Source organism: Osmerus mordax, chromosome 2 (genome assembly GCF_038355195.1).
Source record: "Osmerus mordax isolate fOsmMor3 chromosome 2, fOsmMor3.pri, whole genome shotgun sequence".
NCBI classification, from domain to species: domain Eukaryota; kingdom Metazoa; phylum Chordata; class Actinopteri; order Osmeriformes; family Osmeridae; genus Osmerus; species Osmerus mordax.
The window spans coordinates 10,482,031-10,743,778 of NC_090051.1; the positions used below are offsets into that span (position 1 = coordinate 10,482,031).

At 40.8% G+C, this 261,748-nt stretch overlaps 2 protein-coding genes across 5 annotated transcripts; both read right to left on the reverse strand.

Moving 5' to 3' along the window:
• Positions 1–28,364: 28,364 nt before the first annotated feature.
• Positions 28,365–119,758, reverse strand: vil1 (villin 1). Its single transcript, XM_067254896.1, has 20 exons — positions 119,641–119,758; positions 112,433–112,538; positions 112,132–112,206; positions 111,739–111,935; positions 78,415–78,523; positions 77,892–78,002; positions 77,324–77,529; positions 76,889–76,967; positions 76,604–76,702; positions 62,135–62,288; positions 61,817–61,917; positions 61,474–61,611; positions 61,154–61,312; positions 44,705–44,884; positions 44,285–44,430; positions 39,023–39,167; positions 38,675–38,863; positions 38,401–38,469; positions 38,011–38,154; positions 28,365–29,215 (listed from the first exon to the last, which is right to left on the reverse strand). The coding sequence occupies exons 2-20, from the start codon at positions 112,511–112,513 to the stop codon at positions 29,102–29,104; spliced, it is 2,496 nt and encodes an 831-aa protein (XP_067110997.1). The 5' UTR covers positions 112,514–112,538; positions 119,641–119,758; the 3' UTR covers positions 28,365–29,101.
• Positions 119,759–120,089: 331 nt separating this feature from the next.
• itgb2 (integrin, beta 2) lies at positions 120,090–164,252 on the reverse strand. Of its 4 annotated transcripts, none has more exons than XM_067254907.1 (17): positions 164,146–164,252; positions 163,548–163,608; positions 162,950–163,004; positions 162,365–162,459; positions 160,117–160,303; positions 159,851–160,021; positions 159,526–159,767; positions 135,946–136,104; positions 135,736–135,831; positions 135,515–135,604; positions 135,117–135,254; positions 134,826–135,016; positions 134,487–134,719; positions 133,909–134,128; positions 131,299–131,507; positions 130,907–131,073; positions 120,090–120,594 (listed from the first exon to the last, which is right to left on the reverse strand). In XM_067254907.1, the coding sequence occupies exons 3-17, from the start codon at positions 162,999–163,001 to the stop codon at positions 120,529–120,531; spliced, it is 2,316 nt and encodes a 771-aa protein (XP_067111008.1). In that variant the 5' UTR covers positions 163,002–163,004; positions 163,548–163,608; positions 164,146–164,252; the 3' UTR covers positions 120,090–120,528. The 4 variants fall into 4 exon arrangements, with proteins under 4 accessions (XP_067111008.1, XP_067111020.1, XP_067111025.1 ...); XM_067254919.1 differs by having other exon boundaries at positions 162,365–162,456; positions 164,146–164,251; XM_067254924.1 differs by lacking the exon at positions 163,548–163,608 and having other exon boundaries at positions 162,365–162,456; positions 164,146–164,251.
• Positions 164,253–261,748: the final 97,496 nt, after the last annotated feature.

A 261,748-nucleotide genomic window follows, 5' to 3' on the forward strand; every position in this document is an offset into this window, starting at 1 on the left:
AGTCCGTTTGGCTTGTTTTAGGATTAAATCTAAGTCAAGTAGCATAGATTAGGTGATTTCCAGTTGATCTGAGTCAGTGTGGCCTGTTTTAGGCTGAAATCTAAGTCAAAGTCATGTATTGTGAACTAGTACAATGCCAAACATTGTAAATGCATTGAAAACGGCTAGTCAGCAGCTGAAAAGCACGTTAAAGCAATAAAAGAATGAAAGTCTCAAAACTCTCAATCTAATGGCTAAATCTTGTCACGTAGCATGGATTAGTTGATTTCCAGTTGAATTTATTCAGTGTGGCCTCTTTTAGGCTGAACTCTAAGTCAAGGTCATGTAATGTGAACTAGTACAATGCCAAACGTTGTAAATGCATTGAAAATGTCAGGAGCTGAAAAGCACTTTAAAACAATAAAAGAATGAAAGTATCAAAACTCGGAGTCTAATGGCTAAATTTGGTCAAATAGCATGGATTAGGTGATTTCCAGTTGATTTGAGTCAGTGTGGCCTGTTTTAGGCTGAAATCTAAGTCAAGTAGCATGGATTCGTTGATTTCCTGTTGATTTGAGTCAGTGTGGCCTCTTTTAGGCTGAAATCTAAGTCAAAGTCATGTAATGTGAACTAGTACAATGCCAAACGTAAATGCATTGAAAATGGCAGGAGCTGAAAAGCACTTTAAAGCAATAAAAGGATGAAAGTCTCAAAACTCTGAATCTAATGGCTAAATCTTGTAACGTAGCATGGATTCGTTAATTTCCAGTTGATTTGAGTCAGTTTGGCCTGTTTTAGCCTGAAATCTAAGTCAAGTAGCATGGATTAGGTGATTTCCAGTTGATCTGAGTCAGTGTGGCCTGTTTTAGGCTGAAATCTAAGTCAAAGTCATGTATTGTGAACTAGTACAATGCCAAACATTGTAAATGCATTGAAAATGGCAGGAGCTGAAAAGCACTTTAAAGCAATAAAAGAATGAAAGTCTCAAAACTCTGAATCTAATGGCTAAATATTGTAACGTAGCATGGATTAGTTGATTTCCAGTTGAATTTAGTCAGTGTGGCCTCTTTTAGGCTGAAATCTAAGTCAAAGTCATGTAATGTGAACTAGTACAATGCCAAACGTTGTAAATGCATTGAAAATGTCAGGAGCTGAAAAGCACTTTAAAACGATAAAAGAATGAAAGTATCAAAACTCGGAGTCTAATGGCTAAATTTTGTCAAATAGCATGGATTAGGTGATTTCCAGTTGATTTGAGTCAGTGTGGCCTGTTTTAGGCTGAAATCTAAGTCAAGTAGCATGGATTGGTGATTTCCAGTTGATTTGAGTCAGTTTGGCCTGTTTTAGGATTAAATCTAAGTCAAGTAGCATGGATTAGGTGATTTCCAGTTGATCTGAGTCAGTGTGGCCTGTTTTAGGCTGAAATCTAAGTCAAGTAGCATGGATTGGTGATTTCCAGTTGAATTTAGTCAGTGTGGCCTCTTTTAGGCTGAAATCTAAGTCAAAGTCATGTAATGTGAACTAGTACAATGCCAAACGTTGTAAATGCATTGAAAATGTCAGGAGCTGAAAAGCACTTTAAAACGATAAAAGAATGAAAGTATCAAAACTCGGAGTCTAATGGCTAAATTTTGTCAAATAGCATGGATTAGGTGATTTCCAGTTGATTTGAGTCAGTGTGGCCTGTTTTAGGCTGAAATCTAAGTCAAGTAGCATGGATTGGTGATTTCCAGTTGATTTGAGTCAGTTTGGCCTGTTTTAGGATTAAATCTAAGTCAAGTAGCATGGATTAGGTGATTTCCAGTTGATCTGAGTCAGTGTGGCCTGTTTTAGGCTGAAATCTAAGTCAAAGTCATGTATTGTGAACTAGTACAATGCCAAACATTGTAAATGCATTGAAAACGGCTAGTCAGCAGCTGAAAAGCACGTTAAAGCAATAAAAGAATGAAAGTCTCAAAACTCTGGATCTAATGGCTAAATCTTGTCACGTAGCATGGATTCGTTAATTTCCAGTTTATTTGAGTCAGTTTGGCCTGTTTTAGGCTGAAATCTAAGTCAAGTAGCATGGATTAGGTGATTTCCAGTTGATCTGAGTCAGTGTGGCCTGTTTTAGGCTGAAATCTAAGTCAAAGTCATGTATTGTGAACTAGTACAATGCCAAACATTGTGAATGCATTGAAAATGGCAGGAGCTGAAAAGTACTTTAAAGCAATAAAAGAATGAAAGTCTCAAAACTCTGAATCTAATGGCTAAATCTTGTAACGTAGCATGGATTAGTTGATTTCCAGTTGAATTTATTCAGTGTGGCCTCTTTTAGGCTGAACTCTAAGTCAAAGTCATGTAATGTGAACTAGTACAATGCCAAACGTTGTAAATGCATTGAAAATGTCAGGAGCTGAAAAGCACTTTAAAACAATAAAAGAATGAAAGTATCAAAACTCGGAGTCTAATGGCTAAATTTTGTCAAATAGCATGGATTAGGTGATTTCCAGTTGATTTGAGTCAGTGTGGCCTGTTTTAGGCTGAAATCTAAGTCAAGTAGCATGGATTCGTTGATTTGAGTCAGTGTGGCCTCTTTTAGGCTGAAATCTAAGTGAAAGTCATGTATTGTGAACTAGTACAATGCCAAACCTTGTAAATGCATTGAAAATGGCAGGAGCTGAAAAGCACTTTAAAGCAATAAAAGAATGAAAGTCTCAAAACTCTGAATCTAATGGCTAAATCTTGTAACGTAGCATGGATTAGTTGATTTCCAGTTGAATTTATTCAGTGTGGCCTCTTTTAGGCTGAAATCTAAGTCAAACTCATGTATTGTGAACTAGTACAATGCCAAACATTGTAAATGCATTGAAAACAGCTAGTCAGCAGCTGAAAAGCACGTTAAAGCAATAAAAGAATGAAAGTATCAAAACTCGGAGTCTAATGGCTAAATCTTGTCAAATAGCATGGATTAGGTGATTTCCAGTTGATTTGAGTCAGTGTGGCCTGTTTTAGGCTGAAATCTAAGTCAAGTAGCATGGATTGGTGATTTCCAGTTGATTTGAGTCAGTTTGGCCTGTTTTAGGATGAAATCTAAGTCAAGTAGCATGGATTAGGTGATTTCCAGTTGTTCTGAGTCAGTGTGGCCTGTTTTAGGCTGAAATCTAAGTCAAAGTCATGTATTGTGAACTAGTACAATGCCAAACATTGTAAATGCATTGAAAACGGCTAGTCAGCAGCTGAAAAGCACGTTAAAGCAATAAAAGAATGAAAGTCTCAAAACTCTCAATCTAATGGCTAAATCTTGTCACGTAGCATGGATTAGTTGATTTCCAGTTGAATTTAGTCAGTGTGGCCTCTTTTAGGCTGAAATCTAAGTCAAAGTCATGTAATGTGAACTAGTACAATGCCAAACGTAAATGCATTGAAAATGGCAGGAGCTGAAAAGCACTTTAAAGCAATAAAAGAATGAAAGTCTCAAAACTCTGAATCTAATGGCTAAATCTTGTAACGTAGCATGGATTAGTTGATTTCCAGTTGAATTTAGTCAGTGTGGCCTCTTTTAGGCTGAAATCTAAGTCAAAGTCATGTAATGTGAACTAGTACAATGCCAAACGTTGTAAATGCATTGAAAATGTCAGGAGCTGAAAAGCACTTTAAAACAATAAAAGAATGAAAGTATCAAAACTCGGAGTCTAATGGCAAAATTTTGTCAAATAGCATGGATTAGGTGATTTCCAGTTGATTTGAGTCAGTGTGGCCTGTTTTAGGCTGAAATCTAAGTCAAGTAGCATGGATTGGTGATTTCCAGTTGATTTGAGTCCGTTTGGCTTGTTTTAGGATTAAATCTAAGTCAAGTAGCATAGATTAGGTGATTTCCAGTTGATCTGAGTCAGTGTGGCCTGTTTTAGGCTGAAATCTAAGTCAAAGTCATGTATTGTGAACTAGTACAATGCCAAACATTGTAAATGCATTGAAAACGGCTAGTCAGCAGCTGAAAAGCACGTTAAAGCAATAAAAGAATGAAAGTCTCAAAACTCTCAATCTAATGGCTAAATCTTGTCACGTAGCATGGATTAGTTGATTTCCAGTTGAATTTATTCAGTGTGGCCTCTTTTAGGCTGAACTCTAAGTCAAGGTCATGTAATGTGAACTAGTACAATGCCAAACGTTGTAAATGCATTGAAAATGTCAGGAGCTGAAAAGCACTTTAAAACAATAAAAGAATGAAAGTATCAAAACTCGGAGTCTAATGGCTAAATTTGGTCAAATAGCATGGATTAGGTGATTTCCAGTTGATTTGAGTCAGTGTGGCCTGTTTTAGGCTGAAATCTAAGTCAAGTAGCATGGATTCGTTGATTTCCTGTTGATTTGAGTCAGTGTGGCCTCTTTTAGGCTGAAATCTAAGTCAAAGTCATGTAATGTGAACTAGTACAATGCCAAACGTAAATGCATTGAAAATGGCAGGAGCTGAAAAGCACTTTAAAGCAATAAAAGGATGAAAGTCTCAAAACTCTGAATCTAATGGCTAAATCTTGTAACGTAGCATGGATTCGTTAATTTCCAGTTGATTTGAGTCAGTTTGGCCTGTTTTAGCCTGAAATCTAAGTCAAGTAGCATGGATTAGGTGATTTCCAGTTGATCTGAGTCAGTGTGGCCTGTTTTAGGCTGAAATCTAAGTCAAAGTCATGTATTGTGAACTAGTACAATGCCAAACATTGTAAATGCATTGAAAATGGCAGGAGCTGAAAAGCACTTTAAAGCAATAAAAGAATGAAAGTCTCAAAACTCTGAATCTAATGGCTAAATATTGTAACGTAGCATGGATTAGTTGATTTCCAGTTGAATTTAGTCAGTGTGGCCTCTTTTAGGCTGAAATCTAAGTCAAAGTCATGTAATGTGAACTAGTACAATGCCAAACGTTGTAAATGCATTGAAAATGTCAGGAGCTGAAAAGCACTTTAAAACGATAAAAGAATGAAAGTATCAAAACTCGGAGTCTAATGGCTAAATTTTGTCAAATAGCATGGATTAGGTGATTTCCAGTTGATTTGAGTCAGTGTGGCCTGTTTTAGGCTGAAATCTAAGTCAAGTAGCATGGATTGGTGATTTCCAGTTGATTTGAGTCAGTTTGGCCTGTTTTAGGATTAAATCTAAGTCAAGTAGCATGGATTAGGTGATTTCCAGTTGATCTGAGTCAGTGTGGCCTGTTTTAGGCTGAAATCTAAGTCAAGTAGCATGGATTGGTGATTTCCAGTTGAATTTAGTCAGTGTGGCCTCTTTTAGGCTGAAATCTAAGTCAAAGTCATGTAATGTGAACTAGTACAATGCCAAACGTTGTAAATGCATTGAAAATGTCAGGAGCTGAAAAGCACTTTAAAACAATAAAAGAATGAAAGTATCAAAACTCGGAGTCTAATGGCTAAATCTTGTCAAATAGCATGGATTAGGTGATTTCCAGTTGATTTGAGTCAGTGTGGCCTGTTTTAGGCTGAAATCTAAGTCAAGTAGCATGGATTGGTGATTTCCAGTTGATTTGAGTCAGTTTGGCCTGTTTTAGGATTAGATCTAAGTCAAGTAGCATGGATTAGGTGATTTCCAGTTGATCTGAGTCAGTGTGGCCTGTTTTAGGCTGAAATCTAAGTCAAGTAGCATGGATTGGTGATTTCCAGTTGATTTGAGTCAGTTTGGCCTGTTTTAGGATGAAATCTAAGTCAAGTAGCATGGATTAGGTGATTTCCAGTTGATCTGAGTCAGTGTGGCCTATTTTAGGCTGAAATCTAAGTCAAAGTCATGTATTGTGAACTAGTACAATGCCAAACATTGTAAATGCATTGAAAACGGCTAGTCAGCAGCTGAAAAGCACGTTAAAGCAATAAAAGAATGAAAGTCTCAAAACTCTGAATCTAATGGCTAAATCTTGTCACGTAGCATGGATTCGTTAATTTCCAGTTGATTTGAGTCAGTTTGGCCTGTTTTAGGCTGAAATCTAAGTCAAGTAGCATGGATTGGTGATTTCCAGTTGATTTGAGTCAGTTTGGCCTGTTTTAGGATTAAATCTAAGTCAAGTAGCATGGATTAGGTGATTTCCAGTTGATCTGAGTCAGTGTGGCCTGTTTTAGGCTGAAATCTAAGTCAAGTAGCATGGATTGGTGATTTCCAGTTGAATTTAGTCAGTGTGGCCTCTTTTAGGCTGAAATCTAAGTCAAAGTCATGTAATGTGAACTAGTACAATGCCAAACGTTGTAAATGCATTGAAAATGTCAGGAGCTGAAAAGCACTTTAAAACAATAAAAGAATGAAAGTATCAAAACTCGGAGTCTAATGGCTAAATCTTGTCAAATAGCATGGATTAGGTGATTTCCAGTTGATTTGAGTCAGTGTGGCCTGTTTTAGGCTGAAATCTAAGTCAAGTAGCATGGATTGGTGATTTCCAGTTGATTTGAGTCAGTTTGGCCTGTTTTAGGATTAAATCTAAGTCAAGTAGCATGGATTAGGTGATTTCCAGTTGATCTGAGTCAGTGTGGCCTGTTTTACGCTGAAATCTAAGTCAAGTAGCATGGATTGGTGATTTCCAGTTGATTTGAGTCAGTTTGGCCTGTTTTAGGATGAAATCTAAGTCAAGTAGCATGGATTAGGTGATTTCCAGTTGATCTGAGTCAGTGTGGCCTGTTTTAGGCTGAAATCTAAGTCAAAGTCATGTATTGTGAACTAGTACAATGCCAAACATTGTAAATGCATTGAAAACGGCTAGTCAGCAGCTGAAAAGCACGTTAAAGCAATAAAAGAATGAAAGTCTCAAAACTCTGAATCTAATGGCTAAATCTTGTCACGTAGCATGGATTAGTTGATTTCCAGTTGAATTTAGTCAGTGTGGCCTCTTTTAGGCTGAACTCTAAGTCAAAGTCATGTAATGTGAACTAGTACAATGCCAAACGTTGTAAATGCATTGAAAATGTCAGGAGCTGAAAAGCACTTTAAAACAATAAAAGAATGAAAGTATCAAAACTCGGAGTCTAATGGCTAAATTTTGTCAAATAGCATGGATTAGGTGATTTCCAGTTGATTTGAGTCAGTGTGGCCTGTTTTAGGCTGAAATCTAAGTCAAGTAGCATGGATTCGTTGATTTCCAGTTGATTTGAGTCAGTGTGGCCTCTTTTAGGCTGAAATCTAAGTCAAAGTCATGTAATGTGAACTAGTACAATGCCAAACGTAAATGCATTGAAAATGGCAGGAGCTGAAAAGCACTTTAAAGCAATAAAAGGATGAAAGTCTCAAAACTCTGAATCTAATGGCTAAATCTTGTAACGTAGCATGGATTCGTTAATTTCCAGTTGATTTGAGTCAGTTTGGCCTGTTTTAGCCTGAAATCTAAGTCAAGTAGCATGGATTAGGTGATTTCCAGTTGATCTGAGTCAGTGTGGCCTGTTTTAGGCTGAAATCTAAGTCAAAGTCATGTATTGTGAACTAGTACAATGCCAAACCTTGTAAATGCATTGAAAATGGCAGGAGCTGAAAAGCACTTTAAAGCAATAAAAGAATGAAAGTCTCAAAACTCTGAATCTAATGGCTAAATCTTGTCACGTAGCATGGATTCGTTAATTTCCAGTTGATTTGAGTCAGTTTGGCCTGTTTTAGGCTGAAATCTAAGTCAAGTAGCATGGATTAGGTGATTTCCAGTTGATCTGAGTCAGTGTGGCCTGTTTTAGGCTGAAATCTAAGTCAAGTAGCATGGATTAGGTGATTTCCAGTTGAATATACAGTGAATTGTGACACTAATTATTTACAAACAATTTCACAGAATGTTTTGGGCAACATGCCAGTCATTGTAGCAGTCACGTTTGGGGACAAAGCACAAAGCCACATCACAGGTTGAGCACTTCACTGGTGTCTTTACACCACAGTGCCTGCACTTCAGCCGACCAGCGGTGCTGTCTCCACTGATATGCACTGGCCTGTGACTAGCTGTGGGTTGAGGCACGATGGCAGATGAGGGACCGGGTGAGAGGTCAGACCCCAACTCTGCCAGCTCAACAACAAGGGTCTCTCTGAAGGCCTTCTGGGTCAGAGGTACCTGTCCTTTTCCTTTTGCAATTTCTTTGTGAAGGAGGAAGGCGTTTACAATCCCAATGTCCATGAAATGATAGAAGAAGGTCTTGTACCATCTCTCGGTCTTGTGGAGTACTTTGTAGTATCCTATCAGTGCATCAGAAAGGTCCACTCCACCCATGCACTGGTTGTATTCCTTTACCACTGGAGGAACTGGGATGTCTTTCAGTATCCAGCGCTGATCTGCACCTTTGACCCTCCTCTGCACCGTGTCCTGTGCATGTGCTGTGTGGAGCGTTGAACACAGGAACACGTCCCTTGTGTCTCGCCACTGGACAAAGAGGAGGGAGTCTTTCCTTATCCAGCGAATGCTGCCGCGGGGAGATTTAGAGTCCAAACTGTTTTCTTTTGTTTTCGGGAATCCAATTCTGTTTGTGCGGATGGTTCCGCATGCCCAGATCCTCTTCTGAAGGAGGTCTCGGAAAAGGGTGGGACTTGTGTAAAAATTGTCAACAAAGAGCTTGTATCCGGTGCCCAGCAACTGTGTGTCCATTAGCTCCATCACTGACTCATAGCTCAGACCCTTGCCAGTGTTTCCCTGGAGCTTTCCTTCATACACAAAAAAGTCCCATGTGTAACCGTTCTTCGAGTCAGCCAGAACAAACAGTTTGTATCCCCACCGAACAGGCTTATTTTTCATATATTGTTTTAGGCCGATGCGTGCTTTGGAGGCAACCATCCTCTCGTCAATGGCAATATCCTGGCCTGGGTGATAGTTCCTTTTGCAGGCTTCTCTTATCTCCTGCTAAAGTGGGTTGATCTTGCAAAGGCGGTTGAAGGCTGCTGTGCCTCTCCTCTGCTCATTAGTAGCATCGTCCGCCATGCTACTGAGATGAAGGGATTGGATGATTCGGAGGAACTTCTTCCCGGTCATCACCTGTTTTGGGAAAGGGAAGCTGTGCAGTTTGTCCTTTCGCCAGTAATCAGCAAGTGCAGAGCATTTTACTAGACCCATGTAGATGACCATGGACATGAAGGTAAACATGTCCTGCAATGTCAGGTCAATCCAGGGGTGAGTGGGTGTGGAGTGGTGAGTCGAGCCAAACTCATTGGTGTTTAGAAGGATGGTCTGTAAAACTGAGTTTGTCCAAAAAAGTTGGAAAAGCTGCAGGGCTGTGTAGTTCGCTGTCCGGATGAGCTGGGGTCCAGGTGGGTTTGTTGGCCTGAAAGTAGGTTGAGCTGGAGTTATGTCAGGAATGTCAACATCATTCCATCTCTCTCCAGATGGGCTCGTTGACGCTCCAGCTTTGGTTCTGCTGCTGCCCCTCCCCCGTCTTCTTCCTCTTCCTCTTGGCCTTCTCCTGCTGGCAGAACCTCTCTGGGGAGTTTGAGGCTCATCACTGGATGAGCTGCTGCTGTCCTCCTGTCCTGCTGCTGTACGGGGCCGCTTGCTGGCTTGAGCAGGAATATCCGGCTCGTAGTCCTCATCAGATGTTTTCCTATAATGACAAAACAAACAGTCAGTTACAAACCATTCCCATATTTTCTGTATTCTACTTTTCACAGGTTACTGAATCAAACATCAGCAGTTCACACATTGACACAAAGACACCCCCACCCCCACACTCAGTTCACACCTTGAAAACAAAGAGACACACACACCTCCCCCACATTCAGTTCACACTTTGAAACAGAGAGACACACATACACATGAACTTCTGTTGTAACTTATATATAAACTATATATACACATATATAGTTTTGCTGGTGCTAGAAGAAATAATGTGTGCTTTGGCTATGTAAAACAATGTTATACCATGACACATTGAGTTATCTGATCTGATTCAGTGAAACAACAGATAGGTATGCATATTTACATTTACATTTAGTCATTTAGCAGACGCTCTTATCCAGAGCGACTTACAGTAAGTACAGGGACATTCCCCCGAGGCAAGTAGGGTGAAGTGCCTTGCCCAAGGACACAACGTCAGTTGGCATGACCGGGAATCGAACTGGCAACCTTCGGTTGCCAGTTCCCTCCCTCACCAACTCCCTCACCGCTCAGCCAACTGACTCCACCGCATATAAAGTTACAAAACAAAAAATTATGTTGCCGTGTGTTTGTTGTTTCTTTGTTCCATGTTTCACTAAATAAGATATACTAATAGTTACTTATTGATATGGTATAAAACATTGTTTTCAAACTAAAGCTTATTTGTGCGGAATATAAAGTAAAATAGGTTTTATAATATAAAATGAAACTTACTTATCCAGTGTAAAGCAATAAAAGAATGAAAGTCTCAAAACTCTGAATCTAATGGCTAAATCTTGTCACGTAGCATGCATTCGTTAATTTCCAGTTGATTTGAGTCAGTGTGGCCTCTTTTAGGCTGAAATCTAAGTCAAAGTCATGTATTGGGAACTAGTACAATGCCAAACATTGTAAATGCATTGAAAACGGCTAGTCAGGAGCTGAAAAGCACTTTAATGCAATAAAAGAATGAAAGTCTCAAAATTCAGAGTCTAATGGCTAAATCTTGTCAAGTAGCATGGATTCGTTGATTTCCAGTTGATTTGAGTCAGTGTGACCTGTTTTAGGCTGAAATCTAAGCATTGTAAGTGCATTGAAAACGGCTATTAAGGAGCTGAAAAGCAATTCAAAGCAATAAAAGAAAGAATGTCGTAAACCACGATCACTCAGGGAAGTGGATAGGTGGAAGGCCACTGAGTTTAGACAGTTTTTGCTTTATACTGGGCCGGTAGTGTTGTGTGGCGTTTTAGATCCTGTGGTGTATTACAACTTCATACTGTTGTCTACTGCTATTGATATATTGGTTAGCCCCAAATTGGCTGAAACTCATACTGATTATGCAAATTCTTTATTGCATACATTTGTCAGTCATTATGGTGAGCTTCATGGTAAAGACCTACTTGTCTATAATGTGCATGGTTTAGTTCATCTGGCACAAGACTAAGAACTTCGGCTGCTTGGACTCAATCTCCTCGTTTCCATTTGAAAATTACTTGGGCAAACTCAAAAAGTTAGTCCGCAAACCTTCATATCCCCTTGCTCAGATAATTAGAAGACTGTCTGAACTAGTAGACAGTAGACACCAAGCCTGTAAACGAGACAAACTTAAAAAAGGAACATTCCCAGGGCCCTGTACCCCTTCGTTCAGTGGTTTTTCGAGAATATGCTGAGATGAAATCGGAAAACTTTATAATTAACATTAAGTCAAACAACAACAATACATTTGTTATAGGGAGCAATTTTTGCAGAATTGTTAATGTCATTGAGTGCAAAGATGATGTGTATGTAGCATACAAGAAGTTCACTGACATGTCACCATTCTTCAGTTACCCCATTGACTCGCGTTCCCTAAATGTAGTCTGTGTATCGCAGCTACAGTCAGACACCCACTTTGCAAAGGTGTCAGAGATCTCACAGAAGTGTGTAGCACTACCCTACCAGGACAAGTTTGTGGTCATCCCCCTTTTCCATATGCAAGATTAGGGATCTCTCCGATGACATTAATCCTTTGTTTTTTTTAGTTGTTTTTTTTAACCCTAACCCTTTTGGTATTCCATAGAGATACTATGTTGTGTCGTTTACGTAGGACAACTCTATTAATGTAATACCAAGTTCCTGGTTCAGAGATGACCAGTCCTGGTGGCCAAATTATACATCAGAAAGTTGTGAGGTATGGAAGCCCATTTCCGCCAGTACAAAAAAAAAAAAGTAGACAAATTAAGTCATAATTATGAGATACTAAGTCGAAATTATGAGATACGTAAGTCATACTAAGTCATAATTATGAGATACTAAGTCATAATTATGAGATACTAAGTCGAAATTATGAGATACGTAAGTCATAATTATGAGATACTAAGTCATAATTATGAGATACTAAATCGAAATTATGAGATACGTAAGTCATAATTATGAGATACTAAATCGAAATTATGAGATACGTAAGTCATAATTATGAGATACTAAGTCGATACTAAGTCATAACTAGAGAGGGTACAATTTCTGGGGAAATTGTAGGGTGTGCTTGCTTGCGTCGGTTGCACAGGGGTCCGTTTTTGAATGACATTTTTACAACTGATTTATGTATATTTTATATGAAAATGCATACTTATTATTTATAAAGATTAAATAGATTTAACGGCATTTTTTTTTGCTGCTCATTTACAACTGAAAATACGAGTGAAGTGTAGAATGAAATAGATGTCTTCTCATTTCCCCTGCAAGAGGCAGCCTCATCGTTGAATCAAAACGAATAAATTTGGCAGACCGGTGTAAAAATGGACCTAATCTCTATGACTTAAACGTCATTTTAAGTTTTTCCCTTCTCGTGATATTTTCAGGCATGTAGCCTACTCATTGCATTCATTCATTAATAAATAACCCCCTTTGAAGATTATTCTACGACGTTACCCGGCAGTAGAAGATGGAATCGCGATTCAGACAGTCCCATCTGCTAACTGAAAATATGCCCCCCAAAACGTAAATAAGCTTGACATTTATTTAGAGGAAAATCGCTCATTCATAAAAAGCTCACTGGTAGCGATCATTGTCAGTAACAACACAAAATGCGATATAGCCCTGTGTGGAGAAGCTGCACCGGTAAATTGTACTACTACGGTACAGTACTAGTAGACTACTGCTGTGTTCGTCTTGGTAGCGATTGCGTTGGTTGAATTGGATTTAACGTTCCGTTGTACGGTTTAGGCTGAAATTAATTATTTTCATGAACAGATTGGCAACGTTTAGGCTGTGGCAATGAAGTTCAGGTTAGTAGTTAGATAGACTTTTGATTAAGTAAGGGGAGTGCCGAACATGTTCTGTCGCCGTTTGACTTCCTACAGCTGTGTAGATGTTTTTGTAGTGTCTCGCGTAGGCTACAGCATTGCAGTGAGCAACACTGGTTTGAAACCACAGGTAATGATAATTTCACCCACAAATCGTTTAGTTGTAATGTAATGTCATAATAAATCCTACAACGAAAATGTATTTGTGAGGAATGTTTATTTTAAAGATTGAAAACAGATGCATCATAGACCACTGTAGTATGTGTTGCCCGGGCAACAGAGGCTAATGTCATGATGCTAATGCTTCAGTGAAATAGTAGACTACCGTTTCCAAAAGTAGATGTGGGCCTACTTCCTTAATAATATCAGCTAATATTGTACATTACATTTCATAATTGTGTTTCACATCACAAAGTAAAATGAGTAAATAGTTATCACCCTGGCCTCTTTGCTTGTGGCGTTCCTGCAGCTGCCTTGCAGTAAAGCTATAGTTAGCCTAGCTATCCCCCAAGTTAACAGATGTGAAACGAATGTTCTGCTACAGGTAGTCACGCGTGTTTTCGTGACGATAGTGACGTAGTGACGTTAGTAACGTCAGTGACTGTGGCTAGCAAATTAGCCACCGTTACTTCACTTTTCACCACAAAAACGCAATTTCTACTTAAACCATGCAACGGAACGTAAATAAAAATACAACCAACGCAATCGCTACCAAGACGAACCTTTTGACACCGCCGTTGTGTATGTAGTCCAAATATTGACTGATCCTTAGGGGGGCGAAAATAAATAATAAATAAATAAATATATATGTGAGAGAACAAAGGTTGTGCTCTCGCCGAAGGCTTGAGCACACCCAACTAGAGAGGGTACAATTTCTGGGGAAATTGTAGGGTGTGCTTGCTTGAGTCGGTTGCACAGGGGTCCGTTTTTGAATGACATTTTTACAACTGATTTCTGTATATTTTATATGAAAATGCATACTTATTATTTATAAAGATTAAATAGATTTAAAAGCATTTTTTTTTTGCTGCTCATTTACAACTGAAAATACGAGTGAAGTGTAGAATGAAATAGATGTCTTCTAATTTCCCCTGCAAAAGGCAGCCTCATCGTTAAATCAAAACGAATAAATTTAGCTTCACTTTTCACCACAAAAACTTAACTGAAGCCTAAACCATGCAACGGAACGTAAATTCCAATAGCAGCAACTCAATCGCTACCAAGACGAAACTTTTGACACCGCCGTTGTGTATGTAGTCCAAATATTGACTGAGTTTTAGGGGGGCGAAAATAAATAATAAAGAAATATATATGTGAGAGAACAAAGGTTGGGCTCTCGCCGAAGGCTTGAGCACACCCAATTATGAGATACAGTGCGTGTCCACTACAGCGGAGCGGGCGGCGCGGAGCGTCGGCTTCCAATTCATTTTCAATGAAGCCGGGCGTTCCTGTTCAAAACAAAGTCCCGAAATGTAACGAGCCTGAATTTAAAGATTACATTAAAATAATAATGAATTGTGCAGGGTTGCCGATGTTGTCAGTGTCCCTGGTGTGTTTTTATACTTTAAATTCAGTCTCGTCACATAACGTGACTGTTCTGTTCCACTGCTAGCTCGCTAGCCCAGCAGACACACGACTGGTTGAGTGACTGGTGGCGTAACATGTAGTCTACTGTAATCTTGCACTAGTAGAATATTGTGTATCTTTACACAAATATTGTGTAAAAGTGGTATTTTGATCGATATTGTGAGTACATGAACCCAAGTCTGCACGCTTGGCCATGACTAGCTACAACAATAGTGACCTTAGAGAACTAGTACAACTCTGTATTAACCTGTCGGACACGCCTCCGAGCGTAAACTGTGGGAAGGCAAGCAGTGCAAAAAACGCTGTAGTTAGTATCTCATAATTATGACTTAGTATCTCACAATTATGACTTACGTATCTCATAATTATGACTTAGTATCTCATAATTATGACTTGGTATCTCATAATTATGACTTACGTATCTCATAATTTCGATTTAGGTATCTCATAATTATGACTTAGTATCTCATAATTATGACTTACGTATCTCATAATTATGACTTAGTATCTAATAATTATGACTTACGTATCTCATAATTTCGATTTAGTATCTCATAATTATGACTTAATTTGTCAACTTTTTTTTTTTTTTTTACTGGCGGAAATGGGCTTCCATAGTGAGGAGCCATGTCATGGATGGAAAAAATACAGTGCCCGGATCATATGTGCCAAAGGTAATTTAATTTGAACAGTTTTGACTTATATTTTAGCAGTCTATTTCAGTATTAAGTAAAACAGATTTTCTATTTGCTATTTTAATGTGATTGACAAATTCTTCATAAAATGTAAGGGAGTCAGGTGGCTGAGCGGTTAGGGAATCGGGCTGGTAATCAGAAGGTTGCCGGTTCGATTCCCTGGTGCAAAATGACGTTGTGTCCTTGGGCAAGGCACTTCACCCTACTTGCCTCGGGGGAATGTCCCTGTACTTACTGTAATTCGCTCTGGATAAGAGCGTCTGCTAAAATGACTAAATGTAAAATGTATTTTGTGTCTTATATAACCAGATGACTATTTAGAGGCCAGAAGAAAAATGAAGGAATACTTTAACAGTGATACAGCAGGTCTGCAGTCTGAGGATGAGGGTTCTCAAAGAAAGAGGAAAAAAAAGAAACGGTATGTGTGTAGGGGTTACACATTGTGTGATTGTGTGTACCACATGTTGCATGTTTTTCAACTTGCTTTTTTCATAACAAACAAGTGAGTGACAGTGAGCCTGAGGAGAAGTCTGATGATGAGCAAATCACACCAAGGGGGAAGATTCCCTTAAATCTCCCAGCTTTACACCATCCTTTCCCTCTCACTAAGTGTCATAGTCCTGACCCATGTAAGACTTGAATTACTCTTATCGTTTAGAAAGCATGCTTGTTCAAAACATTTTTGCAGTTGTTTGGTACACAAAGCAATTTCGGTTTCTTGCTGATGGTATTTATATTAAATGTGTATTGAATAGTCTTAATTTGTGCACTAGCTGCCAGGCTCCAAGACCTTGGTGAAGGCAGGTCCTACACAACTCTTGGCTTCCCTAGAAGTTCCTGGCCTTCTCGATTTTCTGCCGTGAACCATAACCCTTCAGGTACGAAGGCCAATTTACACTGCTCACAAATTCAGGAAGAATAAATTAGAGCAATTGTCTGTGGCCACCACCTGCAAAACCATTCCCTTTTTAGGGAGTTTAATGTTAGCCATGTATGCCAGTGAGCGTGCAGACCATACACCTGTGAGTTCAGTTGCGGAAGTATAGTTGCCAAATGTGTAATCTTCCCTCACATGTACTGACTAAAGGCTTCTGTGTTTAATGCGCAGTGTTACAAGAATCATATCCGTGCTTGGAGGAAGCATATAAGCTCCCTCGACCATTTCACACCTGCCAAGGAGTTACAGATGAGGGGAAATGGAGGGTTGGAAGGGGAATTAGACATGAACAATTATACTTTTTCACACAAACATTTGAGGACATTTAGGTTTTGTAAGGACAGATCTTCTGTTAATTTTGGACTGTAGTGTCTGGGGCAACATTGTATTCCATATGACTGGAATTATGTAAATAGTGATTAAGACAAGTACATTTTATTCTGTTACTTCCCCAGCTGCCAGCCCTGAGGATCAAATGAACAGAACCTTCACCAATCTCAGTGGCCCTACCGGTTCAAGTTCAGAGCAGAACTGTGTGTTCAGGGTTGGACAGGGTGGCCCAATCCCCTGCTCAGGTAGGCTGAATGTTACAGTTTATATAAAATGTTTTAAGGATGTAATGCAAGGTCAGGAATTACGTTAATACATTAATTTAACTTTTAGAGGCACAAAGGCACATCCTACTTCTGCTGGAAAACATTAATAATTATGAAGAAGCAAGAATAGTATTCTTAAGAATACTTTCATTTACCAAACACAAATTGGGACTGATGACCTAGCGTCACTGTGTCCAATCCCGACCGGTTTTTAGCTAACATTCTGATAAAATGCCACTTCAAATATTGATAAAAATAATCGTATCATGTTTTCAGCTGATTTACTGATTTCACGTTAAGCTTTAACTTCTTACCTTTCGAGCTAAATATTGTTAAAAATTTTAGAGATAGCTTAGCCTTTACTAGAGCCGGTCAAAAGACGCTGGCGCCGGTAAATTAGCCTTGCGCTACCCTTGTCCAAACCCGACCGCACTTCTAAACACTGGCCGCTGCTGTTTTTTCGGGGATATTAACTTGATCCAGGGTCACCAAACTGACCATCAATGCTGTCAACATATCCGGGGACGTAGTTATGTCCTCCACAATAAGATATCACGCTTCAACATCTCCAAACTATGCGATTAAAATCTCAATTTGACTGTATACCACCACCTGCTAGATGTTTTGTTGAACTCTTCTCAAAGTTTGCTAGCCCCCATCCCTTCCTCCCCTCGACTACAGATCACGTCACACATGATCGTGTATTTTCATTGGCAAGACAAAGTAGTGTTAAGCTAGCGTTGAAATACACTCATATGCTAATCCATAGTAGCAGTACGATCAGGGGCGGTTTTAGGCACGGGCGGACCGGGCAGCCGCCCGGGGCGGCATTTTTTCATGTCACGTGGGGGGCGCACGAGCATAAAATAAATAAATAAAAATCTCTGCGCAGCGAAGCGGTTTTCTCTTTTCTATCATTTCACTGTGTGGGGAATTGGCAAATTGCCGCCCCCTTCAGGCAGCTGCAGGCACCCCTGCTTGCTGAGAAGGTGCCGTGCACAGAAGCTGTGTGAAAAAAGGGGAGGGGGACAGACCGCTCACCTGACTTGGTCTCCCCAATGGAACGGACAAGAGGGGGGGGGGTCCACTGTATAGTGCAATACTCTAAATTAGTGGGCTAAAGTCAGTTGCACCTCGACTTTCTTCCAAATAACGCACATTTCATTCATAATATTATAAATATAGGCCTAAAGTTCCTGCACATTTTTGTTTTTTTTAATTGTGTGAAATGGCTAATAAAAACATGTAACACAAAACGATTTTGGTCACCAAGGTTAATTGGTTTAGTCTTGACTTCTGGTCGTGATTGACAGTGTTGGGGGGATGGGAAATCTGTTGACTGTTGAGTGCCAAAGAAGATGGACAGGAAAAGGTCAAGTAAGCCATCAGGTGCCCAATTTCGAAAAAAAAGAAAAGAAGAGGAGAAACGAGAAAAAGATAAAGGTATGCAAATATGTCTCTGTATGATTATTACGGTATCCATGTCATGAATGAAGGGCTAATGTTAATTGGTGGGTATAGGCTAACTCTTACGTTTGTTAGACTTTTTGCTATGATTTGCTATGCAACAACATTTCGGTTTTAACTCAACAAACACGAGATAACATTTCACCATAATAGTGTGCTTTGCAACAAAACTGTTACAAGTTCAGTTATTATTTATTTTCATTAATTAGGTTAGGCCAGGTTAGGTTGTAATTAGCCAACTGAATTTTCAAATCTGTAGGTAGTTTCAAAGACGAACATTTGCTATTTGCTACAACTATATTTTGTGACAAAGTATAGTTTAACGTCCTAACTAAAAGTGTTCCTCCCTAAAAGTTATATTAATATAGCATGTAATAACAGACATATTTAGCGTGTAAGGGCATGTTTATGTAACCCTCCTATTATGTTTGGTGTCAATTTGACCCCAGGCTGTTTTAGCTGTATAGAACATAATCGGTTTTTACCGATTATGTTCTATACAGGGGGGGGGGGGGGGGCGCGCGAAGGGCGTCTCGCCCTGGGTGTAATTCAATGTAGAACTGCCACTGAATACGATGACAACACAGACACACTTGTCAGAGTAAAGATCGGCGCCCAAGCGTCGCCCGAGTGTCGCCGAGTGGTCTTTCGGCCAAAGTAACTTTCCTATATTATTTAGACATGTAAACGTCCATATATGTTCATGAAATTTTACACGTAGATTGTTTGGTATGCCTAAAATAATACTACTTACACTCTGCTGGCGATAGCAAAAAAAAATGCTGGCAAAAAGACCGGAAACTGAGTGTCCAAACCCCGTTCGGGTTTGGACAATAGTAGTTTACAGCGGTCGGGATTGGACACAGTGACGTTACCTCGTTTCTCGTTTTCTTTCCTGTGGTGTTCTTGACTTGAACAACTTCTTCATTTAGCTTTGCCGGATGTTGAAAAGGTGATGCGCCACCTATTGTTGAGGACATGAAGTTTGCGGTATTGCACAAAAAACACAAAATAGGCCGTTGATGTAAATGTCAAAAAAATAATAATAATTATCTTCTTTATTCGTAGACTATCTCCTTCTTCAAACACAACGTCATTACTCAATTGCAACATATTCACGATGTATAGCCTATTAGCTAGATAGCTACAGACCGTGATAGCCTAGGCCACTGTGATAGGCCTATAGAAATAGTGTAGACTAAATGTTACCAGCAATGTGTAAAACTTTGAATTTGTATAGAATGTCTATAGACCTTTTTTGATGAACATTCTAGAATCTTCGTTTGTTAAATTTGGCCCATGAAAGCTTCCGTTTTCAGCAAATGATTGATGGAGTTTAGAAGCATAAGAAGTGAGAAAGTTACTGTGGTCATTTTTTTAAACAATGTCAATCTTGTTGCTGTGTTCGGCTGTTCGTTGAGATTGGGGAAGAAAAAGTAGTCCACAATCATGATATGTACATTTCCTATAAAAGCGGGACATTGGGATTGGGTTGCTGCTGTAAAGAATAGCTTACTCGTAGTGCTTTTAAAAAGTTGTTTGGAAGGGAATTTCAAATCCTAGCATCAGTGGAGATGTGTTCTGGCTTAGGTAACTGAAATGAATTTGCGGCAGGCAAGGGATCCACCTGAACAATCAATATACTTAATTTGAGCTAACTGGGTTGTAAATATGACACTATGCCTACGTAGACTACAAGTAGCTAGCTACAGTGGTGAACCTGGCTTGTTTTGCAGTGGTTTACACAGTCTCACTAAACAGATGATCGGAGTGTTGTAATGGGCTCAAATAAACACTAATTTCTATGTTTTACAACCGGAGGATTGACCGGAAGACTAGAAACCGTTTTGTCAAAAAAAAACAGCACAACAACCCATCCAATTGAGCCATTCTCAGATCTGGACTATGCCACGTTCAGTAACTGGATAATAAAATAAGGCAAGCATTGTTCAAACAGCTGTAATTCAGTCATATTTTCACATATCAAGGTGAAACTTTGCAGGGTACTTCAAGGGGGTGTCACCTTAAAGCCTATTAGGTTTGAAAAACCATAATTCAAAATGACATTTGATTTAGTGACACAAACATATTGAGGCAATGTGGACATTTACTTAAATACACCCCTTTCAGCCATTTTGTATTTGATTCAACTGTCTTATGTAACTTTTTTAAATACATCAATGATACATATCTGTACAAAATTCCAAGTCAATTTGATTTTTTGGTTCAAGAGAAGAGGGATTTTGAAGGTTTTCCCAAATTATCACTGTACAGGAAAATCCATCATGGTGGTGTAGCGGGGTTTGCTCGTTTAAGATTAGCAATACTTAATTTATAATAAAGTATGTAGTTCTTGGGGGCACCACCTCTTATTTGTTAAAGGGACAGAGGAAACCTTATTGAATAATATTGAATAATAGCCTTCGTAATAATCAGTCTAATCTTAAGTAGTGAATTCTATGAAAGTAGAGCAGATCAGATAACAGGAGGGATATGTGAATATTATACACAATGATTTATTTTAAGAAAATGTAATTGGGATGAACAAATACCAGATAAATTATGGATTACTTTGGCTAAAACAGTACAGTAGGTCCTATACCGTTATGGAAGCGGGATACACAATGGGAGAGCACGTGGAGAGGGGAAAGGGGAGGAGAGATAGATAGGCCTCAAGAGACAACTGGACAGTCTATGCGATGGTAGGATAATCCTAACGAGAGCTAGGTTAAGTCATTTGCAACTAGAATCAAACATAACAAATTCAACCACAATATGCTATGTGTCACAAGTAAGAAATATAGCAAATTGCAGTTACTTTGGTTGGCTTGAAGAAGGGTAGAGTCAATGGTTTCGTTATCGTCCAACGAAAATAGAACAACGGAATCTTTTGCCAAAGTTCCAGGCGCTCAGTGAATTTGCTGGTTGAGAGGAACAGTTTAGAAATGACGCGTTCACTTCAGTTTAATTCCTACGAACAAGCAGGGTGTGATTGTTCATCTTGGGTTTTTAGAATCCAAGAAATGCGGGGTATCCCTTTTTGAGGGTGAGCTTTTCATTGGTCAGTTTACCTGACCGGGCGTTGTCCTGAGATAAGATAGGTGTGAAGTGGTCGGTAGATTGAAGTCAATATTTCAAATGTCCATGGAATGCTTAAACTTCAAAATATAACAATACAACATTCAGAAATAGTTTTGTTAGTATGGTACAATCATTTTGATATCAAGATTGACTGACTTATCATAACAGGAAAGGAAGTTTCATTAAAACATCAAATTACATCAACACAGCATTTAAAGGTAAAGCATAAATTGTCACACAAATTCCAATAGTTGTTCTAGTGTCCACAAGCAGTATTGTCTTTGAGAGATGTTTGTAAATCCATGAAATGTCAGTTTTGGGATAAATCCTTTATAATTCAGAGTTTCTGGAGTAAGGGAGGTTGAGAAAGGTGGGCCGTTGGCTGGCTCTTCCCCCCCTTGGAGAGGGGAACACCAGGTATGGCATCAGCCCCTTTGAGGCTTATCCAGAAGATAGTGGCATTGTATGAGACGTCATATAATGCAATCAGTCGTCCTGGTGATCAGTACTGTGTCTTACTGGGTGGATTAGAAATGGTTGTGTTGGCGGTTTGACTCTGCTACAGTGGACCTTATGGGTCCTTGAGGCTTTTTTGTTCCTCGTGAAAAATGAGGCATACACACCAAGTTTCAGAAGAATTGGAGCAATGGGGTGGAAATCCCATCACTTTGAAAAGTGGACATTTGGGCGTGGCCTGTGGCGCCCCCTATTGTCTGATGTGGGCCAGTCTGTGTTTGGGTGGTATTTGTGGCATGTTGTATCAATATGCCAAATTTCAAAACTTTTTACCAATGTGTTCATGAGATAAATTACAATAATAATAATAATACCAACAATTACAATAGGGTTCCTCCTGACGGAGGAATCCTAACAAGGAACAGTAATCTTAAATTGTCTTGATAACAAAAAGAACTATTAAACGTTTTCTGCTCAGACTGGAATTGTAGCTTTTTGGCATCCATCTCTTTGTGCGTGACGAGTGACGTAAAAAGCAAGTCGATCTTGTTGTGAGAGAAAGCGACAGAGGCAGTGTATCATTTACCTTCACTAGCGACAAAAAATCTTATCTAGCGACAAGCGACAAATCTAGCGACTTTCCGCTACTTTGGCAATCTCCGTTATTCGTTATTGAGCAGCAGGAAAATAACTAATTGTACGTCTGTTGTCATAGCAGCCAATCATGTTAAATCGCAGTCAAGCAACGGTGCGTCATTGAAATCTGCGCTAAACTTATTGTTTGCCTCTAACTCAGTCACAGGCAAGTGACAATTTACTATCCATTGGCTAATTAAACTACTTTTTAGTCGCCTAGCGTGAAATTTGGTCGCATATGCGAGTGATTTACTCGCATTGTAGAGGGTTGGAAATGATTCATGGTAGTGATATGCAAATGTTGGTGTCACGTAAATGGTAAATGGACTGCATTTATATAGCACTTTTCTACCTTAGCGGCACTCAAAGCGCTTTACAATGTTTGCCTCTCATTCACCCATTCATACTCTCACTCACACATACCGACGGCAGCGAGCTACAGGCCTGCCCATCGGGAGCAACTTGGGGTTCAGAGTCTTGCTCAAGGATACTTCGGCACATGACCTAGGAGGAGTCGGGGATCGAACCGCCAACCTTGCAAATAACAGACAACCCTCTCTACCCCCTGAGCCACAGCCGTCACATAGCACAAATCGGAACCAATCATTACCTTTTTTGTCTGTCAGGAAATGCAAAGCTATCCAAGAAAAAGTGTGAATATTCTTTCTTTCCGGCAATTTTGCAAGAAAAGAAATTCTATGGCAGATAAAAAGACAATAACTACTTAAATTGCATTCACAGGTGAGGGGGAGCAACACATGGCCACTTGCAATTGTTTAGGTATCATTTTAGATCCAAATAGTCTTAGGGTTTGTGGTAAATTACCATTAGAAACATTAACAAATGGGATCATGATCGAGATTATTACGAGTAGTCACAAATTAGCATTTCAAATGCCGGCGCACCTTGTAAGGTTTAATATAATTAAAAATAACTTTAAACTCCACAAATGTGACTTCGATGATAACATATGGAAGAGAGTACATATTGTTGTAAGTAAGCTGATGAAACAATGAAATAATTTAGTCAGAGTTAGTGATAAAGACTTGTGAGGTGTTTGAGCTACCTCCTCCATATGGGCGTGAAGTTGTAGAAACTCCACCCTGCACGTCTCATGATGCCGGTGAGACAAATCAAAATGAAATTTTTGATGTTAGCATAGTTACACTAAAATAGAGTACCAAAAAGTAGAAGTAAATTAACTAAGGAACTTAAATATATGGGGCTTAAAATATACCAGGCCGAGAAAGAAAGAAAATCGCTTAGAACTAAATTAATCAAATCGACGGAAAGACAAGTCTGGTCAACGTACGTACATAAATAGAAAAATTACGAGGAAAGACGATCAAATACCTTAAAGCTCAATGTAAAGGGAATTTGCAAGTAGCGCATGAGTTCGAGCAGGTAAATGCAGAGCTCAAAACAGAGAGAGACTAGAGCAGAACATTGACAACTTGCAATTCCAAATGCAAAGTCTTAGGGTAAAAGATACAAAGAAAAGCAAAAACCTCAAGAGGAACGATGTAGCTTTACCGGACAAAATGACCGATTTAAATGACCAAATACTGTACTGGCAGGATTGAAGTGTTTAAGCTGAAGATCAGACCAGAAGCGCGTTAAGGCCGATTTATACTTATCGGAGACGGACGCAGGGAATGCCCTCTCCGACGAGGAATTCCCTCTCCGAGTCCCTCGGAGAGCTCTACGTGCACCTCCTGATTTTCCTGACTATCCGTCTGTCCGTCCGTCATTTTACGGATACCCCTTGGCTGTGATTGGTCCGTATTAAGAACCGCGTCAGGGGCGGGGTTGCCGTGATAAACAGGACAAACAGAATCCTTTGACCGCCATTGCTGTAAGTTTTTATAATTCATATTTCAGCTAAACAGTACATGTAAATCAGCATCTGAATTAAAATGTGACGAGAAATGGGCAGTGTAGTTGTGGACATGCTCCTCAGCGTCCTCCCGGATGATGAAACACCGCTGATAGTCCTTGGGGACTTCAACATCCACCTCGAAGGAACGCAGGCTGTCGACTTCAAGTCTCTTCTGACTTCCTTCGACCTGACGCTTCTGAACACACCGGCGACCCACCAGGCAGGAAAACAGCTCGACCTCATCCTGACACGTAACATTATCACTGACTTAACCTCTGTAACCCCACTACACATCTCTGATAACTGCTTTATCCAATTCTCTGTCTCTCTCCCTCAAACTCCTCCTACCTCCCCTCCCCTCGTAACTTTCCGCCGCAACCTAGTCGTACCTACCCCTTCATCCCTATCCCCCTCCCATTTCTCCTCCATTGTAACATCCTCCCTCCCATTAACAAGTTCATGTCCCACCCCACTGACACTGCCACCAACACCCTGTTATCCACTTTAACTGCATCACTGGACACTCTCTGTCCCCCGTCAACCAGGCCTGCACGATCTTCTCCCTCCTGCCCATGGCTCACGGATGTTGTTCGTGAAGAACGGTCCATCCTTTCAGAATCAGAATGGGATTTATTCGCCATGAAAGTTTGCACAGACAAGGAATTTGCTTTGGCAGGAAGGTGCATACAATAAACATATTGGGACCTAACATTTAAATATGTGGACTATCTATACTAAGGGTACATAAACTAGCAGTACTAAGTGGGATTAGAATTGAATTAAATATACAATAAAATATAAGTTGCCCTAAATTACAATATAAAAATACAAATATTACAAAAAATACAAATGTACAAGATACAATTTTGTAATGCAGTGCAAAAAGCAGTGTGTTTTAAGCAAAAAGCAGTGTTTTAAGCACACTGCTTTTTGGGCAGCTGAGAGGAGATGGCGCAAGTCCAAAGACGGTCTGGACCTTGATAAGTATCACACCCTCCTTAAATCCTTCTCTGCCCGCATAACTGATGCTAAAACCCACTACTTCCTGAACAAAATTAACTCTGCCTCAAACCCTCACAAACTTTTCTCTACCTTCTCCACCCTTCTTAATCCACCTCCCCCGCCCCCCCCCTCTCCACCCTGAGAGCAGACGACTTCTCCTCCTTCTTTGAGAAAAAGGTTGCTGACATTAGCATTCGGTTCCCTGAACACACCTTTCCTATCCACTCACCCTCTATGACTGACCCTACTAAATGTCTAATCTCTTTCTCTCCCCTGTCCGAGGCAGAGATCTCTGACCTCATTCTCTCTCATCACCCCACCTCCTGTCCCCTTGATCCCCTCCCCTCTCTTTCAAACCATCTCCCCTCCATCATAACTGTTCTTTACTTCCGGCACTTTCCCCTCTGCCCTCAAACAGGCCAGATAGCCCTCTACTCAAAAAACCCTCCCTTAACCCAGCCGTCCTCCAGAACTACAGACCGGTATCACTGCTACCCTTCTTTTCTAAAACAATTGAACGCGCTGTATCTAACCAACTGTCAAACTTTCTCTCTCAGAACAACCTGCTTGACCCCAACCAATCAGGCTTCAAGACTGGCCACTCCACAGAAACTGCCCTCCTGTCACCTCTGCCAGAGCGGCTTCGAGGTCATCCGTCATCATTCTGCTGGACCTTTCTGCAACGTTTGATACGGTTAACCATCAAATCCTGCTCGCCAGACTTTCTGAGATGGGCATCACTGGCACTGCACTTCAGTGGATCTCATCCTACCTGTCGGGAAGATCCTACCAGGTCTCCTGGGGAGGCAAAGTGTCAGGCCGCCGCCAGCTCTCCACTGGTGTCCCACAGGGCTCCGTCTTTAGACCCCTCCTCTTCTCCCTGTACACCACCTCGCTTGGACCAATCATCACCTCCCATGGCTTCTCCTACCACTGCTACGCTGACGACACGCAGCTGTACCTGTCGTTCCCCCCGACTGATCCGGGGATCTCAGCTAGGATCGAGGCCTGCCTCACAGACATCTCCGCCTGGATGACCGAGCACCACCTCCAGCTGAACCTCGCCAAAACAGAACTCCCGGCCAAACCCTTCATCTCCCACGATCTCTAAATCACCCTGGGATTTGCGACGGTGACCCATTCATCCTCTGCCAGGAACCTCGGGGTGACCATGGATGACGAGCTCTCCCTCACAGCCCACATTGCTGCGGTCTCCCGGTCGTGTAGATTCACCCTCTACAACATCCGGAAGATCAGGAGATACCTGTCTGAGCATTGCAACCAGCTGCTAGTCCAAGCAATTGTCCTCTCAAAGTTGGACTACTGCAACTCGCTGCTTGCCGGTCTCCCAGTATGCGAATCCAGAGGATTCAGAACGCGGCAGCCCGTCTGGTCTTCAATCTACCCAGACGCTCCCATGTTATCCCGCTCCTCATCTCCCGCCACTGGCTTCCCATCACGGCCCATATCAGATTCAAGACCCTGGTACTGACCTTCCGTGCGGTGAACGGGACTGCACCAGACTACATCAAGTCTCTCCTTCAGCCTTACACCCCCGCCCGCCACCTACGGTCTTCTTCTGATATACCGTAGACCTTCTGACTATCTAAGGTAGAGCTAAACTGCTCAAAAGTGATCACAACCACTTGTTACTGTGTGAAGCAATTTGCCTTTATTGTGTGTATCTAGTTATCTTCTGTGCCGTCGTTTGAAGCATACATTTTAGCTCCGGCATTCGTCTCCCATTAGTATTGATCTTATTGATCATTTCACGTTATCGGGGCGGCGTGTGTTATCAGCAAACGTTCGCGTGTCGCATTATTAAACTGAGCATATCGATTTTTTATCCATTATTAAACTTAGCATTTTAATTGTTTAACCTTTTAATAGTCCTGTTAAATGTGCCTGAAAACGCCTAAACAACATACCCAAAGTACATTGAAAGCTGTTGTTGAACCATTTGGAGTACATGCATGTAAATGGTCTCTTTTGAAAGGTGACACTGAAGTTATTTCCCCTGTTGTTAGGACCCCTGTAAGTCCTACTGGTGTTGAGTAATAGAAGCTTGAACACAAGGAAACTGAAAGTTTCTATCTCCGACTAGATTTTGTTTTGAAAACAGAGGCCTGAAGAGGCCTAGAGGTGGTAGGGATTAGCTCATTTCAGAGCCAGTCAAAGCCAGTTTGAGAAATTCATTTACAACGAGTGTGTGTGTGGGGGGGTGCAGGACGCACAGACCTAGTTGGCTGTAGAGGGGAGAATCAATAAGAAATCTAATCGATAAGGAATCTAATCGATAAGCAGGAATTGATAAGGAGTCGGAATCGTTAAAATCTTATCAATACGCATCCCTACCGGTTGATCTCTGATCTCCAACTTAACCTGCTCCCGACCAGGTTAGGCGTTCAGCATGTGTTACCATGGTGATCTACCCCGGTAACAAGTGATCCACCGTCGTGATACAGAAAACCCTGGGTTGAACCTGAAGTTACCTCGTTAACGTCAAATCTTGAGGCCCCAGGTCGCGTCGCAGACGCGCCGCAGACGCGTCCTGTGTGAATTGAGGTTGCATCAAACTCGAGTCGCAGCTGTAACACGCCACAGTGTCCAGTGTGAATATGGCTTTGGGATAGTCAAGAGACCAAATCACAAACCATACTTGGAACGTTAACTGGCTCGCATATCAGAAGATCCCGATCGATTTATATAGCCTATATATTTTTATAAAAGATATGAATTATCAATATATTTTAATTAATATAATTAACTAGGCCTAATTAACAAAACGAAATAAGAAATTAAATAAAATTGGCCTAAATGCTCAAGCGCACACATTCGTTCTGACTGTTGGCTCAGACTAACAGCCTCACCTGTGAGATGGTCTCCAGGATACTGTTGCTAGAAATCAAGTTTGATAGCATTGTATTGACCGTTGCCTCTCTTATCTGCAGTGATATGGTTTAAATGATAGGTAAATGTCATCAGATCCTTATAATGATTGCCTTATGTCTGTTAATCTGTTTCCTTAAACATTTTGTAACAAAGCTTTTCAAACACTGAATACTTTTGGATAAAAAAAATACAATTATTCAGAATCTATAAAATAGTCAGGAATTAAGATTTCCTGACAAATCAGCTTCAACATCTTGAATCTATCTTGGGACAAATTAACCAAAAAAAGGTATGACAAACAAACATTGGGGAAATGTTGTTTATTGACTAGTTAGTATGGCAACTGAAATAACTCAATTTACATATTAATCTGTGCAAAGAGATCTAACTAATGAATCTATGCAAAGAGATCAAACAACAGAAAGCCAAATAACAGTTATTTTCATTTGAGTCTCATTTAATCTGGTGTATTAGATCTTGACACAAATTGTGAAATACATGACATCTACTTAGTTTCCTATTTAATCTAGTTGAGGCCCTCAAAAATAAATACACGAACAGAGCCAACATTAATCTATAAAAATGAGACCTTACTGGAATTTTGTTGACAAAAGTTTCTTTACAGGAAAAAAGTGACTTTTATAACAGTGTCTATGTAAAGTCTAATGGGGCAAATTCTTATGTGGCAGATTGTTTGATTACTCAATTGTAGATTATGTAGCAACAGTTTATTAGCAATATAATTTACACAATGAACGCCAATCTTTCAGTTATCACTGATCCAGACATTCTCGGATTAAGCATGCAATGAACGAGCATAATTGGGCCTCTGATCACAATGGGATCTATTTTGACAAAGTAGTTTCTCTGTTGTGTGAATCAACTGATAACCTTGAACAGTGCAGAGCATCAACAATTGAATTGCCTGAGAAATGTAAAGGGTTAACAGACACATTTAAATGGAATTCAATTTCATTCAATTTTTTCTTCAGGTATCGACTATTTGATATCATCAGGTCAGGATTAAACCTATTGTGTACATTTCCTCATCTTAAAACAGACCATGTTCTTTCTTCAGATTCTGCTGTTTCCACAACGGCATGGAATAGAAGTCTGGTCTGGACACACCCAAAGTCTGAGCAAAGTCTTCATTTGAGAGGTGCTCCTGTAAAATAAGTAGGATTGAAGGTGTCACAAGCAGCGTTGTTGTATAGTTATCCTGCCAGCGTAATTAATACTTGAATAAAATACATTTTAATGGCAGGAAGGACTTAAGATAGGGAGTCAGGTGGCTGAGTGGTTAGGGAATCGGGCTAGTAATCTGAAGGTTGCCAGTTCGATTCCTGGCCGTGCCAAATGACGTTGTGTCCTTGGGCAAGGCACTTCACCCTACTTGCCTCGGGGGATTGTCCCTGTACTTACTGTAAGTCGCTCTAGATAAAAGCATCTGCTAAATGACTAAATGTAAATGTAAAGATAGTAGTGGTGGGCCGTTATCGGCGTTAACACGCTGTGTTAACGTGAGACTCTTATCGGGCGGTAAAAAAAATATTGCTCTTAATCTATTCTCAAAGTTGGGCTGGGAGCTGGGTCTATACTACGCAAGCTATGATGACTTTCACCTTGATATTTTAGCGCGGATGTATACCTAGCCGAATTGCACTGTAGGGGGCAAGAACGAGTCTTCGAACCTGTGTGTATGCCTTGTGTATGAAATTATCACATCAAACGTGACGTGCTAACATGGATGCAGCTATGAAGCCTCCTGGTTTGCTTCAGGGAAAAATTTTTTTTTAAAGAAGCTTCCCAATGGAAACCTCGACAAGACTAAGGTTGTTTGCACCTTGTGCTATGCAGAATTCGTTTACTGTAGGAGTTCTTCCAGTCTTAAATACCACCTAAACGCAAAGCATCCCTTAGCTAATGCGGAAGATGCCGGGCCAAGCACTGATGTAGCGCAGGGGAAGAGTCGTTGTCAAACTACGATGTTTGAGTGCAACCGAGGCAAGCCCGTCAGCACAGCTCTATCAGCCAAGCTAACTAATCTAATAAACAGTTAATAAACAAAAGTACATCTTATTGAACATAATTTATTTTCATCACCAATTATCATAGTAGAACAGCTTTCTCAAGCAGTTTGTGATGCATTTTGGAAACAGGAGATGAGCTCCTGGTCTAATGCGCCACCCGTTCTCAAAGACTTACTTTTAGTCATTATTTGGGTAGCACACATATTCTCAATGACTTCGGCGGAATTCAAATGAGCCATTTTAATCTAGATTAATCTAGATTAACGGCAAGATAACAGTGAGATTAATGTAGATTTACAAAAAAAGAACACAAATCCTAGTGTAACATTGAAGTTGCGCGTTTAGTTGGGAGTACAAGTGTACAAGTTGCTGGCATTGTGACTAATGAATCACGCAGCCTGTCGTGTCATTTGTATTAGGGTTAGCAGCATGCCGAAACATTCTTACACTTTAGCTTCCAAACAGAAAGCTGTGCAGAAAGCACTCACCAGCAGCAACAGATCTGTAGCACGCGGACTTGGGATTGATGAAAGCTAAATAGATAGACTGTGTTTTAATGTAACCAATTAAATAACTGTTTTCCAATTTTTTTGGTGCAGTGTTTAATTGAGCCACAATGTCCATTTTTGGTGTAGCGTTTATTCGAGAGTGGCGTATATTTGAGGGCGGCGTTTAATCGAAGAAATACGGTATGTCTGTTTTATCACCCAGTATTTTAAAATTGTCAAAATCACACCGCGGAAAGCTCATGTAAGCCTATTTAGCTCATGCTTTGGTTTAATTGGGCATTTTGCCATCATGCAAATATGTTTTGTAAAGCGGATAAATATAACAAATAAATGCATTTAGCATATTCACACATGAGCGAAACAAATACAATTATATGCCTTGATAGTTTGCAATAATTTTGCAAATGGTAGCCAAACCATTTATGAATTTAATAAGGTAGGCCTAATAAAACGGCATGGGCCTTCATGTTATGATCATTGGATTCACAATAGTGTAACCAATCGTTCTTGAAGGCTTATAATTTATAACTAGAGAGGGTACAATTTCTGGGGAAATTGTAGGGTGTGCTTGCTTGCGTCGGTTGCACAGGGGTCCGTTTTTGAATGACATTTTTACAACTGATATTTCTGTATATTTTATATAAAAATGCATACTTATTATTTATTAAGATTACATAGATTTTTTTGCTGCTCATTTACAACTGAAAATACGAGTGAAGTGTAGAATGAAATAGATGTCTTCTCATTTCCCCTGCAAGAGGCAGCCTCATCGTTGAATCAAAATGAATACATTTGGCAGACCGGTGTAAAAATTGACCTAATCTCTATGACTTAAACGTCATTTTAAGTTTTTCCCTTCTCATGATATTTTCAGGCATTTAGCCTACTCATATTGCATTCATTCATGAACAAACAACCCCTTTGAAGATTATTCTACGACGTTACCCGGCAGTAGAAGATGGAATCGCGATTCAAACAGTACCATCTGCTAACTGAAAATATGCCCCCCAAAACGTAAATAAGCTTGACATTTATTTAGTGGAAAATCGCTCATTCATAAAAAGCTCACTGGTAGCGATCATTGTCAGTAACAACGCAAAATGCGATATAGCCCTGTGTGGGGAAGCTGCCCCGGTAAATTGTACTACTACGGTACAGTAGTAGACTACTGCTGTGTTCCTCTTGGTAGCGATTGCGTTGGTTGAATTGGATTTAACGTTCCGTTGTACGGTTTAGGCTGAAATTAATTATTTTCATGACCAGATTGACAACGTTTAGGCTGTGGCAATGAAGTTCAGGTTAGTAGTTAGATAGACTTTTGATTTAAGTAAGGGGAGTGCCGAACATTTTCTGTCGCCGTTTGACTTCCTAAACAGCTGTGTACTGTAGCTAGATGTTTTTGTAGTGTGTCTCGCGTAAGCTACAGCGTTGCAGTGAGCTACACTGGTTTGAAACCACAGTAATGGTAATTTCACCAACAAATCGTTTACTAATGTCAGAATAAATCCTACAACGAAAATGTATATGTGAGGAATGTTTATTTTAACGATTGAAAACAGATACATCATAGACCACTGTAGTATGTGTTGCCCGGGCAACACAGGCTAACGTCATGATGCTAATATTTCAGTGAAATAGTAGACTACTGTTTCCGAAAGTAGATGTACTTCCTTAATAATATCAGCTTATATTGTACATTACACATCACAATTGTGTGTCATATCACAAAGTAAAATGAGTAAATAGTTATCTACCTGGCCTCTTTTCTTGTGGCGTTTCTGCAGCTGCCTTGCAGTAAAGCTATAGTTAGCCTAGCTATCCCCCAAGTTAACAGATGCGAAACGAATGTTCTGCCAAAGGTAGTCACGCGTGTTTTCGTGACGTTAGTGACGTAGTGACGTTAGTAACGTCAGTGACTGTGGCTAGCAAATTAGCCACCGTTAGCTTCACGTTTCGCCACAAAAACTTAACTTAAGCCCAAACCATGCAACGGAACGTAAATTCCAATAGAAGCAAATCAATCGCTACCAAGACGAAACTTTTGACACCTACGTTGTCTATGTAGGCCAAATATTGACTGAGTTTTAGGGGGGCAAAAAGAATAATAATATATATGTGAGAGAACAAAGGTTGTGCCCTTGCCGAAGACAAAGCACACCCAATAATTAGAGACACTGACAGACTACAGTGTCTCCTTGATTCGGCAAGCCACACTTTTTCTCAACTCCCTTCACACACAATTTCCTCCTTCACAATCAAAGTCCCCCTTTTCTCATTACTGCCTAACATCAACAACAGCCCACTCAATAAAATAACATTTCAGAAATATCAAGAGGTATAAATGAGTAAATGAGCGTTTTAAAACCTCTTAAATCTGGCTGCAATGAATGCCCATATTTTGAACAAAGACTGCGTAAATGTAACAATGAGCTAAATTAAATGTATTCTTGAGCTGTAAGTAGGCCTATCAGAATGGAATGCTATATCAAATGCTAATTTCATTTTATATGCCTTTTGTAACCCGCCATCCACCCTTGAAACTGGACACCCAATGTTACAGTAATAGCCTACATAAAACCAAAATACACATTCTCAACCAGTATTATCCACTGCCTATTATAGGCTACACTGCCTGTCTTGTCATTCCGAAAGTTGTTAAATTAGGCTCAGCATCAACATGTAGGCTAACATCAAGTAAGCCTGTAGCCTAGAATTTCTATAACATAATAATAATAATAACATGGCTCTAATTTTTGCAATACTTGGACCGTGTCCTGACAATAAATGAAGAACATTACATGTTTTACCAGTATTACTAGATCTAATTAGACCATTGAATGTTTATGATGTCCCTGTGTGTTTATACTTTTGACTGGGGACACTACGCTATAATGTCAGCCAACTAAAATGTTGATAATGTCGGGCTGCCATCTAACCCGCAACGTGTTTGACATCCTTTAGCCAATAAATTACATTTTGCTGATTGATTGAAGGGCTAGACAACAAACGCTCTCATGAAATAATCACAGACTAACAAATAAATGACAGATTGACAAAGGCACGTTCATTTTCAGACCATGCCTTTGTTCCGTACAAGAAGCGCCATCTAGTGACCATTATGTGTCAGTAACAACGTCCCTGTCTGAAGCCTCAGGGGACATTTGACCCCAGACCGTGCTTTAAGTAGGTCAAACTGGCTTGGCACCTAGTGTTAAGGGTTCTTTGCACTTTTGTAGAACAAGGGGAGATTGTCTTTTGTAGACACTAGTGCATAGTGCCCATGATGCAGTTGGTGATTTAATATGTCAGTGAAACACAAATAAAGGTTACTTGAACTATAGATATTGCATAGTGCCTGTATTGGTGGCACACAGATTCCTGGAATTATAGATAGGGCACAATTATGTCGGTGACACACACAGATGTCTGGAATTATAGATAGATAGTGCAGTGCCCGTGATGCAGCTGGTGATGACAGTTTTTCTCAGTGGTTTTGGTACCTACCTTTCTCAGATCACAATTGAAATTATCCTAAAGTATTGTTTAACCTCCACATCATCTACTCTAATCAAATTGCCAATTGCTTACGTTGATCAAAATGTATTATGTTGGTTCTTTGTTAAATTGTCTTACCACCACAAACATCATTTAGTTAATAACAGAAGTCATTACATGCACAATGGTTGAGCCATTTGTCATAATTGTAGGCCTAATTCACCATACAGCGCTGGCATGTACATTTGAATGTGCAGGCAGTTTTGACATCAGTAAACCCATACAGTTATGTAACAGAATTCACTTATCTATTCTGAAAGTATATCCAATTTACATTGTCATTTTGTTAGCTAGCCAGGAAATCCCTTTGAAAGCAGTTAATTATCGGTTGTAAAAGAGAATTTGCTTCTAAATAATGTAACAGAATTTCCCTATTTTCCTTTCTACGAACTCTGGTGCGTTAAGTGCTTTGTTTCATTTCATTGCGAATGCCTTTGTTAATCGCATTACTTCATTAACTAAACAAAATTCACTGAAGTTATCATACAGCCTCCTAGTGCATCCGCTATTGAAGCATACGGTGTGGAAAGAGTTATTGAAGGAATGAGTGAGTGACTGTTTACCATTTTGTCTGACTAAATGTTTATTATTATGATTGGTGACTCATTATTGGGTGTGCTTTGCCTTCGGCAAGGGCACAACCTTTGTTCTCTCACATATATATTAAACTTATTTCTTTTTGCCCCCCTAAGTCTCAGTCAATATTTGGACTACATAGACAACCTAGATGTCAAAAGTTTCGTCTTGGTAGCGATTGAGTTGCTTGTATTTTTATTTACGTTCCGTTGCAAGGTTTAAGTAGAAATTACGTTTTTGTGGCGAAAGGTGGCTAACTTGCTAGCCACAGTCACTGAAGCTACTAATGTCACTAACGTCACGAAAACTCGCGTGACTACCTCTAGCAAGAACATTAGTTTAGCAGCTTGTTAACTTCTGGGAGATAGCTTGGCTAGCTAACTGCTTTACTGCAAGGCAGCTGCAGAAACGCCACAAGCAGAGGCCTGGGTGATAACTATTTGCTCATTTTACTTAGTGATATGACACACAATTGTGATGTGTAATGTACAATATCAGCTGATATTATTAAGGAAGTACATCTACTTTGGGAAACAGTAGTCTACTATTTCACTGAAGCATTAGCATCATGACATTAGCCTCTGTTGCCCGGGCAACACATACTGTACTACAGCGGTCTATGATGCATCTGTTTTCAATCGTTAAAATAAACATTCCTCACAAATAAATTTTCGTTGTAGGATTTATTATGACATTAGATTACAAGTAAACGATTTGTGGGTGAAATTATCATTACCTGTGGTTTCAAACCACGGTAGCTCACTGCAACGCTGTAGGCTACAGCCTGTAGCCTACGCGAGACACTAGTAGCTAGCTAGCTAACAAAAACATCTCCACAGCTGTTTACAGTCGGAAGTCAAACGGCGACAGAAGATGTTCGGTACTACCCTTACTTAAATCAAAAGTCTTTCAATTGGTGAAACTATCTGAACTGTGACTACTAACCTGAACTCCATTGCCACAGCCTAAACTTTGTCCATTTGTTCATGAAAATAATTAATTTCAGCCTAAACCGTACAACGGAACGTTAAATTGAATTCAACCAACGCAATCGCTACCAAGACGAACACAGTCTAGTACTGTACTGTAGTAGTACAAATTACCGGGGCAGCTTCTCCACACAGGGCTATATCGCATTTTGCGTTGTTACTGGCAATGATCGCTACCATGCAGGACCGGATTAAGGCAATGGGCTTTAGGGGCTGCAGCCCTGGGCCTCGCGACCAGGGGGGCCTCAGGTTGCCCGATGTCGAGTGAGTCAACGGCAGCGCGCATAACATTAGAAACATTCAGAGTGAAAACAAAAATAATGTGCGAAAATGTCCGGTCAAAGAAAGCATGAGAGTGGGGCCAAAATCCGCAATAGGACTGAGCTCGAATAGCTTCGGCGACTTTTTATAGTACAAAATGGCTGTCAATCAAAAGGAGATGCAGTCTTTCGACAGACCCTCCAATCATTACGCGGAAGCCCAGCGTCCAGGCCAGCCCACTCCTCCATTCACCCCCAGAGATGCTGAGCGTCCGTGGGCGGGACATAATCGCAGCATTTATCCAATGACCGTATAGTTTCGAAGCACTGAAAAAAACTGTTCAAAGCAGCCCCATTGAAGTCCATCGAAGCTGGGCTTCGACAGGGAAATGCACTGTGACGCTACTGGACTGTATGAGAAAATCAGTCAGTCGACCTGCTACGTAGCTGATTCTGAACGAACTCGTCTTCGAGATGACCGTGTTCTTAACGCATTTAAAATGTTAACACAATAGTAAATATTCGACCATATTTGTTTTATATACTTTATGGCAGTCTTAAAGAAATCGCCACTGCATACAACACTTTTTCTGCTCACGAGTTCCATTTTCACTTTCTTTCAGCCTACTGCATTGAACGGACCACCTACGTAAACACCTTCCCGTAATCAACGGCGGCGCCACTATTTCGACCAGCGTAGTGCATGCGTAGAGTTCGGGTTCGGTGGAATTTTTTTTTAAGGTTTAGCCGAAACAGACTCCCGTCAAAAAGCCCAATATTCGGCCGAAACCAAATCCTGGATTCGGTGCCTAGTCAATAGAGCATGACATACTGTGCCAACTGGACTTTGAAGAGCTCATTGATGAGTTTGCATTAAGAATAAACAAAAACGGGCCTTTTAATATCACTGATGTGATTATGGTGAGTCACATGTTTAAACTGATCATATTTATAGAGTGGCTCTGTGGACTTTAAAGCACTGATGTGTCAGTGCACCTGGCGTTGGTTTGTGTGCCTGTCATGATGTGCGTCGGGGTGACATAGGGGCCTCTCCCTGGTAATTAGCCCCAGGCCTCAAAATGTCTTAGGCCCTCCGGCCCTGCTGCCATGTATTCGTTTTGATTCAACTATGAGGCTGCTGATCACCATTCCCTCTTGCAGGGGAAATGAGAAGACAACTATTTCATTCTACTCTTCACTCTTAGTATTTTGAGTTGTGAATGAGCAGAACAAAATATGCTTCTAAATCTATGTAATCTTTATAAATAATAAGTAGGCTATGCATTTTGTATATAAAATATACAGAAATATCAGTTGTAAAAATTTCATTAAAGAACGTACCCCTCTGCAACCAACGCAAGTAAGCACACCCTACAATTTCCCCAGAAATTGTACCCTCTCTAGTTAATAATATTTTTTAATTTGTGGGGTTTTGGGTCTGTGAATGAGAATAAGTTGGACATGGTTTGAGCAATAGGCTATACCTATTAAGAGCTGCTCAGGCGTTAACGCTAGCTAACAAAACTAGCTAAAACTATTCTACTCAGTGTAGTTGGGTGCATGCACCGTTGATGATTAGTTTGTAGATGGTAAGTTATTGATGATGAGAAATATAAATTGTTATTTGTAACACTTTCTAGTTTTAAGCAATGTCATCGTTATTTTAAGTAAGCAAACATTTATAATATACCCATCACACAACATCTCACATCATGTTGCATCTTTCCGCAACGCCAGAAACCTCAAATTAAATGAGGAACATCTGTTGATTTGCAATAACACACACTCATCTGTACAAGATCACTTGTTAATCATTGGTCATTGTATGCTACCTGGTATTCTGTGTATACTTGGTGTATATATTTTTGGAATACAATGCCGTGTATAATTTGTTTATAACTGTAATTTGTGTGTGATTGTTTGATTACATTGCTGTAACCAAGCAATTTCCCCTAGGGGATGAATTAAACCCATCTTTCTCTCTTTCGACTCTTCGTTGTGTCAACTACAGTGTAATCCAATTTTGATATCATCAAATTACCTCTTTTCTAGTGGGATCCACTCCATCTGGGAGGTCCTCAGCCAGGCTGTTGACCAGCTTGTCAGCAGGGAAGATGGACAGAACAGTGGGAGACAGAACTCCCACTTCTGTAGAGGTTTGTGTGGAGTTGGAAGTAGGCCTGTCCTATACCCAGACACAGACACCCATTACCAAACTACTCAATCCAATCCAAACTGAATTCCTCCATTGGGAGGAATTGTAGGCTTTTGTGGGTTCTAACAAAAACATCAAGGGTAAGAGTTGGCTGATACTGACAAAGAACAGTGTAGCAATAATGGAGGATTACTGTCATTTTCTTGTCATTATGTACAGAGACAATGAAGGAAGATTAAGGAAATGTTGAGGTGCAATAAGAATAAGTCTACTCACCACTGTAATTTGGATTAAGTCAGTGGCATCCCCAAGCTCAGCCTTGAGTTCTTCATAGGACTTCCCCCCCTTTGGTCACAGTCACAATATTGACATGGACAGTTATTTCAACAATTCTCTTAACTTAGTTTAGGTACTATTTTAGTTTCCCATACAGTGCATAAATAAAATATGAATGACAATGAATAGTAAAAAGACTACACTGTGCTGTTCATTAAAATCATATGATTAACCTAGCTGTTAAACAAATGATTACTACTGTACATGTACATACACTCCACATGCAGGGGTCCCAGGCTTTGAACCACCCTGTAAATGTGGGAGGCTCAAAGCCTTGTTTGACCAGTACAATGGTGGTTTCCACATCCCGACCCCCAGGATGGGTGAGCAGATATTCCTGTGCTGTGCTGATGGCCGCTTCCTTCTCTTCTTTATTGGCTCCATTGCCAATCCACAGAAACACCTGTGATGGAAGACACAGTAGAGACAGAACATAGACAGAGGAAGGACACTGAGGAGGGTAGAGAAGGAGTCTGCACTTGGAATTTTCATTGAACATTCATATTATTCAGTTGGAATTGGAGTTGTAAGTTAACACATGCAAATATTTTTTTGTTTTTACCATATCCCAGATATCCAGCAGCATTATATCATCCTCATCGAGATCTGTCTGGTTGAAATTTGTGATCTCTGTTGCCAGAAAACGTCCCGTTTGATTGGAGCACTCAAAGAGACGTGGGGTGATGTTGCTGTGCTCTTCCTGAAGTCTTAGAGGATTACAATAACATTGAGGATACTTTAAGAATATGAACGTTTTGGGTAAATGCATCTGTTGCTGATTGTACTGTAAATACAATTGAACTACAGGGGATTCTTAAAGGGACAGTTCAACACAAATAAAACAAATCTGTTGTGCCATTTATCCATCTAGATTGTTTTGGTATGAATTGAATTGGTATGAGTTTTGTAAATGACTGTATAAAGGTAAATTAGTGTACAAAAGATTTTCAAGTGTATCTTCCAAACCGATTTTCAAAAGCGCAGAACAGATTTGTGTCTTCAAAACTGGCGCCTTTCCAATTTGGCGCGTTGACACTTTTGGCCGTGTCTCATTAGCAAATTTGGGCCAAAAAGATTTTCAAGCAAGGCCATGCCCGTGGCTCTCCAAGTTACACCCACTAGTGTGCTGATTGGACCAGATCTTCCATGCGTAAACCCCTCACTTCTCGGCTTGAAGCAAAGACCCTGATGGATTTAGGTGGTATTGCATTTCCGTTTTGGCACCTCTTTGGAATTTTATTAATTCATGTCAAAATATCTCAAACTATGTATATATATTTTTTTTTCTGTTCTCAAACTTGGTCTCCAAATACTAGCTTTTTCATAGAAGAATGCTACATTTGCAGATTTTGGGGGAAAAAATTGGGAAACTAGGACCCCATTTATTTGCTCACTTCAAAGACGGCATTGACCAATTATGAAGCCCTGGGCACAGCACTGTACTGAGCAAAACTGGACGAGCTGGAAGTTCAACGTGGCAGTGAGCATATCTTGGTTTTTCGATCCTCAATGCGCCACAGAGCACTTACCATAGAAATTAACAGGACGACATATTCAAACCGCTTTGATATTTGCTCTTCTTAATAGTAGGTCTATGGAGGCTGAAAGCGTTTTATACAACACGACAAATTGCTTTCTGTGCATGAGAATGATGGTTATGGAGATAACTCCAGCTCTGAGTGGAATGGAGTGCGCCACTTCTGGAACAGAAGGTGATGGTAATAGCTGTATGCCAACCGCTGCAAAAAAGTTCTATGTTGTGGAGCTGTACCCTATAGGGGCTCTGCTCCTATTGGTTTACCCCTCTATGGTCACAAAGCCAATCACTGAAGTCCCAAAATGTAACCACGCCAGATTCCCCCTATTTCAATCAGGAGAGACCTGGGATGAGTAAAGTGATGTTTATTACAGAACGATAAATGTACTGTAAGTGTTTGGAGCATAGATCCCATGGGGGATTATTGATCAAAGGGCGCCTGCCCGACATCCGAAGAAGAATCCCCCACGGAGTCCAGACACTGTTGGCGGTGGTTGTAGCCGATGACCCAAGTAGAAGAGTCGAAGAACAGCGATAAAGCACCGGGTGGCGACGGGGAGACGGAGGGTCGCGCACTCGATAGCATGGACAAACTACACAGGGAGAGAATCGTATTTAAAGGCACGGGATCATGTGATCATTTCACAGCAATAATTGAAAGACGGGAGCGCTTATCAAACTGAAACCCAGATGACAGCCCAACATAGGAAAGAGGGAAAGTAGAGCGTTATTAGCGGGGGGAGTAAGTAGTGAAACATTATCGAGTATGCCCGAGTGCAGGGATCAGTCTTGCCTGACTGAACTTGCGCTAAGCTTCATATAACAGGGCGCCAGCCCGCCGCTCATTCTCCCAAAACTATTATGAAAAACTGCTGGGTTGAATAAGGCGAGCTGGGTTACATTTACATTTATTCATTTAGCAGACGCTTTTATCCAAAGCGACTTTACAAAAGTGCATAGGTCACTGATCATAACGAGATAGCTCCAAACATAGCTGGGAGACAAAACATGAAGCATACATTCTGAAAAACCAAATAAGTGCCAAAGGCCAGAACCACAAGAGCATGTAGACAAGTTACAATTAAACAACATGAACCTCAAAAGTGCAAGAGTGTACCTGTAGAAAAAACAAGCAACAATAATATATTTCGCAGAGTACAAGAATTTTAAATCAGTTACAACTAACCAACAAGAGCAACAAGTCTCTCAATAAGAGTCATTTGTGATCCTGGAGGAAACTAACATCAGGTCCAGCAAATCATTCCTAAGTACCGTTGTACTCCCGGAACAAGTGCGTCTTGAGCCTTTTCTTGAAAGTGGGGAGACAGTCAGTGTCTCTGATGGAGGTGGGGAGTTGATTCCACCATTGGGGGGCCAGACAGGAGAAAAACTTGTGTTGGGACCGGGCGCTCTTGAGCGGTGGGACCACCAGACGGTTGTCAGAAGAAGACCGTAGGTGGCGGGTGGGGGTGTAAGGCTGGAGGAGAGACTTGATGTAGTCGGGTGCAGTCCCGTTCACCGCTCGGAAGGTCAGTACCAGGGACTTGAATCTGATATGGGCTGTGATGGGAAGCCAGTGGAGGGAGATGAGGAGCGGGGTAACATGGGAGCGTCTGGGTAGATTGAAGACCAGGCGGGCCGCTGCGTTCTGAATCCTCTGGAGAGGGCGGGTTGCGCATGCTGGGAGACCGGCGAGCAGCGAGTTGCAGTAGTCCAAGTTTGAGAGGACAAGTGCTTGGACTAGCAGCTGGGTGGAATTCTCAGACAGGTATCACCTGATCATCCGGATGTTGTAGAGGGGACATCTACACGACCGGGAGACTGCAGCAATGTGTGCTGTAAGGGAGAGCTCGTCATCCATGGTAACCCCGAGGTTCCTGGCTGAGGATGAAGGGGTCACCGTCGCAGATCCCAGGGTGATTGAGAGATCGTGGGAGATGGAAGGTTTGGCCGGGATGATGAGAAGTTCTGTTTTGGCGAGGTTCAGCTGGAGGTGGTGCTTAGTCATCCAGGCGGAGATGTCTGCGAGGCAGGCCTCGATCCTAGCTGAGATCCCCGGATCAGTCGGGGGGAACGATAGGTACAGCTGCATGTCGTCAGCGTAGCAGTGATAGGAGAAGCCATGGGAGGTGATGATTGGTCCGAGTGAGGTGGTGTACAGGGAGAAGAGGAGGGGTCCAAGGACGGTGCCCTGTGGGACACCAGTGGAGAGCTGGCGGGGGGGGGCCTGACACTTTGCCTCCCCAGGAGACCTGGTAGGATCTTCCTAACAGGTAGGATGAGATCCACTGAAGTGCAGTGCTAGTGATGCCCATCTCAAAAAGTCTGGCGAGCAGGATCTGATGGTTAACTGTATCAAATGCTGCAGAAAGGTCCAACAGAATGATGACGGATGACCTCGAAGCCGCTCTGGCAGACTGGAGGGCAGTGGTGACTGACAGGAGGGCAGTTTCTGTGGAGTGGCCAGTCTCCAGTTGTGTATGGCCCCGCAAATTGCAAGGGCCCCGCCTTCCCCTCGTGTCAATGTTTACAACTTCGATGAGAGTATGAAGGGGAACTATCCTTCCGGTTACTAAAAAACTACAAAGAAAACACCATGACAGTTCTTTCCTGACCAAGTTTGATGTTGGTAAATAACAGTAAAGTTAAATTAATGTTTCGGTGAATCTCTCGCTAGTCTGTCTTGCTAACCTGTCTGGGCAGTTTATCTCTTGGTTTGTTTGGTCTTGCTTACTTTGTGCCTGACAAAAGTGAGAGTGAAATACAACTATTTATTAAGTTTGTTAAACGGCAACGGCAAAAGTGTTTATAAATTGCAGCTCGGAAAAGATAACTGTGTCGCACTTGAACATGCGTTCATATGCATGTGCACAAAATGAAATTTGCGCTTTCCAGCAGCAACCTCTGTGGGGACCAGTCCAGGCAATGTATGGGCATGATGGCACTCCTCATAGGTACATATGTGCATAGTCACATCATTTTAAAACAAGACAGTTACAACTCTGGACTAATGCAAGATGGAAAGGAATGGATTGACCTTGACTTTTGATTTACTGGGCATATATTGATGCACATCCCTCAGTAAAAAATAGCCATCAAGTATTCAGCCAAACCATAGTATAAATTGTATTTTAGATGAAGCTAACCGTTTTGTTTAAAGGAGGGAGGATTGTAGTGGGAGCACCGGGGTGTCACGTGTGACTGTGTGGCAATGGCAAATGGTTTACATGGCTCATGGGTCAGGTAAGAAGAAATTTGAAAATTTGCTTTGGCCCCCAGGGAGGTCAAGACCGGCTCTGGGAGTTGGAAAATAGGAGTAGTGTTTGATTCTGTGACATGCTTATGTGATATGACATAATGTTCACTGTTTATTATCTGTTATCCTAGTTGTAGGCCTAGTAGATAAGCCGCCTACTGGATTTATCGAATGCAAACTTCATTTGCACACATAATGCACAACTGCTCATGCATAGCCTGGGATCCACACTGGGAACTGGAGTCCCAATATTACAGTAATTAAAACGACGAATTTCAGAAGAAATATTTGATTTTACAAACTAATTACACTTGCCTCTCATATTTGCAATACTTGGACCGTGCCCTGATAATAATGTTTTACCAGGATAACTGGATATATCAGACCATTGCATGTCTATGATGTCCCTGTGTGTTTATACTTATGACTGGGGACAACAACGTGATCATTGTCAGCCGACAATAGAATGTTGCTTATGTTGTGCTATGCATTTATAGACCAACTGCAGTCTAACCTGCAACATTTATGACATATTTTATAGAAAAATTACGATTTGCTGAATGATTGAAGGGCTAGGCAACAAACGTTCTAATGAAATAGTCATCGACTATCAACACGGAAAGGAATGACAGATTGATGAAAGCCAGTTCATTTTCCAACCTTGCCTTGGCCACGTGCAAGTGCCATCTAGTGATCATTAACTGTCAGTAACAACGTCCCTGTCTGAAGACTCAGGGGTCATTTGACCCCCTATCCGTACTGTAAGTAAGGAAAGCCGGATACACCGTGATGCAATTTCAATCACATCACACACCCACAACTCAACTGGAAGCTTAGCTAAACAGCAAATTATGCGTATTTTAGTGATCCTAAACATGGTGTTTTTTATACTGAGTGACTTCTTCAACACTTAAACTTAAGTAATATGCAAGAAAAGGAAAACAGTAAAAACAACAACTAAAAACCAGTAAACTATTGGACTGCAGAAGAACCAGTGCTATGAAGATTGAAATTTAGTATATGCATAGGACCTCTTGCTGCTGGCATACTGGGACTTTCCTCCCAGGTTCACCCAGAAGTGTGCTGGCTCCTGGCCCTCTGCGAGGACTTGCTTTTCCCTCCTGGAGATTATGTCTGCCACAGATTTGCCCATCTCTCGCTCATCACCACTGCAGCCCTAGAATAGACACAAAAGTATGTACACTGCTAAGGCATGTTATGATGTTGTGTCCTATTGAGTTTAGCATCACCTATGGCTTATCTGTTTTTATTCTGTAAAGTCCTCAATAATGATAACAGTTATTTTATATACAATTTACAGATACTATAATCACTTTATCATGCAGTAATTGGGAACCAATCTCACTCTCTGATATGTTTAAACAACCAATGGCACTTTATTATTATAGGTTAAAACCATCATAATCCATAGACCTAAATTGTGTGCTAACCTTTCCATACCACAGGTAGCAGCATGTATCTGTGCTGAACACAAACACGTCATTGGAGTTGAGGGAAGAAGAGCGAGCTGGCACTTCAATGGCACGGGTGTTGAATTCATTTGTGCCGTGCACGTGGAACAGACGGACAGCAGGCAGGGTTTGTGTGGTGCTTATTCTGGAGCTCCCCTCCTTTAAAAAACACAACCAAAACCAACTGGTGGTGACATTTATATTCTCCACGCTATAGAAACTACAACAATTTACTTAAAATGTGTTATGTATGTGTAGGATACATATATGTAGTTATGCTAGTTTGAGACCACAATACCTATGGAAATAAGAGTGAATGCAGATATAATTTGAAATTATTACGTTAGTTGTTTCCACTTCTGTTGTCGAAGCAAACAGGATCGCCTTAGGCGGTTAATGTTAGCACTACAGCTTAGCAAACAACCTATCGTGATTCAACTCAGCTTCAGTTAGCTCTAGCAGTACCAGGGAGTCACTGGTGGCTGAGTGGTTAGGGAATCGGGCTAGTAATCTGAAGGTTGCCAGTTCGATTCCCAGCTGTGTCAAAATGACGTTGTGTCCTTGGGCAAGGCACTTCACCCTACTTGCCTCGGGGGAATGTCCCTGTACTTACTGTAAGTCGCTCTGGATAAGAGTGTCTGCTAAATGACTAAAATGTATATGTAAAATGTAAATTAGTTGTTTGTTTATCATTTGAATATAAATGTGTACACAACAGTTTGTTCCAACCAAGTAGGCCTACTTTGATTGGACAAGAGGAATTCCATGAGTGCTGACATTTGACGGCCTCAGACAGCATGAGTCCGCCACTGTGCCTTATGAAAAGGCTCTTGTCTTGATTTGATTTGCAACTAGGGGATGTTCTAGACCATGGGGGGGCAATCTGGGGCCAGTTGTACTGTTAGAAAGGCCAGTTACATTTAACACTATTGTTGTCATATAGTTTTCTTCCCAGCATTGCAAGCACTAACAAAAGCAAAAACAGTGGCACTCCAGAAATGTTTCATAGGAGTGGCGAAAAAGAGAAGCAGAAAAGTGCAACACCCTCCCACTACCATTATCTCTAATTCACTCTCCTGAGTCTCATCTGCCCAGAACGGGCAGAAAATATTAGATGGCATTGTATTAAGGCCCAATTGGAGAAGAGACAATGGGCCCTATCTTGCTCCCAGCGCAATTGACTTTGTACACTGACGCATGTATCATTCCTATTTTGCACTCCACGCTCAGCTGACTTTTCTCTTCACAGACGCACATCGGTAAATTAGGGAATTAACTTGCGCTCCCGGGGGCGGTTCAGCGAAAAGAAGAGGCGTGTTCCGGCACAAAAGTTCCCTGGTGCTATTTTGCAGTTTCAGAAAACAATTCCGCCACAGACCAGGAAAAACATAGTCTAAAGTCAGTGGCGCGTTATTCAGATGCTATTTTAAGGGTGCATGCTTGGTCCGTGCGCACTGCTGGCGAGGCTAGGGTCTTCTTTCTGCGAAGCTGCGTTACATTGTTTTGATTTATTGTATGGCTGTGTTACATTTCTTTCATGTCAATGATTACAACTATTTTCATGAGAAATCTCTATGTATGTGAACTTGATTTGTGGCAATTTCCTCCCACGCCTGTTTAACCAAAGCTTTGGGTGGGTTTCTTCTCCCACATATAATGTCACTTCTCTATCTTTTACGGCCCTGACGAGAACGTCGGTCTCCTCGGCTGTGAACCGCTCTTGGCGTGCGCCTGGCAAATCCGCCATTATAATGAGATGGGTATGGCTGCAGCCTCCCGTCTCATGCCCTCCCATCTCATGCCCTCCCATCTCATGCCCAGGCTGTCCAATGGTAAGTTCAGAGGGTCAAAAATACTAAATCGCAAATTATTTTAGGGATGGAGTTAAAGGTAAGTTCGTGAGCACGTTTGTTGCAATAAATTGAAAAACTTGAAATTGAAAAATGTTATCCATATAGTTTGCTGATTTCTGGATGTTATTGTTCTGTCCCTGATCTTAACGTATATTTGATGAAACCTGCGATGACCTTCATTTAAAACTGCATCAGCATGTTTTATGTTGACATTTGTTAGCGAATATTAGCTAACGTTACCTAGAGAAATTTATGGTTGCAGACTTTGATGGTTTCTTTTTGTGATTTTCCTTAAGGTACACATCAGTGTCTTTAAAAAAAAGAACACATCGCAGGTGACAAAATGCATGGTGTGCTGTACCGACCATCATTGTCCCCCAACCGTCGTGGTTGTGCCTAACCTTAACCTCGACCTCTGTGCTCTTACTTGACTCTGCTTGCTGACCTTAACCTCTCTCCTCTGCTACGACTCCTGGCCTTAAACTAATCCTAACCTCAACCGTGGTTGTGACGCCTAAACTCAACCGGGCCTCCCAGGCTGCAGCTGTAGAATGGATTTTTAGTTTGTAGTCTAGCTTTAAAAAAAACACGTACAACAAAGTAGGAAGAAGAAATAGCGGACCAGACAAGCTTTTATTTTGAAAAGTAGAAGCATGAGACGGGAGGGCATGAGGCAGGAGGCTGTAGGCTGCAGCCATATACTCTTGATTATAATAGCAATCCGCCATGGAACAAGCGCACCTGCTCTTAAAGGGAATGTGAGATGACGCTCTGATTGGTTTATTGCACATTACGCCCAAACCACACCTATGAGTAATGTAGCTACTTCAGACCAACCAATTTTAGATTTGTGTCGGGCGCAAGAGTCATTTATCCCGACGGTATAATAGCAACAGCGCCGGAGTCCCGCCCACAAAGTGACTTGAGTTTCGCGTTTGATACTTCCGTTTCAGATCATTAAAATAGGGCCCTACATGTGTAAATGGATGTTGAAACTCAGTGCTCTGAGTTGGTGCATGTACGTTTAGGCAACGGTAGCCTTTTAAACCTTTAGGTTTAAAAAAATCTCTCTTTTATACATTTATAATAAAACACATGTAGTAGGGTAGAATAGAGGAACAGGGCAAAGGGTGCTGGTGTGGAAAGTCCCCCAAAAATGGGCAAAATGGGCAAAATATATTAGATGGCATTGTATCGAGGCCCAATTGGAGAAGAATCCATAGGATATTTACAATTGTAGTAGGCCATTAGATCTGTTTTAGAAGTTCAGGGGTGTCATTTGTTGGATATGAAGCCCCCACCCCCCACTCCACAGACAGTTGGTGACAGAGAGGTGCAGACATTAAGTTAAACATAGTCATGCGTTAAGAGTAGAGTAAAAAATAGAGACTAAATGTGTAAATGGTGTTGAAACTCTGAGTTGGTGCATGTCAGTTTAGGCAAAGGTAGCCTTTTAAACCTCTAGGTTTAAAAAAAATTCTGATTTGATTGGAACTCTCTTTTATACATTTATAGTTGGATTTTACATTTAATTCATTTACGAAGTTTTTTAACTCAACCAACCATAACACAGTACATATGGTATACAAAGCTGCAGTCAGATTTGGCGAAATTGTTAACTTGGATGTTATCTTTACATAAAGATTGGGGTCTTGTGTTTACAAACAATGAGGGTGCGCACGCAGCTTCAAGGCAGAAAGACGCGTTCCATTTCACTTTACTGTACCCTACACTTTTAATGTTCCCGCCACCCCCCCCCCCCCCTTTCTGAATAAAGTTCGATTGATCTGATTTGTTGATTTCTGTTGCTATGAAAACCAGTTTAGCCAAGCTAACTAACATTGTTTTTAGCTAGCTTGCATTACCATTCAATCGCTAACAAAACATTAGTAAAAATAGCTTGCTAATCGGGCAGAACCTGTTCATGCAGGAGACTCCGAGACCTTAGCGGGTCACTAGCATCTCATCATATCACGCAGTCGGGGCATACCTTCTTAGCAGCGTGGGTTATTACCCAATTTCACTCAAACGGAGTTGTGCTTTTACATGCATTAAACCTTATGTTCACCAATGATTCAATTACTGCTAGCATCATAGTTTGTTTGAGACTTCAAGACCGTAGCGCGTCACTATCTTCTCGTCATATCACTCAGTGGTTTTACAGGCCTATATGTTAGTGCATGTAAACCAGCAGATAATATTTTAAAGGGGCGATTGATTGCAAAACCGATTTTACCTTGTCATAGTTGAAAAATGACATCTTGGTGTGTAAAATAGACATACAGTGAACCTCAAAGTCCATTGAAACCTCTTTCCTATCAACATTTCACTTCTCACTACTATTTTGAAACTGCAACTTGCAAAAGCTAGCTTTTGAAACCTTGTGACGTCACAAGTTGCAGCATCAACTTTGTCACGCCCCCAGATTTACATTTACCCGCCCTCTGGTTTTCTGGTCCAGGAACATAAACGGAGGTCGCGTGGATCTCCGACACTTTTTAAGTTTTCAAGATATTTAAAATGGAGCGCCGTAAATGCAGTGTTCCAGGCTGTACCGGGAATCCTGACACTTTTTACCATATTCCCAAAGAACAAGACACTAGACAGGCATGGCTGATGTTTATCTATGGGAATATCCCTATTTATTAACGCTGATTTGCAAGGAATGCAAGAACAGCTAGATAGCAAAACACCTAGACTGTAGGCATGTAAACTAGTTTAGCTTGCTAACGCAAGAGCATAGGTAGAATGTGTGATTATTTAGCCTAGTTTATTGGCAATGGGGATAACATTATTTCATGTTCCTGACTGTGTTTCATTCAAATAAATAACCCATGTTGTCATGTAAATCTACAATTCAAGATGCATGTTTCTCCAGATATATTTTTCAGCAAGATAGCTACATTTTACATTTACATTTTAGTCATTTAGCAGACGCTCTTATCCAGAGCGACTTACAGTAAGTACAGGGACATTCCCCCGAGACAAGTAGGGTGAAGTGCCTTTCCCAAGGGAACAGCGTCATTTGGCACGGCCGGGAATCGAACTGGCAACCTTCTGATTACTAGCCCGATTCCCTAACCGCTCAGCCACCTGACTCCCTGGTACTGCTAGAGCTAACTGAAGCTGAGTTGAATCACGATAGTTTGTTTGCTAAGCTGTAGTGCTAACGTTACCCGCCTAAGGCGATCCTGTTTGCTTCGACAACAGAAGTGGAAACAACTAACGTAATCATTTCAAATTATATCTAGTCAATTTGTTAAAAACAGTGTTGTGTAGACACAATAGATTTATTTGTTCGTTTTTATTTCAAGTCTCCACCTTCGTTGTTTCAGTGAGTGCTGTTGGCCGTGTTGCATCTTTGCTCCTCAGCTTCACTTGTTGTAAACCAACCAATCAGCGCGCAGCTCATCTATATATTCATAAGCATACCATAAAAGGAAAAAACATAGCGTTTTTTCCCGGGAAAATGTCACTGGATGTATCAGGGGGCATGGAACAGCACCCGTGCCATTTTCAGCCTAACCAATGTTACATGCCCTATTCGGAGACCTTAAGGAACAGTGTGAAATACCCTAAACACCCAGTCAATCACCCCTTTAAAAGAAATTCCTGCATTACAATAATGCATCATGACAGTTTGCATGATTTTAAATGGTCATTTTACATTAGCATTTAATTATCGCGGCAAACAATTACACTGTACTGAACTGTAAGTTAAGTACAAAAAAGTTTAAATAACAAAACCTGTAATTATTACTTGTGAACGAATATCAGAATCAGAATGGGTTTTATTCATCATGAAAGTTTGCACAGACAAGGAATTTGCTTTGGCAGGAAGGTGCAAACATTAAACATATAGGAATCAAAAATGTAAATATGAGGACTAACTATACTACGGGTACATCACTAGCAATACTAAGTGGAATTAGAATTAAAATAAACTATACAATAAAATATAAGTTGCAGTAATTTACAATATAAAAATACAAAAAATACAAATGTAAAAAGATGTACCATTACAAATGTAATGGTACAAGATTGTGTTGTGCAGTGCAAAAAGCAGTGTGTTTTAAGGACATTGAGTCATGAAGTCAGTGTAAACCCTTGGCCTTGTTGAAGAGGCCAACAACGGAAGGGAAGAAACAGTTTTTGTGGCCTTGGTCCTGATGGACCACAGCCTTCTGCCGGAGGGGAGTGACTGAAACAGGGAGTGATCAGGGTGGGAGGAGTCGGCCACAATCTTCCTCACTCGCCTCAGGGTCCTCGAGGTGTGCAGGTCCTCGAGGGCAGGCAGATTGCAGCCGATCACCTTCTCAGCAGTGCGGATGATACGCTGCAGCCTGCTCTTGTCCTTGGCAGTGGCAGCAGCGTACCAGATGGTGATGGAGGAGGTGAGGATGGACTCAATGATGGCTGTGTAGAAGTGCACCATCATTGTCTTTGGCAGGTTGAATTTCTTCAGCTGCCATAGGAAGCGGAAGGACTCCACAGTGTTGACTGGGGAGTCACACAGGGTGATGGGGGTGAGTGGGGCTGTATTCTTCCTGAAGTCCTCAACCATCTCCACTGTCTTAACCCTTGTGCTGCCTTCGGGTCACATGACCCAAAGGTTCATAACGAACCATCGTTGTGTTTACCCAATTTTACAGAATACAAAAACAAATAAAAATTATTTTCTTTTAAACTTTGCAATGTGGGGGGTCTGAGACAGCCCACGATTAAAAGAAAATGCTTCACTTTGTTTTTGTATGCGGTAAAGTTGTCGCAATACGACGGTGGGTCACAATGACTTATGGGTCAGAATGACCCAAAGATAACACAAGGGTTAAGAGCATTGAGCTCTAGGTTGTTCTGGCTGCACCAGGTCACCAGGTTGGCCGCTTCCCACCTATAATCAAACTCGTCTCCACCAGAGATGAGCCCAATGAGGGTGGTGTCGTCCGCAAACTTCAGGAGTTTGACGGACGGATGACTATAGAGGTGCAGCTGTTGGTGTACAGGGAGAAGAGCAGAGGTGAAAGGACGCAGCCCTGGGGTGATCCAGTGCTGATGGACCGGGAGTCAGAGACTTGTGTTCCCAGCTTAACGCACTGCTTCCTGTCAGACAGGAAGTCTGTGATCCACCTGCAGGTGGAATCAGGCACGTTCAGCTGGGAGAGCTTGTCCTGAAGCAGGGCGGGGATGATGGTATTGAAGGCAGAGCTGAAGTCCACAAACAGGATCCTGGCATAGGATTCTGGGGAGTCCAGGTGCTGTAGGGTGAAGTGGAGGGCCATGTTAACTGCATCGTCCACAGACCTGTTGGCTCTGTAGGCAAACTGCAGGGGGTCCAGTAGAGGATCTGTGATGGATTTAAGGTGTGCCAGCACCAGGCGCTCAAAAGACTTCATTACCACAGAGGTCAGGGCAACTGTGGTCTGTAGTCATTAAGTCCTGTTGGCCTTGGCTTTTTGGGCACAGGGATGATGGTGGAGGACTTGAGACATGGCATGTCTCAAGAGAGGTGTTAAAGATGTAGCCGGAGACAGCTGGCCAGCCAGTTCTTGAGGGTGGCTGGAGAGACAGAGTCCGGCCCAGCTGCTTTGCGGGGGTTCTGTCTGAACAGTTTGTTCACTTCTCTCTCCTGAATGGAGAGAGTCGTCACTGTAGAGGGGGGAGGCCTCATGGGTGGGAAGGGGTAGTTCAAGACCAATGAACTACTTTGAAAGACCAATTGTCTTTCAAATCTGCAGTAGAACTCATTCAGGTCGTTGGCCAGGCAGGAGTCGTTAGTGGAGTGGGGGGCTCTGAGCTTGTAGTTGGTGATCTGCCTGAGCCCTCTCCAGACAGAAGCAGAGTCGTTTGCAGAGAATTGGTGTTCTAGTCTCTCCGAGTACAGTCTTTTAGCCTCTCTCACCGCCTTGCTAAACCTGTTCTTCAACTCCTTGAATCTGTCCTTGTCCCCACTCCTAAACGCGGCCTCTTTCTCTGACCTCAACCTTCTGAGTTTAGCTGTAAACCAGGGTTTGTCGTTGTTGTTGTAGAGTTAAGTGATTCTAACTTAACAAATAAACACACAGAGAGACGGGTGCTAAGCACCATGCCTTTATTTCCATAACCTTTTACAGCCCCTCCTCCTAGGCTATATCACATCCTGTCATATCAAAGCCTTTAACACTACAGTTGTAGCTCACTCTGGTGCGTGTTGGCATACAGCAGTCCTCACAGAAGCTGATATACGGATAGTTTTTTGTATAGTTTTGCGTCTAGGTTAACTTGTTTGAGGTGTGGATTCTAGCTACATTTCTGTTATTCTCTGCCCTCAGCGCGTTAGCAATCATAACTGCACCATCACCATGGCAACGACAGACACGCACCACTCAGGTGATTTGTATTAGCTGATTAGTGGAGTCACAAGACAGAGCTATTCAGTCAACTCGTCTCATTAAAAGACTACGAGCACTATAATTTCAGCTACTAAAACGAATATACTACTTCTACTACTTCTACAGTTTAACAGTTCAGCTTTCAGCTTCTCCCGCATTGTAGGCTATTTAAGCTCTTAGCTTTGTTAGATGATGCAGTTCAGCTTCCACACTGCCTCTTGAAATTCTACCATTTCTTTGATTGCTTCACAACGTTCAAACTTATTCTCCCGCATTGTATTTAAGCACTTAGCTTTGTTAGATGATGCAGTTTAGCTTCCACACTGCCTTTTTTGTGTGACTCACACATTTTTGAAATTCATTTCAGCTTTCAGCTTGCGGGTATTTTCTCATTTCTGTAGCCTATTTTCAGCAATTTAAAAACAAATAATTCATCTTTCAGCATTCCAACGCATTTTCTGGAGGAAATGCACTTTCTAGTTAGTGTGTTTGCTGCAAGCAAAAACAATATTGTTATTCTGCATACTTATTGTTGGAATGCTCCTTCAGCATTCCAAGTATTGTTCTTTGAATCTTTATTCAACTTATTATTTTTATTATTATTTATCTTCTATTTCTTCCGTGGCACCTTTCAGCGCCTTCAAATCTTCAGCTATTAAAACCATTCAGCTATCAAAAAATCCAGCAGTTTCAGGCCATGGGTGCTATTACTTTTCAGCTTTGTACCGCTTATGCTTGAATTAACATCAATCAATATTCATAATATGTTTAACATGGGTTTCCAATGGAGTTCTTTCAAATCCTCTCAAACTTCTTTAAACTTCTTCAACTTCCAAATCCTTCTTCTTCCTCAATCCTTCAGCTAGAGCCACCATTTGAACTTTAAAATGTTGACAAAACCCTAAACTATTTTTAAATAATTCAGCTTTTTGATATCTATTCAACTTTTTTCAATATCACTGATTATGTTTCATGACTTTTTCAAGCCGTTTCTGAGATTTACATGGGTGTTTACGTGAAACCCTAGAGTGCAGACTGAAACGCTTAGAGTGGAGGGCAGCTTCGGATTTGTCGTTGAAAAAATAGTTCTAGTTGTTGGAATGCTGAAGCAGCATTTTTAGTATTATTCTTTGAATCTTTATTCAAGCATCTTCTTCTTCTATTTCTTCCAAGACACCTTTCAGCGCCTTCAAATCTTCAGCTATTAAAACCGTTCAGCTATCAAAAAATTCAGCAGTTTCAGGCCATGAGTACCATGACTTTTCAGCTTTGTACCTCTTATGCTTGAATTAATATAAATCAATATTCATAATATTTTTAACACAGAAATATAAAGGACATCTCTGGTTTCGGCAGTCTTGGGTCTCGGAAAATATCCTTACTTTTTGGATTGGACGTATAGTTTTGCGTCTAGGTCAACTTGTTTGAGGTGTGGATGCTAGGTAAATGTTCGTTTTTCTCTCTGCCTAGCTCGTTAGCCATCACAGCTGCGCCATCACCGTGGCAACCAAACAAACACGCACCAGGAAAGCAAAAGGAACACGTTTTCGAAACTGCAGGTAGAGTCGTATTTCTGACTGCACAGACATATAAAGAATATCTCTGGTTTCGGCAGAGTCTTGGGTCTCGGAAAATATCCTTAGATTTTGGATTGGACGTACAGTTTTGCGTCTAGGTTATCTTGTTTGAGGTGTGGATTCTAGCTACATTTCTCTTATTCTCTGCCCTCAGCGCGTTAGCAATCATAGCTGCACCATCACCGTAACGACAGACACGCACCACTCACTCTCACACAGGTGATTGGTACGTTTACTTGACCATGAGAAACCCGATTACTAGCAATTGTCCGTTTATGCCAATAATACGATTACTCCGTTTACATGTGTAATTGGGTGTGCTCAAGCCTTCGGCGAGAGCACAACCTTTGTTCTCTCACATATATATTATTCTTTTTATTTCTTTTTGCCCCCCTAAAACTCAGTCAATATTTGGCCTACATAGACAACGTAGGTGTCAAAGGTTTCGTCTTGGTAGCGATTGAGTTGCTTCTATTGGAATTTACGTTCCGTTGCATGGTTTAAGCTTAAGTTAAGTTTTTGCGGCGAAAAGTGAAGCTAACGGTGGCTAATTTGCTAGCCACAGTCACTGACGTTACTAACGTCACTGCGTCACTAACGTCACGAAAACACGCGTGACTACCTTTGCCAGAACATTCGTTTAGCATCTGTTAACTTGGGGGATAGCTAGACTAACTATAGCTTTACTGCAAGGCAGCTGCAGAAACGCCACAAGAAAAGAGGCCAGGGTGATAACTATTTACTCATTTTACTTTGTGATATGACACACAATTGTGATGCGTAATGTACAATATAAGCTGATATTATTAAGGAAGTACATCTACTTTCGGAAACAGTAGTCTACTATTTCACTGAAGTATTAGCATCATGACATTAGCCTGTGTTGCCCGGGCAACACATACTACAGTGGTCTATGATGTAGCGTTATCTGTTTTCAATCGTTAAAATAAACATTCCTCACATATACATTTTCGTTGTAGGATTTAATCTGACATTAGAAAACGATTTGTTGGTGAAATTACCATTACCTGTGGTTTCAAACCAGTGTAGCTCACTGCAACGCTGTAGCTTACGCGAGACACACTACTGTACAAAAACATCTACACTAAACAGCTGTTTAGGAAGTCAAACGGCGACAGAACATGTTCGGTACTCCCCTTACTTAAATCAAAAGTCTATCTAACTACTAACCTGAACTTCATTGCCACAGCCTAAACGTTGTCAATCTGTTCATGAAAATAATTAATTTCAGCTTAAACCGTACAACGGAACGTTAAATCCAATTCAACCAACGCAATCGCTACCAAGACGAACACAGCAGTAGTCTAGTACTGTACCGTAGTAGTACAATTTACCGGGGCAGCTTCTCCACACAGGGCTCTATCGCATTTTGCGTTGTTACTGACAATGATCGCTACCACTGAGCTTTTTATGAATGAGCGATTTTCCACTAAATAAATGTCAAGCTTATTTACGTTTTGGGGGGCATATTTTCAGTTAGCAGATGGTACTGTTTGAATCGCGATTCCATCTTCTACTGCCGGGTAACGTCGTAGAATAATCTTCAAAGGGGGTTCTTTATTAATGAATGAATGCAATGAGTAGGCTAAATGCCTGAAAATATCCTGAGAATGGAAAAACTTAAAATGACGTCTAAGTCATAGAGATTAGGTCAATTTTTACACCGGTCTGCCCAATTTATTCGTTTTGTTTCAACGATGAGGCTGCCTCTTGCAGGGGAAATGAGAAGACATCTATTTCATTCTACACTTCACTCGTATTTTCAGTTGTAAATGAGCAGCAAAAAAAAAAAATGCTTTTAAATCTATGTCATCTTTATAAATAATAAGTATGCATTTTTATATAAAATATACAGAAATATCAGTTGTAAAAATGTCATTCAAAAACGGACCCCTGTGCAACCGACGCAAGCAAGCACACCCTACAATTTCCCCAGGAATTGTACCCTCTCTAGTTAGTTATGCGATAACTCAATAAGCGCGTCTACATGATTCTTTTTATTAATCGTTGTACGCTCCACGGACAAAACTTGCACCATTATCCTTCAGTAACAAAGTGTCGCCGTGTCTTCCTGTATCGGCCCTACTGCTGTATGTTTCATTCAATCAACACATTGAATCCTACTAAGAAAGCCGAGTAAACGCACTCAATGCACACATCTGCTACTACTATTACTATCCCAACTATAATTTCAGCTGTTAAGACTATAATATTCTTTTTATGACTAGCTAGCCTAGGCCTACTTCTTCTTCTGTTTACCAGTTCAGCTTTCAGCATTTCCTGCATTGTATTTCAGCTCTTAGCGTTGTTAGATGATGCAGTTCAGTTTCCACACTGCCTCTTTTGTGTGACTCACACATTTTTGACATTCATTTCAGCTTGCAGGTATTTTCTCATTTCTGTATTTTCTGCAATTTAAGAAAAATAATTTCATCTTTCAGCATTCCAACGCATTTTCAGCAGGAAATGCCTTTCTGATTAGTGTGTTTGCTGCAAGCAAAAACACTATTGTTATTCTGCATACTTATTATTATTTTTAATTTTCCTCCCACTTTTTTCCGTCGCCTACTCCTTTCACACCGTTAGTAAAGTTTTTAAGGTATTAAAGTTTAAAGTGCTAAAAAAAAATTATGGGTTTCAATGGTTCAGAATGTTCAAGTCAAATTCAATTGTAACGTTATGCACTGACAGAACTGTTTCTCACTGCATAAATTTTTGACACTGTTTAACACTTTCCTGCCTGAATATGCAGACTTTTTCAAATAATATACCTGAACTGTTTATACCATTTTGAAGACAAGATTTAGGGCTTTCTAATGATGTAAATATCTATATGATCATGTTAGGTAAATCATTCTTTATCAAGACGATTTCACGGAGCCATGCTGACAAAAGTCTTCTCCGTCTGCATTACTTTTTTAGAAAACCTCATTTGTAACCACTTTCACTACAACATAGAGGATAAGTTAGAGCGTATGGAATGTGCGTACTTTCGTCGTGAATTCAGAACAGCAGACAGATTTAAAATAGACTATTTTGTTTAAACGTTATGACCACTGAAGTGATGAGTGGGATAACGCAATTCCAAGCTAGCGCGATGGCTCTCCATAACTAAAAACGGTTCTACTGTTTCCACAATCGACCAAATTGGCCAAACAAGGTATGTACATTGAATTTAGGGTGTACATAATCTAGCTAGATTATTTTTCTTTAAGAAAGTTTCACAGAAATCTGCAAAAATCGAGGCTCAACACTGTCATATCCGACTGTCACGAACAGCCAAACCGGGGTCACGAAAGGTTTACTGCAGCTGGCGTTACTACGAACAAAAGCATCGTAACTGAAAAGTTGTTACTTTTAGTTGACGATATTGAACACAGACGTTAAGAAACTTGTCTTTACTCTAAATATATTCTCCGTTTTCAATTTGAAGCAGTAAATCTAACACAGTAGGAATTCTCCCACGACATCCGCTCGCTCTGCTTTGACAAATATGTTTTGTCAGTCCACCATACATTAGACAAGCTAATTTTCGAGCACTTTCAATTCAAGATACAGGCCATGTTAGAGTTGATATATATATACATAATTGTGTGGGCAATGTAGAACAGCAGACATATTTGAAATATGATCTTTTGTTTTAAAGTTATGGCCATTCTAGTGACGAGTGCTTACAACGCTAGCTACGACTGTCATCATACAGTACTGTAGCTGCCATAGAACGGCGAAACTAGCTACGTCTACCGTTCGTTACCTACAAACAAATGCTTCGTAACAGTATTTACCTTTTATCGGCGATATTGACAACAGAGGTTAAGGAACTTGTCTTTAATCAAAAGATGGTCTCCGTTTTCAATTTGAAGCAGTATCTAGCTTACTGTAGGAAATCTCCCATTGCATCCTCTCTCTAGCTTCTTCGGCTAAAGATGAACGACAATGACGATGCATGCATTATTCACGCCTACGGTGTTAATACAGTCTGTAAAAATACCACTTTGACACACTTGCAAGAAATGATCCGCTGGCTAGATGTAGCATGATCTTATTTACCACCCACAATAGTTCTGCTTTTTTTGCAGCAGCATTCTGAGTTAGAGTAGCTAGCTTTTCCAGTTGCACAACAAAGTCACATAATGTGACCAGATTGAATTTAAAAAACTCACCAGGGACAACGACAACATCGGCAACCCTGCACTATGGATTATTATTTTGATGTAATCTTTAAATTAAGTGTCTGAACAGGACTGGTTGTGCAGGCACACATGATTAGTTTCTCCTTCATCTTGAACCTAAAACCTAGATTCTAGGTTAGAAATGTTGACAATGACCAATAGTTGCTACGTTACAAGAAACAAGGAACCAATCCGATTGGCCAACGCTCTTCACTGTTCAAACTTTTTTCTGTTTCTACATCTTTCAATTATTAATACTTTTCAGAATGGGTTTTATTCGCCAAGAAACATCACACAGACAAGGAATTTACTGTGGCAGGAAGGTGCACACATTAAACATATAAGAATCTTAAATAAGAAGTGTACAAGTCTAACTAATACTAAGGGTTTAAACATGTAAAAGGTTTATAATGAAATAAAATATAAAATGTCTCTAACATAACGCTTTAACATTTATGAAATTAAATAAGATACCCTTTTCATCACTCTTTTTTCTCCTTTTTCAACCGTGAGAAAATATTGCAATGCATAACAATGACAGATATACTTTAACACTGTCTCACCATTTTGGTTTCAAAGCAACACTTTTTTTTCACCTTCATACTGCTGACATACTTTTGTCTGCTATGATATTGATAACTGTTATGCAATATACTCTTCATCACTATATTTGCTCATTTTTCTAACTTCAAACTTTTTTCTGTTTCTCAATCTTTCATTCTTTAATACTTTTAACTAGTCGTGGGCCGTTATCGGCGTTAACACGCTGGAGTTAATCTATTCTCAAAGTTGGGTTGGGAGCTGGGTCTATACTACGCAAGCTATGATGACTTTCACCTTGATATTTTAGCGTGGATGTATACCTAGCCGAATTGCACTGTAGGGGGCTAGAACGAGTCTTCGAACCTGTGTGTATGCCTTGTGTATGAAATGATCACATCAAACGTGACGTGCTAACATGGATGCAGCTATGAAACCGCCTGGTTTGCTTCAGGGAAAATGTATTTTTAAGAAGCTTCCCAATGGAAACCTCGACAAGACTAGGTTGTTTGCACCTTGTGCTATGCGGAATTAGTTTACTGTAGGAGTTCTTCCAGTCTCAAATACCACCTAAACGCAAAGCATCCCTTAGCTAAGGCGGAAGATGCCGGGCCAAGCACTGATGTAGCGCAGGGGAAGAGTCGTCGTCAAACTACTGTTTGAGTGCAACCGAGGCAAGCCCGTCAGCACAGCTCTATCAGCCAAGCTAACTAATCTAATAAACAGTTAATAAACACAATCGTATTGAACATAATTTATTTTCATCACCAATTATCATAGTAGAACAGCCTTCTCAAGCAGTTTGTGATGCATTTTGGAAACAGGAGATGAGCTCCTGTTCTAATGCGCCACCCGTTCTCAAAGACTTACTTTTAGTCATTATTTAGCACACATATTCTGAATGCCTTCGGTGGAATTCAAATGAGACATTTTAATCTAGATTAATGCCAAGATTACAGTGAGATTAATCTAGATTCAAAAAATTAATCTATGCCCACCACTACTTTTAACGATTAAAAATGATTTATTGAATGAATGAATTATGAAAGTCAATAAGATACTCTTTTCATCACTGTTTTTTCTACATTTTCAACAGTAAGAAAATATCGCAATGCAGAACAATGACAGATATACTTTTAACACTTTTTCTCACCATTTAGTTTTTAAAGCACATACCTCTTTAAAAAAAATTGTAAACCCTTCTTCACTATTCAAGCCATCAAAACAATCGTTTCAACTGCTTTCAGCAAACACACACATTTTCTTCAGGAAATGTACCTTTCTAGTTTATTTTTTAATTTTCCTCACACTTTTTTTGCTCGCCTACTCCTTTCACACCGTTTAAGCTAGAAACACAGTTCAAACTTCATTTGATAAAGTCTGAACTGCTCAAGTGTGCTATTACTTTTCTCATTGATAACTTTTAAAGTTTTTAAGGTATTAAAGTTTAAAGTGCTAAAAAGAAATGAATGGGTTTCAATGGTTCAGAATGTTCAAGTCAAATTCAATTGTAACGTCATGCACTGACAGAACTGTTTCTCATCGGGTCAATTTTTGACACTGTTTAACACTTTCCTGCCTGAATAAGCAGACTTTTTCAAATAATATACCTGAACTGTTTATACCATTTTGAAGACAAGATTTAGGGCTTTCTAATGATGTAAATATTTATATGATCATGTTAGGCAAATCATCCTTTATCAAGACGATTTCACAGAGCCATTCTGACAAAAACTTCTCAGTCTGCATTACTTTTTTAGAAAACCTCATTTTTAACCACTTTCAATATAAGATAGAGGATAAGTTAGAGCGTATGAAATGTGTGTACTTTTGTCGTGAATTCAGAACAGCAGACAGATTTAAGATAGACTATTTTGTTTAAAAGTGGGTGACTTACCTCATAGACCACCATCTTTCCTTTGAATATAGCCATGAGGTGAAGTGGCTCTTTGCTCATTGGTACGCGGACCTGGACTGGCTCTCCATGGTATTTCTGGTCCAGGGCCACAGCGTGAAAAGCACAGGCTGTGAGCTCTGCTGTGGTTGCATGGCGACCCTGCATTGATCACATCAACCGCATATGATCAGTTAAAAGTTCTTTCCAAGGCATGTTCAGGAACATTCTGTATTATTATGTAATTGAAGGGGCTACCCTTCATATTGTATAAACATTCAAATACACTAGAAGAAGGAACATAGCCATGATGGGATGCTGACCTGCCACATATACAGGATGTAATGGATCTTGCTGCTGACTTCATATTTGTAGAGTATGAGGTAGCAGTCCCCTCCATAGAAGTGACCCAACCACTTCCTCTCTACAGGTACCATCTCGTTGTCCTCTATCCTCCATACCTTATTAGAGAAAGAAAATCACATATTGAGAAGATGCAGCTGTTGTTAATGTTCTTCATTCCTAGATACAAAAATGTACATGCAACAGTATACCCCGAATCCACATAAAAACTAACTAGTTTCAACAAGGATTTTTGCCTTTTAACCTATGACATTGATATTCCAGATCTCAGGTTTTCAACAATGTTTGGTTGTTGTTTCTGACCTCAGCTTCGCCTGATCCATCATCCACCATTTTCTGCTGAGCTGCCAGGTCAGGCCTTGCATGCATAGATGTTGCATCAAACTTGACCTGCTCAACCTTAGCTGCATCATAAGAATAATTGAAAAAAATAGATAATTACTAATAAGCATTCAAAAAGGGTCAATAACATAATAATTGTACAGATACTTATATAAATATAACAGTTTTAATAATCTTATACCCAAAATAATAATATTTGAATTAGGGTTAGACCCACATTTGTAGGTTTATAGTGTTACTAGCTATTTTGACACATTCTTTTCTAAAATGTTTGCTTACCAATTTTTCCTGGGCTGTTGGTGGTTCCCATCCCTGTAATCTGTCCCTTCACCACCCACTTTTGAAACAACTGGCGAAAAACTGAAGATTCTGAACCATCATTCACTGTCTCCACGTAAGTTGAGGGAGGGTAGCACTTTGCCTTTTTGTATGCCTATAATACCAAGAATAGCAATCAGTGAGGACAATAAATAAATAAAAATACATAGGCTATACATTTCAGGGCTTTGTTGTAGTTCTTGATATAGTTTGAAACACTAGTAGCTTCCTGAACATTTACCACTGACTACTTTCTGCTATGTTTGACAATAATAATATAATTGTACCAAAGTACAGTAATGATAGAGTAAGATTATTCCCTTAATTATCTACAATGTTAGTGTAAAGGTATTGTTGTGGGAAACAAACTAATTTTCAAAGTATGCCTTAGATGTATGCCTCCTGGTGTTCTCAGAAGTATCAGACACTGTGTTCTCAAATTGATCATTAATGCCAGCACGTACATGTATGTCGACAAGCTTGGCTCTGTGAATCCATATTAATCTATGATAGTCACGAGGGTTCCAGCAGGAGCTTTCTGTCCGCATGACCATATATCCTGACTGTATGGAGACTATACTCGCGACCTTCCACATTGACACAGTATGAATTAAAGAGAAATGTTGACCACAGGTGTAATTCACAATAGTGAATCTATAGTGGCCAGGGTTTGAGATATATTCTGACTTTTGTAGGAGTGTTTATTACAGTCCTGTGACACCCCACATATATCAGATTTATTTAATGTTACTGTCAAACTTTAGGCTATTGGCTGGAACAGGTTAGCTGGAACTAGACAATAAGTAACACGGTATGGTAATCTCACGCCAAACTTTTGATAAAACTTGAGAGCCCTGCTACTACACTTCTGCGATTTAGTAAAAGATTAGGTCCTACATTTAGCTGGTTTCACGTATATACTTTTATTTAAATCTTCCACCATCTGTGTGTGTATAAGTTACATTAAAAAAATAATTGGGTGTGCTTGCCTTTGGCAAGAGCACAACCTATTGTTATCTCACATTTATTATTATTATTATTATTTTCCCACCGCTAAAAAAACTTGAATATTTGCACTACATAGACAATGTTGATATCAAAATGTTGGTCTTGGTCTCGATTGCGTTGCTTGTATTCCCACAAACGTTCCATTTGACGGTTATGGTTTAGTTTAAGTTTTGTGGAGAAAAGTGAAGCTAACGGTGGCTAACTACCTAGCCATGGTCAGAAACATCAGGACATCAGGACGTCACACGTCGCCATGAAGTCACACAACGCATGCGTTCATAACGAGACCTGTACAATCAAATTAATGATAACATCACCTCTAATTCTTTAGACATTTCAAGATATGTTGGTACATTTTATAGCAATATATCAAATATTCAATTTGGTGATTGTGATAGATGTGTTGAGTCAGTTAAATAATTTACACAAACTATATCTGAACACTTTAAAATGGAATGTGAACATCCCATTACTAAAGTGGAAATCTCAGAGGCTGTTAGTTCAATGAAAAAAGGAAAATCTACGGTTAATGATGGGCTTTCAGTCGAATTTTATTTGCATTTTTGGGAAACCATTAAAAATCCTCTATTTGATTTATTCAAAGACTGCACTTTAAAAAAGGAAATGTCCACGAGTATGAAGCAAGGTTTAATATAAACATCACTTATTGATAGAAAATTGGAGACCTATTACTCTTTTAAATATTGACTACAAAATTTTATCATTAATGTTTTCTAAAAGGTTAAAAAGAGGTCTTCATGAGATAATAAATGAAACACAAACAGGCTTTATGTCTAACCATCACATTAGCTTTAATATAAGACTTGTTCTCGACCTGTTGGACTATTCTGATAACATCAATACTGATGCACTGGTAGTATTTCTTGACTTTTATAAAGCATTTGATACGGTAGAACCCTTTTTTATTTTTTACTCAAAGCACTGCAGATTTTTTTATTTCGGACAACATTTTATATCTACAGTTGAAATGCTTTATAAAAATATTGACAGCTCGGTGATATTATATCCAAACACCACAAAAAGATTTCCTGTACTGAGATCGGTTCACCAGGGCTGTCCTATTTCACCATTCTTGGTGGTTGAATTATTGTCATTACATATTCGACATAATCCTATTATTAAAGGTTTGTCTATTTTTGGTAAGGAAATTAGATTAACTCAATTAGGGGATGCAGCTCTCTTTTTGAGTGACAAACATTAGATTGAATATGCTATAACCCTAATTGACCCATTTTCAGCTGCTTCGGGTTTAACACTTAACAAATCTAAATGTGAAATGTTATGTTTGTATCAGACTGAAGAGGAATTTCTTTTAATATACCTGTTAAGAAATGTGTAAAATAATTAGGTATTCATATCTGCAAGGACCACATGGAATTTATGGCTTCAAAGAGACATTTCTATTTTGGGAAGGATTCTTTTGACTAAAGCAGAAGGGATTTCAAGATTTGTCTACCCTGCCCTTTCTCTCAATGTCCATGATTCAACATGTAAAGACATAAATACCATGTTTACAAACTTTGTATGGAAAAACAGGCACCATCATCTAAAAAAAGCGGTGCTCTCTGGTTCTAAGGATGAAGGTGGATTTGAACTTCTGGGGCCTCATGTATAAAAGATTGCGCAGCTTTCATACCAGAAGATGGCGTACGGCCAAAACTTGAAAAGTACCTACGCAGGGCTTGCCATCCAACAATAAGTGACTTATCACAGTATTTATAGGCCCAAAGTAGGCTTATTCCGCACACTAGGACAACATCACACAATGGCGTATTTATTGCTGCTGCAAAATTCTGCAGATCGTGCCCTGAGGAGGCAACGCATCTTCCGTGACCATACCGATTTATTTGCAGAGTGACGAGTAGCCTACCTGTTGGGACGCTTTAGGCTACCAAGAGCAGTCCTCATGGATATTTGTAACAGTCAACTGTCTTCTAGGCTATGTTTTGAAATATGTTTTTTTTGCTTCTGAATTCAGATTAAAGTTAAACCATTTATCTTTCACTTCATCAGTTCTGCACCCTTCTCCAGATACAGCTAGGGCTGGCACCTTTAATACATAAAAATAAGGGACGGGTGGCGGGGGGGGGGTTACGGTGACCAGATTTGAGTTTGAGAAAAAGAGGACACTTCCTTCGTCGCGGGGGGGGGGGGGGGGGGGGGGCGGTCGACCAATGACAGTTCTCTCTACAGTCAGAGCTCGCGCAGGAAGGTGGAACATAAGGGAGATACCCTTTCCAAAACTTGTAAGGGCGTAATAACTAGTTTGTGAAAGACCCAGAGAAACACAAATATCCGACGAGGCAAAATTCCGGACGATTTTGTAATCCCTGCCGAACTCATTTTTTAGGTCTCAAAAAGAGGACATGTCCGGGTAAAAGAGGACGTCTGGTCACCCTAGTTTAGGGGGCAGTGGCAGTGGTGGTAAATCACAACTTAAAACATGTTTTCATAAAAATACTAAGATTGATACATGGACATTGTAAAAATATATCTTCTATTGAAATCAGTGTGAATAGATGCATCTCTTTATCTCAACTCAAGTGGTCATAGCTGAATACACAGCTATGACGATAATAACCATAGGCCAACAAAGGCCTAACTTAATTTTTGAAATTTCTCTGTGTGCACACGGCCCTGCCATCTCATGCCCTTTTATGGGAATTAACGGGGCGTTTACCTATGCTAAATAGGAGCAAACTTTCAATTTACGAAATATTGGTATTCATCATTCTAAGACCACACCTGCGAACAATTCTGCTGTTTAGGAACACGTCATGAATCACACGTAGATTTTTCTTAGGAACTTTCTTAAGAACAAATTTAAGAAATAACTTAGGAAGATATTGGTGAATGAGGCCCATTGTAACCTCTTAAAGGGGTAATTGACTGTTTTTTGGGGGTATTTCACACTGTTCCTTAAGGTCTCCGAATAGGGTATGTAAAATTGGTGGGGCTGAAAATAGCCCGGGTGCTGTTCTATGCTCCCTGATACATCCTCTGAAATTTTCCCGGGAAAAACGCTAGGTTTTCTCCTTTTATGGTATGCTCATGAATATATAGACCAATTATCACCCTACGTCACACGACTGTCAAGCATGCTCAACTGCGCATGTCGGATGCAAAAGACATGAAATAAACTTCTCCCGGGTATTTACATTTAGTCATTTAGCAGACGCTCTTATCCAGAGCGACTTACAGTAAGTACAGGGGGGACATTCCCCCCGAGGCAAGTAGGGTGAAGTGCCTTGCCCAAGGACACAACGTCATTTGGCACGGCCGGGAATCGAACTAGCAACCTTCGGATTACTAGCCCGACTCCCTCATGGCTGAGCGGGTATAATACACTTGGAGTGTCGGCTGAGATGGGTATAATACACTTGGAGTGTCGATCAGGTCATCATATATCTCTGGCCACTGGATTTCAGGGCTTGACATTAACTTTTTGAGGCACTTGTCCTTAGGACAAGTACATTTACGTTTAATTTGTCCATGCACAAAAGTCACTTGACCCCGATACCTTTAAATAGCCTGACCATGTGATCGGGCAAAACTAGCCTGGCTAACGGAGGTCACTTTCTAAGGCAAATGACAAATGAAACAGGCTCGGTTAAAGAAATCCGAGATTCTGGCTATCTTCAGCAGGTTCGTATCTACAAAAGGCAGTCCTCCCTGACGTTTTTAGTGTAGAATGGAGTGAATGGGCAAAACTTGGCTTGGGCAAAACTAGCCTGGCTAACGGAGGTCGCTTTCTCAGGCAAATGATGAATGAAACAGACTTGGTTAAAGAAATCCGAGATGCTGGCTATCTTCAGTAGGCTTGTATCTACAAAAGGCAGGCCTCCCTGACGTTTATAGTGTAGAATGGAGTGAAATACAACATTGTGCACACTGCCAGTGAGCGACCCGAGTCTGACTGAGGCTAACAATGTCAAAACAGGGTCATTCAGATTGCCAGTTTTACACAAATCACAAAAATAATCGGACCAGCTGGCTAAAAGCAGAATTCCCATATCTCTTGAAAGCTGCCCTGCTCAACTTTTTAGGTGTAGAATTGACTGTAAAACTGTAAAATTATGAACTTTGTGACATGACGTGAAGGCATGGCTGCCGCCTAAGACTATGCGGTCTACCGGGCGACATTCTCACTCAAATTTCAAGACTTTCGTAACCCAAATCAAAATTCTGATGTGACAGATCAATGGGGAATCGCTTTCTCTCTTAAAGGCTGTCCTCCTCTACCTTTTTGGTCTTTTTAAATTGAACTATTTGTACAATCCGTGCACTTCTCTAGCCATTATAAAGGCTATCCTTTCCCGTTTTTCTGCAACCACATTGCGCGCGCATCCCGAATGTTTACAAACAAATAATTGGTCTATAGATGAGCTGCGCGCTGAGCAAAGACGCAACACGGCCAACAGCACTCACTGAAACAAGAAGGTGGAGACTTGAAATAAAAACGTACAAATAAATCTATTGTGTCTACACAACACTGTTTTCAACAGATTGACTAGATATCATTTGAAATGATAACGTTAGTTGTTTCCACGTCCGTTGTCGAAGCAAACTGGGCCCCGTTCGTCGTAAGGGTTGAAGCTAAGTTAATCAATTGTCCCTTTAGCCCGTTAACATTAGCGAGATGAGTGAGAACAGCAAATATCGGTTTGTCAACGGCTGATCCGCATCCAAATCATGTGGTTAATTTCAATCAGGCTAAACTTATCAGGGAAATTGCACTTGCACGTCCTACTTCAAAAGGCAGGAAAGGTCGATCACCAAAACCGTGATTTTCTAACGGTATAATGGCAGAAAAGACGAAAGAGAGAGCGGTGATAGGCTATTCTCGCCATCCGAGCAAACTATTATAATGAGTCTCTACGAAGTCAATAAGCATATTATCATGGCTAAGTCAAACACCGCCACCGCTGCCAGAACAAGACAAGCAGCTTGTCAAAAAATTGCCGATAAGCTAAATGCGAAAGTTTTGGGGAAATTTATAGACTCATCTTAAGTGCCTCATTACCCCCAATCAATCAGATCACATTTAAAGAAATGTGCCTGCTGGCAGTAGGCTTAATGGAAATTAATAATCGAATGAGATCTTGCTAGCGAAAACAATGATCTCAACTCTTTCAGAATAAGTAGGCTAGATAAAAACAAGGACAAAGAGTATCTAATTGATACGAATTCATAGACACTTATGAGGATATGTAGGCTACTGCGCTTATATCATGTACTATATATGTGTATATGTATGTAGGCCTATGTGTAAATCCCTTTTTGATTTCATTGACTGGGACATGGCCAGGGAATATGATGAATTGATTCATCAGCTGGTTAAGCGCCAAGTACACTTTTCTTACAGCAACGCATGCTGCGGCTTTGCCAATGTTTTCTGCATCGCCTATACTGTATAAAAATGTAGCCTATACCTGACGCAAAAAACCTCAAGGCTATGCAGAGTCTGAAGCACAGTTAAAGTTTCAAGTATCTTTATTGTCAATTTCTTCACATGTCAAGACATAAAAAGGAATCGATATGACGTTTCCCACTCTCCCACAGTGAAACATATAAAAAGCACAGGCACAACAGATAAGACATTTCCTAAAACATAGCGTTACATATTCACATACAGCAGCATAAGCTCATAATAAAGCATAAAGCTTGCTGCGGCGTGTGATATTTGCAATGTACGGCCCGAGAAGGTCTTGCAAATAAATGAGTCCTTGTCGGCTGAATCGATATCGCTCAAACAAGAACTCATCCGTGTGAAACAAAGGATCTTGGCAATCGCGAATAACTCTATTGGTATGGAAAGCTAATCGAACTTAAATATAGCTCCTTGGTCAACTGGGTCTCTCAAAAAGGGAGCTGCCATGTTATTTTCCGAGGGTGTGGCAAGCTTATCCAGCTACACTTACGTTAGCCTGCTCTGGAGCAGGTTAGTGCTAATTGATATGTTACTATGGTGATTTATCGAAAGTTGCTTCCACGAACCAAAAAGAGGGGCGTTTTTTATCTTAGCCTGAAAATTAACTCGCTAAACCGCTTAGCGAGCTACGACGAATACCCCCCTGGATTGACAGCTTAGCAACCAAACTATATTGTGATTCAACTCAGCTTCAGTTAGCAAGATAAAAAATAACCTGACAAATATTTGGATAAACATGCACCTTGAATTGTAGATTTACATGTAGCCTACGGGTTATTTATTCGAATGAAACACAGTCAGGAACATGAAATAACGCGTTAGCCCCATTGCCAATAATCAAAATCATCACACATTCTATCTATGCTCTTGTGTTAGCAAGCTAAACTGGTGTAACAGAGTTGAAATTAACTTTATTTAGATTAAGTGAATTCTAACAAAAGATGTTCCAAATGTTATACTGCATTCACTAAAGGCAGATATATGCTTCTCCGTTTTCCAAAAAACGGACACATGGAAACACCCTCCTCTACGGGGAACGTCCTCTCCGAGAGCCCTGGAGAGCTCGACGTGCACCTCCTGAATTTTCTAACTATCCGTCGTAATTTCGGATAGTTACGGACACCCCCTTGGCTGTGATTGGTCAGTATTAAGAACCTCTTGCGTCAGGGGCGGGGTTGCCATGATAAACAGGACGAACAGAATCCTTTGACCGCCATTGCTGTAAGTTTTTACAATTCATATTCCAGCTAAACAGTACATGTAAATCAGTATCTGAATTAAATGTGACGAGAAATGTGCGTATTTTATTGATGAAACAGCTAATTTGTAAATTTGCTCCGACTTCTCGATAACCTAGGTAAATAAACACTCCACGACGACTTACAAAAAAACGTTGCGCCACCTACTCTTCTGGCGGTGAATTGTTTTCAGCACCCACAGCCTACGGAGAACCATAAACGAAGTCTATCCGTCCGTATCCGTGCGTATCCGTGCGCCCGCCCATTCGTAAACGGAGACGCAGAAGCATATTTCGGCCTTAAGGCCAAATTATACTTCTCCGACTCCGTTACGGACAGAGTCGGACGGATTGGTTGAATTTATAGTACTCCGAAGGCTGTGGGTGCTGAAAACACTTCACTGCCAGAAGAGTAGGTGGCGCTGCACTGCGATGCTAGCTAGGTGATCGAAAAGTCGGAGAACATTTTCAAATTAGCCGTTTCATCAATAAAATAACCCTATTTTCAGCAACTACATTGCCCATTTCTTGTCAGAATCAGAATGGGATTTATTCGCCATGAAAGTTTGCACAGACAAGGAATTTGCTTTGGCAGGAAGGTGCATACAATAAACATATACCTAAAATTTAAATATGTGGACTATCTATACTAAGGGTACATAAACTAGCAGTACTAAGTGGGATTAGAATAGAATTAAATATACAATAAAATAAAATATAAGTTGCCGTAAATTACAATATAAAAATACAAAAATACAAATATTACAAAAATACAAATGTACAAGATACCATTATTGTAATGCAGTGCAAAAAGCAGTGTGTTTTAAGAAAGAAGTCATTAGAGTCAGTGTGGTCCCTTGGCCTTGTTGAAGAGGCCAACAGCGGAAGGGAAGAAACTGTTTTTGTGGCGTGAGGTATTGGTCCTGATGGACCGCAGCCTTCTGCCGGAGGGGAGTGACTGAAACAGGGAGTGTCCAGGGTGGGAGGAGTGGGCCACAATCTTCCTCGCTCGCCTCAGGGTCCTCGAGGTGTGCAGGTCCTCGAGGGTAGGCAGATTGCAGCCAATCACCTTCTCAGCAGTGCGGATGATATGCTGCAGTCTGCTCTTGTCCTTGGCAGTGGCAGCAGCGTACCAGACGGTGATGGAGGAGGTGAGGATGGACTCAATGATGGCTGAGTAGAAGTGCACCATCATTGTCTTTGGCAGGTTGAACTTCTTCAGCTGCCGAAGGAAGTACATCCTCTGTTGTGCTTTCTTGATGAGGGAGCTGATGTTCAGTTCCCACTTGAGGTCCTGGGAGAGGATAGTGCCCAGGAAGCGGAAGGACTCCACAGTGTTGACTGGGGAGTCACACAGGGTGATGGGGGTGAGTGGGGCTGTGTTCCTCCTGAAGTCCACAACCATCTCCACTGTCTTAAGAGCATTGAGCTCTAAGTTGTTCTGGCTGCACCAGGTCACCAGGTTGGCCGCTTCCCACCTATAATCAGACTCGTCTCCACCAGAGATGAGCCCAATAAGGGTGGTGTCGTCCGCAAACTTCAGGAGTTTGACGGACGGATGACTGGAGGTGCAACTGTTGGTGTACAGGGAGAAGAGCAGAGGAGAAAGGACGCAGCCCTGAGGTGATCCGGTGCTGATGGACCGGGAGTCAGAGACTTGTGTTCCCAGCTTAACGCACTGCTTCCTGTCAGACAGGAAGTCTGTGATCCACCTGCAGGTGGAATCAGGCACATTCAGCTGGGAGAGCTTGTCCTGAAGCAGGGCGGGGATGATGGTATTGAAGGCAGAGCTGAAGTCCACAAACAGGATCCTGGCATAGGATGCTGGGGAGTCCAGGTGCTGTAGGGTGAAGTGGAGGGCCATGTTAACTGCATCGTCCACAGACCTGTTGGCTCTGTAGGCAAACTGCAGGGGGTCCAGTAGAGGGTCAGTGATGGATTTAAGGTGTGCCAGCACCAGGCTCTCGAAAGACTTCATTACCACAGAGGTCAGGGCGACGGGTCTGTAGTCATTATGTCCTGTTGGCCTTGGCTTTTTGGGCACAGGGATGATGGTGGAGGACTTGAGACAGGCTGGCACATGGCATGTCTCAAGGGAGGTGTTAAAGATGTAGGTAAACACCGGAGACAGCTGGTCAGCGCAGTGCTTGAGGGTGGCTGGAGAGACAGAGTCCGGCCCAGCAGCTTTGCGGGGATTCTGCCTCTTGAAAAGTCTGTTAACTTCACCCTCCTGAATGGAGAGAGTCGTCACTGTAGAGGGGGGGAGGTGGGAGGCCTCCTGGGTGGGAAGGGGTAGTTCAGGACTGTCCAATTGTCTTTCAAATCTGCAGTAGAACTCATTCAGGTCGTTGGCCAGGCGGGAGTCGTTAGTGGAGTGGGGGGCTCTGGGCTTGTAGTTGGTAATTTGCCTGAGCCCTCTCCAGACAGAAGCAGAGTCGTTTGCAGAGAATTGGTGTTTTAGTCTCTCTGAGTACAGTCGTTTAGCCTCCCTCACCGCCTTGCTAAACCTGTTCTTCGACTCCTTGAAACTGTCTTTGTCCCCACTCCTAAACGCGGCCTCTTTCTCTGACCTCAACCTTCTAAATTTAGCTGTAAACCAGGGTTTGTCGTTGTTGTAGCTTACCCTGGTGCGTGTTGGTATACAACAGTCCTCATAGAAGCTGATGTATGATGTCACAGCCTCTGTGAGCTCATCCAGACTATTGGTAGCAGTCGTGAACATGTCCCAGTCAGTGCAGTCCAAGCACGCCCGCAGATCCTCCATAGCTTCACTGGTCCACTGTTTTGATGTCCTCACAGCAGGCTTACAGCGCTTTAGCTTCTGCCTGTATGCAGGAATCAGGTGGACCATGGCGTGGTCAGAGTGACCCAGTGCTGCTCGGGGGACCGCATGGTATGCACTGCTGATTGTAGAGTAGCAGTGATCCAAGGTGTTTCCTTCTCTGGTAGGGCATTTGATGAATTGTCTATATTTTGGGAGTTCTTGAGTGAGATTGCCTTTGTTAAAGTCGCCTAGCACAATAACCAAGGAATCCGGATTTTCATGCTCCACACTCAGTATCTGGCTGGCGAGCACACGTTGAGCCTCGTTGACGCTAGCCTGCGGAGGCATGTAGACGCCAACCAGAATGAATGATGCAAACTCTCGTGGCGAGTAAAAAGATCTACAGTTAATAAAAAATGGTTCCAGATCAGGAGAACAGTGCTGCAGAATCACGGTCACATCTTCACACCAGCCACTGTTAATTTAAAAACAAATACCACCGCCTTTCGTTTTGCCAGAGAGCACAGGGTCACGATCCGCTCTCAGCAGTTTGAAACCTGCTAGCTGTAGCGCAGAGTCTGGGATCAGTTCACTCAGCCATGTCTCCGTAAAGCACAAAACGGAAGATGAATGAAAGTCTGTTTTTCCACAACAGTAGCTGAAGTTCATCCAGTTTGTTGCTCAGTGAACGCACGTTGCGGAGAAATATCCCCGGTAACGCTGTGCGTGCCCCACGCCGACGGAGTCGCACCAGAGCACCGGCTCGTTTGCCTCTCCTACGGCGCTTCGCTGCTAGGACAAAGCCGAGGGTGGCTTTGACTATAATTCCCACTAATTCTGCCGCTGGAAGCAGAAAAGTGGGAAATAAATCCACAGGAGTTGTAGTCTTGATGTTTAGAAGTACTTCTCTAGTTAGAGAACCCCGGAAATCTTGGCAGAACACTGAATTAACAGACAAAACAAGACAAAAAAGAGCGCACCTAACGATCGAGGCAGCCATCATCGGCGCCATCTTGGACGATCGGATGTCACATTTTAATTCAGATGCTGATTTACATGTAGTGTTTAGCTGAAATATGAATTGTAAACTTACAGCAATGGCGGTCAAAGGATTCTGTTCCGTCTTGTTGGTGCCCTTGATGCAAGCGGTTCTTAATACGGACCAATCACAGCCAAGGGGTATCCGTAAAATGATGGACGGACGGACGGATAGTCATGAAAATCAGGAGGTGCACGTAGAGCTCTCCGAGGGGCTTGGAGAGGGCACGGAGAGGGCGTTCCTTGACGGAGAGGGTGTTCCCTGTCTCCGTAAAAACGCAGAAGTATAAATTGGCCTTTAATCCACAACGTGTATGCGTTTACATACTTCGTGGATCCTGATTGGTGTCGCCGCCGCAGACGCAACGCATTGATTGGAGGATCACAGACAGGGGTTACAGCACAGATGAAAGGATTCAGACTACAGCGTATGTTCAACAATATGAAATATGAAGTTTTTGGTGTTTTAAAATTACACCAAATTTATTTAGGATTATTCCAATGGCAGAATACGATGCGCAGGATGTTCGTAAATGCACAAACGCAATTTAGAGGTGAATAAACGCTATTTCCCAATTTCGGGAGGTGCGTAAACGGCGTTTACGTGCGTTTAGCCCCCACTACATCCCTGCTCTCTAGTGAATGAATGCAATATGAGTAGGCTAAATGCCTGAAAATATCACGAGAAGGGAAAAACGTTTTCCCTTCTCGTGATAGACGTTTAGAGAGATTAGGTCAATTTTGAGATTAGGTCAATTTTTACACCGGTCTGCCAAATGTATTCGTTTTGATTCAGCTATGAGGCTGCCTCTTGCAGGGGAAATGAGAAGACATCTATTTCATTCTACACTTCACTCGTATTTTGAGTTGTAAATGAGCAGCAAAAAAAAGATGCTTTTAAATCTATGTAATCTTTATAAATAATAAGTATGCATTTTTAAATAAAATATACAGAAATATCAGTTGTAAAAATGTCATTAAAAAACGGACCCCTGTGCAACCGACCCAAGAAAGCACACCCTACAATTTCCCCAGAAATTGTACCCTCTCTAGTTTAATTAGTTTGTTGTCCAGCCCTTCAAACTTTCATCAAAATGTAATTTATTGGTTAAAGAATGTTAAACATGTTGTGGGTTAGACAGTTGGTCTATATAGTAGCCCGAAATGATCAACATTTTATAGTCGGTCGACAAGATTGCGTTGTTGTCACCATTCAAAGGTAAAAGGGACACAAGGACATCATAAACATTCAATGGTGTAATTAGATCCAGTTATACTGGTAAAACATGTAACGTTCTTCATTTATTGTAAGGACACGGTCCAAGTATTGCAAAAATGAGAGCAATGTGTTATTTGGAAATTCTAGGCTATAGGCTTACTTGATGATTAGCCTAATTTAACCAATTTCGGAATGACAAGACAGGCAGTGTAGCCTATAATAGGCAATGGATAATATCATACTGGCTGAGTGTGTATTTTGGTTTTTATTTAGGCTATTACTGCAACATTGGGACTCCAGTTTCAAGGGTGGATGGTGGGTTACGCAAGGGCAGAAGCGCATATAAAACTAAAGTTGCATTTGATAAATCAAGTAGGCGACCCATCTACTACAACTGGCTGACAGATCATTTAGAATAGCCTACGTTTTGTTCCCTTTACATCTACGGACTAAATAGAATAAGGCTAATCTTGGGTATTGTATTGTGCAAAGGATTTCTTTTTTTTTGGTGGTAAACCATGAATGCATATTTCCGACTGTTTGAATATCCCATCCCTCCCTTCTAATTCGATTGCGCAGTGTATCAACGCATTTGGTCTCAACAGTTCCTTTCAACATTGTCTACTCAAATCCAGTTACCCAACATCCCAAGCATCCTATTCTGATACATACAGCTAGAGAAAATGTGTTCGCTTACGGTTACGTTCTCACACTCTCCATTTTATTGAGTTATAATGTTAGGCAGGTAGTATTAGAAAATGTTTCATTGTGAAGGACAAAGTCTTTGCGAAGAGAGTTGAGACAATAAAGTGTGGCCGGCCGAATCGAGGAGTTACAGAGCCCATAGTCTGTCCGTGTCTCTAATTATTATAATTCATAAGCCTTCAAGAACGATCGGTTACACTATTGCGAATTCAATCATCATCACAGCCCCCACCCATGCCATCATCTCCTTTTATAAGGCCTACCTTATTATATACATAAATGGTTTAGCATACCATGTGCAAAATAGTTGCAAATCATATAATATGATTTGTTTTGCTCATGTGTGAATATGCAAAATGCATTTATTAGCTATGTTTATCTGCTTTAATAAACATACTAGCATTTGACAATTGCAATGCTTGATCCCGCTATGTCAAGACATAAGAATTGCGCTTACCAATCAACACAAACGCCCATGTGAAGGTAATGCACTTCATAGAATTCACAAAAATCTTTGTCATCATTTTGCACGTAATTATAGGCTATATATAAACTATACATATTATGCTAGACATATCTTATTTAGGCTGCATAACCTTTGTCTGAATGACAGACTTGTGCAAGGGAACCCTTGCAACATCTCCTGATAGAAAGGCGAATTGCAGCCTTGAAAGGCAGGGGAAAAAATGGCTGAATGTGCAATAAAACCAAAACTTGAGCAAAATAGCCTCTATTTTGCTTTCCCTGGTTTGATTTTGAAAATGTAAAAATGCCGGGTGATAAAACACACATATAAGAAAAAGTCAAGAAAGTAGGGTCCTGGAATTTGATCGAGTGCAAAGATAAAACTTTCTTTATCTTCACTGGGTTCAAATGACTCCTGCTCGGCGCTTCTAGTGTTAATCATCCTGAATACCCTCCAGAGGACAGCAAAGGGATATCAATTAAAATATGAAAGAAAGTGTGCAACTGTTTCACAATGTGTCATGTGTGTCATGGTGTCTCACTTCTGCTTTATCCAATGACCCATTTCGCTCTGTCTTTGAGGCCTTCTTTCCTTTCCAAATGAAGACTCGTATACCACCTTGATCCAAAAGGTAGCAGTCCTAAGGAAATCAATTGAAGATTCCTTTTAGGTTTGCAAATTTGAATTTTCAGAACATTTTGTCCAGTGTATGTGAGAGCCCATGAAATATATTTTCTTTGAGAGGAAGTAAGAGAAATATAAACAGATTGATCGACTGATAAAGGTGCAAGGACACATTATTGAGCTTGTTGACATGGTGGCTCACCTCGTGATTGAGCAGTTCCTGTGTCAGGGGCTTTACAGCCACCTCCTGAATCACCAGGTTTCCTTGGGCATCTGAGATACTGTGGGATGGGGAAGAGTCAGGCTGCACTTAGCATGACAGTTGTAATGCAAGATTGCCCATTAGCTAATAACTGATTAGAAGCACCATTTACTCTCTTGGCACATACTATTGCACTAACTTGCTCTATTGGTAATACGTATTTGGGCGATTTTGGTTGATGTGGTGGGACAGTCTGGGTTCACTACCGTGCTGGTTCGCATGATTATACTATTAACTTTGTTTTTAAATGTGTTACAAAAGTTATGACAATATCTACCTATAGCAAACATTTGAGGTTTCTGATATGTTAGGAGTTTTAATGGATTTTTACTTATTCTTGGAGAGAATAAAGAGCAATAATGAACCAGAACTCACTGGAAGAGTTTCACACTGGACTTCAGCTTGTCATCCACTATGTCATCGGGTATGATGGTATCCTTGATGTCTTGTTTTTCTCCAAGGTGCTTTTTCATCAGTTTAATTGTCTCCTCCGATGCCTTCTCGTCATCTCCTTCTACAACAGTCACCTGTGCCCGGCCACCTCTTTCCCTGTCACGGATATCCTTGGCAAGATTCATTCCCTAAAGTAAACAATGACCATAGTCATGAACATCAACTGCTATGTTGATGACACACAACTACATCTACATTTGCTTTGAATCAAAGGTTACACAGTACCCCAGGACTAATGAGAGGTCAAAATTGCAAACCAAGGTTTTGCAGTCATATTTTAAACAATGGTTTACTACTTTAAAAGACAACAAGAAACAAACTGCCCTATACATTCTATGCTTTGCACCCTCATTATTTTTGACCCAGGTAATAACAAAAACAACTTGAGAATATATGCTTTTGTTTAAACACCTAGGCATTCCTAATGTATACGCTGTGTTTGAATGGAATGAATGGACTGATTTTTGTTTCACCCAAAATACCCTTTTACCTTTAGTCTCTCCAGACGGTTGCTCCTGGGTCCATTCCACTGGATGATGAGGTTGCCCAGATCTAGTAGGAATACATCCCCCTTGTTGAAGCTACTCCAGGTCATATCCACCTTTGGAAAGAGATAAGGGTGAGTATTAATGGGACAATTATTATAACAATGTAACTCTGTGTATTACCCTTTATGGATGGATTGCTCCAACAGCCAGTCACGTGAAAGCTGCCTGTTCTCGGCTTAAAAATATCTTTAGTAAACATGTCTACAGTGTAGTGAAACATTTTGTTTGAGTAAACCATAGCTATAATAACACAGATTAGTGTTTGCAGTGTGTACAGTCAGTATGTATAAGGCACGTATTTCAGTTCAGAGTCTCAGAAGCCGAATGGCTTGCGACGCTGACACATAGGGCATTTAAAGTTGTTAGTACTCTGGGCAGGGTGCATCTATGTGGCAGTTATGAAAAAATAGAGTTTGTTTTTAGTCAGGACAACAATGATTAAGGTTTTGTTTCTGACTTTCTCACCTCTCCTGCCACCACATGCTTCTTCCCTTTAACGTGGAGCAGTCGGCGAATGTTGTAGGTGTTGGTTTCAACCTGCTTCATTCCAGATGCAACGCCACCCTTCTTGTAACTGAAGGAAAATTCTGTCAGATGATGACTATATAGATTTCACATAACCCAATCCCAAGTAATAGTATCACACTGACTCACCCCAGCCTATATACACTTTAAAAAATCTGCTGAAAAATTGAAAGGTTATTATTGCTCCTCCACCTTCAAGTGAGACAATATCATCACCAACACAAAAAAGCAAATTTCTTGTGTTGGTTCAGAACGTTTTGTGTTCTCTGGGAAAGAGGTGTTACATTTTTACTGGACTGTGCTCACTTTCCAATAACGGTTTGGTACGGCAGGCAGCTCAACAACCCAGCCCAAAAATAACGCTGCTAACTAGTACACCAATTTTCACTTTTGGACTTAAGGGGCAGAGGGAAAATCACGTACTATAGGCGTGGCTTTTAGCAACCTCTAGGCTTAAGTGGGCCATTTGCAGTGTACTTGTGGCCTGTTGTATCAATGTGCAAAACTTTTTACCTTGGAGATCTTGCGTTATTGGACAATTTAAGGAGATAAGCATAATAATAATAACAACAATAAGTTTCCTCCTGGGCCCCGTTCGTCGTAAGGGTTGAAGCTAAGTTAATCAATTGTCCCTTTAGCCCGTTAACATTAGCGAGATGAGTGAGAACAGCAAATATCGGTTTGTCAACGGCTGATCCGCATCCAAATCATGTGGTTAATTTCAATCAGGCTAAACTTATCAGGGAAATTGCACTTGCACGTCCTACTTCAAAAGGCAGGAAAGGTCGATCACCAAAACCGTGATTTTCTAACGGTATAATGGCAGAAAAGACGAAAGAGAGAGCGGTGATAGGCTATTCTCGCCATCCGAGCAAACTATTATAATGAGTCTCTACGAAGTCAATAAGCATATTATCATGGCTAAGTCAAACACCGCCACCGCTGCCAGAACAAGACAAGCAGCTTGTCAAAAAATTGCCGATAAGCTAAATGCGAAAGTTTTGGGGAAATTTATAGACTCATCTTAAGTGCCTCATTACCCCCAATCAATCAGATCACATTTAAAGAAATGTGCCTGCTGGCAGTAGGCTTAATGGAAATTAATAATCGAATGAGATCTTGCTAGCGAAAACAATGATCTCAACTCTTTCAGAATAAGTAGGCTAGATAAAAACAAGGACAAAGAGTATCTAATTGATACGAATTCATAGACACTTATGAGGATATGTAGGCTACTGCGCTTATATCATGTACTATATATGTGTATATGTATGTAGGCCTATGTGTAAATCCCTTTTTGATTTCATTGACTGGGACATGGCCAGGGAATATGATGAATTGATTCATCAGCTGGTTAAGCGCCAAGTACACTTTTCTTACAGCAACGCATGCTGCGGCTTTGCCAATGTTTTCTGCATCGCCTATACTGTATAAAAATGTAGCCTATACCTGACGCAAAAAACCTCAAGGCTATGCAGAGTCTGAAGCACAGTTAAAGTTTCAAGTATCTTTATTGTCAATTTCTTCACATGTCAAGACATAAAAAGGAATCGATATGACGTTTCCCACTCTCCCACAGTGAAACATATAAAAAGCACAGGCACAACAGATAAGACATTTCCTAAAACATAGCGTTACATATTCACATACAGCAGCATAAGCTCATAATAAAGCATAAAGCTTGCTGCGGCGTGTGATATTTGCAATGTACGGCCCGAGAAGGTCTTGCAAATAAATGAGTCCTTGTCGGCTGAATCGATATCGCTCAAACAAGAACTCATCCGTGTGAAACAAAGGATCTTGGCAATCGCGAATAACTCTATTGGTATGGAAAGCTAATCGAACTTAAATATAGCTCCTTGGTCAACTGGGTCTCTCAAAAAGGGAGCTGCCATGTTATTTTCCGAGGGTGTGGCAAGCTTATCCAGCTACACTTACGTTAGCCTGCTCTGGAGCAGGTTAGTGCTAATTGATATGTTACTATGGTGATTTATCGAAAGTTGCTTCCACGAACCAAAAAGAGGGGCGTTTTTTATCTTAGCCTGAAAATTAACTCGCTAAACCGCTTAGCGAGCTACGACGAATACCCCCCTGAAGGAGGAATACTAATAATAATAGTATAACAAAATAGGTTTGAGGTGTGATTGTGGCACTATAGCCATAACTCCTGTCCTGTTTTCTCAATTTACAAAGTAAAGAATGGAACACGGTTCCCTCATCTTCCTGAGTGCAAGAGGTACCTTAGGCTAGAGTTGATGTGTGGCTCACATAGTTGAAACAGCTGAATCAAAACTAAGAAATTAGGCAATGCTGTGTAAAAAAGGTCCCAAACTATATTATGAATAGAATTCTACCCCATTACGTTTTCCCCTTCTGCTGATGTTAAGCATTTACTCATTGCATTTCATTAACAAAGAAACATCTTTGAAACAAGCTCATTAAAACAACTATGCCAACGTTGTCACTCCTGGCCGTCCAGGGCCCCGTTCGTCGTAAGGGTTGAAGCTAAGTTAATCAATTGTCCCTTTAGCCCGCTAACATTAGCGAGATGAGTGAGAACAGCAAATATCGGTTCGTCAACGGCTGATCCGCATCCAAATCATGTGGTTAATTTCAATCAGGCTAAACTTATCAGGGAAATTGCACGTGCACGTCCTACTTCAAAAGGCAGGAAAGGTCGATCACCAAAACCGTGATTTTCTAACGGTATGATGGCGGAAAAGACAAAAGAGAGAGCGGTGATAGGCTATTCTCGCCATCCGAGCAAACTATTATAATGAGTCTGTCTCTGCGAAAACAATAAACATATTATCATGCCTAAGTCAAACACCGCCGCTGCCAGAGGAAGACAAGCAGCTTGGCAAAATTTCCGATAAGCTATAAATGCGAAAGTTTTGGGGAAATGTATAGGCTCATCTTAAGTGCCTCATTACCCCAATCAGATCACATTTCTTTAAATGTGCCTGCTGGCAGTAGGCTTAATGGAAATTTTCAGAATAAGTAGGCTAGATAAAAACAAGGCCAAAGAGTATCTAATTGATACGAATTCATAGACACTTATGAGGATATATGTAGGCTACTGAGCTTATATCATGTACTATATATGTGTATATGCATGTAGGCCTATGTGTAAATCCCTCTTTGATTTCATTGACTGGGACATGGCCAGGGAATATGATGAGTTGATTCATCAGCTGGTTAAGCGCCAAGTACACTTTTCTTACAGCAACGCATGCTGCGGCTTTGCCAATGTTTTCTGCATCGCCTATACTGTATAAAAATTTAGCCTATACCTGACGCAAAAAACCTCAAGGCTATGCAGAGTCTGAAGCACAGTTAAAGTTTATTGTCAATTTCTTCACATGCCAAGACATAAAAAGGAATCGATATGACGTTTCCCACTCTCCCACTGTGAAACATATAAAAAGCACAGGCACAACAGATAAGACAAGACATTTCCTAAAACATAGCGTTACATATTCACATACAGCAGCATAAGCTCATAACGCTTGCTGCGGCGTATGATATTTGCAATGTACGGCCCGAGAAGGTCTTGCAAATAAATGAGTCCTTGTCCGCTGAATCGATATCGCTCAAACAAGAACTCATCCGTGTGAAATAAAGGATCTTGGCAATCGCGAAGAACTCTATTGGTATGGAAAGCTAATCGAACTAAAATATAGCTCCTTGGTCAACTGGGTCTCTCAAAAAGGGAGCTGCCATGTTATTTTCCGGGGGTGTGGCAAGCTTATCCAGCTACACTTACGTTAGCCTGCTCTGGAGCAGGTTAGTGCTAATTGATATGTTACTATGGTGATTTATCGAAAGTTGCTTCCACGAACCAAAAAGAGGGGCGTTTTTTATCTTAGCCTGAAAATTAGCTCGCTAAACCGCTTAGCGAGCTACGACGAATACCCCCCAGTACTGAGCTGGTATCGCGATACAAACACAGTTAGCACCTGCTAACTGAAAATATACCCCCCCTTTGAATATTTTTTAAATAGCTTGAAATTTATTTTGGGATATATAAGTATATAATATAAGTTTGCTGGGAATACGGTTTGACACATTTCCTATTGAACTGCTGTCAAGCAAGTAATTAAGACAAGTTTGTTCATACCTAGGTACCTTGCAAGAAGTGAATTACTACCATAAAGGCTTGCTTTCTGTCGATATGGTCTAGCTAGCACCTCATATTTATGGGTTGTCTATCTACTTGAAAAAATTGATTGGATACTTTCCACGCTTTTTGTTACAAATACGTGTTTAAGGCAGTGTAGGTAATGTTGTTGAGCACTTTTTGTCTTTTTGTCATATTTGCTGAAATAAACTACATCCTGATAGAAACCAATAAATCTAAAGGTTTGACAATACATTTTTATTAATTCAATATGTGTGGGTGTCACAGGACTGTAATACACACAACCATTCATTTTTGTTTGGACCATACAAAATAATTGAATGGCATTCGGACCAATGCAATGATTGTATGTGTAACTTTCTGTCTAGCGGCGCAGCCACCTCAAGTGTTTCTACCTTTTCTTATAATAATAATAATAATTATTATTATTATACTTCTGCCATGGGAGTCTATGGCAGCCCCTAGAACCACATGGTCAGAAGTTGTGAAATTTGGCACACTCTTTGGGACCTGTCCCCTCATCACTTTCACCAAGTTTCATGTCTCCCATTCCAACCCTCTAGCGCCACCAATGGGTCAAAGTTGAAGGTGTGTTTACACATGTTACCTTTGAACCATATGCCGCATTTTCCAAAATGAGGTATCATTGGATTCCCTGGATCAAGACAAGTTCAACGCACTCTATGACGTCATACCCAGTCATATAGATTCTCCGCCATTTTGAATGTTAAGGAGAAATGTTTTTTCGCTACAATTCTTGTCGAATCTTCTTCAAAATTGCCACAGATGATCTTCAGACCAAGCCTCACAAAAGTTATCCCCTGGAGCTTTGATGTTCGCAACCGTTTGTTAGTTACAGCCAATCAAATTCAGCAACTGATCCGGAAAAAGGGAAGTGAGGTCATATCTTAGTGAATCTTTGATGCATTGACTCCAAACTTGGTGTATGGATTCATGACCCTGTTATTAAGAGGTCCGAAAAAGGTAGGGTCATTTGAGCTCTAGGGGGCGCTACAATAGGCAAAACTGTGTTTTGACCAATAACTGTTGATTTGTTTGTCGTATTTAAGTGTTTCCTATGTCTCGTGATATCTTAGGAGATCCCGTTTCTGACGCATGTTAACGCATGATACCAGACGAATTGATGAGGCCGCCATTTTGAATGAATGAATGAAACTTTTTTCCCTACACCTACACAATGTATCCAATATTCACCAGATTTGGCACAGATTATCTTCAGACCACAATCACCTTGACATGTCAAAATAGGACTGAATTACAGCTGTTTAAACTTGGGCCAAATCTGACCACGCGTGCCACAGGAGAAACGGCTTACTTTTTGTATACAGTAACTGTACACAGCAATTCCCAGCGCTGAAAATGGCTCACTGGGATAAGACGGGCTCCTTTGAAGTGCAAGGTCGTACGTTCGAATCCAGCCAAAGTCTCAAGCATGTCATGATACTGGTTTATCTGTTTAGTGATGCCAGGTATGCGACAGTAGCTGTCGAGCAGTATAATCATAATGGTCACGATAATGTTTCATTCTCAGGGGATTTATACTCAGATTTATTGTGCTTTGTCGATATGTAGTGATGCTACATCTAGCCAGTGCATCTGATTTCTTGCATCATAACTTCTGAACAGATTTGTCATGAATCACAAGATTGGTCTCTTCTGATTCTAAGTGGCATACTAACTCGAAATATATCACACTGTCCCGTGTCTGCCATTTTGGGCGTCGGCCATTTGGAATTTTCATTAAAACAAACTCATTGTTCGCCGTTGCTCCTATTTTCATGGACATGTAATCAAATAATTTTCAGACCACAATCACCTTGACATGTCAAAATACGACTGAATTACAGCTTTTTATACTTGGGTCAAATCTGACAACGCTTCCCACAGGAGAAACTGCTTACTTTTTTTATACAGTAACTGAACACAGCATTTCCCTGCAGTGAGAATAGCTCACTGGGTTAAGTCGGGTTCCTCAGAAGTGCAAGGTCATAGGTTAGAACCCAGCCACAGTCATCAAGCATGTCATGATACTGGTTTATCTGTTTAGTGATGCTAGGTATGCCACAGTAGCTGTCTAACAGTATAATGGTAATAATTATCATTCTCAGGGGATCTATACTCAAGAAGAGTCAGATTTATTGTGCTTTGTAGATATGTGTCCTCTAACCTCTAGGGGGGCGATCCCATGTCTGACACGTTAACTTGTGATACCAGACGAATTGATGGCCGCCATTTTGAATGAATTAATAAAACGTTTTTGTCCTACTCCTCCTACAAAATATATCAAATATTCACCAAATTTGGGACAGATTATCTTCAGACCACAATCACCTTGACATGTCAAAATAGGACTGAATTACAGCTGTTTAAACTTGGGCCAAATCGGACAACCGCTTGCCACAGGAAAAACTGCTTATATTTTTACGCAGTCACTGAAATCTGATTTCCAGCACTGAGAATAGCTCACTAGGATAAATTGGTGTCCTGGCAACGTCAACGTCAGAGGTTCAAATCCAGCCAAAGCTGATAAGCTTGTCATGTCTCTGATTCTCTGTTTAAAGAGACTATAAGCCACTGCAAAGGAAGCCAGGTACACCGCAGTCACTAGATGTCGAAAGTTTCTTCTGGTTTATCTGACCTGCTTGGCCACCACATTGTGGCTTGCAGCTATATTTCTTTGTGGCATACTTTCTACTAGGTGTTGTAAAAATTCCACAGAGAGTTTGGTCCATATTGACATGATAGCATCACGCAGTTGCTGCAGATTTGTCGGCTGCACATCCATGATGCAAATCTCCCGTTCCACTACATCCCAAAGGTGCTCTATTGGAATGAGATCTGGTGACTGTGGAGGCCATTGGGTTAGGGTTAGAGACATTGAAGTACAGTGAACTCATTGTCATGTTCAAGAAACCAGTTTGAGATTATTTGAGCTTTGTGACATGGTGCATTATCCTGCTGGAAGTAGCCATCAAAAGATGGGTACATTGTGGTCATAAAGGGATGGACATGGTCAGCATCAATACTCAGATTGGCTGGTGAGTTTAAACAATGCTCAATTGGTACTAAGGGGCCCAAAGTATCCCCCACATCATTACACCACCACTACCAGCCTGAACAAGGCAGGATGGATTCATGCTTTCATGTTGTTTACGTCAAATTCTGACCCTACCATCTGAATGTTGCAGCTGAAATTGAGACTCATCAGACCAGGCAATGTTTTTCTAATCTTCTGTTGTTCAATTTTGGTGAGCCTGTGCGAATTGTAGCCTCCGTTTCCTGTTCTTAGCTGACAGGAGTGGCACCCGGTATGGTCTTCTGCTGCTGTAGCCCATTTGCTTCAAGGTTTGACGTGTTGTGCATTTGTGTTGTGGTATTCTGCATACCTTGGTTGTAACCAGTCTGCCCATTCTCCTCTGACCTCTGACATCAACAAGGCATTTTCATCCACACAACTGCCGCTCACTGGATATTGTCTCTTTTTCGGCCCATTCTCTGTAAACCCTAGAGATGGTTGTGCGTAAAAACCACGTAGATCAGCAGTTTCTGAAATACTCAGACCAGCCCGTCTGGCACCAACAACCATACCACGTTCAAAGTCACTTAAATCAAATTTTAAATCAAATAAATGATGCTCGGTTTGAACTTCAGCAAGTTGTCTTGACCAAGTCTACATGCCTAAATGCATTGAGTTGCTGCCATGTGATTGTCTGATTAGCTATTTGTGTTAACAAGCAATTGAAGAGGTGTACCTAATAAAGTGGCCAGTGAGTGTAATGTTCACTGTCTAGTATCTGTCATTATGGTTGTAGACCTAGTAAATAGGCCACCCACTTGATTTATCAAATGCAAATCTCATTTGCACACATAATGCGCTACTGCTCATGCCTAGCCCGCGATCCATACTGGGACCTGTAATAAATAAAACAACGAATTTCAGATGAAATTTGAGAATTTCCACTGGTTACACTTGCCTCTCCTATTTGCAGTACTTGGCCCAAGCCCTGACAATAAATTAAGAACAATAAATGTTTGACAAAGTCACTTTCTCAGTTTTTTACAGATTATGAAAGTGCAGATGAATTTGGGAAGATTTTGAACTGTTTCAGCCTTCACACAGGAAAAAAAGTGTAGCTAAACCATTAACGAATTCTGAATGCCGACAATGGCACCTTTTCACCTCGCACTCTCTCTACACTTGGATATTTTATGTACTGAATAACCTTTTTTGTTTGTAATGTTGCTTCAAGAGTTTCAAATAAACAGTTTAATACAAGAAGTGGACTTGTGGAATATTTTCTAGTGATATATGGAATGAGAGATTAAGTCGAGCGTCAAGCTAAAGCTTCAAATAGGAACCTAGGAAACTACAAGTAGTTTTGTCAACTTTCAAGCACATCTTCTGCATGTTTGGCTTACATATATGGCTTTTGTTTTTCCCCTTTACATAGGCTGTTTGAAAGGTGCAAAATCCCATCCCCCTTTCTAATGATCGATCACGTAGTGAACAAATGGATTTGGTCCCTCAAGGTCCCTTCAACTTATTCCACCAAGTCTAGATACCGTCAACATTCCAAGCATTCCATTCTGATGCTTACACAGCTCTTTCACCACCTCAAGAATACATTTCCTTTGGCTTCTTTTAATGTTTATGCATGTTTTTGTACAGAATATGGGCATAAATTGCAGCGAGGTTTAAGATTTTGTAAAATACTAATTCACTCATGTATAGTAACTCACTTGACTCATTTATATCTCTCGATATTTTAGAAATACATTTACTAGTTATGTGTATCTGTTTCACAAAACATATTTGCATTTTACCATTAAAATTGTTGTTGCCGCTAATGACATAAGATAAGAATTGCGCTTACCTGTCTACACACAAATGGCTATGTAGTGAAGCAAATGCACTCACTGGGATTCCATTAAATTGCATCATTTTGCATACAATTTTAGCTTATATGTAAACTACATATTTTGCTATACCTAATCATATGTAGGCTATAATCTTTTTCTGAATGACATAATTGTGCAAGGGAGCCCTTGCAACATCTGCTGCTAGAAATGCAAATTGCAGCGTTGAAAGGCAAGGAAAACAAATTCTGAATGTGCAGCTGGCAGCTATTTAACAGAACCATTGCAACATCTGCTGCTAGAAATGCAAATTGCAGCGTTGAAAGGCAAGGAAAACAAATTCTGAATGTGCAGCTGGCAGCTATTTAACAGAACCATTGCAACATCTGCTGCTAGAAATGCAAATTGCAGCGTTGAAAGGCAAGGAAAACAAATTCTGAATGTGCAGAATTTGGGCAGCTATTTAACAGAACCAGGAGAAAAGTAGCTTTAAACAATTTTTTCAGTGTGTAAAGTAAATACTGGGTGATAAAACACACATATAGGAAAAGTGAAGACAGCAGGGTCCTGGAATTTGAGTGCGAAGATATGTATATTTTCTCTTCACTGTGGTCAAATGACCAGTGCTCGGCGCTTCTACTGATGAACACAAAAACAATCACACCCAGGCGTGAAATATGTACTGTATGTATCACATGTATTCTTTGTCTGACAGCATGCACTGAATCGTGACGATCCAGTATGAATACATGTACCAATATAGCTGCAAGCAGCACACAAGATGGAAATTCAGTAGTTAAAGAAGCAAAGCAAAATTAACTGGAGAGGGTACAATTTCTGGGGAAATTGTAAGGTGTGCTTGCTTGCGTCGGTTGCAGAGGGGTCCGTTTTTTTATGACATTTTTACAACTGATATTTCTGTATATTTTATATAAAAAATATGCATAGCCTACTTATTATTTATAAAGATTACATAGATTTAAAAGCATAATTTTTTCTGCTCATTCACAACTCAAAATACTAAGAGTGAAGAGTAGAATGAAATAGTTGTCTTCTCATTTCCCCTGCAAGAGGGAATGGTGATCAGCAGCCTCATAGTTGAATCAAAACGAATACATTTGGCAGACCGGTGTAAAAATGGACCTAATCTCTATGACTTAAACATAATTTAAAGTTTTTCCCTTCTCGTGATATTTTCAGGCATTTAGCCTAAAGAATGCATTCATTCATTAATAAAGAACCCCCTTTGAAGCTTATTCTAACAACGATGTTACCGGCAGTAGCTATCTCAGATGGAATCGCGTTTCAAATAGTACCATCTGCTAACTGAAAATATGCCCCCAAAAACTTAAATAAGCTTGACATTTATTAAGGGGAAAATCCCTCATTCATAAAAAGCTCAGTGGTAGCGATCATTGCCAGTAACGACGCAAAATGCGATATAGCCCTGTGTGGAGAAGCTGCCCCGGTAAATTGTACTACTACAGTACAGTACTAGACTGTGTTCGTCTTGGTAGCGATTGCGTTGGTTGAATTCGATTTAATGTTCCGTTGTACGGTTTAGGCTGAAATTAATTATTTTCATGAACAGATTGACAAAGTTTAGGCTGTGGCAATGAAGTTCAGGTTAGTAGTTAGATAGACTTTTGATATAAGTAAGGGGAGTGCCGAACATGTTCTGTCGCCGTTTGACTTCCTAAACAGCTGTGTAGATGTTTTTGTAGTGTCTCACGTAGGCTACAGCGTTGCAGTGAGCTACACTGGTTTGAAACCACAGGTAATGAGAGGGAGTCAGATGGCTGAGCGGTGAAGGAGTCGGGCTAGTAATCTGAAGGTTGCCAGTTCGATTCCCAGCCGTGCCAAATGACGTTGTGTCCTTGGGCAAGGCACTTCACCCTACTTGCTTCGGGGGGAATGTCCCTGTACTTACTGTAAGTCGCTCTGGATAAGAGCGTCTGCTAAATGAATAAATGTAAATGTAATGATAATTTCACCCACAAATCGTTTACTTGTAATCTACTGTCCTAATAAATCCTACAACGAAAATGTATTTGTGAGGAATGTTTATTTTAACGATTGAAAACAGATGCATCATAGACCGGTGTAGTATGTGTTGCCCGGGCAACAGAGGCTAATGTCATGATGCTAATGCTTCAGTGAAATAGTAGACAACTGTTTCCGAAAGTAAATGTACTTCCTTAATAATATCAGCTTATATTGTACATTACACATCACAATTGTGTGACCCAGGCCTCTTTGCTTGTGGCGTTTCTGCAGCTGCCTTGCAGTAAAGCAGTTAGCCTAGCTATCTCCCAGAAGTTAACGAGCTGCTAAACTAATGTTCTGCTAGAGATAGTCACGCGAGTTTTCGTGACGTTAGTAGCTTCAGTGACTGTGGCTAGCAAGTTACCCACCGTTAGCTTCACTTTTCGCCTCAAAAACGTAATTTCTACTTAAACCGTGCAACGGAACATAAATACAAATACAAGCAACTCAATCGCTACCAAGACAAAACTTTTGACACCTAGGTTGTCTATATAGTCCAAATATTGACTGAGTTTTAGGGGGGCAAAAATAAATAATACGTTTAATATATATGTGAGAGAACAAAGGTTGTGCCCTTGCCGAAGGCAAAGCACACCCAATAAAAAAAGATTTGCTTTTTTTAAATTATACTTTTTGGCAACACCCCGAAACGTTTTGATTACCTTCATGGCATTGTGCAAAAGATGTATACCGAGTTTTGTAATGATAAGCCATTGCGTTCAGTAAGTATATCATTTTAGGACAACATTTAAAATGGCCGACGCCCAAAATGGCCAACGTGGGAAAGTGTTATATTTTACGACTTGGTATGCCACAAAGGATCAGAAAAATCTTGTGATTTTTGGTCAAACTGTTCAGAAGTTATGATGCAAGAAATCCTATGCGCTGGCTAGATGTAGCAGCATTATATCTACAAAGCACAATAAATCTGACTGTTCTTGGGTATAAATCCCCTGAGAATTAAACATTATAGTTACAATCGTCACCACTGTTCTGCATGTTTTAGATGTTTCCCTGCTCCAACACACCTGATTCAAATGTATGGGTCGTTATTCAGCTCTGCAGAAGCCTGCTTATGACCATTTGATTTGAATTAGGTGTGTTGGAGCAGGGAAACATCTAAAACATGCAGACCAGTGGTGCCCTGAGGACCAGGATTGGGAACCACTGAGCTACAGGGTTTTATACCATTTCACCGGGTGAGAGGAGGAGCCATGCAGTGATCTGACGTAGATCGGTCAAAGTGACGTAGATCGGTCATTTTTTGGCTCCGCCTATACAAAACCTGAGCTGAAAACAGAAGAGAAACTGCTCTACGGTCTAACTCCACATTTCAGTGCAACAAAGTTTTCGTGCCTTGCACATGCTTTCAGGAATTAATTTCACACGTATATAATGTACTGAGAAGCAAATCATGGAATTTGCTTTACAGGATCTTTAACCTTTGGATTGACACTTGGTCAAATCCAAAATTATTTTGGTTTTAAAGCAATTTTAACGGCCATGGTGTGTATCAAATCATTGTTCATCATTGTTTAATGCATTAGGCTAAATGTTGTAGCCTATGTAGGCTATTTAAGTTGATTTTCTATAAATGTAGCCTGCATATTGAACTGATGAGAATAAGAAAATGAGAATGTCCGTGGTAAATCATCGTTTGCCCGCTGGGTCAGTGTTACAGGAACATCTGGTTAAGCAAGAACACGGTCTAAGCCTGACCCAGACCAGGCTAGTTTCGAAGCATAAGTTACCATAGTAACTGAGTTCGAACTACGTTGAGCTATCTTTATGGAACCGAATGAACTTGAAATTAGTCCAACTAACTGACATAAGTCTGGCTTATTCAGTAAACTCACTTTATGGAACAGGGGCCCGTTCTCCGTACGTCACTTATTACATCCGAGATCAAATGACACATCCAAGATGACATCATCTTCTTAATCATGATCTGGCTAATTCGGTTCGTCGAACAACCATGTTGTTTATAATTAGTATAGCTCAGACCCCCACCCCTCGCCCCTCGGCTTGGTGGAGGTAGGTGGTATTGCATTTACGGTTAGGCACCCAGCTCTGGTCGTTTTTATTCTATTAACTCCAGTCAACATTTACAAAACTATCTCCCCCAATAATATTTGTTCGATTCTCGAACCTGGCTCATACTACTAGCTTATCTCTACCTGAAATGACCATTGGACAGTCTCTCGCTCGCTCAAAATACAAAACCCCCGATTTCCGTGAGATTGTATAGCATTTGCGGGCATCAGGGAGCCGCTGTTGAAATGCGGGAGACTCCCGGACCTTCCGGGAGACTTGGGATGTCTGTAAAGGCCATATGGCAGGTTTATTTTTCCAACGAATTTGCGCTATTCGCTTGTTGGTAATAAACATTTAAACATTTAAACTGTTATCCATTGTATTTGATGTTGTTGGGTGTCACAAAACGGAATATAATATGAAATAGTAGCTACTTTTTGCAATGATTCTTCTTTCCCCCACAATGCATTGAATGACGTCACGTTGGGGAGACGACCGACCAAAGCCCGCTTAGAGACCATTGAAATCGATTAGAAATAAACACTAGGCTAGTACCAGAAAATGTCTAATATGGTCGCTGCTAGTACCATCAAAACATGGGACATCTAATCGGAAATGTGTTTACAACGTCGGGGAAAATATTTAATTAGGGATGGTTTTGGGGGGATTTCTAGGTGGGACTGGCAAGCTAGCCCATAGCTAGCCCATAGCTAGCCCATAGCTAGCCCATAGCTAGCCCATAGCTAGCCCATAGCTAGCCCATAGCTAGCCCATAGCTAGCCCATAGCTAGCCCATAGCTAGCCCATAGCTAGCCCATAGCTAGCCCATAGCTAGCCCATAGCTAGCCTATCGCATGATGGGCTAGCTATGGTGTCTTCTTTCTAGATCTAGATAAGTTTACCGGTAGTACTAGTCTACTTATCTGAACTACAGCTAACGACATGATTGTCCGTGACAAGTGGATTTTTTTCCCCCCACTGGACAAGTTTAAACTCAAACAAAATAAAATGCCATGTTACTGTACTTGCACTGGCCAGCGTGCAAATACTGAGGATAGCCTACCGAAGTTGAGTTAGCCAATGCCGTTAGCGATGCTAGCTAACGTTAGTTTTCTAGCTGTATATAACATTTCACTGGGTCTTGCAGCTGTTTGATTGACTGAAATTATTATGAAATGTTATGTTCTACTAGCCATTTGCCTACTTTTGTAAGTCACAGTATTTCCAAGCCCTGATAGTGTAACTGAGAATACGCAGTAATTCCTCTTTCAAGTAATAAGCCCCCGTTCAAGTGTTGAGCATTAATTAGCTGCACGGTCTGTAGAGATATTGGGACGAAGCTGCAATACAGTACATAACAGAAAGTGTTTCATTCTGCAGAAATTGTGTAAATGTTTAATGTAACAAATGCATTTTTTATAACACCTCAATTGTTATCATTTGTATAATATTACAGCTCATCTTCGTTGGTCAAAGGCACAATCATTACCCGGACGTGACTTTTGTGCATGGAAAAGTGAAACGTAAATCTAATGTCAGGCCCTGAATGATCACTGTCACTAGATAAAAAGAAAACGTTGACTTTCACTCTGTGCTATTCACTGACAGTAAAAAAAAAATTGTATATGTGCACTGCTGTTCGTAGACTAGCTCCAGAGATCGTTGCTGCGTTGCTAAATGATAGCAACTCACCAGGACACTTCAACAACTCTCCACTCATTCTCCTCGGACCATCCATTTAATTGGCTTTGACGGCCATCAGGTCTCGGCAATTCCTCATTTGCCCTCTCATGTCTACTTGGTTCGAAATTATATGGCTGCGGGCCATCATACACATTAGTGGTTTTTGCCACCTCTTCTTCATCCCAGTCAGTCGCCATAGTTCTAGTACTAGGCTGAGGCTTCTCTCCTCCACGACTCCCCAATGTGACGTCATCGCCGATTTGCACTAATATGCTAATGCTAACACCAAAAACCACAAAAGCTGGTCTTTAACACCATTTGGAGACACCATTTGGAGATATTTTAAATGATATACATATCTTGAGTGCTTCATGTACCCATTAATCAACAGTAGTGTTTAACCTGCCATATGGCCTTTAAAGCTAGACCGGAAGAGCCGGAACTAAAAAGATAGCGCGGTCCGGTTTCGCGCTCTCGCTTGCCTCACTGTGCCACTGAGCACTTTTCATAGAAATTAATGGGGACGCCATCTTGGAAGACAAAAGTAGCTGCCTCTAATATAACTCTACGGTATAGCTGGACTGAGTTATGCGTTGGTCTAAAAGGGGGTATTGATAGTAGAAACCTTGATCAGCAACGCTGCTATTGGCTGGTCACAGAAGTCTATGACTGCTCACCGTTTCCACAACAGAACCAACAGAGAAACAGAGAAAGTCGCTCTGGATAAGAGTGTCTGCTAAAATGACTAAATGTAGAAACAGCTTGCTCGAAGGTTACTCAGAATTTGAAGATTTAATCAGAACGCCAGGGAATACATCAAATACCCTGCAAAATCCAAGAAAGGGGGCTGGCAAAAAGTAGCAGACCAAATTAAATGTATAGTAGTGAACACGTTAGATGTTTTATCGCTTAGGCTAGGCCTATGTTTTTGTATTTTCATACTTTGTTTATCATCTTTAATGTCATATAATGTGGTTTCAACAAATGTATGATGTAAATGACATCCTCACGAAAAAAGCGATCTCTCAAAAAGTATAGGCTAGTAGCATATCGCGCTGTGCTTAAGGATCTATCTATCACGCAATGAGCAATTAATTCGGTTTAATTCTAATTATTCTTGCACCTTCCGCAACAGGTTGTTGGCGTAAAAAACGGACAAGACATGGTTGCGACAGACTTCCTGTATCACCTCTGCTTATAAAGTAGCAATCAAATCTTGTTTACATAAAATAAGCCTGCTCCCGAGCACGTTTAAGCTAGGACTTGTTGCTATGACAGCAAGTCCAGAATGAGCTTCGAAGAACCGAGGAATCCAAGATAATGACAAATCGTCAACAATCAAATCCAGCTAACTGAGTTAGCGATGTACGGAGAACTGGCCCCAGGCCTCTGAGGAGAGGTTGTTTTGGCTAAGGAAGAGATACACAATCTGATCTTGTGGGAATGCGTCTTTATTTGTCCAGGTTTTGCGTAAAAAAAAGTGTGCTTGTTTCAACCAGCTGTCGAAAACGGAGAGAGGCATTGCTTTTAGATGCTCAAGTTTTTGATCCTATTGGCAGTTTGATGTTTGTGTATCATAGACAATTGTGTTCTGTGTTCAATGGTTTGTTTGTTAATAAATACATATTCAAAAGACATGTAGCTGTTTTGTGGTGATTGATTCCCAGAATTCCACCACAACACCCATGAAAATTCCTGTATTTCTACAAATATTTGGAAATGTGATATTGTCTTAGCTTAAGTTCGTATGCCACTTTGGGTTAAATCGTAAAATGTGACACGCTCTGGTGAAAAGCATTCCCTATTTTCCTCTAGGAGATTTTATTTAGATTGTTTCACAGTTTATTTTCTTGCATGTTACAAAAGTGTTGAAGAAGTCACTCAATATAATAAACTACATGTTTAGGATCACTAAATACTGTAGGCTACTTAAGCTTCCAGATGAGTTCTGGCCACGTCATGTGTGATGTTATTTGATTTGCATCACAGTGCAGCCGGTTTTCGCTAGGCTACTTATAGCGCTAGGGGGTCAATGGTCCCCTAATGATCACAAGATGGTGCTTCTTGCTCGTAGCCAAGGCAAGGTCGGAAACTGAATTGGCGTTCGTCAATCTGTCATTAATTTCTGTGTTGATCATATTTCATTAGAACGATTGTTGTCTAGCCCTTCAATCATTCAGCAAACTGTAATTTATTATGTCACACACAACCTAAGCAGGGATGCCCAGACTTCCCTCTCCTCGGCCACTTCCACCAGCTCTTCCTGGGGGACCCCGAGGCGTTCCCAGGCCAGCCGAGAGACATAGTCCCTCCAGTGTGTCCTGGGTCTTCCCCGGGGCCTCTTCCCAGTGGGACGTTCCCAGAACACCTCACCAGGGAGGCGTCCTTATCAGATGCCCGAGCCACCTCAACTAGCCCCTCTCGACGCGGAGGAGCAGCGGTTCTACTCTGAGCCCCTCCCGGATGACCGAGCTTCTCACCCTATCTCTAAGGGAGAGCCCGGACACCCTGCGGAGAAAACTCATTTCGGCCGCTTGTATTCGCGATCTCGTTCTTTCGGTCACTACCCACAGTTTGTGACCATAGGTGAGGGTAGGAACGTAGATCGACTGGTAAATAGAGAGCTTCGCCTTTCGACTCAGCTCCTTCTTCACCACGACGGTTTCTTCCCTCACTCGTGAACAAGACCCCGAGATACTTGAACTCCTCCGCTTGGGTCAAGATCTCCTCCCCGACCCGGAGATTGCACTCCACCTTTTCCGGTCGATAACCATGGCCTCAGATTTGGAGGTGCTGATTCCCATCCCAGCCGCTTCGCATTCGGTTGCAAACCGCTCCAGTGAGAGCTGAAGGTCACGGCCCGATGAAGCCATCAGGACCACATCATCCGCAAAAAGCAGCGACCCGATCCTGAGGTCACCAAACCGGAACCCCTCAACGCCCTGGCTGCGCCTAGAAATTCTGTCCGTATAAGTTATGAACCGAATCGGTGACAAAGGGCAGCCCTGGCGGAGTCCAACCCTCACCGGGAACAAGTTCGACTTACTGCCGGCAATGCGGATCAAACTCTGGCACCGGTCGTACAGGGACCGGACAGCCCCGATCAGGGAATCCGGTACCCCGTACTCCCGGAGCACCCCCCACATGAGCCCCCGAGGGACACGGTCGAACGCCTTTTCCAAATCCACAAAACATGTGTAGACTGGTTGGGCGAACTCCCATGCACCCTCCAGGACCCTGCCGAGGGTGTAGAGCTGGTCCACAGTTCCACGACCAGGACAAAAACCACCTCGGCGACCTCAGCCCCAGAGATAGAAGGGTGTCCCCGATGTCCCCAGACTCTGCCTCCACATCGGAAAGCGTGTTGGTGGAATTAAGGAGGTCTTCAAAGTATTCCTTTGAAGACCTCCTTATTCCCCCTCCTGAGTCGCCGGATGGTGGTCCAGAACCTTTTCGAAGCCGTTCGGAAGTCATTCTCCATGGCCTCGCTGAACTCCTCCCACGCCCGGGTTTTTGCCTCCGCGACCGCCAAAGCCACATTCCGCTTGGCCTGCCGGTACACATCAGCTTCCTCTGGAGTCCTACCAGCCAATAAAGTCCAATAGGCCTCCTTCAGCTTGACGGCATCCCTCACCTCTGGCGTCCACCACCGGGTCCGAGGGTTACCGCCGCGACATGCACCGACCGCCTAGCGTCCGCAGCTCCGGTCAGCTGACTCAACAATGGAGGCCCGGAACATGGCCCATTCGGACTCAATGTCCCCGCCCCCCCCCCCCCCCGAGACATGATCGAAGCTCTCCCGGAGGTGGGAGTTGAAGCTCCTTCTGACAGGGGATTCTGCCAGCCGTTCCCAGCAGACCCTCACATTACATTTGGGCCTGCCAGGCCTGACCGGCGTCTTCCCCCACCATCGTAGCCAACTCACCACCAGGTGGTGATCAGTTGAAAGCTTCGCCCCTCTCCTCACCCGAGTGTCCAAGACATTCGGCCTCAGATCCGACGACACGACTACAAAGTCTATCATCGAACTGAGACCTCGGGTGTCCTGGTGCCAAGTGCACATATGGACACCCTTATGCTTGAACATGGTGTTCGTTATGGACAAGCCGTGTCTAGCACAGAAGTCCAACAACAAAACACCGCTCGGGTTCAGATCGGGGGGGCCGTTCCTCCCAATCACGCCCCTCCAGGTCTCACTGTCATTGCCCACATGAGCATTGAAGTCCCCCAGGAGGACGAGGGCATCTCCTGGAGGAGCGCTTTTACCCCCCCCCCCCCCCCCAGAGACTCCAAAAAGGGTGGGTACTCTGCGCTGCCGTTTGGTGCATAAGCACAAACAACAGTGAGGACCCGTCCCCCCAGCCAAAGGCGGAGGGAGGCTACCCTGTGGAAGAAATTGGGATTTCCTGTGTGCTTACATTAATCACTAATCAATAGAACTAGTCATTGGATACTAGTTAGTACCTTTATCATGTAAGCTTGCTATTAATAAGAGTATATTGTGTCTGTGTCAGGTTAATAGATGTTCGGGGTCAGGAGAAAGTACTGGCTAAACGTTCCTTGTCTTGATTACAAGGAGAGCTCCACCAATGAACTCTAGTCTGAGAGTTGTCATGTGTGGGGAGCAGTGAATCTCTTTCTCTGAGACTGTTGTAACCTCATTCCTGCCTGACTGTCACAATCTATGTTTACATTCTTGTGCCCTATTAAAGATGGTCCTTCGGCTTTCAGAGCTGAGAGAGACCTGGTTGAGACCTAAGCTTGGTGTTGTGTTGTCATTTATAGAAGACTGGTTTTCTCTCCCAATCTGCAGATTGATAAATACTTATTAAAATCCAGAACTCAACTGAACTTAGTCACTCCGTTTATGAAGAGACGGACAAAACACTTTCTTCATCAACCCCAACGTACAGGCGCCAAACCGAGGGGAAACAAGTATTCCCACCCCAGCTCGACGCCTCTCACCGAGGGCAACTCGGTGAGAGTGTAAGAGAGTCCAGCCCCTCTCAAGGAGACTGGTTCCGGAGCCGATACTGTGCGTCGAGGCGAGGCCAACTATATCTAGCCGGAACCTCTCTACCTCGCGCACCAGCTCCGGCTCATTTCTCGCCAGCGAGGTGACGTTCCACGTCCCTAGAGCTAGCTTCTGCAGCCAAGGATCGGACCGCCAAGGCCCCCGCATTCGGCCGCTGCCCGTCTCACACTGCACCCGACCCCCATGACCCCTCCTGCGGTCTTCAGTCAAGTACCCTTAAATATAATATTTCACAAGTAGTTTTGTCAACTTCCAAGCATGCCTTCTGCTTAAATTTTTGCCATACGTTTGTTTTACCATGGTAAAGTTGGTTTGAAGTTCGATATTCAACAGATATTCGGACGCCCAGTATTGTGTTAATTTAGCCGGGGTTTAGCGCCGCTAAGACCGGCCGCTTAGCCTATGCTTCTGGTTGCCTAAATAACGCGCAACAATGTATAGGGACCATCAAATTACACGTTTCAAATTTCAACAGTCAATAGCTTTTCAACAACATGAACTAGGAACATCAAAATGATGTTTAACTGTTCAAGATGTATGCATACACATTGCACAGCCTTTATTTTGTTCATTTTCATATCAGGTTGTAATTTCTTTTTTTATAAATCTTCAAACTTCAATATCTTTTTAGTCATGTGACCTATAATCCTCAAATCAATTTCAGAGTGTTCAATGACTATGCATACATGTTGCACAGCCTTTAGTTTGGTCATTTTCACCTCACACTATTGTAGATGGATTTTTGAATGTTTCAAACTTCAAAAGCTTTTTGGTCATGTTACCTATCATCCTCAAATCCATTTCAGAGTGTTCAATGACTATGCATATATGTTGCACAGCCTTTAGTTTTGTCATTTTCACCTCAAACTATTTTCTGTGAATGTTTTAGTATTTCAAACTTCAATAGCTTTTTTGTCATGTTACCTATCATCCTCAAATCCATTTCAGAGTGTTCAATGACTATGCATATATGTTGCACAGCCTTTAGTTTTGTCATTTTCACCTCAAACTATTTTCAGTGAATTTTTTAGTATTTCAAACTTCAATAGCTTTTTGGTCATGTTACTTATCATCCTCAAATCCATTTCAGAGTGTTCACTGACTATCTATACATGTTGCACAGCCTTTAGTTTTGTCATTTTTACCTCATACTATTTTCTGTTAATTTTTTGGTATTTCAAACTTCAATAGCTTTTTGGTCATGTGACCTATAATCCTCAAATCCATTTCAGTGTTCACGGACTATGCATACATGTTGCACAGCCTTTACTTTGTTCATTTTCACCTCACACTATTTTCAGTGAATTTTTTTGTATTTCAAACTTCAATAGCTTTTTGGTCATGTGACCTATAATCCTCAAATGTATTTCAAAGTGTTCACTGACTATGTACACATGTTGCACAGCCTTTAGTTTGGTCATTTTCACCTCACACTATTGTAGATGGATTTTTGAATATTTCTAACTTCAATAGCTTTTTGGTCATGTGACTTATCATCCTCAAATCCATGTCAGAGTGTTCACTGACTATGCATACATGTTGCACAGGCTTTAGTTTGGTCATTGTCACCTCAAACTATTTTCTGTGAATTTTTTAGTATTTCAAACTTCAATAGCTTTTTGGTCATGTGACCTATAATCCTCAAATCCATTTCAGAGTGTTCAATGACTATGCATATATGTTGCACAGCCTTTATTTTTGTCATTTTCACCTCATACTATTTTCTGTGATTTTTTTTGTATTTCAGACTTCAATAGCTTTTTGGTCATGTGACCTTTAATCCTCAAATCCATGTCAGTGTTCACTGACTATGTATACATGTTGCACAGCCTTTATTTTGTTCATTTTCATCATCTTCATTTAGTGTAGTCAAGTATGTGTAGAATGTGATTATTAATGGGAAGAATCCACCCTTTTATTAGCAATATATAACATGTTGAAAAACTAAAGTAAATGATAATCTTATCAATATTATTTACTATTTTAAAAGGAACAAAATTCTTGTAAGCGTTACTGAATACTGTATTTTTCGGATAAGGCTGCACAACAACTAATACTATGGATTTTTTTTTTACTGAACTACAAGAATACACATCAAATAAAAATACAAAAAGTAATAATACTCTATAGAAAAGGCTTGATTATAGGACAAATAATCAGAGATATGAGAAAAACAAGAACAATTCAAATGTCAATGACAGTGAAGTTTAGTACAAATAGTTACGCCATTAGTGAGGGCTTGTTCCAACTGGGCAACACTAACTTTTCGAGCAAGGTGAAGCCATGAGTCCAGTCTTGTGCAGTGTTGATGTCCTTGGTGTCCAGTTGACCCACTGGATAGCGGTTCATACTTTGGTCCAGCAGACTCCAAAGAGCTGGATCTAGTTATCTGCTTTAACAGCAGGATCTGTACCTAGTTAGTGCTGTGTACAATTGTGCTGGTGCAAGTGGACCAATGTATTCACTCACTCTTGACTGACCCCCTGGTGATGAGAGGTGGCAGTGGAGTAGGCCCACACAATCTCCATACTCAAGTAGTAGTACAAGTAATTGTCAAAGAAAATGCTTTACTGAAAGTCAAAGTATCATTTGAAATTATGAAATAAAATGACAGTAGGCCTAAGTAAATAGTATACTTTTGTAAAGTATGAGGAATGTGTCACATTATCTCCAGTGTACAGAGATACAATATTTAGAATAATGTTAATAATTGTGTCTTAATACCAACAATTTCATCTCCCCTTACAATAACAGCAGTTTCTTTAGTAGCTTATGCTTCTCTGCAACTCTGTTGATTACAGTGACTGTGTCCCAAGCCACAAGTACTTCCTTTTTCAACGTTAATTTGTTTGGTTTATTATTATCGTCGTTGTCGTCATAGCTCCACAGATGTATGTCTCTGGGCCATGGCATCTGACTCACAAGAAACATATTAATAAGGGGGAGGGGTGGGGACTTGTAAGAGAAGTGATTGGGCTATCCCAGTGTCAGCATATAGAAAGAAGCAATGCCGTCCCTGGTTCATGGGCCGGTCAATGGGCAAATTATTATTCTTCTTATTAAGTTTTTATTTTACACCGCCCCAAAAGGTGCCTCAGCAAGCCGGGCATTTGCCCAGTATGACAAATGACCAGTCCAGGCCTATTTGACTTTACAGTTGGCCTTTGGGTTTTACTCCTTACTCCACTTTCTAGGAGTCAAAGAGTTTGGATATGTCTCTGTCATTAACACAAATTGTGATTAGGTGAGAGAAAGTCTCTAAATGGACATGTGCAAATGTACTTTGTTAGCAGATAAACAGGCCTTTGAGATGTACAGGTCACATGACCAAAAAGCTTTTGACGTTTCAAACATTCAGAAATTCATCTACAATAGTGTGAGATGAAAATCAGAATCAGAATTTAGTTTTATTCGCCATGTAGGTTTACACAAAAAGTATAAAAGTACAGTAAAACAATTTAACCCTTGTGCTGCCTTCGGGTCACATGACCCAAAGGTTCATAACGAACCATCGTTGTGTTTACCCAATTTTACCCAATACAAAAACAAATAAAAATTATTATTTTAACCTTTGCAATGTGGGGGGTCTGAGACAGCCCAACGGTTAAAAGACAATGCTTCACTTTGTTTTTGTATGAGGTAAAGTTGTCGCAATACGACGGTGGGTCACAATGACTGATGGGTCAGAATGACCCGAAGATAACACAAGGGCTAAAATGTAAACAATAAAATAGAAATAAAATATATATAAAAATAAGAATACGAATCAAATCAATGAATATGAATATGAATGGGCAATAGTGCAAATAAGGTGGCTTGTGCGTAGTGCAACAGGTGTCAGATGGACTAAAAATAGATAATAGTTAAATGTCAGTGGGAGTCCTTGGCCTTGATGAAGAGGCCAGTAGCGGATGGAAAGAAACTGTTATTGTGGCGTGAGGTTTTGGTCCTGATGGACTGCAGCCTTCTGCCGGAGGGGAATAGCTGGAACAGAGAGTGTCCAGGGTGGGAGGGGTCGGCCACAATCTTCCTCGCTTGCCTCAGGGTCTTCGAGGTGTGCAGGTCCTCGAGGGTAGGCAGATTGCAGCCAATCACCTTCTCAGCAGCGCGGATGATACGCTGCAGTCTGCTCTTGTTTTTGGCAGTGGCAGCATGGATGGACAGATTGACTCAATGATGGCTGTGAAGAAGTGCACCATCATTGTCTTTGGCAGGTTGAATTTCTTCAGCTGCCGTAAGAAGTAGAGGGGGGTCAGATGGCTGAGGGGTTAGGGAGTCGGGCTATTAATCAGAAGGTTGTTGGTTTGATTCCCAGCCGTGCCAAAATGACGTTGTGTCCTTGGGCAAGGCACTTCACCCTACTTGCCTCGGGGAGAATGTCCCTGTACTTACTGTAAGTCGCTCTGGATAAGAGTGTCTGCTAAATGACTAAATGTAATGTAAACGTAAGTACATCCTCTGTTGTGCTTTCTTGGTGAGGGAGCTGATGTTCAGTTCCTACTTGAGGTCCTGGGAGAGGATAGTGTCAGGAAGCGGAAGGACTCCACAGTGTTGACTGGGGAGTCACACAGGGTGATGGGGTGAGTGGGGCTGTATTCTTCCTGAAGTCCACAACCATCTCCACTGTCTTAAGAGCATTGAGCTCTAAGTTGTTCTGGCTGCACCAGGTCACCAGGTTGTCAGCTTCCCACCTGTAATCAGACTCGTCCCCGTCAGAGATGATCCCAATGAGGGTGGTGTTGTCCGCAAACTTCAAGAGTTTGACGGATGGATGACTGGAGGTGCAGCTGTTGATGTACAGGGAGAAGAGCAGAGGGGAAAGGACGCAGCCCTGAGGATATCCGGTGCTGATGGACCGGGAGTCAGAGACGTGTGTTCCCAGCTTAACGCACTGCTTCCTGTCAGACAGGAAGTCTGTGATCCACCTGCCGGTGGAGTCAGGCACGTTCAGCTGGAAGAGCTTGTCCGGAAGCAGAGCGGGGATGATGGTGTTGAAGGCAGAGACAAAGTCCACAAACAGGATCCTGGCGTAGAATGCTGGGGAGTCCAGGTGATGTAGGGTGAAGTGGAGGGCCGTGTTAACTGCGTCGTCCACACCGGTGAACACCGGAGACAGCTGGTCAGGCAGTGCTTGAGGGTGGCTGGAGACACGCAGTCCGTCCCAGCTGCATTGCGGGGGTTCTGCCTCTTGAAAAGTCTGTTAACTTCTCTCTCCTGAATGGAGAGTCATCACTGTTTTGGGGGGGAGGCCTCATGGGAGGTGCAGTTCAGGACAGTCCAATTGTCTTTCAAATCTGCAGTGGAACTCGTTTAGGTCATTGGCCAGACAAGAGTCGTTAACGGTGTGTGAGACTCTGGGCTCGTAGTTGGTGATCTGCCGAAGCCCTCTCCAGACCGAAGCATAGTCGTTAGCAGAGAATTTGTGTTTTAGTCTCTCTGAGTACAGCCATACAAAATGAAAAAACTAAAGGCTGTGCAACATGTATGCATAGTCAGTGAACACTCTGAAATGGATTTGAGGATTATAAGTCACGACCAAAAAGCTATTGAAGTTTGAAATATTGAAAAATTCACTGAAAATAGTGTGAGGTGACAATGAAAAAATTAAAGGCTGTGCAACATGTATGCATAGTTAGTGAACACCCTGAAATTGCAGCCTTGTCAGGCAGGGAAAAAAGGTCTGAATACGTAGCCAGCAGTAATTGGACAGAAACAGAAGGAAAATAGCTTGTCTCGAAACTGAGGGGTAAGGGCTACATAGCCCTATGAAATGAGACGCCACTTGGTTATGGTTACGTATATCGATGTCTCCAAAGCAAGCACTGATATCAAACAAAATTAGTTTGAAATTCGCTGCTAATGGAGTTTAATTAAAACTGTAGACATGCATAGAGTCCATTCAAGACTCATCAGAGAAATGCGGGACTGTTGTGCAAATCAGCAATGTAACGTTAGCGCAGCAAACTAGAGATTTTTTTAAACGTTTCAATTAAGAACATGGTTGCAAATACATATGTACAGGACTTTGCGGACGGCCCGCACATTCTCACGTCAAGTTAATTTTTATACATCACACCGTGTGCGTGAAAACCAGCGTACACAAGGTTTTCGTGCGTACGCAACGTTTATATACATGAGACCCCAGGTCTGGTATCAACCATTTGAGGCTCATTCAGAAAGATAGCGACATTGTATGTGGCGTCATATAATGCAAAGTTGGGGGTTCTTGTGCTAATGTGGTCAGCAGTACCGTGTCTTACTGAGGTGATCAGATTATGAAGGTTATGAAACCTTTTTGAAGGTTTGACTCTGTGAAACAGTTGGATTTTACATTTAACAGACATTTGTGACACGTTCTGGTGAAAAGGTAGCCTGGCTCTGCCCTCCTACGTACTTCCGCTCAATTTTGATTTTGCTTCTGTACTAGGTCTGGGATTTCGGTGTATTAGTTAGTTTTTGGAAACAACATTTTTGTAGGTCCAATCAGCGAACCGAGGGAGTGGCTGAGAACGATGACGTTGATGTCGTTAGCTAGTTTGAGTTGTAGTTCAGTAATGGCGGCGGAGTCACTGCCGAATATCCAAAAGTTAAAGCCGGAGCAAGAACAATCTTTAAGTTTTGTTGGTGGCCATGATGTTGTGGCCCTCCTCCCCACGGGGTTTGGGAAAAGTTAGATTTTCCAGCTACGGCAGCTAGCTCCGTTACAGTAGTGGTGAAGGAGTTGGCTAAGGCGAATGCTAGCGATTGGTTATGGCAGATTAGAGTGGCTCTGGTCAGATCCAATAGTTTTAAACTTCATCAGAGTACCCGCCTTCAAGGAAGTTAACGCTTGTCAATGGAGCAGGTTAGGGCCAGGCTAGTAAAAAGGGGCCGTTGTCGGCAAAGGTAATTTCTCAGTTTTTTACAAATTGTGAAAGTGCAAATTGTGAGTGTTCAAATGATGTGTCACACATTGAAATCTGGAAATAGTTGAAGAAGATACGCGTATCTAAATGTTGGTAAACCTGGAATGCAATAGCAGAGAAATCCCCCTTGAAAGATTCTAGACCTTTTCACGCCTTCAGACAGGTTGTGATTGTTTTTGTGTTAATCATTAAGCGCCAAGCGCCGTTCATTTCACCACGGTGAAGAGAAAGAAAATATAAAAATACCCTTGATAAAATCCCTATTTTCTTGACTTATCTTAGATATGGGTGTTTTATCACCAAGTATTTTTCAAAATCACACAATGAAATGCTAGTTTAAGGCCGAATCCCAATACTCTGTCTTACCCCTAACCCCTAGCCCTTAGTTTTGTGCGTTCCCGTGAGAGTAATTGGTGTCCCAATACTCTTTTTGAGCTAGGGGTAGGACTAAGACGAAGGGGTATACACCCCTTAAAACCAAGTAAGGTTGGGAGCTTACTTGAAACCTAGGGGTATGTGAATACTGTGCTACCTGCAACAATGGCGGACAGATCATCCAGAGTCCCATAAATGTAATATTTTCGGCTTAAATGCTTGATAAAAAATTATGACAGTCTTGTTTTGTGCTACAATGTCGCTATCTTTCTGGACGACAAAATCACTCAGGAAATGCATGACTCGCTAACCCTATAGATGCCATGCTGTTACGATGCGCCACCACTCGTTTCTTAATTTCGAGTTTTACATCGGACTATTTCTTCTTAATTTCTGCCATGGTCCGGTTCTCCCCCACAGCATCTACGGCCCTATAATAATACTTTTATTTGTAATGCACTTTATATTTAGCTAAATCTCAAAGTGCTACAGGTTAAAAACAAGAAAGGGCGCAAAAATGACAGTTTTCCACTCCGCCGACTTTCTTTTGTTGCTAATACCTGATGAAAGGCCGCCAAACAGGACACATTTTCTCGCCTCCACCTCTGTTGTTAGAACCCCGATCTCACAGTCTGTGAGATTTTGCGTGTTTTTCATTTTAGTTTTTCATTTTAATTCAGACAAAGAAATGACCTCAGGAGCGCATTAATAGTCCATCTGCATATTCATTTATGGGAGGAGGCAAGGCGGGGTCAGTGGCTCGTTCACGTGCGGTCAATCTCACATTGATTGTGATTTATAAAGGAAAGGTGCGCAGGACCCGGCGTACAACCGGTTTTCTGCATGTGAATATTTCTGTGCGTAGTTTTGTCCGTACGCCATTTTCTGATATGAAAGCTGCGCAATCTTTTATACATGAGGCCCATGGTGTCTCCTTCTCCCCATGGGAGAGAGAAGGGCCAGCCAAGTGACCCACCTTCCTCAGCCTTTTCTTACTCCAGAGAAACTCTGGATCAAACAAAGAGATAAATCAAAATTTACCTTTTAATGGACGTACCAACATTTCTCAAGGACGTCACTGTTTGTGGACACTAGAAGGATTATAGGAATTTGTGTGACACTGAATGCTTTCACTTTGATACTGTATTGATTTAATTTGATGTTTTAATGTAACTTCTGTTCATGTTATGATAAATCAGTCAACCTTGGTATCCAATGTATTGTTATCTACTACAACAGTATCAATGTTGTGTAAATAGATTTTGAAGTATATGCAAGGTACAAACCTTTAAAGGATTTAATAAATTTTTATTAGTGGTGGGCCGTTAACGCGCGTTAACGCGCTGCGACTCTTATCGGCGATAAAAAAAATATTGCCGTTAATCTATTCTCAAAGTTGGGTTGGGAGCTGGGTCTATACTACGCAAGCTATGATGACTTTCACCTTGATATTTTAGCACGGATGTATACCTAGCCGAATTGCACTGTAGGGGGCGAGAACGAGTCTTCGAACCTGTGTGTATGCCTTGTGTTTGAAATTATCACATCAAACGTGACGTGCTAACATGGATGCAGCTATGAAGCCGCCTGGTTTGCTTCAGGGAAAATGTATTTTTAAGAAGCTTCCCAATGGAAACCTTGACAAGACTAAGGTTGTTTGCACTTTGTGCTATGCGGAATTAGTTTACTGTAGGAATTCTTCTAGTCTCAAATACCACCTAAACGCAAAGCATCCCTTAGCTAATGCGGAAGATGCCGGGCCAAGCACTGATGTAGCGCAGGGGAAGAGTCGTCGTCAAACTACGATGTTTGAGTGCAACCGAGGCAAGCCCGTCAGCACAGCTCTCAGCCAAGCTAACTAATAAACAGTTAATAAACACAAGTACATCTTATTGAACATAATTTATTTTCATCACCAATTATCATAGTATAACAGCTTTTCTCAAGCAGTTTGTGATGCATTTTGGAAACAGGAGATGAGCTCCTGGTCTAATTCGCCACCTGGCTTGAGAAACCCATTCTCAAAGACTTACTTTTAGTCATTATTTGGGTAGCACACATATTCTGAATGCCTTTGGTGGAATTCAAATGAGCCATTTTTAATCTAGATTAATCTAGATTAACGCCAAGATTACAGTGAGATTAATCTAGATTTAAAAAATTAATCTATGCCCACAACTAATTTTTATATTGCATTCAAGTTCACATTTAACTGTGAACCACCTTGGACAACACCCCAACCAAGGAACTGACCAATGGAACTGTTTTACCTGATTGAAGACACTCCCCTTTATGTAGATTATAAATACCAACAACAAATACTCTCTCACTGAGTACATTTGTACCGCCAGTCCAGAAAACGGATAGGCATTCAAAAAGAATCTCACCAAGCTCCTGAGATTCAACATTAGTGATTGCAACACTTTCTGCACAATTCTGCAGGAGTAACCAAATGCAATTCTAATTGCGACAAACTCATTCTCACTGCGGATTTAAAGGAATCTTTTTTATAGGATTACACAGATTCGTCTGCTAAATAAATAAATGTAAAATATACTAGATTTAAACTTGGCTTTAAACTCGGCTTTCTACCCACAACTTCAACACACCGGCGAACGTAAATGCGACAAGCTATATTTCTTACTTGTAACATTGGCATGAAGTAAGTAATATTGTGTGTGTTTTGATTAGACTACACATAAAACAAACTACCATTAGTTTACCACTAGACATTCCCGTTATTAGACAAAGGCCTTGATTCTTTCTCCTCCCCTTCCCTCTCTTTCCATTTGACTCATTGTATGTTTTGTTTTGATGTTAGCCCATCAAACTCTTACTAAAACCAATAACAAATAGCCCATATCCAGTACTATTCATTAAATGTAATGTAAATGTGTTTTAAATCGCGTATTCTGATCCCTCACATTATTTGATCCGCTCTACACATTCATTCCTTCAGAAGACTGATTATTACTTATTAAACCTAAGTTTTCTTGATATCCTAACTCAATATCAGGGTGGTGCCCCCTCTAACTAAATAACTGATTATAGATCAAGTATATGTATTAATAAACAAGCAAACACCACAACACAACTATAAATGTATAAAAGAGAGAGCCTTATAAATTCCAATCAATTTGAGAATTATTTTTAATTTAGAAGTAAAAGATTATGGACATGGATTAGTTAGACCTGTACCCAACCCCTGGGGATCTAGACCAAGTACCCAAATATAAAAATGATATTATCGTTGTGATACAATCCAACCACTTCAACTAGGTTTTTTTCAGTGTAGTTTACTCAATCAGTGAAATGTCTCAAGTGATCTTTGGTGTGTTGTAGTTAATACTAGGGGGCAGATGGCTAAGCGGTAAGGGAATTGGGCTACCAATCAGAAGGTTTCCAGTTCGATTCCCTGCCGTGCCAAATGATGTTGTGTCTCTGGGCAAGGCACTTTACCCTACTTGCCTCAGGGGAATGTCCCTGTACTTACTATAAGTCGCTCTGGATAAGAGCGTCTGCTAAATGTATTACAACAGCCCTAAAACATCTTGAGGAAAACATAGTGGGCCTGATGAAGACCTTCATCTTCTGTGACTATTATGCTTTAGATAATTGATTGCCATCTTCAACTGTTGGGGACCAACATCCACTGTCTTTTGAGGTCAACCGCTCACCTTAACAAATAGGGTTAGGGTCCTTCTGTCCCCCAGCTGGAGGACAGAACTTATCACACACTTCAGAGCAAGTTCAATCTCATTCAAAACATATTCCTTAACAGACCAACCAAACCTTAACTACATTGGATACTAACAGTATCCAATGTATATTTTCTTCAGATTGAGGATACAGATTGAGTCATTGACTAGGATGGACCTGTTGCTCCTCCCGATGATGAGTAACAGATTAATGTATATTAATCTAACCCATATTGAGACCTAACTGAGGGACAAGGTGACCTGTTCCAGACCAGTAAAGTATTTATCTAGATTTTTTTTAAATCATCCAATCCTCTTGCATTTCCAGAAAGAATTGGTGATCTTCCTCAAATCCCTTAAAATGTATGCATGACAAAAAAGCCCTTAACCCATTAATGAGTAGCGTCACAAATATGTGATTGTTTAAATGTGGGTCCCACTGTGTAACATCACAAATATGTGTTTCGAACATTCCAATAGAATATTTTCCGATAGACAAAGACTTTGCCATAAACGCTTTAGTATAGTTTCAAAATGTACTAATTAGAAGGCTAGCAAGTAACACTAGCATGGTAGTAGCATTGCTACAAGATTAACGCTAGGTAACTTAGCCTGGCAGCTATCTAAGATAGATAGCTACCATTTCGAAACAAAATAACTTACACTGTGGGGACCGTCGGAAATATTTGGAACTCACTAATCTAAAGGTTCAACTGTGTAACCTTGTACAAAATTATTTAGGTGTTAATGTTTATTTGTAAATCTTTGATTATTTATCTTTTTGTATTATGTTTGTTTATTTATTATTGTTGCTGCTATTTAGTTTTGATTGACTGTATTATGTTTTATGTTTACTGAGGCTTCTTTGTATTTTCACTGTGTCTGCTATTTCCTTATGCCTCCCTACGTTGAGCGAGCATGTTTCTAGAAGCCTGTATGTCCCACCCACTACATATTTCTAGAAAGCTTAGCTCATTGGCTATCTAGCTACCTAGGTGTCATGAACATGAAAAGTCATAATTGGCCAGTGCAGAGGTCTAAACAATGTGTGCACTGAAGTGTCTTGTGTGTCTTGTAGGGAGTCAGGTGGCTGAGCGGTGAAGGAATCGGGCTAGTAATCCGAAGGTTGCCAGTTCAATTCCCGGTCATGCCAACTGACGTTGTGTCCTTGGGCAAGGCACTTCACCCTGCTTGCCTCGGGGGAATGTCCCTGTATTTACTGTAAGTCGCTCTGGATAAGAGCGTCTGCTAAATGACTAAATGTAAATGTACAAGACACTAGTTCAGTTTTTCAACAGATCCTGACATCTCTGCTCCTAGATTGTAACCTAGACCTAATATGACCATGCATGGCTTGTTCGAAACGGGAAACCCAGAGGTTTCCAAAAGTGCCAAACTTGATTGGATTGAACGTGGTCGTCAGCAGGAAAGGTTAAACTTTTTTTTGTTTTTCATATCATGTAATTCTCAAAAATCCCACCAGAGGGACGTGCACTGAGAAGCAATAGGTTGTTGCCATTATGTTTGGTGTGTCACCTGTTCCATGACACGCCATGATTGACATGAACAATACGTACGTTGAGGTCCTTTATTATAGACCTTTACTTAATTGATAAATGTAAAAACATCCACCTACTAAACACATCTAAGTACATGTTTTACATTGTTTTTTAAATATAGACTATTAACCAATAAATGTTTTATGTTTATGTAGCATCAGCCTAAACGTGCAAAATTACAGACTACCATACAATTAAAACATATGTAGGCTAAGTTTGACTTATCATTCATCATTGAATAATATTATTTATGTCAATAAACTATAAACTAAATATTTTGGACTGATAGTGGTTAAGGAAGTACAATATGGCATCACAGAAACTCCGTGGTAAATTATAATATCAGTCAGATGGCTGAGCGGTTAGGGAATCGGGCTATTAATCAGAAGGTTGGTTCGAAATCCCGGCCGTGCCAAATGACGTTGTGTCCTTGGGCAAGGCACTTCACCCTACTTGCCTTGGGGGAATGTCCCTGTACTTACTGTAAGTCACTCTGGATAAGAGCATCTGCTAAAATGACTACATGTAAATAATTTTCCCATCAGTACAGTGTTACAGGAATGTCTGCTGTAATATGGGTTTGTATAACATTATCACAGTTGTTTACACTTATGTAGCCAATCTGAACCCTTAGGCCAATTTGGGCACTTTTAGATATGTTATGGAGATATCTGGCAAAATCTTGAGGGGACACTTTGATGACCTCTTACATTATCTTCTGTAACTTGTCATTTCACTTATCATGTCATTTTAGGCAGAAATTCTAAATTGGGCCCTGAGAAGCAAGAGGTTGGCACATGGTGTCATGGTGTCTGAGTGTGTGGTGTGACACAATCATTTTAGCATGTGTGGGTGTAATCTATGCTTACACCATAATCTCTGTGTGGATGTGGGTGGGGCCTATGCTTACACAATGCCCTGTTTGAAGTATCCTCGGAAAGTGTCACTCTCGTAGCCTTGCATCTCACGATGTTGTACAGCCACTCCCCCCAGATGGTCATCCATCAGGGTGGTGTAGATGGCTGCCGCCCCCTGCTCATCTTGAGAGGTGGACTTCCCCAACCAAAAGTGGATGTCATAGGTGAAAGAGCTGTGTACCTGAGTAGTCTACAGGATGATGCAGACATAATTGTTTTAGGCAATGGCCATTTTGATTCACGATTTGGGAAAGTATAGTTGTAAACAGTTGATGGTTTAAATATTTTTAGGATATGGACGGTAGCAATTAAATAGCAATGCTTGAAATTAATTTCCTTTTCAGGTTTTATGTAGGGAGACACAGAGGATAAGGAGAAATACTTACATATAGGATGATATAGCTGTCTCCTTCAAAAAATTGCCCATATGCTTTTGAAGGGAAGGGAACCACCTCCATGTCCTAACCAACAGGTAAATACATAAGAATCATATGTGGTACACAAAGAACAGCAACACTCAACCAATACAAATAGTAATAAATGCAAGCTCAAAAATTACAAAATATTTTATATTGTATCTTTTTAATAGAAAGAGATCAAATATAACAATGTTTAGAGAAATACCATCTTTCTTTCAGGTTTTGTTAACATTCATTATGCTCATGCAAGACCAAATCAATCACTTACTTCTATTCTCCATATCTGCAACCCAGGTGTGGTTTTATTGAGGACTTTCTTAACGGGAGTTTTGACTTGGATCTGTGGCATGTTGCCTGGTAAAATTGGAAATGACCTAACAGGTAAAGAGAAATACATCCATGACTTAATAATGTTTTTAATAATTGCATATATTAGGCAGTGTCTTGTCCATAATATTTCTCCATGTTGATTATATTTTTCAACAGCTGTACAAGATGGCATCAAATCCATTGGGTATTGTATGGCTCTTAAAAAAAAAAAATTTTCTCCAGAAATTCCATAAAGGGATCATGTAGTGTACTATACATTATTCATTGAAAGGACTTTCATTCATTAAACCTACATTAAAATGTTTACATTTCCTAAACTAGCTTCATAACCTGCTGTGAAAGGTAGGCCCTTTTCTCTTTGTGCTTACACCACAAGTGATGGGTTGAGTCCTGACAGAAACAGCATACTTTTATCTCCCAAAATAACAAGCGAAACCGTTTCTGCCTGTGAAACAGGAACTAGGCTTAAAACCACGTAGACCACAACCAATCTTGAACAGTGCATTCTGTAATGCAGAACTAAGGAGGAGCTTCCCTTTTCGAAATTATTATTAAAGACGGTCCAACAGTCCATGTTGTTTCTCAACATGAAGCTTATCCAGTGTAACATCAACATTTATGACATTTCCAAAGGAAAAAATATGCATACTGTACTCAACACACCCTCAACAAAATGCAATGTTTGACATGTTTATGCTTGTTGAGCACAATTGAAGAGATAACCAATTCATACTGTGACTGCTGTCATCAAGCATTTTGCTTGGACTGGCATTGGACACAATATGTTTACTTAATTGAAACTATCTGCAAATAATGCACTGCTGTTCTATCGAGCACAAGAGGTGCTGTTGCAACAGCATACTGATATCTTAATGATTGCTGATAAACTGTGCTAAGTAAAAAAATTATTATCTGTGGGCTGTGAAGACATTGGGCCTCATTCTCGAACATGTTCTGAAGTTTCTTCTGAAATGTTTCTTACGGCCTTGGAAAAACAACGTAAGAAAAAGACATCCGCCAAATTCATGAACCCTTGAAAATGTGTTCCTACGCAGCAGAAGTTTTCTGAGCTGTGCTCCCCCGAAAGAGTTTACTTAAGTTGAAAGCGCGTCCTCGTGCTCCTTCATTCGCATACATACACGCCCCGACAGCTCCTTATAAGGGCACGCAACAGCAGTGACGTGTGCAGTCAGAATCGACACAATTAGGAAAGCAACAGAAACGCACGTTATGTCCAAGCGAAAAGCAATTGTGCCATATTGTATGCCTAGGGTGCACACTCTTCCCTTTAAAAAGGTCGAGTGATCAGTGATAATTGGATGGCCTGGTTGAATTTATATGATGTTCAAGTCCAAGTGCAATTAAAAGGTTTTATTTGTCACATACAACATCATACCAGTAAGAAGAGCAGTGGAATTGTTCTCCACTGGATCTAACAGTGTGCACACTAAGCAAGGTAAATTATTATAATTATTTTAATCCGAGGATGTCTGTAGAGTTGATGTGAACGCAATCACCAACGATTTCTCACAAATTCATTAACACTTCTAACACAGTTTTCTTAAATGCGATTCCCCTTGTGGTTTTTTAAGGAATCGCATTTGAGACAACTCTGGCCGATTTACGACTGGTATTTCGAGTTAGGAAAGTCTTCTGAAGTTCAGAACAAATCCCAGATGAGAAAACTTTCATGAATGCCAAATGTTTCCCTAAATCCAATTCAGAAGAAATTCCTTCTTAAATTCTTCTTAACTGCGTTCAAGAATGAGGCCCATTATTCTCTCTTTGCTTTGCTTTTCTTGACGCACATTTGCCAGCTGCTTCCATAAGTTACTAGGCCAAACATCAGCCATTGTTGAAATAATTTACATTGTGTTTGTCAATCAACCAAATGCCCTGTCCTGAGTAAAATAAAAAGCTGTTCAAAACCACAGAGAAAATTCTGCTTAATGCTTTTCTAATTGGGTATTGAGTATGTAAATGGATATTTGCACTTTACTACAAAACATTTAACAAAAGACAATAATATAGATGTTGAATAATATAATATTTGCTGAAGACTGTAATATTACCATTAAGCAATTAGCAATTTACAAGAATGTATCTGCTGTGTGAGATAAACTAAACTAACCAAACTATCTCTCTTTTCAGTTTCCTTGATTCATTGTGCCAAGAACATTATATGCAACATTTCATGCAGCTTCTACATTTAGTATTCAAATTTTTGAGGAATGAGGAGATGTCTGTCTGTCTATTTGGAATATTGTGTTTACTTAGAGCTTAGGCTGGTTTTGCATTGTTACAATGGGGCCTTGAGTTTGTTTATCATAAACCAATAACAGTGACTTAATTTCCTCCCTTTTACTTCTGTTTAGAGATCTTATGAGAGAAAATTACAACACATAGTCATCAACACACTCAGTGTTTCTGTTAAATGAAACTGAGATAAAAGTTGGTGAGGGTAAACTCCAAGTGGCTGGTGGACTGAGAACCCTCCCAATGCATTGGCTAACAATATGACTCAACCAATCAATGGCCTCAGGCCAGTTCAAAGAGTGTTACCTTGGGTTGAGATAGAATTAAATATTTTTTTGTGTTATGAGTGTTGATAGAATCTCAGACTGACAATAGTTAGTATATAACATTTTTATCATTAACTATAGCACAATAGAATGCCAGATACTAAGCACATGAAGCAAAAGGAAGCATATAATTTGTGAAGCTTAGCACAATCTATATTTTCCAGGCACTGCACCTGGAGCCACATCCTAGTTCCCTAAATGAATGTGTATCTTGTTTCTGTGGCCTCTTCTGTACAATAATCATATGGACAGTTTACCTTTGAATACTTTGTTTATGACAAAGTGCATTTAAAGAATATAATTTTTACTACATTTGCATAATTGTTCAGAAATCCTTTCCCTATTTAACTCCATGTCTTAGGAGAGGAAAACACAAACTCTCTGTATGGCTGATTCTGAACATTCAACATAACTGCCCAGTTTTGTTTTTAAATACTCTGGCTGCTCTTGGTTAAGATGGTACACAACTACCACGACATATTCTGCATAGACAATTCTTCAGATATTTGTTGGTAGCAGAACAGGACTTACCCGATGTTGAAGAGAGAATGGAAAGAGATGTGGCCTGGATCTATGAAACAACCGTCACCTTTAGATCTCAGAACTTGCCTTTTTACAGCACCTGGACTTTGCCTTTACCTCTCCCTCTCTGTCTCGCTCTCACACATGCACACTCCATTTTAATTTTTTATGACCTTACATACCATATATTGAAAGTGGAGATGGTCTGCATACAGGTGTACTGAAAAAGGCCATCTCTTAACTATTATTGGTGGCCAAGCAGCAAAGCTGCGGAGCCACTTAAGTGTATCTACCTTTTTAGGATTCCTCCGTCGGGAGGAAACCTATTGTTATTGTTAATTTTATTAGGGTTCCTCCGGTAGGAGAACCCTATTGTTATTGGTGGCCAAGCAGCGAAGCCACCTTAAGTGTTTCTACCTTTTCTTCTTATTGTGTGTGCTCAAGCCTTCGGCAAGAGCACAACCATTGTTCCTCTGGTAGGAGGAAACCCATTGTTTTTGTTAGTTTTATTATTATTATTATTATTATTATATTTCTCCGTTAAATGGATCAATAGCTCAAAAAGTCTTCAACCTGATTTTTTCAAATTTGGCCCAATGATACAACAGGTCACTCACTACTCCCAGACGGCTAGTGGCCCATGTACGCCCATAGGTAGGTAGACATGCCTTATTTCTCATGGGGAACAAAAAAGCCTCAAGGACCCATATCGTCAGACTTTTCTTGTACTGTCCAAATTTGGTACAACCTTCAAAACCATTCTCCTCATGAACCATAGATCCACACGACTTGAAATTTGTTACAGATTTGTCTTTCTATATATTCTCAAATTGAATAATGACTGCAATGCAAAATGGCAGAAAGAAGTTTATTTATGTAAATGTCCACATTGCCACAATATCTTGGTGTTAATAAATCAAATATAATTTTGACTGATGGTTTTTCAAACCTTATTGGCTTCAAGATTACATCATTCTGAATTACCATACGCAATTTCACCTTGATATGTCAAAATTTGATTGAATTCAATTGAATTGCTCCACAGCGCGCAGACTCATCCTGCCCCTTGACATTTGGTCATTTTACATTTAGTCATTTAGCAGACGCTCTATCCAGAGCGACTTACAGTAAGTACAGGGACATTCCCCCTGAGGCAAGTAGGGTGAAGTGCCTTGCCCAAGGACACATAATTTTGCACGGCCGAGAATCGAACCAACAACCTTATGATTAATAGCCCAACTCCCTAACCGCTCAGCCAGCTAATCCCCTTGTCACGCGCACGAGCTTGGCGAGACACCCACACACATCCTTTCTGGAAATTGTGGGCTGACCAAGACCCCACCCTCACGGTGCGTGTCCACTACAGCGGAGCGGGCGGCGCGGTGCGTCGGCTTCCAATTGATTTTCAATGAAACCAGGCATTGACACTCACGTAGGGTATTGTGGGAAGGTGAGCGGAGCGTTGCAAGTTAGATTTTCTCAACTTTATGTAAATGAGGAGAAAATGCGTGAAAACGCTAGCGTTGGCCAATTGGATTGGTTTCTTGTAACGTAGCAACTGTTGGTCATGGTAAACATTTCTAGGTTTTACAATTTCAAGATGGAGGAGAAACTTATCGTATAATAAGAAAAGGTAGAAACACTTAGGTGGAAATAACTCCAAGAACTTCAATAAGTTCCTCTGCTTTACTCGCTACATGCTCTGGGTCAGCAGGTCCTGCTTCCACATCCTCAGGTAAGTCTAAAATGTATCTCACCAACTCCCTACAAAGTTCATGAAGATCCTCCATCGTCTCTATCCAAGCACTGGATCAGACTAGATTCGCGCTAGCCCCACCCACTGACTTTTATGGGCGAGTTTGACAGATAACACAATTAATGAAGCACTGCGACACAACACGTTGTGAAATGTAAATGTGAAATGTAAATGCAATCGACTGGGGGAGCTGTTTAGCGTTGGTAAATGGACCATGAAATACTTAAATAGTGAAATAATTGGTGGCCAAGCCGCGAAGCGGCGAAGCCACTTAAGTGTTTCTACCTTTTCTTATTGGGTGTGCTTAGCCTTCGACAAGGGCACAACCTTTGTTCTCTCACATATATATTTATTATTATTATTTATTTTTGCCCCCCTAAGCCTCAGTCAATATTTGGACTACATAGACAACCTAGGTGTCAAAAGTTTCGTCTTGGTAGCGATTGAGTTGCTTGTATAGCAACAGCCTAAACATTGTCAATCTGTTCATGAAAATAATTAATTTCAGCCTAAACCGTACAACGGAACGTTAAATCCAATTCAACCAACGCAATCGCTACCAAGACGAACACAGCAGTAGTCTAGTACTGTACTGTAGTAGTACAATTTACCGGGGCAGCTTCTCCACACAGGGCTATATCGCATTTTGCGTTGTTACTGACAATGTCCGCTGCCAGTGAACTTTTTATGAATGAGGGATTTTCCCCTTAATAAATGTCAAGCTTATTTACGTTTTTGGGGGCATATTTTCAGTTAGCAGATGGTACTGTTTGAATCGCAATTCCATTTCTACTGCCGGTAACGTCGTAGAATAATCTTCAAAGGGGGTTCTTTATTGTATAACAAAAAAAACATTTGCACCAAGCAATCCAATCCACTTTTCCATGTTGATAAGAGCATTAAAATGAGAAAATATTATGGGACAAAAAGAAATCAAGGGACATTTAGGATAGATAAAATGTTGATTAATTGCGATTAATCGCAACTATGACATTAATGCGATTAATTGCAATTAAATATTTTAATCGTTTGACAGAACTAATGTAACAGACGTGGCCGCGCCCCCGTTGGAGGTACACTCGGCCAACGTTCTCCCGTACCTGGGATCGAACCCCCCACCAATGTAACAGATGTGACCGCACCCACATCAGAGGTACACTCAGCAGATGTGTGCCCCTAGGTGAAAAGCACCTGCACATGCATGGCCATCAACATTTGAGAACATTTTCTTGGTTCCATAGTGACTAGCAAGCACACAAATAAAAAGTGAGTCCGTAGTTTAACTTTTTCAAACTGTGAGAAATCTATGGATACTAGTATGAGATCTTAAATTAATCTTAATGGGATTTTTACTAACACCCCCAGCAGCCCAAATCTGGGATGGAATGTACAATTGGTTAAGCCCTTTTGTTTATTATTCTACTGTGATAGCTCTGTAAAGCACTATAAACCAACAAATAGACACAGACAAACCTAACCTTTATCACACAAAAAAGCACAACATTCTAGTTTAAAAAATACCCTTACCTCTTCCCAGCTCTCCACTGTCACTTCTCTCACACTGGTCTTTCTGTCTATGGACTCTATGGACTAAAAAACTATGGACTCGCTGTGGGTCGTCTTGATCAGATTTGGCCCAATCACTGAGAGCCGGCGCTTCAGAGAGTTAAACCAGCCATGAAATGTGGGAGGGAGGCTAACTGAGAGATCCTCTGTACAGTACACAACTGTTTGGACCCTTAATGGGCCCTGCTTTTGTCTCGTGGAAATCATGCATCAATGCTACACACATACCCCCTGAACACTGCTGATTAGAGTGGAGGACAGCTTGGGAAAATTCTGATAGAAGCAGATTATGGGAAGCTCTACTGCACTACTCTATGGGCACATACAGTATACACTTATTGACTACTGTGCATATTTTGTCAAGATGGATGGATGATACCCTAATGTACCTGTCATACTGCAGACACAAACAAATATGCAAGGTTCCCTGACAAGTTAATGCATTAAATTACAGAATTGAAATATATGATACATGACAAGAACAGGGTACAAACTGTAGAACAGTAAACACACACGTACACCACACAATGTATAACGCACCCAAACACACACACAACTTTTGTAGCCCTGCCGTCTTTATATTTAATGTAATTCCTTTTAAGATCCCAGTGGCCTGCATTACTTTCCCACTGCATAACGCAGTACATCTCAAAATCAAAGCCTTTTCAGCCGAAAAAATTACAAAAGAATTTGCTCTGTTCAAACACTGTTCACACTTACCTATGTCAGGTGGAGGGTGTGTGTCTCCTTGACAGTGCTGTGTCCAGCTATCATACACATTCACCTTCTCTCTCTTTCTCTACACTTGCTTGATTTCCAGTGAACTTCACCCCTTTGTGGCCAGCCTCTTTCTCTGGCTTCCTGAACTCATTAACCAAGCCTTTAGTACTGCTTTGATGCTTACCCTCAGAAAGGAAACAAGCCAATGGAGCTGAGACGCTGCCACTTGGGCTCCAGGAAGTTTCTGACCCCCCTTTCCTGAAATAACCCTGAAGCTCAGTCCTGACCAATACACCAGTTCAGTTCAATGGCCCTCCCTTTATACTTGTGCCTCGCCGTGGAAGAAAGAGTTGGTAGAAGATGTAAAAAGGACGTGCCTGCTGCATTTTTAGAACCTCTTTCACTAAGGGACTAATTTGGCAGAATTTACAAAAAGCAATGGCAGCATGTTTCTGCTTACAAACAAGACGCTTTATTTATACTGGCAAAAACAAGTAGTGCCATGTGATTGTATCCAGGTTGTCTCCTCTTTTTTGTGACACCTACACAATTAAGAGTGGAATTTCAAACATTCCCTTTATTTGTAAAATAGAACAATGAAGAACATTTCCTTGATTTATACCATACTGCAGATCATAATGGTTTTGAACATTACCAGTCATAATGTTTTTGTACATTATACAGTAGTAGGATGACCGAAATGCGATAAATACTACAAAAGGATACAAATTCAGAAGGATTAAAACTGTTAAACTGTCTTGATTTTCATCCACGTAAGAAATAAACACATTATTATACTAAAGATTTAATTAAGAGAAAATGAATACAATTGTTAATCAATGTTAACCTAACAACATGTAATATAGAATGATGTGTAGGAGTCTGGTCTTATTCTCCAGTGAAGGTTGGATTCGTCACAGTGGTGGTAGCATTCTTGAACAGGGGGTTATCAGCCTGTTGATGGGACAAATATAAAAGTATAGATATAAAGAGCTTTATGTCAGCTATATGCCTCACGTGTCTCAACTGTCAATGAGAACAAAAACGTGCATACACAACTTTCTTTGCATAAGTAAGGAGTAGGGATGGGACAATACACTCAGCTAATGAGTCCGAGACAATATTTAAGAAAACTTCAATGGTGAAAGATATGAAAAATTGCCTTTTATTTGACTGTGAGAACTACTGTGTGGCAAATTACTGGCCACAGTGTTGCCATATTTAATGAATTTTCCCCTTCCCTAGTGAAAAAAAAATCTTATCAACGACGAGCAACAAATCTAGCAACTTTCCACATCTTTTGCCATCTCCGTTTTCGTTGTTGAGCAGCAGCAAAATAACCTTTCACTGATTTGTAAATGTCACGTTTGCCGTGCTATAGCGTTCCCAGTGTTTAAAAAAGTTAATTAGGTGAACATGAGGACAAATTAGGTTAAAAGGTCAATAACAATCAGTTAATTTACCACACCTGAAAGTGTTACTAACCCTAACCCTATTAATGTTAATTTGGGGCGTGTCAGTGACCATGTGCTCCCGCACGTGCGCTTAATTTCCAGTAAGTTGTGATTTATAAAAGGAAAACTGGAGTGGGATGTGCACTTTCTGTGTTTTGTTTGTACACGTTTTCACGGACATTCGACGCACGTACGTTCTATAAATGAGGCATGTTGAGCATCTGCGGTGGTATGACCTAAAAAATCATAAAAGCAAGAGCCATATGGTGGAATCTGTGTGTCAGCTAATGACCAAATGGCACAGTTTGCCTAAAAAGTTTCCAGTAAGCTAATTCTCACAACTAAACATTTCATTCTGCCACAGTAAATTCCGTGTTTGTATAACTACATGGCGAATAAAACGAATTCTGATTCTGATTCCAGTGTCTGAGTAAAAGAGCAGCACCACACCAAGCAGCCATCCTCAGCCTTCCATGAACACTAATCACCTCCCTGGGCACACTGGACAAAATATTTTAAGATAATGTCCATTTTCTACTATTAACCATGTGTAAGGTGCATGTGCTTTGAGGGCATCTTAGAAAAATTGTCAGCTGCACTACATTAAACTGTTGCGGCACAGACAGTAAGAAGAAACAAACAGTTGATATACTGTGTGTGGTTGGTCTAGGCAGCTAATATAGTGTAAATGGAAGCGACTGATGTTCTGAAACTAAGGGTCGTCCTTGATGATGTCAACGCTGAGAGGCTTATTTTGCCCTCTCGTCCAGAGACTGTAAGTGCCCTCATATTTGAGGTGAAAGGGGTTAGACAATGCCTTATGCAATTTAGTTGACATATAGGACCTGCCATCCAAGGCAACCATTAAAATAGACTTTTTGAGTTATATCTGAGTTCAACCAGCACAGATGACACAGTGTTACTGTCTGATAAAACAGATTCACGAGCGTGTCTTTGCCGATGGCCAGAGGTCTTTGTTGTTCCAACATTCTCATACGAGGTGGAGTATGCTCTAAGAGAGGGCAACTCTGCTTTTGTGAGAGAGGGGAAAACTGTCAGGTTGACCAGGGATCAAAGCACAACATGCTGGATGTAATGGCTGCTGAAATATATAAGTATAAAGCATATCCTAGTTCCAAACAGATTGGCAAGGCTGCAGAGGCTCTGGTGAGCAAACACCCCTGTCTGAAAGAAAACGGTTCCACAACAGGGTATGAGGGTTGTCAGAACAGCCTGCACTTCAAGATGGGCAACTACAGGACCATACTGAGCAGGGCTGGCAGAAATGATGTGGCTGTGAATGCTGGAAAGCGTAGAAGGACAAATACAGAGGCTGCTGCATCCAGGACCAACATCAAAAGACCCAGAAGAGGGGAAGTCAACTTCCTTCCCAATTATCCCCATGGAGAAACTAAGGACACACTGGGGACCCAGAGGCTTGAGATGGTAGAGCAGTTTAAGAGGACATCGACAGAAAGAGACAAGATTGTCATCCATCAACATATGCAGCGCACCTTCGCACTCAGGTGTGAAGAAATTGTGAATTCAGCTCCTCCCATTGCCGAAGCATGGCCTGCACTCTTTTGTGAAGCCCAAGTGAGTAAAAACTTAAAAGGGCACTTAAAAGGATGATCAAAATCATCCATTTGCCTTCTTTGCTGCACTTGACAAATATACACCTCAGCTGCTAAAAGAGTAAGGCCACGTTTACACATAGCCGGGTATTTACAGAAACAAATATTTCTTCCCCTCCATTTTCAAAAATAACGTAACGCTAAGAGCTTCTTAGGAGCGTTCTAAGAGCGTTCTAGAGCGTTCTTAGAACGCTCTTAAGAAGCTCTTAGCGTTAAGAGCTTCTTAACGAATCTGGGAAACCCGGCCAAGATCGTTTTCAAAAATGTTTCTGTTTACATTAACCCGCATAAATACGCCCCGAGCGCTATCATAACTATGCCAAACCTGTAGGCGGCAGTGTAAGGAGAAGGATAAAGCCATGCAAACCAATCAGAATTCTCAAAATCAACAACAACTACGAATAACACGATCGACTTCCTTTTCCTTTCAATAGTAAATATGGCGCGAGGTTCATTTGTTTGGATGAATCACAAATAAATGTAACGCGATGCACAAATGTATTTTGTGATTCAAAAATGTAACGCGATTCACAAATAAATGACCCGGGTCAGGATGCTCACATGACGTGATGCATTTTTTGTTGCATATTTTGACGTTTGAGAACCTAAAACTTTAGTGCACACGCCAACAAAAAAACAGAGTTTTCAGAAATCTCGTCTTTGGCCGGAGTTTTTAGAAATGATCGTTTTCCGTGATAAAACCTCAGTTTTCGTGTAAATGAAAGGCCAAACCGCATGAACATATATGCGTTTTTCCTCCGTGTAAACGGGGCCTAAGGCTGGAAGTTTTGGTGAGAAGATGGAAGACGTTTTGATGGCATATGAGGATCAGGTAAAATATGTGTCATACATTACATTGATATTGAATGTGAACAGTGGACCCTAACATCTCCCTATGCATACATTGTCTTTATTTGTTCAATAGGACAAGAACACTGTAAAATCTGTAATTGTACAGATTTTTTTTTGTTGAGTGTATTTGCAGCGCGTTTGCTGAATGCTGCGCATGTGTTGTCAAATTAATGAAGATGTTTTCATAATTTGCTTGTCTTTTGTCTATTTGCATGTGTTTTCTTAATTTTCAGTGCGTTTGCACATGTCGGCCACCGTAGTAATGTGATGGTCTGTAGTTTGGATAAATTAAGTGTTCATCTTGAGTGTAACTGTTGTCCAGTTAGATTGCGATCTAACCTGTTTTATAAGACAAACGTGCAGCGAGCAATATTCCTCTCCAATTCATACAGCTAGCTGACGCTACAGTTGTAAATATCTGGATACTGATTACAGCATCTGGATGCTGTATGTTGTGCACACGACTTGTTTTGAATGAAAATGTTAAATCGTTATATCTTGTTTTTATTGAAAGTGCTGTATTTTTACATTGAGTTAAAAAAAAAAACGTGTCATAAAATGGGTTTATAATGTGAACGTACACAACGTACATATGTTTGTACAATTACAAATAGTTTTTTCCCCCGCAAATCTGGTTTATTCAGGATAATAGTACACATTTAAAATTAGAAATGCTGTTTTTTTACAGAGAAGTTCAATTAATAAAAGAGCCTGTAATGTAATATTACAGATATATCTTGTAAATTTGGTACAGGAAAATTACAATAATTGTACGGTTAATTAATGTTAATATATATTTTTTTTTACTGTAATTTAATGCGTTTAATCTGGCGTTCCAGCTGCCAGATTGTTCCTGTTTTTTTTACTAGTTTTTTTTTTTTACAGTGTAGTGTGCCCTGTTGGCTGCCTTTAGAGCAGTTTTCTACGTTGCTTAATTTTTGTTGTGTAGTGGGCGTCATATCATCTAGCCTTGAAAATGTTGGTTACCCCTTGCTTAACTGAATGTTGAATGTTGTTGTATTAATTGCAAAACTGGTGTAGAGATGGTGTTTGCTTGTCTTGACTGGACATTTATTCCCTTTTCAGGATGAGTTCGAGACAACCCAGGAGGGAGCAGTAGCTCTGGTGGCAGTGGTCAATGAATGAGGTGCCTGCAGGAGTTCGCTATGATACTAACCACGTGTCAATCTTCCTTGAAGATTAGGTTGTAATGACTCACAGATCTTGGGCAGTCACTTGCTACTTTGTCTGGACTGATCTATGCTCTCCATTTGAGCTACCCTGAGAAGTTAAGTGGCTTCTTTGAGTTCATCCAGGTTATCCTCTTAAATCTTGATGACGGGAGACAGCTCAAACCTAAGTTACAGGCCTTGAAAAATGGGCTGGAGTAAAGTAGCCAACAGGTTTTGGTGTTGAAGGTCAGCAATATCCAAACATTATTTGGCCTGCATTCCAAAAACGTTTTCAGTTCTGATTTGTGTTTAAACAGGTACTGTGCAAATCACGAGTTTTAGTTTGATGCAATAGTTTTTACTACAATGCGTGTTTGCATTGTTTCTGTGGTGTCTTCACACTTTCTGCATTACCACATGAAAATAAAATTTATATTACTATTACATATATTTTATTTATTATTCTAATTATTACATATTTATTATAATTTTTGTGTAAAGATATAGTGGAGTTATAGTGACCGGGACAAAGAATTACGTCACACTCCCTGTGTTGTTATCCAAACTTCTCTATTCTTTGTTTTGATAGAGGATTCGGTGGCGCGTTCATATTAGTGCAAGTGAGAGTGCATGTTAGTGCATTTGAGTGTTCATGTTACTTCATGTGAGTCCCTCTGTGTCCTCCTTGTGTCCGTTTTCAACATGGTGGCCGGGTTACAAAGTTTCTCATATTACAGCCAAACAGTCACTAAAATATGTTTCTGAAAACATCTTAGGTGAGAAATAGGCAATGCAGTAACAGAATCTTGATCCATATTTGATCAGCACTGCTTAGTTTGACAGTTTGATCTGAGTTTTGTGAGCTTTCTTTTTTATAAGTGGTAAAAGACGAATTGGCTTAAACCTGTTTGAGGAATAGGATCTGTGGTTTCTATCATCAGTGTCCAAAATATTTACTGCATTTTTCTAGAAATAAGCCGCACCCACCAGAATGGGAGCTGTGTTTGCAAATCTGAGTATAAGCATTTGAATATAGGCCGCACTTGATACGGGAACAATGATAACAAGAAATGCACGAGTGTAGGCGATCTTACAGCATGCCGTTGTGTAACACACTTCGAAAACTAAAGTAAGTAAGTGCGTAATGTATGTTTTCTATTGCCCGGGACTTAACTAATATTTAAATAGCATTCACGAAAAAAGTGTTTCTACTGTTGTTTTGTTATAAGAATGTGCTATAAGCCGCATCAAAATATAAGCCGCACAGCCACAAGAAAAATAAAAAATACGGTACATAAGTTGGTGAGTAGAATGTCAACAGATTATAGACCGATTTGGGTTCCTCTTAAATACACATACACAAAGTTTTAAGTCAATTTGATTGGCTTAGATTAGAGGCTGCAAACACTGATGATAATGTGAGGATGAAGTCTTCTGAACTTTTAAATTTCAACTTTGAATGGGTGTTTTTTCTGAATTCGTCACCATAGACAACACTGTGTTGGCTTGTGATGCAAACAGATCCACATGTGCTTGGCCGAAGCGTGCCCAGATCAGAGACACGATGGATGGATGCAACCTCCAGTTGTCCTCTCATGGGTTGCCCCTTGACATCAAGTCAGCTCCCTTGTTGAGCAGACATGGAATGTGCAGAGCTCTCAGGGAGCTCAGGTGTGTAAAAGCCCAAGTCTATACTTCCTTCGCTGAGCAATGAAGTGATGGAGAGCGCATCCCTCCCTACAGGTTGATGTATGCCACCATCACTATGTTGTCGGATCTTATTAAAATGTCTTGATCCTTCTACACAGGCGTGACATGGCAGTCAGTTGAACCTCCTTCAGCAAATTTCCTCACTCTACATAACGTAAAGAGACAAGCATGCGTTTAACTGCGGAGCCACACACAGAAAGCTGTTGTATTGTCATCGGACCCCAGCTGCCGCTGTGCACTGAACCGGCGGCACAGCCCAAGGTGGGGTTGACTCGAAAGGTCTGGTCACACGCTTGCTAGCTGGGCCCGACTCTGCTACGTGTGTGGTGCTTGATGGTTTGGGGGCACTGGGTGTGGTAACCTCGCACACCGAAACCAACTCCAACTCATTAGACTGCTCGACATCAGTAGGCTACAAGTATTCAGTTCTGTACCCATTGTGGTCATAAGAGGCACTGAATGGAATTGATGTCTTTCTTTGATAAAGTATTGTGGAGGTCCTTTGACTTTATTACATTAAAAAACTCAAACTCAAAGTCTGGCTCCGGTGGGGGGGGGGAAATCATCCATCATTCCACACACATGGGAGAATGGGAGCAGTGCTTTCACCAATGGTGCGTCCCATGAGCCCTCCACATAATTCGCTAGGTTAGACATAGCGGGGACAAGTTGGTTGAGCCCTTTGCCTCTCTGTTACGGAGAGACGCACTCAGTGCAACCAGAGGAGTTATCCAGACCGTCTCTGACATGATGCAGGCCCAAGCGATTGAGTTGCTTGTATTTTTATTTACGTTCCGTTGCATGGTTTAAGTTGAAATTACGTTTTTGTGGCCAAAAGTGCCTTCTGTCAACAAAGGGAACTCAGTGCTAGCCTACGTCACAACATCAGCACACGTTAGCAACGACGCATGGATACAACGTGATAGAGACGTTCTAGCATGCAAGTTTGAGCTGGAGCTTGGATTGAGTGAAAAGTGCCACCCCAAAAAATTCCCAACCATTGGGCTTTGTTGAGAAAGCGATTTCGAGTGGAACTGCAATCTCGGATTTTTGATTTAGGTCGTGAAAGTCTTTGTAATTTGAGCTAGTGCGGGTCGCCCAAGAGATCGCCTAGTCTTAGGCGGCAGCCATGCTAGAAAGCGTCATAGTAGTATTTTCATAATTTTATAGTTCGGTCAATTCTACACCAAAAAACTGAAGGATGGCAATGTTATGACGATATGACTATTGTAAAGACTGCCAGGCGGTGAGATTTTAATGTAGGTTGCATATTTTTGTGATTTGTGTAAAACTTGGAATTTGAGTGAGACCACGTCTTGTTTTGACGTTAGCCTCAGAGTCAGACTTGGCTCGCCCACTGGCAGTGTGTAGTACTGTCTTCAATGCCACAGCTAAACTTTATGTCAAAAGAAACATTCTAATTTCCGGCGCTTTCAAACAATCAGTGAAGTGTGGCTAACAACAGCAGCTAGCTTGCCTCTAGCAAACTTCTTTTGAATTAGCCATTTTCCCCTAAATTAATGTCAAACTTATTTACGTTTTGGGGGGCATATTTTCAATGAGCAGACGGTACTGTTTGAATCACGAAACACAAAACACATCCTGGATATAAAAAAAACTAAAAGGAAATCACATTTCTAGTGATAAAAAATATAAAGGTAATAGTCAGCAAAACAATTGACTTTTAACCTCAAACATGACATGCTCTCTTCCCTGCTGACAGCCATCTCTGCACAACTCTGTGTGGCTGAAACTGAAACCTCTGGTCCCTCAATGCTAATATATAAAAGCTTCCATAGCATTTCATCAGTATGATACTAAGTACTCAAGTCGACACCATTCTTCTGCTGCAGTTCAATAGCCTGGGGGAACGAGGCGAACGGCTGGCCTGTCTTAATTACGTGATATGCCGTTGTTATAAGTCGTGCAATAACACGATGGGCATCTACATTTAAATTCCTGACCAGCATGGTCAACGGCCTGGAAGATGGATTGTCAACCATCCGCTTAGCTGTCACGCAAACCAGGTGCTGTCTGCTAGCATGGCTCTGGGATTGTTTTCGAAAATTGTCGGTGCCTGTGTAAATAGATCCACTTTTGTCTGCTTTAGACGGGAACATACGACAGACGACACAGTGCATCTTCGTTCCATAAAAAAAGTTGCTTCCGTTTGAGCTCGTAGCTCTACCAGAGCCTGTTTAAGGAGAGCCTTGCCACTCCCTATTAAGCCCCATTGTACCTAATTTGGTTGCAGTTCCACCAGAGTTCCACTGGGGGTGATCGCGAGCGAGTGCATGTTGAATGGGAGTCTATGGCGTTAAACGGCTAAATTTGTCTCTTTCGCATGATTGTCGTAAAATCTCCCGATTTGATTATAGTTTTTGCATGTTCAACATGGATTATAGGTCGAAAGTTGAATGAACTAGTACTTATGTCCTTTTGATTTCTTACAGGGTGAATCGTTGTTGCCTATAACACGCTAGAATTCTGCTAATGAATGCTGATTGGTTAGTGAAGGACTGACGAGCTCCCGCTTGATGGCATCCGAAGCGTGTTGTCGATGCCTTGAGAGAAAAAAGGAAGTGACCAGAGATTGCCGTAAAGCAGTAGCTCTGGTCGTACCATGTGTATGACGTCAATGACATTTTCAAAGGCTTTTTAGAACAGAAAATTATATCCCGAGAAAAGTGGATTTTGAGGGGTATAGCTCCATAGACCTAGCCTGGCTCTGCCCTCCTACGTACTTCCGCTCAATTTTATTTTTGCTTCTGTACATAGGTCTGGCCATGAGGTACGTAAGTCAGATTTTTCAGGTTGATTTTCTACCAGCGAATCAGCGAACAGAGGAATGGCGGCGGAGAAAGATGCGAGCAAAGCCATTCGGTCCGTTGTGGCAACGCTGCCGAATATCCAACAGCTAAAGCAGGAGCAAGAACAAGTTTTGCTGAGTTTTGTTGGTGGCCATGATGTTGTGGCCCTCCTCCGCACGGGGTTCGGGAACAGTTTGATTTTCCAGCTACGGCAGCTAGCTCTGTTACAGTAGTGGTGAAGGAATTGGCTAAAGCGAACGCTAGCGATTGGTTATGGCAGATCAGAGTGGCTCTGGGCAGATCCAATAGTTTTAAACTTCAACAGTACCCGCCTACAAGGAAGTCAACGCTTGTCAATGGAGCGAGGCCAGACTCTGTACAAATGCAATGTACGAGAGTCTGGTTAGGACCAGGCTACCATAGACCTCCATTCATTCTGCACTCGCTCGTTAGCGCCCTCACATGGAACTGCAACCAGTTCAGAACCCGGAAGTTTCCCGAGAGTGGCAGTTCTCCGTATATTAGACATTCTCTGGCTCTACTTTGCTGCCATCTTCACTATTGTCTCGCGCCAGTCGTAAAATGTTTTATTGAGATTACAGAATTACAATTTGACAACCACTCACTACTCAACTCTTGATTTGCCAACTGTGCGCCCCACGAGCTGCAAAGTTATTTATGCATTTAGCAGATAGCAAAACATATGAAGGATGTTAACTTTTACAATGTGAATTTTTTTTTCAATCAATAATTTGCAGTGGCCCGATTGGGCCAGTGAGTTGCTAGTTTAACTGTCCCGACGTTACTTTTTACTGGCCCCGGGCCATCGGGCCATCGTTATTGTCAAGCCCTGAGTAGCTTGTTTCAAAGGGGGTTCGCTTGTTTCAAAGGGGGTTCGCTTGTTTCAAAGGGGGTTCTTGATGATTTATGCAATATGAGTAGGCTAAATGCTTGAAAATATCACTAGAAGGGAAAAACTTAAGGGGACGGACCCACCTGTAACCGATGCAAGCAAGCACACCCTACAATTTCCCCAGAAATTGTACCCTCTCTAGTTTTGTATGTAATTTGAATATGAAACAAAACCAGGGTGAGTGATGAGACATTTTATTTTTGGATAAACTATACATTTTTTACATTTCTCTTATACCTTAGTGTTACGATAATCAAAACGGTCCCGACTCTTATGCTAGATTGCTTAAATCTATGCAAACCAAACTATCACTTTACTGCAATAATGTACGTTTTTTTTGTGTGTCTTGCGTGCCATATACGCCAAATTGCTGTTTTGCATGCAGTTTATACGCGAATTCCTCCCATGCATTTCTATTAACCTAAAATGCGTCTTTATCACACGCAGAACTTCATGAACGCTTTATCCATTATACGTCATCATTCAGACTCAGATTTTAAGGAGATTCACGATATAGATGCTTCCAAATGTATTTTTTATACGTTTTTTAGGGGGAATCTTCACCTCAAACTCCTTTAAATAGCAACCAATAATTATTATTTGCCACCAACACCAAGCAGCATTCATTTAATTTAATGAGAATACTGCAAATAAGGCTTATATTTGTCTTAAATTGGGCCATACTTATCGCCATCTGTGTTTTGGATAAAAAAAATCTCACCTTTGCCCATTTGGCTTTCAACTTCTCATTTTCAAATTTCCTAAACTCCTTCAAGTCTTTCATGTAGATGAGGCCTTTGATAAGGAGGAGGAGTAGTAGGCCGATAAGTGCGACACCAGCAATGGATCCTCCAATGATGGCATAGATATTTGGCAATTCAGGACATTCTAGACCAAAGGAGGCATATATCAAAAATTAATGTTTATTTATCTGTTTCATTTTTTATCTACTAAATCTGTTTCATGTACAAGAAATATGTACATAAATTGACATCAACTGTGACACTAAACATGACTTCAAATTTAAAATATTCAGGGGTCTGGGGATTTCACTCTGTGTTGGCAACGTATGTGGTATATCAAAAAGATCAAATGTACTTTGGTGAATCTTACCTCTGGTGTCTAAGATCTGGGCAGTGTAGTTGTCAATTCCATCCAGCTGTGTAGTAGAAAATGACAACCAACAACTGTCCACATCCCTGACTTTGCATGGATTATTGACCTTCAACTCTTTCACCATATCATACTGGAGGCCCTTACATGCCATAGAGCAGTTCTTACTGAAGGAGCCTGTCCCAAAACCAAGACACTCAATGCATTTCCTGTAAAAGAAAGATGAGAAGTGTCAGTATGCACATAATGTATATTGTGGATGTGTACTGCATAGGTTTATTCATAACTCTAAGCCTAACCTTCACTATTATCAAATGATTAAGGATATTTTGTTTGTATTTTAAATGTAAAGGCATTATTTAAGTATTATGACTAACATGCTGACCTCTGTTCTTGTCCAAGCTATCTAGCTACTGTAGCCAGACGATGATAGCTACCTTAGGGTAAGGGACATGCCCTTTAATCAGCAAGCTAGTGAAGTTAGCTAGCGATGAGCGGCAGTCATTTAAACGCACTGAAAATAAAATATATGCTTTCTTGACTTTTCATAGAGATGGGTGTTTTGTAAGCCAATATTTAGAAATTTTCAAAATCACAAATTTTACTCATATTTCAGCCATTTATTTTTAGGTTGCAATTCTTGTACAAGTTTTCTGTCAGTCAGACATATCATATCAGCCTGGGTTTTTGAGTGTAGACTAGAGCAAGCTCAATTTGGATGTCATAACGTTACTTTACTATTTTACCAAGTATTGACTCAGTGTGACAGTTGGATTGTGTTAGCAACGGGTGGCAGGAAGATGTCGTCACAACATAAATCTGGTGCATGAAAAAGAAAAGAAAGAAAGGATAGAGAAATGTCTGCTAAATATTTAAGAGGTGCGCCACAACAGTACACTAGCTATCATGTAGCTATGTAGTGGCAGCCAAGCCGCACGTTAGCTAGCACATCTCGTTTCCTGAAACTCATAGCTAGTTATCTGACAATAGGCTCAGTTTTAAGCTCAGTTTGGATAGTTAATACTACTTATATTACTTTATATATAGTTTGGAAGCATAACCACTCAAAATAAGTGAAAGTGATTAATTATGATAGAGCAAGTCAAGTCACATAGCTAGCTAGCTAGTAGTTAACATGTCCCAATCCCTGCCTTATTCAGACACAGATTCTTCCAGAGTCAGTGCCATTGAAGTTACTGAATAGCTGAATCTGAGGATATTAGAGGGGGGCATATATTTTGTCACAGTACCCAGAATTCCTAGCAATGGCCTTGGGTCTGCACCTGCCACAAACTGCTCTGCTCCTGAAATTTTGCTAGCATCTATCTAGCTTGTGCTAATTCCCCCCCCAAAAAATTGAAAGGGAAAAGACTTGACGAGCAGATCAAGAGCCCAACTGAAAAAAACTGAGCTGCAAAAATCAGAAGAAATACTGGCTGAATAAAACTCACAAGTATGAGGCAGAATACATAAAGTATGGATTTACTGCTGCATGTGAGAATGGCTTTGAGTGCCTCAAATGTGTTCTCTACATCGAGACCCTCTCAAATGAATGACTAAAACCCTCTCAACTTCAGCGTTACTTAGGAATAAAAGCACTCAGCAGAGGCCAAAAAAACTGTTGACTTTTACAAAAGAAAGGAAAAGCATCTGGCCAGACAGTCAGCTACAGTTGTGTAGCAAGCTACTGTCCCCAAACAGGCATTTAAGGTCTCATTTTTGGCTTCATACCACATTGGTCATGCAAAGAAACCACACATAATTGAATAGGATTTGATATTACCAGCTACCAAAGACATTGTTAGAGAACTGCTTGGTGAGGATGTGGCCCAGAAAATCACCGCTGGACCACTCTAATATAATTATAATTATCCGCTCAACTCTAAGAGCAGGTGACAGCCAGGGAATATTTCGCATTCAGCTGGATGAGAGCACAGATGTAGCCAATGCTGCACAACTGCTTGTGTACTGTACTGTACATCACATTCATTTCCCAGGAAAGGCGTGTTGAGGAAATCTCAAAGTGCTCAAAAGTAGAACCATTGGGAGAGACATTTTTTCTAATTTTGGTAAAAAATGACGGGAAGGCGTAGTTAGGGTGAGGAGAATGTTTCGTTTTGGAAACCTCCGAGTTGTTGCTGCAGAGAGAAATGTCTGGAATACCCTGCTTAGCCTGGTGTTACAGCGAACCGCGGATGAAGATGGATTGATGGGTTACCATTAGCAAAACTGTTGTTGCAGAATTTGTCATAATTTTTGTCATCATTTTGCACACAATTAAAGGCTATACATAAACTGTACATATTTTGATAGAACTCTAAATCTTATTTAGGATATAACCTTTGTCTAAATGACTGAACACTTTTTTCTTAAAAGGCAGGTAAAAAAAGCAGCTTGCAGCATTTTGACAGAAACTGGAGCAAAGTACAGCAGCTTTAAATTAGCTTCCCCTGAAAACTTAAATTCTGGTTGGTAAAACATCTAGGAAAAGTAAAGAAAACAGGGTCCTGGAATTTGAGTGCAAAGATAAATCTACCCATACAATTTAGTTTTTGTTTGTGTTATATAGCACTAAAATAACTGATGAGTAAGTACAGTAAGGCCTCTCACCCTTTAGTTTGACAGGTGGAGGCGCATCCGTGGCAGACAACACAGAAAGGACGCTCATAACCCTCCAAACACTCGCACTGGTTACATTTACAGGTGCCCCTGCCACTGCATACAGATCCACTTGGTGTGCGACACTGCTCATCTGACTTCTTACAGTTACAGGCAGGGCCTTCATATTTTGGGTTACATTCACATTTGCCACAGTTGCACTTCCCATTACCTTTAAGAAAAAAAGATAAATTACACACACATCGTTTGTGCTAAGTTTAACTTCCTAATAATACTAAATGTTCTATTAATGCAAAATACATCGTAGAGCTTCTTTAGAGTGCTTGGATGGGCAGCAATAGACAAGACCCACAAGAGATGGATAGCATGTGTAAGCTTCAGATAATGGTTGGCTTATCTTGATGATAAAAAAAAAAAAAAAATGTCTACTTGGTCTACTTCTTTAGTAAGAAGTAGACCAAGTAGACATGTTACTCATTTAGACATGATTGGCTCAATATGTGTTGGGTCTATGTTTAATTTATTTGAATTTCATTTTTAAATGTCTCAGAGAAAAAAATAGATTCTACCTCCGCACAGTTTGTTCTGGAATTTCTCACAGTTCTCGTCATCACACTCGCAGAATTGACCATGGTATGTGCTGCCACCTTCCTGGGCATGGCATTGGCACTGGCCACACACACAATCCCCACGTCCTTCACACTCAGTGCCATTATTGCGCCGGCATGCCACCCTCAGAGAGCTTTCATCCTTTTCACCGATGGAGCATTCACACTTTTGCCCCACAAATCCATTATTGCAGCTGCACAGATTGGACAAAAATGGGTCTCTTACTTTGCATAAGGTTCCAAACAAAGAAAATTAAAATATTATGGAGTTATAAAAAATAGACTTGATGGCTGTCCTACCTGCACATGCCACAGCTGACCTTGCCCTTGCCATTGCAGTGTGAGTGGCTGATAACCAGTGGATCGTCACATGTACACTCACAGCGAGTTGATACTTTGACTAGCAGCTTATCTTTGATGCCAAGGGGACCAATAAAAAACGATGTTTCATCGATACATGCATCTGCTATCACTGTGACATTGAACATAATCTGGAAAGAAAAGCAATCAGAGAGATAATAAATCTTAAATGATTTGTTTAGCTTTGATGTAAATATTGACCTTTCACTGAGATGTTTTTTTACGACTTACCAACTGTCCCACCCCAACGTTCTCACATGCTCCTTTGTCACCCAGGGTTCCCACAACACCCTTGCAGATGGGGGTGTATGTGACCCTTACATTTTCAGGAAGTTCACCATGTGTCACAGTGACTTTGGAGGATAGTTTCTATGGAAGGATTCAAAATAACCCTCAGTTCATTTATAGTAGTATTTACAGTATTGATCCATTCTGTTGACCCATTTCATAAAATGACCTGAGGCCAGGAGTTGAACACTTTATTTAGATCAAAATGATAGATATAATAGCTTATTATTTTATTAGGTTCAAATCAGTTCAGTAGTTTGAAATGATATACAATTATGTTCCTCTGAACTAGGTCCAGGATGACTTGATGGGGAAAAAATTGTAAGCAAATATTTACTTACATCGTAGGCCTTTTTAATCAATTCTACTACGTTTTTGGAGTCAGCAGACAACACTCCCACTTCAGACTTTGGAATCATGGCACTAAGATCCTGTGATAAAAGTAATTACATAGAGCGACATAATAAATAAACAGAAACATGTATTAACATAGTAAATATACGTGAAACGTGTATATTATAGAGAGCAAAGTAGATGACTATTGTTTAAAACATTTGTTTACCATGTACACCTTTTCCATGTTCTTTGTCACAGCAAAGATGGGCTGAATGTTGTTATTTTTCAGCTGTGTCGCTATTTGACCAACAGATGGATAGTCCTAATAAATACAATAACCGCACAACTGTTATAGTCAGACACTGTGCCACATTAATTCAACTTAGGGTGGCACAGTAAAACCCCAAACTAAAGCATTTTACCAATTGTCACATACCATCTTGTTGCTCTTGGCATACAGCTGACTCTCTAGGTGGCAATTCTCATCGTTGGGCTCCAGTATGCCAGCCAGCTTGCCATCCCCTGCCATGTGGAAACCAGCATCTGTGGCCAGTACTATCAACCGAGTGCTGCTATTTCTCCAACCAATTTTGTCCTGTGAAAAAAAGTATTGAGTTGCATATGAATATAGCAGCATCATTCATGTGCTGGTTGAGGGGGTACATCATGGGGTGGGGGAGAAGCCACCTCCCGGAAATGAGTATCTGCAGGTTGAGATGTCTGACATAAGAACCACAAATACTGTGCATTCATAATGAAACAATGTAATCACAGGGAGTCAGGTGGCTGAGCGGTTAGGGAAGCGGGCTAGTAATCTGAAGGTTGCCAGTTCGATTCCCGGCTGTGCCAAATGACGTTGTGTCCTTGGGCAAGGCACTTCACCCTACTTGCCTCAGGGGGAATGTCCCTGTACTTACTGTAAGTCGCTCTGGATAAGAGCGTCTGCTAAATGACTAAATGTAAATGTAAATCACAGAAGAAACATCTGAATAAGGGTCATCATGTATATAACATTATTATTAGTAACGTAAAAGTAAAGTGTGAGTAATTCTTACCTAAACCTAAGCACTTCAAAAATATTTGTTTCTTGACAAAACTTTGTGTCTTTTAGCACATATACTCAACTACTAATACATGTTGAGAATTCCAGTCAATCCTATTTTCAAACACAGTCCAAATTTTATATTATAACTAGAGAGGGTACAAATTCTAGGGGAAATTGTGAGGTGTGCTTGCGTCTGTTACAGATGGGCCCGTTTTTTTTAACTTAAATTTGGACAAATATTTTGGTATAATTACTTATAAATAAGTATGCATACTTATTATTTATGAAGATTGCATAGATTAAAAAGCTTAGATTTGTTGCTGCTCATTTAAACATTACACACACAACATTCAAAATAACGTTGTAGCGTAAAATGTATTGATTACACAGACTAGAGGTTAGAATGACGAATGTTCCTACATGGTAGGGAGGGCTAGATGTTGCCACAACGTGCCAACATCTGAGGGAGTGTGCGTTGATTGCACTTCCACAGGAAATTCTGTTGTAAATAGTACAGGGAATTATATTAAAGATAAGAATCATCACCCCCCCTAGAGATAGGGGAAGGGGTATGGCCAGAGGTTAAAAGGAGAAACCCATAGAACAGAAGAACATATCCTTTGTTATGAGTATCTGTCCCCTCCTTAAGAGGAGAAAGGGAACACAGAGAGCCGGTCAGGATGACCGTAGACTGATATAGCCAAGAACACATGTCATCTCATGAGAGGGTGAATAAACTGAGAGAAAGTGTGGGAAACTATTGAGAGATAGGATTATGGAGGGAAGGGGACTTACTCATATTTGACTATATAATGTATTAGATTATAGGAATGAGTCTCTAGCTTTTTTATGTCTTCCTGTATCAACTGCTGCATTGCTGAATAAACCATCAAGTTGCCTTAAATTTGAAAGATATTCCACTCCGACTCTTTTTGATCCGAAATACTTCTGACGAAAATATCCTACAATAATAAGAGTGAAGTGAAGAATGATAATGATCTCTTCTCATTTCCCTGAGATTCTTCTCATACCCTACCCTGCAAGAGGGCATGGTGATAGGCTGTGTGGGAGCCTCACATAGTTGAAACAGTTGCATGAAAACAAAGAAATTGGGCAATCCTGTGCAAATATTGTCCTAACCTATATGACTTAAACTTCCCATCAAGTTTGTCCATTCCATTGATATTTTTAAGCATTTACTCATATTGCCTTCATTCATCGATAGATAAAAACAATGCAACAAACGTATGGCTTCAAAATGTACTAATGAGGAGGCTAACAAGTATCACTAGCATGCTGCTGCTAGACTATTGACTAGAACCAGAAAGTTTGATCACAAAACATCTACTCTCGTCTCTTTACACTGGCTCCCTATCCAAGCCAGAGCTGATTTCAAAGTTCTATTACTAACCTACAAATCTCTGCATGGATTGGCACCACCCTACCTCTCGCACCCTATCGCCCCGCAAGGACACTTAGATCTCAAGATGCCGGCTATCTGGTGGTTCCCAAAATTAAGAAAAAAACTGCTTGAGGCAGGGCGTTCTCATATAGAGCACCTCTTCTCTGGAACGACATTTCGACTGTTTCGACATTTAAAATTAGGTTAAAAACGTTCTTGTTTAGTCAATTCTATGACTGTTAAATGTAAGTATGTATATGTACTTTCTATGTAAACCTGGGTTGTGTGTTTGTTTGTGTGTATCACATGTAACATCTAGATTTTACAAATAAATTAAACCTGTTACTGTATATTGTTATTGTTATAGTTTCCATTACTAGTTGGTGACAATGGGGGACGGGGCATTCTCACCCTTATTATATAAATATAACTTATTTTAGAGTTTTCTCCCCTGGAATAGAGTTCATGTTCCAACCGAGGGGGGCTGGCGCTGTCTTAGTGTCTAGGGCTGCATCAAATACCCATTTTTTTGCTCTGCTAAATTGCTGCATTAGTCCACACTTGACCGGTGGGGATCTCATTCTAAATATGACTGTAACTGTTAGCTGCTCCTGGCCTTCTCTAATCGCTGCTCTCCCCTCTCTGTTCCCCCTTCACACATCCCCTGTGGTGTGGGGGATTTGAGCTGTCAGCACCAGGTCGTCGTTCTGCCAACGCTGGACCTGGTCGCCAACCGGAAACCAGTCTCCATGACGGGCAACAGCGAGTTTCCCGGTCCCTTCCTACATCTACCAAGTTGAACAATGGATTTTGGTGTTTCAAAGCCCATTGACACTTCCCTGCTGTATGACTATGTTAAACCTGTGTTCTGCTCCTCTCTTTCACCAACTGTCTCTGGAGGAGGAGATCCCTCCTCCCAAGGTTTCTTCCATTTTTTCTCCTGTCGTGAGTTTTTCTGGGAGTTTTTCCTTGTCTTCCCTGAGGGTTTAGGTTGGTTGAGGGGCAGTTCTATGGGCGTATGTGAAGCCCTCTGTGACATGCTTGCGTGTAAAAAGGGCTATACAAATAAATGTTGATTTGATTTGATTAGTAGCATTGCTACGAGTATTATGCTAGGTAACGGAAGCTAACTAAAGCTAGCTAGCTATCGTTTCGGACAAATAACTTGCGCTGTGGGGACCGTTGGAAATATTTACAACTCACTCATCTAAAGGTTAATAAAGAACCAACTTTGAAACAAGCTGATTCTAAGAAAACTGGCTATAATAAGAAGTTTACTGGAAGTGATACTTGCCAGTAACAACATCCCTGGTCTGGAGACTCGGCGCACATGTGACCAGCTATCCACGTTGTAAGAAAGGAAAAGCGCATTCAACTTTGTCAGCTTCTCTCATACTCCCTTCTACATCAGCCTCTCTCAATCATTGTCCTTGAGCCTAGCCCTGCATGTTTTTAGATGTTTATCTGCTCCAAATGACTGGGTTGTCAAAACAAATGTTGGAAACCCCCCCCCCAACCTTCACTGAGGGAATTGTTTGAATGAGCCCGAATTGATAAATCTTTCTTTATGTAGGCCTATATTTGAGACGGGAGCGTGCCTATGTTCCCACAGCCCTATGTTCCCACAGCCCAATGTTCCCTACTGCCCAATGTTCCCACAGCCCTATATTCCCACAGCCCTATGTTCCCACATTTCTAAGAGCTTTTTCAAAAGTAAGGATTCACCATTCTGTAGCTGGCGATTTGAAGGAGCTAGCTAGCTTCCAAACTCTCTTGACCCTAACCCTAAATACATCTGGGAAAATAGGGCCTAATTTAAAAAATTGTCAGTGAAAAAATAATCCTTAGAAATGTGGGAACATAGGGCAGACCCCTTTGAGACCACACATTCGTAGATGTAGGCCTACGTTTCAACTATATGGAAACACATTCTTAGGCTGATCGGATGAAATGAGCGAAAACGAGGCACAATTTCCCCTCATATAATGTCTAATCTAATGTCATAATAAATCCTAAAATAAACATTTGTGAGGAATGTTTATTTTAACTATTGAAAACGGATGCATCACAGACCACTGTCGCATGTGTCGGGCAACAGAAGCTAATGTTATGATGCCAACGCCTCAGTGAGATAGCAGACTACTGTTTCCGAAAGTAGATGTACTAATAATATCAGCGTATATCATATTGTACATTACATTTCACAATTGTGTTTTTTATCACAATGTTAAATTAGTAGTTATCACCCTGGCCTTTGCCTGTGGCGTTTCTGCAGCTGTCTTGTCGTTTTAGGTAGTTATCTATCTCCCAGAAGTTAACAAGCTGCTAATCTAATGTTTTACTATAAGTAATCACGTGTGTGTTCGTAACGTTAGTGGTGTTAGTGATGTATCTGACTGTGGCTAGCTAGTTAGCCACCGTTAGCTTCACTTTTCCCCACAAAAACTTTAAGCCTAAACCGTGCAACGGAACGTAAAATCCAATACAAGCAATCTTGACCAAGACAAACATTTTGAAAGCGACATTGTGTATGTAGTGCAACAATTGTGGGACGAGCTAGGGTGGATCCTGTTTTTCGTCCGGGCCCGCCCGCGGGACCGAAACACTGCCCCCTACTCCCCCTGTTACTACGCACTAAATGTTAATAAATATATTCTTTTGACTACTACACATGTTATACATCATTGGAAAGCTACGATTCTTGTGCTTGTAGATATGTAAACCATTTCAAGATCGAGTCACAACAACAAGTTTAGTCAACGTCTTTGTCCAGTCACCACTTTGGTGTTGTTTACAAAGCCAAACGTCTCTACTTACCCTCAAAGGTTCTGTGTCGTCCAGGTATGCAAACAACACATCAAAACTTGATCTGCGTACATTCCCAAGGGTTCAAAGTAGTGATGGGTCGTTTGCGAACGATCCGGCTCTAAGAGCCGGCTCTTGAAGGTGAACGTCGGGAGCTGGCTCGCATATCTGAAGAGCCGACTCTATTTTTAATAGATTAATACAGCCTATAAAAACTAAATGATTATGAAATAATGAATTTTAATTGTATTTAAAATAATTGACTAATTCAAAAGAACAAAAAAATAATTGTAGGCTTAAAGGCGCACACGATCATCCTCACATTCTGTTCCTGTCAATCCTGCATGAGGGAGGGCCGAGCCAACTCACACACAGTCAGAGAGTAGTCAAAACTCGGAGGAGAGCCATGACAAATCAATGCATTTTTAAAGATATGTGGTTACAATCGAGTATGATTTCATTTCATAATTTAATTCAAATAGTTTTCACACCCATCATAGTCAAATTCATAGTTCAAACATGTATTTTTTAAAGAGCCGTTCGGGAGCCAAAAGAGCCGGCTCTTTTTGGTGAGCTGAGCCATACGAGCCGGCTCACGAAAAAGAGCCGGAATGCCCATCACTAGTTCAAAGTATCTAACCATGTAAAGTAATTCGTCCAAATACAATGTTTTACGTTCATGAATAGCCATTATCCTTTGTTTCATTATGCAAGTTAGCCGACGGAAGAAACAACTTGTTCACATAAAAGTGTTATTTTCTCCGGTTAGCAATGGAGTATTTACGATATGAAGGCATCAAAATGTCCGTTGAACCCTCCCCTTTTGATTGACACCTTGTTTGACCCAATAGGAGCTTCCATGCCCCGTTGACAGCCCTCTAAAGCCAACTAGGTCTGTGCGTCCTGCCCCCCCCCCCCACACTCGTTCTAAACTAATTTCTCGAACTGGCTTCGACTGGCTCTGAAATTAGCACGTTAGCCTTGTAGCTGACAGCTAGCTGAAAATGACAATACCTCATTTGTATGCGTCTGTGGAGCCTTCAAAATAACAGTCGATTGCGCAATATGGTTGACAGAACCAGTTTTCTTTGTGCGCCAATCCTGGGAATCAGATAAAGCACTCCAATGTGTTCATGCTTCAATTTTTGTGTTTCAGTAATACTAATTAGGGATTTAGCTATTATATATGATAGTTCTAAGTACCACCTTTCATTAGAGATAACAATTATTAAAAATAATACCTTTTATCCTGAGTATTTGACCTTGGTTACAAAGGGTCATTTTGGAGTCCCCAAAAGGCCCTTTTAGAAAATGCCTGGATGTACTCTTATAAAAACATGTGTCAAATATGAATATATTGTGGTATTATGTTTGACTTTTGATTTGAATTGGGTAAGGCTTCAACCTGTTGTCCAATTTAGTCTTCCAGCTAATACCTACCACCTCTAGGCCTCTTCAGGCCTCTGTTTTCAAAACAAAATCTAGGCGGAAATAGAAATTTTCACTTTCCTTGTGTTCAAGCTTCTATTACTCAACACTAGTAGGACTGACAGGGGTCCTGACAACAGGGGACATAACTTCAGAGTGTCAGCTTTCAAAAGAGATCATTTACATGCATGTACACCAAATGGTTCAAGAACAGCTTCCAATTTACTTTGGGTATGCTGTTTAGGCGTTTTCAGGCAAATTTAACTGGATTTTGAAAAGGATAAATAATAATTTAAAAAAATAAAATATAGCTGCAAGCAGCAATCAAGGGGCCAAGCAGCGCAAAAGAGGGAAATTGAGTAGCTAAAGAAGCAAAGCAAAACTAATAAAAAAAATATTTGCTTTTTTAAAATTGCATTATACTTTTGCCTACAGGGTGGCGCTACCCAGAAACGTTTTGATTACCTTCATGGCATTGTGCAAAAGACGTATACCGAGTTTTGTAACGATAAGCCAATGTGCTCAGTAAATACATCATTTTACGACAAAATTCAAAATGATGACCAAATTGGCCGACATGGGAAAGTGTTATATTTTACGACCTGGTATGCCACATAGAATCCAATCTTTTTTTTTTTGGTCAAACTGTTAAGAAGTTATGATGCAAGAAATCCGATGCGCTGGCCAGATGTAGCAACATTATATCTACAAAGCACAATAGTTCTGGCTCTTCTTGAGTAGAAATCCCCTCAGAATGAAACATTATCGTTGCCATTATGATAATACAGTACTGCTAGACAGCTCCAGTGGCATACCTGGCTTCCTGTCTCGCTAAACAGATAATCCAGTATTATGACATGCTTGATGTCCTTGGATGGATTGGAACCTATGACCTTGCACTTCACAGGAGCACGTCTTATCCCAGTGAGCTATTCTCAGTGCTGAGAATTGCTGTGTTCAGTTACTGCATAGAACAATAAGCTGTTTCCGCCAGGAGGAAACATTTTACATTTAGTCATTTTAGCAGACGCTCTTATCCAGAGCGACTTACAGTAAGTACAGGGAAAATCCCCCGAGGCAAGTAGGGTGAAGTGCCTTGCCCAAGGACACAACGTCAGTTGGCATGACCGGGAATCAAACTGTCAACCTTTGGATTATTAGCCCGATTCCATCACCGCTCAGCCACCTGACTCCCTTAGGAAACCTATTGTTATTAGGGTTCCTCCGTTGTTTTTGTTAGTATTCCTATTATTATTGTATTTCTTCATGAAATGGCTCAATAGCTCATAAGGTCCTTGACCCGATTTTTTCAAATTTGGTCAAAACAGGTCACTCACTACTCCCAGACGGCTAGTGGCCCACGTACGCCCATAGGTGCCGCTATAAGCCATGCCCAAAGTCTACGTGATTTCCCCTGAAAATTGTTATACATGCCTTATTTCTCATGGGGAACAAAAAAGCCTCAAGGACCCATTAGGATCCCCCATAACAGATTTTGCTGTACTGTCCCAATTTGGTACAACCTTCAAAAACATTCTCCTCATGAACCATAGATCCAATCGACTTTGTTACAGATGTGGAGAATACATGTCTTTATATAGGGTGAAATGGAATAAGAAATGCAATACCAAATGGCTGAAAGGGGGTGTATTTATGTAAATGTACACATTGCCTCAATATGTTTGTGTCAATAAATCATATATAATTTTGACTGATGGTTTTTCAAACCTTATTGGCTTCAAAATTACATCATTCCGAAGTACCATACGCAATTTCACCTTGATATGTCAAAATATGATCGTATTAAATTGAATTGCTCCACAGCGCGCACCCTCCAAATTCTCACAGACTCATTCTGCCCCTTGACACACACGCGAGCTTGGCGAGACACACACACACATCCTTTCTGGAAATTGTGGGCTGACCAAGCCCCCACCCTCACTCCTTGGTTTTTAGCTGTTGTTTCATTTCGCTTCCAATCGCAGCTCGCAGTTAGGAATAGAAATTATTTTTTGGCGGCCATTGTTGTTTTCAACTGGAATCGCCTGATAGCCGTGTTGGAGGCAGCCACGTTCGGTAAGTCATTTCACCTATTTTTACACATTGTAAGCTAGAATCAATGATTGGGTTCGTGAAAGTACACTACTGTTGAATTATGGTTAAGGTTTGAGCACTTTTAGACCTTTAGATCGTGAGTTTGAAGTGACGGAAAACCGAACCGAAAAGTAGCTAGTTTTTTTCCCTCTGTGTTTATAATTAGTGAATAATTTTCCATCTCTGCGAATTCTTCACCAAAAAGGTCAAGGAGGGCAGCCTGTAGGAGTAAAAGCGATTCCCCACATATCTGCCAGCTCAGAATTCTGATTTGGGTCGTGAAAGTCTTTGGAATTTGAGTGAGTTCGGACGCCAGGTAGACCGCATAGTCTTAGGCGGTCATGTTCATGACATAAGTTAACAATTTTACAGTTCAGTCAATTCTACACCAAAACAGTCAAGCAGAGATTCAAGAGATGTGGGAATTGTGCTTTTAGCCAGATGCTCCAATTATTTTTGTGATGTGGAAAACTTGCAGTTTGAGTGAGAGTGCATTGTTTTGACGTTAGCCTCAGTCAGACTTGGGTCGCTCACTGGCTGTGTGTAAACAGTTTTGTATTTCATTCAATTATACTCCAAAAACGTCAGTGAGGACTGCTTTTTGTAGACAAGAGCCTGCTGAAGATAGCCAGTATCTAGGATTTTCTGTTTCTTTTGTCATTTGCCTGAGGAAGCGACCTACGTTAGCCAGGCTAGTTTTGCCCATTTCACTCGGCCAGCCTATTTAAAGGTCTCTGACAGTCAAAATCACTGTTTACAGGCAAAGGTCGAGCTGGTCTTTGGTCAGATGTGTATATTGACCAGTTTAGAGCTAAATACTCTTGCCAGAGCCTGGAATCGAACCAGTGTTTTCAGTGACTTTGCATGGGTTTCCATCAGGTCAACAAATTTGGATTCAAGTTCAAGTATTGCCACTGCATTTCACAGTCAAAACTGAAGTCTGTATCAAGTGTGGATGGAAAAAGCTTCATTTTTCACAACTGACATGGACCCTTTCTTCACTTTTACAGGTCTGGAGGGTCATGCAGAGGCCTGCTCAACAGAGTACAACAAAGGATGCTAAGAGCAAACACAGAGGATGCTGAGTGTAACATAGGATGCAACAGAGAATGCTGAGAGCAACACAGACCCCTTGCTGGACTACCCCTCTCTAGCTGGACATCTTTTCTTCAGCCCTGACCCCAGGACAGCGTCATCCAGCTGGCCTGCCCTGCCTGCCTGCCTGCCCTTCCCTGCCAGCCCTCCAGAGACAGACAGTCACCCCACAGACACAGTAGCTCTGCAGACTGCTTTTTTAAGGACATTGATGAAAAAGGACAAACTAAAAAATTTTACTTTGATGAAAGTCTAAATGTTTAATCCTTTCCATGTCCCAGCATGCCAAGCTGCTGACTTTTAGTTTCTTAAGTGATGAAACCAGTTCAAGTGATAGACTTTTGACCTGAATCCAATGATTATTTATCTGAATAAAAACCAATCAGAATCTGAATTTGGTTTATTCGCCATGTATGTTATACAAACACGGAATTTACTGTGGCAGGGAGGTGCACTTATCTACGAATAAAACAATTTAAATATAAAATAATATATATATAAGAATAAGAATGAGCAGCATGAGTGGTCAACAAGGTGCAATCAGATACTGGGTTAAATAATGAATGAATGTCAATGGGAGTCCTTGGCCTTGTTGAAGAGGCCAGTAGCAGATGGAAAGAAACTGTTCTTATGGCGTGAGGTTTTGGTCCTGATGGACCGCAGCCTTCTGCCGGAGTGGAGTAGCTGGAACAGGGAGTGGCCAGGGTGGGAGGGGTCGGCCACAATCTTCCTCGCTCGCCTCAGGGTCCTCGAGGTGTGCAGGTCCTCGAGGGTAGGCAGATTGCAGCCGATTACCTTCTCAGCAGTGCGGATGATACGCTGCAGTCTGCTCTTGTCCTTGGCAGTGGCAGCAGCGTACCAGATGGTGATGGAAGAGGTGAGGATGGACTCAATGATGGCTGTGTAGAAGTGCACCATCTTTGTCTTTGGCAGGTTGAATTTCTTCAGCTGCCGTAGGAAGTACATCCTCTGTTGTGCTTTCTTGGTGAGGGAGCTGATGTTCAGTTCCCACTTCAGGTCCTGGGAGAGGATGGTGCCCAGGAAGCGGAAGGACTCCACAGTGTTGACTGGGGGGTTGCACAGGGTGATGGGGGTGAGTGGGGCTGTATTCTTCCTGAAGTCCACAACCATCTCCACTGTCTTAAGAGCATTGAGCTCTAAGTTGTTCTGGCTGCACCAAGTCACCAGGTTGTCAGACTCGTCCCCGTCAGAGATGAGCCCAATGAGGGTGGTGTCGTCCGCAAACTTCAGAAGTTTGCGGACGACAACTGTTGGTGTACAGGGAGAAGAGCAGAGGGGAAAGGACCCAGCCCTGAAGAGATCCGGTGCTGATGGACCGGGAGTCAGAGACTTGGGTTCCCAGCTTAACGCACTGCTTCCTGTCAGACAGGAAGTCTGTGATCCACCTGCAGGTGGAGTCGGGCACGTTCAGCTGGGAGAGCTTGTCCTGAAGCAGGGCGGGGATGATGGTGTTGAAGGCAGAGCTGAAATCCACAAACAGGGTCCTGGCGTAGGATTCTGGGGAGTCCAGGTGCTGTAGGGTGAAGTGGAGGGCCATGTTAACGGCATCATCCACCGACCTGTTGGCTCTGTAGGCAAACTGCAGTGGGTCCAGGAAAGGGTCGGTGATGGATTTGAGGTGTGCCAGCACAAGGCGCTCAAAAGGCTTCATAACCACAGAGGTCAGGGCGACGGGTCTGTAGTCATTGAGTCCTGTTGGCCTTGGCTTTTTGGGCACAGGAATGATGGTGGAGGACTTGAGACAGGCTGGCACATGGCATGTCTCTAGGGAGGTGTTAAAGATTTTGGTAAACACCGGAGACAGCTGGTCAGCGTAGTGCTTGAGGGTGGCAGGAGAGACAGAGTCCGGCCCAGCTGCTTTGCGGGGGTTCTGCCTCTTGAAAAGTCTGTTAACTTCACTCTCGTGAATGGAGAGAGTCGTCACTGTAGAGGGGGGGAGGGAGGAGGCCTCTTGGGTGGGAGGGGGTAGATCAGGACAGTCCAATTGTCTTTCAAATCTACAGTAGAATTCGTTCAGGTCGTTGGCCAGGCGGGAGTCGTTAGTGGATTGGGGGGCTCTGGGCTTGTAGTTGGTAATCTGCCTGAGCCCTCTCCAGACAGAAGCAGAGTCATTAGCAGAGAACTGGCGCTTCAGTCTCTCTGAGTACAGTCGTTTAGCCTCTCTCACCGCCTTGCTAAACCTGTTCTTCGACTCCTTGAATCTGTCTCTATCCCCACTCCTAAATGCTTCCTCCTTCTCTGACCTCAACCTTCTGAGCTGTGCTGAGAACCAGGGCTTGTCGTTGTTGAAGTTCACCCTGGTGCGTGTTGGAATACAGCAGTCCTCACAGAAGCTGATGTATTATGTCACAGCCTCTGTGAGTTCATCCAGACTATTGGTAGCAGTTGTGAACATATCCCAGTCAGTACAGTCCAAGCACGCCCGCAGATCCTCCATAGCCTCACTGGTCCACTGTTTTGATGTCCTCACAACAGGTTTACAGAGCTTTAATTTCTGCTTGTATGCAGGAATCAGATGGACCATGGCATGGTCAGAGTGACCCAGTGCTGCACAAGAGACGGCGTGGTAGGCTCTACTGACTGTAGTGTAGCAGTGATCCAGAGTGTTCTCTTCTCTGGTTGGGCATTTGATGAATTGTCTGTATTTAGGTTTGTGGCTGAGATTACGCAGAGTACGATAACAAGGGAATCCGGGTTTGCTCGCTCCACACTCAGAATCTGGTCGGCGAGCATGCGAACAGGCCTCTTTAACCTGTGGACCCGGCACCATGTAGACTCCGACCAAAATGAGTGACGCAAATTCTCTTGGCGAGTAAAAAGTTTTACAGTTTATAAAAAATGATTCCAGATCCGGAGAACAATGTTGCAGAATCACTGTCACATCTACACACCAGCCACTGTTGATGTAGAAACAAATACCACCGCCTTTGGTTTTGCCGGAGAGTGCAGTGTCCTGGTCAGTTCTCACGAGTTGAAAGCCTGCCAGATGTAATGCGGTGTCCGGGATCAAATCGCACAGCCATGTCTCCGTGAAGCACAAAACCGAAGATGAAAGAAAGTCTCAGCTTTTCACCATCAGTAGCTGAAGTTCGTCCATTTTATTGCACAGTGAACGTACGTTGGACAGGAAAAAACTTGGGAGCACTGTTCGGATTCCACGTCTGCGTAGCCGAACTAGCGCTCCCACTCGCTTTCCCCTTCTTTGGCGTTTCACTGCATGGGCAAAGCCTAGCGCGGCACTGGCTAGAATTTCCACTAAATCTGCCGCTGGAAGCAGAAAAGTGGGAAATAAATCCACAGGAGTTGTAGTCCTGATGTTTAGAAGTACTTCTCTTGTTAGAGAACCCCGGAAATCTTGGCAGAACACTGAATTAACAGACAAAACAAGACAATACAGAGCGCACCTAGCAACCGAGGAAGCCATCATCGGCGCCATCTTGGATCAAGAGAAGTACTGCTTCTTGGATGATTTTGTGCTCCACATCAGTACATCTCACATATTTGCCTTTGTTTCCATGGGATTCATGAGATTTTGGGTCTGTGGATGCACTTCCATTTGGCCAGATAGGAGTCACTAAATCCTCTTTTCACAAGGACCTGGTGTTTCCTCCTGAACATCCTCCTCACCCTCCTCTTTGAAAAGGAGAATAACGGGCGGTTCCCCTTTCACAAACATGAAGTAGTTTTGCTTTCTTGTTGTCCAACTCTCAATCTTCTACAATGTACATTTGTATAATATTTTGCCATTTTGTGGAGGAACCCGCATTGCTGCTTGCAGCTATATTTGTTAGTATTATTAGGGTTCCTCCACCAGGAGGAAACCTATTGTTATTGGTGGTATTTTTCTTGTGCAATGGGAGTCAATGGCAGACCCTAGACCAGTACTGTAAAAAGTTGTGAAATCTGGCATGTTGATACTGCAGAGCATTCGTAATACCATACCAAACATGGACCACTTTAGACAGAAGGTGGCGCTACAGGCCATGCCCCAATTTGCCAATTTTCAAAGTGATACCATTTGCATCCCATTTGTCCCAAAATTCTGAAACTTAATATATACAGTTAGGTCCATAAGTATTTGGACATTGACACAATTTTCATCATGTTGGCTCTGTATACCACCACAATGGATTTGAAATGAAACAATCAAGATGTGCTTTAAGTGCAGACTTTCAGCTTTAATTTCAGGGTATTTACATCCAAATCAGGTGAACGGTGTAGGAATTACAACACATTTTATATGTGCCCCCCCCCTTTTTAAGGGACCAAAAATAATTGGACAAACTAACATAATCATAAATCTAATTGTCACTTTTAATACTTGGTTGGAAATCCTTTGCAGTCAATGACAGCCTGAAGTCTGGAACCCATAGACATCACCAGAAGCTGGGTTTCGTCCCTGGTGATGCTCTGCCAGGCCTCTACTGCAACTTATTTTAGTTCCTGCTTGTTCTTGGGGCATTTTCCCTTCAGTTTTGTCTTTAGCAAGTGAAATGCATGCTCAATTGGATTTAGGTCAGGTGATTGACTTGGCCATTGCAGAACATTCCACTTCTTTGCCTTAAAAAACTATTTGGTTGCTTTCGCAGTATGCTTCGGGTCATTGTCCATCTGCACTGTGAAGCGCCGTCCTATGAGTTCTGAAGCATTTGGCTGAATCTGAGCAGATAATATTGCCCGAAACACTTCAGAATTCATCCTACTGCTTTTGTCAGCAGTCACATCATCGATAAATACAAGGGAACCAGTTCCATTGGCAGCCATACATGCCCATGCCATAACACTACCTCCACCATGCTTCACTGATGAGGTGGTATGCTTTGGATCATGAGCAGTTCCTTCCCTTCTCCATACTCTTCTCTTCCCATCATTCTGGTACAAGTTGATCTTGGTCTCATCTGTCCATAGGATGTTGTTCCAGAACTGTACAGGCTCTTTTAGATGTTTTTTGGCAAACTCTAATCTGGTCTTCCTGTTTTTGAGACTCACCAATGGTTTACATCTTGTGGTGAACCCTCTGTATTTACTCTGGTGAAGTCTTCTCTTAATTGTTGACTTTGACACAGATACGCCTACCTCCTGGAGAGTGTTCTTGATCTGGCCAACTGTTGTGAAGGGTTTTTTCTTCACCAGGCAAAGAATTCTTCTGTCATCCACCACAGTTGTTTTCCGTGGTCTTCCGGGTCTTTTGGTGTTGCTGAGCTCACCAGTGCGTTCTTTCTTTGGCCACACCTAATGTTTTTGCTATCTCTCTGATAGGTTTGTTTTGATTTTTCAGCCTAACGATGGCTTGCTTCACTGATGGTGACAGCTCTTTGGACTTCATATTGAGAGTTGACAGCAACAGATTCCAAACACAAATACCATACTTGAAATGAACTCTAGACCTTTTATCTGCTCCTTGTCAATGAAATAACAAACTCCCTTTATGAGGGAATAACATACACCTGGCCATGGAACAGCTGAGCAGCCAATTGTCCAATTACTTTTGGTCCCTTAAAAAGGGGGGGGGCCACATATAAAATGTATTGTAATTCCTACACCGTTCACCTGATTTGGATGTAAATACCCTGAAATTAAAGCTGAAAGTCTGCACTTAAAGCACATCTTGATTGTTTCATTTCAAATCCATTGTGGTGGTATACAGAGCCAAACTTAGGACCTAACTGTATGCCTTACTGCTCATGAGGAACAAAAAAGCCTCAAGAACCTATAACGGCCGCCGTATTGGTATTTTCTGTACAATAAAGATTTGTCCAAAGCAACAATTCTTCTCAAAATGAACCGTAGCTCCGATTGACTTGAAATACAAAACTGATTTGTAAAATATACGTCTTTGTATAGGGCGATAAGCACAAAGGAATATATTACAAAATGGCCAAATCATGAATATCATGATCAAATAAATGAAAGTATAAATAAATAAATGTGAACACATGAAAACGTAAATATAGATATATATATATATATATATATATACACACAAATACATGTAACATTTATATATTTAGAGTCTCATTTAATTTGTAATTTATATATTTTGTATGTCAATTAGGCATTTGTGTTGTATAATTATTTATTTATCCAAGTATTTAACCATTCAATTATTTATTTAGTTTTGGCCCCTATAATCCTCCATAGAGGTATCACTGACAGACAGAGACACACAAAATTACACACGGTACCATTATTTTGTTTGGCTCAATGGAGTGAAGTGACCATTGGTTTTAGGTCTCACCGCACCCGAGCATCGTATCAACGGGTTTTAGTTGTGGATCATTCTGTATGTGCCGGCCTGTGTGTGTGAATGTGAGTTGTGTATTTCGCATACCAAGTAATGTATGGTCAATGTGTTTTTGTTGTTGCTAAAAATACACTAAACGTGTATTTACTGGAAACATGCAAGAGTGTGTATTTCATTTACTGTTAATGTGTATGTTCTTGTTGGGATAATAGTAATAGGTAAAAGTAAAATAGGAATTTTAAATCCACAATGCAAATAACTAGAAGATAGAACTTAAACAAATTCAGGGCCCTTTGGTAAATCATTAAGCAGTGTTTCCCCTAGGTTTACAGCTTGCGGCGGCGGGCGGGGCGGCCATGTAGAGACAGAAATGGGAGTCAGGTCGCTGAGCGGTTAGGGAATCGGGCTTGCCTCGGGGGGAATGGCCCTGTACCTACTGTAAGTCACTCTGGATAAGAGCGTCTGCTAAATGACTAAATGTAAATGACACGCCGTCATGTAAATAAGATAAATAACATAAGGCCATTTAGTTTGTTTAATAAAAGAGCAAGCTATAGACCTGTTTTATAGGAAAGGTAACCTTAAATGACTTATGATTGGGCGCGATATATATATATATTTTTTTTTATTCTTTAAAAAAAAACTTTGTATTGGGACTCGGGACCCTGTTATAAAGGGTTCCAAAAATGCTTTTTTGGCCAATAACTGTTGATTTGTTTTCCTTAATTAGTCTTGTGATATCTTGGGAGATCCCATGTCTGACACATGTTAACTTGTGATCCTAGCCGAATGAATGCGGCCACCATTTTGAATAAATGAAAACATTTTTTTTTCGCTACTCCTCCTGCAAAGGTTTGGCACAGATTATCTTCAGACCAATCCTCACAAAAGTTTTCAAACCGTTTGTCCAGTACAGCCAATCGGCAGCAGTGCCACCAAATAGGAAGGTTGGGTCGTATCTCAGCAAATCTGTGATGGATTCACATCAAACGTGCTATACCGTATTTCTTAGATTAAACGCTGCAGCGTTTATTACACAATGATAATTTTTGGTGCAGCGTTTATTCGAGGGCGGCGTTTAATTTGTAAGAGAGATTTAGTGAATTGTAGCTGCTGTGCGGCCATAGACAAAGAATATACAAGGAGGTCAAACACAAAGCTTTTAAAATTGAAGCCGCACGTGTCTATTGTGTAGAAATCTGAAGCAGCATGCCGAAACGTTCTTACACTTTAGCTTTCAAACTGAAAGTTGTGCAGAAAGCACTCACCAGCAGCAACAGATCTAGCACGCGAACTTGAGGTTGATGAAAGGCGAATTTGCCAGTGGTGAAGTCAACTTCATGTCTCTCCTGACTTCCTTCGACCTGACGCTGCTGAACACACTGGCGACCCACAAGGCAGGCAAACAGCTCGACCTCATCCTGACACGTTGACTTCATGTCTCTCCTGACTTCTTTTGACCTGATGCTACTGAACACACCGGTGACCCACAAGGCAGGCAAACAGCTCAACATCATTCTAACACGTAACTGTATCACTGACTTAACCTCTGTAACCCCACTACACATCTCTGATCACTCCTTTATCCAGTTCTCTGTCTCACTCCTCCCAACTCCTCCTGTCTCCCCACCCCTCGTAACTTTCCGTTGCGACCTCCGCTCCCTATCCCTCTCCCATTTCTCCTCCATTGTAAAATCCTCCCTCCCTCCCATTGACATGTTCACGTCCCACCCCACTGACACTGCCACCAACACCCTGTTGTCCATATTAACTGTATCACTTGACACTCTCTGTCCCCTGTCAACCAGGCCTGCACAATCTTCTCCCAACTGCCCTTGGCTCACGGATCTTATTCGTGAAGAAGGGTCCACCCTTAGGGCAGCTGAGAGGAGATGGCGCAAGTCCAAAGACGGTCTGGACCTTAATAAGTATCACTCCCTCCTTAAATCCTTCAATCCTAATTCCCTCATCCTACCTGTCGGGAAGATCCTACCAGGTGTCCTGGGGAGGCAAAATGTCAGGCCCTCGCCAGCTCTCCACTGGTGTCCCACAGGGCTCTGTCCTCAGACCCCTCCTCTTCTCCTTGTACACCACCTCACTTGGACCAATCATCACCTCCCATGGCTTCTCCTACCACTGCTACGCTGACGACACGCAGCAGTACCTGTTGTTCCCCCCGACTGATCTGGGGATCTCAGCTAGGATCGAGGCCTGCCTCGCAGACATCTCCGCCTGGATGACCAAGCACCACCTCCAGCTGAACCTCGCCAAAACAGAACTTCTCATCATCCCGGCCAAACCCTCCATCTCCCACGATCTCTCAATCACCCTGGGATCTGCGATGGTCACCCCTTCATCCTCTGCCCGGAACCTCAGGGTTACCATGGATGACAAGCTCTCCCTCACTGCCCACATTGCTGCAGTCTCCCGGTCGTGTAGATTCACCCTCTACAACATCCGGAAGATCAGGAGATACCTGTCTGAGCACTCCACCCAGCTGCTAGTCCAAGCACTTGTCCTCTCCAAGTTGGACTACTGCAACTCGCTGCTCGCCGGTCTCCCAGCATGCGCAACCCGCTCTCTCCAGAGGATTCAGAACGCAGCGGCCCGTCTGGTCTTCAATCTACCCAGACGCTCCCATGTTACCCCGCTCCTCATCTCCCTCCACTGGCTTCCCATCATGGCCCGTATCAGATTCAAGACCCTGGTACTGACCTTCCGAGCAGTGAACGGGACTGCACCCGACTACATCAAGTCTCTCCTCCAGCCTTAAACCCCCACCCGCCACCTAAGGTCGTCTTCTGACAACTGTCTGGTGGTCCCACCTCTCAAGAGCGCCCGCTCCCAACCCAAGCTCTTCTCCTGTCTGGCCCCCCAATGGTGGAATCACCTCCCCCCCTTCATCAGAGACACTGACTGTCTCCCCACCTTCAAGAAAAGGCTCAAGACGCACTTGTTCCGGGAGTACAACGGTATTTAGGAATGATTTGCTGGACCTGATGTTAGCTCCCTCCAGGAACACAATGACTCTTACTGAGGGACTTGTTGCTCTTGTTGGTTAGCTGTAACTGACTTAACCTCTTGTACTCGCTGCGAATTATATTATATTACTGTTGCTTGCTTTTTCTACAGGTACACTCTTGCACTTTTGAGGCGTTTATTCGAAGAAATACGGTATATAATAAAACTTTTTTACACACGTTAACATGTATGTCTATTAAACAGTTTTGAGTTGTAGCGTTGTATTTTGATTGATATTGCGAATAAGTAAACCCAAGTCTGCACACTTTGCCATGACGTTATACGAACGACTTTTAGAGAACTACAACTCTCATTAATCTGTCTGACACGCCCCCGGGCGTGGTGCACTGTGGGAAGGCGAGCGATGGCAAGCGATTTGCGTCGCTGCAGTGGACACGCACCGTAAGTGTATGCCTCAGACCTCTGGTGAGGTCAGATGGCTGAGCAGTTAGGGAATCTGGCTATTAATCAGAAGGTTGCTGGTTCGATTCTGGCCGTCAAACTGACGTTGTGTCCTTGGGCAAGGCTTGGGGGGAATGTCCCTGTAAATACTGTAAGTCGCTCTGGATAACAGCGTCTGCTACAAGGCCGTAATCATAATACATATCGCAATATTCAAATCTGGTCAAAATCCCCCCCCCCCAATATATTTATATAAAAATATAAATGTGCTACGCTACGACAGGCAACTGCTGTCCGAAATTATCATAAAAAATGTAATTCGTCCCCCCCAATGTTGACTCCATGGCTACGGCCTTGGTCTGCTAAATGACTAAATGTAATGTAAATGTAATGCCTAGGCCTATTTACAGTGCTGAGATGTTACGATGTTACAGAGGACTTATTTTATTTATTTGTTCCAACTTCCAAGTGGCCTATAGCCTAAGTTAGTCATGAATAAATTATGTAAAAAATATATAAATGACTCTTTCTTGACAAAAGGCAGAAGAGCTGTGTGCGTGCGCACATTTGAATAATGTCGGGCTGTAAACGGGTTTGGGCTTTTAAAAAGCTGTCAATCAAAATTTACTTGTTGGGCTCGGTCCGGATTCTGTCGGGCTCTGTCCTTGTCGGGCCTAACTTTTAAGGCCCGATTACAGCTCTAACAGTGACCTTAGAGAACTACAACTCTGTATTAACCTGTCGGATACGCCCCCGAGCATTGTGAACTGTGGGAAGGCAAGCGGTGCAGAGCATTAAAAAACGCTGTAGTGGACACGCAGCGTGTGGCAGGGATTGGGACATGTTACCTACTAGCTAGATAACTATCATAACTAGAGAGGGTACAATTTCTGGGGAAATTGTAGGGTGTGTTTGCTTGCGTCGGTTGCAGGTGGGTCCGTCCCCTTAAGTTTTTCCCTTCTAGTGATATTTTCAAGCATTTAGCATACTCATATTGCATAAATCATTAAGAACACCCTTTGAAACAAGCGAACCCTGTTATTAATATTTTGCAGTGCAATAAAATATAACCATAAAAAATAACCAATGGCAACCTTTATTGTGAACAGCACATATTAGCCAATAATACATGTGTTCAGTCATCATAGCCCATAATGTGCGAACAAAATGTAGGCCAGTAGGCTCGCATTCAGCATTCATTAGAATCTCTCACACACAGTATACTGTAGGCCTACCCAAATCCATGCATAAAATGGGTTTAATGATATGTCCATTTACCAAATACATTATATTCAAATTCAACGAAGAGGTCATAAGCCCCCCAAAATGAAGTTAAAGACAGTACTGTCTACTACTTAGCCTATAGTCTATAGCCTATAGTACTTATCCTAACAGTGACAACTTATAATAAACAAACATAGGCCTATATAACAATTCTTTCAGCAACAATTTGGCTCAAGCTACACGCACGAACCAAGCTCCCATGAAAAAAAAACGAGTGCGCAACACACACGCGTAACGCGCACTGCAGTAGGCCACCTACAGCCGGCATGCGACAATTGAACTATAATTCCATTAGACCATAATCATTTTATTTTCCGAACTGACATGTATTGGGATATTCAAAACCAGCAAACTCATAGCGTACACACAGGTCAAAACACATTATTTAACTTTAGTTTTAGAATATATAGGCTATGCAGACATGAAATATAGGCCACAAAAAATGTCCTTGCCTATTTAAATCATCATCTGTCTGTTCTTATCATTAGTAAATCTGGCGATTACTTTGTGAATGTCAATCTCGATGTCCCTCTCGATGCACAGCAGCGCTAAATTGGGAGTGGGAGCGCCACTCCCATGCTTGATCGCAAGAAACTCTATTAATTTCAGATGGCTGAAAGTCCTCTCTGCCTTAGCACTGCTTATCGGAATTGCCAAGTAAATACGATAAAGAATGGCAAGGTTGGGGAAAGCACGGTCCATGTTGTTGTCAATGAGAAATGGTAGGATGCTGTGTGTGTTTAGTTCATGTTTTTCCATGCTCAGCTCAGCTCACGGTACATAGTAGCCTACGAAATGTAACAAATTTGTCAACCATCATCATGGTCCTTAGATAGATCCTTCGAACAGAACTCTGCACGCGCTCTAACTTTCCGAGCAGCATCGGGGTAACAAAAATGTTTCTAAAAATGTAGGCCTATATATATTTAGTATAATTGTCTACCATAGATACAATCAACGTTTTGTTGCCAAAGACAAATTATGAAAAAAAAAAAACATAGATCGGGGGCCCCCTCGGGTGCGGGGCCCGGGGTTTTCGGCGCCCCCGCCCCCACCCCCCCTCCGCTACTGGGTATACACCCCTTAAAACCAAGTGAAAACGGGAGCTTACTTGAAAACTAGGGGTATGTTAATACTGCGCGTTTGCTACGCTAACGTTACATTGCTGATTTGCACAACAGTCCGGCATTTCTCTGACTAGCATGTCTACAGTTTTAACTAAACTCCATTAGCAGCGAATTTCGTTTGATATCAGTGCATAACACTACTTGCTTTGGAGACATCAATATACGTAACCGTAACCAAGTGGTGTCTCATTTTATAGGGCTATGTAGCCCTTACCCCTCAGTTTTGAGACACAATGGCTAGGGGTAAACTAAGGGCTAGGGGTAAGGGGTAGGTGTAAGACAGAGTATTGGGATTCGGCCTTAGTGTGTTTTCTACTGTCACCAGCCAGGGCAGGGCTACCATCTGAAGATGTAAAAGCTCTGCAGCTTTTGTTAAGTAACTAGGCCACAGCACACAGCAACAACATGTGACATGTTTTTTTATAATTGCAATCCTCAACCACCTTATGCAAGAGGAAATAACTGCATCTTTGTCAAGGTTTCATACTGCAAAAAGCAACAGCTGCTGCAGTCTCTCTACCCAGCTTTAAGCACTGGTGACCAATGCCATTTGCCTGAAGACATCAGTTACTAAGTTCAGACCACACATTGGCACCTCTTTATACTAGGAGAACACAAGCCTTTCAACAGTCTCCCTCTCTCTGAACATCCTTGGCTGAAGAACTAGACAACACCCTGTTGTGAACTTATTCACACTACCATGAATTTTTATTTTAATTAGATTTTTGGGCATTTACAGCTATAAATCCTTTATTTTGAACAAATATTTAAATCTATGCTCCCCTGTATTGATGCAGAGAGGCATATAGGATAACATATAGCCAATTTCAGGAAGTGAAGGAACTGTATGGGCTCAAAACAGTCAGGTGGCTAAGCGGTGAGGGAGTCGGGCTAGTAATCTGAAGGTTGCCTGTTCGATTCCCGGCCGTGCAAATTACGTTGTGTCCTTGGGCAAGGCACTTCACCCTACTTGCTTTGGGGGGAATGTCCCTGTACTTACTGTAAGTCGCTCTGGATAAGAGCGTCTGCTAAATGACTAAATGTAAATGTAAAACGGGGCCAAAAGTATTGCAAATGCGTATAGGACAATCCACAAATGTAAAACGTGATCCACAAATGCAAAACTGGTTCCGCAAATGTGAAACACATTCCGAAAATGTAAAACACGTTCCACAAATGTAAAATGCGATCCACAAATGTAAAACATGATCCACAAATGTAAAACTGGTTCCGCAAATGTGAAACACATTCCGTAAATGTAAAACACGTTCCACAAATGTAAAATCGTTTTCACACATGTAGTAAATCGCACTGGACACCCGTGATGTAGCAATGTAGGTTCTATGAGCTGTACCCGGACTGTTAAAGGGGTGACACCGGGAGTTGTAGGAGCGTCTTTAGGCTGAAGCGCACCACTGACTCGGAGTCTCATTGTTCACTTATTGCTTCATTAATGTAAAGCATATTTAACACAATTTAAGACAAATGCTAAGCACATTTAAGATGTGGTAGCTCCACTAAGTGTGAAGTGTCCGTGTAACTGGTCCAGATTAATGATTCATCTGATGATGTCTCTAGTACAATTAGGTCTACGCTGTTTCGTTAGGCCTATTCCAAAAACGTCAAACGACGAAACCCGAGCGCATACAGGCAAGTGATTGTAATCCATGCGCTGCAATGTTACACGGACGTTAAGTCTTTCTGGGGTCTCAAGTAGACGGGGAGGTGTGGGTTATGGAATCAGACCAACACAGCTACCAACACTCGTCTGTCTCAGCTCTGGCCGTTGCAGAAGCCCCACAAGGTAACTCACTATATGATCAGACAGACACCCGTACCGCATTGACAATCTAATTAAGTCACCATGTGACGGTTCCATTATTGCTGTTATAAAAAGTATCCATATAAAAATAACTTGTTAAAGGCTATGATTCGTTAGTCTTTTCTAAACTGCAAAGCATCAGTGTAGTAGAAACTGTTTGCATGTAATAACAATGGGATCAATGTGTCAGTTCAAAAAAAAGATTAGACTTGTGTTTTTAGCTTACCCCGCAGACAGTAGCCTGCATTACAGCATCAAGGCTTCCCTCAGGAGAATCCAAGTTCCCTGAGATGAATTGCTTGGACACTTCATAGTTAAACTTGACGCTATTATTAGTCATACTGACAACATGACGATATCCAAACGCTGGCTGACAGTTCAACTCCTTTTCATCACAAGGTTTTTGTAGCTTCGCTTTGTTGGTGTTTGTGAAAGGTAGCACTGTCTTGTCTACAAAAGAGCCAAAACCTGGACCAAAAACACAGCATTAACATGAAATTAGTAATCACTAATGTCTCATCTTGAATTGAGTCAATCCAAAATGTTGTTACCTATTTGACCATCTCCTGTGATGGTCTGCAGAGCTGTAAAGAGGTCCTGTCCCAGACGTTTAACTTCCCTAAGATCATCCTCCATGGAATAGGACAGATCCATCAGATAGTAAAGATCAACTGGGTAGCCTTCAACTCTTTGGAATTCGAGTGTAAAGGTGTGTGGCATTCCTATGGTGTATGAAAACAAGACAGAAAGGATGGAAAAGTGGCACATTCAATTGCATCAATACAAACTATTATTTGGACTATTTCGGCATAATCACCAGGTCTGAGCTGCAGCTTGACCGACTGTGGTTTAAGCTGGACAGAGTCTGTAATCAGAGGCTTGTTCTCTTCTGTTTGTAGTACATTGCTTGGGGAGATGATGTTGCCATCCATGCATCCTTTCTGAATTAACTGTGCCTTTGTGTCACAACGAGATGCTTCTGGCTCCCCTGGTTTGGTAAAGTTCTAGGAGTAACAGAAAACCAAACATGTCTTAGGAACAGTAAATTATACTGCAGCACATTCATTTACAAACTAGAATTGTTGATTTATTACTTCCATTTTGGTTGATTCATGTTCTATTTGAATCAAAATACATATCCTCATAGTGGCTATTGTAACGCCCAGCTCCACAGAGCTGTCAACCAGGCTGCACTCTGCCTCCCCCACTGCATTAGGTTCCGTGTTCTAATTTGTTGTTGTGTTAAAAGGGTTCTCACCTGTTATGGTTGGCTAATCAGTTCTAAGTATTAGCACTTGTGTCTTGCTTGGTTTGCTATTTATGTTGTCACTTTTGTTTGCGTCTTTGGGAAGTCTTGAATTTCTTTAGTTGTTGCCGGAAGTTATTGTTTCTATCCTGTCTTGTCTTGTGTTCTATGGGCCCTATTTTAACGATCTGAAACGCAAGTATTAAAACGCAAGGCGCAAGTAACTTTGTGGGCGGGACTCCGGCTCGGTTGCTATTTTGCCGGCGGGATAAATAACTTTGCGTTTGGCGCAAATCAAAAATGGGTAGGTCCGAAGTAGCTACATTACTAATGGGTGTGGTTTGGGCATAACGTGCAATAAACCAATCAGAGCGTCATCTCACATTCCCTTTAAGAGCAGCGCTTGTTCCATGGCGGATTGCTATTATAACGGCGGATTTGCCAGGCGCACGCCAGGAGCGGTTCACAGCCGAGGAGACAGACGTTCTAGTCAGGGCCTTAACAGATAGAGAAGTGACATTGTATGGGAGAGGCAGAGCAGTTTTCTCATTGCACTAAATTACCCGCTCATGCTGCTCATTCAAATTCTTATTCTTATTTTTATATATATTTTATTTTTTAAATTGTTTGGTTCTTGGAATTTGTTTAACTATTGTACTTTTTTACTTAATTTAAGACCCGTATATGTTTATTGTTTGCACCTTCCTGCCACAGTAAATTCCGTGTTTGTGTAACATAGGCTACATGGCGAATAAACCGAATTCTGATTCTGATTCTGATGGAGATTCGAGAAGAAACCCATCCAAATTAGCTTCGGTTAAACAGGCGTGGGAGAAAATTGCCACAATTGTGTTCACATACATAGAGATTTCTCATGAAAATCTTTTTATAATCATTGAAGAAATGTAACATGCCATAAATCAAAACAATGTAACGTAGCTTTGCAGAAAGAAGACCCTGGCCTCGCCAGCAGTGTGCACGGACCAAGCTTGCGCCCTTAAAATAGCATCTGAATAGCGCGCCATTGACTTTAGACTACTTTTTTCCTGGTCAGTGGCGGAATTGTTTTTCTGAAACTGCAAAATAGCACCAGGGAACGTTTGCGCCGGAACACGCGTCCTTTTTTCGCTGAACCGCCCCCGGGAGCGCAAAGTCATTCCCTAATTTACCGACGTGCGTCTGTGGAGGGAAAAGTCCTCTTTGCGTCGAGTGCAAACTAGGAATGATACTTGCGTCGTTGACAAAGTGAATTGCGCTGGGTGCAAGATAGGGCCCTATGTGTTCAGATGTGCAGAGGAGCATCAAAAATAGTGACTATTTAGCTTTGTTTAAAATGGACATTTCATGTACGTTTTTGTAAGCTCTTTTCTTGGCCAGAGGTGCGCTGAAGCAATTGCCTAAGGGGGTGTGATGGGTCCTTCAGTCTACCTTTCTTTTTCCTGTGTGACTTAAAAAATATTTGTGCTTGTTTTTTTTCTTGTATTTCTGTGAGGAAGTTGTACCCGGATGCAATGTTGAATGTGACTAACATGACGAATGCCTGGTATACTGCTCTTATAATGTCCTGTCTGCCTTTCAGCCTTCTCAGTAGAAACATGAGCTCTTGGGCCTTTTTGTAGACCCCATCTGCATGTTGTGTGAAGGACAGGTGGTGATCGATCTCAGTGCCCAGGTATTTAAAGATCTCAACCTCTTTTCTCCAGCTCAACGCATCAACGTAGGTGTGATTACAAGGAGTAATCACACCTTGCTCATCTCTAGTTTTAGCACTGCATACAAGCATACACACACACACACACACACACAGTCCTCTCCTCACCAGTTGTTTGCACCACACACAGTATGGTCCTGATCTGATACAGTCATTGCAGGAATGGATGACAGTCTTTGAGCATACTTCTTTGGAAAACACTACTGACAACATTGGTGGAAACAAATATGCAAACAAATGTATTAGACAAAATTACTCTTCTTTCAATTGATGAAACTAATTATTAAGTCAGATTCAAATTAAAGGTACAGACACTGGGTAAGATTTTGTAAAAAAAAAAAAAAAGCAGAAGTTTTGAATAAACATCTTCTGAGAGTAGTTTAGTGGTGGACACACCATAAATGGGTAAGATTTTGAATGTGAGAGCTAAATCAGGACATGCATTGTTTAATGCATAAGTGAAAACATTCAATTCAATATGCTGAATATTTTCATTGCAGTATATGACATTTTGTTGCCTACTTTGACAATTGACACTATAAAGATTTGTTAAACAGTGCACAAAAGGAAAATTATAATCCACGTTGTCTGTGTCTGCAAGTCCACTACTATTAAGAGACAACATCAACTACTTTATTGATATACTGCATGAAGCATGCACCGTTGAAATGGCAAGCAAAGTTTAAAATTTACCATCATGTCCTTTTAACAGAAGAAAAACTTGAAGGAACAGCCACTTGTCCATTTCCTGAAGAAAGTATACAGGAGAATTTGCTTACAACCTTAGCAATCTCGATAACATAAATGTATATACTCCATCCAAGCTTGGTGATGTACATTAAATAAAAGCGTATTACTACACATTTCTTGCTCACATACAAGGAAAATAAGGATTTATTGAATATGTGTGATTATACATAAAAATAACTGAGTACAACAGGGAAACTTTGACAAGTGAACCATTAACATGTTTGTGTGGGGAAGGGTGGTGCCTTAAACTAAGTGTCAACATTCATTTGAAGGGTTATGAAATGTGTTGCAAAACCACTGATGATGCAAAATGGTACATATTTGGACACAGAAGACACAGACACAATAGACACAGAAGTTACAACCCAACGGTATTTTCAGAGCACCAGTCAGAGAGGCAACTAGCTGGACACGAAACTTTGTAAAAGAAATATACTGAAATAACTCAAATGATTTACCTGTAAAATACATAAAAAAATGTAACCTGGCTATCTAAAGGAAGTCTTGAATGGTTCACAGCAAGAAGTAATTGTATACTTACACCCTTGCACTCTTTTCACAGTTTAGTAATTAAACCAAACAGTGAGTTATGAAAACAAAGCCTTGAAAAGGAAAAAGGAAATGAATGCTTGGCCTCCGGTTCACTATATGTTTACACCCTTTCCGCTCTCACAAAGATGTGCAACAAAGTTGAACATTTCTACGTTGATTCAGTGGTGGAACTGAATGAGCTTGATAAATGACAAACCATTTTATAAATCATCACATTAATTCAACTTTTGCTTGTTATCTACCTAATCCAGAGTAAAAGTCAAGTATCACTGTAACCTTCTTATGGAACTAAATATTTTCACAAAACTTAGAAACTTATGCTTTGAAACTCCCATCATCAGTAAAGGAAAATAACTAATGATATGTGAGGATCAACAAAGTACAGCTCAACTCTACACATTAGTACTTTTGTCACTACCTTTCCTATATTTTCTATAGACAATAACATCCACTGAAAAATATACATTTTCTATTGCTATTATAAAATGTGTTTCATGTGCTGTATGTTGTGAAAAATAATCATATACTTTAGTGAGTGTTTCAGAAGAAAAAAAATTAAACAGCATGTATAATAACAGACCACTTACCTAAGTCAGCAACCCTCCACCCTTCAGAGCAGATGAAACCTACTTCTGTCGAAACAACCAACAATAAGAGTACGTGTTAACATAGAGGAAGCAGGGTGAAGCAACAAACAGCCTATAAAGAGGAATCTATGATGTATGCATGTTCAGTGAGTCAGGAGAGTCAGGAGGGTATCACCAAAATTCATAGTGACTTATGAGGCCCAATGCCTCTTCACTTCCTATTCGATTTTGTAATGTACCGTAGCTGCACCTGGAGGCATGTAGAAGTACTACCAAGTTTGGGCAAGATGCACAAGATGAGCTGTTTTTAACAGTGGTCTGTGTTTTAATACCCTTTGTAATATTAAAACAATACGAGAACTAGTGTTATCATGAGCTTACAACTGGTGAAATGGTTCTAGAAAGAATAAACTGATTCACGAGGCAACTGCTCATTCACACCCCCAGTAGAACATGAACATTCTTAGAAAAAAATGGGGAAGTTCAGTTGACATTTTAAAACCCAAGTCATTTATAACTACTCGTAATATTTTGAGTGCTTGTCTTCAGCCTGTACAGCTTGCAACCAGACCCCCACCCCTCACCCCTTGGCTTGAGGCAACGGCCCCGGTGGATGTAGGTGGTATTGCACTTCCAGTTAGATACCTGGCTCGTTCGGTCGTTTTTATTCTATTAACTCCAGTCAACATATCCAAAACTATCTCCCACTACAGTAGCCTGCCTTAGCTGTAACCAGTTTTACAAATGTCTGCACACATGTATGAAGATGAGAGTTTATTTTCGTTATTTTAAAGCAGATTTAACCATTTTGTAATGAACGTTATCATGTTCATGGCATGACAAACGTAATTATAGCCTAATATAAAAAGTGATATTGTGGCATATTAATCGTGGCATTATAGATTGTTGACGTCTTCTGGAGCAAAGACGAAGATGAATAAATCATGTCTGATAACCACAATATTGTTATGGTTATGTAACGTTATGTCAGTTAACAGCACAATGATGGCATTAACAATAACTGTAAGCTAGTAATAGTAAAGCAACACTCATCATTGGGTGTGCTTTGCCTTCGGCAAGGGCACAACCTTTGTTCTCTATCATATATATTTATTGGGTGTGCTTTGCCTTCGGCAAGGGCACAACCTTTGTTCTCCCTTACAAAAAAGAAGTATACTTCAAGTTTATTTTGTAAGTATACTTAGTATAAAAAGTATACTATTATCATGTTACTTAAAGTATACTATTTTTGTACTTATTTATATACTATTTTTGTACTAAGTAAACTGAATTGTCCCACTTTTTAGGTCACTTAGTACACTTTAAAGTACACTTGTAGTGTATTTCAAGGTTTACTTTTGAATACTGTAAAGTAACCTGTGTAGTGCACTTTCAGTTCATGAAGTATACTTCCTAAAGAACCTCAAAGTATACTTTGCAATACTTTTAAGTGCACTTTCAATTAATGTAAGTACTTCAAGAAGTAAACTTAATAAATTAACTATTACTATTACTTACTAATATATTATAATGTTAAAGCCCCTCAAACGCCTCAGATTATAAGTCACTTTGCGAGAACGGGGGCCCTTGCAAAGTTACACTGCAGTTTCTTAGCTGAAGGAAGTTATTCACTGCGCAAGCGTTGATGTTTTAAGAATCCAGCTCTTCTTATGAAACGTAACAGTAATTTAACTCATGGTTACAATGGTAAACCACCACAACAATGACCACGCAACAAAACACTACATTCTAAGCAGACACATTTAAAAAATGAAATTCATGAAGTTACATTTGTATTTCGAACAAACTGCAAATTTCAGCAAATTTTAACACTATTTACTGCCTTGCATCATGGGAATTGACCAGCCAATGAGCCACGCTTCATTTTTTCACGTCGTTATTTTGTTCTTCAGTCAGTTTGACAGTATAACCTTCAAATGCATAATGCAACCCTTCTGTCTGCTTCTTTCTCAATTAGCTTTTTCTTTTTTTCCATTAATACTCCAATTGATCATTATTAGTATAAGATTATAGGTCTTCAGAATGTTTTGGCAGTAATTAAGGTTACAGCTTCAGTACCAAAAAAGATTCAATGTGCAATGCATAATAGATTTTCATAGACATGAATAATTAGAATGAGATGGATCTAAAAAATGTTACCTGTAATGTACTTGAAAATTATTTTGACTGTTTTTGCTGTATAATAATAGAAAACGTACATCCTACTCCAGAAGAAATGTATACCATTTTCTGTTTCTAAGCATACTTCTTAAAAGTATATAAAAAGTGAACTATTTTCAAAGCATACTTAAAAGTACATCAAAAGTGAACTATTTTCTAAGTATACTTCTTACAAAAGTGAACTATTTTCAAAGCATACTTAAAAGTATATCAAAAGTGAACTATTTTCTAAGTATACTTCTTACAAAAGTGAACTATTTTCAAAGCATACTTAAAAGTATATCAAAAGTGAACACTTTTCTAAGTATACTTCTTATAAGTATATCAAAAGTGAACAATTTTTGACGCATACTTCTTAAAAGTATATCAAAAGTGAACTATCCATATTTTAGTATACTTATAATATACTTTAATATACTTCTTTTTTGTAAGGGCTCTCACATATATATTATTTATTATTGTTTATTTTTGCACCCCTAAGGATCCCTCAATATTTGGACTACATACACAACGGCGGTGTCAAAAGTTTCGTCTTGGTAGCGATTGAGTTGCTTGTATTTTTATTTACGTTCTGTTGCATGGTTTAGGCTCAAGTTAAGTTTTTGTGGCGAAAAGTGAAGCTAATGGTGGCTAATTTGCTAGCCACAGTCACTGACGTTACTAACGTCACTACGTCACTAACGTCACGAAAACACGCTGTAGCAGAACATTCGTTTCGCATCTGTTAACTTGGGGGATAGCTAGGCTAACTACAGCTTTACTGCAAGGCAGCTGCAGAAACGCCACAAGCAAAGAGGCCAGGGTGATAACTATTTACTCATTTTACTTTGTGATGTGAAACACAATTGTGAAATGTAATGTACAATATTAGCTGATATTATTAAGGAAGTAGGCCCACATCTACTTTCGGGAACGATAGTCTACTATTTCACTGAAGCATTAGCATGACATTAGCCTCTGTTGCCCGGGCAACACATTTACATTTAGTCATTTAGCAGATACTACAGTGGTCTATGATGCATCTGTTTTCAATGGGGGTTCTTTATTAATGAATGAATGCAATATGAGGAGGCTAAATGCCTGAAAATATCACGAGAAGGGAAAACTTAAAAGGACGTTTAAGTCATAGAGATTAGGTCCATTTTTACACCGGTCTGCCAAATGTATTCGTTTTGATTCAGCTATGAGGCTGCCTCTTGCAGGGGAAATGAGAAGACATCATATTTCATTCTACACTCGTATTTTGAGTTGTAAATGAGCAGCAAAAAAAAGATGCTTTTAAATCTATGTAATCTTTATAAATAATAAGTAGGCCCTATGCATTTTTATATAAAATATACAGAAATATCAGTTGTAAAAATGTAATTAAAAAACTGACCCCTGTGCAACCGACGCAAGCAAGCACACCCTACAATTTCCCCAGAAATTGTACCCTCCATTTTTCTTTGGCTCTCGACGAAGGCGGTCGCATTTTTCTCTCCTCCCCTCCCTGACCTTCCCTGCTTGGCTGTGTCTTGTGTCTTGTCTTGTCTCAAAATACTCTCTCATCATCACTCTCCGAAACTAGAAGCATGGAATTAATTAGCTGGTCTCTCAATGCTATTGACACCATCTTCTCGAAGAGAAGCTCGGGTTCAGGGGAACCCAACTGTCCGGACGGGACGTTCGCAGCTGGCTACACGATGGACGCGTGGGAGAATTGGCGTGTCGTGTGTCTAGCGGCGCTTTCCGTGGAGGACGTTGAAGACATCTTCATATTCGGAACCATGATTACAGGCTTTCTGCTGTTTGGAATAGGCGCTGGCTTTGTATATCGGAAAATTAAGGAAACGGCTGCAGCCATCAAAAGCCCCATTAGGCTGCCCGATATGATTGATGCGGTGGGCAGAGTTGTTGGAGCTCAGACTGTGAACTCACAACGCAGCATAGATTACAACAGAGATACGTTTGCGGCTCTGCAAAGGAAGATGGAGGACATGGAGACCTTCCTGAAGGGTGGACGTGAAAATTGAGTTGCGGCTACTCGTCAAAACAACTACCCCAATCTTATCCACTTTCGGCCCCGTAACCAGCACAGGCCCTGGCCAAGGTCGTCGCTGGAAAACAACTCCCCTGGAGAGCGCTGAAGCGAGACTATCTTGCTCCTCCCTTCCCCCCCACCGACATCTGATGTTTGGTCTCTTCCCGGGTCATGAACAAGGATGTCTCCTGGCCAACACAATCTGCATAGGGTGAATCGGACTGATTGTGGCCTAGGTCGAGGGCGCCAACCCAGACCTACTCACACATTAACTTTCACCTACAACAGATATCACCACCCCCCCACCCCCATCCAACGCCTTCGCCTGCTTGTTTCCCCAGGGTGGCTGGCGGGTCTGTGTCCAGCGCCTACCATGGCTGCAGGTCCAGATGCTGCTTGTCTACCCCCCCCCCCCCCCCCCCCACTCCCCGTTGCAAGTCACGTGTTTTTGTAAATGTTGTTGTGCTTATGTACTTACTGTAAGTCGCTCTGGATAAGAGCGTCTGCTAAATGACTAAATGTAAATGTTATGTGCTGAGGTTTTTGTCTGTTCCCACACTTTACTCCTCTAGGAGCATTGTCTGGGTGTTGCCTTTTTCTCTCCTCCTCTCTCCTCATGTTATGCTGTAACTTTCTAGTTGGCGCCGAAAATGGCTGCCTAGGTAGGCTCTCCTGCCAAAGTAAATTCCTTGTCTGTGCAAACTTTCATGGCGAATAAAAACCCATTCTGATTCTGAAATAGATATAGAGGAAATAGATATTTCCCTGTTCCAACACACCTTATTCAAATGAATGGTCGTTAACAGGCTTCTGCATAACTAGATAACAACCCATTCATTTGAATCAGGTGGGTTCGAGCAGGGAAACATCTAAACCATGCAGGACAGGGGGTACTTGAGGACCAGGGTTGAGAACCACTGCAACAGAGGATGGTGAGATCCACACAGACCCCTTACTGGACTACCCCTCTCTAGCTGGACAGCTTCTCTTCAGCCCTGACCCCAGGACAGCTTCATCCAGCTGGCCTGCCTGCCTGCCTGCCTGCAGGCCCTGCTTGCCCCTGCCTGCCAGCCCTCCAGAGACAGTCACCCCACAGACACAGTAGCTCTGCAGCCTGCTTTTTTGAGGACATCAAAGTCTAAATGTTTAATCCTTTCCATGTCCCAGTATGCCAAGTTGCTGACTTTGAGTGTCTTAAGTGATGAAACCAGTTCAAGTGATAGACTTTTGACCTGAATCCAATGATTATTCATCTGAATAAAAACCACTCAAGAGAAGTACTGCTTCTTGGATGATTTGTGCTCCACATCAGTACATCTCACACATTTGCCTTTGTTTCTATGGGATTCATGGAATGGTTAGTTTCTGCTCCACCATTTCCACCCTAGTGTAATAATAAATATAATTTAGGACAGCAATTACATTTTTGTGTTATCCTTTCGCATTACACACATTTAGTCAATGTTCTTAAACTCAACCGATTATTGTCATTTTACCATACTGTTCATATTGAACAGACATCAGTGTTTACTTGGAAAGATTACTGTATATTTCCACTTTTGATTTGTATTTCCATCGTAAGTTTGGTCTTTAATTTCATTTGGAAGTGGTATTAAAAGGTCTTACATTTAACTTGTTTATACCTGTAGACACCCTGTGAAGCCCCCACCCCCCACTCCAGAGACAGTTGGTGACAGAGAGGTGCAGACATTAAGTTAAACATGCCTTAAGAGTAGAGTAACGAATAGAGATTAAATGTGTAAATGGCTGTTGAAACTCAGTTCTCTGAGTTGGTGCATGTCAGTTTAGGAAAAGGTAGCCTTTTAAACCTCTAGGTTTAAAACAAATTCAGATTTGATTGGAACTCTCTCTTTTATACATTTATAGTTGGATTTGACATTTAACAGACATTTAATTCATTTAGCAAGTTGTTTAACTCAAACAACCATAACACGGTACATATGGTATACAAAGCTGCAGTCAGATTTGGCGAAATTGTTAGCTTGGATGTTATCTTTACATATAGATGGGGTCTTGTTGATGCACACGCAGCTTCAAGGCAGAAAGACACGTTCCATTTCACTTTTACTGTACCTACACCTTTAATGTTCCCTCCATCCCCACATTTCTGAATAAAGTTCGTCTGATCTGATTTGTTGATTTCTGTTTCTATGAAAACCAGTTTGGCCAAGCTAACTAACATTGTTTTTAGCTAGCTTGCATTACCATTCATTTGCTAACAAAACATTAGTAAAAATAGCTTGCTAATCGGGCAGAACTTGAACTCGGGCAGGAGACTCTGAGACCTTAGCGCGCCACTAGCATCTCGTCATATCACGCAGTTGGAGCACAGCTAGATAATCAGTGTCAGCGCTCTTGGGTACCCAGCATGCAGTGCGGCATGTAAAAAAACAACAGCTACGCAAGGGATTTCAGTTGTTGTGTTCATTCAGTTAGATGTTTGTAATGTTATTGTTTGTTAGTTAATATAATCTTGTTGGTCACCTTGAGTGTGCATGCTGTGTAGTTGAATGGGAACAGAGAGTCAGCCATTTTACTATCACAGGCTATACTTGCAAGGAGCTGAACGTGGGCTGTGCCCTAGACCAGACCAATTGCCTATGAGGCTAATCTTGATTCTGGATTGACTGAGATTCTGGAAAGAGATCTACTCAAGAAGAGAGTCAATATCTGTGGTTTTCAAGCCATCTTTGAGAAAGTTTGAAAACAATGTTGCGGTTAATATGTTTTGATTGTGGGAGGCAACTTTTGGACTACACCTAAACCTCATGCGGCCACCGCACCACCTGCACTGGGAAAGAGGGAAACAGCATGGATGGGGAAAGTGTGTGGGCAGAGCAAGCAGTAGTAGTACATAAACTACACACGTCCTTTACTAAAGTGTATTCTGACTTTCATAAAGTTATTGTTGTAATCAAAGCTTTTAAAGAATGGATCTCTGCATGATGGGCCTGACCAGAGCACAGGTGGCCTGACAGAACACACTTCAAAGTTGTCACTTTCAAAAGGGTGGCATTTTAACCCTGTCAGTCCAAAATGTCTAAAAGTTGGTACGCATGCCTTATTGCCAATGGGGAACAAAGAAGTCTCAAGAACCCATAATGTCGGCAGCATGGATATTTCTCTACAGTGACAATTTTTAAAGAATTTCAAAAAATGACTTCAAATCAGCCATTGATCCAATTGTCTTGAAATGTTGTGTACATGTATGAAATACATGTCCGTGTCATGTCAATTTTGTAATGGTTTGCAATGCTGAGGAGGAACCCGCCATTGCTGCCTGCAGCTATATTTAGGATTCCTCCGTAAGGAGGAAACCTATTGTTATTGTTAGTTTTATTAGGATTCCTCCGTAAGGAGGAAACCTATTGTTATTGTTAGTTTTATTATTATTATTAATAGGATTCCTCCGTAAGGAGGAAACCTATTGTTATTGTTAGTTTTATTATTATTAGGATTCCTCCGTAAGGAGGAAACCTATTGTTATTGTTAGTTTTATTATTATTATTCTAGTTCCATGGGAGTCAATGGCAGCCCCTAGAACCCTTGGATAACTTTTTGTTAAATTTGGCACACTCATTAAGGACAGTTCCTTCTATACTTACACCAAGTTTCATGTATCCCATTAGACCACTCTAGCGCCACCAATGGGTCAAAGTTGGACTTGTGTTTACACACGCAACTTTTGAACCGTATGACTGATTTTCAAAGATGAGATACCATTGGATTCCCTGGATCAAGCCGAGTTCAACGCACCATATGACGTCAATTTCCGGTTCTATAGATTTTCCGCTATTTCCGGTTGTATCAAAAACCTTTGAAAGCCTACTCCTCCTACAATTTTTGTCATATTTTCTTCAAAATGACCAGAGATGATCTTCAGACCAAGCCTCACAAAAGTTATCCCATGGCGTTTTGATTTTCTAAACCGTTTGTCCGGCACAGCCAATCAAAATCAGCAAAAAAGTAACTAAACAGGAACTTGGGTCAAATCTCAGCAAATCTTTGAGATATCAACACTAAACTTGGTATATCAATAGACGACACTACAACATGTTACCAAGTGCAAAGGCAACTTCATATCTCAAAAAATGATTGATATAAAGCAAATCGAATTTATCGCTAACGCTAAAATAATGCTTTACACATCCGCCAGTCAAAAACTGATACTTTGATTCAATCACAAGTTCATATGAAGATTCTTGAGAATGTGTAGTACACAAATCTGAGGAAAAGTTGACTGTAACATGAAAAGTCGATTTGTGGTGAATATTTGAAACATGCATGCTTGGCTAATTGATGACGAAATTTCCAATGAAATGTCTCCCCTGCTCTTCAGCGCGCGCGTGCTCCACATTCTCACACACTCAGCCTTTCCCTTGACACACGCGCGGGCTTGGCGAAACGCATACACAACATTTCAGGCAATTGTGGGCTGACCAAGCCCCCACTCATTCCTTGGCTTGAAGTGAAGGCCCTTGTGGATCTTGATGGTAATGCATTTTAGAAAAAGTTCTCAAAATCCTGAAACATTGATAGTATAGGCCAGGAGTAACTACCACACCACAAATGACGCACCATTATCCATAGGTGGCGCTACGGCCAAGCCCCAATTGTCCATTTACAAAGTGATGCCATTCGCATCCCATTTGTCCCAAAATTCTGAAATTCATTAGATATGCCTTATTTCTCATGAGGAACAAAAAAGCCTCAATAACCTATAACGGCCGCCGTATTGGATTTTTTTGTACAATAAAGATTTAGGAAACACGTTTTTTTGCTACTTCTCCTACAATTTTTGTCCAATCTTCCCCAGAATTGGCAGGTATCATCGTCAGAGCAACCCTCACTGAATTCTTCAACAGATTTTTGAATTTCAAAACCGTTTGTCCGGTACAGCCAATCAAAATCGTCAACAAAGCAACCAAACAGGAAGTTGGATCAAATCTCAGCAAATCTTTGAAATATTACCACCAAACTTGGTAAGATGACTCGGAACCCTCTTCTGAGGATGTCCAATCAATTTGGTGTCATGTGATCGTGTCATGTGATCGGCGCGGCCGCAGGAACCAAAAATGTGTTTTGGCCAATAACTGTTGATTTGTTTGCCTTTAGTTCATGAAAACTCTTGAGAATGTTTAGTACACAAATCTCAGAAAAAGTTGACTGTAAGATGAAAAGTTGAATTTTGGTGAATATTTGAAAAATGCATGCTTGGCTAATTGTTAAGGAAATTTCCAATGAAACGTCTCCCTCTGCTCCTCAGCGCGCGCGCTACACATTCTCACACACTCAGCCTTTCCCTTGACACACGCGCAAGCTTGACGAGACGCATACACAACATTTCAGGCAATTGTGGGCTGACCAAGCCCCCACTCATTGCTTGGTCTTTAGCAAAGGCCCATGTGGATCTTGATGGTATTGCATTTCCGATTTTGTATGCAATGGTAAAAGTTCTCAAAATCCTGAAACATTTATAGTATAGGCCAAGAGTAACTACCACACCACAAATGGCCCAATATCACCCATAAGTGACGCTACAGGCCACGCCCTGATACACAAAGATACAAGGCTTTCTGGAATGGGTAGGCTCAACCAAGCCCCCTCCCTTCACTCCTTGGCTTGAAATAAAAGCCCTTGTGGATCTTGATGGTATTGCATTTCATATTTGGTATCCCATTGGTAAGTCTGCAGCATGGAATTTTACAGTGACTATTTGTAAAGAATATACATTTTTCAGTGGTTTGCAATGTTTGGAGGAATCCGCCATTGCTGCTTGCAGTTATATTTAGGATTCCTCCGTAAGGAGGAAACCTATTGTTATTGTTAGTTTTATTATTATTATTATTCTAGTTCCATTGGAGTCAATGGCAGCCCCTAGAACCCTTGGATAACTTTTTGTTAAATTTGGCACACTCATTAAGGACAGTTCCTTCTATACCTACACCAAGTTTCATGTATCCCATCAGACCACTCTAGCGCCACCAATGGGTCAAAGTTGGACTTGTGTTTACACACGCAACTTTTGAACCGTATGACTGATTTTCAAAGATGAGGTACCATTGGATTCCCTGGATCAAGACGAGTTCAACGCACCCTATGACGTCAATTTCCGGTTATATAGATTTTCCGCTATTTCCGGTTGTATCAAAAACCTTTGAAAGCCTACTCCTCCTACAATTTTTGTCATATCTTCTTCAAAATGACCAGAGATGATCTTCAGACCAAGCCTCACAAAAGTTATCCCATGGCGTTTTGATTTTCTAAACCGTTTGTCCGGCACAGCCAATCAAAATCAGCAAAAAAGTAACCAAACAGGAACTTGGGTCAAATCTCTGCAAATCTTTGAGATATCAACACTAAACTTGGTATATCGGTGGACGACACTACAACATGTTACCATGTGCAAAGGCAACTTCATATCTCAAAAAATGATTGATATAAAGCAAATCGAATTTATCGCTAACGCTAAAATAATGCTTTACACATCCGCCGGTCAAAAACTGATACTTTGATTCAATCACAAGTTCATATGAAGACTCTTGAGAATGTTTAGTACACAAATCTGAGGAAAAGTTGACTGTAACATGAAAAGTCGATTTTATGTGAATATTTGAAACATGCATGCTTGGCTAATTGCTAACGAAATTTTCAATGAAATGTCTCCCCTGCTCTTCAGCGCGCGCGTGCTCCACATTCTCACACACTCAGCCTTTCCCTTGACACACGCGCGGGCTTGGCGAGACGCATACACAACATTTCAGGCAATTGTGGGCTGACCAAGCCCCCACTCATTCCTTGGCTTGAAGTGAAGGCCCTTGTGGATCTTGATGGTAATGCATTTTAGAAAAAGTTCTCAAAATCCTGAAACATTGATAGTATAGGCCAGGAGTAACTACCACACCACAAATGACGCACCATTATCCATAGGTGGCGCTACGGCCAAGCCCCAATTTTCCATTTACAAAGTGATGCCATTCGCATCCCATTTGTCCCAAAATTCTGAAATTCATTAGATATGCCTTATTTCTCATGAGGAACAAAAAAGCCTCAATAACCTATAACGGCCGCCATATTGGATTTTTTTGTACAATAAAGATTTAGGAAACAAGTTTTTTTGCTACTTCTCCTACAATTTTTGTCCAATCTTCCCCAGAATTGGCAGGTATCATCGTCAGAGCAAAAACACTGAATTCTTCAACAGATTTTTGAATTTCAAAACCGTTTGTCCGGTACAGCCAATCAAAATCGTCAACAAAGCAACCAAACAGGAAGTTGGATCAAATCTCAGCAAATCTTTGAAATATCACCACCAAACTTGGTGTGTCACGTGAAAGACACTACATCATGTTCCCATGTGAGAAGGCAAATTAATATCTTAAAAAATGATTGAAATAAAGTAAATCTAATTTATTTCTAACGCTAAAATAATGCTTTACACAAAGTTGACTGTAAGATGAAAAGTTGAATTTTGTTGAATATTTGAAAAATGCATGCTTGGCTAATTGTTAAGGAAATTTCCAATGAAACGTCTCCCATGCTCCTCAGCGCGCGCGCTACACATTCTCACACACTCAGCCTTTCCCTTGACACACGCGTGGGCTTGGCGAGACGCATACACAACATTTCAGGCAATTGTTGGCTGACCAAGCCCCCACTCATTCCTTGGCTTGAAGTGAAGGCCCTTGTGGATCTTGATGGTAATGCATTTTAGAAAAGGTTCTCAAAATCCTGAAACATTGATAGTATAGGCCAGGAGTAACTACCACACCACAAATGACGCACCATTATCCATAGTTGGCGCTACGGCCAAGCCCCAATTGTCCATTTACAAAGTGATGCCATTCGCATCCCATTTGTCCCAAAATTCTGAAATTCATTAGATATTCTCTTCTCCTGTCTGGCCCCCCAGTGGTGGAATCAACTCCCCACCTCCATCAGAGATACTGACTGTCTATCCACCTTCAAGAAAAGGCTCAAGACGCACTTGTTCCGGGAGTACAACGGTACTTAGGAATTGTTCGCTTGACCCGATGTTAGGTTCCTCAAGGATCACAATGACTCTTGCTTAGAGACTTGTTGCTCTTGTGGTTAGTGGTAACTGTTTTAAATTTTTGTTCTCGCTGTGATATATTGTTTTTATTACTGTTGCTTGCTTTTTTCCACAGGTACACTTGCACTTATAGCGGTTCATGTTGTTTAATTGTAACTTGTTTAACTACATGCTCTTATGGTTCTTCCCTTTGGCACTTACTTTGGTTGTTCACAATGTGTGCTTCATGGTTTGGCTACTCGCGATGTTTTTTGGCTATCTTGTTGTTATGATCAGTGACCTATGCACTTTGTAAAGCTCTCTCTTGGAAGTCGCTTTGGATAAAAGCGTCTGCTAAATGAATAAATGTTAATGTAATGTCTCCCCTGCTCCTCAGCGCGCGCGCTCCACATTCTCACACACTCAGCCTTTCCCTTGACACACGCGCAAGCTTAGCGAGACGCAAACACAACATTTCAGGCAATTGTGGGCTGACCAAGCCCCCACTCATTCCTTGGCTTGAAGTGAAGGCCCTTGTGGATCTTGATGGTAATGCATTTTAGAAAATGTTCTCAAAATCCTGAAACATTGATAGTAAGTAAGTAAGTAAGTAAGACTTTATTTATATAGCACATTTCATACAAGAATTGTAGCTCAAGGTGCTTTACATAAAATCAATAAAAACAATAATACAAGTGATAAATGATTCAGACAATAATAAAAATCCCAATAAGATCTCTGTTCAAGAGAGAAAACAACTTTAAAAAGTAGGAAAACCCTTTTGAGATAAAATTACTTAAATGCTTCGGTAAAAAGGTAGGTTTTAAGCTGTCTTTTAAAAATGTCTAGAGTGTTAGCTTCCCTAATATTTATGGGTAATTTGTTCCATAGTTTTGGGGCGTAATTGACAAAGGCCGAATCACCAATCTTCTTATGACTGCTTCTGGTGACCTCTAATAGGCCTGCATTTGATGATCGCAGTGTTCTAGCTGGTGTGTAGTTTATAAAGGAGTTAGCAATGTAGCTAGGTCCTTGTCCGTGTAGAGCTTTGTATGTGAGAAAAAGGACCTTAAAGTCAATTCTGAAGGTAACAGGGAGCCAGTGTAAAGTAGCTAGGACAGGACTAATGTGTTTTCTCCTTTTAGTTTTGGTTAATAATCTAGCTGCAGAATTTTGAATGAGCTGTAGTCTTTCAGTGGTTTTCTTGGGAAGACCAGTGAAAAGTGCGTTACAGTAGTCCAGCCGGCTGGATATAAAAGCATGAATTAACTTCTCTGCATCATTTTGGTTTATGAATGGTCGTACCTTTGCTATATTCCTCAGGTGAAAGAAAGCTGTTTTGGTCACTTTATTAATGTGAGAGTTGAAATTCAAATCTGAGTCCAGGATTACGCAGAGACTCGTCACCTCTGGTTTAAGACAGGGGGTTAAGCCTCCAAGATTCTTAATAAGCATCTCTCTTTTGGATTTGGGGCCACATAGTAGGACTTCGGTTTTGTCTTCATTTAATTTAAGAAAGTTATCATTCATCCATTTGTTTATTGCCAACAGGCAGTTTGTAATGGAATTGATGGCCGTTGCATCGTTGGGTTCAGTGGATATATATAGTTGTGTGTCATCCGCATAGCTATGGAAATCTATGTTATGTTCTCTGATTATGTCGCCGAGTGGTAACATATAAAGAGAAAAAAGTAATGGACCTAAGCAGCTTCCTTGAGCAACCCCGTAGCAGTTCTGATGTTTCTTGGACCTATGGTCACCTAAACTAACATAAAACTTCCTTCCTGTGATATATGATTTCAGCCAGTTCAATACACTATCCGTGAACCCAATAAGCTTTTCCAGTCTATTGATTAGGATGTCGTGATCAATTGTATCAAATGCTGCACTGAGATCTAACAGGATAAGGATAGAGACTTTATTTGCATCAGAGTTTAGTCTGAGGTCGCTAATTATTTTGGTGAGAGCAGTTTCAGTACTGTGATATTTCCTGAAACCTGACTGCGAGACTTCCAGGATGTTATTTTCTTCAAGAAAATAATTTAATTGGACTAAAACTATCTTTTCCAGTACTTTACTAATAAATGGGAGGTTTGATATTGGTCTGTAATTTGCAAGTAGACTGTTATCCAATTTGGGTTTCTTTAATAGGGGCTTTACAACAGCTGTTTTGAAGGCATCTGGGAAGACGCCAGTTCTAAGGGATGTGTTTATAATCTCTAGCACCGGACCTGAGACACTATCAAACACTCGCTTAAAGAATGTTGTGGGTATAGGATCAATATCTGAGGTTGTGGAGTTAGATTCGCTGACAATTTTGGAAAGTTCACTAAGTGTGATACAGGTAAATGTGCTCATGGTTATGTTGCAGAATCTACTGATGTCAGTTTCGACCCCACTATTAATAATACTCGCTCTAATCAAAGTTATTTTGTTCTTGAAGAACAAAGCAAGCTCTTCACATTTAACTGCTGAGGATGGAGGTGGGGCAGGGACAGTGTTTAGCAGCTGGTCAATGGTGGAGAAAAGAACTCTGGAATTTCTGGCATTTTCTGTAATAATGTTGGAGAAATATTCTCTCCTTGCTAGACGGATGGTTTTGTTAAAGGTGGTTAGTGTATCTTTGTAGATATTGTAGTGGATAGTGATCTTTGTTTTCCTCCATTTTCTCTCTGCTGCACGGCATTTTCTTTTCGTTTCACTAACATTTTTATTTCTCAGCCATGGGGAGGTTCTGCTTGTGCACTTCTTTTTGGTTTTCAGTGGTGCAACAGAGTCTAACACAGATAATAGTGCATAATTGAGGTTCTCTACCATTTCATTCAGAGAGCAATCATGGTAAGTCGGCTCATGTAGAGCAAATTGTTCAGAAAATGTCATCATAGCTGTATCGTCTAAATATCTTCTATGGACTAAGAATTCTTTTTTGGTTTTTGTTAGGATAATTTCCACATTAAAAAGTATATAATGATGGTCTGAGAGGGGTAGATCAGTTATTGAAATATTATTGATATTTAGTCCAGTTGTTATCACTAGATCTAGTGTGTTTCCGATAGTATAGGCCAGGAGTAACTACCACACCACAAATGACGCACCATTATCCATAGGTGGCGCTACGGCCAAGCCCCAATTTTCCATTTACAAAGTGATGCCATTCGCATCCCATTTGTCCCAAAATTCTGAAATTCATTAGATATGCCTTATTTCTCATGAGGAACAAAAAAGCCTCAATAACCTATAACGGCCGCCATATTGGATTTTTTTGTACAATAAAGATTTAGGAAACACGTTTTTTTGCTACTTCTCCTACAATTTTTGTCCAATCTTCCCCAGAATTGGCAGGTATCATCGTCAGAGCAACCTTCACTGAAATCTTCAACAGATTTTTGAATTTCATAACCGTTTGTCCGGTACAGCCAATCAAAATCGTCAACAAAGCAACCAAACAGGCAGTTGGATCAAATCTCAGCAAATCTTTGAAATATCACCACCAAACTTGGTGTGTCACGTGAAAGACACTACATCATGTTCCCATGTGAGAAGGCAAATTAATATCTTAAAAAATGATTGAAATAAAGGAAATCTAATTTATTTCTATCTAACGCTAAAATAATGCTTTACACTTCCGCCAGTCAAAAAACTCTAATTCAATCACAAGTTCATGAAGACTCTTGCGAATGTTTAGTACACAAATCTCAGAAAAAGTTGACTCTAAGATGAAAAGCTGATTTTTGGTGAATATTTGAAAAATGCATGCTTGGCTAATTATTAAGGAAATTTCCAACTAAATGTCTCCCCTGACCCTCAGCGCGCGCGCTCCACATTCTCACACACTCAGCCTTTCCCTTGACACACGCGCAAGCTTGGCGAGACGCATACACAACATTTCAGGCAATTGTGGGCTGACCAAGCCCCCACTCATTGCTTGGTCTTTAGCAAAGGCCCATGTGGATCTTGGTGGTATTGCATTTCCGATTTTGTATGCAATGGTAAAAAGTTCTCAAAATCCTGAAACATTGATAGTATAGGCCAAGAGTAACTACCACACCACAAATGGCCCAATATCAGCCATAAGTGACGCTACAGGCCACGCCCTGATACACAAAGATACAAGGCTTTCTGGAATGGGTAGGCTCACCAAGCCCCCTCCCTTCACTCCTTGGCTTGAAATAAAAGCCCTTGTGGATCTTGATGGTATTGCATTTCAGATTTGGTATCCCATTGGTAAGTCTGCAGCATGGAATTTTACAGTGACAATTTGTAAAGAATATACATTTTTCAGTGGTTTGCAATGTTTGGAGGAATCCGCCATTGCTGCTTGCAGTTATATTTAGGATTCCTCCGTAAGGAGGAAACCTATTGTTATTGTTAGTTTTATTATTATTATTATTATTATTCTAGTTCCATGGGAGTCAATGGCAGCCCCTAGAACCCTTGGATAACTTTTTGTTAAATTTGGCACACTCATTAAGGACAGTTCCTTCTATACCTACACCAAGTTTCATGTATCCCATCAGACCACTCTAGCGCCACCAATGGGTCAAAGTTGGACTTGTGTTTACACACGCAACTTTTGAACCGTATGACTTATTTTCAAAAATGAGGTAGCGTTGGATTCCCTGGATCAAGACGAGTTCAACGCACCCTATGACGTCAATTTCCGGTTATATAGATTTTCCACCATTTCCGGTTTTATCAAAAACCTTTGAAAGCCTACTCCTCCTACAATTTTTGTCATATCTTCTTCAAAATGACCATAGATGATCTTCAGACCAAGCCTCACAAAAGTTATCCCATGGCGTTTTGATTTTCTAAACCGTTTGTCCGGCACAGCCAATCAAATTCAGCAAAAAAGCAACCAAACAGGAACTTGGGTCAAATCTCAGCAAATCTTTGAGATATCAACACGTAACTTGATATGTCACAAGAAAGACACTACATCATGTTACCATGTGCAAAGGCAACTTCATATCTCAAAAAATGATTGATATAAAGCAAATCGAATTTATCGCTAACGCTAAAATAATGCTTTACACATCCGCCGGTCAAAAACTGATACTTTGATTCAATCACAAGTTCATATGAAGACTCTTGAGAATGTTTAGTACACAAATCTGAGGAAAAGTTGACTGTAACATGAAAAGTCGATTTTATGTGAATATTTGAAACATGCATGCTTGGCTAATTGCTAACGAAATTTTCAATGAAATGTCTCCCCTGCTCTTCAGCGCGCGCGAGCTCCACATTCTCACACACTCAGCCTTTCCCTTGACACACGCGCGGGCTTGGCGAGACGCATACACAACATTTCAGGCAATTGTGGGCTGACCAAGCCCCCACTCATTCCTTGGCTTGAAGTGAAGGCCCTTGTGGATCTTGATGGTAATGCATTTTAGAAAATGTTCTCAAAATCCTGAAACATTGATAGTAAGTAAGTAAGTAAGTAAGTAAGACTTTATTTATATAGCACATTTCATACAAGAATTGTAGCTCAAGGTGCTTTACATAAAATCAATAAAAACAATAATACAAGTGATAAATGATTCAGACAATAATAAAAATCCCAATAAGATCTCTGTTCAAGAGAGAAAACAACTTTAAAAAGTAGGAAAACCCTTTTGAGATAAAATTACTTAAATGCTTCGGTAAAAAGGTAGGTTTTAAGCTGTCTTTTAAAAATGTCTAGAGTGTTAGCTTCCCTAATATTTATGGGTAATTTGTTCCATAGTTTTGGGGCGTAATTGACAAAGGCCGAATCACCAATCTTCTTATGACTGCTTCTGGTGACCTCTAATAGGCCTGCATTTGATGATCGCAGTGTTCTAGCTGGTGTGTAGTTTATAAAGGAGTTAGCAATGTAGCTAGGTCCTTGTCCGTGTAGAGCTTTGTATGTGAGAAAAAGGACCTTAAAGTCAATTCTGAAGGTAACAGGGAGCCAGTGTAAAGTAGCTAGGACAGGACTAATGTGTTTTCTCCTTTTAGTTTTGGTTAATAATCTAGCTGCAGAATTTTGAATGAGCTGTAGTCTTTCAGTGGTTTTCTTGGGAAGACCAGTGAAAAGTGCGTTACAGTAGTCCAGCCGGCTGGATATAAAAGCATGAATTAACTTCTCTGCATCATTTTGGTTTATGAATGGTCGTACCTTTGCTATATTCCTCAGGTGAAAGAAAGCTGTTTTGGTCACTTTATTAATGTGAGAGTTGAAATTCAAATCTGAGTCCAGGATTACGCAGAGACTCGTCACCTCTGGTTTAAGACAGGGGGTTAAGCCTCCAAGATTCTTAATAAGCATCTCTCTTTTGGATTTGGGGCCACATAGTAGGACTTCGGTTTTGTCTTAATTTAATTTAAGAAAGTTATCATTCATCCATTTGTTTATTGCCAACAGGCAGTTTGTAATGGAATTGATGGCCGTTGCATCGTTGGGTTCAGTGGATATATATAGTTGTGTGTCATCCGCATAGCTATGGAAATCTATGTTATGTTTTCTGATTATGTCGCCGAGTGGTAACATATAAAGAGAAAAAAGTAATGGACCTAAGCAGCTTCCTTGAGCAACCCCGTAGCAGTTCTGATGTTTCTTGGACCTATGGTCACCTAAACTAACATAAAACTTCCTTCCTGTGATATATGATTTCAGCCAGTTCAATACACTATCCGTGAACCCAATAAGCTTTTCCAGTCTATTGATTAGGATGTCGTGATCAATTGTATCAAATGCTGCACTGAGATCTAACAGGATAAGAATAGAGACTTTATTTGCATCAGAGTTTAGTCTGAGGTCGCTAATTATTTTGGTGAGAGCAGTTTCAGTACTGTGATATTTCCTGAAACCTGACTGCGAGACTTCCAGGATGTTATTTTCTTCAAGAAAATAATTTAATTGGACTAAAACTATCTTTTCCAGTACTTTACTAATAAATGGGAGGTTTGATATTGGTCTGTAATTTGCAAGTAGACTGTTATCCAATTTGGGTTTCTTTAATAGGGGCTTTACAACAGCTGTTTTGAAGGCATCTGGGAAGACGCCAGTTCTAAGGGATGTGTTTATAATCTCTAGCACCGGACCTGAGACACTATCAAACACTCGCTTAAAGAATGTTGTGGGTATAGGATCAATATCTGAGGTTGTGGAGTTAGATTCGCTGACAATTTTGGAAAGTTCACTAAGTGTGATACAGGTAAATGTGCTCATGGTTATGTTGCAGAATCTACTGATGTCAGTTTCGACCCCACTATTAATAATACTCGCTCTAATCAAAGTTATTTTGTTCTTGAAGAACAAAGCAAGCTCTTCACATTTAACTGCTGAGGATGGAGGTGGGGCAGGGACAGTGTTTAGCAGCTGGTCAATGGTGGAGAAAATAACTCTGGAATTTCTGGCATTTTCTGTAATAATGTTGGAGAAATATTCTCTCCTTGCTAGACGGATGGTTTTGTTAAAGGTGGTTAGTGTATCTTTGTAGATATTGTAGTGGATAGTGATCTTTGTTTTCCTCCATTTTCTCTCTGCTGCACGGCATTTTCTTTTCGTTTCACTAACATTTTTATTTCTCAGCCATGGGGAGGTTCTGCTTGTGCACTTCTTTTTGGTTTTCAGTGGTGCAACAGAGTCTAACACAGATAATAGTGCATAATTGAGGTTCTCTACCATTTCATTCAGAGAGCAATCATGGTAAGTCGGCTCATGTAGAGCAAATTGTTCAGAAAATGTCATCATAGCTGTATCGTCTAAATATCTTCTATGGACTAAGAATTCTTTTTTGGTTTTTGTTAGGATAATTTCCACATTAAAAAGTATATAATGATGGTCTGAGAGGGGTAGATCAGTTATTGAAATATTATTGATATTTAGTCCAGTTGTTATCACTAGATCTAGTGTGTTTCTGATAGTATAGGCCAGGAGTAACTACCACACCACAAATGACGCACCATTATCCATAGGTGGCGCTACGGCCAAGCCCCAATTTTCCATTTACAAAGTGATGCCATTCACATCCCATTTGTCCCAAAATTCTGAAATTCATTATATATGCCTTATTTCTCATGAGGAACAAAAAAGCCTCAATAACCTATAACGGCCGCCATATTGGATTTTTTTGTACAATAAAGATTTAGGAAACACGTTTTTTTGCTACTTCTCCTACAATTTTTGTCCAATCTTCCCCAGAATTGGCAGGTATCATCGTCAGAGCAACCCTCACTGAAATCTTCAACAGATTTTTGAATTTCATAACCGTTTGTCTGGTACAGCCAATCAAAATCGTCAACAAAGCAACCAAACAGGCAGTTGGATCAAATCTCAGCAAATCTTTGAAATATCACCACCAAACTTGGTGTGTCACGTGAAAGACACTACATCATGTTCCCATGTGAGAAGGCAAATTAATATCTTAAAAAATGATTGAAATAAAGGAAATCTAATTTATTTCTATCTAACGCTAAAATAATGCTTTACACTTCCGCCAGTCAAAAAACTCTAATTCAATCACAAGTTCATGAAGACTCTTGCGAATGTTTAGTACTCAAATCTCAGAAAAAGTTGACTCTAAGATGAAAAGCTGATTTTTGGTGAATATTTGAAAAATGCATGCTTGGCTAATTATTAAGGAAATTTCCAACTAAATGTCTCCCCTGACCCTCAGCGCGCGCGCTCCACATTCTCACACACTCAGCCTTTCCCTTGACACACGCGCAAGCTTGGCGAGACGCATACACAACATTTCAGGCAATTGTGGGCTGACCAAGCCCCCACTCATTGCTTGGTCTTTAGCAAAGGCCCATGTGGATCTTGGTGGTATTGCATTTCCGATTTTGTATGCAATGGTAAAAAGTTCTCAAAATCCTGAAACATTGATAGTATGGGCCAAGAGTAACTACCACACCACAAATGGCCCAATATCACCCATAAGTGACGCTACAGGCCACGCCCTGATACACAAAGATACAAGGCTTTCTGGAATGGGTCGGCTCACCAAGCCCCCTCCCTTCACTCCTTGGCTTGAAATAAAAGCCCTTGTGGATCTTGATGGTATTGCATTTCAGATTTGGTATCCCATTGGTAAGTCTGCAGCATGGAATTTTACAGTGACAATTTGTAAAGAATATACATTTTTCAGTGGTTTGCAATGTTTGGAGGAATCCGCCATTGCTGCTTGCAGTTATATTTATTATTATTATTATTCTAGTTCCATGGGAGTCAATGGCAGCCCCTAGACCCCTTGGATAACTTTTTGACAAATTTGGCACACTCATTAAGGACAGTTCCTTCTATACCTACACCAAGTTTCATGTATCCCATCAGACCACTCTAGCGCCACCAATGGGTCAAAGTTGGACTTGTGTTTACACACGCAACTTTTGAACCGTATGACTGATTTTCAAAAATGAGGTACCATTGGATTCCCTGGATCAAGACGAGTTCAACGCACCATATGACGTCAATTTCCGGTTATATAGATTTTCCGCTATTTCCGGTTGTATCAAAAACCTTTGAAAGCCTACTCCTCCTACAATTTTTGTCATATCTTCTTCAAAATGACCAGAGATGATCTTCAGACCAAGCCTCACAAAAGTTATCCCATGGCGTTTTGATTTTCTAAACCGTTTGTCCGGCACAGCCAATCAAAATCAGCAAAAAAGTAACCAAACAGGAACTTGGGTCAAATCTCAGCAAATCTTTGAGATATCAACACGTAACTTGGTATGTCACAAGGAAGACACTACAACATGTTACCATGTGCAAAGGCTATTTCATATCTCCAGAAATGGTTGATTTAAAGCAAATTGAATTTATCGCTAACGCAAAAATAATGCTTTACACATCCGCCGGTCAAAAACTGATACTTTGATTCAATCACAAGTTCATATGAAGACTCTTGAGAATGTTTAGTACACAAATCTGAGGAAAAGTTGACTGTAACATGAAAAGTCGATTTGTGGTGAATATTTGAAAAATGCATGCTTGGCTAATTGCTAACGAAATTTTCAATGAAATGTCTCCCCTGCTCTTCAGCGCGCGCGTGCTCCACATTCTCACACACTCAGCCTTTCCCTTGACACACACGCGGGCTTGGCGAGACGCATACACAACATTTCAGGCAATTGTGGGCTGACAAAGCCCCCACTCATTCCTTGGCTTGAAGTGAAGGCCCTTGTGGATCTTGATGGTAATGCATTTTAGAAAAAGTTCTCAAAATCCTGAAACATTGATAGTATTGGCCAGGAGTAACTACCACACCACAAATGACGCACCATTATCCATAGGTGGCGCTACGGCCAAGCCCCAATTGTCTATTTACAAAGTGATGCCATTCTCATCCCATTTGTCCCAAAATTCTGAAATTCAATTAGATATGCCTTATTTCTCACGAGGAACAAAAAAGCCTCAATAACCTATAACGGCCGCCATATTGGATTTTTTTGTACAATAAAGATTTAGGAAACACGTTTTTTCGCTACTTCTATTACAATTTTTGTCCAATCTTCCCCAGAATTGCCAGGTATCATCGTCAGATTAACCCTCACTGAAATCTTCAACAGATTTTTGAATTTCAAAACCGTTTGTCCGGTACAGCCAATCAAAATCGTCAACAGAGCAACCAAACAGGAAGTTGGATCAAATCTCAGCAAATCTTTGAAATATCAACACCAAACTTGGTGTGTCACGTGAAAGACACTACGTCATGTTCCCATGTGAGAAGGCAAATTAATATCTTAAAAAATGATTGAAATAAAGGAAATCTAATTTATTTCTAACGCTAAAATAATGCTTTACACATACGGCAGTCAAAAAACTCTGATTCAATCACAAGTTCATGAAGACTCTTGAGAATGTTTAGTACACAAATCTCAGAAAAAGTTGACTGTAAGATGAAAAGTTGAATTTAGGTGAATATTTGAAAAATGCTTGCTTGGCTAATTGTTAAGGAAATTTCCAATGAAATGTCTCCCCTGCTCCTCAGCGCGCGCGCTCCACATTCTCACACACTCAGTCTTTCCCTGACACACGCGCAAGCTTGACGAGACGCATACACAACATTTCAGGCAATTGTGGGCTGACCAAGCCCCACTCATTGCTTGGTCTTTAGCAAAGGCCCATGTGGATCTTGATGGTATTGCATTTCCGATTTTGTATGCAATGGTAAAAAGTTCTCAAAATCCTGAAACATTGATAGTATAGGCCAAGAGTAACTACCACACCACAAATGGCCCAATATCACCCATAAGTGACGCTACAGGCCACGACCTGATACACAAAGATACAAGGCTTTCTGGAATGGGTAGGCTCACCAAGCCCCCTCCCTTCACTCCTTGGCTTGAAGTGAAGGCCCTTGTGGATCTTGATGGTAATGCATTTTAGAAAAAGTTCTCAAAATCCTGAAACATTGATAGTATAGGCCAGGAGTAACTACCACACCACAAATGACGCACCATTATCCATAGGTGGCGCTACGGCCAAGCCCCAATTTTCCATTTACAAAGTGATGCCATTCGCATCCCATTTGTCCCAAAATTCTGAAATTCATTAGATATGCCTTATTTCTCATGAGGAACAAAAAAGCCTCAATAACCTATAACGGCCGCCATATTGGATTTTTTTGTACAATAAAGATTTAGGAAACACGTTTTTTCTTTACTTCTCCTACAATTTTTGTCCAATCGTCCCCAGAATTGGCAGGTATCATCGTCAGAGCAACCCTCACTGAATTCTTCAACAGATTTTTGAATTTCAAAGACATTACATCATGTTCCCATGTGAGAAGGCAAATTAATATCTTAAAAAATGATTGAAATAAAGGAAATCTAATTTATTTCTATCTAACGCTAAAATAATGCTTTACACACCCGCCAGTCAAAAACCTCTGATTCAATCACATGTTCATAAAGACTCTTGAGAATGTTTAGTACACAAATCTCAGAAAAAGTTGACTCTAAGATGAAAAGTTGATTTTTGGTGAATATTTGAAAAATGCATGCTCTGCTAATTGTTAAGGAAATTTCCAATGAAATGTCTCCCCTGACCCTCAGCGCGCGCGCTCCACATTCTCACACACTCAGCCTTTCCCTTGACACGCGCAAGCTTGGCGAGACGCATACACAACATTTCAGACAATTGTGGGCTGACCAAGCCCCCACTCATTGCTTGGTCTTTAGCAAAGGCCCATGTGGATCTTGATGGTATTGCATTTCCGATTTTGTATGCAATGGTAAAAAGTTCTAAAAATCCTGAGACATTGATAGTATAGGTTAACAGTAACTACCACACCACAAATGGCCCAACATCACCCATAGGTGACGCTACTGGCCACACCCTGATGCACAAAGATACAAGGCTTTCTGGAATGGGTAGGCTCACCAAGCCCCCTCCCTTCACTCCTTGGCTCGGAATAAAAGCTCTTGTGGATCTTGATGGTATTGCATTTCAGATTTGGTGTCCCATCGGTAAGTCTGCAGCATGGATTTTTACAGTGACAATTTGTAAAGAATATAAATTTTTCAATGGTTTGCAATGTTTGGAGGAATCCGCCATTGCTGCTTGCAGTTATATTTATTATTATTATTATTATTATTATTCTAGTTCCATGGGAGTCAATGGCAGCCCCTAGAACCCTTGGATAACTTTTTGTGAAATTTGGCACACTCATTAAGGACAGTTCCTTCTATACCTACACCAAGTTTCATGTATCCCATCAGACCACTCTAGCGCCACCAATGGGTCAAAGTTGGACTTGTGTTTACACACGCAACTTTTGAACCGTATGCCTTATTTTCAAAAATTAGGTACCATTGGATTCCCTGGATCAAGACGAGTTCAACGCACCCTATGACGTAAATTTCCGGTTATATAGATTTTCCGCTATTTCCGGTTGTATCAAAAACCTTTGAAAGCCTACTCCTCCTACAATTTTTGTCATATCTTCTTCAAAATGACCAGAGATGATCTTCAGACCAAGCCTCACAAAAGTTATCCCATGGCGTTTTGATTTTCTAAACCGTTTGACCGGCACAGCCAATCAAGATCAGCAAAAAAGTAACCAAACAGGAACTTGGGTCAAATCTCAGCAAATCTTTGAGATATCAACACTAAACTTGGTATATCGGTGGACGACACTACAACATGTTACCATGTGCAAAGGCAACTTCATATCTCAAAAAATGATTGATATAAAGCAAATCGAATTTATCGCTAACGCTAAAATAATGCTTTACACATCCGCCGGTCAAAAACTGATACTTTGATTCAATCACAAGTTCATATGAAGACTCTTGAGAATGTTTAGTACACAAATCTGAGGAAAAGTTGACTGTAACATGAAAAGTCGATTTCATGTGAATATTTGAAACATGCATGCTTGGCTAATTGCTAACGAAATTTTCAATGAAATGTCTCCCCTGCTCTTCAGCGCGCGCGTGCTCCACATTCTCACACACTCAGCCTTTCCCTTGACACACGCGCGGGCTTGGCGAGACGCATACACAACATTTCAGGCAATTGTGGGCTGACCAAGCCCCCACTCATTCCTTGGCTTGAAGTGAAGGCCCTTGTGGATCTTGATGGTAATGCATTTTAGAAAATGTTCTCAAAATCCTGAAACATTGATAGTAAGTAAGTAAGTAGGTAAGACTTTATTTATATAGCACATTTCATACAAGAATTGTAGCTCAAGGTGCTTTACATAAAATCAATAAAAACAATAATACAAGTGATAAATAATTCAAACAATAATAAAAATCCCAATAAGATCTCTGTTCAAGAGAGAAAACAACTTTAAAAAGTAGGAAAACCCTTTTGAGATAAAATTACTTAAATGCTTCGGTAAAAAGGTAGGTTTTAAGCTGTCTTTTAAAAATGTCTAGAGTGTTAGCTTCCCTAATATTTATGGGTAATTTGTTCCATAGTTTTGGGGCGTAATTGACAAAGGCCGAATCACCAATCTTCTTATGACTGCTTCTGGTGACCTCTAATAGGCCTGCATTTGATGATCGCAGTGTTCTAGCTGGTGTGTAGTTTATAAAGGAGTTAGCAATGTAGCTAGGTCCTTGTCCGTGTAGAGCTTTGTATGTGAGAAAAAGGACCTTAAAGTCAATTCTGAAGGTAACAGGGAGCCAGTGTAAAGTAGCTAGGACAGGACTAATGTGTTTTCTCCTTTTAGTTTTGGTTAATAATCTAGCTGCAGAATTTTGAATGAGCTGTAGTCTTTCAGTGGTTTTCTTGGGAAGACCAGTGAAAAGTGCGTTACAGTAGTCCAGCCGGCTGGATATAAAAGCATGAATTAACTTCTCTGCATCATTTTGGTTTATGAATGGTCGTACCTTTGCTATATTCCTCAGGTGAAAGAAAGCTGTTTTGGTCACTTTATTAATGTGAGAGTTGAAATTCAAATCTGAGTCCAGGATTACGCAGAGACTCGTCACCTCTGGTTTAAGACAGGGGGTTAAGCCTCCAAGATTCTTAATAAGCATCTCTCTTTTGGATTTGGGGCCACATAGTAGGACTTCGGTTTTGTCTTCATTTAATTTAAGAAAGTTATCATTCATCCATTTGTTTATTGCCAACAGGCAGTTTGTAATGGAATTGATGGCCGTTGCATCGTTGGGTTCAGTGGATATATATAGTTGTGTGTCATCCGCATAGCTATGGAAATCTATGTTATGTTCTCTGATTATGTCGCCGAGTGGTAACATATAAAGAGAAAAAAGTAATGGACCTAAGCAGCTTCCTTGAGCAACCCCGTAGCAGTTCTGATGTTTCTTGGACCTATGGTCACCTAAACTAACATAAAACTTCCTTCCTGTGATATATGATTTCAGCCAGTTCAATACACTATCCGTGAACCCAATAAGCTTTTCCAGTCTATTGATTAGGATGTCGTGATCAATTGTATCAAATGCTGCACTGAGATCTAACAGGATAAGGATAGAGACTTTATTTGCATCAGAGTTTAGTCTGAGGTCGCTAATTATTTTGGTGAGAGCAGTTTCAGTACTGTGATATTTCCTGAAACCTGACTGCGAGACTTCCAGGATGTTATTTTCTTCAAGAAAATAATTTAATTGGACTAAAACTATCTTTTCCAGTACTTTACTAATAAATGGGAGGTTTGATATTGGTCTGTAATTTGCAAGTAGACTGTTATCCAATTTGGGTTTCTTTAATAGGGGCTTTACAACAGCTGTTTTGAAGGCATCTGGGAAGACGCCAGTTCTAAGGGATGTGTTTATAATCTCTAGCACCGGACCTGAGACACTATCAAACACTCGCTTAAAGAATGTTGTGGGTATAGGATCAATATCTGAGGTTGTGGAGTTAGATTCGCTGACAATTTTGGAAAGTTCACTAAGTGTGATACAGGTAAATGTGCTCATGGTTATGTTGCAGAATCTACTGATGTCAGTTTCGACCCCACTATTAATAATACTCGCTCTAATCAAAGTTATTTTGTTCTTGAAGAACAAAGCAAGCTCTTCACATTTAACTGCTGAGGATGGAGGTGGGGCAGGGACAGTGTTTAGCAGCTGGTCAATGGTGGAGAAAAGAACTCTGGAATTTCTGGCATTTTCTGTAATAATGTTGGAGAAATATTCTCTCCTTGCTAGACGGATGGTTTTGTTAAAGGTGGTTAGTGTATCTTTGTAGATATTGTAGTGGATAGTGATCTTTGTTTTCCTCCATTTTTTCTCTGCTGCACGGCATTTTCTTTTCGTTTCACTAACATTTTTATTTCTCAGCCATGGGGAGGTTCTGCTTGTGCACTTCTTTTTGGTTTTCAGTGGTGCAACAGAGTCTAACACAGATAATAGTGCATAATTGAGGTTCTCTACCATTTCATTCAGAGAGCAATCATGGTAAGTCGGCTCATGTAGAGCCAATTGTTCAGAAAATGTCATCATAGCTGTATCGTCTAAATATCTTCTATGGACTAAGAATTCTTTTTTGGTTTTTGTTAGGATAATTTCCACATTAAAAAGTATATAATGATGGTCTGAGAGGGGTAGATCAGTTATTGAAATATTATTGATATTTAGTCCAGTTGTTATCACTAGATCTAGTGTGTTTCCGATAGTATAGGCCAGGAGTAACTACCACACCACAAATGACGCACCATTATCCATAGGTGGCGCTACGGCCAAGCCCCAATTTTCCATTTACAAAGTGATGCCATTCGCATCCCATTTGTCCCAAAATTCTGAAATTCATTATATATACCTTATTTCTCATGAGGAACAAAAAAGCCTCAATAACCTATAACGGCCGCCATATTGGATTTTTTTGTACAATAAAGATTTAGGAAACACGTTTTTTTGCTACTTTTCCTACAATTTTTGTCCAATCTTCCCCAGAATTGGCAGGTATCATCGTCAGAGCAACCCTCACTGAAATCTTCAACAGATTTTTGAATTTCATAACCGTTTGTCCGGTACAGCCAATCAAAATCGTCAACAAAGCAACCAAACAGGCAGTTGGATCAAATCTCAGCAAATCTTTGAAATATCACCACCAAACTTGGTGTGTCACGTGAAAGACACTACATCATGTTCCCATGTGAGAAGGCAAATTAATATCTTAAAAAATGATTGAAATAAAGGAAATCTAATTTATTTCTATCTAACGCTAAAATAATGCTTTACACTTCCGCCAGTCAAAAAACTCTAATTCAATCACAAGTTCATGAAGACTCTTGCGAATGTTTAGTACACAAATCTCAGAAAAAGTTGACTCTAAGATGAAAAGCTGATTTTTGGTGAATATTTGAAAAATGCATGCTTGGCTAATTATTAAGGAAATTTCCAACTAAATGTCTCCCCTGACCCTCAGCGCGCGCGCTCCACATTCTCACACACTCAGCCTTTCCCTTGACACACGCGCAAGCTTGGCGAGACGCATACACAACATTTCAGACAATTGTGGGCTGACCAAGCCCCCACTCATTGCTTGGTCTTTAGCAAAGGCCCATGTGGATCTTGATGGTATTGCATTTCCGATTTTGTATGCAATGGTAAAAAGTTCTCAAAATCCTGAGACATTGATAGTATAGGTTAACAGTAACTACCACACCACAAATGGCCCAACATCACCCATAGGTGACGCTACTGGCCACGCCCTGATGCACAAAGATACAAGGCTTTCTGGAATGGGTAGGCTCACCAAGCCCCCTCCCTTCACTCCTTGGCTCGGAATAAAAGCTCTTGTGGATCTTGATGGTATTGCATTTCAGATTTGGTGTCCCATCGGTAAGTCTGCAGCATGGATTTTTACAGTGACAATTTGTAAAGAATATAAATTTTTCAATGGTTTGCAATGTTTGGAGGAATCCGCCATTGCTGCTTGCAGTTATATTTAGGATTCCTCCGTAAGGAGGAAACCTATTGTTATTGTTAGTTTTATTATTATTATTATTATTCTAGTTCCATGGGAGTCAATGGCAGCCCCTAGAACCCTTGGATAACTTTTTGTTAAATTTGGCACACTCATTAAGGACAGTTCTTTCTATACCTACACCAAGTTTCATGTATCCCATCAGACCACTCTAGCGCCACCAATGGGTCAAAGTTGGACTTGTGTTTACACACGCAACTTTTGAACCGTATTACCGATTTTCAAAAATGAGGTACCATTGGATTCCCTGGATCAAGACGAGTTCAACGCACCCTATGACGTCAATTTCCGGTTATATAGATTTTCCGCTATTTCCGGTTGTATCAAAAACCTTTGAAAGCCTACTCCTCCTACAATTTTTGTCATATCTTCTTCAAGATGACCAGAGATGATCTTCAGACCAAGCCTCACAAAAGTTATCCCATGGCGTTTTGATTTTATAAACCGTTTGTCCGGCACAGCCAATCAAAATCAGCAAAAAAGTAACCAAACAGGAACTTGGGTCAAAACTCTGCAAATCTTTGAGATATCAACACTAAACTTGGTATATCGGTGGACGACACTACAACATGTTACCATGTGCAAAGGCAACTTCATATCTCAAAAAATGATTGATATAAAGCAAATCGAATTTATCGCTCACGCTAAAATAATGCTTTACACATCCGCCGGTCAAAAACTGATACTTTGATTCAATCACAAGTTCATATGAAGACTCTTGAGAATGTTTAGTACACAAATCTGAGGAAAAGTTGACTGTAACATGAAAAGTCGATTTTATGTGAATATTTGAAAAATGCATGCTTGGCTAATTGCTAATGACATTTCCAATGTAATGTCTCCCTCTGCTCCTCAGCGCGCGCGCGCCACATTCTCACACACTCAGCCTTTCCCTTGACACACGCGCGTGCTTGGCGAGACGCATACACAACATTTCAGGCAATTGTGGGCTGACCAAGCCCCCACTCATTCCTTGGCTTGAAGTGAAGGCCCTTGTGGATCTTGATGGTAATGCATTTTAGAAAAAGTTCTCAAAATCCTGAAACATTGATAGTATAGGCCAGGAGTAACTACCACACCACAAATGACGCACCATTATCCATAGGTGGCGCTACGGCCAAGCCCCAATTGTCCATTTACAAAGTGATGCCATTCGCATCCAATTTGTCCCAAAATTCTGAAATTCATTAGATATCCTCTTCTCCTGTCTAGCCCCCCAGTGGTGGAATCAACTCCCCACCTCCGTCAGAGATACTGACTGTCTCTCCACCTTCAAGAAAAGGCTCAAGACGCACTTGTTCGGGAGTACAACGGTACTTAGGAATTGTTCGCTTGACCCGATGTTAGGTTCCTCAAGGATCACAATGACTCTTGCTTAGAGACTTGTTGCTCTTGTGGATAGTGGTAACTGTTTTAAATTTTTGTTCTCGCTGTGATATATTGTTTTATTACTGTTGCATGCTCTTTTCCACAGGTACACTTGCACTTATAGCGGTTCATGTTGTTTAATTGTAACTTGTTTAACTACATGCTCTTATGGTTCTTCCCTTTGGCACTTACTTTGGTTGTTCACAATGTGTGCTTCATGTTTTGGCTACTCACGATGTTTTTTGGCTATCTTGTTGTTATGATCAGTGACCTATGCACTTTGTAAAGCTCTCTCTTGGAAGTCGCTTTGGATAAAAGCGTCTGCTAAATGAATAAATGTGAATGTAATGTCTCCCCTGCTCCTCAGCGCGCGCTCCACATTCTCACACACTCAGCCTTTCCCTTGACACACACACGGGCTTGGCGAGACGCATACACAACATTTCAGGCAATTGTGGGCTGACCAAGCCCCCACTCATTCCTTGGCTTGAAGTGAAGGCCCTTGTGGATCTTGATGGTAATGCATTTTAGAAAAAGTTCTCAAAATCCTGAAACATTGATAGTATAGGCCAGGAGTAACTACCACACCACAAATGACGCACCATTATCCATAGGTGGCGCTACGGCCAAGCCCCAATTGTCCATTTACAAAGTGATGCCATTCGCATCCCATTTGTCCCAAAATTCTGAAATTCATTAGATATGCCTTATTTCTCATGAGGAACAAAAAAGCCTCAATAACCTATAACGGCCGCCATATTGGATTTTTTTGTACAATAAAGATTTAGGAAACACGTTTTTTCTTTACTTCTCCTACAATTTTTGTCCAATCGTCCCCAGAATTGGCAGGTATCATCGTCAGAGCAACCCTCACTGAATTCTTCAACAGATTTTTGAATTTCAAAGACATTACATCATGTTCCCATGTGAGAAGGCAAATTAATATCTTAAAAAATGATTGAAATAAAGGAAATCTAATTTATTTCTATCTAACGCTAAAATAATGCTTTACACACCCGCCAGTCAAAAACCTCTGATTCAATCACATGTTCATAAAGACTCTTGAGAATGTTTAGTACACAAATCTCAGAAAAAGTTGACTCTAAGATGAAAAGTTGATTTTTGGTGAATATTTGAAAAATGCATGCTCTGCTAATTGTTAAGGAAATTTCCAATGAAATGTCTCCCCTGACCCTCAGCGCGCGCGCTCCACATTCTCACACACTCAGCCTTTCCCTTGACACGCGCAAGCTTGGCGAGACGCATACACAACATTTCAGACAATTGTGGGCTGACCAAGCCCCCACTCATTGCTTGGTCTTTAGCAAAGGCCCATGTGGATCTTGATGGTATTGCATTTCCGATTTTGTATGCAATGGTAAAAAGTTCTAAAAATCCTGAGACATTGATAGTATAGGTTAACAGTAACTACCACACCACAAATGGCCCAACATCACCCATAGGTGACGCTACTGGCCACACCCTGATGCACAAAGATACAAGGCTTTCTGGAATGGGTAGGCTCACCAAGCCCCCTCCCTTCACTCCTTGGCTCGGAATAAAAGCTCTTGTGGATCTTGATGGTATTGCATTTCAGATTTGGTGTCCCATCGGTAAGTCTGCAGCATGGATTTTTACAGTGACAATTTGTAAAGAATATAAATTTTTCAATGGTTTGCAATGTTTGGAGGAATCCGCCATTGCTGCTTGCAGTTATATTTATTATTATTATTATTATTATTATTCTAGTTCCATGGGAGTCAATGGCAGCCCCTAGAACCCTTGGATAACTTTTTGTGAAATTTGGCACACTCATTAAGGACAGTTCCTTCTATACCTACACCAAGTTTCATGTATCCCATCAGACCACTCTAGCGCCACCAATGGGTCAAAGTTGGACTTGTGTTTACACACGCAACTTTTGAACCGTATGCCTTATTTTCAAAAATTAGGTACCATTGGATTCCCTGGATCAAGACGAGTTCAACGCACCCTATGACGTAAATTTCCGGTTATATAGATTTTCCGCTATTTCCGGTTGTATCAAAAACCTTTGAAAGCCTACTCCTCCTACAATTTTTGTCATATCTTCTTCAAAATGACCAGAGATGATCTTCAGACCAAGCCTCACAAAAGTTATCCCATGGCGTTTTGATTTTCTAAACCGTTTGACCGGCACAGCCAATCAAGATCAGCAAAAAAGTAACCAAACAGGAACTTGGGTCAAATCTCAGCAAATCTTTGAGATATCAACACTAAACTTGGTATATCGGTGGACGACACTACAACATGTTACCATGTGCAAAGGCAACTTCATATCTCAAAAAATGATTGATATAAAGCAAATCGAATTTATCGCTAACGCTAAAATAATGCTTTACACATCCGCCGGTCAAAAACTGATACTTTGATTCAATCACAAGTTCATATGAAGACTCTTGAGAATGTTTAGTACACAAATCTGAGGAAAAGTTGACTGTAACATGAAAAGTCGATTTCATGTGAATATTTGAAACATGCATGCTTGGCTAATTGCTAACGAAATTTTCAATGAAATGTCTCCCCTGCTCTTCAGCGCGCGCGTGCTCCACATTCTCACACACTCAGCCTTTCCCTTGACACACGCGCGGGCTTGGCGAGACGCATACACAACATTTCAGGCAATTGTGGGCTGACCAAGCCCCCACTCATTCCTTGGCTTGAAGTGAAGGCCCTTGTGGATCTTGATGGTAATGCATTTTAGAAAATGTTCTCAAAATCCTGAAACATTGATAGTAAGTAAGTAAGTAAGTAAGACTTTATTTATATAGCACATTTCATACAAGAATTGTAGCTCAAGGTGCTTTACATAAAATCAATAAAAACAATAATACAAGTGATAAATAATTCAAACAATAATAAAAATCCCAATAAGATCTCTGTTCAAGAGAGAAAACAACTTTAAAAAGTAGGAAAACCCTTTTGAGATAAAATTACTTAAATGCTTCGGTAAAAAGGTAGGTTTTAAGCTGTCTTTTAAAAATGTCTAGAGTGTTAGCTTCCCTAATATTTATGGGTAATTTGTTCCATAGTTTTGGGGCGTAATTGACAAAGGCCGAATCACCAATCTTCTTATGACTGCTTCTGGTGACCTCTAATAGGCCTGCATTTGATGATCGCAGTGTTCTAGCTGGTGTGTAGTTTATAAAGGAGTTAGCAATGTAGCTAGGTCCTTGTCCGTGTAGAGCTTTGTATGTGAGAAAAAGGACCTTAAAGTCAATTCTGAAGGTAACAGGGAGCCAGTGTAAAGTAGCTAGGACAGGACTAATGTGTTTTCTCCTTTTAGTTTTGGTTAATAATCTAGCTGCAGAATTTTGAATGAGCTGTAGTCTTTCAGTGGTTTTCTTGGGAAGACCAGTGAAAAGTGCGTTACAGTAGTCCAGCCGGCTGGATATAAAAGCATGAATTAACTTCTCTGCATCATTTTGGTTTATGAATGGTCGTACCTTTGCTATATTCCTCAGGTGAAAGAAAGCTGTTTTGGTCACTTTATTAATGTGAGAGTTGAAATTCAAATCTGAGTCCAGGATTACGCAGAGACTCGTCACCTCTGGTTTAAGACAGGGGGTTAAGCCTCCAAGATTCTTAATAAGCATCTCTCTTTTGGATTTGGGGCCACATAGTAGGACTTCGGTTTTGTCTTCATTTAATTTAAGAAAGTTATCATTCATCCATTTGTTTATTGCCAACAGGCAGTTTGTAATGGAATTGATGGCCGTTGCATCGTTGGGTTCAGTGGATATATATAGTTGTGTGTCATCCGCATAGCTATGGAAATCTATGTTATGTTCTCTGATTATGTCGCCGAGTGGTAACATATAAAGAGAAAAAAGTAATGGACCTAAGCAGCTTCCTTGAGCAACCCCGTAGCAGTTCTGATGTTTCTTGGACCTATGGTCACCTAAACTAACATAAAACTTCCTTCCTGTGATATATGATTTCAGCCAGTTCAATACACTATCCGTGAACCCAATAAGCTTTTCCAGTCTATTGATTAGGATGTCGTGATCAATTGTATCAAATGCTGCACTGAGATCTAACAGGATAAGGATAGAGACTTTATTTGCATCAGAGTTTAGTCTGAGGTCGCTAATTATTTTGGTGAGAGCAGTTTCAGTACTGTGATATTTCCTGAAACCTGACTGCGAGACTTCCAGGATGTTATTTTCTTCAAGAAAATAATTTAATTGGACTAAAACTATCTTTTCCAGTACTTTACTAATAAATGGGAGGTTTGATATTGGTCTGTAATTTGCAAGTAGACTGTTATCCAATTTGGGTTTCTTTAATAGGGGCTTTACAACAGCTGTTTTGAAGGCATCTGGGAAGACGCCAGTTCTAAGGGATGTGTTTATAATCTCTAGCACCGGACCTGAGACACTATCAAACACTCGCTTAAAGAATGTTGTGGGTATAGGATCAATATCTGAGGTTGTGGAGTTAGATTCGCTGACAATTTTGGAAAGTTCACTAAGTGTGATACAGGTAAATGTGCTCATGGTTATGTTGCAGAATCTACTGATGTCAGTTTCGACCCCACTATTAATAATACTCGCTCTAATCAAAGTTATTTTGTTCTTGAAGAACAAAGCAAGCTCTTCACATTTAACTGCTGAGGATGGAGGTGGGGCAGGGACAGTGTTTAGCAGCTGGTCAATGGTGGAGAAAAGAACTCTGGAATTTCTGGCATTTTCTGTAATAATGTTGGAGAAATATTCTCTCCTTGCTAGACGGATGGTTTTGTTAAAGGTGGTTAGTGTATCTTTGTAGATATTGTAGTGGATAGTGATCTTTGTTTTCCTCCATTTTTTCTCTGCTGCACGGCATTTTCTTTTCGTTTCACTAACATTTTTATTTCTCAGCCATGGGGAGGTTCTGCTTGTGCACTTCTTTTTGGTTTTCAGTGGTGCAACAGAGTCTAACACAGATAATAGTGCATAATTGAGGTTCTCTACCATTTCATTCAGAGAGCAATCATGGTAAGTCGGCTCATGTAGAGCCAATTGTTCAGAAAATGTCATCATAGCTGTATCGTCTAAATATCTTCTATGGACTAAGAATTCTTTTTTGGTTTTTGTTAGGATAATTTCCACATTAAAAAGTATATAATGATGGTCTGAGAGGGGTAGATCAGTTATTGAAATATTATTGATATTTAGTCCAGTTGTTATCACTAGATCTAGTGTGTTTCCGATAGTATAGGCCAGGAGTAACTACCACACCACAAATGACGCACCATTATCCATAGGTGGCGCTACGGCCAAGCCCCAATTTTCCATTTACAAAGTGATGCCATTCGCATCCCATTTGTCCCAAAATTCTGAAATTCATTATATATACCTTATTTCTCATGAGGAACAAAAAAGCCTCAATAACCTATAACGGCCGCCATATTGGATTTTTTTGTACAATAAAGATTTAGGAAACACGTTTTTTTGCTACTTCTCCTACAATTTTTGTCCAATCTTCCCCAGAATTGGCAGGTATCATCGTCAGAGCAACCCTCACTGAAATCTTCAACAGATTTTTGAATTTCATAACCGTTTGTCCGGTACAGCCAATCAAAATCGTCAACAAAGCAACCAAACAGGCAGTTGGATCAAATCTCAGCAAATCTTTGAAATATCACCACCAAACTTGGTGTGTCACGTGAAAGACACTACATCATGTTCCCATGTGAGAAGGCAAATTAATATCTTAAAAAATGATTGAAATAAAGGAAATCTAATTTATTTCTATCTAACGCTAAAATAATGCTTTACACTTCCGCCAGTCAAAAAACTCTAATTCAATCACAAGTTCATGAAGACTCTTGCGAATGTTTAGTACACAAATCTCAGAAAAAGTTGACTCTAAGATGAAAAGCTGATTTTTGGTGAATATTTGAAAAATGCATGCTTGGCTAATTATTAAGGAAATTTCCAACTAAATGTCTCCCCTGACCCTCAGCGCGCGCGCTCCACATTCTCACACACTCAGCCTTTCCCTTGACACACGCGCAAGCTTGGCGAGACGCATACACAACATTTCAGGCAATTGTGGGCTGACCAAGCCCCCACTCATTGCTTGGTCTTTAGCAAAGGCCCATGTGGATCTTGGTGGTATTGCATTTCCGATTTTGTATGCAATGGTAAAAAGTTCTCAAAATCCTGAAACATTGATAGTATAGGCCAAGAGTAACTACCACACCACAAATGGCCCAATATCACCCATAAGTGACGCTACAGGCCACGCCCTGATACACAAAGATACAAGGCTTTCTGGAATGGGTAGGCTCACCAAGCCCCCTCCCTTCACTCCTTGGCTTGAAATAAAAGCCCTTGTGGATCTTGATGGTATTGCATTTCAGATTTGGTATCCCATTGGTAAGTCTGCAGCATGGAATTTTACAGTGACAATTTGTAAAGAATATACATTTTTCAGTGGTTTGCAATGTTTGGAGGAATCCGCCATTGCTGCTTGCAGTTATATTTAGGATTCCTCCGTAAGGAGGAAACCTATTGTTATTGTTAGTTTTTTTATTATTAGGATTCCTCCGTAAGGAGGAAACCTATTGTTATTGTTAGTTTTATTAGGATTCCTCCGTAAGGAGGAAACCTATTGTTATTGTTAGTTTTATTATTATTATTATTATTATTATTATTATTATTATTCTAGTTCCATGGGAGTCAATGGCAGCCCCTAGAACCCTTGGATAACTTTTTGTTAAATTTGGCACACTCATTAAGGACAGTTCCTTCTATACCTACACCAAGTTTCATGTATCCCATCAGACCACTCTAGCGCCACCAATGGGTCAAAGTTGGACTTGTGTTTACACACGCAACTTTTGAACCGTATGACTGATTTACAAAAATGAGGTACCATTGGATTCCCTGGATGAAGACGAGTTCAACGCACCCTATGACGTCAATTTCCGGTTGTATAGATTTTCCGCTATTTCCGGTTGTATCAAAAACCTTTGAAAGCCTACTCCTCCTACAATTATTGTCATATCTTCTTCAAAATGACCATAGATGATCTTCAGACCAAGCCTCACAAAAGTTATCCCATGGCGTTTTGATTTTCTAAACCGTTTGTCCGGCACAACCAATCAAAATCAGCAAAAAGTAACCAAACAGGAACTTGGGTCAAATCTCAGCAAATCTTTGAGATATCAACACTAAACTTGGTATATCGGTGGACGACACTACAACATGTTACCATGTGCAAAGGCAACTTCATATCTCAAAAGATGATTGATATAAAGCAAATCGAATTTATCGCTAACGCTAAAATAATGCTTTACACATCCGCCGGTCAAAAACTGATACTTTGATTCAATCACAAGTTCATATGAAGACTCTTGAGAATGTTTAGTACACAAATCTGAGGAAAAGTTGACTGTAACATGAAAAGTCGATTTTATGTGAATATTTGAAACATGCATGCTTGGCTAATTGCTAACGAAATTTTCAATGAAATGTCTCCCCTGCTCTTCAGCGCGCGCGTGCTCCACATTCTCACACACTCAGCCTTTCCCTTGACACACGCGCGGGCTTGGCGAGACGCATACACAACATTTCAGGCAATTGTGGGCTGACCAAGCCCCCACTCATTCCTTGGCTTGAAGTGAAGGCCCTTGTGGATCTTGATGGTAATGCATTTTAGAAAAAGTTCTCAAAATCCTGAAACATTGATAGTATAGGCCAGGAGTAACTACCACACCACAAATGACGCACCATTATCCATAGGTGGCGCTACGGCCAAGCCCCAATTTTCCATTTACAAAGTGATGCCATTCGCATCCCATTTGTCCCAAAATTCTGAAATTCATTAGATATGCCTTATTTCTCATGAGGAACAAAAAAGCCTCAATAACCTATAACGGCCGCCATATTGGATGTTTTTGTACAATAAAGATTTAGGAAACACGTTTTTTTGCTACTTCTCCTACAATTCTTGTCCAATCTTCCCCAGAATTGGCAGGTATCATCGTCAGAGCAACCCTCACTGAATTCTTTAACAGATTTTTGAATTTCAAAACCGTTTGTCCGGTACAGCCAATCAAAATCGTCAACAAAGCAACCAAACAGGAAGTTGGATCAAATCTCAGCAAATCTTTGAAATATCAACACCAAACTTGGTAAGATGACTCGGAACCGTCTTCTGAGGATGTCCAATCAATTTGGTGTCATGTGATCGTGTCATGTGATCGGCGTGGCCGCAGGAACCAAAAATGTTTTTTGGCCAATAACTGTTGATTTGTTTGCCTTTAGTTCATGAAAACTCTTGAGAATGTTTAGTACACAAATCTCAGAAAAAGTTGACTGTAAGATGAAAAGTTGAATTTTGGTGAATATTTGAAAAATGCATGCTTGGCTAATTGTTAAGGAAATTTCCAATGAAACGTCTCCCTCTGCTCCTCAGCGCGCGCGCTCCACATTCTCACACACTCAGCCTTTCCCTTGACACACGCGCAAGCTTGACGAGACGCATACACAACATTTCAGGCAATTGTGGGCTGACCAAGCCCCCACTCATTGCTTGGTCTTTAGCAAAGGCCCATGTGGATCTTGATGGTATTGCATTTCCGATTTTGTATGCAATGGTAAAAGTTCTCAAAATCCTGAAACATTTATAGTATAGGCCAAGAGTAACTACCACACCACAAATGGCCCAATATCACCCATAAGTGACGCTACAGGCCACGCCCTGATACACAAAGATACAAGGCTTTCTGGAATGGGTAGGCTCAACCAAGCCCCCTCCCTTCACTCCTTGGCTTTAAATAAAAGCCCTTGTGGATCTTGATGGTATTGCATTTCATATTTGGTATCCCATTGGTAAGTCTGCGGCATGGAATTTTAAAGTGACTATTTGTAAAGAATATACATTTTTCAGTGGTTTGCAATGTTTGGAGGAATCCGCCATTGCTGCTTGCAGTTATATTTAGGATTCCTCCGTAAGGAGGAAACCTATTGTTATTGTTAGTTTTATTATTATTATTATTATTATTATTATTATTATTATTATTCTAGTTCCATGGGAGTCAATGGCAGCCCCTAGAACCCTTGGATAACTTTTTGTTAAATTTGGCACACTCATTAAGGACAGTTCCTTCTATACCTACACCAAGTTTCATGTATCCCATCAGACCACTCTAGCGCCACCAATGGGTCAAAGTTGGACTTGTGTTTACACACGCAACTTTTGAACCGTATGACTGATTTACAAAAATGAGGTACCATTGGATTCCCTGGATGAAGACGAGTTCAACGCACCCTATGACGTCAATTTCCGGTTGTATAGATTTTCCGCTATTTCCGGTTGTATCAAAAACCTTTGAAAGCCTACTCCTCCTACAATTATTGTCATATCTTCTTCAAAATGACCATAGATGATCTTCAGACCAAGCCTCACAAAAGTTATCCCATGGCGTTTTGATTTTCTAAACCGTTTGTCCGGCACAACCAATCAAAATCAGCAAAAAAGTAACCAAACAGGAACTTGGGTCAAATCTCAGCAAATCTTTGAGATATCAACACTAAACTTGGTATATCGGTGGACGACACTACAACATGTTACCATGTGCAAAGGCAACTTCATATCTCAAAAGATGATTGATATAAAGCAAATCGAATTTATCGCTAACGCTAAAATAATGCTTTACACATCCGCCGGTCAAAAACTGATACTTTGATTCAATCACAAGTTCATATGAAGACTCTTGAGAATGTTTAGTACACAAATCTGAGGAAAAGTTGACTGTAACATGAAAAGTCGATTTGTGGTGAATATTTGAAACATGCATGCTTGGCTAATTGCTAACGAAATTTTCAATGAAATGTCTCCCCTGCTCTTCAGCGCGCGCGTGCTCCACATTCTCACACACTCAGCCTTTCCCTTGACACACGCGCGGGCTTGGCGAGACGCATACACAACATTTCAGGCAATTGTGGGCTGACCAAGCCCCCACTCATTCCTTGGCTTGAAGTGAAGGCCCTTGTGGATCTTGATGGTAATGCATTTTAGAAAAAGTTCTCAAAATCCTGAAACATTGATAGTATAGGCCAGGAGTAACTACCACACCACAAATGACGCACCATTATCCATAGGTGGCGCTACGGCCAAGCCCCAATTTTCCATTTACAAAGTGATGCCATTCGCATCCCATTTGTCCCAAAATTCTGAAATTCATTAGATATGCCTTATTTCTCATGAGGAACAAAAAAGCCTCAATAACCTATAACGGCCGCCATATTGGATGTTTTTGTACAATAAAGATTTAGGAAACACGTTTTTTTGCTACTTCTCCTACAATTCTTGTCCAATCTTCCCCAGAATTGGCAGGTATCATCGTCAGAGCAACCCTCACTGAATTCTTTAACAGATTTTTGAATTTCAAAACCGTTTGTCCGGTACAGCCAATCAAAATCGTCAACAAAGCAACCAAACAGGAAGTTGGATCAAATCTCAGCAAATCTTTGAAATATCAACACCAAACTTGGTGTGTCACGTGAAAGACACTACGTCATGTTCCCATGTAGGAAGGCAAATTAATATCTTCAAAAATGATTGAAATGAAGGAAATCAAATTTATTTCTAACGCTAAAATAATGCTTTACACATCCGCCAGTCAAAAAACTCTGATTCAATCACAAGTTCATGAAGACTTTTGAGAATGTTTAGTACACAAATCTCAGAAAAAGTTGACTGTAAGATGAAAAGTTGAATTTAGGTGAATATTTGAAAAATGCATGCTTGGCTAATTGTTAAGGAAATTTCCAATGAAATGTCTCCCCTGCTCCTCAGCACGCGCGCTCCACATTCTCACACACTCAGCCTTTCCCTTGACACACGCACAAGCTTGGCGAGACGCATACACAACATTTCAGGCAATTGTGGGCTGACCAAGCCCCACTCATTGCTTGGTCTTTAGCAAAGGACCATGTGGATCTTGATGGTATTGCATTTCCGATTTTGTATGCAATGGTAAAAAGTTCTCAAAATCCTGAAACATTGATAGTATAGGCCAAGAGTAACTACCACACCACAAATGGCCCAATATCACCCATAAGTGACGCTACAGGCCACGCCCTGGTACACAAAGATACAAGGCTTTCTGGAATGGGTAGGCTCACCAAGCCCCCTCCCTTCACTCCTTGGCTTGAAATAAAAGCCCTTGTGGATCTTGATGGTATTGCATTTCAGATTTGGTATCCCATTGGTAAGTCTGCAGCATGGATTTTTACAGTGACAATTTGTGAAGAATATAAATTTTTCAGTGGTTTGCAATGTTTGGAGGAATCCGCCATTGCTGCTTGCAGTTATATTTATTATTATTATTATTATTCTAGTTCCATGGGAGTCAATGGCAGCCCCTAGAACCCTTGGATAACTTTTTGTTAAATTTGGCACACTCATTAAGGACAGTTCCTTCTATACCTACACCAAGTTTCATGTATCCCATCAGACCACTCTAGCGCCACCAATGGGTCAAAGTTGGACTTGTGTTTACACACGCAACTTTTGAACCGTATGACTGATTTACAAAAATGAGGTACCATTGGATTCCCTGGATGAAGACGAGTTCAACGCACCCTATGACGTCAATTTCCGGTTGTATAGATTTTCCGCTATTTCCGGTTGTATCAAAAACCTTTGAAAGCCTACTCCTCCTACAATTATTGTCATATCTTCTTCAAAATGACCATAGATGATCTTCAGACCAAGCCTCACAAAAGTTATCCCATGGCGTTTTGATTTTCTAAACCGTTTGTCCGGCACAACCAATCAAAATCAGCAAAAAAGTAACCAAACAGGAACTTGGGTCAAATCTCAGCAAATCTTTGAGATATCAACACTAAACTTGGTATATCGGTGGACGACACTACAACATGTTACCATGTGCAAAGGCAACTTCATATCTCAAAAGATGATTGATATAAAGCAAATCGAATTTATCGCTAACGCTAAAATAATGCTTTACACATCCGCCGGTCAAAAACTGATACTTTGATTCAATCACAAGTTCATATGAAGACTCTTGAGAATGTTTAGTACACAAATCTGAGGAAAAGTTGACTGTAACATGAAAAGTCGATTTTATGTGAATATTTGAAACATGCATGCTTGGCTAATTGCTAACGAAATTTTCAATGAAATGTCTCCCCTGCTCTTCAGCGCGCGCGTGCTCCACATTCTCACACACTCAGCCTTTCCCTTGACACACGCGCGGGCTTGGCGAGACGCATACACAACATTTCAGGCAATTGTGGGCTGACCAAGCCCCCACTCATTCCTTGGCTTGAAGTGAAGGCCCTTGTGGATCTTGATGGTAATGCATTTTAGAAAAAGTTCTCAAAATCCTGAAACATTGATAGTATAGGCCAGGAGTAACTACCACACCACAAATGACGCACCATTATCCATAGGTGGCGCTACGGCCAAGCCCCAATTTTCCATTTACAAAGTGATGCCATTCGCATCCCATTTGTCCCAAAATTCTGAAATTCATTAGATATGCCTTATTTCTCATGAGGAACAAAAAAGCCTCAATAACCTATAACGGCCGCCATATTGGATGTTTTTGTACAATAAAGATTTAGGAAACACGTTTTTTTGCTACTTCTCCTACAATTCTTGTCCAATCTTCCCCAGAATTGGCAGGTATCATCGTCAGAGCAACCCTCACTGAATTCTTTAACAGATTTTTGAATTTCAAAACCGTTTGTCCGGTACAGCCAATCAAAATCGTCAACAAAGCAACCAAACAGGAAGTTGGATCAAATCTCAGCAAATCTTTGAAATATCAACACCAAACTTGGTAAGATGACTCGGAACCGTCTTCTGAGGATGTCCAATCAATTTGGTGTCATGTGATCGTGTCATGTGATCGGCGTGGCCGCAGGAACCAAAAATGTTTTTTGGCCAATAACTGTTGATTTGTTTGCCTTTAGTTCATGAAAACTCTTGAGAATGTTTAGTACACAAATCTCAGAAAAAGTTGACTGTAAGATGAAAAGTTGAATTTTGGTGAATATTTGAAAAATGCATGCTTGGCTAATTGTTAAGGAAATTTCCAATGAAACGTCTCCCTCTGCTCCTCAGCGCGCGCGCTACACATTCTCACACACTCAGCCTTTCCCTTGACACACGCGCAAGCTTGACGAGACGCATACACAACATTTCAGGCAATTGTGGGCTGACCAAGCCCCCACTCATTGCTTGGTCTTTAGCAAAGGCCCATGTGGATCTTGATGGTATTGCATTTCCGATTTTGTATGCAATGGTAAAAAGTTCTCAAAATCCTGAAACATTTATAGTATAGGCCAAGAGTAACTACCACACCACAAATGGCCCAATATCACCCATAAGTGACGCTACAGGCCACGCCCTGATACACAAAGATACAAGGCTTTCTGGAATGGGTAGGCTCAACCAAGCCCCCTCCCTTCACTCCTTGGCTTTAAATAAAAGCCCTTGTGGATCTTGATGGTATTGCATTTCATATTTGGTATCCCATTGGTAAGTCTGCGGCATGGAATTTTACAGTGACTATTTGTAAAGAATATACATTTTTCAGTGGTTTGCAATGTTTGGAGGAATCCGCCATTGCTGCTTGCAGTTATATTTATTATTATTATTATTATTCTAGTTCCATGGGAGTCAATGGCAGCCCCTAGAACCCTTGGATAACTTTTTGTTAAATTTGGCACACTCATTAAGGACAGTTCCTTCTATACCTACACCAAGTTTCATGTATCCCATCAGACCACTCTAGCGCCACCAATGGGTCAAAGTTGGACTTGTGTTTACACACGCAACTTTTGAACCGTATGACTGATTTACAAAAATGAGGTACCATTGGATTCCCTGGATGAAGACGAGTTCAACGCACCCTATGACGTCAATTTCCGGTTGTATAGATTTTCCGCTATTTCCGGTTGTATCAAAAACCTTTGAAAGCCTACTCCTCCTACAATTATTGTCATATCTTCTTCAAAATGACCATAGATGATCTTCAGACCAAGCCTCACAAAAGTTATCCCATGGCGTTTTGATTTTCTAAACCGTTTGTCCGGCACAACCAATCAAAATCAGCAAAAAAGTAACCAAACAGGAACTTGGGTCAAATCTCAGCAAATCTTTGAGATATCAACACTAAACTTGGTATATCGGTGGACGACACTACAACATGTTACCATGTGCAAAGGCAACTTCATATCTCAAAAGATGATTGATATAAAGCAAATCGAATTTATCGCTAACGCTAAAATAATGCTTTACACATCCGCCGGTCAAAAACTGATACTTTGATTCAATCACAAGTTCATATGAAGACTCTTGAGAATGTTTAGTACACAAATCTGAGGAAAAGTTGACTGTAACATGAAAAGTCGATTTTATGTGAATATTTGAAACATGCATGCTTGGCTAATTGCTAACGAAATTTTCAATGAAATGTCTCCCCTGCTCTTCAGCGCGCGCGTGCTCCACATTCTCACACACTCAGCCTTTCCCTTGACACACGCGCGGGCTTGGCGAGACGCATACACAACATTTCAGGCAATTGTGGGCTGACCAAGCCCCCACTCATTCCTTGGCTTGAAGTGAAGGCCCTTGTGGATCTTGATGGTAATGCATTTTAGAAAAAGTTCTCAAAATCCTGAAACATTGATAGTATAGGCCAGGAGTAACTACCACACCACAAATGACGCACCATTATCCATAGGTGGCGCTACGGCCAAGCCCCAATTTTCCATTTACAAAGTGATGCCATTCGCATCCCATTTGTCCCAAAATTCTGAAATTCATTAGATATGCCTTATTTCTCATGAGGAACAAAAAAGCCTCAATAACCTATAACGGCCGCCATATTGGATGTTTTTGTACAATAAAGATTTAGGAAACACGTTTTTTTGCTACTTCTCCTACAATTCTTGTCCAATCTTCCCCAGAATTGGCAGGTATCATCGTCAGAGCAACCCTCACTGAATTCTTTAACAGATTTTTGAATTTCAAAACCGTTTGTCCGGTACAGCCAATCAAAATCGTCAACAAAGCAACCAAACAGGAAGTTGGATCAAATCTCAGCAAATCTTTGAAATATCAACACCAAACTTGGTAAGATGACTCGGAACCGTCTTCTGAGGATGTCCAATCAATTTGGTGTCATGTGATCGTGTCATGTGATCGGCGTGGCCGCAGGAACCAAAAATGTTTTTTGGCCAATAACTGTTGATTTGTTTGCCTTTAGTTCATGAAAACTCTTGAGAATGTTTAGTACACAAATCTCAGAAAAAGTTGACTGTAAGATGAAAAGTTGAATTTTGGTGAATATTTGAAAAATGCATGCTTGGCTAATTGTTAAGGAAATTTCCAATGAAACGTCTCCCTCTGCTCCTCAGCGCGCGCGCTACACATTCTCACACACTCAGCCTTTCCCTTGACACACGCGCAAGCTTGACGAGACGCATACACAACATTTCAGGCAATTGTGGGCTGACCAAGCCCCCACTCATTGCTTGGTCTTTAGCAAAGGCCCATGTGGATCTTGATGGTATTGCATTTCCGATTTTGTATGCAATGGTAAAAGTTCTCAAAATCCTGAAACATTTATAGTATAGGCCAAGAGTAACTACCACACCACAAATGGCCCAATATCACCCATAAGTGACGCTACAGGCCACGCCCTGATACACAAAGATACAAGGCTTTCTGGAATGGGTAGGCTCAACCAAGCCCCCTCCCTTCACTCCTTGGCTTTAAATAAAAGCCCTTGTGGATCTTGATGGTATTGCATTTCATATTTGGTATCCCATTGGTAAGTCTGCGGCATGGAATTTTACAGTGACTATTTGTAAAGAATATACATTTTTCAGTGGTTTGCAATGTTTGGAGGAATCCGCCATTGCTGCTTGCAGTTATATTTAGGATTCCTCCGTAAGGAGGAAACCTATTGTTATTGTTAGTTTTATTATTATTATTATTATTATTATTATTATTATTCTAGTTCCATGGGAGTCAATGGCAGCCCCTAGAACCCTTGGATAACTTTTTGTTAAATTTGGCACACTCATTAAGGACAGTTCCTTCTATACCTACACCAAGTTTCATGTATCCCATCAGACCACTCTAGCGCCACCAATGGGTCAAAGTTGGACTTGTGTTTACACACGCAACTTTTGAACCGTATGACTGATTTTCAAAAATGAGGTACCATTGGATTCCCTGGATCAAGACGAGTTCAACGCACCCTATGACGTCAATTTCCGGTTATATAGATTTTCCGCTATTTCCGGTTGTATCAAAAACCTTTGAAAGCCTACTCCTCCTACAATTTTTGTCATATCTTCTTCAAAATGACCAGAGATGATCTTCAGACCAAGCCTCACAAAAGTTATCCCATGGCGTTTTGATTTTCTAAACCGTTTGTCCGGCACAGCCAATCAAAATCAGCAAAAAAGTAACCAAACAGGAACTTGGGTCAAATCTCAGCAAATCTTTGAGATATCAACACTAAACTTGGTATATCGGTGGACGACACTACAACATGTTACCATGTGCAAAGGCAACTTCATATCTCAAAAAATGATTGATATAAAGCAAATCGAATTTATCGCTAACGCTAAAATAATGCTTTACACATCCGCCGGTCAAAAACTGATACTTTGATTCAATCACAAGTTCATATGAAGACTCTTGAGAATGTTTAGTACACAAATCTGAGGAAAGGTTGACTGTAACATGAAAAGTCGATTTTATGTGAATATTTGAAACATGCATGCTTGGCTAATTGCTAACAAAATTTTCAATGAAATGTCTCCCCTGCTCTTCAGCGCGCGCGTGCTCCACATTCTCACACACTCAGCCTTTCCCTTGACACACGCGCGGGCTTGGCGAGACGCATACACAACATTTCAGGCAATTGTGGGCTGACCAAGCCCCCACTCATTCCTTGGCTTGAAGTGAAGGCCCTTGTGGATCTTGATGGTAATGCATTTTAGAAAAAGTTCTCAAAATCCTGAAACATTGATAGTATAGGCCAGGAGTAACTACCACACCACAAATGACGCACCATTATCCATAGGTGGCGCTACGGCCAAGCCCCAATTGTTCATTTACAAAGTGATGCCATTCGCATCCCTTTTGTCCCAAAATTCTGAAATTCATTATATATGCCTTATTTCTCATGAGGAACAAAAAAGCCTCAATAACCTATAACGGCCGCCATATTGGATTTTTTTGTACAATAAAGATTTAGGAAACACGTTTTTTCGCTACTTCTCCTACAATTTTTGTCCAATCTTCCCCAGAATTGGCAGGTATCATCGTCAGAGCAACCCTCACTGAACTCTTCAACAGATTTTTGAATTTCAAAACCGTTTGTCCGGTACAGCCAATCAAAATCGTCAACAAAGCAACCAAACAGGAAGTTGGATCAAATCTCAGCAAATCTTTGAAATATCAACACCAAACTTGGTGTGTCACGTGAAAGACACTACATCATGTTCCCATGTGAGAAGGCAAATTAATATCTTAAAAAATGATTGAAATAAAGGAAATCATTTTTATTTCCAACGCTAAAATAATGCTTTACACATCCGCCAGTCAAAAACTGATACTCTGATTCAATCACAAGTTCATGAAGACTCTTGAGAATGTTTAGTACACAAATCTCAGAAAAAGTTGACTGTAAAATGAAAAGTTGATTTTTGGTGAATATTAAAAAAATGCATGCTTGGCTAATTGTTAAGGAAATTTCCAATGAAATGTCTCCCCTGCTCCTCAGCGCGCACGCTCCACATTCTCACACACTCAGCCTTTCCCTTGACACACGCGCAAGCTTGGCGAGACGCAAACATAACATTTCAGGCAATTGTGGGCTGACCAAGCCCCCACTCATTGCTTGGTCTTTAGCAAAGGCCCATGTGGATCTTGATGGTATTGCATTTCCGATTTTGTATGCAATGGTAAAAAGTTCTCAAAATCCTGAAATATTGATAGTATAGGCCAAGAGTAACTACCACACCACAAATGGCCCAATATCACCCATAAGTGACGCTACAGGCCACGCCCTGATACACAAAGATACAAGGCTTTCTGGAATGGGTAGGCTCACCAAGCCCCCTCCCTTCACTCCTTGGCTTGAAATAAAAGCCCTTGTGGATCTTGATGGTATTGCATTTCAGATTTGGTATCCCATTGGTAAGTCTACAGCATGGATGTTTCTATACAGTGACAATTTGTGAAGAATATACATTTTTCAATGGTTCGCAATGTTAGGAGGAATCCGCCATTGCTGCTTGCAGTTATATTTATTATTATTATTCTAGTTCCATGGGAGTCAATGGCAGCCCCTAGAACCCTTGGATAACTTTTTGTGAAATTTGGCACACTCATTAAGGACAGTTCCTTCTATACCTACACCAAGTTTCATGTATCCAATCAGACCACTCTAGCGCCACCAATGGGTCAAAGTTGGACTTGTGTTTACACATGCAACTTTTGAACCGTATGACCGATTTTCAAAAATGAGGTACCATTGGATTCCCTGGATCAAGACGAGTTCAACGCACCCTTTGACGTCAATTTCCGGTTATATAGATTTTCCGCTATTTCCGGTTTTATCAAAAACCTTTGAAAGCCTACTCCTCCTACAATTTTTGTCATATCTTCTTCAAAATGACCAGAGATGATCTTCAGACCAAGCCTCACAAAAGTTATCCCATGGCGTTTTGATTTTCTTAACCGTTTGTCCGGCACAGCCAATCAAAATCAGCAAAAAAGTAACCAAACAGGAACTTGGGTCAAATCTCAGCAAATCTTTGAGATATCAACACTAAACTTGGTATATCGGTGGACGACACTACAACATGTTACCATGTGCAAAGGCAACTTCATATCTCAAAAAATGATTGATATAAAGCAAATCGAATTTATCGCTAACGCTAAAATAATGCTTTACACATCCGCCGGTCAAAAACTGATACTTTGATTCAATCACAAGTTCATATGAAGACTCTTGAGAATGTTTAGTACACAAATCTGAGGAAAAGTTGACTGTAACATGAAAAGTCGATTTTATGTGAATATTTGAAACATGCATGCTTGGCTAATTGCTAACGAAATTTCAATGAAATGTCTCCCCTGCTCTTCAGCGCGCGCGTGCTCCACATTCTCACACACTCAGCCTTTCCCTTGACACACGCGCGGGCTTGGCGAGACGCATATACAACATTTCAGGCAATTGTGGGCTGACCAAGCCCCCACTCATTCCTTGGCTTGAAGTGAAGGTCCTTGTGGATCTTGATGGTAATGCATTTTAGAAAAAGTTCTCAAAATCCTGAAACATTGATAGTATAGGCCAGGAGTAACTACCACACCACAAATGACGCACCATTATCCATAGGTGGCGCTACGGCCAAGCCCCAATTTTCCATTTACAAAGTGATGCCATTCGCATCCCATTTGTCCCAAAATTCTGAAATTCATTAGATATGCCTTATTTCTCATGAGGAACAAAAAAGCCTCAATAACCTATAACGGCCGCCATATTGGATTGTTTTGTACAATAAAGATTTAGGAAACACGTTTTGTTGCTACTTCTCCTACAGTTTTTGTCCAATTTTCCCCAGAATTGGCAGGTATCATCGTCAGAGCAACCCTCACTGAATTCGTCAACAGATTTTTGAATTTCAAAACCGTTTGTCCGGTACAGCCAATCAAATTCGTCAACAAAGCAACCAAACAGGAAGTTGGATCAAATCTCAGCAAATCTTTGAAATATCACCACCAAACTTGGTGTGTCACGTGAAAGACACTACATCATGTTCTCATGTGAGAAGGCAAATTAATATCTTAAAAAATGATTGAAACAAAGTAAATCTAATTTATTTCTAACGCTAAAATAATGCTTTACACAAAGTTGACTGTAAGATGAAAAGTTGAATTTTGTTGAATATTTGAAAAATGCATGCTTGGCTAATTGTTAAGGAAATTTCCAATGAAACGTCTCCCATGCTCCTCAGCGCGCGCGCTACACATTCTCACACACTCAGCCTTTCCCTTGACACACGCGTGGGCTTGGCGAGACGCATACACAACATTTCAGGCAATTGTTGGCTGACCAAGCCCCCACTCATTGCTTGGCTTGAAGTGAAGGCCCTTGTGGATCTTGATGGTAATGCATTTTAGAAAAAGTTCTCAAAATCCTGAAACATTGATAGTATAGGCCAGGAGTAACTACCACACCACAAATGACGCACCATTATCCATAGGTGGCGCTACGGCCAAGCCCCAATTGTCCATTTACAAAGTGATGCCATTCGCATCCCATTTGTCCCAAAATTCTGAAATTCATTAGATATTCTCTTCTCCTGTCTGGCCCCCCAGTGGTGGAATCAACTCCCCACCTCCATCAGAGATACTGACTGTCTCTCCACCTTCAAGAAAAGGCTCAAGACGCACTTGTTCCGGGAGTACAACGGTACTTAGGAATTGTTCGCTTGACCCGATGTTAGGTTCCTCAAGGATCACAATGACTCTTGCTTAGAGACTTGTTGCTCTTGTGGTTAGTGGTAACTGTTTTAAATTTTTGTTCTCGCTGTGATATATTGTTTTTATTACTGTTGCTTGCTTTTTTCCACAGGTACACTTGCACTTATAGCGGTTCATGTTGTTTAATTGTAACTTGTTTAACTACATGCTCTTATGGTTCTTCCCTTTGGCACTTACTTTGGTTGTTCACAATGTGTGCTTCATGTTTTGGCTACTCGCAATGTTTTTTGGCTATCTTGTTGTTATGATCAGTGACCTATGCACTTTGTAAAGCTCTCTCTTGGAAGTCGCTTTGGATAAAAGCGTCTGCTAAATGAATAAATGTAAATGTAATGTCTCCCCTGCTCCTCAGCGCGCGCGCTCCACATTCTCACACACTCAGCCTTTCCCTTGACACACGCGCAAGCTTAGCGAGACGCAAACACAACATTTCAGGCAATTGTGGGCTGACCAAGCCCCCACTCATTGCTTGGTCTTTAGCAAAGGCCCATGTGGATCTAGACGGTATTGCATTTCCGATTTTGTATGCAATGGTAAAAAGTTTTCTAAATCCTGAAACATTGATAGTATAGGCCAAGAGTAACTACCACACCACAAATGGCCCAATATCACCCATAAGTGACGCTACAGGCCACGCCCTGATACAAAAAGATACAAGGCTTTCTGGAATGGGTAGGCTCACCAAGCCCCCTCCCTTCACTCCTTGGCTTGAAATAAAAGCCCTTGTGGATCTTGATGGTATTGCATTTCAGATTTGCTATCCCATTGGTAAGTCTGCAGCATGGAATTTTACAGTGACAATTTGTAAAGAATATACATTTTTCAGTGGTTTGCAATGTTTGGAGGAATCCGCCATTGCTGCTTGCAGTTATATTTAGGATTCCTCCGTAAGGAGGAAACCTATTGTTATTGTTAGTTTTATTATTATTATTATTAGGATTCCTCCGTAAGGAGGAAACCTATTGTTATTGTTAGTTTTATTATTATTATTATTATTATTATTATTCTAGTTCCATGGGAGTCAATGGCAGCCCCTAGAACCCTTGGATAACTTTTTGTTAAATTTGGCACACTCATTAAGGACAGTTCCTTCTATACCTACACCAAGTTTCATGTATCCCATCAGACCACTCTAGCGCCACCAATGGGTCAAAGTTGGACTTGTGTTTACACACGCAACTTTTGAACCGTATGACTGATTTACAAAAATGAGGTACCATTGGATTCCCTGGATGAAGACGAGTTCAACGCACCCTATGACGTCAATTTCCGGTTGTATAGATTTTCCGCTATTTCCGGTTGTATCAAAAACCTTTGAAAGCCTACTCCTCCTACAATTATTGTCATATCTTCTTCAAAATGACCATAGATGATCTTCAGACCAAGCCTCACAAAAGTTATCCCATGGCGTTTTGATTTTCTAAACCGTTTGTCCGGCACAACCAATCAAAATCAGCAAAAAAGTAACCAAACAGGAACTTGGGTCAAATCTCAGCAAATCTTTGAGATATCAACACTAAACTTGGTATATCGGTGGACGACACTACAACATGTTACCATGTGCAAAGGCAACTTCATATCTCAAAAGATGATTGATATAAAGCAAATCGAATTTATCGCTAACGCTAAAATAATGCTTTACACATCCGCCGGTCAAAAACTGATACTTTGATTCAATCACAAGTTCATATGAAGACTCTTGAGAATGTTTAGTACACAAATCTGAGGAAAAGTTGACTGTAACATGAAAAGTCGATTTTATGTGAATATTTGAAACATGCATGCTTGGCTAATTGCTAACGAAATTTTCAATGAAATGTCTCCCCTGCTCTTCAGCGCGCGCGTGCTCCACATTCTCACACACTCAGCCTTTCCCTTGACACACGCGCGGGCTTGGCGAGACGCATACACAACATTTCAGGCAATTGTGGGCTGACCAAGCCCCCACTCATTCCTTGGCTTGAAGTGAAGGCCCTTGTGGATCTTGATGGTAATGCATTTTAGAAAAAGTTCTCAAAATCCTGAAACATTGATAGTATAGGCCAGGAGTAACTACCACACCACAAATGACGCACCATTATCCATAGGTGGCGCTACGGCCAAGCCCCAATTTTCCATTTACAAAGTGATGCCATTCGCATCCCATTTGTCCCAAAATTCTGAAATTCATTAGATATGCCTTATTTCTCATGAGGAACAAAAAAGCCTCAATAACCTATAACGGCCGCCATATTGGATGTTTTTGTACAATAAAGATTTAGGAAACACGTTTTTTTGCTACTTCTCCTACAATTCTTGTCCAATCTTCCCCAGAATTGGCAGGTATCATCGTCAGAGCAACCCTCACTGAATTCTTTAACAGATTTTTGAATTTCAAAACCGTTTGTCCGGTACAGCCAATCAAAATCGTCAACAAAGCAACCAAACAGGAAGTTGGATCAAATCTCAGCAAATCTTTGAAATATCAACACCAAACTTGGTAAGATGACTCGGAACCGTCTTCTGAGGATGTCCAATCAATTTGGTGTCATGTGATCGTGTCATGTGATCGGCGTGGCCGCAGGAACCAAAAATGTTTTTTGGCCAATAACTGTTGATTTGTTTGCCTTTAGTTCATGAAAACTCTTGAGAATGTTTAGTACACAAATCTCAGAAAAAGTTGACTGTAAGATGAAAAGTTGAATTTTGGTGAATATTTGAAAAATGCATGCTTGGCTAATTGTTAAGGAAATTTCCAATGAAACGTCTCCCTCTGCTCCTCAGCGCGCGCGCTACACATTCTCACACACTCAGCCTTTCCCTTGACACACGCGCAAGCTTGACGAGACGCATACACAACATTTCAGGCAATTGTGGGCTGACCAAGCCCCCACTCATTGCTTGGTCTTTAGCAAAGGCCCATGTGGATCTTGATGGTATTGCATTTCCGATTTTGTATGCAATGGTAAAAGTTCTCAAAATCCTGAAACATTTATAGTATAGGCCAAGAGTAACTACCACACCACAAATGGCCCAATATCACCCATAAGTGACGCTACAGGCCACGCCCTGATACACAAAGATACAAGGCTTTCTGGAATGGGTAGGCTCAACCAAGCCCCCTCCCTTCACTCCTTGGCTTTAAATAAAAGCCCTTGTGGATCTTGATGGTATTGAATTTCATATTTGGTATCCCATTGGTAAGTCTGCGGCATGGAATTTTACAGTGACTATTTGTAAAGAATATACATTTTTCAGTGGTTTGCAATGTTTGGAGGAATCCGCCATTGCTGCTTGCAGTTATATTTATTATTATTATTCTAGTTCCATGGGAGTCAATGGCAGCCCCTAGAACCCTTGGATAACTTTTTGTTAAATTTGGCACACTCATTAAGGACAGTTCCTTCTATACCTACACCAAGTTTCATGTATCCCATCAGACCACTCTAGCGCCACCAATGGGTCAAAGTTGGACTTGTGTTTACACACGCAACTTTTGAACCGTATGACTGATTTACAAAAATGAGGTACCATTGGATTCCCTGGATGAAGACGAGTTCAACGCACCCTATGACGTCAATTTCCGGTTGTATAGATTTTCCGCTATTTCCGGTTGTATCAAAAACCTTTGAAAGCCTACTCCTCCTACAATTATTGTCATATCTTCTTCAAAATGACCATAGATGATCTTCAGACCAAGCCTCACAAAAGTTATCCCATGGCGTTTTGATTTTCTAAACCGTTTGTCCGGCACAACCAATCAAAATCAGCAAAAAAGTAACCAAACAGGAACTTGGGTCAAATCTCAGCAAATCTTTGAGATATCAACACTAAACTTGGTATATCGGTGGACGACACTACAACATGTTACCATGTGCAAAGGCAACTTCATATCTCAAAAAATGATTGATATAAAGCAAATCGAATTTATCGCTAACGCTAAAATAATGCTTTACACATCCGCCGGTCAAAAACTGATACTTTGATTCAATCACAAGTTCATATGAAGACTCTTGAGAATGTTTAGTACACAAATCTGAGGAAAAGTTGACTGTAACATGAAAAGTCGATTTTATGTGAATATTTGAAACATGCATGCTTGGCTAATTGCTAACGAAATTTCAATGAAATGTCTCCCCTGCTCTTCAGCGCGCGCGTGCTCCACATTCTCACACACTCAGCCTTTCCCTTGACACACGCGCGGGCTTGGCGAGACGCATATACAACATTTCAGGCAATTGTGGGCTGACCAAGCCCCCACTCATTCCTTGGCTTGAAGTGAAGGTCCTTGTGGATCTTGATGGTAATGCATTTTAGAAAAAGTTCTCAAAATCCTGAAACATTGATAGTATAGGCCAGGAGTAACTACCACACCACAAATGACGCACCATTATCCATAGGTGGCGCTACGGCCAAGCCCCAATTTTCTATTTACAAAGTGATGCCATTCGCATCCCATTTGTCCCAAAATTCTGAAATTCATTAGATATGCCTTATTTCTCATGAGGAACAAAAAAGCCTCAATAACCTATAACGGCCGCCATATTGGATTGTTTTGTACAATAAAGATTTAGGAAACACGTTTTGTTGCTACTTCTCCTACAGTTTTTGTCCAATTTTCCCCAGAATTGGCAGGTATCATCGTCAGAGCAACCCTCACTGAATTCGTCAACAGATTTTTGAATTTCAAAACCGTTTGTCCGGTACAGCCAATCAAATTCGTCAACAAAGCAACCAAACAGGAAGTTGGATCAAATCTCAGCAAATCTTTGAAATATCACCACCAAACTTGGTGTGTCACGTGAAAGACACTACATCATGTTCTCATGTGAGAAGGCAAATTAATATCTTAAAAAATGATTGAAACAAAGTAAATCTAATTTATTTCTAACGCTAAAATAATGCTTTACACAAAGTTGACTGTAAGATGAAAAGTTGAATTTTGTTGAATATTTGAAAAATGCATGCTTGGCTAATTGTTAAGGAAATTTCCAATGAAACGTCTCCCATGCTCCTCAGCGCGCGCGCTACACATTCTCACACACTCAGCCTTTCCCTTGACACACGCGTGGGCTTGGCGAGACGCATACACAACATTTCAGGCAATTGTTGGCTGACCAAGCCCCCACTCATTGCTTGGCTTGAAGTGAAGGCCCTTGTGGATCTTGATGGTAATGCATTTTAGAAAAAGTTCTCAAAATCCTGAAACATTGATAGTATAGGCCAGGAGTAACTACCACACCACAAATGACGCACCATTATCCATAGGTGGCGCTACGGCCAAGCCCCAATTGTCCATTTACAAAGTGATGCCATTCGCATCCCATTTGTCCCAAAATTCTGAAATTCATTAGATATTCTCTTCTCCTGTCTGGCCCCCCAGTGGTGGAATCAACTCCCCACCTCCATCAGAGATACTGACTGTCTCTCCACCTTCAAGAAAAGGCTCAAGACGCACTTGTTCCGGGAGTACAACGGTACTTAGGAATTGTTCGCTTGACCCGATGTTAGGTTCCTCAAGGATCACAATGACTCTTGCTTAGAGACTTGTTGCTCTTGTGGTTAGTGGTAACTGTTTTAAATTTTTGTTCTCGCTGTGATATATTGTTTTTATTACTGTTGCTTGCTTTTTTCCACAGGTACACTTGCACTTATAGCGGTTCATGTTGTTTAATTGTAACTTGTTTAACTACATGCTCTTATGGTTCTTCCCTTTGGCACTTACTTTGGTTGTTCACAATGTGTGCTTCATGTTTTGGCTACTCGCAATGTTTTTTGGCTATCTTGTTGTTATGATCAGTGACCTATGCACTTTGTAAAGCTCTCTCTTGGAAGTCGCTTTGGATAAAAGCGTCTGCTAAATGAATAAATGTAAATGTAATGTCTCCCCTGCTCCTCAGCGCGCGCGCTCCACATTCTCACACACTCAGCCTTTCCCTTGACACACGCGCAAGCTTAGCGAGACGCAAACACAACATTTCAGGCAATTGTGGGCTGACCAAGCCCCCACTCATTGCTTGGTCTTTAGCAAAGGCCCATGTGGATCTAGACGGTATTGCATTTCCGATTTTGTATGCAATGGTAAAAAGTTTTCTAAATCCTGAAACATTGATAGTATAGGCCAAGAGTAACTACCACACCACAAATGGCCCAATATCACCCATAAGTGACGCTACAGGCCACGCCCTGATACAAAAAGATACAAGGCTTTCTGGAATGGGTAGGCTCACCAAGCCCCCTCCCTTCACTCCTTGGCTTGAAATAAAAGCCCTTGTGGATCTTGATGGTATTGCATTTCAGATTTGCTATCCCATTGGTAAGTCTGCAGCATGGAATTTTACAGTGACAATTTGTAAAGAATATACATTTTTCAGTGGTTTGCAATGTTTGGAGGAATCCGCCATTGCTGCTTGCAGTTATATTTAGGATTCCTCCGTAAGGAGGAAACCTATTGTTATTGTTAGTTTTATTATTATTATTATTAGGATTCCTCCGTAAGGAGGAAACCTATTGTTATTGTTAGTTTTATTATTATTATTATTATTATTATTATTCTAGTTCCATGGGAGTCAATGGCAGCCCCTAGAACCCTTGGATAACTTTTTGTTAAATTTGGCACACTCATTAAGGACAGTTCCTTCTATACCTACACCAAGTTTCATGTATCCCATCAGACCACTCTAGCGCCACCAATGGGTCAAAGTTGGACTTGTGTTTACACACGCAACTTTTGAACCGTATGACTGATTTACAAAAATGAGGTACCATTGGATTCCCTGGATGAAGACGAGTTCAACGCACCCTATGACGTCAATTTCCGGTTGTATAGATTTTCCGCTATTTCCGGTTGTATCAAAAACCTTTGAAAGCCTACTCCTCCTACAATTATTGTCATATCTTCTTCAAAATGACCATAGATGATCTTCAGACCAAGCCTCACAAAAGTTATCCCATGGCGTTTTGATTTTCTAAACCGTTTGTCCGGCACAACCAATCAAAATCAGCAAAAAAGTAACCAAACAGGAACTTGGGTCAAATCTCAGCAAATCTTTGAGATATCAACACTAAACTTGGTATATCGGTGGACGACACTACAACATGTTACCATGTGCAAAGGCAACTTCATATCTCAAAAGATGATTGATATAAAGCAAATCGAATTTATCGCTAACGCTAAAATAATGCTTTACACATCCGCCGGTCAAAAACTGATACTTTGATTCAATCACAAGTTCATATGAAGACTCTTGAGAATGTTTAGTACACAAATCTGAGGAAAAGTTGACTGTAACATGAAAAGTCGATTTTATGTGAATATTTGAAACATGCATGCTTGGCTAATTGCTAACGAAATTTTCAATGAAATGTCTCCCCTGCTCTTCAGCGCGCGCGTGCTCCACATTCTCACACACTCAGCCTTTCCCTTGACACACGCGCGGGCTTGGCGAGACGCATACACAACATTTCAGGCAATTGTGGGCTGACCAAGCCCCCACTCATTCCTTGGCTTGAAGTGAAGGCCCTTGTGGATCTTGATGGTAATGCATTTTAGAAAAAGTTCTCAAAATCCTGAAACATTGATAGTATAGGCCAGGAGTAACTACCACACCACAAATGACGCACCATTATCCATAGGTGGCGCTACGGCCAAGCCCCAATTTTCCATTTACAAAGTGATGCCATTCGCATCCCATTTGTCCCAAAATTCTGAAATTCATTAGATATGCCTTATTTCTCATGAGGAACAAAAAAGCCTCAATAACCTATAACGGCCGCCATATTGGATGTTTTTGTACAATAAAGATTTAGGAAACACGTTTTTTTGCTACTTCTCCTACAATTCTTGTCCAATCTTCCCCAGAATTGGCAGGTATCATCGTCAGAGCAACCCTCACTGAATTCTTTAACAGATTTTTGAATTTCAAAACCGTTTGTCCGGTACAGCCAATCAAAATCGTCAACAAAGCAACCAAACAGGAAGTTGGATCAAATCTCAGCAAATCTTTGAAATATCAACACCAAACTTGGTAAGATGACTCGGAACCGTCTTCTGAGGATGTCCAATCAATTTGGTGTCATGTGATCGTGTCATGTGATCGGCGTGGCCGCAGGAACCAAAAATGTTTTTTGGCCAATAACTGTTGATTTGTTTGCCTTTAGTTCATGAAAACTCTTGAGAATGTTTAGTACACAAATCTCAGAAAAAGTTGACTGTAAGATGAAAAGTTGAATTTTGGTGAATATTTGAAAAATGCATGCTTGGCTAATTGTTAAGGAAATTTCCAATGAAACGTCTCCCTCTGCTCCTCAGCGCGCGCGCTACACATTCTCACACACTCAGCCTTTCCCTTGACACACGCGCAAGCTTGACGAGACGCATACACAACATTTCAGGCAATTGTGGGCTGACCAAGCCCCCACTCATTGCTTGGTCTTTAGCAAAGGCCCATGTGGATCTTGATGGTATTGCATTTCCGATTTTGTATGCAATGGTAAAAGTTCTCAAAATCCTGAAACATTTATAGTATAGGCCAAGAGTAACTACCACACCACAAATGGCCCAATATCACCCATAAGTGACGCTACAGGCCACGCCCTGATACACAAAGATACAAGGCTTTCTGGAATGGGTAGGCTCAACCAAGCCCCCTCCCTTCACTCCTTGGCTTTAAATAAAAGCCCTTGTGGATCTTGATGGTATTGAATTTCATATTTGGTATCCCATTGGTAAGTCTGCGGCATGGAATTTTACAGTGACTATTTGTAAAGAATATACATTTTTCAGTGGTTTGCAATGTTTGGAGGAATCCGCCATTGCTGCTTGCAGTTATATTTATTATTATTATTCTAGTTCCATGGGAGTCAATGGCAGCCCCTAGAACCCTTGGATAACTTTTTGTTAAATTTGGCACACTCATTAAGGACAGTTCCTTCTATACCTACACCAAGTTTCATGTATCCCATCAGACCACTCTAGCGCCACCAATGGGTCAAAGTTGGACTTGTGTTTACACACGCAACTTTTGAACCGTATGACTGATTTACAAAAATGAGGTACCATTGGATTCCCTGGATGAAGACGAGTTCAACGCACCCTATGACGTCAATTTCCGGTTGTATAGATTTTCCGCTATTTCCGGTTGTATCAAAAACCTTTGAAAGCCTACTCCTCCTACAATTATTGTCATATCTTCTTCAAAATGACCATAGATGATCTTCAGACCAAGCCTCACAAAAGTTATCCCATGGCGTTTTGATTTTCTAAACCGTTTGTCCGGCACAACCAATCAAAATCAGCAAAAAAGTAACCAAACAGGAACTTGGGTCAAATCTCAGCAAATCTTTGAGATATCAACACTAAACTTGGTATATCGGTGGACGACACTACAACATGTTACCATGTGCAAAGGCAACTTCATATCTCAAAAAATGATTGATATAAAGCAAATCGAATTTATCGCTAACGCTAAAATAATGCTTTACACATCCGCCGGTCAAAAACTGATACTTTGATTCAATCACAAGTTCATATGAAGACTCTTGAGAATGTTTAGTACACAAATCTGAGGAAAAGTTGACTGTAACATGAAAAGTCGATTTTATGTGAATATTTGAAACATGCATGCTTGGCTAATTGCTAACGAAATTTCAATGAAATGTCTCCCCTGCTCTTCAGCGCGCGCGTGCTCCACATTCTCACACACTCAGCCTTTCCCTTGACACACGCGCGGGCTTGGCGAGACGCATATACAACATTTCAGGCAATTGTGGGCTGACCAAGCCCCCACTCATTCCTTGGCTTGAAGTGAAGGTCCTTGTGGATCTTGATGGTAATGCATTTTAGAAAAAGTTCTCAAAATCCTGAAACATTGATAGTATAGGCCAGGAGTAACTACCACACCACAAATGACGCACCATTATCCATAGGTGGCGCTACGGCCAAGCCCCAATTTTCTATTTACAAAGTGATGCCATTCGCATCCCATTTGTCCCAAAATTCTGAAATTCATTAGATATGCCTTATTTCTCATGAGGAACAAAAAAGCCTCAATAACCTATAACGGCCGCCATATTGGATTGTTTTGTACAATAAAGATTTAGGAAACACGTTTTGTTGCTACTTCTCCTACAGTTTTTGTCCAATTTTCCCCAGAATTGGCAGGTATCATCGTCAGAGCAACCCTCACTGAATTCGTCAACAGATTTTTGAATTTCAAAACCGTTTGTCCGGTACAGCCAATCAAATTCGTCAACAAAGCAACCAAACAGGAAGTTGGATCAAATCTCAGCAAATCTTTGAAATATCACCACCAAACTTGGTGTGTCACGTGAAAGACACTACATCATGTTCTCATGTGAGAAGGCAAATTAATATCTTAAAAAATGATTGAAACAAAGTAAATCTAATTTATTTCTAACGCTAAAATAATGCTTTACACAAAGTTGACTGTAAGATGAAAAGTTGAATTTTGTTGAATATTTGAAAAATGCATGCTTGGCTAATTGTTAAGGAAATTTCCAATGAAACGTCTCCCATGCTCCTCAGCGCGCGCGCTACACATTCTCACACACTCAGCCTTTCCCTTGACACACGCGTGGGCTTGGCGAGACGCATACACAACATTTCAGGCAATTGTTGGCTGACCAAGCCCCCACTCATTGCTTGGCTTGAAGTGAAGGCCCTTGTGGATCTTGATGGTAATGCATTTTAGAAAAAGTTCTCAAAATCCTGAAACATTGATAGTATAGGCCAGGAGTAACTACCACACCACAAATGACGCACCATTATCCATAGGTGGCGCTACGGCCAAGCCCCAATTGTCCATTTACAAAGTGATGCCATTCGCATCCCATTTGTCCCAAAATTCTGAAATTCATTAGATATTCTCTTCTCCTGTCTGGCCCCCCAGTGGTGGAATCAACTCCCCACCTCCATCAGAGATACTGACTGTCTCTCCACCTTCAAGAAAAGGCTCAAGACGCACTTGTTCCGGGAGTACAACGGTACTTAGGAATTGTTCGCTTGACCCGATGTTAGGTTCCTCAAGGATCACAATGACTCTTGCTTAGAGACTTGTTGCTCTTGTGGTTAGTGGTAACTGTTTTAAATTTTTGTTCTCGCTGTGATATATTGTTTTTATTACTGTTGCTTGCTTTTTTCCACAGGTACACTTGCACTTATAGCGGTTCATGTTGTTTAATTGTAACTTGTTTAACTACATGCTCTTATGGTTCTTCCCTTTGGCACTTACTTTGGTTGTTCACAATGTGTGCTTCATGTTTTGGCTACTCGCAATGTTTTTTGGCTATCTTGTTGTTATGATCAGTGACCTATGCACTTTGTAAAGCTCTCTCTTGGAAGTCGCTTTGGATAAAAGCGTCTGCTAAATGAATAAATGTAAATGTAATGTCTCCCCTGCTCCTCAGCGCGCGCGCTCCACATTCTCACACACTCAGCCTTTCCCTTGACACACGCGCAAGCTTAGCGAGACGCAAACACAACATTTCAGGCAATTGTGGGCTGACCAAGCCCCCACTCATTGCTTGGTCTTTAGCAAAGGCCCATGTGGATCTAGACGGTATTGCATTTCCGATTTTGTATGCAATGGTAAAAAGTTTTCTAAATCCTGAAACATTGATAGTATAGGCCAAGAGTAACTACCACACCACAAATGGCCCAATATCACCCATAAGTGACGCTACAGGCCACGCCCTGATACAAAAAGATACAAGGCTTTCTGGAATGGGTAGGCTCACCAAGCCCCCTCCCTTCACTCCTTGGCTTGAAATAAAAGCCCTTGTGGATCTTGATGGTATTGCATTTCAGATTTGCTATCCCATTGGTAAGTCTGCAGCATGGAATTTTACAGTGACAATTTGTAAAGAATATACATTTTTCAGTGGTTTGCAATGTTTGGAGGAATCCGCCATTGCTGCTTGCAGTTATATTTAGGATTCCTCCGTAAGGAGGAAACCTATTGTTATTGTTAGTTTTATTATTATTATTATTAGGATTCCTCCGTAAGGAGGAAACCTATTGTTATTGTTAGTTTTATTATTATTATTATTATTATTATTATTCTAGTTCCATGGGAGTCAATGGCAGCCCCTAGAACCCTTGGATAACTTTTTGTTAAATTTGGCACACTCATTAAGGACAGTTCCTTCTATACCTACACCAAGTTTCATGTATCCCATCAGACCACTCTAGCGCCACCAATGGGTCAAAGTTGGACTTGTGTTTACACACGCAACTTTTGAACCGTATGACTGATTTACAAAAATGAGGTACCATTGGATTCCCTGGATGAAGACGAGTTCAACGCACCCTATGACGTCAATTTCCGGTTGTATAGATTTTCCGCTATTTCCGGTTGTATCAAAAACCTTTGAAAGCCTACTCCTCCTACAATTATTGTCATATCTTCTTCAAAATGACCATAGATGATCTTCAGACCAAGCCTCACAAAAGTTATCCCATGGCGTTTTGATTTTCTAAACCGTTTGTCCGGCACAACCAATCAAAATCAGCAAAAAAGTAACCAAACAGGAACTTGGGTCAAATCTCAGCAAATCTTTGAGATATCAACACTAAACTTGGTATATCGGTGGACGACACTACAACATGTTACCATGTGCAAAGGCAACTTCATATCTCAAAAGATGATTGATATAAAGCAAATCGAATTTATCGCTAACGCTAAAATAATGCTTTACACATCCGCCGGTCAAAAACTGATACTTTGATTCAATCACAAGTTCATATGAAGACTCTTGAGAATGTTTAGTACACAAATCTGAGGAAAAGTTGACTGTAACATGAAAAGTCGATTTTATGTGAATATTTGAAACATGCATGCTTGGCTAATTGCTAACGAAATTTTCAATGAAATGTCTCCCCTGCTCTTCAGCGCGCGCGTGCTCCACATTCTCACACACTCAGCCTTTCCCTTGACACACGCGCGGGCTTGGCGAGACGCATACACAACATTTCAGGCAATTGTGGGCTGACCAAGCCCCCACTCATTCCTTGGCTTGAAGTGAAGGCCCTTGTGGATCTTGATGGTAATGCATTTTAGAAAAAGTTCTCAAAATCCTGAAACATTGATAGTATAGGCCAGGAGTAACTACCACACCACAAATGACGCACCATTATCCATAGGTGGCGCTACGGCCAAGCCCCAATTTTCCATTTACAAAGTGATGCCATTCGCATCCCATTTGTCCCAAAATTCTGAAATTCATTAGATATGCCTTATTTCTCATGAGGAACAAAAAAGCCTCAATAACCTATAACGGCCGCCATATTGGATGTTTTTGTACAATAAAGATTTAGGAAACACGTTTTTTTGCTACTTCTCCTACAATTCTTGTCCAATCTTCCCCAGAATTGGCAGGTATCATCGTCAGAGCAACCCTCACTGAATTCTTTAACAGATTTTTGAATTTCAAAACCGTTTGTCCGGTACAGCCAATCAAAATCGTCAACAAAGCAACCAAACAGGAAGTTGGATCAAATCTCAGCAAATCTTTGAAATATCAACACCAAACTTGGTAAGATGACTCGGAACCGTCTTCTGAGGATGTCCAATCAATTTGGTGTCATGTGATCGTGTCATGTGATCGGCGTGGCCGCAGGAACCAAAAATGTTTTTTGGCCAATAACTGTTGATTTGTTTGCCTTTAGTTCATGAAAACTCTTGAGAATGTTTAGTACACAAATCTCAGAAAAAGTTGACTGTAAGATGAAAAGTTGAATTTTGGTGAATATTTGAAAAATGCATGCTTGGCTAATTGTTAAGGAAATTTCCAATGAAACGTCTCCCTCTGCTCCTCAGCGCGCGCGCTACACATTCTCACACACTCAGCCTTTCCCTTGACACACGCGCAAGCTTGACGAGACGCATACACAACATTTCAGGCAATTGTGGGCTGACCAAGCCCCCACTCATTGCTTGGTCTTTAGCAAAGGCCCATGTGGATCTTGATGGTATTGCATTTCCGATTTTGTATGCAATGGTAAAAGTTCTCAAAATCCTGAAACATTTATAGTATAGGCCAAGAGTAACTACCACACCACAAATGGCCCAATATCACCCATAAGTGACGCTACAGGCCACGCCCTGATACACAAAGATACAAGGCTTTCTGGAATGGGTAGGCTCAACCAAGCCCCCTCCCTTCACTCCTTGGCTTTAAATAAAAGCCCTTGTGGATCTTGATGGTATTGCATTTCATATTTGGTATCCCATTGGTAAGTCTGCGGCATGGAATTTTACAGTGACTATTTGTAAAGAATATACATTTTTCAGTGGTTTGCAATGTTTGGAGGAATCCGCCATTGCTGCTTGCAGTTATATTTATTATTATTATTCTAGTTCCATGGGAGTCAATGGCAGCCCCTAGAACCCTTGGATAACTTTTTGTTAAATTTGGCACACTCATTAAGGACAGTTCCTTCTATACCTACACCAAGTTTCATGTATCCCATCAGACCACTCTAGCGCCACCAATGGGTCAAAGTTGGACTTGTGTTTACACACGCAACTTTTGAACCGTATGACTGATTTACAAAAATGAGGTACCATTGGATTCCCTGGATGAAGACGAGTTCAACGCACCCTATGACGTCAATTTCCGGTTGTATAGATTTTCCGCTATTTCCGGTTGTATCAAAAACCTTTGAAAGCCTACTCCTCCTACAATTATTGTCATATCTTCTTCAAAATGACCATAGATGATCTTCAGACCAAGCCTCACAAAAGTTATCCCATGGCGTTTTGATTTTCTAAACCGTTTGTCCGGCACAACCAATCAAAATCAGCAAAAAAGTAACCAAACAGGAACTTGGGTCAAATCTCAGCAAATCTTTGAGATATCAACACTAAACTTGGTATATCGGTGGACGACACTACAACATGTTACCATGTGCAAAGGCAACTTCATATCTCAAAAAATGATTGATATAAAGCAAATCGAATTTATCGCTAACGCTAAAATAATGCTTTACACATCCGCCGGTCAAAAACTGATACTTTGATTCAATCACAAGTTCATATGAAGACTCTTGAGAATGTTTAGTACACAAATCTGAGGAAAAGTTGACTGTAACATGAAAAGTCGATTTTATGTGAATATTTGAAACATGCATGCTTGGCTAATTGCTAACGAAATTTCAATGAAATGTCTCCCCTGCTCTTCAGCGCGCGCGTGCTCCACATTCTCACACACTCAGCCTTTCCCTTGACACACGCGCGGGCTTGGCGAGACGCATATACAACATTTCAGGCAATTGTGGGCTGACCAAGCCCCCACTCATTCCTTGGCTTGAAGTGAAGGTCCTTGTGGATCTTGATGGTAATGCATTTTAGAAAAAGTTCTCAAAATCCTGAAACATTGATAGTATAGGCCAGGAGTAACTACCACACCACAAATGACGCACCATTATCCATAGGTGGCGCTACGGCCAAGCCCCAATTTTCCATTTACAAAGTGATGCCATTCGCATCCCATTTGTCCCAAAATTCTGAAATTCATTAGATATGCCTTATTTCTCATGAGGAACAAAAAAGCCTCAATAACCTATAACGGCCGCCATATTGGATTGTTTTGTACAATAAAGATTTAGGAAACACGTTTTGTTGCTACTTCTCCTACAGTTTTTGTCCAATTTTCCCCAGAATTGGCAGGTATCATCGTCAGAGCAACCCTCACTGAATTCGTCAACAGATTTTTGAATTTCAAAACCGTTTGTCCGGTACAGCCAATCAAATTCGTCAACAAAGCAACCAAACAGGAAGTTGGATCAAATCTCAGCAAATCTTTGAAATATCACCACCAAACTTGGTGTGTCACGTGAAAGACACTACATCATGTTCTCATGTGAGAAGGCAAATTAATATCTTAAAAAATGATTGAAACAAAGTAAATCTAATTTATTTCTAACGCTAAAATAATGCTTTACACAAAGTTGACTGTAAGATGAAAAGTTGAATTTTGTTGAATATTTGAAAAATGCATGCTTGGCTAATTGTTAAGGAAATTTCCAATGAAACGTCTCCCATGCTCCTCAGCGCGCGCGCTACACATTCTCACACACTCAGCCTTTCCCTTGACACACGCGTGGGCTTGGCGAGACGCATACACAACATTTCAGGCAATTGTTGGCTGACCAAGCCCCCACTCATTGCTTGGCTTGAAGTGAAGGCCCTTGTGGATCTTGATGGTAATGCATTTTAGAAAAAGTTCTCAAAATCCTGAAACATTGATAGTATAGGCCAGGAGTAACTACCACACCACAAATGACGCACCATTATCCATAGGTGGCGCTACGGCCAAGCCCCAATTGTCCATTTACAAAGTGATGCCATTCGCATCCCATTTGTCCCAAAATTCTGAAATTCATTAGATATTCTCTTCTCCTGTCTGGCCCCCCAGTGGTGGAATCAACTCCCCACCTCCATCAGAGATACTGACTGTCTCTCCACCTTCAAGAAAAGGCTCAAGACGCACTTGTTCCGGGAGTACAACGGTACTTAGGAATTGTTCGCTTGACCCGATGTTAGGTTCCTCAAGGATCACAATGACTCTTGCTTAGAGACTTGTTGCTCTTGTGGTTAGTGGTAACTGTTTTAAATTTTTGTTCTCGCTGTGATATATTGTTTTTATTACTGTTGCTTGCTTTTTTCCACAGGTACACTTGCACTTATAGCGGTTCATGTTGTTTAATTGTAACTTGTTTAACTACATGCTCTTATGGTTCTTCCCTTTGGCACTTACTTTGGTTGTTCACAATGTGTGCTTCATGTTTTGGCTACTCGCAATGTTTTTTGGCTATCTTGTTGTTATGATCAGTGACCTATGCACTTTGTAAAGCTCTCTCTTGGAAGTCGCTTTGGATAAAAGCGTCTGCTAAATGAATAAATGTAAATGTAATGTCTCCCCTGATCCTCAGCGCGCGCGCTCCACATTCTCACACACTCAGCCTTTCCCTTGACACACGCGCAAGCTTAGCGAGACGCAAACACAACATTTCAGGCAATTGTGGGCTGACCAAGCCCCCACTCATTGCTTGGTCTTTAGCAAAGGCCCATGTGGATCTAGACGGTATTGCATTTCCGATTTTGTATGCAATGGTAAAAAGTTTTCTAAATCCTGAAACATTGATAGTATAGGCCAAGAGTAACTACCACACCACAAATGGCCCAATATCACCCATAAGTGACGCTACAGGCCACGCCCTGATACAAAAAGATACAAGGCTTTCTGGAATGGGTAGGCTCACCAAGCCCCCTCCCTTCACTCCTTGGCTTGAAATAAAAGCCCTTGTGGATCTTGATGGTATTGCATTTCAGATTTGCTATCCCATTGGTAAGTCTGCAGCATGGAATTTTACAGTGACAATTTGTAAAGAATATACATTTTTCAGTGGTTTGCAATGTTTGGAGGAATCCGCCATTGCTGCTTGCAGTTATATTTAGGATTCCTCCGTAAGGAGGAAACCTATTGTTATTGTTAGTTTTATTATTATTATTATTAGGATTCCTCCGTAAGGAGGAAACCTATTGTTATTGTTAGTTTTATTATTATTATTATTATTATTATTATTATTATTATTATTCTAGTTCCATGGGAGTCAATGGCAGCCCCTAGAACCCTTGGATAACTTTTTGTTAAATTTGGCACACTCATTAAGGACAGTTCCTTCTATACCTACACCAAGTTTCATGTATCCCATCAGACCACTCTAGCGCCACCAATGGGTCAAAGTTGGACTTGTGTTTACACACGCAACTTTTGAACCGTATGACTGATTTACAAAAATGAGGTACCATTGGATTCCCTGGATGAAGACGAGTTCAACGCACCCTATGACGTCAATTTCCGGTTGTATAGATTTTCCGCTATTTCCGGTTGTATCAAAAACCTTTGAAAGCCTACTCCTCCTACAATTATTGTCATATCTTCTTCAAAATGACCATAGATGATCTTCAGACCAAGCCTCACAAAAGTTATCCCATGGCGTTTTGATTTTCTAAACCGTTTGTCCGGCACAACCAATCAAAATCAGCAAAAAAGTAACCAAACAGGAACTTGGGTCAAATCTCAGCAAATCTTTGAGATATCAACACTAAACTTGGTATATCGGTGGACGACACTACAACATGTTACCATGTGCAAAGGCAACTTCATATCTCAAAAGATGATTGATATAAAGCAAATCGAATTTATCGCTAACGCTAAAATAATGCTTTACACATCCGCCGGTCAAAAACTGATACTTTGATTCAATCACAAGTTCATATGAAGACTCTTGAGAATGTTTAGTACACAAATCTGAGGAAAAGTTGACTGTAACATGAAAAGTCGATTTTATGTGAATATTTGAAACATGCATGCTTGGCTAATTGCTAACGAAATTTTCAATGAAATGTCTCCCCTGCTCTTCAGCGCGCGCGTGCTCCACATTCTCACACACTCAGCCTTTCCCTTGACACACGCGCGGGATTGGCGAGACGCATACACAACATTTCAGGCAATTGTGGGCTGACCAAGCCCCCACTCATTCCTTGGCTTGAAGTGAAGGCCCTTGTGGATCTTGATGGTAATGCATTTTAGAAAAAGTTCTCAAAATCCTGAAACATTGATAGTATAGGCCAGGAGTAACTACCACACCACAAATGACGCACCATTATCCATAGGTGGCGCTACGGCCAAGCCCCAATTTTCCATTTACAAAGTGATGCCATTCGCATCCCATTTGTCCCAAAATTCTGAAATTCATTAGATATGCCTTATTTCTCATGAGGAACAAAAAAGCCTCAATAACCTATAACGGCCGCCATATTGGATGTTTTTGTACAATAAAGATTTAGGAAACACGTTTTTTTGCTACTTCTCCTACAATTCTTGTCCAATCTTCCCCAGAATTGGCAGGTATCATCGTCAGAGCAACCCTCACTGAATTCTTTAACAGATTTTTGAATTTCAAAACCGTTTGTCCGGTACAGCCAATCAAAATCGTCAACAAAGCAACCAAACAGGAAGTTGGATCAAATCTCAGCAAATCTTTGAAATATCAACACCAAACTTGGTAAGATGACTCGGAACCGTCTTCTGAGGATGTCCAATCAATTTGGTGTCATGTGATCGTGTCATGTGATCGGCGTGGCCGCAGGAACCAAAAATGTTTTTTGGCCAATAACTGTTGATTTGTTTGCCTTTAGTTCATGAAAACTCTTGAGAATGTTTAGTACACAAATCTCAGAAAAAGTTGACTGTAAGATGAAAAGTTGAATTTTGGTGAATATTTGAAAAATGCATGCTTGGCTAATTGTTAAGGAAATTTCCAATGAAACGTCTCCCTCTGCTCCTCAGCGCGCGCGCTACACATTCTCACACACTCAGCCTTTCCCTTGACACACGCGCAAGCTTGACGAGACGCATACACAACATTTCAGGCAATTGTGGGCTGACCAAGCCCCCACTCATTGCTTGGTCTTTAGCAAAGGCCCATGTGGATCTTGATGGTATTGCATTTCCGATTTTGTATGCAATGGTAAAAGTTCTCAAAATCCTGAAACATTTATAGTATAGGCCAAGAGTAACTACCACACCACAAATGGCCCAATATCACCCATAAGTGACGCTACAGGCCACGCCCTGATACACAAAGATACAAGGCTTTCTGGAATGGGTAGGCTCAACCAAGCCCCCTCCCTTCACTCCTTGGCTTTAAATAAAAGCCCTTGTGGATCTTGATGGTATTGCATTTCATATTTGGTATCCCATTGGTAAGTCTGCGGCATGGAATTTTACAGTGACTATTTGTAAAGAATATACATTTTTCAGTGGTTTGCAATGTTTGGAGGAATCCGCCATTGCTGCTTGCAGTTATATTTATTATTATTATTCTAGTTCCATGGGAGTCAATGGCAGCCCCTAGAACCCTTGGATAACTTTTTGTTAAATTTGGCACACTCATTAAGGACAGTTCCTTCTATACCTACACCAAGTTTCATGTATCCCATCAGACCACTCTAGCGCCACCAATGGGTCAAAGTTGGACTTGTGTTTACACACGCAACTTTTGAACCGTATGACTGATTTTCAAAAATGAGGTACCATTGGATTCCCTGGATCAAGACGAGTTCAACGCACCCTATGACGTCAATTTCCGGTTATATAGATTTTCCGCTATTTCCGGTTGTATCAAAAACCTTTGAAAGCCTACTCCTCCTACAATTTTTGTCATATCTTCTTCAAAATGACCAGAGATGATCTTCAGACCAAGCCTCACAAAAGTTATCCCATGGCGTTTTGATTTTCTAAACCGTTTGTCCGGCACAGCCAATCAAAATCAGCAAAAAAGCAACCAAACAGGAAGTTGGGTCAAATCTCAGCAAATCTTTGAGATATCAACACGTAACTTGGTATGTCACAAGGAAGACACTACAACATGTTACCATGTGCAAAGGCTGTTTCATATTTCCAAAAATGGTTGATATAAAGCAAATCGAATTTATCGCTAACGCTAAAATAATGCTTTACACATCCACCGGTCAAAAACTGATACTTTGATTCAATCACAAGTTCATATGAAGACTCTTGAGAATGTTCAGTACACAAATCTGAGGAAAAGTTGACTGTAACATGAAAAGTCGATTTGTGGTGAATATTTGAAACATGCATGCTTGGCTAATTGCTAACGAAATTTTCAATGAAATGTCTCCCCTGCTCTTCAGCGCGCGCGTGCTCCAGATTCTCACACACTCAGCCTTTCCCTTGACACACGCTTGGCGAGACGCATACACCAACATTTCAGGCAATTGTGGGCTGACCAAGCCCCCACTCATTCCTTGGCTTGAAGTGAAGGCCCTTGTGGATCTTGATGGTAATGCATTTTAGAAAAAGTTCTCAAAATCCTGAAACATTGATAGTATAGGCCAGGAGTAACTACCACACCACAAATGACGCACCATTATCCATAGGTGGCGCTATGGCCAAGCCCCAATTGTTCATTTACAAAGTGATGCCATTCGCATCCCATTTGTCCCAAAATTCTGAAATTCATTAGATATGCCTTATTTCTCATGAGGAACAAAAAAGCCTCAATAACCTATGGCGGCCGCCATATTGGATTTTTTTGTACAATAAAGATTTAGGAAACACGTTTTTTCGCTACTTCTCCGACAATTTTTGTCCAATATTCCCCAGAATTGGCAGGTATCATCGTCAGAGCAACCCTCACTGAATTCTTCAACAGATTTTTGAATTTCAAAACCGTTTGTCCGGTACAGCCAATCAAAATCGTCAACAAAGCAACCAAACAGGAAGTTGGATCAAATCTCAGCAAATCTTTGAAATATCACTACCAAACTTGATGTGTCACGTGAAAGACACTACATCATGTTCCCATGTGAGAAGGCAAATTAATATCTTCAAAAATGATTGAAATAAAGGAAATCTAATTTATTTCTAACGTTCAAATAATGCTTTACACATTCGCTGGTGCAAAACTGATACTCTGATACAATCACAAGTTCATGAAGACTCTTGAGAATGTTTAGTACACAAATCTCAGAAAAAGTTGACTGTAAGGTGAAAAGTTGAATTTTGGTGAATATTTGAAAAATGCATGCTTGGCTAATTGTTAAGGAAATTTCTAATTAAATGTCTCCCCTGCTCCTCAGTGCGTGCGCTCCACATTCTCACACACTCAGCCTTTCCCTTGACACACGCGCAAGCTTAGCGAGACGCATACACAACATTTCAGGCAATTGTGGGCTGACCAAGCCCCCACTCATTGCTTGGTCTTTAGCAAAGGCCCATGTGGATCTTGATGGTATTGCATTTCCGATTTTGTATGCAATGGTAAAAAGTTCTCAAAATCCTGAAACATTGATAGTATAGGCCATGAGAAACTACCACACCACAAATGACCCACCATTACCCATAGGTGGCGCTACGGCCACGCCTCAATTGTCCATTTTCAAAGTGATGGCATTTCCACACCATCAGTCTAAAACGTCGGAAACTATACATGCCTTATTTATAATGGGAAACTATACAGTGGTGACCCATACAGTCCACCATGTACGGTGAACATTTTGAAAACGTACAAATATCTTCTTATGAACCATGACTCCAATTGACTAGAAATTTTGTTTGATGTGTAGGCCACACGTAGTTATGCTTGTTTGCTACCACAATAGCTATGGGAATAAGAGTGAATGCAATGAGGAGGTTATTGAAACGCAATACTCTGAGTTGGTGCATGTCAGTTTAGGCAGAGGTAGCTTTTTAAACCTCTACAGCCATGCCCCAATTTGCCTATATTCAAAGTGATGCCATTTGCATCCCATTTGTCCCAAAATTCTGAAATTCATTAGATATGCCTTATTTCTCATGAGGAACAAAAAAGCCTCAAGAACCTATAACGGGCGCCATATTGGATTTTTCTGTACAATAAAGATTAAGGAAACACGTTTTTTCGCTACTCCTCCTTCAATTCAGGTGCAATCTTCCCCAGAATTGGCACACATCATCGTCAGAGCAACCCTCACTCATGTATTCAACAGATTTTCTATTTTCACAACCGTTTGTCTGGTACAGGTCCTCAGCGCGCGCGTGCTCCACATTCTCACACACTCAGCCTTTCCCTTGACACACGCGCAAGCTTGGCGAGACGCAAACACAACATTTCAGGAGAGTGTGGGCTGACCAAGCCCCCACTCATTGCTTGGTCTTTAGCAAAGGCCCATGTGGATCTTGATGGTATTGCATTTCCGAATTTTTATGCAATGGTAAAAAGTTCTCAAAACCCTAAAACATTGATAGTATAGGCCAAGAGTAACTACCACACCACAAATGGCCCAATATCACCAATAGTTGACGCTACAGGCCACACCCTGATAAACAAAGACACAAGGCTTTCTGGAATGGGTAGGCTCACCATAGACCCTGAAGCCGACGCCAAGTGCCACCAAGCGGTGCCATTTGAGTTTCAGCCAAAGCCAGCTAATATTTTGTAAGCCAAATTGAGCCACCATCTGATATTTTTTGGCTCAGCAAGATGAAATTATTTGCGTCAAACAATAATTATATCTATCACATAGAGACATACACACTCAAAAAATCAATGATAAACTAAATCAATTTTGCACACCGGATTTGCCACAGTCTTGTGCTCGTTGCTATGATACACAGGACTCACGGTGAATTGATGACCAATTAAAATTGTGCCTTTTCCGATAGTGATGATCATAGACATAGACAGTAAAAGAAGCAATGCGTTTTTCTCTCACGCTGAGCTGAAATGGCGGAAACAACTAGAAAAGGTAATTGTGTTGTTCTCACATACTTTCTTAATTTCTATTTTGCATACTCAGACGTTTGTTAGATCTTCAGTTTTTGGAAGTAAGAATGCTGTTTTGTCAGGACTAGGGTTTTGTCGATATTTTTGTACTCTTTTAAAACTTGGAAATATTGAGATCTAGTAAATCAGTATAACATAAACATCTGTAGACATGAAGTGGCAGCTTCAGGCATTTGTAGCTATTAACATTTTGGCGGCTGCAGCAGCCATTTAGGTTTTGGCTGAGCTGATTAGCCAGCCAATAACTTCATCAGCCAGCCGTTATTCTCAAAACAAATGGCTTCGGGGTCTAGCTCACCAAGCCCCCTCCCTTCACTCCTTGGCTTGAAATAAAAGCCCTTGTGGATCTTGATGGTATTGCATTTCAGATTTGGTATCCCATTGGTAAGTCTACAGCATGGATTTTTCTATACAGTGACAATTTGTGAAGAATATACATTTTTCAATGGTTCGCAATGTTTTGGAGGAATCCGCCATTGCTGCTTGCAGCTATATTTAGGATTCCTCCGTAAGGAGGAAACCTATTGTTATTGTTAGTTTTATTAGGATTCCTCCGTAAGGAGGAAACCTATTGTTATTGTTAGTTTTATTATTATTAGGATTCCTCCGTAAGGAGGAAACCTATTGTTATTGTTAGTTTTATTATTATTATTATTATTATTATTATTCTAGTTCCATGGGAGTCAATGGCAGCCCCTAGACCCCTTGGATAACTTTTTGACAAATTTGGCACACTCATTAAGGACAGTTCCTTCTATACCTACACCAAGTTTCATGTATCCCATCAGACCACTCTAGCGCCACCAATGGGTCAAAGTTGGACTTGTGTTTACACACGCAACTTTTGAACCGTATGACTGATTTTCAAAAATGAGGTACCATTGGATTCCCTGGATCAAGACGAGTTCAACGCACCATATGACGTCAATTTCCGGTTATATAGATTTTCCGCTATTTCCGGTTGTATCAAAAACCTTTGAAAGCCTACTCCTCCTACAATTTTTGTCATATCTTCTTCAAAATGACCAGAGATGATCTTCAGACCAAGCCTCACAAAAGTTATCCCATGGCGTTTTGATTTTCTAAACCGTTTGTCCGGCACAGCCAATCAAAATCAGCAAAAAAGTAACCAAACAGGAACTTGGGTCAAATCTCAGCAAATCTTTGAGATATCAACACGTAACTTGGTATGTCACAAGGAAGACACTACAACATGTTACCATGTGCAAAGGCTATTTCATATCTCCAGAAATGGTTGATTTAAAGCAAATTGAATTTATCGCTAACGCAAAAATAATGCTTTACACATCCGCCGGTCAAAAACTGATACTTTGATTCAATCACAAGTTCATATGAAGACTCTTGAGAATGTTTAGTACACAAATCTGAGGAAAAGTTGACTGTAACATGAAAAGTCGATTTGTGGTGAATATTTGAAAAATGCATGCTTGGCTAATTGCTAACGAAATTTTCAATGAAATGTCTCCCCTGCTCTTCAGCGCGCGCGTGCTCCACATTCTCACACACTCAGCCTTTCCCTTGACACACACGCGGGCTTGGCGAGACGCATACACAACATTTCAGGCAATTGTGGGCTGACAAAGCCCCCACTCATTCCTTGGCTTGAAGTGAAGGCCCTTGTGGATCTTGATGGTAATGCATTTTAGAAAAAGTTCTCAAAATCCTGAAACATTGATAGTATTGGCCAGGAGTAACTACCACACCACAAATGACGCACCATTATCCATAGGTGGCGCTACGGCCAAGCCCCAATTGTCTATTTACAAAGTGATGCCATTCTCATCCCATTTGTCCCAAAATTCTGAAATTCAATTAGATATGCTTTATTTCTCACGAGGAACAAAAAAGCCTCAATAACCTATAACGGCCGCCATATTGGATTTTTTTGTACAATAAAGATTTAGGAAACACGTTTTTTCGCTACTTCTATTACAATTTTTGTCCAATCTTCCCCAGAATTGCCAGGTATCATCGTCAGATTAACCCTCACTGAAATCTTCAACAGATTTTTGAATTTCAAAACCGTTTGTCCGGTACAGCCAATCAAAATCGTCAACAGAGCAACCAAACAGGAAGTTGGATCAAATCTCAGCAAATCTTTGAAATATCAACACCAAACTTGGTGTGTCACGTGAAAGACACTACGTCATGTTCCCATGTGAGAAGGCAAATTAATATCTTAAAAAATGATTGAAATAAAGGAAATCTAATTTATTTCTATCTAACGCTAAAATAATGCTTTACACACCCGCCAGTCAAAAACCTCTGATTCAATCACAAGTTCATGAAGACTCTTGAGAATGTTTAGTACACAAATCTCAGAAAAAGTTGACTGTAAGATGAAAAGTTGAATTTAGGTGAATATTTGAAAAATGCTTGCTTGGCTAATTGTTAAGGAAATTTCCAATGAAATGTCTCCCCTGCTCCTCAGCGCGCGCGCTCCACATTCTCACACACTCAGCCTTTCCCTGACACACGCGCAAGCTTGACGAGACGCATACACAACATTTCAGGCAATTGTGGGCTGACCAAGCCCCACTCATTGCTTGGTCTTTAGCAAAGGCCCATGTGGATCTTGATGGTATTGCATTTCCGATTTTGTATGCAATGGTAAAAAGTTCTAAAAATCCTGAGACATTGATAGTATAGGTTAACAGTAACTACCACACCACAAATGGCCCAACATCACCCATAGGTGACGCTACTGGCCACACCCTGATGCACAAAGATACAAGGCTTTCTGGAATGGGTAGGCTCACCAAGCCCCCTCCCTTCACTCCTTGGCTCGGAATAAAAGCTCTTGTGGATCTTGATGGTATTGCATTTCAGATTTGGTGTCCCATCGGTAAGTCTGCAGCATGGATTTTTACAGTGACAATTTGTAAAGAATATAAATTTTTCAATGGTTTGCAATGTTTGGAGGAATCCGCCATTGCTGCTTGCAGTTATATTTAGGATTCCTCCGTAAGGAGGAAACCTATTGTTATTGTTAGTTTTATTAGGATTCCTCCGTAAGGAGGAAACCTATTGTTATTGTTAGTTTTATTATTATTATTATTATTATTATTATTCTAGTTCCATGGGAGTCAATGGCAGCCCCTAGAACCCTTGGATAACTTTTTGTTAAATTTGGCACACTCATTAAGGACAGTTCCTTCTATACCTACACCAAGTTTCATGTATCCCATCAGACCACTCTAGCGCCACCAATGGGTCAAAGTTGGACTTGTGTTTACACACGCAACTTTTGAACCGTATGACTGATTTTCAAAAATGAGGTACCATTGGATTCCCTGGATCAAGACGAGTTCAACGCACCCTATGACGTCAATTTCCGGTTATATAGATTTTCCGCTATTTCCGGTTGTATCAAAAACCTTTGAAAGCCTACTCCTCCTACAATTTTTGTCATATCTTCTTCAAAATGACGAGAGATGATCTTTAGACCAAGCCTCACAAAAGTTATCCCATGGCGTTTTGATTTTCTAAACCGTTTGTCCGGCACAGCCAATCAAAATCAGCAAAAAAGTAACCAAACAGGAACTTGGGTCAAATCTCAGCAAATCTTTGAGATATCAACACTAAACTTGGTATATCGGTGGACGACACTACAACATGTTACCATGTGCAAAGGCAACTTCATATCTCAAAAAAGTATTGATATAAAGCAAATCGAATTTATCGCTAACGCTAAAATAATGCTTTACACATCCGCCGGTCAAAAACTGATACTTTGATTCAATCACAAGTTCATATGAAGACTCTTGAGAATGTTTAGTACACAAATCTGAGGAAAGGTTGACTGTAACATGAAAAGTCGATTTTATGTGAATATTTGAAACATGCATGCTTGGTTAATTGCTAACGAAATTTTCAATGAAATGTCTCCCCTGCTCTTCAGCGCGCGCGTGCTCCACATTCTCACACACTCAGCCTTTCCCTTGACACACGCGCGGGCTTGGCGAGACGCATACACAACATTTCAGGCAATTGTGGGCTGACCAAGCCCCCACTCATTCCTTGGCTTGAAGTGAAGGCCCTTATGGATCTTGATGGTAATGCATTTTAGAAAAAGTTCTCAAAATCCTGAAACATTGATAGTATAGGCCAGGAGTAACTACCACACCACAAATGACACACCATTATCCATAGGTGGCGCTACGGCCAAGCCCCAATTGTCCATTTACAAAGTGATGCCATTCGCATCCCTTTTGTCCCAAAATTCTGAAATTCATTAGATATGCCTTATTTCTCATGAGGAACAAAAAAGCCTCAATAACCTATAACGGCCGCCATATTGGATTTTTTTGTACAATAAAGATTTAGGAAACACGTTTCTTCGCTACTTCTCCTACAATTTTTGTCCAATCTTCCCCAGAATTGGCAGGTATCATCGTCAGAGCAACCCTCACTGAATTCTTCAACAGATTTTTGAATTTCAAAACCGTTTGTCTGGTACAGCCAATCAAAATCGTCAACAAAGCAACCAAACAGGAAGTTGGATCAAATCTCAGCAAATCTTTGAAATATCAACACCAAACTTGGTGTGTCACGTGAAAGACACTACATCATGTTCCCATGTGAGAAGGCAAATTAATATCTTAAAAAATGATTGAAATAAAGGAAATCTTTTTTATTTCTAACGCTAAAATAATGCTTTACACATCCGCCAGTCAAAAACTGATACTCTGATTCAATCACAAGTTCATGAAGACTCTTGAGAATGTTTAGTACACAAATCTCAGAAAAAGTTGACTGTAAAATGAAAAGTTGATTTTTGGTGAATATTAAAAAAATGCATGCTTGGCTAATTGTTAAGGAAATTTCCAATGAAATGTCTCCCCTGCTCCTCAGCGCGCGCGCTCCACATTCTCACACACTCAGCCTTTCACTTGACACACGCGCAAGCTTGACGAGACGCATACACAACATTTCAGGCAATTGTGGGCTGACCAAGCCCCCACTCATAGCTTGGTCTTTAGCAAAGGCCCATGTGGATCTTGATGGTATTGCATTTCCGATTTTGTATGCAATGGTAAAAAGTTCTCAAAATCCTGAAACATTGATAGTATAGGCCTTGAGAAACTACCACACCACAAATGACCCACCATTACCCATAGGTGGCGCTACGGCCACGCCCCAATTGTCCATTTTCAAAGTGATGGCATTTCCACACCATCAGTCTAAAACGTCGGAAACTATACATGCCTTATTTATAATGGGAAACTATACAGTGGTGACCCATACAGTCCACCATGTACGGTGAACATTTTGAAAACGTACAAATATCTTCTTATGAACCATGACTCCAATTGACTAGAAGTTTTGTTTGATGTGTAGGCCACACGTAGTTATGCTTGTTTGCTACCACAATAGCTATGGGAATAAGAGTGAATGCAATGAAGAGGTTATTGAAACGCAATACTCTGAGTTGGTGCATGTCAGTTTAGGCAGAGGTAGCTTTTTAAACCTCTACAGCCATGCCCCAATTTGCCTATATTCAAAGTGATGCCATTTGCATCCCATTTGTCCCAAAATTCTGAAATTCATTAGATATGCCTTATTTCTCATGAGGAACAAAAAAACCTCAAGAACCTATAACGGGCGCCATATTGGATTTTACTGTACAATAAAGATTAAGGAAACACGTTTTTTCGCTACTCCTCCTTCAATTCTGGTGCAATCTTCCCCAGAATTGGCACACATCATCGTCAGAGCAACCCTCACTCATGTATTCAACAGATTTTTTATTTTCACAACCGTTTGTCTGGTACAGCTCCTCAGCGCGCGCGTGCTCCACATTCTCACACACTCAGCCTTTCCCTTGACACACGCGCAAGCTTGGCGAGACGCATACACAACATTTCAGGCAATTGTGGGCTGACCAAGCCCCCACTCATTGCTTGGTCTTTAGCAAAGGCCCATGTGGATCTTGGTGGTATTGCATTTCCGATTTTGTATGCAATGGTAAAAAGTTCTCAAAATCCTGAAACATTGATAGTATAGGCCAAGAGTAACTACCACACCACAAATGGCCCAATATCACCCATACAGGCCCATAGAGGGCGTGGCCTGTAGCCACGCCCTGATACACAAAGATACAAGGCTTTCTGGAATGGGTAGGCTCACCAAGCCCCCTCCCTTCACTCCTTGGCTTGAAATAAAATCCCTTGTGGATCTTGATGGTATTGCATTTCAGATTTGGTATCCCATTGGTAAGTCTACAGCATGGATGTTTCTATACAGTGAGAATTTGTGAAGAATATACATTTTTCAATGGTTCGCAATGTTAGGAGGAATCCGCCATTGCTGCTTGCAGCTATATTTACTGGGTGTGCTTTGCCTTCGGCAACGGCACAACCTTTGTTTTCTCACATATATATTATTATTATTATTTTTATTTTTTTTGCCCCCCTAAAACTCAGTCAATATTTGGCCTACATAGACAACTTAGGTGTCAAAGGTTTCGTCTTAGTAGCGATTGAGTTGCTTCTATTGGAATTTACGTTCCGTTGCATGGTTTAGGCTTAAGTTAAGTTTTTGTGGCGAAAAGTGAAGCTAACGGTGGCTAATTTGCTAGCCACAGTCACTGACGTTACTAACGTCACTGCGTCACTAACGTCACGAAAACACACGTGACTACCTTTGGCAGAACATTCGTTTCGCATCTGTTAACTTGGGGGATAGCTAGGCTAACTATAGCTTTACTGCAAGGTAGCTGCAGAAACGCCACAAGAAAAGAGGCCAGGGTGATAACTATTTACTCATTTTACTTTGTGATATGACACACAATTGTGATGTGTAATGTACAATATAAGCTGATATTATTGAGGAAGTACATCTACTTTCGGAAACAGTAGTCTACTATTTCACTGAAGCATTAGCATCATGACATTAGCCTCTGTTGCCCGGGCAACACATACTACAGTGGTCTATGATGCATCTGTTTTCAATCTTTAAAATAAACATTCCTCACAAATACATTTTCGTTGTAGGATTTATTATGACATTACATTACAAGTAAACGATTTGTGGGTGAAATTATCATTACCTGTGGTTTCAAACCAGTGTTGCTCACTGCAACGCTGTAGCCTACGCGAGACACTACAAAAACATCTACATAGCTGTAGGAAGTCAAACGGCGACAGAACATGTTCGGCACTCCCCTTACTTAAATCAAAAGTCTATCTAACTACTAACCCGAACTTCATTGCCACAGCCTAAACGTTGTCAATCTGTTCATGAAAATAATTAATTTCAGCCTAAACCGTACAACGGAACGTTAAATCCAATTCAACCAACGCAATCGCTACCAAGACGAACACAGCAGTAGTCTACTAGTACTGTACCGTAGTAGTACAATTTACCGGGGCAGCTTCTCCACACAGGGCTATATCGCATTTTGCGTTGTTACTGACAATGATCGCTACCAGTGATCTTTTTATGAATGAGCGATTTTCCACTAAATAAATGTCAAGCTTATTTACGTTTTGGGGGGCATATTTTCAGTTAGCAGATGGGACTGTCTGAATCGCGATTCCATCTTCCATCTACTGCCGGGTAACGTCGTAGAATAATCTTCAAAGGGGGTTCTTTATTAATGAATGAATGCAATGAGTAGGCTACATGCCTGAAAATATCACGAGAAGGGAAAAACTTAAAATGACGTTTAAGTCATAGAGATTAGGTCAATTTTTACACCGGTCTGACGAAATTTATTCGTTTTGATTCAACGATGAGGCTGCCTCTTGCAGGGGAAATGAGAAGACATCTATTTCATTCTACACTTCACTCGTATTTTCAGTCTTTGGGACCAGTTTCCATTTCACCAAGTTTCATGTCTCCCATTTCAACCATCTAGCGCCACCAATGGGTCAAAGTTGAAGGTGTGTTTACACACGTTACTTTTGAACCATATGCCTCATTTTCCAAAATGAGGTATCATTGGATTCCCTGGATCAAGACGAGTTCAACACACTCTATGATATCATACCCAGTTATATAGATTCTCTGCCATTTTGAATGTTAAGGAAAAGCGTTTTTTCGCTACTCCTCCTACAATTCTTGCTGAATCTTCTTCAAAATTGGCACAGATGATCTTCAGACCAAGCCTCACAAAAGTTATCCCATGGCGTTTTGATTTTCGCAACCGTTTGTTAGTTACAGCCAATCAAATTGATGTGGCCGCCATTTTGAATATAACGTTTTTTCGCTACCCCTCCTATAAAGTTTGTCCAATCTTCACCAAATTTGGCACATATCATCTTCAGACCAAGCCTCACAAAAGACATCACATGTTTTTTTGATTTTCTAAACCTTTTGACTGCGACTGCCAATCAAAGTCGTCAACCAAGCCACCATAAAAGTGAGGTCATATCTCAGCACCTCTTTACTGCATTGACACCAAATTTGGTATAGGGACTAGGGACCCTGTTCTAAAGATGTCCAAAATAGGTCATGCCATTTAACCTCTAGGTGGTGCTGCAATAAGCAAAGATTTAGCACCAATTATCTTCAGATCAAGCCTCGCAAACGTTTTCACATGGTTTTTTATTTTCAAAACTGTTTTTCCGGTAAAGCTGATCAAAGTCGGCGATGAAGTCGCCAAAACAGGAAGTGAGATCATATCTCAGGAAATATTTGCTGAATTGACATCAAACGTGGTACAGGTGCTCGGGACCCTTTTCCAAAGAGGTCCACAAAAGGTTGTGTCATCTAACCGCTAGGGGGCGATCCCGTGTCTGACACATGTTAACATGTGATACCAGCTGAATTGATGCGGCCACCATTTTGAATGAATGAATAAAACGTTTTTTCCCTACTCCTACAAAATGTATCCAATATTCACCAAATTTGGCACAGATTATCTTCAGACCACAATCAGCTTGACATGTCAAAATAGGACTGAATTACAGCTGTTTAAACTTGGGCCAAATCTGACAACCGCTTGCCACACGAAAAACTGCTTATATTTTTACACAGTAACTGAACACCATCATTTCCAGCACTGAGAATAGCTCACTAGGATAAGTTTGTGTCCTGACAAGCGCAACATAAGAGGTTCGAATCCAGCCAAAGCCAACAAGCCTGTCATGTCACTGGTTATCTGTTTACACTATCAAACCTCACCTCACTCTATCAAAATGACTTTTTATTTTCAAAAGCGTTTGTCCGGTACAGCCAATCGAAAACGGCAGCAGGGCCGCCAAACAGAAAGTTGAGACATGTCTCAGCACATCTTTGATGGATTCACACCAAACTTGCTGCATGTACTCGGAACCCTCTTCTGAGGACGTCGAAAGTTTCTTCTGGGTCATCTGACCTGCTTGGCCACCCCATTGCTGCTTGCAGCTATATTAATAATAACAATTTTATTTGTAATGCACTTTACATTTAGCTAAATCTCAAAGTGCTACAGGTTAAAAGCAAGAAAGGGCGCAAATAGTGACAGTTTTCCACTCCGCCGACTTTCTTCTGTCGCTAATACCTGATGACAGGCCGACAAACAGGACACGCCTCCACCTCTGTTGTCAGAACCTCGATCTCACAGTCATCATATTTCTACGAATAAATAACGTTAATTTTTGGTGCAGCGTTTATTCGAAGAAATACGGTAATTCAGACAAAGAAATGACCACAGGAGTGCATTTATAGTCCATCTGCATATTCATTTATGGGAGGAGGCAAGGCGGGGTCAGTGGCTCGTTCACGTGCGGTCAATCTCACGTTGATTGTGATTTATAAAGGAAAGGTGCACAGGACCTGGCGTACGACCGGTTTTATACGTGTGAATATTTCTGTGCGTAGGTACTTTTCGAGTTTTGCCCGTACGCCATCTTCTGGTATGAAAGCTGCGCAATCCTTTATACGTGAGGCCCCAGGACCCCAAATCAGGTACACAGCACTGCACAGAGAAAATCATACAGCTACGGAGAGCTCCCCCACGATGTGATGATTTCAAGCTTCCCCAGCCTTACCATGCACGAAGCATGCAAGTCATTCCCTATGTACAACACAAGCACATCCGGTGCGGTGGCTGCAACAGACCTAGGGAAGTACCTGATGTGACGAGAGCTGGTGAGTTCGGGCCTACTGAAGTTTGAAGACAAGCCGGAGAAATACTGGGCCTTGAAGGCATCCTTTATCAGCTCTACTGATGACCTGAAACTCTATTGAAAATGCTGTATTTTTACATTGAAGTAAAAAAAAAACGTGTTATACCATGGGTTTATAATGTGAACGTACACAACGTACATATGTTTGTACAATTACAAATCGTTTTTTCCCCCGCAAATCTGGTTTATTCAGGATAATAGTACACATTTAAATTAGAAATGCTGTTTTTTTACAGAGAAGTTCAATTAATAAAAGTCATATTTACCAGCAAAGAACAGAATGTAATGTCATATTACAGATATATCTTGTAAATTTGGTACAGGAAAATTACAACTATTTTACGGTTAATTCATGTTAATATATATAGATATTTTTTTTACTGTAATTTAATGGTTTTAATCTGGCATCCCAGCTGCCAGATTGTTCCTGTTTTTTTTTTTTGTTTTTTTTTTTTTACAGTGTACTTTTGTGTTATCTCCCGACTGACTTTTCCAAAAATTGAAATCTGAAGCTAAGGCATGCGTTTCTTGAAGAAAAAAAAAATCTGCCTTGAAACTCTTACAAAATAAAAAAATTGCCTTCCTCTTTATCAGTTCTCGTATACCCCTTACATTAAATGAACAAAGTGACAGACAGGTTGAACAATAGAACAGAAAAGTATCTAGAAAAACTAGTGTTAAATGAACGTTGTGCAAAATGCTTTTCTTCACCTTTTGAATATTAATAAATTGCAACAAACAGGCATCCATTTTTATACCTCTGACCCCTGAAACTGTGCTTTCCTAACATTGAGAAGATATTTTTGGCATGAAAGTGCCATAAAAAGTGTATTCTCTACATTTCAATTACTTCAGAACACCATTTCCTTTAGTTTTTTTTTTGTTTAGATTAGATCTGCTTTACATTTACATTTAGTCATTTAGCAGACGCTCTTATCCAGAGCGACTTACAGTAAGTACAGAGACATTCTCCCCGAGGCAAGTAGGGTGAAGTGCCTTGCCCAAGGACACAATGTCAACTGGCATGGCCGGGAATCGAACCAACAACCTTTTGATTAATAGCCCGACTCTCAACCACTCAGCCATCTGACATCTTCATATTTGTTTCCACCCCAGTTGTGAGGAGTTTATTTTCTATCAACTATTACACTCTTATTTCTTCACCATCAACAAAGGCTCTGGCTCCGACAAAGAAGGCTTTTTTCCTTTGCTTGCATGCCTCTTCAATCCGTTGACAACGTTTTTTGCGCGCTTCATTGTCTTTTATGGTCAAATCTTCTCCAAATTTCAGTTTCTTTACCTTGAGGAACTCAGACTCTTTTGCACATTTCCACAGCATTTCTTTCGTCGATCGGGATGTAAATCTTGTTATCACTGGCATAGTTTTGCTACTCTCTCTCCTTCCAATTCTGTGGCTTACGTCAACGTGAAATCGTAGATCTTCTCCGGCATTTGGTATGTTTGCGCTACAGATGTCCACGACACGCTGCTTCACATCCTCCCCCTCTTGCTCTGGTAGGCCGTATAGAGCTCCGGGAGTTGACGTCACGCAATCCCAGCATGCACCGGTCATCGCCATTTTGGCAGGAAAATGGAGAGCCAAGTGGAACGCCAGAGTGTACATACATATGTACTTACATACATATTATACATAGTATTTGCTGCCTATTTCAATAAACGTTGATTCAACATGGTGGATAGCTGCTGTGCTAGGATGCCTGAACCATCGGGGAAAAGATAAAGGGAGAGCATTTTATAGGATTCCTAAGATCCAGAGAGAGGAACCCCATAATTCCTTACAACCACCCCTGGCTTCAACTGAGGATAATTCAGTCTCTTGGAATGACTTATCTGTAATAAATATGTAATGGCATTTTTGTGATGAAAAGTGCACTGATATAATGTACGTTAGCCAACGTTAGTAGCTAACCGTTGACGAACATTGCTAACGCTAGCTAGCTATACAGGTTATAAAACTGACTGCATTAACATTAGCTACATATAGCAATTTGTAGCCGGTAGACTTCAAAGCTGAATATTCATCACTAATCCATCTGATTGCGTCCATTTATATCCCTCCAGGCTTTTGTAGGCTTTCAAAGACTCTCCAGAGTAGGACGAATGAAAGTTGATAGAGAGTTGTAAATATCTCGATACAGAAGGTTAGGGAAGCCTTCCGTTTCACTCGTATAGGGCGTAAAAATAACTCCGGGAGCATTATATGGATCACTAATTTTTAATCAATCAAGTTTTGCTTTATAGCTGCCTATGTCTTCTGAATTAAAGTGCGCAGTGAACTCGGACAGGTTGAAATCCGAGTTGGCGCCATTCATTTTAGCCAGTACTTTCCTGCCAAAATGGTGACGTAAACAGTAAAGTCACGTGACTTCCGGAGCTCTATACACCGAAATCCCAGACCTAGTACAGAAGCAAAATCAAAATTGAGCGGAAGTACGTAGGAGGGCAGAGCCAGGCTAGGGGGAGGGAGGGTTCGGGAGTGTTTCTTGCATGGGTGTGATTGTCTTTTTCAACTGATACCGTCTGGTTGTTTTGGCCTTGTTTGAACACACACTGGAGCCCCGTCTTGTAATGTTTCTAATATATATTAAAGAAACTTGGCTTCATCAAAGATTTATTAACTTAGATGCAACTAGCAAGGGGGAGTCAGGTGGCTGAGCGGTGAGGGAATCGGGCTAGTAATCCGAAGGTTGCCAGTTCGATTCCCAGTCATGCAAACTGACGTTGTGTCCTTGGGCAAGGCACTTCACCCTACTTGCCTCGGGGAATGTCCCCGTACTTACTGTAAGTCGCTCTGGATAAGAGCGTCTACTAAATGACTAAATGTAAATGTAGCAAACTTGGTCAACATGTGCCTCCAGTTTGGTGTGTGTGTCTTCTACTAAAGAACCTGCTGCTATGTCGTCAAGATTGTAGGCCTACAGATCACAGAAAAAAAGCCGTTGCTGCCCTCTGGTGTTTGGAAGTAATAACACCCCCAATCGTTTCACATCTCTCCCCCTCTCTCTCTTTTTCACTTGAGCCAGTATGCATTATACGGCCAATCAAACAAATGAGTAGGCTAAATGGCTCGTTATACCATTTGTGTTATATGGTTATTCCGTTATTCCAAAATGAAACAAAACAACGGAAACCAAGCCTTTCCCCATAATCTGGTTCTGACATCCAAATGGACAAAATTATATTACAAAGCTATTTTTCATTTTTTGCAAATACCAGCATAAGGGATATGGAATAATCAAACAACGAGTAAATGGCTCGTTATACCATTTGCGTTATATAGTTATTCCGTTATAAAAAAACAAAAAACAAAACAACCAAAAACAAGCCTTAATCAGTGGCAGCTGGTGAAAATTATTCTAGGTGGGGCTGTGAAATATTCAGTCAATTCAGTAACCATCCTAATACAATTGAACACAAACTGCATGATACAAGTTCTCTGTGAAATAGTAATTATTTAAAGATCCTGTAAAGTGGAATTGAAAACAAGTTTTAAGTTCACCACACCACAGAAGAATGTGTTATTAACTACCCATCCAAATTCGAATGAATAAAAAACACAGACAAGTATGTTAAATTAGGCTTTGAAATTGTGAGAAAATCAGCACTCTTCTCTGCTTGAGACTGGGGGGGCGTGTCGCCTGAAGGAGCTGAAGCTCCGCCCCTCGCTGCATACCTACGACCCAGATAATGGACGCTACATCAAGCCGAACAAAACGGTATAGAATTAGAATTTATTTGTTCATTGAGTGAAACATACAGATGCATATAAATAAAATGTTCCCCTGAGCTGTAACACAGGAGTAAAAATGGACACCAGAGACAGCAGACAGTGAGCTCTCCAACTACTAGCACATTACCTACCATTTCACCAAAGTACCATCATTCTACACCGAGTAGCCTAATATCAAGTTAGCGGTTTGCACTAACTCATAGCAGAGATACCTCTGGAAAAGTTATCTAGTATAATTATAACAAGCACACAGAACTGAGTGATGAACTGCTGGCGGCGGTGGATGGTCCAGGTGCGACCGGAGGAGGAACGGCCGGGAGGGCGATGCTCGGTACGGCTCCGCTCTGCAAGAGAAGCTGTGTGTCCCTGAACCACATCTGTCTCTGGTCCATGTTAAAACTATCCGCCGTGAAATGGTTGGAGTTTATCCGAAGCTCTCCATCAGCATGGCTCTTCTCAAAATCAATCCACCTATTTTTCCTTTCCTCATCAATAGGGAAATTAAATAGCGTTGCAGCCCAGCTGAAGTTCTTGCATCCAGGGAAGATGCAGTTGCGTGTGGAGGGAGACATCCTGAAGCTAGCTAGTTAGCTGATGTAGGCTACAATAACAGTACAGCAGGAGAAACCATTCAGTGATCTGACGTAGATAGGTCAAAATGACATAGATAGGTAATTTTTGGGCTCCGCCCATTAAAACCTCATCTGAAAACAGAAGAGAAACTGTTTTACGGTCTAACTCCACATTTCAGTGCGACAAAGTTTTTGCGCTTTGCACATGCTTTCAGGAACTCATTTCACACGTATATAATGTACTGAGAAGCAAATCATGGAATTTGCTTCACAGGATCTTTAATTAATGCACACAGCTATAGGCAAATGTCCACATTTGTGGACTATAAATATCATTGCATCCAGTTCATAAATATTGAAAACCACGGACATCTGGGCACTTGAGCCAATATCCCTGGTATTATTAGGAAACACAACACAACTATTACTGTAAAACTAAATATGAAGGATTTATAGATTAATTTAACACAATCATTTATCTTTTATAGAACGTGCCTATTCTTATCCACTTCTTCGTTGTGTTTCCTCAACCCAATCCGGTGACCTTCGTCCAGTTGCATAGCGATATTGTCTCTGCCTAGCATGGCTAGTTTGATTGTATTCTCCATGTGTGCCTTTGTGCACTTGTTTTGTTTTCTCAGATAAATGTGTAATGTCCTTAACTCCTGAAACAGTCCATGCTGTATCTGTTCCGAATGTTATAAAAAGCAAGCACGGGAAGCAAAATAAGGCATTGACATGACTGCATCCAGCTAGCCAGGCCTTTCTGTTGTTCAGAACTGGGTGTGCAGACACATACGATAAGTTTTTCCTCCATCTTGAAATTGTAAAACCTAGAAATGTTTACCATGACCAACAGTTGCTACATTACAAGAAACAAGAAACCAATCTGATTGGCCAACGCTAGCGTTTTCACGCTCCTCATTTACATAAAGTTGAGAGAATCCAACTTGCAACGCTCCGCTCCGCTCGCCATCCCACAATGCCCTACGCGAGCGTCAACGCCTGATTTAATTGAAAATGAATTGGAAGCCAACGCCCCACGCCGCCCGCTGCGCTGTAGTGGACACACACCGTAAGTCTTGGGGCGATTATTTCAGCGCCTTTTAGGCATCATTTGAGGACGCTGATTGGCTAAATATGTGTTTCTTGTTAGCAACGGTCAGCAATTCACCTATCGCCAGCAGGTTGGTAGGCGTTTCGATGGGCGATTTTTCTAGCGCCCCAGATGTCGAGCATGAAGTACAATAATCCCAAAACTGAATTTTAGTATATATATATATATATATACACAACACGTTATTGTGTATTTTTAACACAGTCATGCTTAAAATGAGTAGTTATTGTTTAGAAAATATATTACATGAAAAACAAAAATCTAAAACACTTTTCACCAAGGAGGGCGGCGCCCTAGCACCCTTTATTGACCAGCCACCACTGGCCGTAATACTTAAATGTGTGTTTGAGTTACTCAAATGACAAAACGATATTACGGCCCCATTTTGCGTTAATCAAAACGGGTTGCAAGATAGAAAAACCAATGGCCACAAGGTACACGGACCCTATAGCAGGTCGACTGACTCGATTTCCTTCTCATACTTTCGCGTAGCGTCACAGTGCATTTCCCTGTTGAAGCCTGCCGTCCATGGACTTCAATGGGGCTGCTTTGAACAGTTTTTTTCAGTGCTTCGAAACTATACGGTCATTGGATAGCCTAAATGCTGCGATTATGTCCCGCCCACGGATGCTCTGCGTCTCTTGGGGTGGAGGAGGAGGAGTGGGCTGGCCTGGACAAAACTATTGTGCACAACCACCATAGGCATAGCTAGCTAGCTTCGGCAGTGGCAACCTCTTGTTCTTCAGAACTAACGTTACACCGTCTTTGTCACTTTCTCCATCAACGTTGGTGGTCGTTGATTAACATTAAGGAAACGCTGTATATCCATAGTCTAATTCTCTCTAGATCATCAAACAAAAGGTGGGATTGGTGACAGGCTCGTCAGTCGTCAGTAAAAAAAAAGAAATAAGGCTTGTCCGTCCAGGGCGGGCACAGCTGACTCTGGGAGCGGGTCTGGCCCCCTAAAGCCCGCCCATAACGCAGGGACTGGCTGCACACAATGCACTACTAGGCTATAGCAACTCTACATTTTGTTGCTGAAATCCACCCTGAATCTAGCCTGGCTCTGCCCTCCTACGTACTTCCGCTCAATTTCAATTTTGCTTCTGTACTAGGTCTTGGATTTCGGCTTTGAATTCGGTTTTCTCAAATCAACTTTTTGTAGGGCCAATCAGCGAACAGAGGGAGTGGCTGAGAACGATGACGTTGATGTTGTGCGCTAGTTTGAGTTGTAGTTCAGTAATGGTGGCGGAGAAAGATGTGAGCGAAGCTATTCGGTCCGTTGTGGCAACGCTGCATCGCCAAATATCCAAAAGTTAAAGCCGGAGCAAGAACAATCTTTGCTAAGTTTTGTTGGTGGCCATGATGTTGTGGCCCCTCCTCCCCACGGGGTTCGGGAAAAGTTTGATTTTCCATCTACGGCAGCTAGCTCCGTTACAGTAGTGGTGAAGGAGTTGGCTAAGGCAAACGCTAGCGATTGGTTATGACAGATCAGAGTGGCTCTGGGCAGATCCAATAGTTTTAAACTTCAACAGAGTACCCACCTTCAACGAAGTTAACACTTGTCAATGGAGGGATCCCAGACCCTCTGTACACATTAAATGTACTAGGGTCTGGTTAGGTCCAGGCTACCCTGAATCCACCCTTCTGCTGGGATCAGAATGATCTTGATTTTTTGGATCAAAGGTATCCCAATCCTACAAAAAAGTTATGAACAACACATATTGAAGGTTTGATCCAGATCAAAACCAAGATTGGATTATGTGATTTAATCCAATTTCAGAATCCTTTTTTGTTTTTTAACAACCCATTTTCAAGATTTGATCCAATACAAAAGCCGTAATCCGATCAGATCACTTCTGAACAACTGGCCCCTGAAGGGTGGATTCGAGGTGGATTTCAGGAACATGTAATAAAACTTGAAATTGGTCAAATAAAACTGTATTTGTATTATGTAATTCATATAAATCTATTTATATGTAAGAGCAGAAGTACAGATTCTTCTGGCAGAGGAACAAATCACTCTTTCCCAACATCAGAAAACCAAAGCCCGATTTGAGATCCGCCTCCTAAAAGAAAAGTTTCAAAAAGCTGGTCTCTCCACAACCGAAGACTAACTTTGAAAGTTCTTAAATTTGGTTTACTATTGGACATGTAGCTTTTTTTCTGATTTTGAAACAAATGTTCAAAATATTCACAATTTATATGTGAAGAATGTATGTTTGTTTGTTTTCAATTGTTTGTGGGTCAGATGATGGCTCTGACTGTTTGGGTTGTTTTATTGTGACTTTTTCTGTGTTTTCAAATCAAAACACTTGTGATGCCATGCTGGCTATTGAACCTGTTCTTTACTTGGCTAGCCTACTACATTGGCCTACATTGTTATATCCCATTTACAGCACTGGAAATACGAATTTGGTCATCTTGAAAAGTTTGTATCTGGATCAGGGTGATCCAATCCAATGTTGCTTTGAAAAACCAGTACAAATGTAAAATGCATTACCTGATCCTGGATAGCAAAACATGGGATTTCAAAATCTAGATAATACTGAACCAGATACATTTTTTGAACAACTGGGGCCTGTACTACGAATCAAGATTTGGCGTTAGCGAGGTAACTTCAGGTTCAACCCAGGGTTTTCTGTACTACGACGGAGGATCACTTGTTACCGGGGTAGATCGCCATGGTAACACATGCTGAACGGCTAACCTGGTCGGGAGCAGGTTAAATTGGAGATCAGAGATCAACCGGTATAAAAGCCCCGCCCACTAACTCATTCTTGAGGATAATCCCGTCACCGTTCATAGAAGATCCTGTGGAGCTTGGTGCGCTCAGAAGAGCCAGAACATTTAGAGACCGACAAAACCCTTTCGCATTCCCTCATGAGTATCTTTATGAAAGATATAGATTCTCAGCAGAGGGAATACGTATCTTTGCCAGCTTCAGCCGTATGTTGCCAATGCGACACATCGAAGCCGTGCGCTCACAGTCCCACAGACTATATATACCGTTTCGTTATTTCGCTACCTACTTTTATAGTGTGGGTGATGCGGAGAACCTGAGCAAGAACACGGTCTGCCGCGTAATTTGCAAAGGATTTTCTTCAATGGCTGTTGCCACCATACTCTGATTAATGGAGTGATGAAAAAGAGATATCCAAAGTGCCCTTTGTAAAAACTTTGGACTCTAATATGTTGACAAAATGAAACAAGGATTTTCATTCTGTCTTCATGCAATGTTCTGATTTCCGTTCTGGAAATGTATGCACATTATATCATATTTTACAACTTCATGCATCATTTGCTCATTTAAACATACATTTACAGGAAAATAGTAATGAAAACAATATTTGACCTAATATTAGTTATCAACTGGGGAGGTTTCATGTTGATATGTTATCCCTATTCACTGGGGTGTCTCCCCTTAACCCATTCTGTTGTCCTTGGGTTGCTTTGCGCCTTTTCCTAATCATTTCCATATCAGAAATTTGTGTTTCTTTCAACCAAAACATTTCAAACCAAAAATAACAATGTGTATGGTACCATACAATGCTCTTCAAAAGTTAAATAAATGATCATTTCACTACTTTCATTGAATTTGGATATTTCATTCACTTTTAGAGCATTTTTCAAAAAGAATAAATAGGACATTGAAAGAAATAAATGGTGAAAACCCCCACAAAAGACTCAAAATGCACAACAAAAAAACCCACAAAAAGGTATAAAAAGACCAAAACGTAGAAAGTTTAACAAATGCATCCTTATGTGTTCTCCCTTCCTATAGGAACACAGAAAAGCCAGCCTTGTTGTTTTAATTAAAAGCCTCTTATACTCTATATCGAGCCTCTTATACTCTATATCGAGCTACAGGGTTCTTTTATACAGGGCCCTCGCATTGTCTGCTCCAACCTGAAACAAATAAATCCCTTTGCAAGGCACACTTGGAGAAAGTTGAAGGTGTCCATTTGACTACTGTGTTTCAAGGTTCATTGCTTATAATTTGTGTCTTTGTCTTGGCCTTGAAGTGGAGGCCCTAGACTCAGGGGGAAGGAAGACGTTCCTCTTCCTGCTGAGTTTAACACCATAGCAATTTAATCAATTGAGTCATATTTGAAATGAGCACTGTAAGGACTTGTGTCTCATGTTCAGACCACCACCATTATCAAGTCATTACAGACACTTCAATCTCAGCCACACGTTCACACACTCTCACCATCTGTGTTGCAAGTGGTAAATAAATATCAAAAGTGTACCCCCAAAATGCTCTCTGAGCAGGCAGACACAGTTTCCTGATCATCTAGGACCTCCACTTGAGAGAAGTGGATGGCATATTTGATCAATATTCAGCAACCACATATGGCATATGACTATTAGTTTCACTGTTACCTCTGTATGGCACAGTGGGACGACAGTGGGTGGTGGCAGCAACACCACCGCATTTCCTTTCACTGCAGAGAACAGTAATACATTTCACTCCTACAATATTCATAAATAATTGTTTAATGAACATGGTCACATAGATTACTTGAAACATACATATGCTTGGGTTTCCGAGCTGCTGCCACCAGGGTCTGAAGAAATGTCCCCTTCCACTCCTTCCATCATGGGCCGACCCTGATAGCTGGAGAGGGCTAGCTCCTCAGCAGGAGTGAAGTCCTGTGGAGGAGGGCCCCCACAGTTTTCTTTGCCTTATGTTTCTTCCTGTTGGCTGCAAGCAATTTCATTGTTCTATAGGCCCTTTGTAGCTATACCAATATCCTACAAAAGGGACTGACTCAGGCAATTCAGCCGTTGGCCTTAAAATATGTGCAAGTATTGCCTACTGCTACTTACCGTTTTGAATTATGGTTTTATATTATTTTGTTATTTTATTTGCTCCCACGATCGTTTGCCACTGCCAGGGTTGCAAGTAAAATAATACAGCAACAAACGTTTAACGTTATGGAATGCACACGTGTAATTATGGTCACATCTTGTGCCTGGGGCACAAGATATCAATAAGTCATGTAGCTTACACATTAACAGCAGGGCTCGACAATAACGATGGCCCGATGGCCCGGGGCCAGTTAAAAGTAACGTCGGGACAGTTAAACTAGCAAGTCACTGGCCCGATCGGGCCACTGCAAATTATTGATTGAAAAAAAAATTCGCATTGTAAAAGTTAACATTCTTCATATGTTTTGCTATCTGCTAAATGCATAAATAACTTTGCAGCTCGTGGGGCGAACAGTTGGCAAATCAAGAGTTGAGTAGTGAGTGACGACTGGTTGTCAAATTGTAATTCTCTAATGTCGATACATTTTTTTAACAACTGGCGCGAGACTGGCGCGAGACAATAAAGTGAAGATGGCAGCAAAGTAGAGCTACGAGCTCAAACGGAGGCAACGTTTTTTATGGAACGAAGATGCACTGTGTCGTCTGTCGTATGTTCCCGTCTAAAGCAGACAAAAGTGGATATTTTTACAGAGGCACCGACAATTTTCGAAAACAATACCTGACCAGCCATGCTAGCAGACAGCACCTGGTTTGCGTGACAGCTATGCGGATGGTTGACAATCCATCTTCGAGGCCGTTGACCATGCTGGTCAGTTGTCAGGAATTTAAATGTAGATGCCCATTGCACGACTTATAACAACGGCATATCACGTAATTAAGACGGACTAGCCGTTCGTCTCGTTCCCCCAGGCTATTGAACTGCAGCAGAAGAATGGTGTCGACTTGGGTACCAAGTATCATACTGATGAAATGCAATGGACGCTTTTATATATTAGCATTGAGGGACCAGTTTCAGCCAGCCAGAGTTGTGCAGAGATAGCTGTCAGCAGGGAAGAGAGCACGTCATGTTTGAGGTTAAAAGTCAATTGTTTTGTTGACTATTACCTTTTAATTTTTTATCACTAGAAATGTGATTTAATTTGAGTTCTTTTTATATCCAGGATGTGTTTAATAAATGGTTAAACATGTTAACAGAATAACACAACTTATAAGTCTTTGGTTTTGTTGTAACAATGATAAATTACAACTTTTGGAAGGGGGGCCAGTAAAAACTGTCTTGGGGCCAGTAAGTTTCAAACCCACTGGCCCGATGGGGCCAGTGCCAAAAAATGTTAATGTTGAGCCCTGAACAGCGTCTGCTATTTTCTGCCAGCTTGGCAGCAGCGACTTTGCTGATTTTTGTCTGTATTATATGTCTGTATTCCAGATATGTTTGTATTACAATATTTCACGCAGGAGGAGTAGACAAAGTTTGGAAGATTATTGTCGGCTCCTCCTGCGTGAAATATGCGACTCTTGTTTTGTCCATGTTTGCGATTGCACATACGGTGCAAACACCGCCCCTTTATGTGAACGCACACGTCTCTAGATTGGAAAGATCTGGGTTGAGTTAGAGAGTTGATAACCGCCGTCATGATACCACTTATTATGGCAGGCCTAGTGGGCAAGTATTAAGACGCCCCCGTGTGTCAACCACGCGTAATTAACGCCGACTTTGCATGCAAAGACGGCGTCCAGTACGCCGACTTTGTATGGAAGTCGGCGTACTGGACACACTGGCGCTTCGCAGCCAGTGTGTCCCAGGCATTAGCTAGATTGAATCTATGGCTCTGGATTGATTGCAATGTCTGAACGTCAGTTTCCACGCCTACTGGCCTCCTCTCATTATCATATTGGGAACAATGAATGAATGAATGAATAAATAAATGAATAAATAAATTAATATATAAATGAATGAATAAATCAATCAATAAATTAATAAATAAATGAATACAAAAATAAATACATACATTAAAATATATGTAACTATTGATTGACAATTGTGCATTAATTAACACATATATTCATTTATTTCTGTCTAAATGCATGGATGTGGACATTTATTTATTCATTCATTCATTTGTAAATATGGCAGGTTTGGTCCTCCATATTAGTGGACTAAACTCTACTGCACTTTGTCCCCTCAATACCCTGCAATTTATCATGTAGCCTATGCATGCTCCACAGTCATGTTGGAGGTAAAGGTAGAGATTGAAAATATAGCACTATTTGAGACAGCTGTTTTGGGTCGTATTTGTTTTATGACGATGG

What these genes read in the sequence shown, in the direction of transcription:
- itgb2 (XM_067254907.1), bottom strand. Translation starts at nt 163,001, where the DNA reads ATGGACAAGTGGCTGTTCCTTCAAGTTTTTCTTCTGTTAAAAGGACAT. An exon ending in CAAGCTGCAGCTCAGACCTG is followed by an intron (nt 160,022 to 160,116) that starts GTGATTATGCCG and finishes CATACACCATAG; the next exon opens with GAATGCCACACACCTTTACA. An exon ending in CACAGGAGATGGTCAAATAG is followed by an intron (nt 159,768 to 159,850) that starts GTAACAACATTT and finishes TTTTTGGTCCAG; the next exon opens with GTTTTGGCTCTTTTGTAGAC.
- vil1 (XM_067254896.1), bottom strand. Translation starts at nt 112,513, where the DNA reads ATGCCACAGATCCAAGTCAAAACTCCCGTTAAGAAAGTCCTCAATAAA. An exon ending in TGCAGATATGGAGAATAGAA is followed by an intron (nt 112,207 to 112,432) that starts GTAAGTGATTGA and finishes CCTGTTGGTTAG; the next exon opens with GACATGGAGGTGGTTCCCTT. An exon ending in GCTACCTGTGGTATGGAAAG is followed by an intron (nt 44,431 to 44,704) that starts GTTAGCACACAA and finishes TGTCTATTCTAG; the next exon opens with GGCTGCAGTGGTGATGAGCG.